Source organism: Dermacentor albipictus, chromosome 5 (genome assembly GCF_038994185.2).
Source record: "Dermacentor albipictus isolate Rhodes 1998 colony chromosome 5, USDA_Dalb.pri_finalv2, whole genome shotgun sequence".
In the NCBI taxonomy this organism is placed as follows: Eukaryota; Metazoa; Arthropoda; class Arachnida; order Ixodida; family Ixodidae; genus Dermacentor; species Dermacentor albipictus.
The window spans coordinates 14599391-14887748 of record NC_091825.1 but is presented as its reverse complement, the minus strand read 5'-3'; the positions used below and the strand labels follow the sequence as shown (position 1 = coordinate 14887748).

Here is a 288358-nt window from a genome sequence, read left to right as displayed (position 1 = left end):
CCTTGTCGTCGCTGTTCCAGCTGTTAAACGTAGCCTCCCTCTCATATGTATCCAGCCAGCTTTCCGGGCCCTCAAATGTGGAGCCGCGGAACGTCGATGGCTCCCTGGACTGAAATTAATTTATAAAAGAAAAATCAGGTATCCCCCCGTTCTTAGCAATTCCAACAAAAGAAATCCATACGGGTTCCTCGAAAGAAAAGCCTCAAAGTTAAAGAAAAATTCGTCCTGGTCCGGGAATCGAACCCGGGACCACCGCCTTTCCGGGCAGACGCTCTACCATCTGAGCTAACGAGGCGGCTAGCAGATGGCAGGGCGAAGTCGAATTTATCGACAACACGATGCAAAGGCAAGAGTTTCACGTAATAGTTCTGCGGAAAACCGCGAGGTGGAGAGGAGTAATTAATAAAGAATATGACAAGTAAATAATAATAAATAATCCACTCCACCTTGCGGGTTTCCGCAGAACTGTTACGTCAAACTCTTACCTTTGCTTCGTGTTGTCGACAAATTCTACTTCGCCCAGCCATCTGCTAGCCGTCTAGTTAGCTCAGATGGTAAAGCGGCTGCCCCGGAAAGGCGGTGGTTTGAGTCCCGGACCTGGACGAATTTTTCTTTAACTATGAGGCTTTTCTTTCTCGAGGAACCCGTATGGGTTTCCTTCGTAGCAATTGCTACGAAGGGGTGTATGTCTGATTTTCCCTTTATTATTACTGTTCTCCACCTTGCGGGTTTCCGCAGAACTATTACTTCAAATCTTCTCGGTCGTCTCTGGTAGAAGTCTGTGTTCCGGGGGCAGCTGCTGTAGCCGGCGGCTTGCTCGATGTTCAGAGACGACGTTGCTATTGTCTATGCGGTCCGGGCTTGAATGACGGCTTGTCGGGGGCGTGCGTTACATTAACGTAAAGCACGCCCACCAGATGCCACGTAGTAGTGACGGTGAAGAAGGCAGCAAAACTGTGATTAACGAAAGTTGCGTTTTATCGAGCGAACTTGTGCCCTCAATATCACTCAAAGAACAACGATATCGGCGAACACACTCGGCGATCATCGAAAATCTGATCAGCGGGCAAGCGATCTGGCTTTTATACATCTGTCGTCGAATGTTGCAGAGTAATCGCTGGGACCCACGTGTCTTACGCAAAGTTCTACACACTTCGTGCCGCACATACAAGCAATCAGGTTACACAATGTTCGGTGGCAGACAGTGGATTGAACCGTCGGTGACATTCCAGAAATTTTCGATACATCCAGGCGCACTGGGTGCGGTGCGATAACATTTATTAGGTGGTGCAACGGGTCCGCCCGATAAATATAAATAAGTGCACGTGTCAATATAGCCTTTCTATACTCGCAACATCCCCGTAACATATTGGTGGGAAGGGCGGGGTACTACGGCTGGAAACGGAGCTCCGCAGTAGACGTCACATCAGCATCCGTACCATGAACAACAGCGAGCACGAGGGATCAACGTCGTGGCCGACTCCAACGTAACCATCGCCAGCTACATCGCTGTCACCTTCGGCTGTGGTTGTGCAACCCATGGATCCTGCAACTTTCTCCGGGACCGATGACGGCCACGTCGAAGCTATGTACGAACGCGTGAGTGGTATCAACAGATGGGGCCCAACTCTAATTGTAGCTAACCTGTCATCTACCTAAGAGGCACAGCAAATGTGTGGTACGAAAGCCAAGAAGAGAAGCGAACCAGCTGGAACCAATGCAAACAGAAGTTGACAGAGTTGTTGGGCAAACCAGCCGGCCGTAAAACGGCCGCAAAGCAGGAACTAGCCTCCCGTGCCCAATGCCCACACGGAGTCCTGTGTCTCGTGCATCCATTGCGTGCTGGCACTTTGTCGTCAAGCCGTTCACGACATGACAGAAGCTTAGAAGATCGCGAACGTGCTTAAGGGCATTGCTGACCACGCCTTTAATCTGCTCATGAACAAAAGCTGATCTACAGTTCATGCTATCATTAGCGAGTGCCGACAATTCAATCAGGCAAAAAACCGAGCCCTCTTGCACCCATTCGCTCGATTTTCCTATACTGCCGCTACGACGACGTGTGAAGGTCGTCGTAGCACAGCAGCATGCATCGCCATCAGAGGACGTGATGCGAATCGTTCAGCGTTAACTGGATGCGATGGCGCCTGCAGCTTTCTTTTCGCGTAGCCCTTTTGCTACCCCTTTTTCCGTTCCTCTCGTGCAAGCCATCGTTCGCCAGGAACTTCAGAACATTGGCTTACTTTCTGTATGTGGTGTCACCACTCCCAGAGCTAACGAACGCCCATCTACTGTTTTCTCTCCACCTTAGCTAAGCTTCTCTCCGCGTTAGGGAAATCCGACTGATTGGAGAACTTCAGATCACCAGCCGATCTGTTTCACCTGTCGCCGCATTGGTCATTTCGGCCGATACAGTCACAACTCGTGGCCCTCAACACCTCGCACGTCTACCAGCCTGAGCCGTTTCGATGCAAATGCCCGCAATGTTTAGACCACCGCCGAGTCTAACAGCGCCGACAACTCCGCTAGGAACACATCGCACTGTCGCTCACTATCACCGCGCGGACACCAGCCTCGTTCACCACAAATACGTTGTCCATCTTCACGTTCGTCACAGCCACATCGCCTTTCGTCCCCTGTGGCGTTTGGCCACAGCCTTTCGGAAAACTATGAAATGCAGCCCTCGGTTACCGCAGCAAATCCTCTTTCTGTGCCCACAAGGAGAAATGTTATAGACGTTAAAATAGACGGCGTACCTGTTCAAGCACTCGTCGACGCTGGAGCCCACGTATCTGTGATGAGCGCTAGCCTGCGTAGACGGTTAAAGAAGGTCCTGCCCCCAGCAGCTGCCGGAGTGCTTCTTGTGGCCAACGGCGGCGTGCTCGTTGATCTTGGAATGTGTACTCCGCGTTTAATTATAGCCGACCGCCCGACTTCTGTACTCTTTGCTCTGATCGACAACTGCACTCACGACGTTATCCTTGGATTTGAGTTTTATGCGAACCATATTACTAGAGCTCAACCCAGCTCCTCAGGCGCGGCGGTGTCGCCTTCAATACCACGCGACACCGTGACGTCACGACAGAGGAGAAACGGGGCTCCAACTCGCGCCGTCGCTCGCGGCGTCGCGGCGGTATAAAGCAGCTGCGCTTTTTAGTCACTCATTCTGCTCTCATCAACTGCGCGACCAGTGATCTTCAGTTGGAAGTGCAGCAACTCGCGGATGCTCCAAGCACCACCCCACCGCACTTGTGCTTGTTTCACGATGAGCGTCTGTCACCCGAGGCAGTTACTTAGTCACTTTGACCGCCCAGCCACAGGTTCCTGATGGTGAATATGTGCTTCAACCGATCAACGACGTGTTTTTGAACCGGAACGTTCCTTTCCCGCATACGTTGCTCACGGTTACTAATAACGACGTCGTTCTACCACTTCTGAATTTCAGCATGTGCCCTCAAGTCATTCCGGCCGGCATGCTCTTGGCCAGCGTTTCTAGTGGTTCCGAATTTGACATTGAGAGTTTTAATGCCGAGAAGTTGCTTATTAGCGCCAATTGCAGCTCACAGTTCTGGTTCCTTAATGGATGACTTCGCGAAAATGATTGCACCTGAACTCACCTCTGCACAGGCCACGGGCATACGTCGACTGCTTGAATCGTACAGTGACATGTTTGATTTCGGTGACAGGCCTTTAGTCCAAACATCTGTTCATCACCACCGCATAAACACTGATGAGTCGAATCCTATTCGTTGGTGTCCGATCGGGTATCGCATGCTCAACGTCGAGTCATCCAATCAGAAGTGCACAAAATGCTCCGCCAAGGGGTCATCGAGCCATCAGCCAGCCCTTGGGCTTCACCTGTCGTCCTTGTGAAAAAGAAAGATGGTACCTGACGTTATTGCGTCGATCATCACCACTTAAACAAGATTAGGCGAAAAGACGTCTACCAACTACCACGCATCGACGACGCCTTGGACTGCTTGTACCTCCCATATTTGCCCACTTTGGTCCATCTGCACCGAGCGAAGTTCACACTCGCGCAAGCGGCCATGGCATCGGCGCTGTTCTCGCCCAACAACAGAATGGCAGCGAGTGCAGCATAGTTTACTCCAGCCGCCTGCTGTCACCTGCCGAGAGAAATTAATCACTCACCGAGCGGGAGTGCTTGGCGTTAGGTTGGGCTGTGGCCTAGTTTCAGCCATATGTGTACAGTCGCACGTCTTCGGTCGTCACATACTATCACACACTCTGCTGGCTGTCTTCTCTTCAGGACCCGACTGGACGGCTTGGTCGCTGGGCTTTGCGGCTCATGGAATTTTAGTTTAGTGTCCAGTACAAGACTGGACGCCTCCAGAAGGACGCTGACTGCCTCTCGTGTCACCCCGTGGATCCTCCCGATCCTTTTTCGTATGATGCGGTGACCTTCGCGATGGCTCTGACTCACATGACCAACATTGGCGCTGAACAACGTGACGCACCCCAAATTCAATCATCGCCGGAGTGCAATCTGGCCGTGTCGACGGCATGTGCCGCATGTTTGTGCTGCACAACGGCATTCTCTACCGCCGCAGTACCATCTCTGAGGGTCCTCAGTTGCTCCTTGTCATTCTTCGTCATTTGCGATCCGTCATTCTCGAACAACTTCACGATGCACCGACAGCAGGACACCTTGGAGCTTTGCGTACATACGACCGCGTACGACGCCCGTTCTTCTGTCCGGGACTCTACTGCTCCGTGCGTCGTTATGTTGCAACTCGCAAATTGTGTCAGCGCCGGAAGCAACCTCCCTTACCACCTGTCGGACGACTCCCTCGAAATGAAGTTGCCTCTGAACCATTCTTTCACGGAGGCCTTGACCTGCTTGGCCCTTTCCCGACAACGGCTAGAGGAAATAACTGGATAGCCGTAGCTACTGATTACGCGACACGCTACACGATAACAAAGGCGTTGGTGACGAGTTGCGCAACAGACGTCACCGATTTTATCCCCACGACGTCATTCTCCACCACGGTGCACCTCGACAGTTGATTAATGACCGCGGCCCCTCGTTCTTATCCCGAGTTGTCGACGACCTCCTCCGTTCTTGTGCCACTGAGCACAAGCTGTCCACCACCTACCACCCTCAAATGAACGGTCTTACAAAACGACTTAGCCGAACAATCAGAGAGATGCTGTCGATGTACGTCTCCAACAAACCCAGCGACTGCGACGCCACGCTGGCCTACGTGACGTTCGCGTATTACTCGTCCCGACATGACACCACAGGATATTCGCCCTTTTATCTTTTGTATGGTCGCGACCGCACATTGCTGTTTGACACCAACCTCTGTTCTGTGCCGCGTGTTGCAACTGAATACGCTCGTGAAGTCATCGGTCGCGCTCACATGGCACGTCAAGTCGCCCAATGTCATTTATATAAAGCATATAAAGCTTATATACAGCAGCATATAAAAAAGGTCCTTACGACCGCTGCCATCGCGACGTTAAGTTTGTTCCAGGTGCTTGGGTGCTCCTCCGTCAACATGTCTTCGGGTTGGCCTCACCCAGAAGCTTCCCTCTTGTTACACAGGGTATCATGAAGTCCTACGCCAAGTTAACGACGTAAATTATGAGATTTCGCCCCTCCACTTAGACGCATACTCAAATAAGACGCCTGTTGAGATCGTGCACGTTTCGCGGCTGAAGCCACACTTCGCTCGCAATTCCTCACCTACCATTCGCCGAGGCGGCGCTTCGCCACCCGAGGGTTCTGATACGGAAGGATGAAAGAAGAGAGAGGACGAAGAAGATCGGAGACGCTGGCTGCTGCGTGCTGTTGGTGGTCAGCCATCTTAACTACTCTGATTCAGCATATATATATATATATATATATATATATATATATATATATATATATATATATATATATAGCCTTTGTATAGTCGCAACATCCCCGTAAAAATAAATACGCAGAGGTATTTTCATTGTTTGACTATTCGTATAACTGCTGCCTAATTGACACCGCCTAATTACTCGTCTTTTCATTAAACATAATTTCCGATTCCTGTGTATTAAAAAAATTAAATTATATGGTTTTACGTGCCAAAACCACTTTCTGGTTATGAGGCACACCGTAGTGAGGGACTCCGGAAATTTCGAACACCTGGGGTTCTTTAGCCTGCACCTAAACCTAAGTACACGGGTGTTTTCGCATTTCGCCCCCATCGAAATGCGGCCGCCGAAGCCGGGATTCGATCCCGCGACCTCGTGCTCAGCAGCAGAACACCATAGCCACTGAGCAACCACGGCGGGTTCCTGTGTACTAAACTTAAGGCCTAGATTTGTTGCTGCGTTTTCACAAATATTCGCAGGTGTCTGTAAATCTCTTGTATTGTCCGCTAGAAGCATAATGTCAGTGAGCACAGAACAGCCCGGGGACCTTCTTCTGCCTCGTTCGTCTATTACGCGCGTAGGATAAATCAAACCCGAATTCACTGTTTTCCAGCCACCCGGCGCCTCTGATGAGAGTGCCAGTGCAATGGGATCGCGCATCCAGACAAGCTTGGAGAGGCTGGTTATCACACCTCCGAGTTTTCACACTTCAGTCATTTCGAGCCTGCCTGCCTGTCTGCCTGCATGCCCGCACGCCCGCCTGCCTTGCCTTGCCTTGCCTTGCCTTGCCTTGCCTTGCCTTAAGGCAAGCCGTGTAAAGTTGAAATATCAATGTAGCAGCGCACGCCCTCTTTAGAAACCTTGCTTGGCCATGAAACGATACACGATTCAGTGCTGGTGCATATTTAGTGCACCATTGTCCTCAAGACATGGCGCTGCCGCCGACGGAAGCAAGTTAATGAATGTGAACCGCTTAGCAGCTTCGCACGGGTCGTGCTGATCAGGGATGATAATCACGTCACAGGCACTTTATATTTTGGTCGATTTAGCTTTCGAAAAGAGATTATGTTTTTAATAGAATCTGATTCGTTCTTGTCTCGTGGATTTAGGTGTGGGTTTAAATCATCTCCACATTGCGTTTGTTTCTTAGAGTTGGTGTGCGTAGCAAAATGCGCGCTCATACCCACAAACGCACACACGCCCTCGCACACACACACACACACACAAGAATTAACTCTCTCCCTCTCCTCGGGCGCACGCACAGACTCTAATTCGCGCGAACACACACACACACTGTCTCTCCCTCGCAGGCACACGCACATACACGGATGCATTTTCTCTCTCCCTTGCACACATAGACGTTCTCCCTCGCACACACACACACTCTCCCTCGCACGCCCAGAGACATATACACAGACAAATGATCTCTTTCTCCATCACACGCGCGCACACATACTCTCTGTTCCTGGAACACACACACACACTCTTTCCCTCGCACGCACACATGGACACACATACACAAACACAGATATCCATGTGCACACAAGCACATATTTGTCAGCAAGTGTGCATGCTGAAACATGAACACACACGTTCGCACACGTACACATTCCCACGCGCCCATGCAGGGACCGCATGCACGCAAGCGCACGAACACAAGCCCTCACTCACGTGTGCACGCACACGCAAATACTGTCATGTAAACACGCCGCGAATGCTCACACAAGCATACGCGCACTCGTACGCATGCGAATAACAATACGGAGGTACTCGCACGCGTACACTTATTCCCTCGCACGCGCGAACACAACCCTCTCTCCCTTCGCACGCAAACACTCTGTCCTTCGCACAAACACGTACACACACTTATCCCCTCTCCATCGCACACGTACTCTCCCTTGCACGCTCACACACGCACAAACACGCTATCTCTTTCACGCACACATAGGCTTGCTCTCTCGCACGTACACACACGCACACACACATTGTGTTCCTCGCAAACAACTATACACATCCTCTGTCACCCTCACATACACTCTTCCGGTCGACTCAAGGGCGGCGACCTAGGGCTGTACAGGGATTCGCTTCACACCTCCCGTGAAATCTTGGTACATTATCAACTTGTTCGGCGCGCCTTTCTGCTACCACATTCTAAACGTACTAGAACACAATCGTCGGCCTTTCGTATGCTCCAAACAATGTCATAACCCTCCAGGGGTGGATTCAGTCACTTCGCGCCTAATGTAGAACCCCACTGTCCAGACTGTGGGGAGGCGTACTGCTCCTTATGTCATATGCTCTGGTGATGCCCTGCGTTACGCAGCTAATCCCTTACTACTCTAAGCGACTGGGTGGCAGCCCTTAGGAGCGGTGACCTCTCAGAGCAACTACGGGCTGTCCAGAGGGCCTGCGACATGGCGGAGGACCACGATCTTCCGACCCCGATGTGGGTGCGGCCCGCGACGGCTACGGGGACTCCCTCAAAAAGGAGGTACCCTAACGTGCTTCCTCAGGAACATTAGTAAAGTACTTCGTCTGTCTGTATGTCTCTCTCCGTCGCACGGCCACATGCACGCACAGTACGCACACACAGATATCTATGCGCACACAAACACGGACACGTTTGTTCGCAGGCATGCGTGCTGGAAGATGAACACACATCCGCATACGTACACATTCACACGCGCCGATGCATACACCGCAAGCACGCAAGCGCACGAACACACGCCCTAACTCGAGTGTGCACGCGCTCACAAATACTGGCATGCAAGCACGCCGGGAATGCTCACTCACGCATAAACGCACTCGCGCGCATGCAAATAAATAAATCGAGGTATTCGCACGCATACACTCTTGCTCTCGCATGCATGAACACACCCTCTCTTCCTTCGCATGCACACACTCTCTCATCGTTCCACACACACACACACACACACACACTCTCCTTGCACACACATCCGTTCCACACGGATGTGTGGAACGGATGTGTGGAACGGATCTCTCGGAATGTGTGTGTGTGTCGGAATGTGTGTGTGTGGAACGGATCTCTCCATTCCACACACACACACGCACTTGCGCACACAACACGTCGCGCACGCTGAAGCATGAACACACACATTTGCACACGCACACATGCACATGCGTCCATGCATGCACCGCAAGCATGCGAACACACGAAGATATGGTCTCACTCGCGTGTACATGCGCACGCAAATGCAGGCATGCACACATGCCGCGAATGCTCACGCACGCATACACGCGCTCGCGCGCATGCAAATGAAAATGCGGAGGCAATCGCACAGGCAGACTATCTCTCTCCCTCGCACGCACATGCACAATTTCTCTCACTTTCACATCTACCCTCTCTCTCCTACGCATGCACACACGTAAAAGCACACCTCCTCTCTTCCTCGTATACACACAGATTATGCCTCGCACGCGCACACCTACTCTGTTTCCCTCACACAAAAACATATGCACCCTCTCTCGCTCACACGCACACACACTCTTTCCCTCGCATGTACACACAGATATCCATGCGAACCCAAACACGCACGCATTTGTCCACACGCATGCATGATGATGCACGGACACACGCTTGTACACCTACACATTCACACGCATCCATGCATGCAATGGATGCATGCAATCGCACCCGATCGCACGCACACATGGAATAACACGCGTGTACACGCACACCCATACGAAAATGCAGTAACGCACACAGGCCGCGAATGATCAAACGCATACACGCGCTAGCGCGCATGTAATTGCAAATATGCAGGCACTCGCACAGGCACACACTCTCTCCCTCGCACCTACATGCACACACTATATCTCCCTCGTACACGCAATCTTTTCCTCCCACACCCCCAAACACACTGTATCCCCTCGCGCACACCCCTTCTCCCTCATACGCACTCACACACACAACGCCAGTACGAATTTGACCACATCGTGTGCCAGGCGATAGAGTTGGCGGCGACCAGGCCGCTTCTGATCCTCGGAGACTTTAACGCCACTCACACAACGTGGGGCTGTAAGTTTCAGTCCAAGAGAGGAAAAGCATTGGCCAAAGCAATGGAGGATCACGAGATGGCCCTCCTGAACGAGCAGGACGTAACCACTAGAAGAGGCAAGAGTGCCGCGAGGGACACCACGCCAGACCTCTCGTGGTTATCTGCCACGCTAGACGTCTCCTGGAGAAGCGAAGAAGTGGACCTGGGGTCTGAACACAGCGTGATCGGCCTCACCATCCCAAGCTCCCGATATCAGTCTGTGCTGGCGACGGCGCGGATCATGGATTGGGACAAGATGAGAAAGTTTATCCAAGAACAAGAAGAGACGTCCGAGGAAGAACCTGGACAAGCTGAAACACAAAGGACCTACACCGTATGGACAAGGGACCAAAAGAAGGCCCTCGATAAATTTACCCAAGAAATCGCAACGATGTTGCAGACACCGTACGTGGACGCCAGACTGACCCACATGTGGGCGGCCCGACACTCGTTAACGCGGCGGTGGAAACGTCAGATATACAATAGAAAGCTGGCCAAACTCGTAGCAGTCTTGGACAAACAGATCGATGAGCATGCGGCCAAGCTTTGTAAGGAAAATTAGCTGAAGACCTGCGATGGCCTACAGGGCAAGCTCTCGACGGGGAAGACGTGGTGTCTCTTGAGGCATCTGATCGACCCGCTGAGTAGCAAAACTGCAACCAATCGCAACCTCACCAAAGTATTGAACACGTACAAGGGAGTTTGCCGCAGGGTCCTGGAAGAACTGAAGGCCAAATACCTAAATACAGAGAACGGCCAGTACCCGGTGCCCGAGAGGTACGAAGAACCCGACAACAAAGAACTGGACCGGCCGCTTACCAAGACTGAACTGTGGACAGCGATAGATGACAGTAACAAGAGAAGTGCACCCGTCAGGGACGCCATAGCTTACAAGTTACTCGGTAACATGAGCGGTACAGCGGCCCGCGGCCTCCTAGAGCAAATGAACGAAGCCTGGGAGAGCTCGCAGTTGCCGAATGGATGGAAGGACGCCGAGGTCAGCTTCATTCCAAAGCCCGGCAAGGCCCTCACGATAGACAACATGCGGTCCATCTCCCTCACATCCTGCGTTGTGAAGGTGGTGGAGCCCATGGTCCTTCGCCGGCTGCAGAAGCACCTAGATGAAACAGATCAGATGTCGGAGAGGATGTACGGCTTCAGGCAAAATCTCAGCACCCAAGACGTGATGATCCAACTCCTCGAACTGGTCGTCAAGCCGGCAATGAGGCACGCGCCGCGCGGCATACTCGCCCTCTACCTCAAGGGAGCGTTTGAGAACGTTTCGCACGCGAGCGTATTGCAGAATCTAAACAAGACCCGGTGTTGCAGAAAGACATTCGGCTTCGTATACGACTTTCTGTCAAACCGAACGGCGACCATCAGGGTAGGGGAGGGGAAGTCGGACTCTGTCGAGCTCGGCGATAGAGGCACCCATCAGGGTTCGGTCTTGTCGCCCCTGCTCTTCAAGCTGGCCTTGCTGCCCCTGCCCTATCTACTCAAGCAAATCGAAGGCGTGCACCACGCGTTCTACGCCGACGATATTACGGTGTGGACGGCTCGAGCCGGATCCGGTGTCTGGATGGACGAAGTCTTGCAGCGGGCGGCAACGACCACGTACGAGTACGCACACTCGTGCGGACTGAGCTGCGCTCCCCAGAAATCAGAGCTGCTCATGATCCAACCGGGAATATCCAAGAAGGAGCTGCCTCCGAACGTGATTATCACAATCGCCGGAACGACCATCAAGCCAACCCAGCAGATTAAGATTCTCGGCCTACTGCTGCAAAGCGACGGGAATGCACGGACCGCCATCACAAAGATCAAGACTACAACTGAACAGATACTTGGTATGATTCGGAGGGTATCTAACAGAAACCGAGGCCTTAAAGAGTACGATGCCATGCGCCGATGCCATGCGCATTCGTCGTGTCGCGGGTTACCTACTCCGCCCCGTATCTCCAGCTGACGAAGGCGAATAGGGACACCCTGAACACGATGCTTCGTAAGCCAACGAAACAAGCACTGGGCATGCCCATATACTCTACCACGCAAATACTGCTAGACATGGGCACCCACAACACGGTGCAGAAGCTCATCGAAGCCCACCTCTCTAATCAGAGAATCCGGCTCGGTCACACGGAACACGGACGAGCCGTCCTAGGCAAGATAGGATGGCAGATTGAGTCAGTACCCATCAAGACCGAAAGACTGGAAAGACTGGAAAACGACCATTCAGACGAAACCCCTTCCCGGAACATGACGCCGGGCAAGGACAACGAGAGGCGCACCGCGCGAGCCAAAGCACTAGCCCGGAAACTGGAAGAGAACCGTCCACGCAAATACTGCTAGACAAGGGCACCCACAACACGGTGGAGGAGCTCATCGAAGCCCACCTCTCTAATCAGAGAATCCGGCTCGGTCACACGGAACACGGACGAGCCGTCCTAGACAAGATAGGATGGCAGATCGAGTAAGTACCCATCAAGACCGAAAGACTGGAAAGACTGGAAAACGACCATTCAGACGAAACCCCTTCCCCGGAACATGACGCCGGGCAAGGATGACGAGAGGCGCACCGCTCGAGCCAAAGCACTAGCCCGGAAACTGGAAGAGAACCCCAGGGTCCTCTAGGTGGTCGCCTCGCTCCGAAAACACAGTGACCGTGCAGCGGTGCTGGTTACATCAAAAGACAGGCTGATCTTCAGCGCGTCCCTGAGGACAACAGACCCCGCAGTTGCCGAAGAAGCGGCCGTGGCCCTCGCACAGCCGAGCACTGACATCATAGTCACCGACTCAAAGAGAGCCTACAGAAGCTTCCGCAGGAGGGTAATCGCCTCCACCACCCGAGCCATTCCAGCTAAGCACAAGCCTCCTGGAAGAGCCATAGAGCTCGTGTGGGTCCCAGCTCACTCGCAGGTAGCAGGCAACACCATCGCCGACTACCATGCTCGAGGAATGTCAATCCGGGCCGAGTACGAGTCGGCAGAGCTACCGCACCCGGTTACCAGCTATCGGGACATTACCCGGATGTACCGAGAGGAAAGGTGCAGACTGCCAGAACCGCACCCCAAACTCACCCGGCAACAACAGACGATCCTGCGTCTAGCGAAGGCGGAATAGCTTGCGCATACCGTACTGATGAACCGCATGTACCCTGCGGAATACAATATGCTCTGCCCTTTTTGTAGAAGAGAAAAGGGCACCCTGCCGCATATCTTGGCCGAGTGCACAGAACTCAAGACCACCCCTCCTCGCTTTCCCACCAACTCCCCCCATCCCCAAGCCCTTGAGCGATGGGAGACCTTGTTATCCCGCCCCACCCTACCGATTCAGGGCAGGGGCCAGAAGCTGCTGGGAACATATGGGTCCCGTAACTAGGGAACCACCCCGTCTGGTGCCTGCGTGCACGACCGATTTATTTCGGACCCAGTAAATGTTGCTTCATCATCATCCAGAGTCAGATGATAGCTACTGGTGTTGGCCGCAGGTTGAATATCAGCGCTGCCATCCAGTTGTTCCAAACCATGGTAGCGTTGAACCGCAATCATAGAGTTATTGGGTCCCAGGGTAGCATATCCCTTCGCTGTCAAACAGTTCTGGCGACTCGGTCTCTGATCGGCCATTACGGTTCCGTGGCTGGTGAAGTGCCAGGTGCTGGGCGAGCGAGAGGTCCGGGGCGATGCCGCAGAGATGAGAACACGGTTTATTTAGAAATTCGCCTCCATGACATCCCACCGTCCCGCCGGACTCCGCCTCCAATGTTACACTAGTGCTTCCGCATACGAGGCGACATCACAAACTGGGAACCTGGGGTGCTATGCAGGATGCACCGAGTTTGGTGAAACTCGGGATCTCCACGAGCTCTGGCGACACCCCAAGGTGAAAGCACCAATGGTACCGAGACACAGTTTATCTTTCGACAAGCCTCCAGTTTCATTGGTTTATCTAGATTCACTCTGGCTGGCTATCATTCCTTGGGCGTTGCCTTCTGGGCGGTCGACAAACTGGGGCTCACGTGATCATACCGTCGGTGCATGGTCGTGCCTTCTTTCACTTGTTTGTCGTTCCACCGAGTGCATTACATGCACAAGCGAGTTATAAAACAAACGCATTTAGTACAATATTATTAGTTAGTTTAACGTGGTTTAGAGGCATTTTAAAGCTTACAACATGTACACTGAATGTGCATTAGACTAACTTGTGATTTAGTACGCTTCGCAATATACTACGAGGGAACGCTGCGGTGGCGTCATCACATCCATTCACCGGGCGAGCATGGCGGCTAAGCATCAGAGGCGCCCCGTGTAAACAAACTCGTACAACGAGCTTGCAGTGCGCGGCGTAGTGATCAGGCGCGACGATGACCACTATTTCTTGGATTGTTCTGTTCCTACGTGAGCAATCTTTTCGTACAACCCGAAAGACTGCCAATAGCTACGGCGATTTTACAGATCGCAACGCGCACCTACTGTTCACGGCGCAGTGCTGAAGAAACAACTTGTCCGGTGCTGCTCCTGCGAGCGTCACGAACATTACATAGTGTTACATTACATCCTATATATCTACGATGCGACAAGGAGGTGGTACCGACGATGGATCTCGCTACCAAAACAGTGAAGGAGACATCGACAAACTGCAGATAAGTATATTTCTACTGTTTCATATTTAGCATAATAAGAGTGCACGGATTAAGTCACTTTCGTAGCAACGAACTGAATGTCGAGCAGTTTAAAGAAGACAGTGAGAATCAATGAGTGGTCGTGCTTTTACATGCAAGTGGGCCCGCGAAAATATGGAAAAGATGAAGGTAACCTTCACTAAATTCGCGAGGTAACAGAAATTCATGAGTGACATAAAGCCCGCAAAATTTATGGAAGAGTATCTTCATCCAGGTGAAATATCAATAGCAGGTACTGATATAAAGCAGGAAACTTATACAAAAGTTTCACGGGTTGAACAGCACATGGAAGGCATTACCGAATCATGATCGCCACGTTGCCGATATCCTTGAAAAAAGTTTAGAATCATTGCATTCTTCCGGTTATGCAATATGGGTCATAAACCTGGAGGTCAACAAAGAAGCCTGAGATGTCAATGACTGTGCAGAAATCGAAGTAACAAAAATTGTTGGAGATAGCATTAAGGCAGGAAGACAGTGGCGTAGTAAACCGTGGCAACTGATATGCTAGTTAAGATTAAGAAAAAAAAGGAATCGGCAGGTAGGCCATGCACGTAATCGATCACTTGTTGCCAATTCATAACAGGTGATTGCATAAGCGTGACAGACTGGATGTCAAGGAGAGAAACCTACAGCCGAGGGTGGTAGAAAATTGCGTAATGGGACAAAAATATGATGTTTGTAGGCATAGGATGCAATCAGCTCGTATAAGACGGGATTGTAGGGTGAGGCATTTGTTTTGCAGCGAACAAAAATAGGTTTGTGGTGCTTACAGTAGAAACTCGTGAAGGTGCGGGGCCACCTTAGCTGCTGGCACACTAATCAACATGACAATTGGCTCTGAAAAAAAAAACCCCAGTTATGAAAAATAAAGCAACGTTGTCCCAACGCATTGTTTTATTATGCATACTACACTAGAGGTTTCCACAGTTAAGGGCACTTAGTACTAATAGTGCAACGAGCATTTTTCTTTGTAAATAATGGTTTCTATGCGGCTGATTCATTGCAATACACTTTTTTGCAGCAAAACATTCTGCTGCTGGAGGCACTCAACCGCCTGGTGGCAGTGGGCGAGCGCCAGGCACTTGCTGTTGAGAGTGTGCCAGAGGTCCAGAGGGCTGCTCTGCAAGAGTAGTATCGGTGACCTCACTGCTCTCCTGTCGAGCCCACAGAAGGCACCTTATAAAGGAGCTTTCAGTTTAACATTTTGTTTATTATTCAAGAACATGAATAAAATTATTGCAGTAAACATTGTGCTGTGCATATTATGAGACTTGTAACATGCATTGGTGAGCCTTCAAAATAGGCAAAAACGTTAGACAACCTGTGCCACTCTTGGACCATGTAAATAAAACATACACTAATGCAGCATACTCGTCATTGTGCTGTTTGTTCTTTCTATGTGCAAGAATACAGTGCGTGTTGATTAGCCACAAGATGAACGGTGTGTGTAATTCACTATGAAGACAGGGGACAGCAGGAGCTTAATAATACTATCACCTATAGACTGTGCCTATGACTGCAACCCACCCCGATTCAAATGTGCCATTACATGCATGTTCGATACCACATATTCTTTAACATTGTCTCATAATTGCATGTACTATATTTCACACATCTTAAGCCCTTGCATAGCACACTTCTGATGTGTCCATTTCATAGGCCAAACAATTGTACACTTTGTCCTTTTGTGTTGTATGAAAAGCAGCATCCTTTACAGTCGGAAAAAACTTCAGAAGACAGGAGAGGCCCCGCCCAGATGACCAAAACGCAGCAGCCGATTGCCTCCACATCTAAAGAAATAGTCCCTCTCCACCGAGCAGGTATTAGTCTGTCTGGCGGCACGATGTCAGTCTAGAGTGCGTGCCCATTGGTGTAGGCTTGTGCTCACCTGCCTTTAAGTGCAGATTCCGCAGCCTCCTAAAGTTGTATCCGACTATAGAAACACGTAATGCCTTGCACCAGTTGCATAGACTTGTGCTACTTGATAGCACACAATGATCAGGAGCAGAAATCTACAAAGGCATCCAAGCAAAGCTGGTTGGCCACACTTCCATTATGAGGGGCTGCAAAAGGTCTCGCCAAATATTCCCATGACGTCCTTGAAAAAGAGATGGTGTTTGGCACTTCTTTAGAATCAAACAGATTACAGTGAATGTTGTGTAGCACGTCAAAACAAACTGAGCTTCGTTGTGTGCACAGCATGTAATGGGAGGTTGTGCTTCGCATAGGAAACAAACTGCTCTGTCCAGTACAATTTTGAGGCCGGTATGGCACCTATTATGTCAAGAGTGTCAATATACAAATTACACTTTTCACAGGCCATTGATTTCACCGTTATTTTTGTATGATGGTTCTTTCAATCAGTGTTTGTATAACAAGAGCAGGTGGATTTGAAAGCAAAGCTTTGTTTGCCAACCTTCCGAATTCCATAATTGTGTGGCAACGCACTGGCGTGTTGTCCAATAGCTCAGACTTCCTCGGTCCTGCACCAAGGAAGCCCAATGCTCTATTCGAAGTTGGATCGCACAACCATTCAACGGCACACAAAGAAGAGTAGCACACACAGCAAAGAATTCTGCTGTGTGTATTTCTCTTCTTTGTGTCCCGTCGAATTGTTGTGTAATTAAACTTCAAGCTACTATACCAATACACCCAGTCTTCAACATCACCAATGCTCTAGTTATTAGGCCACAATGGTGCACATCTTTGAAATTTCCCAACACAAATTAGCTCTCCGAAAAATCACAAATGTTAAATTTTGCAGCACAGGTGTATGTATGCACGTGCCATATTCTTTACCACTAAACTCACAGGAATCAAAGGGGCAAGCATTAACCAGCCTTGCTGCTGCCGTTACCATTATCAAGACACCAATGGAAAGACAGTGCCACGTTTCGGTAAAGGGAGTGCCGGAGGGAAAGGTGCGACAGCGAGGGCATACAATAAAAATAATGGTTACGAGACATGTTCACTGCCAATATATGCTGCATGTCGCTCAGCCTACTCTGGCATTGCGGCAATTACTCGTTTGAGCATATCACGTTTTGTGTAATCATTGCTCTAAAGCTGCACAAATGCTCTATTTGCTCTGCAATTTTAATCATGGTGGGTTAAAGACTCACTTTTCATTGGCATCTGCACCACATTTCTCCCGATGTGTAATTTTGTTTTGTGGTTCATGACATCTTCACGTACAGAGAGTTCTGCAGAGCATTCGATGTGCTTTCTACTGCTTAAGAATTAGAGCCCCATTATGAGACGAAATTATACAATTTATCCATCCAGAATAACAACGCCCCCCCCCCCCCCCCCCCGAAATAAGAAGATACACTGAACCTCTGGCACATGCATGGACGGTGAACAGAGCAAACAATCTGAAGTATTTTCTTCATGCAAGCCAACACACTAAGATTCTCAATGCATTTTCATTTCGCCACAAATGCATAGGCACAACATCCACATCTCGCGCTGCAACAAATTGTACAATGCCTCGCTGTTTCATAGCGCGGCCGATAGATTACGCTTCATCAAAATTCAGCATTGTGCATACTAATGCTATCTTCGGCTGGTCGTTTCTGAGCACTCTGGAACGCTCTCGCGAGTGGCGTTGTGTTCGGCTGGTTGAAATAGGGTGCGCACCCTGCGTTCGGCTGGTTCTTCTCGATTGCTCTCCTCTATCTTGGAGCGCTCTGAGGCGCTCCGAGCCCTGTCGTCGGAGCAGTCATCGAGACTGAAACGTCATCGCAGCGCCGGGTTGCTGCCGTTGGCGACGGCCCACCGTAACCTTGGCAACCTAGGTCACTGCATGCTGGCGTCTCGACGAACGTTCGTCCCGCCGGCACGTCCGCCGGTCTTTCCGGCAGCGCCGGGAGCTTTGGATAGGCGAAACATCGGACGTTGGCAGTAGTCACGTGGTTTCGTATCAGCAATTTCCTCCTCCGAGAGCGAGTCGCACGTTCGGCTTGCGCGCTTGTCCCCTACTTTTGAGCTCGGGAAACGACCGATCTACCCGACTCTGCTTCGGGGCATACAGGCGACCAGTCGAAGATACCATAAGTAACTTCACCAATGAAGGACCCCAAGTTCTTTATGAGATTAGGATTCATAGGTTAATTCACACAATTTGTGATATCCATTTATCTATCTTTACCTAATTAACCTCTTTCCCAAGAAAGTGAGCCATTTGGAAGGCACCCTGACAGACAAGTAGAACAATCGGCAAAAAGTCATCAACCAGCGAAAAAGTCAGTATCATAAGCAGCCGCATGTGAGATGCCGCTAACACAAAATTTAAGTCGGCTACACAGAAGTGACGAATTTGGCAATATGGCGTGTCTAAACATTGCTTTAATGTTAATACAAGTAACGCTGACATTGAAGGCGCCATAGTTCCTACGCACGTTCCATCGACACACCCGACTACGTCCTTAATGTTCCCATGAAGTAGGAAGCATTCTTTTATATATGCCCGCTCAGCCGCAGTATTCTGGAAAGCTAGCTACCGCTTACGCACTGCCGCATCGCTAAGCGCGTCAGACACATCTCTGACACAGTGGCTAACAGTAGTTTGATGGCGTCCAATGTTACGCTCGGCGCCGACGCTTCTATGAAAACTCCCAGTTTCGTAGAAACGGAGCGCACAGATGACTTGCTCTACGACGGTGAGCGAATAAAGCCCGCCACGCTGTCTCCGCAGACGAGAGTCTTCGCCTAGCTCGTCACACAGCCAGCGCACTCATGTCTTCGAAAGGCGAAAATGACGCTGAAACCCCCCGTCGGTCATGTAGGTGAACGGGTCCGGACGGTCATACTGACGCTTGCTGCCGCTGGATGCAATGAAACTGGCTGCTGCTGCCGCCGCCATGTTCCCGAGTTGAACTCGGAGGGGGTTTCGCGATGTACGAGTTTAGCACGAGTCCGCCTGTCAATCAAAACCAGAGGTCACGCCCCGCGCGAGGCATGTAGCTTTTGTGCGCGCACCCGCTACAGTTGGGCCACGCCCAACTTATCTTCCGGCAACAGCGACAGGTGACAGCGGCTACCCCCTGGAACCATGGCTCCTGACCCCAGTCACAGGCCACCCTCCCACACACACTGCAGAAGGCAGGTACAACACTGCACATGCTGCCATGCGGTCCGTAGTGGAGCGGTGCATTGGGCTTCTGAAGAGCCGCTTTCGCTGCCTTCAGCGGTACCGCGCCCTCCACTACGAGCCATACCGCGCTGCCAACATCGTTACAGCATGTGCAGTGTTGCACAACTTGTGTCTTGACGAAGGTGACGTGTTGTTAGATGATGTTAGTGATGACAGCAGCAACAGCAGCGGTGACGATGAAAGTGGCAACTCCTCCCCACAGATAGTTCCCCGAGTGAGGGCAGCACGCATGATGTACCTGAGAGGCTGTGCTGCCCGGGATAATGTTATTAGCTCATTTGGCACGACATGGCAGCAGCATCAGCACTACCTGCAAAGGGTGCGAAGGCGGCTGCGTCGACAGCAGCACCGACAGCAGCAATAAACACGTGCCCGGCACTGCAGGCAGATGTTTATTACTGCTGTCTACACACCTAATAGAGAGCAGGAACCAATGTGAAGAAATGTGTGCAATTAGTGGATAGCGTGCTGTTTTTTTATAGAATCTGCTCAATCATAACCAGCGTTTTCACATGTCATCTGCCAGTGAGCTGTCACTACCGCAGATGATTGCGTCATTCCACTGTGACACTACACGAGAGCCTTTCATTTAGTACCTGTGGATAGAACACTTTGTGTTCATCAGCAGAATGTTGTAGCCACTTCTCTGGCCAGCTGGGGTTTGCCAAATGATTTGCTGCTGCTGTTGCTTCTGTCATCACCGACACTGTCACCGCCATCTGCACTGTGCATGGGAGGATATTGGTCTTCGTCTCCTCGCTTCCTATTTGGGCTGCTGCCAAGCACAACACTTCTTGCTCCACCATGTGTACTGTTCTCACGCACCTTGTAGGCCCTGCGCTGTTTTGCCACACAGCCACCGCACAGTTCCTTGACAGAAGGCCAAGTTATGCCGAAAACTATCGCCTGGCATGTCGAGCGCGTTCTTCTCCCTTGGGAGAGTGTATATATGCAAATGGAGTTCTGAAATTGAAGGAACACAGATTGTAAATATTCATTTCAAGTGCCACTTTTGTTGTTTAAACTCGTTTATTTATATCTGCATTGTAAATAAAACCATGTGATCCATCTTTAATGCCATCTTTCATCAAAGCAAATGACAGACAAGTACACAGAGCATGGCTTCATGGAGCCAAAATAGCCGTGTGATGTTCACTACATGGGACCCAGTACACTACCAATGGGCCGTTGGCAGATGTTAAATTGCATAAATATGACACGAGCATAATAATATTTTATGCGAAGCATATTACGAGAGCTCAACCCAGCTCCTCAGGCGCGGCGGTGTCGCCTTCAATACCACGTGACACCGTGACGTCACGACAGAGGAGAAACGGGATTCCAACTCGCGCCGTCGCTCGCGGCGTCGCGGCGGAAGATAAGCAGCTGCGCTTGCCTCTGCTAGACACTCACGAGGTGAGATGCCTCCTGAAGACAGAGCTGCTCGTTGGAATGAGAAGCGAAGGTTGCGGCGTGCTACAGAGACTGATTTTCTAGGTGGCTTTGGCTCAACTCTTGCAAGATGGGCTGGGTGGGAATCGAACCAGGGTCTCCGGAGTGTGAGACGGAGACGCTACCACTGAGCCACGAGTACGATGCTTCAAAGCGGTACAAAAGCGCCTCTAGTGGATGCGGTGTTGCCTTAGAAACGAGCTGTTTCTCAGGCCTGCGTCTCTTGCTCAGGCACACATTTCGTTGCCGCGCCGAACGCTGCGTTGCTCGACGCTCACCGCGTCCAATGCGGGGCGCGTAGTCGCTGCGCCGTAGCCCATTGTCTTACAGCCCTTCGCGGGTCGACGGGAACGCTGTCGCGTTCCTCTCTTGAAGGCGAAGCAGAGTAACGCATGAGTTGTTTCTTCGTCTAGCCGAACCAAATATAGCCAAGCAACAGCAGTTCACCAGGCTAAACAGTGGTTCAACAACTAAAATAAAGGCTAGTATGCTTCGCATCCTGGGCTTAACCTTAGCTAAGCCACAGCCATTTTTTTTTGAATTCGCAGACAACCATTTTTCTTCATCCAGCAACTTAACAGCAAGAAAGATCTCTTGTCTATTGTGTAGTTGGCATGTTTGTAGCACAAAAGTTTCTTTTCAATGACTAGTTCCGTAATAAGATCACAATATAAAACAGCCATGACATGCTTTTAAGGAACGACAAGTGAGAAGATGCTTGGCACTAAAACGGTATTTCATATAATGGCTGCAAGAGCAGCCTGGCAGCGAATGTCAAAATAGCGGCCACATCGATGGCTCCGTTACGTATGTCGCAAACTGTGCTCAACTACAATGGGGACTAGGTTGTATTGCTATCATAGGTAAGGACACCTGAAATATCACAGCAACCACCCCAAGTAACAGGTGCTTGGTGTGACCAGTGGCTACGTCATCAAGAATATTTTGATAAGCATGCGCAAGCCTGGTCTGCCTGTGTATAAACACACTCCGCCACTTCGTCGCACAGCCACGGCACAGTTTCTTTCTTCAGCTCAAGCCAGGAGCACGAGGCAGCGTCAAGCCAGCCCGAAGGGTGGCGGTTGCTCTTCAAGAACACGTGAAACAAGAACTCGATAAAATGGAGCGCGACCTCGTCATTGCAAAGGTAACTGAACCTACTGTTTGGTCAAGTCACATGGTCGTAGTGGTTAGAAGCGACAAAGTACGCATTTGTTTAGATCCTTCGGATTTGAACAAGGCCTTGCTGAGAGAGCGCTATCATATTTATTTATTTATTTATTTATTTTTTTATTTCACAATACTGTCAATCCCGTTTGGGATTATTACAGGAGTGGGCATATGGTCATCAAAAAGTACAGTGTGAGCAAACACTGAGCAAACAAGGAGTTAGCATAGAAAAACATGGACGCTTTCATTTATAGAGTAACACACTGGTCTTCACACAGTTGCTCTTGCAGGAGAGAAAAAAAAATAACTAAAACACTAAGTGGTGATTGCGATTTCTTCTTCTAAATGATTGGTAAATGTTTCTAGTGTGGGCTGGGCAGTAATAGCAGGGTTTAAGCAGTTCCACTCTCGCACAGCTCGCGGAAAGAATGAAAAGAAATAAGTGTTGTTGTTACAAAGAAATTCCTCTAGCGTGAAAGCGTGTTTATGCCGAGTCGGTCTAGTGAGCTTGTACTTTAGAAAAGTGGCGGGATCCAATTTCAGTGCACTGTGTAATACCAAGTATAGGAATTTCAATCGTTGAACCTTGGCTCGAATTTCTAGGGTAGCGAGGCCTGCGCGAGAAAGAAGTTCGGTTGGTGAATCTGTGCGTTTGAAACGGTTATAGATAAATCGGGCAGCTTTTCTTTGTATGCGTTCCAGCGTATGAATTTGGTTTTTGGAATGTGGAAACCATACTATGTTAGCGTATTCGAGTGCCGGTCTGATGAGGCTGACGTAAGCAAGCTGTTTTGTCTGGCTGGTGGAATGCGATAAGGTGCGTTTGAGGTAGAACAGTTTGTTCAAGGCTTTTTTAGCTACATACTGTATGTGCGCATTCCAGGTGAGGTCGGATGAGATGATTACGCCTAAGTATTTATACTGGGTGACGCTTTGTAGAATAGTGCCGCTGAAACCGTACGGGAACTGCAGAGTTGATTTTTTGTTTGTGACCGACATGCAGACAGTTTTATCAGAATTTATCACCATTTGCCAGTCTGCACACCACTGCACTACCTTATTTAGGGATTTGTTCAGTTTTGCTTGATCTTCGCGGTTACGCACAGTATGATAAAGAATGCAGTCGTCTGCAAAGAGGCGAATGGTGACGTCGACTTGGTTGGTTATGTCATCTATGTATAATAAGAACAGTAGTGGGGCCAGAACTGAGCCCTGGGGAACGCCGGACAAAACAGGGACAGCATCAGAAAGGTGATCATTGTATTCGACATATTGGGAGCGGTTTGACAGAAAGTCATTGATCCAACCAACAACAGGGCCGTTACCAAGTAGGCGGTTAAGTTTTTGAAGCAATTTAACATGGGAAACACGATCAAACGCTTTAGAGAAATCCATAAAGATTATGTCTACCTGTAGTTGTTCATTAATGTTTTGAGTTAAGTCGTGAAGGGTTTCAACGAGTTGGGTGACTGTTGATAAACCGTTTCGAAAACCGTGCTGGTTTGAATAGATTAAATTGTTTGCTTCCACGAATTCTGTTAAGTGTTTCAAGATTATGTGCTCTAGTATTTTGCAGCACGTGCATGTTAAAGAAATTGGCCGGTGGTTAGACAAGGAAGATGTGTCATCTGATTTTGGTATGGCAATTATTTTGGCAACCTTCCACTCTGCAGGAAGGCGGCTCTCACGGAGTGACTTTAAGAAAATTAAATGAAGAAACTTGCTTACTGGTTCTGCGTACCTTTTCAAGAAACTGTTCGGAATTTGATCTGGACCATCGCTTTTCTTTTCATCTAAATTCAACAAGAGAGATAATATGCCAGCCTGTGATATTTTTGGGGTGCCCAAAGTGCTTTCATGGCAGTGCTTTCATATGCCAACATTAGAAGATGTTCCGCGCCTGCATGGGGCAAAATACTTTTCAACTGTGGATGCGTCATCAAGGTTTTGGCAAATTAGGCTTGACGAAGAATGTTCATTAGTCTGCACTATGAGCACTCCCTACGACCGCTACAAATTTCTGCGCGTGCCCTTTGGGATTGCCTCTACCCCGGAAGTTTTTCAATGGGCAATGCACCAAGTAGTAGAAGGCTTAAGTGGCGTCGCCGTTGTAATGGATGACATTCTAGTCTGGGGAATGTCTCAAGAAGAGCAGGACAATAACCTAGCAGCTTTACTTGTGCGCTGCAGGGAACACAATGTAAAGCTAAATAAGAAAAGTGTCATTTTTTGCAGCCGCAAGTTCCTTACACAGGACATATCCTCACACAAGAAGGACTTTCCCTGAATCCCGGGAGAGCGGAAGACATTTTGCAAGTACCGCCACCGAAAAATTGTAAGGAGCTGCAAGCTTTTCTTCGGATGATTAACTTCGTGGCGTGCTTCATTCCCAACATGTCTTCCCTGTCCGTGCCCCTCTGGGCACTTGAAAAAGAACACGGCATGGCTCTGGACAGAAGAGACTGAGCAAAGCTTCCAAGGCCTTCGTGCCTGTCTATCAAAGGCACCTGTTCTCGCCTATTTCGAGAAAGGAATACCGCTGACGTTGTCAGTAGATGCAAGCCAGAAAGGGGAGGGGGCACTTCTTTTGCAAAACGGACACCCAATCGCCTACTCATCACGGTCACTTACCAAAGCGCAAAAGAAACATGCGCAAATCGAGAAAGAAATGCTAGCCACTGTTCACGGGTGCGCAAGGTTTGAAGACTACTTGCTAGGGCAGCCAGAGGTCATCATCGAATCTGATCATCGCCCCCTAGAGTCAATATTTAAGCAACAGCTGTGCGAGTTCCCGTTACACTTGCAGCATATGAGGCTCACTCTTCAGAGGTTTCCCATAAGAGCGACCTACAAGCCAGGAAAAGAACTGTTCCTAGCGGATGCGCTGTCACGCTTTCCGAACAAGACGGAGCTGAAGGAAGAATCGATGGATATTCAGGTACATGCTCTTTCTTAGCTTCCAGTCTCCGATCGGCAACTGCAGGGAATCTGTGAAGATCTTCTGAAAGATGCAACAATGACTGAATTGTGTAGCTACGCAAGCAACGAATGGCCCGAGAGCAAGCAACAGGTATCCGAGGCCGTACGCGCATACTGGAATTACCGCGACGAACTACATGTCGAAGACGGTCTCCTCCTAAGAAGGAACAAACTCGTCGTTCCCCCCAGAAAACGACAAGAGGTACTTCGTCTACTCCGCGCGGCACAGAGGGGTGAAGAAAAAATGAAGGCAAGAGATGAAACTTGCCAAGGTTGACAAGTAGCGCTCTGTGGTGTGTGTCTCTTCTGTGTGTATCGTCAAACTGTTGCGCATTCCAACCTCCAAGAAGGCAAGAGCCAAAGAAGTCATGTACTGGCCTGGCATGTCGGCGTATATTGCAGCTCTCGCGAAGACGTGCCTACTTCGTCAAAGGTACAAGAACAGGAACGCCAGGTTACCCATGCTTAGTCACGACGTACCAACTCTGCCGTGGCAAGTAGTCGTAGTCGACCTTTTCTACCACGAGAGCGATGAGTACCTTGTTATGGTAGATTTCTATTCTTCTTTTTTCGAGATCAAGCAGATGTGCCGAACAGCAGAAGCAGTGACAAACGTGTGCATGCAGATTTTCGTCACTCATGGCATCCCAGCAAAAATATGCAGTGGTAATGCCCCCCCCCCCCTTCAATAGTGTGTGCTTCCGCGTTTTTTCCACACAGTTGGGCATCGTTCACGAGACTTGCAGTCCGCATTACCCTCGCGGTAACGGCATGGCTGAAAGGGCCGTCCGAGAAGCAAAGAAACTGCTCAAGACGTGCCGGTATGCAACGCTGGAGTTCTACAGTGCCTTGCTAGAATGGAGGAACATGCCAAGGGACGACCGCCTGAAGTCGCCCGCACAACGACTCATGGGACGTAAGACGAGGACTAAGCTGCCAGTACTTGACTACCACCTCGAACTGCAAACCGTGCCAACGAAAATTGTCCGAAAGCGACTCGACGAAATAAGGCGCTAACAACGTGTATTCTACAACAGAACAAGGCGAAGTCTACCGGATATTCACAGGGCCTCCACGGTGACTGTTTATGATACGACACACAGGACATGGGCACCAGCAGTTGTCATAGGCCCGGCAAGTACACCGCGCTCTTATGTTGTTGCAACAGAGAATGGGCAGCATCTACGACGCACGAGGGAGCACCTGAGGTCAACAGAAGGACAAGCTTTCCCCTCGCAGAACGAGTGTACAACAAGGACCCCTCAGTCCTCCCCTCAGCCGAGCAACACCGAGCAGCAAGCCCCTCAAGAGGCGCTCCGTAGAAGCACACGATAGCGTAGAGAGCCGCAATGGTATCCTCTCCCATAACGCCACACATAGACAGTTCAGTGGAAGCTGTGCAAATTGACCTACTAGTTAGTTGTGCAATCTTTCGTACAATCTTGTTTTTTTTTCGTTTTTTTCTCAAAGGAAGCAAGATCTGACCAGCGGCTACGTCATCAAGAATATCTTGGTACGCATGCGCAAGCGTGGCCTGCCTGTGTATAAACACACATGCTTCTCGCAATAAAGCGCTCTTTCGTTTCCTGCTGCTCGGGTGCCTACACTTGGTGTTAACAAAAATACCAATTCGGCTACCTTGCGTAGGCACGAATGGTTATACATTGCAAACATGACATACATATGGCATGAAAATTGATTTCCAGTTATCACAGTATTGTAGTTATTAAGTGCACCTGTATGTGTGCGAGACAATGTCATAGTTGCCGTAAAGTGATTGCATAGTTTATCTTCCATGGAAGAACGGCGCACATTGAAACATATCAGTAATAGCAAAACAAAAGTGAACAATACCTAACGAAAATATGGCAAAAATTGTACATATAAGTTATACCGTCTCACTTGGACAAATAAAAATACACACGAAATGAAATGAACTTGGAGGAAAAATACGGTTAGGAACAGAAATGCAAAAATCTGGAAAAAATTGTAAATAAAAGTTATACCGTCTCACTTGGCCAAATAAAAATACACACGAAAAGGAATGAACTTGGGGAAAAAATACGGCTAGGAACAGAAACGCAAAAATATGGCAACAATTGTACATATCAGTTACACCGTCTCACTTGGACAAATAAAAATACACACGAAATGAAATGAACTTGGGGAAAAATACGTTGAGGAACAGAAATGCGAAAATATGGCAAAAATTGTAAATATAAGTTATATCGTCTCACTTGGTCAATTAATAATACACAGGAAAAGGAATGAACTTGGGGAAAAAATACGGTTAGGAACAGAAACGCAAAAATATGGCAACAATTGTACATATCAGTTACACCGTCTCACTTGGACAAATAAAAATACACACGAAATGAAATGAACTTGGGGAAAAATACGTTGAGGAACAGAAATGCGAAAATATGGCAAAAATTGTAAATATAAGTTATATCGTCTCACTTGGTCAATTAATAATACACACGAAAAGGAATGAACTTGGGGAAAAAATACGGCTAGGAACAGAAACGCAAAAATATGGCAACAATTGTACATATCAGTTACACCGTCTCACTTGGACAAATAAAAATACACACGAAATGAAAAGAACTTGGGGAAAAATACGTTGAGGAACAGAAATGCGAAAATATGGCAAAAATTGTAAATATAAGTTATATCGTCTCACTTGGTCAATTAATAATACACACGAAAAGGAATGAACTTGGGGAAAAAATACGGTTAGGAACAGAAACGCAAAAATATGGCAACAATTGTACATATCAGTTACACCGTCTCACGTGGAGAAATAAAAATACACACGAAATGAAATGAACTTGGGGAAGAAATACGTTTAGGAACAGAAATGCGAAAATATGGCAAAAATTGTAAATATAAGTTATACCGTCTCACTTGGTCAAATAATAATACACACGAAAAGGAATGAACTTGGGGAAAAAATACGGTTAGGAACGGAAACGCAAAAATATGGCGAAAATTGTATATATCAGTTACACCGTCTCACTTGGACAAATAAAAATACACACGAAATGAAATGAACTTGGGGAAAGATACGTTTGGGAACAGAAATGCGAAAATATGGCAAAAATTGTAAATATAAGTTATACCGTCTCACTTGGTCAAATAATAATACACACGAAAAGGAATGAACTTGGGGAAAAAATACGGTTAGGAACAGAAACGCAAAAGTTCTACATATAAGTTATATAATGCCTCACTTGGGCAAACTTGCACTACAAATGAAAATAAACATAAGAGAAATTACCTTGCAAAAAAATATGATTAGTACGGAAAACAGCCATATCATCCTTTAGTGCTACACACACAAAAAAAAACCACGAATTCGTGTTTCAAGTGACACCACAGCACTGTCAGTCTTCGCTGCCATGGTCACGCATGACCTGCACATCAGTTCACAAGACTGGCTACAACTTGGAAGCACAACAGCTTGTGAGTATGTATGGGCACCACCACCAAATGCTGCAGCGGTGATTTGAACGGAAAGATAGGCAATACTTGTACCTACACAGCACTAAAGGATGATATGGCAAAAAAAAGCTGTCCCTTATGGCTGAGGCGGCTCGCGGAGGTGAGCGAGGGCAGCCAGCAGCTGGCGCAGCGTGGTTGCGATGAGAGTAGTGGCCTCTCGCGAACCACGCATCTCGGCTACCAGCTGCTGCAGGACCTGCCGCGTCGCCCTCTGTTCTTCCACCAGCTGCGAAACAAATTCACTTAGTTAGCTACAGATTATGCAATGTAAATGCTCGATTTGCACTGTTTGCAAGTGTTGCAGTTTCAGTAAGGTTACTCTTGAGGGCAGCGAGATCATTTACTTGGCACAGCGGAGGCAGCACGGACAATCGACATAATCGCTGCACCTGCTATCTTTGCAGCTACCTTGGAATCTTCCCTGGCGAAGCGACTGTATCGTCAAGCGGCGGCTGCTACTGTTGCTGCAGGAAAGGAACGCCGGTGACAGCGCAAGCAAGTTACCGGCATCACATCCGCCAGGGGAAGCAAGCTTAAAAGCCGGTGGTGCTCCAGGACTACGGTCACTACGGTCACTTGGCACAGCGGAGGCAGCACGGACAATCGACATAATCGCTGCACCTACTATCTTTGCAGGTTGGCATTTTTCGTACAGTATTTCTTTCAACGCAAAATATTTCTGTTACGCTGTTAAGCGTGAGAATCAGTCAAGGATCTTTGAATACTATCGCGTTACCCTCTTAAAGACGAACCTTATGCGCCCTCCTAATTTTTCAGATAGGGCTGCTGATTTTTTACGTAGCTTTCGTTATCTCGGCCCCTGTTCCGCTAATTACGGCGACCTTTATTTCATAATAAGGAACATGAAAAAATTGGGTAACACCAGGAAGGGCGATTTTCTGTTTATGAACACTTACTTAGAATTATTGAAATTTACCAAATTGTCAATAACTCCACAACGCATCGAGTTTACAACCCTGTAAATAAGAGCTAATACATTGTATGGCATAAATGTAAACTACACCTTATAGTACATATAATGCGGACCACATATATCTATTACAAACTGCGCTAAAATATACCACTAATTGTTGAGCATAATATTTGCAATACCCTCGAAACGATTTCACATTTACCTGGAAATTGATACATCAAATTTGTACTCTTGAGATTGCCTAGCAGAGCCCGTTTACAGAACTGCGATGTGTGCTTTTGTGCAATGCTAGAGATATAAATTACGTGCGGCTTGCTTTCTTAACCAATTGGTTTATGGCACTTTGCTTAAAATTGGAAATATTAGGCAACAATTAAGCTTCCAAGAGTGGTATATTTACCCTTTTCTCTTAAGCAACAATTTTCGTTCCAATCGGTCCACTGACTGCCCCATAAAAAATCCTGCTTTTTATATTTGTTTGAGTGGGAAAATTACAATCGGCCCAGATGTATGGCTTCCTCTTAAGCAGTTTTCTGGGAATTTTAATTGCGCTAAGAATTAGATACCGAGGTAGAAGAATACATGACGAACGGTCGTGTCGTGCCCCCATAAGGTCCAAGCTAGATTTTCCTCTGAGGTGAACCGCCTCCGAGATGTTGGTTTTCCACAGGCCGTACTCCAGGCCATAGCTGAGTCGCTGTTGAAGGCCATATGCCAGCATTGCACCGACAATGGGCTTGAATTAAAACAAAAGAGAGACAGGCAAAAGTTTCAGGTTGTGCCACATGTCCATGAAGGTAGCTGAAAAATTCGGTGTTGATGTGATTTTTTTTTCAGCGCCCTGCGATTCGTTTCGTTTACGTGCCCTTTCTAACATAGATAAATCCAAGAGTGATGGCTGTGGCATAAAACACAGACGCACGCATTTAGAACAGAGGTGGTGTACGAGTTTCCGCTGACTTGTGGAATGGTCTATGTGGGGCGAACCGAAACATGTGCTAACAATCGTTTAATGAAGCACTCTAACTCGTTAAAAGATGGCAGCGGAAAACACCTGCCAGTTGATTGTAGGTCATGTGCGAAGACGTGCAAGCCGTTCTTTGAGAAAACGAAAGTGTTAGGACGAGCAAAAGACCAAAGGGCAAGTGAAATCTTGGAAGCTTCTTTGATAGCAAGACATAGCTGATATAAGTGCGTCAGTGAACTGTCAGTGTACCTTTTCAAGCAAGAGTTTGATTTTTTGGTGTAGATAGGGGCTCGGCGATGGAGCGCCCTACCTATCTCGGCGATCATCTGGCAGGGGCAGGCCTATAATTCGAAGAGGCAGCATTGTGTGATATCAATAAACCAATTGTCAGTCTGCCTTCATCCTGTCTTCTTCTACCACGGTGTCTCGTGCCTAGCGTAGTTTAAGTTCACAAAAAATGTCTTACCAACAAGCCTCCCAACACACTTTCCTCAAGCTCTTGAAGCATTTCTTTTTTTTTTATTGCGTTAACCCGGAAAAAGAACCGGTACAACGGTCTTGAAAATTTAATGTCATTTTTCGTTTGTGAAGTTTATCCATGCTTTAAAGAGGGTTTGCATACGCCGGTAGAGAAACTTATCTGTGGTATATTTACCACAGATAAGCTTCAAAGGCGCCTTTTTCTCCGGCTTCAATTTGGTGTTGTCGACACACTGGTTGTCATTGCACGTCAAAGCCCCGCAGCACTCGTAGTCGCACAAGCACTGCGGCAAAAAAAGGCTAGTTAAGGTAAAAGAGAGAAGCTTCCTGAAAAAAAAAGCATAACTGTAGATGAAAAATTCTACCTCCAATGCGTAGTTATAGTTAGTGCCTGCGCTGCTTTTTAAAGCCTCTTGTTTGAAGCCTAGAGTACCAACACGTGTTTTCTCCGTGCACGCTCAGGGAGCATTGTACTTGCAGTAACTATCGATACTTTGTATTCAAGCTGGTTCGTGTCGGCTTTGCAGGTAGCACATATATTATGTAAAGTAGTGACATCATCAGATTGCGATTGACCACGAAAGTAGAAGTTGAAATTTCTCCGAAGATAAAAAAGAGGCCATAATATTGGACCAAACGAGGGGGTCCAGCATTTCACAAAAAAACCGACAGCGCCAGTACACCACAGGCAAAGGCGATCGTGTCGTCGACGTAAAGGATCTTTTAGTCTAAAGAGAGTGTGAGGCTTTAGCTGCACAGGCCCAGCAGGTTGTGGTCCATGAACATCGTTTAGTCTTCCCGAGATATTGGTCAAGTGAACAACTCAAACCAGAAGTCAAATACATGTCACAAATACCCAGTAGTAACATCTTTAGAACTATGGTCAAACAGCTCGACTGGGTCGAGGGCACGCAAAGAAACAAGTACCTCAGATCAAGCAAATAGCCAGATTTTTACAAAAAGTTAGCTATGCAGTTAACAACAAATGTAGAAATTTAGCAGAGAGTACGTTTTATGCAAGTGTTTTACCTCTGTTCCTCTGTTACCTCTGTTCCCCTGTTCCTTACCTCTGTCTCTGTTACTGCTGCCAATCTTACGATGGAATGATGGGAAAGGCGTGCTCTCGCGTCCTTCAGTCCTAGGCCTAAAGTTTTTCTGCGCTATGTGGATGACCGTTTTCGTCTCATTCGGCGCAGCACTTTGGATTCGTTCACTGCGCACCTAACAAGTCAGGAAAAGGCCATCCAATTCACAGTTGAGACAGAGGTCGACAGCAGACTCCCTTTTTTAGACGTACTTGTCCCGAGACGTGATGGACGGCTCTCGTTCAGCGTATACCGTAAGGACACACGCACTGGCCGCTATCTGAACTTTCAATCCATTTATCCTGACACTCACAAAAGGTCGGTTGCTGCTTCACTGCTCAACCGTACGAACCACATTTGCACCACAGCAGAAAGTCGTTCCACTGACTTGCACCACGTGCGAGGTGATCTCTCGGCAAGCGGCTATCCCACATCCTTTATGAGTTCTGTTGAACGCAGTCTGTCCAATCCAGCTCGTCCGGCTAATCCCCGACCAAGAAAGCCTGCTACCATACGTTACGTTCCAGGAATAAGCGAAACGTTGCCTCGCATTCTACGCAGTTATGACGTTGAAGTGCCGCACGTGTCCGTGTGTAAGCTGAGGCAAGCACACGTTATCGGTAAGGACACGCTTCCGAGAGAATCGCCAAGGCCGATTGAATCGCTTCCCGACGTTGTCTATAGGATACCCTGCGCACACTGCGACTACGCATACATCGGTGAATCGGGCAACTTCAAACAAGGACTGAGGCAGCATCAGAAAGATGTTGAAAAGAAACGTACAGTTTCGAATGCCCTTGCCGAGCACACAGGTGCAACGGGCCGCAAGATTGACTGGGATCGCTTGAGATTTATCGGCCAAGAAAGAAACCTGAAATCGCGGCTCTATCTGGAATCGCTGGAGATACAAAAAACACGTCACACGCTCAATCGAAATGAGGGAACCATCCCCCTAACATACACGCGCTGCTTACGTCACATTCTGAAGTATACATAAGCTCCCATGAACCTTCCGTCATCCCATTGTGAACAAGGCTTCCGTAGCGAAGCCGAAACGTCTTTTAGATTCATTCATTTTATAGCACTTCTGTTGGTCGGTGTCCATCGTTTTATTTATCGTTTATTAAGTGTTTTACCAACACTGACTAACACTGCGCCAGCAAAAAAGGTGCATAGATGTAGCAAGAGAACGCCCAATTTCACTGCTCATTTCACGAATTCAAATGACGCTCGCATATAGTGATTTTGCTGACTTTACTACAGGGAATTTCGGAACTCTTTGATTACATGTTTTAAACAGCCCGTTTTGTGAAACGTAAGCCCTTGCCTTGCTGCCGAGACCCTCGCAGAACGTTTGAACGGTGAGCATCTGTTCCAAGGAACAAGCAGTAGCTTCCTCCCACTGATGCAGTGACGCCATAAACAACAGTGCCACCTGTAAACATAGTGCATCTGAAATATGCACCTTTCAGCAAAATTTGCAGAGAAGGTAGAGACTTTTTAAAGAATGTTGACCATAGCCAACTGTGCGAAATCCTTATAAAATCAGTCGCAGTTTCACCCAAAAGGCGAAGCATAGATCACGATAGCAAATTAGTAGAACGCTGTACAAAGTAGGGATAGTAGTTTATCGGTACTTTAAAGTCGTAAACATTAACTTACTAACCAAATTAACAAACATGGTGTCAGCTGCGCACAGGCAAACAGTAACATATCTCACTCGATTAGTGCGAACACACTCGCTCTCAAATCGGGGGCGTGAGCAAGACCGGCAGCTGCAGCGATTGAAGTGAGCTTCATGCTGCCTTGTTTCAATGCGAACGAAGTGGCGAAAACACACCGCACACGAAGCTGTGACCCCTCGGCGCACCTAAATTTTGTGGCCATCGCAGATCGCTTTCAAAATAAAGCTCGAACGGCCGCGCTCCGCCGCGTCATACGCCGCCGAAGTAGAGGGTGCTCACATAGACAACATCAGCGACTGCAGTCGAGAATGTTCTGATACATGCGTGCGCGCCTTGCGCCGAGCAGGAACTTATTGGCTCTTGGCACGTGAAAAGTGGTCTCCTCAAAATTATTCACGAATGAAAAATATTGCAGGCGTGCCCACATAAAAGAATCACAGACGATTACGATACCCGTTAATGCAAAATTTGAGCTAAGCGCTGTGCGTGTTTCCATTTTGCGATATATTGGCTGTCGCGGACAATCTATATCGTGCAGCACGTTGCAAACTGAGCGACGTGCAGCGCAACTGCCTGGCTAATCGGGAGATTGTGAGAGCCATCACGTGGGTGATGCTTCGGCGCAATTAACAGCAGCCGCCGCGAACAGACCTCGATGACGGCGTGTGTTACTCTGGCGCCCTCTCGTAGCCATCGATGCCGGTACTACGCTTCTCAGGCTTTCGCCATGCCTTCCTCTGCGTTCCGCCTCATGGTTCCGGTATACCCTCTTTCCCCCTGGCGTCTTGCGTCCGCCGCTGCGCTCTATCTCTCGCTATGCTCAGTCGCTTGGTTACACCCTCGACCCCGACGCTCACCGCACAAATCGGAGCCTGAGAGCTCTAAAAGCGCGATGCACATAACAACAACAAGAGGCACAAAAATTGTTGCGTCTACCGGCACTAGCACCATAAAGCCGAGACCGGTTACATGACGCTGCACGATGGCCGAATGGAGTAGTTGGTTGACATTCACCTTGAGAACTTTGAAAGTGCAACAAACAAACAAGATGGAACAAAACTACAGGACAAGATGCGTATTCGCCAATGAAAAATGGTTTTGCACAGGCTTCATATATATGCAAAAAAGGTGATCAGGCATACTGAAGAAAATACGAGTACCAATAAATGATAACCACAAGTAAATTCTCGCGTTTCCATGCACAGTTGTTAACAACGTGGAAAAGCAAACTCCTTATTGTTAACAATACAGAAGGGTGGCTGATGCACATATATTTTTGTAATGCTATCATGTAAGCTCGTTATTATACTTCTGAAAGCAACGTCTCTTTCAGTAAATCAGGGACATAAGCAGCTCTCTCTGCAATATGGGCACCCATATGTGATGCGTGAGATGATTTTAATGCCTAATGGAGCTCATTTAGCCGCACATTAATCGAACAGCCAAGTTGGCCAACATCCACTTCTTTACAGCTAAATGGAATACCTCGCTCATTTCACAAACTTTTGACTGTGTTGAATGGTAGAGTCAGGGGACTTTTACAGCTAAGCTCTTTATGGCTAAAATATGGAAAAAAATGTGTCCGAGAGAGAGATAGAAAAATTCTTTGGTGAGCCTAAAGATGGCTTGATTTGCAGGAGTGGTTCCCTCGGCACGGAAATCCATGCGTCGTCTTGGGCTCGACCTCACTTTCAACCAACATAATCTGGTCCGAGAAGCGGGAGCTGGACAGCAGCGTCGCCCACTGCCCTTGGGGCAGAGGGTGCAAGACTGGATTCTGTTTGCAATCTATGGCAATGTGCAGCAGAGTTCTCCTAGCTGTTCGCAGTATTTACATTGTGCGTCATATTGAGCAGGGAACATGAGAGGAAGCCTCGTTGGGTGCGGGGAACGCGTACGAAATACTGACAGAATCAAAGCATCATGTACGCCCATTCTGGTGAAAGTGCAGAAAGGGTCGACGCTGAGTGGCACATATCCCTGCGGGCTCGGGGACCAGTAACGCAGCCTTGAACTACCCCTGCCACACGTGGGACTCACGTGTCAACACATCAATGTATATGTATGAAGTAAAAAACAATAAAAACTAACACAATATAAAGAATAAGAAAGAAAACAAGAAAATAGAAGAAAATAAAAAATACAAATAAATACAAAAACAAAAGTGCGCAAAAAAAAAGATTACACATACAGCGAAGTTGTGCTGTTTACAAAAGCAGTGCGCAGAAGTCATGAACGCTGCTGCCCAAACGTTAGTCTATGACGATACGTGTCGAAACATCATTTATATGTATAAGGCAAAAATTAGAGAAGTAAAGAAATAGAAATAAAAAATTAAAATGAATAAAACATACAAAAGTACAAGAAAAATAAAATAATTTCATAAATTAAGAAGGCGAAACAAACAACGAAGTTACGTATTTGTGTCATTATTCAACCAGAAAGTACAACCAGGATATAGAACTTAATACAGCTAGTGAGCAATTCAGCTTCACTCGTATTCCACCTTCAGATAGCGGAAGGGCTGTGAGTTTTTTTTGAATATGTAAGCAAATACGTTCGAGTTTATTTCTAGCTTGAAACAAGACGTCAACTTTATACTCAGGGTCAACATCCGTGGATGTACGTTGCGTTGTACTTCGCGAATGTTCCCGATACGTCGTCTTGGGAATAAACTTCCCACGGGAATATGGTGCTTTTATTGACCTTCGGGAGCGCACCGTGACCTTGTCGACAGAGAGAACAGCAGACAAAACCGACAACAGCCATCTCAGCACATTTCGTGTTTATGCCAATATCGCGATACCCCCGTGTTCGAGCGTACTGGTTGATGTCCTATGCGACAGGTTACGTGACAATCGCTGAAGGCAACGTGTCGCTCTTGCTCACACTAGGTATCTGCGCTACTCACAGCCTCGTTAGTCTTCGTGCCGGACGTTCTATGCGGCCTGTGACAAATTTTAGTAACGATTACCGCCACCTAATTTGTCGCACTGGTATCGTTTTCGCGTACCTCATAACGGACATTGCCGAATGTTTTACGTGTGACTCACTGAACAATGATCTCCAATCTACACCAAGAGCCGCGACTGCATCACTCAACAAGGTAGACAATAATCCGACCCCTCCGGAGCAACACCACTACATAAATTGCTCCTTCCCTTCAAAGAATGTTTTGCCTCATCCTCCAGAGTGCGTCAGACGCCCACCTCTCAACACCGAAGCGTATGCTGACGTCTCGCCCATAAAACAGCCTTACCGTGTTTCGGCGAAAGAGCGTGACGCGACACATACGCAAGTCGACGAAATGCTTCGGGAGGGGGACATGCAGCCTTCCAAAAGTCCCTGGTCATCGCTGGTGGTTCTCGAAAAGACGAGAGACGGAACGCTACGTTTCTGCGTCTCTTACAGGAAGCCAAACAGCGTGACTAACAAAATGAAGTCTATCCCCATCTCTCCATCGATGATTCACTCGACAGACTGCGAGAGGCCATGGGCCGACTTCGCAAAGCTTTTCGTTCGCACGTGCTGTTTTTCACTGGCCGATCGCCTTCGCTAATGAGCTCTACAACACTATTGGCTGGCACGAACACATTTAGCGTAAGAACGTATTGTGCATACGGGACCAAGTATTTTTCATCTACAGATTTGAAAGGCAGGTACTGGCAGCTTGAACTTAAATAACGCGATTGCGAAAAAACTGTCTTTGTTACACTGGATGACCTGTATGAATTCAAAGTGTTCCCTTTTGGTTGGCGCTATGCACCTGCAACATTCCAGAGGAGGATAGACACTGTTCTCAGTGGTCTGTAATGAGATACTTTGCCTCGTTTATCTTTATCTCTACCTTTCACGAACACCTGCATCGTCTGAAGGCTCTGCTGGAAGAGCTCCTTGCCACCCTACTTCACGATGAAGCTGGAATGATGCCACTTGGGTTATAAAGAAGTTAAGCCTCTCGGCCATGTGAGCCAGGATCGCGTTCAGCCTGACCCCGACAAGAACACCGCCGTAGCTTCATTTCCTGTTCCCCGTGCCAAGAAAGCATTCCGTCGCTTTCGGGGAGCTCTGTGCGTAATATTGCTGCTTCAACACCAATTTTTCTAGGATTGCCGAACCACCGACTCCCCTCACACGAGAAGATATATCATTCGTCTGGAGTGAATAGCGGGACGTGGCTTTCACAGAGCTACGGGAGCGTTTGCAGACACCACTAGTTCTTGCTCACTTTGACGAGCACGCTGACACTGAACTCCACACCGACGCGAGCGATGTGAGTCTTAGCGCCATCCTGTTCCAAAACCAAGAAGGCACAGAGTGCATGATAGCTTACGCCAACAGTAAGCCCAGATGTAAGCTACAGCTCGATGAACGAGTGCCTCGCAGTAGTGTGGGTCACCATGAAGTTTCGGCCTTACCTTTACGGCCGCCCCTTCAAAGTAGTGACCTACCATCATTCTTTGAGCTGGTTAACCAACCTCTGGGCGACGCGCACGATGAAGCCTTCGTCTGCAAGAATTAGATGTTACCATCGTACACGAATCACAGCGCAAGCATGAAGATGCTGATTTGTTGTCACATGCACCCTTCGAAGTTTGTGACGCCGACTCTGAGGACGACAGTGAATTGCTTGGGGCCCTCACCGTAACGGACTTAATCGCATGACTGCGCGAGGACGCCGAAATACGCGCAATCATCGAAAACCTCGAAAGGCGCAACTCTCCCCTAGCACGACGCCTTTCTCGCAGTTTCTTTTCTATCTGCTTTCGAAGTGGTGTCTTGTATGCAAAAACTCTAACAGGAACAGTAAAGCCGACCTTCTTGTCGTACCTACTGATAAGCTTGACGACATTCTTCTTGCCTGGCACGAGGAGCCTACCTCTGGTCGCATAGGTTCCTCACGCATTCTCGCCAGAGTTCAACAGGCGTACTACTTGCCCGAACTTTCTGCACCTGTCAAGCGCTACAAAAGTCATGAATATCAACGCCGCATATCCCCGCCACCGAATCCCGCGGGGCTGCTGCAACCGATCGCACGACCTAGGGTACCATTCGATCAAATAGCGATGGACTTCCTGGGGCCTTTTCCATTGTAATCAGCCGGGGACAAGTGGATCATAGTAGCCACAGGCTACTTAACAAGATACGCCGAGACAAGGGCTCTACAACGCGCCACGGCTGCCAATGTAGCCCTCTATTTTAGAGACCAGATCGTTGTTCGACGTCGCGCTCCATCGTGCATGGTCACTGACAGATGCACAGCTTTCACGGGCCAACTGATTGACGATATATTCAAGCTAAGCTACACAAGTAATCGCAAGTCCACTGCATATTATCCACAGGCCAACGGGGTGACCTAACGCTTGAATAAAACCATCGCCGACATGTTAGCCATGTAGGCAGATGCACAGCATAAGACGTGGGATGCAGTCCTATCATACGTAACATTTGTGTACAACACAGCCATCCAGGAAACAACGCGATTCACGCCGTTCCGTCTTGCCTACGGACGTCAGGTTGAGACCAAGCTAGATGCGATGCTTCCGCACGATTACGACGCGTTGCTCACCCCTGGCGCTGACGATTTTACGCGATGCACCGAAGAACCACGCCAATTGGCAGACCTACCCCTTACGCAACAGGAGAGTACAGACGCACCCCGATACAATCTTCGCAATCGGCGAGTTGAATACTGCCCGGGTGATCAAGTTTGGGTGTGGATGCCGATTCACTGCCAAGCGTTGGCAGAGAAGCTTCTCAGTCGCTACCTTGGATTCTACAAAGTGCTGCGTTGCACTAGTAACATGAACTACGAGGTTCTTCCATATACAGGGTGCGGCAGGTATTTTAGAACCCACATTTCGTGACTCCTTTCCTCTAGATTCCTAATAGCTGCAAATACGTTTTTACTGTAGGTAACCATGCCAGAACTTCAGCTAACTCAGCAAATCAAGAGACATGTAGTTATCGTAAACTTGGCTGTAGGGCACCCTGATTCCGCGATTGTAACATTCTTGAATGTTGACCGATCGTTCGCGTTCAATGTTCTCAAATAACTGAAGGCTCCCCAGGGTGATCTGGACGCTGTTTCACAAAGGAAACTACATTGTCAGCGTTCTGACACTCTTATGACACCAGAATTTGCTAGTCGCCTCCCAGCTGTCATTGATGAAAACCCTGGCAAGTTCATAAGAGCCCTCGCGAAGTATGTGCAGGTTGATGAGGCCATTGTCAGACGTGTGGTTCATGGGGACCTTTGCTACAAGTATTATGCTATGCAGAGAGGAGAGTTCCTGTCTGAGAAAACGAAGGAGAACTGCCTGACCAGAGCTAAGCGGCTCCTGGTGAAACTGAAACAACCAGAAGAGCCTGTTATGTTGTGCTTTTTCTCCGAGGAAAAAACTTCATCCTGGACTAGAAGCGGAACCGCAAGAATGATCGCTCGCTGCGAAAACGCCCCGAGGATGTTCCAACTGTCATGTGGACAAAATTTCCAGCATCAGTGTTGGTCCTGTGTGTCGTGAGCAGTGAAGGAGACGTGATGCCCCACATTTTTTTTGCCGAGATGCCAGAGTTAACGCTCTTGCGTACACTGAGGTATTGAACACGGTTGGGAAGCCCTGCATTGCTGCTGTAGCACGTGAGAGGCCGTATGTTTTCCAGCAAGACTGCAGCATCCGCACAGCCATATCACGCAAGAATGAATGGCCGAAAACTTATACAACCACGTTACTCCAAACATGTGGCCTCCTAGCTCCCTATATTTCATTACACTGGACTACTACGTATGGGGCGTAGTCGAGAGGGAGTCCAAGAAACAACCACACAACACTCTTGAGGCTCTCAGGCCAGCTATTGTGGATGTAATGGCGAATGTTCTGAAGACACATCTCATCACAGCCTGCGGTTGGTTTCGGCAGCGTGTGGAGTTTGTGATTGCTGCGCTCGGCGGTTTCATTCAATGATGACTTTGATTGCATGCATAGCCACCTGTACACAACGTTAAATAGTCATAAATTATCTGCATCCAGTATCTGTATCTGCGTGTGGGCGTAACTTTGTTCACAAATGCCTGCCGCACCCGGTAATGTCATATCGCGCCATCGTCGAAAGCACCACTCAGAGATTGTCCACGTTGCACGATGAAGCCTTACTTCACGCTATAGTGCGACAACGTCTCAACTTTCTCATTCTCGCCCCCCTCCTGCATACTGTCTGTTCGTCCACCTTTGCACTTTGTCTCCATACACTTGCACGAACATCGGGACGGTGCTCGTTTTATTTCAGAGGGGGAAAATAACACTATGTCAACAGGTGCAGCGAGAGTGAGCCAGCATTTAGGTAAAGAAAGGAGTTGTTTTGGGGTCAGCCATCTTCTCGCTCGGCTAGTGCTCGTCTCTGCCAATGTGTTACTTCTTGTCACAAAGACCTCGTGTAGCACGTGACAATGTGTGTATTGGGGAGATACCCACAACTGTGATCTTTTTCTCGTGGGGCTAGATGTATCTTTAGATTGTTAGCGTGCCCTTTGCTACTTCGTCTGTTGCTTAAGCCAGTCATGGAAGCGTTGCTCTACCTGTAGGTGACAGTCGGAGCCACTGTATCTGGCTGGCCTTGTGTTCTCGCAATAGCTCCTTTCACATGCTATAGAAGCCGAGCTTGTGGAGCTTCTGTGTTGATTTTGTCGATGGTATTTTCATGTCCGATTTGTACGTCTCCGTGATGATAATGTGTAGCTCGTCTTCGTCACTCGTCTTCAGCACTAGGCGATGTGCCGTAGGTCACCCTGCTAACGACTCATGCTTGCATGAGTCGTACCGTATGTCGTTCTTTTAACCCGTATTTTCGTTTGGCGAGTCTTCTTGCGAGGTTTGTGAGCTGGGTGACAGTTTCATTGAGTTTCTGGACAGTTGCGAGACCGACGCTATCCTCCTGGTGGGGGAGACACAGTGGCCAAAGTAAGTGTACCTTGGGTTTGAGTTTTCTCATCTGTCATGAGTACTAGGTCTGGCGTTTCTTGCCGAAGACATTAGCTAGTTCTTGAGCAGGAAGGCTTCTGACTTCTCCGGGGTATGGGGCAGGCTGGAAACTGTCAGCATATAATTATAAAATCCCCATTTCGCAATGAGGCGTGCTTTAGTGCGACACTCCGCAATAATTTTCAACACCTGATGTTCTTCAGCCAGCACCCGATGCACGGTACATGGGCCTTCTTGCATTTGGCCCCATAGAATTACGCATGCCGAGGCTGGGATTTGGTCTCACGCCCTCGAGATTCGCAGCGAAACGACAAAGCCCCGACGCTACCCCATTGGGTAAGACCACCAGGTGCTTCTCTGTCCAGCTGATGGCTTCTTGCAGCGCGCCCTGTAGCGGTCCCGGCCACGCTGCACGCTTCCAGATGGCAAGGTCATCGGCTTACAGTTGCGTTTACGTCTTTTTGATTTTTTTTCTTGTTTTTGCGCTGCGACAAGCCCATCATGGTAATACTTAAGAGGAGAGGTAACATTATTGACTTTGGAGGCGTTTCCTGGGACAGGGCCTTTATCTTGCCCGGCTTTAGGATGCCCAGGTCTACCGCCACCGTTGTACCCACGAAAAATGCGCGAACGTAGAGGAAAATTCTTTATCCGCACCTCGTATTCCTAAGGCTCCCTACTATCGCTTCATCAGCGGCAATGCCATAAGCTCCTTTTACGTGAAGTGCCATGTTATAGCTATTGCGATTGGTGCTCTATTCATCCATGACTTCCTCCCTAATTTATAAAAGTGTTTCGTGCACCGACAAGCTATGTAGAATGTCGAGTATGGTTCGGGAACGTAGCCTTCCTCTTTTATGTATAGGGCGGCTGACTGTTGATTACGATTCCTTCTTATAGTTGTGTGGCGCATGAGTTGAGGAAAATAGGGCGTGGGTTCTGGATGGAGGAGAAATAAAAAAATCAGTTTCGGCATAAGGGTGAAGCAAAGAATGCCATAACAACATGTTATAATACTACACGAAGTGTAAGGCTCGTAGCTTCAGTGGCAGTATACATTGCAGTAAACATAAGATTACTAAGGAAACACGCGTGGTGTAACTTGTGTAGACCCATGAACCGAGATAACTCGGTGACCACTAGCAGTATAGGTTAGAACTACAGGGTCTTGTGGGCGTTCTGGCCTGGTGTTGACCTCGCGTTTGCGTAGTACGGCACGATGACGACGTGTGATGACGTGTGCGTCAGCTTCGTGCTCCTAAACTGCAGGGCTTTGTCTACATTGTCACTTTGCCTCGGCCTCCTCTTCTGGGCTTTGAGGTGTGCTTCTGCGCTTTGAGTGCTTCTGGGCTTTGAGGTGCAGCGTGCCTCGTACACAAAGCAGCACATAACTTCTGCATCCAAGCTAACGGAGTGGTCCTTGCGCGCATGCGGACCCGCCTTGGATCATTGCGATTAGCGTTTCGTTGGAGTTTCTCGGCTGGCGTCCTGAAAGCAGACGGAGCCATGTTTGCGCGATGTTTGGGACGCGTTCCTTCGCGGCGGAAGCCATGAAACAGAGGCATTATTCTGATTTGCCATACCTTTGCTACTGCGTGCGATAAAGCGATGACACAAGGAAGAGAGGGTTATTATTGTCTGCATAGCCTGCGTAGGTTGTATTTCAATTCGTTCGAGGAAGCAAAGTTGTTGAAACTGAGGTCTCAGAATAACAGCTTCTTCGGCGCAGCAATCTCTCCTATTTAACCAGGAACACGCCTAAACATATTTCGCCACGTGGGGTTCAACTTATCAAGAACAAAATCATACAGTCTGTGTGAGCAGTATTCTTCATACAACGTAATAAAACTCAAGAAAAAAGCATTTTTTGCGTGATAATCGGTGACATTGAAAACTTTCCTGGAGTGTTCATAAAACTCACCAAGCGCTTCACCACGTAGGCTTACACGTAGGGAATTCTTAAAGAAGTTTTATTCTAGTTTACTCAGGCATGTCATCATCATCATCATCAGCAGCAGCAGCAGCAGCCTGGTTATGCCCACTGCAGGGCAAAGGCTTCTGCCATACTTCTCCATCTACCCCGGTCATGTACTAATTGTGGCCATGTTGCCCCTGCAAACTTCTTAATCTCGTCCGCCCACCTAACTTTCTGCCGCCCTCTGCTACGCTTCCCTTCCATTGGAATCCATTCCGTAACTCCTAATGACCATTGGTTATCTTCCCTCCTCATTACGTGTCCTGCCCATGCCCATTTCTTTTTCTTGATTTCAACTAAGATGTCATTAACTCGCGTTTGTTCCTTCACCCAATCTGCTCTTTTCTTAACCCTTAACGTTACGCCCATCATTCTTCTTTCCATAGCTCGTTGCATCGTCCACAATTTAAGTAGAACCTTTCTCGTAAGCCTCCAGGTTTCTGCCCCGTATGGTAGTACTGGTAGGACAGAGATGTTATAAACTTTTCTCTTGAGGGATAATGGCAACCTGCTGTTCATGATCTGAGAATGCCTGCCAAACGCCCCCCAGCCCATTCTTATTCTTCTGATTATTTCAGTCTCATGATCCGGATCCGCAGTCACTACCTGTCCTAAGTAGATCTATTCCCTTACCACTTGCAGTGCCTCACTACCTATTGTAAACTGCTGTTCTCTTCCGAGACTGTTAAACATTACTTTAGTTTTCTGCAGATTAATTTTTAGACCCACCCTTCGGCTTTGCCTCTCCAGGTCAGTGAGCATGCATTGCAGTTGGTCCCCTGAGTAACTAAGCAAGGCAATATCATCAGCGAATCGCAAGTTACTAAGGTATTCTCCATTAACTCTTATCCCCAATTCTTCCCAATCCAGGTCTCTGAATACCTCCTGTAAGCAGGCTGTGAATAGCATTGGAGAGATCGTATGTCCCTGCCTGACGCCTTTCTTTATTGGGTTTTTGTTGCTTACTTTATGGAAGACTATGGTAGCTGTGGAGCCGCTATAGATACATTTCAGTATTTTTACATACGGCTCGTGTACACCCCGATTCCGCAATGCCTCCGTGAGTGCTGAGGTTTCGACTGAATCAAACGCTTTCTCGTAATTAATGAAAGCTACATAAAAAGGTTGGTTATATTCCGCACATTTTTCTATCACCTGATTGATAGTGTGAATATGGTCTATTGTTGAGTAGCCTTTACGGAATCCTACCTGGTCCTTTGGTTGACGGAAGTCTAAGGTGTTCCTGATTCTATTTGCAATTACCTTAGTAAATACTTTGTAGGCAACGGACAGTAAACTGATCGGTCTATAATTTTTCAAGTCTTTGGCGTCCCCTTTCTTATGGATTGGGGTTATGTTAGCGTTTTTCCAAGATTCGGGTACGCTCGAAGTCATAAGGCATTGCGTATACAGGTTGGCCAGTTTCTCTAGAACAATCTGCCCACTATAGTTCAACAAATCTGCTGTTACCTGATCCTCCCCAGCTGCCTTGCCCCTTTGCATAGCTTCCAAGGCTTTCTTTACTTCTTGCGGCGTTACCTGTGGGATTTTGAATTCCTGTAGACTATTCTCTCTTCCATTATCGTCGTGGGTGCCACTGGTACTGTATAAATCTCTATAAAACTCCTCAGCCACTTGAAGTATCTCATCCATATTAGTAATGATATTGACGGGTTTGTCTCTTAACGCATACATCTGATTCTTGCCAATTCCTAGTTTCTTCTTCACTGCTTTTAGGCTTCCTCCGTTGTTGAGAGCATGTTCAATTCTATCCATATTATACTTCCTTATGTCAGGTGTCTTACGCTTGTTGATTAACTTCGAATGCTCCGTTCAAATTTTATTCCCGTTTATTTATTACTGCCAAAGTCTTTCTTAGCGACCTACCACCACGTTTCCGTATCGGGAATGTCTCTACCGTCATTCGCCGGTCTGTGCACGTGATTGTGCAGCCTAAGCAGGGCGAAGCCCCGACCTCGATAGCAAAGCTTAGCGTTACGATTGAGCTTCTCCGAAGCATTGGACGCCATACGTGCGGGCGCGGCGAAATTTGCGCCACCATTAACAGCTTTCACGCAGTGTAGGGGCCTGTACATGACATCCCACGGGCAGCAACACGCTGCCGGTAAGGATCCGCGCCAGTAAAATAATGCCGCTTTCAGTTTTCAGCTCTGGTGTTGCTTTGCACTTTTATATTTATTACTCCTATTAGTTTAAAATGTAACGCTCAAATAATTGAGCGTTACATTCCATGACGTAAGTTTTTGGGCGGCAATTCTGAATATTGTGGCGATTAATTTAGACATGAAGGTAAGACCTTGTTTGAGCGACTTTAGTGATAGAATATTCTAGCAGTCTAGCCCGCATATACATCATGCGATAAAGCATGGCATGGCATAAAGCAGAATACCGGCTATATCTCCATATATGAAAATCGGATACATGAAATCGTGACTCTGGATGAGCGTCTCTTTTTCTTAAATATCGCAAGAAATGGCAGTCATAATGACAGGACGATGGGGAACCAGCGCTGGAGTTTTCACGACACCTACAGCGCCGCCCTGGCGGTCAGAACGTTCACAACTGAGCCGCTCCCGCGGACGAAAATTGCTACTGGTAGTGGCGTTGCGTGCGCTGAAAGTCGAAGGAAAACAAAAGGACGCCGACGATACTGTTGCGTATACAAGTGCCGCAACTACGTCGGCATGACGGAGGATGTATCCTTCTGCGTCTTACCATCTAAACCCTACGAACATGAATGGAGGTGGCGTGGGATCTAAGCAGTCAGGTGAGCGGAGTAAGTTCCTGTCTTGTCGCCCTGTCAAGCGGTGTCGGGCTGGTTTCTGAATCGAATTTCACGTGTGTGCTTGGTTTATTCGATAGTGAAGGCGGTCAGCCGTGGTAGCCAGTACCAAACAGCAGAATGTGCAGTCGGCATTTCGTCGGAAACAAAATTAGTAATAGCATGCACCATCCGGCATATGTACCAACCATTTTTCCTTCGCAATACCACCGCCAAGCCCCTTCCAGTGCCACCGCACGAAGCGAACGATACGAAAAGTAAGTATTATCCATTCATTGCCAACAATTATGTGAGAGGGAAGCTGCCTTGTAATACGAGTTGTGTGCGCATACTGCCGGCGCACGCGCGACTAATCCGCCTATGTGTTTTTTAAGATGCGCATGCGGATGATGACTCGGCGCTGAGATGCATCCGGTAAATTTATGTAATCAGTGTTAAATGTAGCCAGCGTTGTTACGGATCCAGCAGCGGAGCACTCAAACCCTTGCTTGCGCGAGTCAGCTGATGCGATAAAGCTTTCTGTAGTGTTATCGAGCCCACGGGATGTAGCGTTATCGAGCCCGCGTGATGTATACCATGAGCAAGACAGATTACACGTGTCGCACTCTTGCTATCATGTACAGTCATGTGACCTTTTCTGTGTCGTTATAAAACTAACGACACCAAGCAATAAAGCGTTCTTTGATCTGCCACTACCCGCCGGCTACATTCCGTTACTTCAGTGGCGACGAGGGTGGGACAGGACCGGCTCCACGATGACGTCCAGGCCACCTGAGTTCAACGACACCACCAGTAGCTGGAACACTTACCGGGTCCATTTGGAAGCCTTTTTTGAGGGCCACAGCATCGCAGATCCAGGGAAACAGCGTGCGCTTCTTGTGTCAGCACTAAGTGACAACGTGGTTCGCGTACTTCAAGGCCAGTGCCAGTCAGAATTGGTGAACCACCTGAGCTATGAGGCCGTCGTACAGCACAAGGACAACCACTTCGATCCCCAAGTCCACGAGATAGCAGCAAGCTATGCTTTTTTCATGTGGAAGCAAGCGGAAAGCGAAAAGGTACGGGACTACATAACCGACCTGAGACGTCTTGCAAAAGATTGCAGTTTCGATAACTTTTTGGATCGCATGTTGAGGGATCGGATTGTCTGCGGAATCCGTGATGAACAAGCTCGACGACACATGTTGTCTCAGAAGAAGTTGACCTTGGCAGAGGCCTAAGCTTTCGCTCTAGCAGCGGAAACCGCAGAAACAAATGTCCGGGCTATGCAAGAAAGGAGGTTCAACGATAACGGTGCTGCGAACTTCATACAGAAGCACAGGATAAATCCGCAGAAGTCCGGACGTGGAGATGGATCCATGACTGGGTCTACTCAATGCCCGAGATGTGGCTCGAATCATGTTTCGGAAGTGTGCAGACACAAGAAAGCGACGTGCTACAAGTGCGGCAGGAAGGGACACCTGGCAAGGATGTGCTCTAGTGGTCGCGCTAACCCCTCAGGCACGTACGCTGTGAAAGAGCTAGACGGCAGTGACGAAAGCGGAGAAGAAATGCTCTACGCTTTGGTGGCTCACAGATACAGTAGTAACGAGTCCGCACGGCCATTCGAAAGGGATTTCATCTGGGAAGGCCGCAAACTGCGCATGTTGGTTGATACAGGATCCACTATCAGCGTAATTCCAAGGACGTTATTCGAAAACCATCGCGAATGGTGGCCGACATTGGAGAAAACTTCACTGCGGCTGACATGCTTCCTGGGGCCTCTACCGGTCCTTGGCCGAGTGGCCATGAAAGTCGAATGCGATAATACGCAAGTAGACAGCTCGCTGGTGGTAGTGGATTGCGACGGGCCTCTGTTGTGCGGCCGGAACACCATCCAAGCCTTTCGGAGTGCTGGCATACCGCTACTGGAAGAATGCGCGCCACAGAGCGTAAATGTGGTTCACTGCGACGCAGCGACAGCGAAACTTTTGGCTAAATTTCCGGAAATTTTCGAGGAGAAGTTGGGGTGTTGCAAGGGGCTGCCCGTGAAACTACACGAAAAGGAGGCCGCTGTACCACGCTTTCTCAAGGCTCGACCAGTGCCGTACGCGCTTCGGGAAAAGGTGTCTGCCGAAATTGACCGCCAAGTACAGGAGGGAGTGCTTTCACCAGTGAGAGTTTCCGAGTGGGCTGCGCCCGTCGTGCCCGTAGTCAAGCGAAACAGTGATATTAGACTGTGCGGTGACTTCAAGCTAACCGTTAATCAGGCGACACATCTGGAACAGTACCCGTTACCGAAAATTGAGGACATCTTCGCATCTTTGTACGGGGGGGAGTTGTTCACCACTTTGGATTTGCGGCATGCGTATAATCAACTTCCACTGGACGACGAGGCACGAGCAATGGCCGTGTTGAACGCACACAAAGGGTTGTTTGCATACAACCGCCTCGCGTTCGGAATTGCATCGGCTCCGGCTTTGTTCCAGCGCCGCCTCGAGTCCGTTCTGCAAGGCCTCCCGCGCGTCAAGGTGTACTTGGATGACATCATTATAGACGAAAAGCAGAACGACAACTCAACTCTCCGGCAAGTCCTCGAGCGGCTGCGCGACAATGGACTCAAGTTGAACCGTGACAAATGCAGGTACCGCGAGAAGCAAGTTTCGTTTTTGGGCCACAAGATCGACGCAACTGGCCTGCACCCTCCTGAGAATATGGAAGCCATCACCGACGCACCAAGACCGGAGACGGTGAGCCAGCTAAAATCCTTTTTGGGATTGCTCACTTATTACGCCAAGTTTTTGCCTAACCTTGCAGCCACGTTAGACCCACTCTATAGGCTGCTGGCTAAAGGAGTTCGATGGCAATGGAAAGCCGAACACGAGAAAGCCTTCCAGGCAGCCAAGCGCGCTATGGTGGCAGCGGAACTACTCGTGCACTACGACCCCGAAAAGCCGTTGCGGCTTGAATGCGATGCCTCGCCAGTTGGAGTTGGCGCGGTGCTGTCACACCGAATTGGGAACACAGACTATCCCATATCGTTCCGTTCGAGGGCACTGACACCTGCTGAGCGGAATTACTCGCAATTGGAGAAAGAAGCATTGGCCTTGGTGTTCGGCGTTACTAAGTTTACAGATTACCTGCTGGCGAAGCATTTTACTCTGGTGACGGATCACAAACCATTGACAGGACAGTTTCACCCGGAGAGGCCGATACCGCACATGGCAGCAGCGAGAATTCAACGATGGGTATTGCTACTGTCGGCTTACCATTATGACCTCGAGTACCGCCAAGGACAGCTAAATGCTAACGCAGACGCTCTCAGTCGCCTTCCACTGCCGTGCTTAGGTGACCGAAGAGGGCAAGAACCCATGGAATACGTGCTTTATACGCAGAGCCTAAGTTCCATGACCCTTTCCGCTCAGCACTTAGCGGAACTGAGCCGATCGGACGATACGCTTCATCAGATCAGGGGGTGGATCACACATGGCTGGCCGCGGCAGTTATCGGTAGCACAGCAACACCTGATGCCGTACTTTTCTCGCCGTAACGAGCTCACGGCCTGTCACGATCTGCTTTACTGGGGCCATCGAGTAGTGCTGCCAGACGCGGCGCGACGATGCATGCTAAAGGAACTGCACGAAAGTCACCCCGGTATCAGTGCCATGAAGCGCACAGCGTGAGCGCTTTTTTGGTATCCTGGACTAGATAGGGACATCGAAGTGTTGGTTAAAAGCTGACCTCAGTGTATACAATGTTGGCCCATGCTGGCTGCTGAAGTTCCGTCTCCATGGCCGGCGAGCAACAAACCATGGTGCAGGTTGCATATGGACTTCGCGGGCCCCATCAGTGGCTTCCAAGTTTTTGTGTTGGTGGATGCCGAGACGAAGTGGATTGAGGCCATACCTTTGAAGACCGCCACAGCGGAAACGACCATTCAAGTACTTCAAGGTATTTTCGCACGTTTTGGCCGGCCCTACTGCTTAGTGTCTGATAACGGACCACAGTTTTCAAGTGCCGCTCTGTCCAGTTTCTTGAAGGAAAGCCAAGTGAAACACATCAGAACAGCCCCATACCATCCTCAGTCAAATGGTTTGGCGGAACGGGCTGTACGGACAGTAAAGGAAGGGCTTCGGAAGAATCCGGCAGGTACATTGCAGGAGCGACTAATCAAGTTTTTATTTCTTTATAGAACGACACCATTGGAAGGAAGAAAATCGCCCGCCGAACTGCTGTTGGGCTTCCGTCCCCGAACCAGGCTGACAGCTTCACTGACAGACAAAAACGTGACAGAAAATGATTGTTCCGGTGAACCTGTTCTAGGAGCAGCAACAACACCTACACGGTATCAACCTGGCAGGCAAGTATGGTCACGCCAGTTTCAGTCTGCTCGGAAGTGGATGCCGGCGACAGTAGTGTCCACGACGGGAGCACGCATGGTTACATTGGAAATACCGGAGGGACCGCAGCGGAGCCACGTAGACCAACTCCGGCCACGGCTCGGCACAGAATCGTCACCTAGCAAGCCGAGCGAAGTCCAGACCGGCGACGAAGCTCAGTGTAGCGCCGAGCAGGCCACAGCTCATGAAGGTTCGGACGCACGGGTTGTCTGCTCTCAAGCCGAAGACCAACAGCCACCACGTCGTTCGGCTCGCCTACGGAAGCCCCCAGACCGTCTCACTCACTCCAGCTTAGGGGGAAGGGATGTAGTGTTATCGAGCACGCGTGATGTAGCGTTATCAAGCCCGCGTCCTCGATATATAGCATGAGCTCGGTATAGCATGAGCAAGACAGATTACACGTGTCGCACTCTTGCTATCATGTCCAGTCATGTGACCTTTTCTGTTTCGTTATAAAACTAACGACACCAAGCAATAAAGCGTTCTTTGATCTGCCACTACCCGCCGGCTACGTTCCGTTACTTCACTTTCTTCTCCATTGACTGCTGTGGCGAAGTAACATCAGAATTTTTTATGTCTAGCCAGAGAAATATGGAAAGTCTTCAGGCCAACTAATACTTCCGAAACCATAGCGCAGCACGACCGGAGCCACAGCTGCTCGATTTGCGAGGCAGGCAGCCCCGCACGCATGGCAACGGCACACAGCGCAACCATTGAAGAAACACACGTGCTCGCCGCGACACACTGTGAAAAATATATAACGCTTCAAAAGCTTTTTTCGTCATTTGTTCACTTGATGGCGCTAGCTTCTTTACGAAAACTGTCCACTTGAAGCGGCGCGAAAACGGAAACATACGAACTATAATACGGCCGCGAACGTGTGTGTCGTCTGGTCGAGCGGCTGGGATATGCCGCGTTTCGTCGCCAGGCGGCGTGCAACGCACTCTTTTCGACGCGCCGCCTATCCAGCGCTGGTTCCCCATGGCACGCAAGAAGTATTTACCGAATCGTCCTAATATTTATCTAGACTTCGTACTCGTAATTCCCTTCTGAAGGAGTGCTCCTAACAAAAATGTGTGACATTCACCTCCATGTGCCACTAATTCACTAATGCGGCGGAATGCCATCTGCTACCAGCGCTTGAGCCACGCCGGTGCCTCCGAAGCACCATCAGCTCGTGGTGAATGGCTTCTGCCCAAAGTCAAACGAAAAAGCGCAATGCAGTCATCACGCACTGCGCTTTCTAATACAGGACGAAAGTGCTGCGCTAAGTGAACTAGTGGAGAGGGCGCGGTGACAAGGAAGCTGACAAAATGCTGGCGCCGCTTGGCACACTGACTGCGTACCTTTGTTTTTGGGGCCGAAGAAGCTTCTCTTTCCCAAGTGACTATTGTCATCGACCGTTCGTTTTTCGGTAATGATATGCACTGTATCAGGATTGGCTGACATATTCTCTTACGAACAATTCTAGTTTAAGCGATTTTTTGTCAACGCGGGCCTTGAATTCATGCTTGATTGCGGTTCAGGCTTAGAGTTATTCTTGACGCAAGCAGCAGGAATAAACAGCCCTCCTGTTATTTCTGTTGTTTTATTTTCCCCACTTCAGGTCTTGAACAACACCAAGATAGAAGCAGCACAAATCCTCTGGACGCCGGGACACGAGTCTCTCACGGGGAACCAGGCGGCGCACGCCGCGGCTCGAGATCATGCACACCGAGCCATCTCCGACGCGCAGAGAACACGTACCAACGACTGTGACGAGGATGATGAACGCATATCCAAGAAGTACTCGGATATCTTGGCGCACTTCAGGAAGCAGAGGCGTTGCTACCCACCCGCGCATAAGACGATGAGTAGGGACCAAGCGGCAACCTGGAGAGGACTACAGGCTGGAACCTACCCACACGGAACACTGCTGCACGCCATGTACCCGGGCATCTACGGGCGAGACTGCAAGTTCTGCCTGCAGGACACGCCCAACACCTTGCGCCATATGGTGCTTGGATGCAGGAATAATGGAGAAGCACCACCATCATCATCGCCACCAGGCGATAACATGCAGAAAGAGGCGGATTCAGAAGAATTAGAAGACCAGTGGGAGGCTCTGCTGGTGACGCAAGATCCTGACAGCCAGCTGCGGTTGGTGCACAGGGCTCGGGGCGGCGGCAGCGAGCCATGGCTACCTGGACTGAGGAGGCCACCCACCTTTGGGCTCAGGAAGCCTGGTCTCACAATAAAGTTTGTTTCTCTCTCTCTCTTCTTGCCTCAAATGGAATCCTAACAGCCCATATCTACCGCGGGGTGTCATTAGGGTTCTAGCACTGAGCACGAAGTCGACAGTTTGAGGTACGTTGGGGGCGAAATGAAAACACGTTTGTACGCTTGTGCTTAGATGCAAGTAATGAAATCATGGATGGTCAAACTTAATACTTAGTCCTTCAGTACACATTCCCTGCACTACGGCTATCACTTGCACGAAGGGGAGCCGGTTGATGGTATTTTTCATACTTCGCGGTCTCTCACTGCTCAATGGAAATACTAAACACGCGTTGTGCACATTGTTGAACACACGTCATTTTACGCCTTTCAGAATTTTAACGCGATAGCGTTAAGGAGCTCGTGTCGCAGAAAAGCCGGTGACGTCGGTGTGGGCGTCCGCGGCGTTGGCCGTAAGCGATAAATCACGGCAGGCACTTCATAAATAAAAAGCAACTTCCAAGATGGACTGGGTGGGAATCGAACCAGGCACTCCGGAGTGTGAGACGGAGACGCTACCAATCAGCCACGAGTTCGATGCTCGAAAGCAGTACAAAAGCGCGTCTAGTGAATGCGTTGTTGCCTTAGAAACGTGCCATAGAAAGTTATACTGCGGTGTATATCGGTAATTATGAGCATGTAACTTGCAGAAGTCGCAGTTACACGAGTAGCGAAGTACGTTTCCGCTACGTTTCTCCTGCGCTCTGCGCACATCCATCTTGCGGCAAACACAGAAGAACCCCTCCTCGCAATGTGCGGCTCTGCCCCGACACGTGGCGCGCCACTCGCCCTTGACGTTTCGCCGTGCACCCTCACGGGTTGCAGAATCAAGCGTCTTTCCTTTCTTTAGATCACTATCTTCGCTCGCCCGCTTCTCCCCTTCGGGCCGTGCGGGGGCCGGTGCGAGGATGCCCCAACACCCTTGCATTTAATAAGTTTTCTCGCTCTCTCCCCTTCCAACATCCAGATTGTGTCACTCGAACACTGGTGTTTAGGCGACGCGGCTCCTCTTTCCGCTCACAGCGCGATTGCTAGCTGCAGCGTCCGATGCGGGACGCCTCTGACGTGATCGCTGCGCCGTAGCGGTTCTGCTGGGAAAGCGTCCCCTGCGATGTGTGCCGAGCTGCTTCCGAGGAGTCATGCTTCTGCATAGTGCTCCCAAGCGAGATAGAGGACGATCCCATCAAGGCGTCAGCCCCATGGTCCCGTTCGCCTTCATGGCGCGTCGCGGCCCGGCTTTCTCCCTTCGAGTCACCGAGTTCTTTGGTTCATTCCGCTTGCTCAGGCGCACGCCGTGCCGAACGCTGCGTTGCTCGGCGCTCACCGCGTGATTCGCGAGTGCGAAGTCCGACGCGGGGCGCCTCATAAGTGATTGCTGCGCCATAGCGCATTGTCTTACACCCCTTGGCAGGTCGACGGGTGTTGTATTGCAGGGCCTTGCGCGCTCGCTCTTGAGACGCATGTGATGTAAGCGGTGCCGTCTACCAGTGCCGGGCGCACTACAGTGTCTTGCTCATCAGTGTCTTCCTCCCCGGCGAGTACTGATGGACCATCTCCGTCAACTGGTGTTCGACCACGAGGAAGGCCACGCAAGACGGAGGCACAGAAGGCGGAGACCAAAGCTCGCCATGCTGAGGCCATGCGACGAAAGCGGCGTGGGAACGCTGAGCTGCGGGAACGAGAGGTTCAGGCGAAAAGGCAACGGCGGACCGTGAGCCCGGAATTCAGGGCAAGGGAGGCCGAGGCAATGCGGCTTAAATGTGCCGAAGATGCATGCCGAACGGTCAGGGAAGCCGAAGCCAAACGGCAGCAACGACAATAAAACGCCGCGCTGAGAGCCAGGGAGGCTGAGATCAAACGCCAGCGCGGTGACTTGAATACCCAAACACGAGCGCGGGAAGCTGAGGTCAGGTGAGAACAGCGGCAAGAAAATCCTGATTTTAGGGCTCGTGAAGCTGAAGTCAAGCGTCAGCAGCGACAAGAAGACCCCGAGTACAGAGCACGTGCGGCCGAGGCCCGGCGCTAACAGCGGCAAGAAGATGCTGGACTGAGGGCAAGTGAAGCTGAGGCCAAGCGTCAGCAGCGACAAGAACACCCCGAGTATAGAGCACGTGAGGCCGAGGCCCGGCGCCAACAGCGGCAAGATGATGCTGGACAGAGGGCGCGTGAAGCTGAGGCCAAGCGTCAGCAGCGGCAGGAAGACCCCGAGTTCAGAGCATGTGAGGCCGAGGCCCGGTGCCAACAACGGCAGGAAAACTCGGAGTTGCGGACGAATGAGGCCCAAGCCAGACGACAACAGCGACAAGACTGTCCAGAAATTCGAGCCAGGGAAGCCGAGGCCAAGCGACTAAGGCGACGAGCCGAGGCAGAACAACGAGCGCGGGAAAGGTTAAGCCAGCACGCGAGTGCGACAAACATGTTTCACAAACGCTTCACACAGAATCCATTTGGCTACTCTTGCTCTGTGTGCGATCGGCTTTGGCACAAGAACGACCTAAAGCCTCTTTCAGAAGCGCATGCCACAGTGGTTGCCGACGTATTTTGGACGGATGTTTCTGGGTTCGAGGTGTGTCGCACTTGCATGCAGACCATCCGGTGAAATCACATTCCTAACTACTCCACTACGAATGGCTATGCGTACCCACCTAAGCCGGCGCATTTACGAAACATTGATCTCGTGTGTGAGCGACTTGTGTCACCGCGGATCCCTTTTATGCAGATTCGGAGGTTGCTGTACAGCAACAGCGGTCAGTTCGCCATCAGAGGTCCGATTGTGAACGTGCCTATCAACGTCTACACAACGGTCCAAATGCTGCCTCGAGATGTCGAAGAAGATCAAGCGTTGTGTGTTCACATTAAGCGCCGGATGATATACAAGAGTGCGTATATTCTTGGCATGGTCAAGAAGACTGAGTTGCTTCCCTGGCTTGTGTTCCTGGAGAAGTCTACGTTGTATCGCTACTATGGCATCCGAATCAGTCGAGAGAAGGCAGACAAATTGTGCGACAACGTGGTAGAGCCAAGCGACGAAAATTCCGAATGTATAGACGATCCTGTAGACCACCATAATCCGATGGAGACAGCATTGGCCATGTCGCTCGGTCAACAGACACTCATCATCGACGACAGCAACGTTCTGGTTGTGGCGCCAGGGGAAGGAATAACACTGCGTCAGCGTAGTCTATGATCAACACGCGGAGGAGCGGTCATTTCCACAAATATACCTCGGTGAGCCTCGAAATATCAGCCCAGACAGCAAGCCTAGTGTGTACACCATGGCATCGAGCGAGTGTCGGAGAACTGACCGCAGGGGTGCGACAGCTTACCACGTGCTTTATATGGCAGCCAAAGTTAAGCGTATGCGAGTTGCATCGTCGGTAAACGTCTTCTTCAGGAACACATCTGTCATGGCCGTTGTAACCAAGGCGCAGCTGAACGACTGAGAATTTGTCGAGAACGCGGTGGATCATGACATGGCGTTCATGAACGGTGTGCCAAACACGGTCCAGTACTGGCACCGACGCAAGCAGGACGTGTTTGCCATGATCCGCCAGCTCGGTAAGCCACCTGCGTTCCTTACTCTGTCTGCCTCTGAAATACACTGGGACGGATTGATGAGGCTCCTACAACGTCGTCACATAGATCCAAACCATCCGCAAGTGCCATTCGAAAAGCTCCGCCTCTGTGAAAAGTCCATGCTCGTGAGCGATGACCCGGTGGTGTGCTCAGTGTACTTCGATCAGATAGTGCGGGTGATAATGCAGATTCTGCAACACAAGACACTTTCTCCGTTCGCCCCCTATGTGGTCAAGGAGTACTTCAAACGCATTGAATTCCAGCATTGGGGAAGTGCCCACGCTCATCTGTTGCTCTGGCTCGAGAATGCGCCCAACGAGGAGCTTGGCCCGCAAATGCCCGAAACAGCCCGTATGGCCGAACATTTAATCTTTCTGGAGGCCGAAAGCCTTCATAGACCTCGCTGTCAGACGCACCAGCACAACACACGTGTTACAAGAATGGCAGAACACAACGTCGCTTTAACGCGCCTTTCTGGCCGATGGAAGAAACTCGAGTGATCATGCCACTTCCGCCTACCTATACTGAAGAAGAAAAGAAGTCTCGCACAAAGTTGAAGGAGAGATACAACAACATTCACACCGCTATTGAAACAACAGTCTACGAATCGATGGAGGATATGCGCCGCCACAATAACGTCGCAGATGCCGAAGAGTACATTACAATTGTACGTGCCGGCATTTCCCGCCCGACTCTGAAGTTGAAAAGGAATTGTGGTCAAGTTCACTTCAATTTCTTCAACCCGTGGGTAGCGTCTGTACTGAACTCTAATATGGACCTACAGATCGTCCTAGATGTGTACCCTTGTGCGGCATACGTGGTCAAATATGTGAACAAGGCAAACCGCGGCATGTCGAACCTGCACAAAGACCTCCGTGCAGTCGCGGACGAATCTCCACACTCGAGTGTAACCTACACCCAAGCACTCCGACAACTCAGCGTGAACATGCTGAAAGCAGTCGAGATGTCCGAGCAGGAGGCGGCCTGGTATCTGCTCGGCCTCGGCATGTCGCACGCGAGTCGCGTCATGGTCACAGCCAACACCTCGTGGCCGGAGGAATGAGTTCGCATCCGCAAGAGTCGGGAGCTGATGGATCGTGATGGGTTGGATGAGAGCAGCACGGACGTGTGGTGCAAGACGACCATACAGAAGTATGAGGACCGCCCGGAAGATCAAGCTGCGCTCACGTACGCCGAACAGCTGACGTCGTTCAACAACAATGGCCGACCGAGAGCACACCCTGCGGTTCTTCGCTACCACGCCTATTCAGTGACCGACGTGCTCAACTTTAAGCACGAGCACGTACTTCTCTTCCACCCGTTTCGGCGCGAGGTGGGTATCCTAGACAATGACAAGTCCGTCGAAATTTACGACAACTGCGTGTCGGAAATCCTGGCTGTCAAAGCTCGCTTCAGCAGTCCTCCCATTGATCTTGCAGAAATGGAAGAGCTTTGTAAGAACATAATCAACGAAGAAAATGCTCAGCGAGAGGCTTTCGACACACACACAGAGGTGGGGCGGAGGATGACCGATCTACTCGTGGACGTAAATGACGACTCCGACATCCTCGGCGAGGTTGGACAGGAAACGGCCGTGCAACAGGCTCAGCGCGAGAGTGCTCAAGCGGCTGCCGCGAGATGTGCAGCCGTCCAGATGCGCACGGACATCATGCCCACCGACGTGTACTTACACCGAATGAGGATGATGAATGCGGGCCAATTTGAGATCGTGCGCGAAGTCATTCATCGCCTGACCATGCCCGAGTCGGAGCCCTTGCAAGTCTTCTTTACCGGAGCAGCCAGTTGTGGCAAGACGTTCGTGCTACGCATCATAAGGGAAGTTTACAACCGCTATTTCTGAAGTGGAAACCGGGATGTGAGCATCAACTCTTTCGTTGCCTGTGCGACCACCGGCAAAGCAGCCGTGGCAATCGGTGGGGTTGCAGTGCATGCCGCCTTCAAACTCATCGTATCTGGCAAGAATCCAGAGAGGGGTCTCAGCTCGAGTGACGCTAATTCCTTCCGTTGCATCTTCAAAGAGGTCAAGTGTATCATAATCGACGAAATCAGTATGATGTCGGCAGACACGCTTGTGCTGATTGATCGGAGACTTCGCACAATCTCCCTTAAGTACACGGAACCCTTTGGCGGATTCGATGTCATTCTATGCGGCGACTTGAGGCAGCTTCCGCCGGTCAGAGCAGCTGAGGTGTATAGGAGGTCGAAATTGCACGAGAGTGTTTTTGATACGGAAAGTATGCCGTGGCATAACCTCTCCTACTTCCAACTCAAAGATGTCGTGCGCCAGAGCGACAAGAGGTTTGCCACCATACTGACCAAAATCGGGGACGGGATAGGGCTAACTGTGGACGAGGTGTCTCTCTTGGAAAGCCGCTTTGTGACCACCGAAGAAGCCGCCAACTGCCCATCCGGAGTGCGCCTCTTCTACACAAACAAAGATACTGACGCCTTTAACATCGCGACCGCCGAGGCCTGTACCGAATACGCGATACACTGCCCGGCTACAGACCATTTGTGGGCACAGGTCCGACGAGGAGTACGCGCGCGCCAAAGTCAGTCACCACCATGTCCAAAGTTCAGATGGCCAATTTGGCCCCTAACATCCTGCTATGCCTTGAGAAGCCCTACATGGTCATACGGAACATCGACGTATCGGACAGCCTTGTCAATGGTAGTGTGGGGATCCTCAGGCTTGTGCAAAGGGACACAGACGGCAGCCCCCTGCGCTTATGGATATAGTTTCCCACTGGTGTGGGTGCAGCGGCCCTGCTGAAGGGACGACGCTACGGAGCCAACGATCCTGACATTTGCAGTAATTGGGTTCCCATCGAGCTCATCACCATCGGGTGCCACATGAAAGGACATGGTCTGGGCCACATAACCGTCAGGCGCAAGCAATTCCCCGTGGTCTAGGCGAGCGCAATAACCATTCACAAATCTCAGGGTGGCACCTACGGTGAGGTTGTGGTCGATTACTCAAAGTCGCACAATGAGAAGCCTGTGTACGTCGTTCTCAGCTGGGTTACCACCATCGACGGGTTGTACCTGACGAACAAGGACAATGACCATCGCTTCCACCATTTCAAGGAAAACCCGGATAGCGCTCTTGCCGACGAGTTCAGGAAACTCGGCAACCATCGTCTCCAGACCATCACTGCCGAGTGCAACAAGATGCTGGCAGAGTACTTTGTCACCGTGGGCTGTGTCGACGTGCGTTCCCTGGGTGCACACTCTAAGGACGTCGCCAAGGATTTTCTCACAAACACTACCGTACTCTGTTTCACCGAGACCTGGATGGACCGGAAGCCTCCCTACGACATTGATGGGTATCGCTGCATCAGCGCGGCGAAGCGCTCCGACAACCACGCTGCCGGTGTGGCCATTTATGTCAAACGAGAAGTGCAGGCGGAGGACGTTTTCCTGGTCCAAAGGGTCTACGAGTACGGTGAAGTTTGTGCTGTGCGACTTGGCAGTGTGGTAATTGCGTGTATATACATCGCGCCCGGAACCGGTGAGACGGCAGCGGCAGACCTTATCGTGAGAGAGCTGCAGCCCTGGATTGGGGAGGCGATGTTGTTGGTTGTCGGAGATTTCAATCAGAACGTTCGGATATCTAGAACATTTCCGGAAATGCTACACGTGCGGGCTGGTTTGCAGATGGCTACTCCTATGAACGCAATTTCGACCAACCGCAATACGTGTATAGATCTCGCGTTCCATAACCAGGGCACGGTTAAAGAGGTCAAGTACTGCAGTTGCCATTTCACAGACCATAAGGCGATGCTTCTTGTGGTCAGGCGGAAGAAGCCAACAGAAGAGCAACAAGTCGAAGGGGAGCAAGAACAAAGAATAGAACGCAGACCAGAGGAGGCACCAATTGACGAATTCAGAGGGGCTGTCAATGCGGATGATGTTGATACGAGTGCTGTTGACACTACCGCGATCATAGCATGATGGCAGTGCTCTTGAAGACAAGGGAGGACATTCATCCAGGTGTGCCATGCGAGAAGAGCGATTTGAAGGAGTCCACAATGACTTACACTACGATGAGTGAAAATGCCAGGGTGGTGTGTATGTATGTGTGTGCTGACTGACTGACATACTCAGCGCGTGTGAACGCTAAAGGAACAGGGGAGCATGAAACGTTGTAGTGTGCACAACACAGTGCGATAATGTAGATTGTGAGAAGCACTTGTTTGAACAAATAATTAGAAAAAAGTTGTAATGTGCACTTAGAAGTGTTGTGTGTGAAAACTATGCCATTGTGTGACTCAAGAGCATGCCGAGCGAATGAGTGGGCGGTGCGAACGAGGTACAATAACGCTATCGCGTTCCACTCTTGAAAGCGAAGCTTAAGCGTCCTCCAATTTTTGCACATCCTTTTGATTTTTCTACAATTATGAAAACAATAAAAAACCATTTATTAAGGCAAATGTCTTAGCTGACTCATGGGTCCAAAAGCCCCGTGTCCGGTGGTATGGAACCACAATTCAAGCGAACCCACCTGCGAGCGAGCCGGTCATATCCCCAAGTTGGATTCCAATTCACATCGTGAAGATTGAGAGCTCAGCTCGGAATGTTTGGTGGGAGTCGAACCTTCGACCTTTGGTGGGAATCTACGCCCGACCTTTCCATTGATTGATTCATTCATTCATTCACTCTTTATATGCAACACAGTGCTGTACTTTATTTACCTTTAGTGTTAATTGAGCGAATTGGGGCACTCAGACCACGATCCAATGTTGAAATATAGGCGAACCGGCCTCAACTAAATGCTGGACTCCAATTGAAATCGTTAAGGTGGATAATTCAACCCACTATCTTTGGTAGTAGAAGAACCCTCGACCTTTGGTGTTAGTTATAAAGAATTTAATTAAGACACTCGAACTCGTGACCCAACTTGGAGATATGGGCGGATTCCAATTTACATAGTCAAGGTCGGAAGTCGAGCCCACAACCTTTGGTGGTAGTCGAACCCACAGTCCTTCGTGGGAATTGAACACTCGAACTTTGGTGGCAGTCTACGCCCCACCTCTGGTGTTAATTAAGGCGAATTCATTCAAGGCACTTCAACCCGCCATCTAACTTGGAGATATTGACACGTATACTTATCTTTATCGGGCAACCACGTTTCGCAGCCTAACAAATGTAATCGCAAAGCGTGGGACGCGCCTGTATGTATCCGGAGTTTCTGGAACGTTATCGATGCTTCTATCCGCTGTCTGTTGTCGCCGAACGTTATGTTATCTGATTTCATCACCTGACGCGAATGGTGCAGAACTTTGTGGAAGGCACACGGGTCCGAACGATTAGTCTGGAACATTCGATGACTGCTCTATAAAAGCCGACATGCTTGACCCGCTGATCAGATTTTCGACAATCGCCGAGCGTGTTCGCCACTATCGTTGCGCTATAAGAGTAGCCTGTTTTGTGGGCACAGGTTCGCCCAATAAAAGTTAGTTTTCTTGTTCACAGTATTGCTACTGTGTTATTCAACGTCACCACCACGTGACATCTGGTGGAGGTGCTTGTGCGTTCATCTACCGAACGCCCCCGCGAAGCCGCGATCCAAGCCCGAAGCCCGAGGAAAAAACCGATGTCGTCCAAGACCAGCGTGCTAGCCTCAGACTGCAAAGACTGCCCCCAGAGCATGGACTTCTGCCTGAAACGACAAAGAAGATAGTGGTCAAGACAACCCAAATGGCTGCCCCAGTGTCCCCCGTTATCCTACAGCAACCTGGGGACCCACCAACCTTCCATGGAGCAGCAACTGAAGACCCGGAATCCTGGCTGGAGACGTACGAGCGAATCGCCACTTTCAACAACTGGGACTCCGACGACGAGTTGCGGCATGTATACTTCGCCCTAGAAGACGCCGCCAGAACGTGGTTCGAGAACAGGGAGTCAACATTGACAACATGGGACCTGTTCCGTACCGGCTTCATGCGCACCTTTACGAGCGTCGTGCGCAAGGAAAGGGCCGAAGCCATACTGGACGCCCGAGTGCAGCTACCGAACGAGAACGTTGCCATCTTCATCGAAGAAATGAACCGTCTCTTCCTCCACGCCTACCCGGATATGCCCAAGGAGAAGAAAGTCCGCCTTCTCATGCGTGGTGTGAAGGAAGAACTTTTCGGCGCAATGGTACGAAGCCCACCGAAAACCGTAGAAGAGTTCCTTCGTGAGGCCACCAGCATCGAGAAGACACTCGAACTGCGGAACCGGCAATTCAACCGCCGTACAAGCTCTACCCATTGCGCAGGAATTCAATCACTGGCCACGGACGATCTGCGCGAGACCATCAGGGCCATAGTGCGCGAGGAGCTGCGCAGGGTCTTGCCTTCGCCACGGCCTCAACTGGCCTCGGTCGCCGACATCGTGAAGGAGGAGGTGCACCGATCCGTTGGAGTTGCTGAGGTGGAACCAGAATCACCGCAGTCGGACGCAGCCGCCGCCGTCGCCCGCCGTCAAGCGCCCCCTGCGCGACCGCGCCAGGGTCCTGCAACGCCGCAATTCCGTGGTTCGCCGCCGCCGCCGCCAGCACGCCCACCCAACGCCCAGCGCTCCTACGCGAGGAAGACGGACATTTGGCAAGCCCCCGACCACCGCCCGCTCTGCTATCACTGCGGAGAAGCCGGCCATGTGTACCGCCGATACCCATACCGCGACTTGGGACTGAGAGGGTTGGCCGTCAACGCGCCGCGTCCACAGCTTGGGGAGCGCCCACGTGAAATTGCCGATTACCTAGCCGCCACTCAGTGGAACTGTCGACGACCGTCGCGTTCGCCGTCACCAGGCCGCTACCTGTCACCGCAGCGCCGACCATACACTGGTCCAGCTCGGGGCCGCTCTGCGAGCCCATATCCGGAAAACTAAAAGCAGCAACCGATGGAGGTGCGGTTGCTGTTCGTCGAACTGACGAAGATCCTCCGCCGCCGACGAAGTCGACGAAGAAACCATATCAACGCCCTAATGACGACACACCGCCGTCCCGACGAAGTCAGCAAGCCAAGACTACACCGACGAAAGACGACTTGACGACGCGACGTTCCAGCTTCAGTTCAACACGACGCAGCCGTGATCCGACGCCAAGACCTAGCTGCAACGCCAGACAAAGAACCACCGACCTCGACGTGCATCTCGACGGCCACGCAGTTACCGCCTTAGTGGACACAGGGGCTGATTACTCCGTCATGAGTGGACACATCACCGCCAAGTTGAAGAAGGTTAAGACTTCATGGGAGGTTCCCCAAATTCGGACCACTCGAGGACACCTGATTACACCGACTCGAATCTGCACGGCAAGAATAACCATTCATGACCAGACTTACCCGGCCACCTTCGTAATCCTCCAATAGTGTTCACGAGACGTCATTCTCGGTATGGACTTCCTGAACCAACACGACGCAATCATCGACCTGAAGTCGAAGTCAATAACGCTGTCGGAAGATAAAGCGATACCGCCGGAGAGCCCTCGTAGTTACCATGCCTTGAGTGTGCTCGAAGATCAAGTGAGCCTCCCACCTCGTTCCAGCATTGTTAGTTTGGTCGGCACCGAAATACCCGCTGACATAGAAGGTGTCATTGAAGGCGACCAACGCCTACTGCTAGACCGTGAAATTTGCGTCGCAAGAGGGATCGCTCGACTGCATGGAGGGAAAACTGAAGTGTTGCTGACAAACTTCAGCCAGGAGATCATGCACATCAACAAGGGCACGACGATCGCGTACATTGAGGAAATCCTGGAAACCACTGATGCGTTTGTCCTCTCGGATTCCGCCACATCTACCCCGACGACCATGGTTCCCGAACCAGACTACGACATTAATCCAAGTCTCCCCGTGATTAAGCAACAGCAGCTCAGACGTCTGCTCCGACGATACAAAGGCTGCTTTTCGACGTCATCGACGATTCGACAAACACCAGTCGCGAAGCATCGCGTAATCGCCGAGGAGTACGCTCGACCACTCCGCCAAAGCCCTTACCAAGTTTCGCCGCGAGAACGTGAAGCCATAAGATAACAAGTCGACGAAATGCTGCGCGACGACATCATCCAGCCATCGAAAAGCCCGTGGGCATCCCCGGTTGTCCTGGTGAAGAAAAAGGATGGAACCCTACGTTTCTGCGTCGATTATCGTCGTCTGAACAAGATCACGAAGAAGGATGTACACCCCCTCCCACGGATAGACGACGCATTGGATCGACTCTGCAACGCTAAATACTTCTCCTCGATGGACCTCAAGTCTTGATATTGGCAAATAGAAGCCCACGAAACAGACCGCGAAAAGACCGCCTTCATCACCCCAGACGGCCTCTACGAGTTCAAGGTTATGCCATTTGGACTGTGCTCGGCGCCTGCAACGTTCCTGCGCGTGATGGACACGGTTTTAGCAGGATTGAAGTGGCAGACCTGTCTCGTTTACTTGGATGACGTCGTTGTATTCACCGGAAATTTCGACGATCACCTAAGGCAGCTTGCGACAGTACTAGAGGCCATCAAGTCATCAGGGCTCACTCTGAAGCCGGAAAAGTGCCGCTTTGCTTACGATGAGCTTCTGTTCCTAAGCCACGTTATCAGCAGATCTGGTGTCCGCCCAGACCCGCAAAAGACAGCTGCCATCGCACAGTTCCCGCAACCCATCGACAAGAAGGCAGTGCGTGGATTCCTTGGCATGTGTGCCTACTACAGGCGCTTTGTCAAGCACTTTTCACGCATCGCTGAGCCGTTGACACGACTAACTAAATGTGATGTTGAGTTCAAGTGGGAAACGCCGTAGTCCGACGCATTTGAAGAACTCAAACGACGCACGCAGTCGCCGCCGGTACTTGCGCAATTCGACGAGTACGCCTATACAGAAATCCATGCTGACGCCAATAGTCTAGGTTTCGGTGCCGTTCTAGTCCAGAGGAAAAACGGAGTCGAACAGGTGATAGCTTATGCTAGCCGGTCACTGTCAAAAGCGGAAGGCAACTATTCTACGACCGAAAAGGAATGCCTCGCCATCGTTTGGGCTACAGCTAAATTTCGCCCTTATCTATATGGCAGACCATTCTAAGTCGTCAGCGACCATCACGCGTTGTGTTGGCTAGAGAATATAAAGGATCCTTCTGGACGACTGGCGCGGTGGAGCCTCAGACTACAAGAATATGACATCACTGTAATCTACAAGTCCGGACGAAAACACTCCGATGCCGATTGCCTATCACGCGCCCCCATTGACCCGCCGCCGCACGATGACGAGAATGATGACGCATTCCTTGGAATGATAAGCGCGGAAGACTTCGCTGAACAGCAACGGGCAGACTCGGAGCTAAAAGGCCTCGTCGAATATTTTGGAGGGCAAACCGACCTTGTGCCCAGGGCATTTAAGCGCGGATTATCTTCCTTCACGCTTGAAAACAATCTACTCGTGAAGAAGAACTTCTCACCCGGCCGCGCCAACTACCTTCTTGTCGTTCCGTCAGCGCTGCGTCCAGAAATACTGCGCGCCCTACATGACGATCCGACCGCTGGACACCTCGGATTTTCCCAGACACTATCGAGGATACAAGAAAATTATTATTGGCCGCGCCTGACCGCCGACTTCGCCCGTTATGTCAGAACATGCCGAGACTGTCAGCGACGCAAGACACTGCCGACAAGGCCAGTCGGATTACTACAGCCAATTGAGCCTCCTTGCCGACCATTCCAGCAGATCGGGATGGACTTGCTGGGACCCTTTCCGACGTCAACAACCGGAAATAAGTGGATCGTCGTAGCGAAGGACTACCTCACCCGCTTCGCCGAAACTAAAGCACTGCCGAAAGGTAGCGCAGCCGAAGTGGCGAAATTTTCCTCGAGAACATCCTGCTGTGACATGGTGCTCCAGAAGTCCTCATCACCGACAGAGGAACGGCTTTTACAGCAGAGCTTATGCAAGCCATTCTGCAATACAGCCAGACAAGTCACAGGAGGACAACTGCCTACCATCCGCAGACGAATGGTCTTACGGAGCGCTTGAATAAAACCCTCGCCGACATGCTAGCAATGTACGTCGACGTCGAGCACAAGACCTGGGATGCGGTCCTGCCGTACGTAACATTCGCTTACAAAACGGCGGTGCAAGAAACAACACAGATCACGCCATTCAAGCTAGTGTACGGCAGGAACCCGATGACGACGCTCGACACCATGCTGCCGCACGTCTCTGACGAGGAGAATCTTGACGACGCTGCCTATCTCCAGCGCGCCGAAGAAGCCCGACAACTCGCCCGCCTGCGGATCAAGAGCCAGCATCGGACCGACAGCCGACACTACAACCTCCAACGACGCTTCGTCGAGTACCAGGCCGGCGACCGTGTTTGGGTATGGACCCCTATATGCCGACGAGGACTGAGCGAGAAGCTTTTGCGTCGCTATTTCGGACCGTACAAGATCATCCGACGTATTGGCGCACTCGACTACGAGGTCGTGCCAGACGGCATTTCGCTATCGCAGCGACACCGCTCACGACCTGAAATAGTCCACGTTGTGCGACTCAAGCCGTACTACCAGCGTTAATGAACGTTGGGGCTTCGCGTAACTGACCTTTGGACTTTGTTTCTTTTCGTTGTTTTGTTGCTTATGTTTAATAAGTGTCCTTTTGTGTTTCGCTCTCTTATATTTGTAGCATCGGGACGATGCTTTTTAAGAGGGGGGTATTGACACGTATACTTATCTTTATTGGGCAACCACGTTTCGCAGCCTAACAAATATAATCGCACAGCGTGGGACGCGCCTGTATGTATCCGAAGTTTCTGGAACGTTCATCATCATCATCATCAGCCTGGTTACGCCCACTGCAGGGCAAAGGCCTCTCCCATATTTCTCCAACAACCCCGGTCATGTACTAATTGTGGCCATGCTGTCCCTGCAAACTTCTTAATCTCATCCGCCCACCTAACTTTCTACCGCCCCCTGCTACGCTTCCCTTCCCTTGGAATCCAGTCCGTAACCCTTAATGACCATCGGTTATATTCCCTCCTCATTACATGTCCTGCCCATGCCCATTTCTTTTTCTTGATTTCAACTAAGATGTCATTAACTCGCGTTTGTTCCCTCACGCAATCTCCTCTTTTCTTATCCCTTAACGTTACACCTATCATTCTTCTTTCCATAGCTCGTTGCGTCGTCCTCAATTTGAGTAGAACCCTTTTCGTAAGCCTCCAGGATTCTGCCCCGTAGGTGAGTACTGGTAAGACACAGCTATTATAGACTTTTCTCTTGAGGGATAATGGCAACCTGCTGTTCATGATCTGAGAATGCCTGCCAAACGCACCCCAGCCCATTCTTATTCTTCTGATTATTTCCGTCTCATGATCCGGATCCGCCGTCACTACCTGCCCTAAGTAGACGTATTCATCATCATCATCGTTTATTTTTCCTTAAGGACCCCTGTCGGGGTATTACATAAGGGGGGGTTACAGAAGATAAGGATAGAAACAAAGATATGGTTACAATTTCTTACAAGACTCAGCCTGTGGATTCGCATTAAAAATAAAAAAATAAAACAACAACAACAACAAGAGGCACACTGAGTAGAATGCAAAAGCAAATCAGCAGAACAGTCACAATGTGAGACGGCAATCGCAAAAGAATGAAGGCACAGTACCAGGCCCCACTTCCAGTGCCTCGCTACCTAATGTAAATTGCTGTTCTCTTCCGAGACTGTTAAACATTACTTTAGTTTTCTGCAGATTAATTTTTAGACCCACTCTTCTGCTTTGCCTCTCCAGGTCATTGAGCATGCATTGCAATTGGTCCGCCGAGTTACTAAGCAAGGCAATATCATCAGCGAATCGCAAGTTACTAAGGTATTCTCCATTAACTTTTATCCCGAATTCTTCCCAATCCAGGTCTATGAATACCTCTTGTAAACACGCTGTGAATAGCATTGGAGAGATCGTATCTCCCTGCCTGACGCCTTTCTTTATTGGGATGTTGTTGCTTTCCTTATGGAGGACTATGGTGGCTGTGGAGCTGCTGTAGATATCTTTCAGTATTTTTACATACGGCTCATCTACACCCTGGTTCCGTAATGCCTCCATGACTGCTAAGGTTTCGACAGAATCAAACGCTTTCTCGTAATCAATGAAAGCTATATATAGGGGTTGGTTCTATTCTGCACATTTCTCTATCACCTGATTGATAGTGTGAATATGATCTATTGTTGAGTAGCCTTTACGGAATCCTGCCTGGTCCTTTGCTTGACAGAAGTCTAAGGTGTTCCTGATTCTATTTGCGATTACCTTAGTAAATAGTTTGTAGGCAGCGGACAGTAAGCTGATCGGTCTATAATTTTTCAAGTCTTTGGCGTCCCCTTTCTTATGGATTAGGATTATGTTAGCATTTTTCCAAGATTCCGGTACGCTCGATGTCATGAGGCATTGCGTATACAGGGTCGCCAGTTTCTCTAGAACAATCTGCCCACCATCCTTCAACAAATCTGCTGTTACCTGATCCTCCCCAGCTGCCTTCCCCCTTTGCATATCTCCCAAGGCTTTCATTACTTCTTTCGGCGCTACCTGTGGGATTTCGAATTCCTCTAGGCTATCTTCTCTTCCATTATCGTTGTGGGTGCCACTGGTGCTGCATAAATCTCTATAGAACTCCTCAGCCACTTGAACTATCTCATCCATATTAGTAATGATATTGCCGGCTTTGTCTCTAAATGCATACATCTGATTCTTGGCAATTCCTAGTTCTTCTTCATTGTTTTTAGGCTTCCCCCGTTCCTGAGAGCATGTTCAATTCTATCCATATTATACTTCCTTATGTCAGTTGTCTTACGCTTGTTGATTAATTTCGAAAGTTCTTCCAGTTCTATTCTAGCTGTAGGGTTAGAGGCTTTCATACATTGGCGTTTCTTGATCAGATATTTCGTCTCCTGCGATAGTTTACTGGTATCCTGCCTAACGGAGTTACCACCGACTTCCATTGCACACTCCTTAATGATGCCCACAAGATTGTCGTTCATTGCTTCAACACTAAGGTCCTCTTCCTGAGTTAAAGCCGAATACCTGTTCTGTAGCTTGATCTGGAATTCCTCTATTTTCCCTCTTACCGCTAACTCATTGATCGGCTTCTTATGTACCAGTTTCTTCCGTTCCCTTCTCAGGTCTAGGCTAAGTCGAGTTCTTACCATCCTGTGGTCACTGCAGCGCACCTTGCCGAGCACGTCCACATCTTGTATGATGCCAGGGTTAGTGCAGAGTATGAGGTCTATTTCATTTCTAGTCTCGCCGTTCGGGCTCCTCCACGTCCACTTTCGGCTATCCCGCTTGCGGAAGAAAGTATTAATTATCCTCATACTATTCTGTTCTGCAAACTCTACTAATAACTCTCCCCTGATATTCCTAGTGCCTATGCCATATTCCCCCACTGCCTTGTCTCCAGCCTGCTTCTTGCCTACCTTGGCATTAAAGTCGCCCATTAGTATGGTGTATTTTGTTTTCACTCTACCCATCGCCGATTCCACGTCTTCATAGAAGCTTTCGACTTCCTGGTCATCATGACTGGATGTAGTGGCGTAGACCTGTACAATCTTCATTTTGTATCTCTTGTTAAGTTTCACAACAAGAACTGGCACCCTCTCGTTAATGCTATAGAATTCCTGTATGTTACCAGCTATAAGGAATCCGACGCCTAGTTCTCTTCTCTCCGCTAAGCCCCGGTAGCACAGGACGTGCGCGCTTTTTAGCACTGTATATGCTTCTTTTGGCCTCCTAACTTCACTGAGCCCTATTATATCCCATTTACTGCCCTTTAATTCCTCCAATAGCACTGCTAGACTCGCCTCACTATATAACGTTCTAGCCTTGAACGTTGCCAGGTTCATATTGCAATGGCGGCCTGTCCGCAGCCAGTGACTCTTAGCACCCTCTGCTGCGTCGCAGGTCTGACCGCCGCCGTGGTCAGTTGCTTCACAGCTGCTGGGGACTGAGGGCCGGGGTTTGATTGTGTTGTTCATATAGGAGGTTGTGGCGAAGTACTGCACCAGGGTGGCCAATCCTGCTCTGGTGAGGGAGTGCGTTACCGGTTCTGGTCACCTGGATCAGGCCACACTCCAGGCCTGCTTATGCAATTTTATCAACACGCGGATTTTTTTTAAAAATTCGGTGGAAAATTGCCGGCACCGGGATTCGAACCACGGACCTCTTGCACGCGAGGCGGGTGTTCTACCTCTACGCCACCACTGCACTCTGGAACGTTATCGATGCTTATATCCGCTGTCTGTTGTCGCAGAACCTTATGTTATCTGATTTCATCACCTGACGCGAATGTTGCAGAACTTTGTGGAAGGCACGCGGGTCCGAACGATTAGTCTGGAACATTCGATGACGGCTCTATTAAAGCCGACGCGCTTGACCCGCTGATCAGATTTTCGACCATCGCCGAGCGTGTTCGCCGCTATCGTTGCGCTATAAGTGTAGCCTGTTATGTGGGCACAAGTTCGCCCAATAAAAGTTAGTTTTCTTGTTCACAGTATTGCTACTGTGTTATTCAACGTCACCACCACGTGACAATATGGGCCAACCGGCCTTATCGTCTAATTGGATTCTAATTGACATCGACAAGGTGGAGAGTCACACCCACTACCGTTGGTGTCAATTTAGGCGAAGTTATTTAGTTAATCATGATGGAGCTAATTAGGGCACTGCAAGCCACGACGTTTGTTGGGAGTCAAACCCGCAAGTTTTGGTGTTAACCCGGGCGAAGTTAATTAATGCGTACTTCATTAGGGTTGAGCTAATTAAAGTACTCGAACCACGAAGTCTGGTAGGAGAGGACAATAGGCTGTAACAATGCATAGAAATGAAACCGTTAATTAAATTATTCAATGTCTAATGAGAGCTCAGGTTCCACCTTCCTGGCTGCGGGCTCTAGTGAAGTCGCTTGCCTCTAAGGCGACTTTTACCCGCAGACTCCTCCATCACTGATGGAAATAAAGAAGCTATTATTATTATTATTATTATTATTATTTTTATTATTATTATTATTATTATTATTATTATTATTATTATTATTATTATTATTATTATTATTATTATTATTATTATTATTATTATTATTATTATTATTATTATCTTTGCCGTAAACGAAAGTGAAAGTCACCTTTTTAAAAGAATGAAGTGAATGTTAGAAACTACTAATAATGGCGGTTTCTAAACACGAAAATAACCTATATGCATATGTTCTAATAGCGTGAAATATCCTGCCTTGTGTTAAACCTTGCTGCACGACAGATGGGACATTCTGTATATCCCTTGCTTTCATTGTGGCTATGCTTTTTGCGATAAAGCCAAAAGAAAAGTTTGGCGCACGCTTCATTCAAAACATGGCGCTATTTTCGCATCATAGCTTGAAGCACCTCCTCTGGTTTGTAGGAACTAGCAGTGCTTCAAGATACACCTGCAGCTTAACGATACTCTGCTTGGAACGTTTTGAATAATGGATGTCGCTGTATTTATCGGGTTTCCTTCCTCTTTTAAAAACTGTCACAAGGCACCCCACCTACCTCTCCTTCCCCATTTCTTCTTACTTCCTGATGTTTAGGAAATCTAAGCCCGCAGTAGTGACAGCAGCTGCGTACACATGAACAGTCTTTTCAGTTTTGGTCACCCCTACACCTTGAAATAACTGCGCAACTGCCCCACAACTGCCTCCACCATGTTCATTCACTATCACAGGAAAATACTCCACCCTTTTCCCATTTTCACTTCTCTCACTCTACTTTCACTCCTGCTTATTCTCCTCTCTCATTTGAAGGGGGGAGAAGAAGCCACATAAGCGTCCCCAAGAAATCCGCTGATCACCTGTTGAAGACAACGGTCAGAACATTTGCTGAAATTTTGGTTCTAGCAATATCCCCTGTTCTGCAAGTGTTGAAGTTATCAGCTTTAAACGGAAACTTCCTGTGTTGCCACAGTGTACTTTACAATGCTATTCAAGCATCGCCTAAACCAAACAAACAAGGTTGTCTAAGAAAAGTTTTAATTGTAAGAAGTCATAACCCTCAAAAACAAATGCATAACTACACCTTAGCTCAACTAAAACAACATAAGCTGAAAAACACGTCCTCAAAGCAGGTTTCCGAAATGTTTCTCTAGGATTAACGCACCCGTATGATATTTACACTTGGCATACGGAAAGAAATGACCAGCGCAGAAGGAACACAGTTGAAATCAGGTTTCCCGGACATATCGTGAACTCGCCTTCTGCAAAAGCAAGATTACATGGCAGATACAGAAATAAACCCACACTATAGTACGTATTTTTCACAAATCAAGCAGCAGAAAAGATGCCTCGTCATTCTTGCTCAATTGTTTGTCGCTTTTGTTTTAAACTGGCACTATAACACTTTTCTCGCGTGTTTTAGTGAAGGATGCCGTGAACATGCAAGCGAAATATGCCACTGCCTGCAGCAGGGATCTACACTAGTGCTAAACAGATCGCTTGTGCTACCCAGCGAATTTAATATTTTTTTTTTTTTTTGCCTACTGCTGTTTCGTGAGTGATGTTCTAGCAGGGTTGACTGCGTTTTGGGAGGTTTCGTCAGATATCATAAGAAGTTAGTGGCTGCGGCGAGATCCGGAGCCCATTTTTACGTAATACATTATTCACTTATTGAATTGAGCCTTCCTCTTGTGTTGCGATAGCAATTATATGGACAATCCCAGCGCATTTCTGCCGTCGGTGTCGAGATCAGGTTCCGCATCAACGCCAAAGGTGATAAAAGTGGTGCTGCGCGCTGTATGCTGTAGGCGCGAGGAAAAGCAAGTGAGTGTGAGCAGACCAATGCGGCTCAACTGGACCACGAGAGGGAGGAAAGCAGAGAGGAAGTGCGCCGCCTTCTGTCGGCCGCAAGGTCCCGGTTGGAGGGTCGGGAGATGGGGCCGCGTCTTACTTTCTCAATTTACTGTCGCAGTTTCTATATATATATATATATATATATATATATATATATATATATATATATATATATATATATATATATATATTGTTACGGGAAGGAAGAAGCGTTCGTCTATTAAGGGGGATAGAAAGGGGGATAGAAAGAGAGAGAAGGGGACGGAGAAGCGTCCACGAACAGCACTAGAGATTCAAAGGCACTCGCACAAGCCAGAGCGTCTCACAAAGCACAGAAGTGCCATTAAATGTTGCAAGGAACCGGGCGCGCCGCTTTAGAGCATTTAAGATTTGCGAAAGGGGTTTTGTTTTGAGTGTCCGTGTAACAGAATTATGTCTTCTCGCATATACACATTACAATCCGCCGCTAGTATGTCCGTAAGTTGTATGTAAGTCGCACTTTACGTTTTTTCTGACACATTTTACCTTTAGAAATTCAATTAGTACAATAACTTCCTTGCGCTACGTCGAGGCCCTGCGTGCTTGGGTAAGCATGGTCGGAAATAATTTTTCGCCGTGAGATTGTCGATGCTGGACGCTGACGCCGGATTTTCTGCGAAACGGGGACCTCACCGCTGTCGCATCATTAATGCGCCCAAATGGAAGTACAGCCTACGCTAGAGTGGTCGAGTGGCAAGCTACAGAGTGCGCCAACGTCCGCAGCTGCTCCCTGGATGTAGGCGCTTGGCTCCGCTATATTTATTCAGTGCGAAATACGTTAGGGGCCCTGGAGGTCGTCCGTCCAATGTCGGCACCCAGGCTGATAGCGAAACTACTCGAGAGAGGGCGCCACAGCCTCTTGGGCATGGCGCCCGAGCACAGGCATGCAACGAAAAGTGCAGTTGCCGCAGGCTGAAGTAGCCAAAAATGGGAAATATACCGGCAGAAAGAAATCGATTGTTCAAAAACTGGTGCAACCAAACAAAAAAAGTAGGGGTGTGCGAATATTGAAATTTTCGAATACGAATCGAATACGAATAAGGCGAAAAACTGTCTTCGAATATCGAATCGAATATCGAATATATGTGTAGTATTAAAAAATTGCAAAACGAGGTAACAATAGCTTTATTACTCTTTTAAAAATAATATTGCATTTTACGAGGCTGCTTCAGGTTACAGAGGCACTCGTTATAGGTAATGCACTCAGGTAATGTCAGGTAATGCTGTCAGGTAAATGCTTGTTACAGATTATCGCGAAGGAAAATTGACTGCTCAACATGTTCAAAAAGTAAGGGCCCTCTATGCACTGTGGCAACATTTGTCCAGGTAACATTTTCTAGGTGCATATTTTATTGCGCACACTTACAAAGCCCGAAAGTACATCATATATTTATATGAAAGAGCCCTGGAATAAAGCTTGGTAAAAAAAATTGAAACTGATCATGTCTCACGGGCCTGATGCAGATAAACAGGAACAGAGCGTATACATTCATAGTAAGGTTCGTTACAGATCACAGTGCTGTAACGCTGTGTCGTCGTTTTGTACCTTCTTTCGTCCCTATTTTGTGTTGCGCTGTAACGAACCTTACTATGAATCCCAACAAACTGGCCCAACTTGCCATCTTGATGCAGAGCATACAGATAATGAGCGGATCATGTGAAGCTCTCAGTGAATAAACATGTTTTACGAGAATGTGGAGCAGGCATATAATTCGTTAATTGCTAAATTATTCACAGTCTGTCCGAATATTCGCCGTTTCGGCCATTATTCGGCCGTCCTCGAATGTTCGGGAACTTGCGAATATGCACTTCTCGAATCGAATACGCTTCGAATAAGGAAAATATTCGATTCGTATTCGAAATTTCGAATATTCGCACACCCCTAAAATAAAGGTGAAAGGAAACGCTGGTTGTCAGAAATACGTGAGAAAAAGAAGGCCGCACGTAGAATATTTTGGAACCACATAAATTTATGAGGCAGGAAATTCGGAACAATACAACATACCCTAGACGAAGATGGAAACAAATTGGAAAGTGATGCGGCAATAAATTACATAGGAAAAATAAAAGCCGAATCTTTCGAAGGCAATGACGACCGACGTTTTAGTTGAAGAAAAAAAGTACATAAAAGAGATCCAGATGTAAAAGGAGCTGGTGCTGACAAATTTCAACTCGAAGAAAGCCGTAGAAATATTCCGAAGCGCGCTGCCACAGGGCAAGAAGAGGTCCCCATTAGGCTTATAATGACGTAGGACTAAAACGTAAGGGAGCTTTGTTGAAAGCAGTAGAAAAAAGTATAAAATATAGACTAATACCCGACAGTTGCAGAAAAAGTAGAATGAATTTATAATTATAAAGGTAATGGGGCGAAAGATAGAATTCAGTCGTACAGACCGTCGACCAGTACACCGGTATTATACAGGTTAGCAACGCAGGCGAATAAGTTAAAGCTGCGAGCGTGGGCAGAAAATATAGGCATTACGGGAGAACTTCAGAATGGCTTCAGAATGGTAGGCGTTTTGAAGATGACTCATTTCTCCTTACTCAGTGTATTTAAATATCAATACTAGAAACGAGACCGTTATATCTCGCCATTTTAGACATTACACAAGCGTATAGCAACATAGACCGCAACGTACTGTGGGATATCATGGAAAGGGACGGCTTGGGCGTTTATTCCGGGCAGCTTTTGAAAGAAATTTACCTAGAAAATACTGTTTGCGTTGAATGGGAATAGATTAGGATTGAGGAGAAAGTGGATATCCTCAAGGGACTGAGGCAGGGGTGCCCTTTATTCCCACTGCTGTTTATGATTTCCATGGGGAGAATGGAAAGAGCGCTAGGAGGAAGTAATACCTGGTTTAATCTCTCATACAAATAGGCAAGTACAGTATTAGAGCAGCAGCTTCCAGGTTTGTTTTATGCGGACGGCATTGTGTTACTAGCTAACAAGCAAAGTGATATGCAATGTCTAGCTGATTTCCGTGGACAGGAAGACGATAAGTTAGGTATGAAATTTAGTGTTAGCAAATCAGGTCTTCAGGTACTCAATGAAAACAGTCAACATACAGTTACAATACAGGGACAAGAAATACCTCGGGTAAGGTATTAAAAATACCTTGGTATATGGGAAACGAAGGCAATATATATCTGCAAACACAGGAAAAGAACAATGACAGTAAAGTGGATGAGAAATGCAGCCATAATGAAGCACAGAGCGCAATGGGGATACAATAGGTACGAGGTGCTCCGGCGTATGTGGAAAGGTCTAATGGTTCCAGAACTTACGCTTGAAAATGCGGTTGTTTGTGTGAAATCAAAGGTACAATCAGGACTCGATGGCAACCAAAGGTCAGTGGGACGCCTCGCATTTGGCGCTCACGGGAAGACCACAAATGAAGCTGTGCAGGGTGATATCGGCTGAGCAAGTTTTGATGTCAGGAAGCCCACAATAAAATTAAATATTAAGAACGACTGAGGAATATAGAAGAAATTAAATGGGCTGCAAGAGTGTTCGGGTATTTGTACAGGAGTAACAACCCGCAAGTACATGACCGGTATAGTAAGAAAGATGGAAGCAAAGAACGTCAAGTGCAAAATCAGGGAGGCTGAGATAATATCATGGGTGCCGGCAATGGAAAAGATACCTTTCATGAGTAACTATATAAAAGAAAAAAAACAAAATCAGAAAAGAAACAATTTCTGATAACTCAAAGGGCAGCTCATTACTTTTCGAAGAGAGATCAGGATGCATTAATAAAGCGATATATAAGAAGGAGGAAGAACCATGTGCTTGCTGCGGTAAAGCTATGGAAAGGATGCTGCATAGAATGTGAAGATATTTGCCCAGTGGTTGATTTAGGAATCAGTGGCCCCCTCAAATGCCTTGAATTCAGCGAGAGCAGGGGCGAAGTAAACATGTCCGCAAGAGAGATTAGTAAGAGGTGATTGGAAAATTGGTGGGCGAAACGTAGTGCAAAACAGTTGGCATGGATCGAGTGACAGCGGGTACTTGGATGGATGGATGGATGGATGGATGGATGGATGGATGGATGGATGGATGGATGGATGGATGGATGGATGGATGGATGGATGGATGGATGGATGGATGGATGGATAGACGGACGGACGGACGGTGTATGTATGTATGTATGTATGTATGTATGTATGTATGTACGTATGTATGTATGTATGTATGTATGTATGTATGTATGTATGTATGTATGTATGTATGTATGTATGTATGTATGTATGTATGTATGTATGTATGTATGTTATGAGCGTCCCCTTTGTAACAGGGCCGTGGGTTGCGCCACCAAGCTCTTGCTATTATACTGTTATGTCCTGCCTAGGGTAAACAATCAAAAAAGAAAAAAAACTATATGAACTTCCACAACCAAATTTTCTTATCTCCTATTGCGAACTATGCTTTTGTACGTCACCGTTTTTTTTGTCGTTTCAATACTTTTCTTCCACCAGTCCTCCAATCACCTCCTACTAATTCCCTTTGCGGACATGTTTACTTTTCGACTGCTATCGCTGAACCCAAGGGCTTCAAGGAGGCCAGTAGTGCCCAAATCGACTGCTGGGTAGACGTCTTCACATTCTAGTAAAACATGCTCCATAGGTCCGCAAGCTTTACTGCATCAAGCAGATGCTTCTTCCTTCTTATATCTCGCTTTATAGGTTCGCGTTCTAAGGCATGCCAATCTCGCTTCGAAAAGTAATGAGTTTCCTTTTGAGTAATAGTAAATTGTTGCTTTCCTGTTTTCGTTTTTTCCTCTTAAGCAGTTACTCATGGTATGTTGTTGTTTTTTTCATTGCCGCATCCCATGAGAATATTTCCGCCTCTCTAACTTTCCGTTTTGCGTTCTTTGTTTCTGCGTTGCCCAACCTACAGGCCGCAAATTTGCTGGTAAGCTTCCTAGTTATTTTCCTCCACTGTGAATCAATGTTTTTCCTGTACAGATACCTCAACACTCTACCAGCCAATTTACTTTCTTCCATATTCCTCAGTCATCCTTCATACTCAATTTTACTGCGAGCTTCCCTAACTTCGAAACTAGTCCAGCCCATATCCCCTCGCACAGCTTCATTTGTAGTCTTCCCGTGAGCGCCCAATGCGAGGCGACCCACTGACCTTTGGTTCCCGTCGAGTCCTGATTGTACCCCTGATTTAAAGCAAACAACCGCATTTCCAAAAGTAAGTCCTGGAACCATTACCCCTTTCCACATACCTCGGAGGACATCGTACCTATTGTATCCCCATAGCGCTTTGTGCTTCATTATGGCTGCATTTCTCTTCCCCTTGACTGTTATGGTTTTTTCCTGTGTTTCCATATATCCGTTGCCTTCGTTTATCCATATACCAAGGTATTTATATTCTGTTGCCCGAGGTATTTCTTGGCCCTGTATCTCCGCTGTCTGTTCACTGTTTTCATTGAATACAATAACACCTGATTTTCTAACACTAAATTTCAAACCTAAGTTGTTGCCTTCCTGTCCACAGATATTAGCCAGACGTTGCAAATCACTTTGCTTGTTTGCGAGCAATACAATGTCGTCCGCATAAAATAAACCTGGGAGTTGCTGCTCTATTACTGTACCTGCCTGTTTGTATGAGAGATTAAACCCGATATTACTTCCTTCTAGCGCCCTCTCCATCCTCACCATGTACATCATAAACAGCAGCGGGGATAAAGGGCACCCCTGCCTCAGTCCCTTGTTGATATGAACTTTCTCCGCGCTCCTCATCCCTTCCCATTCAACGCAAACAGTATTTTCTAGGTAAATCTCTCTCAAAAGCTGTATACAATCGTCACCTAAGCCTTCCCCTTCCAGAATATTATACAAAATTTTGCGGTCTACCTTGTCATAGGCTCCTGTAATGTCTAAAAAGGACAAGTATAACAGTCCGCTTTCTACTTTTGATATTTCAATTCACTGAGTATGAACAAATAGGTTATCATCTAAAAGTCTACCCATTCTAAAGCCATACTGAAGTTCTCCCAAAATGTCATTATTCTCTGCCCGTGCTTTAAGCTTTAAGTTGATTGCCTGCATGGCTAGCCTGTATATAACCGACGTAATGATCAACGGTCTGTATGAGTGCATTCTATATTTCTCCCCCTTACATTTATAAACTAAATTATTCCTACTTTGTCGCCAAGTGTCTGGTATTCGTCTATCTTTGAAAGTTTTTTGCACTGCTTCACCAAGGCTTCCTTGCTTTTTGGTCCTAGTTCAATACTCCGCCTACCGGGAACTTGGTCTAGCCCTGTGGCTGTGCGCTTCGGAATTTTCTCTTCGGTTTTCTTCCAGTTTAAATTTGTCAGCACCAGCTCCTTTACCACCTGGGTCTCTTTCATGCTCTTCTTTTCCTCAAATACAACCTCGTAATTACCTTGGAAAGATTCGGCTGTTATTTTTCGGATGTAATTTATTACCGCTTCTTCTTCCAGTCTGTTTTCATCTTCGTCTAGGATAGGTTGTTGTATTGTTGTTGACTTCCTGCCTAATAATTTTATGTGATTCCAAAATATTCTAGGTGCGGCCTTCTTTTTCTCACTTATTTCTGACAACCAACTTTCACTTTCACCTTTTAATTTTGCTTGCACCAGTATTTGAACAATAGACTTTTTCTCCCGGTATATTTCCCACTTACTGACTACTTCATCTTGCGGCAACTGCGCCTTCTTTGCCTGCCTGTGCTCTCCGGACGCTTTCTGAAGTTCGGCGATCTCTTCTCGAATCTCTCTGTTTCACCAGCTTTTCGGCTTTTTTTTCCTTTCCAAAGACCATGTTGTTTTGCTTTACCTATTTCTGCCGTTATTATAATTAGGAGCTCAATATATTTCCACTCTTGGCCATTGGCCAAGTTCTTTCTCTACTCTAAAGGCTATATTTCTTATCTGTTTCGCGTTCAAAGTTGGACTCGCCATTTTACTCTTCTCTCTTTCCCAACTACATACCCCACTCAACAAAATGATGTGTTTATGGTCACTCCCTATGCTGCTATACCCTTCCTCATCAATCACCGTTTCTGTCAACTTATGATGAATTCCTGCTGTCATCAGACAGTAATCAATGGTTTATTGCCGGTTTGCCACTTCCCACGTGACCTGCCCTTCGCATTTAGGCCCTGTATTCACGATAACGAGGTTATGTTGCTCACACAAGTCTAGCATTGACTTCCCGTTATTGTCGGTATAGCCATCTAAATCCTGTATGTCGGCATTGATGTCACCTCACAGGATAATTTCAGCACCATTCCCGAAACTCTTAATATCACCGCTCATGAAGTCCAATAACTCTTTGTTCTTCTCTATGCAATCATTTCCGGTCTACAAATACGTAACGCCCAGCCAAGTTTTTTTTCCACTTATTGTACCTGATAACCAAAGATGTTCCTGACATTTTGAATTTACTCTTTTCCATTTGGCTCCCTGATGGATGAGCATTCTGACTCGCCCTCCCTTTCTTTCCGAATTAGTTCTGTTGCACCCTTCTCAAACATATTTCTCAATAACTAGCGGCTCTACCGAGGCTCTAAGGCATGTTCCTGTAACCGCATGCACCCCTATTTGTTCCCTGTTTAACTGCTCCTCAATCTCTGCCCACTTTTCCTTTCTTGTAGCCTATTTCATGGCGAGCTCTTTCTTGCTTTCCTCTTGTTTTCTTATTGACGCCGATGCTCATCTGAGGCTCCCCTAGGGGACCTTCTTCATTACTACCTACTCTAGCCTCCTTAGCGCCCGTGGGCCCCCTAAAAAAGCTAAAGCGCGACCACCAAGTCGCCAGCCCACTTCTCGTGCCAGCCTGTAATTGAAGTGGATCCCGTCTCGTTTAAAACCTCCACACCTTCTCACTTCCCTGTTTACTTCGACAACCTCGAATCCTTTCTCTCGGCTCATTTTCCATATCTACTCATTAGCAGCCACAACTGCTCTTTGTACGTGACTGTCACGTACAGGCACCTCCGGCACCGTGCACACCACAATCTGGATCTGAGGGGATAGCTCGCGCAAGTCGTCCACCCCCTTCGCCAAGCGCTGGGCTAGTCCTGTCCCTTTCCTGTTTAGGACGTCAGTTATCCCATCTGCTGCTATGACAAGTTTGCGCACGTGGGCATTTCGCGCGAGCTTTTCTTTTCCTCGCTCCATGACAGAACCCAGTGCCCGCACTGGAAATGTCACTACCACCACTCTTTTATCGCCTTTCCCCCTCTCCACAGTTGCTTCTGGCCACCTAGCCAGGTTTGAGTCGCCGGCGATAATAACCGTTTCACTCTCTCCAACCTCTCTCTCCCTGCTTCACTTTGTCCTTTTCCCCGTGATTCGGATTCGACAAGGTACATTGTCCCCTTTGCTCCTGCTTTTTCCGCGTGGTGGCCTCAATGTAGGAGCCGCTCTTTCCAGCTAACCCTTCAAGACGTTGCACGCATTCGCGTACTTTGCTAGCACTCTCTCTCCTGTCACGTAGAGGGACTGCGTTCCATTGCCACGCACATTCTGGATCCCTATGGCGGCCCTGTCCAGCTTTTCCTCGGCTGCTTCAAGTCTTTTTTCAACTACCTTCCGTGCGTCACGCTCCCTGTATAGCTCATTTTTGAGCTCTTCCACCTGCTTGAGAAGCTCTTCCGGGAAAGCCTCCATTCTCTGCAGCCTAGTATCGAAATCACAGTGTATGCCGGTTGACTCGATTCCCTCTCCATTCTCATCCGTCCATTCATCTGCCTTGAGGCACCCCCGACGCACTGCCTGCTTTCCCGGCTTTCTTGCCATGTATTGCACGGCTTTTTGTGATGCAAATAATATAATACTATAATAATGCAGAGCACGAGCCTTTAAAGAAAAACCGATACGCACAGGATCCAAATCCTCTAGATGTCGCAATGCAACTCTCATCACTGTTTCAAAAGCACTCAATTCGGCGGAGACCCAAGGTATGACACGCTCTCGCACATGTTCAACCACGCGACCACGCTCTCACTTTCCTACAAAAATAGGCCCAGTTAAACCACTAATAGCCACTATTCTTGCCACCTCCAAGCTACCATTAAAAGGTTACAAACACTCAACGTCACAACCGGCTGCACATGTTGAAGCATCTGGTGTGAAAGGACGCTCTAACAATCCTGCAAAACCAAATGTACACGAAACACACCCGCGCAATACAAGGGAAAAAAAAGAGAAAAAGAGAAAACCCCCAAATGACCATTTAAAGGCGAAAATAATCATCAAATCAAAAACAGAAGCAAACTCAAGGCATGCACAAAGACTTGTGATTTTGTCGCCGCCAGGAAGCCCCGAAAAGCACGTCCACTCGCCACAAAACCTCATTCCAAACCCTTGCTCGCGAACGACAGCGACACCGGAGGGCGCATTCGTCTGTGCGACACCACGAAGCAGAAGGCAAGCGTCAACAAAGAGATGGAAATCCGCAGCTTCGTCAGGCAGCAGTCAAAGCTCGACAACAGCGAAGGAAAGGGAATCCTGCGTTTAAAACTCAAGAAGCTCAAGCGGCACGGCAGGCTAACCATAATTCGGTTAAAGGTCAAACGCAACCTGCACGCAAACTTAGGCAAGCGTATCCCCAAGTTCAGGTCCAGCAAGGACAAGCGAAAACACTGCAAAACAAAAGCAAAACACAAATATACAGAACATAAACACACGGTACTCACAGTATCAGAAGGGAATCACTGACGAATCACTGCTTCGCCCTTCCCACAGCATTCATGCCGAGTGGGGCTGCATCCATTTTCTCTATAGCCGATGGGCAAGGCAATCGCCATGTTTACGTGTGGTGCCATCTTAATGCCATCCTTGGCTTTTTGCTTCGCAGAAGATGGTGGTCAGCTATACTACAGGATGATACCGGCTTTACAAGTATTTAGCATCCGTGTGCATCCTATTGTGTGCATGCGTTGTTAATATGTGGTGATAATAGTACTTGCAAAGATGTAAGCGCTTCTCTAATACATTCCACCGCAGTGGTTTATTCAACTTTGTGTTGAAATGCGCAACATTTACCTATCCAGACATTTCTACAACTACATAGAAAATTTCCTCAACCACCGCACAGCGGAACTAAAAATAGGAGAGCTACAATTGGACAAGATCCCTTCTTGAAGTCGTGGCACACCACAGGAATCAGTCTTGTCCCCCTTCCTCTTTAATTTAGCAATGGTACAATTACCGGAAAGACCTAATCAGATTCCATATCTACGCCACAGTCTGTATGCCGACGACATCACCCTGTGAGTGTTTAAAGGTAGCGATGGAGATATAGAAACCACGCTACAACAAGCTGTAGACATGTTTGAAAAGTATGTGACCGACAAAGGCCTCGCCTGCTCTCCGCAAAAATCTGAACTCTTCCTACTCAGAGCCCCTACAAACCATAAATCTAAAACTGCACCACCCACAGAAATCACTGTGCGAGCAGGAGGAGGCGCGATCCCGCTGGTGACCACCATCCGTTTACTCGGCATCTTCATGCAAGCTCACAGGCGCAACGGTAACGCAATTCATAAACCGTTCAACAGACGTAGCGACTCCTCTCAAGAACTGCCAACCGACAATCTAACATGAAAGAAGCCAACCTCATAAGGTTGGTCCAAGCCTTCGTGCTCAGCCGCATCACCTATATCACCCCTTACCTCTGCCTCAAAGTGGCTGAGACAGAAAAAATTGAGGGAATTATCCTGAGGGCCTATTAACAGGCTCTTGGGCTACCTATAAGAACGGCCAATGCTAAATTGCTAGCCCTAGGTGTGCACAACACCCTCGAAGAACTTGTGGAAGCGCACCTTATATCTCAATACGAAAGGCTAGCTCAGAGTGCCGCCAGGCGAAACATCCTCCAGAATCTCGGCATCAACTACGAGTCGATGCAAAGCACTAAAGTAGACATTCCCCACGATCAGAGGCGCCATCTCAAAATTAATCCACTCCCAAAAATATGCACCCCAAATTCCACAAGGAAAGGAGGGCCGAGCGGTCCAAAGCCTTACCTCAGAAATTTCACGCCATCAAAGACATAGTCTATGTCGACGCAGCAGAATACATAGAATGCAACTGTATGTCCCTTGCAGTGGTGGACTCCTCAGGTCAAATACGCGCTGGTGGTTCAATCCACACCAGAAGCACTGAAACAGCGAAAGAGGCGGCTATCGCTCTGGCAATAGCCTCCACACAGTCATTACAATATTAGCGATTCCAGAGCAGCAGTACACACTTTTGCGAAAGGTTGGATCTCGGCTCCCGTAAAACACATAATAGACACCAACCAACACCCACGACCAATCCAGATCATTTGGGCGCCAGCACACTCCTCCCTACCCGGCGATGATGCCGCCCACACTGCCGCTTGAGGACTCACAAACCGAGCACCCGGATGGCTCACGCTAGGATCAGAGAAGGATCGCATGGTCAGTTACCAAGAAATAACTCAGCACTACAGGTTAGCCAGGGTTGTGTACCCGCCAGCACACAAATCGCTTAACAAGCGACCAGAAAGAGCTTGAAGACGCCTTCAGACAAACACCTACCCCAACCCCTTAGCCTATCTCCATTATTACTGGATGGATGGATGGATGAAAAACTTTATTAGGGTCCTTTAGGGCGCGCCCTAGCGCGCAGCGGGCCGCTCCCACGTCGGGACAGAGAGGCCGAGCCTCTCCGCTGCGTCGCGGGCCCGTTGGACAGCCCATAACTGTTCTTCGAGGTTGGGGCTGTGTAGGACAGCATCCCAGCGTGAAGAAGTGTTACTTTCATCACTGCGTAACGCGGGGCATCGCCAGAGCATGTGAGGTAAGTTCGCCAAGTCATTGCATAGTGCACATGCATTTGTCGTCTGAATTTCGGGGTACATCTTGTGAAGAAGTAGGGGGTTTGGGTATGCCCCCGTCTGTAGAAGCCTTAGTGTCAAAGCCTGAGGTCTATTGAGTTTGCAATGTGGGAGGGGGTAGATCCTCCGAGCCAAGTAAAAGTGCTTGGTAATTTCGGTGTACGAGGAAGGAGAGTCCCGATTGTCAGTACCCCCGGCGTCACGCTGCCCGGTAGCTACGCGGTTGATGATCCCTCGCGCAGCTCCGTGTGCCGACTCGTTGAGGTTGGGCGGGGCACCCTCGATCTGTCCCATGTGAGCTGGAAACCAGATCAATGTGTGTGGCTTGATTTCTTTGCTTCCTAATATCCCTAGGGCTAGCTCGGATATGGTTCCTTTGGCAAATGCCCTAACAGCTGATATGCAGTCACTGTAGATTGATGTCCTCTTGTTGTCCAATAAGGCCATCGCTATTGCAGCCTGCTCTGCGATTTCAGAGGACGTCGTCCGAATCGAGATTGCGTTCGTTATTTGGCTTTCATGATTTACGCTAACTACAGCGAAGGCCTGTCCGTCGGCGTAGCGCGCTGCGTCTACGAAACTGTTCTGCGAAGCCCGTTCACGAGCCTTTTCCAGGAGAGCCGTCGCGCGCGCCCGACGTCTTCCCACGTTGTGTTCTGGATGGACGTTTCGTGGGATAGGCGCGACAGTGATGCGGTCCCGCTGCTCTCGAGGGATGCTGCAGAACTTTGTTTTGATTACTCTGGAAGGAACGCCCAGCTCCTGTAAGATGTGCCTTCCAGCTTGTGTGGTAGATAGCCTGATGAACTGGGCCCTCTCCTGTGCTTCCGCTATTTCCTCTAGCGTGTTATGCATGCCAAGTTGAAGTAAGCGTTCCGTGGGAGTGTATACGGGGAGGCCGAGAGCTCTCTTGATTGCCTTCCTGATTAATGCATTGAGCTTATCCCTTTCCGATCTTTGCCAGTTGTGCATGGCCGCGACGTAAGTGAAATGACACATTACGAACGCATGTACCAATCTCACGAGGTTATCTTCTCCGAGGCCTTGCTGCCGGTTGGCCACTCTTCTGATTAGTCTGATGGCATTGTCCGTCTTCTTAGTGAGTCGCAGCACTGTCTGGTTGTTTGAACCACTCGACTCTACCATCATGCCGAGAATCCGGATAGCATCCACCCTCGGAATATAGCCTCCGTCTTTTGTGCGCAGTTTTATGTCGCATTCGGCGAGTGGCTTCCATCCCTTTGGTTTCGGGCCTCTGCGCTTGGGTCGATAAAGTAGCAGTTCCGATTGTGCGGTGAGCACCGAAGGCCCGTGGACTCAAGGTATCTCTCGGTAGCATCAACCGCCTCTTGGAGCAATACCCTAATAAAGGGAACTATTTATTAGGGTATTAGGAAAGTGGATCTGTTACATATTATGTGGTCGAGCCCAGCAGAAAATCACATAAATCACGAATAAGTACTACTAAGCAGTGAGAGGCCGTGTCGCTCAGCTCCGACCCTGACCTGCAGGCCATGGTCATCAAGAGAGTTGAAGAAGTGGCCCAGGGCCAGGGGCTCGTGGCTGCCTAAAAACAAGGTCATCCGTCAATACCTTATTTTCAAATAAAGTATTTACTCACTCACTCTAGTAGAGCCAGCATAACTGGCAAGAAATGCGCTGCAGACCAAAAGACTTGTTTGAATTGACATGAAGCGAAGCTTTCATGCAATGCTCAAATAAATTCTAAAAAGCTACCTTCAACTCATATAATTGTCGTTATTTTCATCTCGCACAACACGAACCCATATGTAATTTTATTTGTGCACTGTAGAGTTCAGAACTATGTTGTTATCTAATGTGTACTTAGGTCGGTGAACTCACTCGGCAGTCAGATCACGAAAACTTGGATCGACCATTGAGGCTCAGTTCCTATCAGCCCGGCTGAGTAGAATGGTATTGAATATGAGCCTCAGTGAGCTTGCCTGTGTAGAATTTCGGTTAACCTACACGCACATATTAAATAGCATCATTGAATGAATCGCTAAGCACCTCAATTGCAGTTAACTAAAAAACAAGATTGATATACACAGATGTCATGCTCTGTTTCTATATCTTGCAAGTTGCATGATATTTTAATTATAAACGAATTAATGGCAGGATATGATTATATGACTTTCTGCAGTAATACATGTAATTGGAAGCTGATTGGAAACTTTTCTTGTGTCTTGTTGGGCATGGCTTACGCCCTATGATACGTCTACACACTTGACTAGGAGTGAAAGTCCAAGAACTGTCCGCTCTTCACAGGATGCTTATTCGCAGGAAGTAATGTAGCTCGCTGACTTCACCGCACAAATGTGACAAGATTTTGTTTAATGTGTTATCTACTATTTAGGGAAACAAGGGGTTCGACTGCTTCGCACGCTGTTGCAGGTCTTTTATAGGAGACAGGGAGAGAGAAGCCAGGAAGGGCAGGGATGTTTATGGCAATGTAGTTTGTTAGAATACTTTGATATTTTAGGAGAAGCATAAACAAAAGAAATGCAGTGCAAAGAAGTAAGTGCAATATGACGTTACCCTTTAAAGGAAGAGTTAATATAGACTCATAGAGAATGCGAAATCCGCAATATGGCTGAAGGTTAACTGCGTTCTTTGCGGGAAAAAATTATACATCAAAGAAAGAACCACAAAACCGTTACATAATGAGGGTCACTCATAAAAATTTGCAAAACAGGTTGACGGTGCTGCTTATTCTTAGTCAGACAGTTATATTTGATTATGTAGAAAAATCACTATGTATTGTTTGCAAGTTTTGATTTCAATTCTTGTATTTTACTTGTCAAAACCACAATTTGATTAAGAGCCACAGCGTAGTGAGAGATGCCGGATTAATTTTTACTGCCAAGGTTTCTGCAACGCGCCTCTAATGCACGGGAAACTGGCGTTCTTGAATTTCACCCCATCGGAATGTGGCAGCCGCGGGCGCGAAAAGGTAAACGCATACCTGGTAGCGAAACTTCCATAGGAGCCCATGCGTTCAAAACATGGAGGTTCATGGACGGTTCATGGGGCGTAGCGCCATCTGTATGCGGAGGGAACAGTTCCGGCGGAAAGAAATAATGTGACGCCATATCCGTTAAAAGCAGAAGTGACGTCATTTTGTATTCGAATGCACGAGATTTGTTTTGGTGGCCTGCCGGCCTGCCTTTAGAGATATATATTCAAATGCCCCGGCATTCGACTTGATGTGTACATCGAGCTTTAAGTGCTGAAAGCGGTGCAGGAAAGGGCCTGCCGTATGTTTGTGGAACTCGAACCCCTGCACAGAACATAATTTCTTTGGAGGCTCACGGAAGGTTTAGGTGCAGTGCGCTTGTCCTATCGTCGGACGCCAAGCCCGTCGGCCAGCGCAGTCGCACGAAAACTAAGCAATTAACTGGCGGTCATTACTCACTACATTTTACTGAACAGTTAAGAAGCGATGAAGGTACCTGCGTCAAACAATCCAGACAAACGTCGACAAGCAAAACAGCACAACGTGTGAGGTGGCGTATTTCATTAGGTGAAATTTAAAAGCGCGCCTTTCTCTACATTCAACAACGAGTGATTGCGAGTTATAGCGGCGTCAACACCCACTGTAAAAATGGGCGCTCAAAAAGAAATATTTATTAATAGCAATAACATTAAATAAAGTTGCATTTTCTTTGGGGCTCACGAATATGTAAAATTTACCAGGAATTTTGTTTTCATCGAATGACTCTGTCTCTAGCTTGAATTAAGAAACGCTTTTTCTTTGCCAATGTTTGTTCCCTCCAAACGAAGTCGCGCTTCGATCGCTGCTCCGGTAACCAACCTTGCTGATGTCGGTGGCAATTTGTACTGAACCGCTTTTCACCCGAAGCTTCGCGACCTATTTGGATCGACCTTGGCCGGCATTATATCCCGTGTGTTCGTGCTGAGCAGCGCAACAACGTAGCCACCAAGCCATTCGCAGCGGAATTACCAAGCGCCTTAAAATGCGACGCTTCATTCACCGGGAAAAGTACCCGTGACAGCCGACACAAACAGACCAGCAAAATGGGCGCTTGTGTAGCACGAGGTTTAAATGATATGTTATGCTGTCATGTTACATCCCCTCGATGCAGCACTCGACCATACATTCATATTATTACGATATCATCGAGCGATGCTGAAGGGACGAGCCGCCGCGAGAACGACGACGAAGTGGGTCTGTGCCTTTGGCGCGAGCGAGTGTCGGACTGGCGATCTGGCTCCAGTGTAAATAACCTGTCCTGTATATTGTGGTATAAACTTTTTTTAAACAGGGTTGAAGTACCTCAGACAGGCTGGCCTGTCTGAGGTACTTCAACCCTGTTTAAAAAAAGTTTATACCACAGTGTGCCATTCCATCTGCCAGCCCCTTTCTTGTTTTTGTCCTGTATATAGCCTTTTTAATCTGTGTCTTTCCACACGTAACATTCTGGTGGAGGTCGGCGATCCCCGTCCTCACCACGGAACTGCGGAGTGGTCGGTACATCGAGCTTGTCACCATGCCTCCCGGTGACGAGACCGCCTCTGCAACGGCTTCGGCTTGTCCGACTGCTCCAATTATCACGGTTGCCCAACATCGCGACCCTGGTGTGTTCTCTGGCCTGGAGGGAGAGGACGTTGACGAATGCATCAAGCTCTACGAATACGCCCGTGCTAATAACAGGTGGGACCCAACCATCATGCTCGCCAATGTCATCTTTTATCTCGGCGGCACCCCACGCGTATGGCACCAAACGCATTACGAAGAAATAAACAGTTCGGACGGTTTCAAAGAAAAGCTCAGAGAACTGTTCGGCGACCCCATTGGGCGCAAGGCTGCCGTGAGAAAGGCTCTTGCGTCTCGTGTTCAGACATCTACAGAGCCGTACGTGTCATACATCCTCGACGTCTTGGCTCTCTGCCGCAAAGCTGACGATACTATGTCTGAAGCAGGTAAAGTGCCGCATGCGCTAAACGGCATCGCTGACGATGCTTTCAATTTGCTTGTTTTCGGCCACGTCTCGACTATCGATGCCATCATGAAAGAATGCCGTCTCCTTGAACAGGCTAAGAGCCGCCGTATCACACACCACATCACGCGGCTACCCAACACTGCCGCTACGTCGACATGTGAGGGTCGACCGCGTCAAACCAACCCTGTGACGATGTAACTCGTATTGTTCGCCGCGAGCTCGAGGCCGCCTGTTTGCGAGCTTTCTCCGCGACGCCTCCCGATCTACCAGCAACCACGATTGCGCTGATTCAGGCCATCGTCAGAAAGGAATTTGAGAACATGGATCTCAACTCCGTGTGTTCATCGTCTACACCCACGGTTCCCCAGTTCTCTAGCAGCCCTCCTCGTCCCCGGCAGTCCTTCTCTCCCACACCTCGCCGCAACCCGTCCGAATGGCGTACCCCCGATGACAGGCAGATCTACTTTCACTGCTGTCGCATCGGCCACGTCGCTCGTCACTGCCGCAACCGATGGCCGCCACCTCCTCGGACATACACCGCCGCTCATTCTCGCTTCTTTGGATCTTCTGTTCCCTATGCCACCCGCCATGAACCCATTGCCGCTGATGATCCTGCCCTGAGCCTTCGCTTCAGCCGATCGCCCTCACCTCGACGCCATCAGTCTCCTTCGCCCCAACCCCGTCGCTTCTCTCCGTCGCCTATCGCCTCCCGGATCCAGCCGGAAGACTAGGCACTGCAGCTTCTGGAGGGGAAGCTGCGTTGTCCACTCTGCCCTCAAATCCTCTGCTGACGTTACACACGAACCAAAACATTTTTGACGTTGACGTTGATGGCTATCCTGTCACGGCACTCATCGATACAGGTGCACATCTTTCTATTATGAGTGCTGCCTTCCGACGACGACTGAACAAGCTCCTCAACCCAGCGTCGGCACGCGTCGTCCGCGTTGCGGATGGCGGAACTGTGCCTATCATCGGCATGTGTACGGCACGTGTCAGCATCGCCGGCGGCCACACTCCTGTCCTCTTCACCGTGATTGCTCATTGCCCCCACGACCTCATTCTCAGCCTCGATTTTCTTTCCGCGCACTCTGCTCTTATTGACTGCTCTGCCAGTACCCTTCGCCTTGAGTTGCCGATTCTCACAGAACCTTCTGACGCACCCCAGTGCCGCCTACGCCCCACCGGCTTTATTCGCCTGCCGCAAAAATTAATGGCCTATATTGAACTCTTGTCTTCCCCACCAGTCCCTGATGGCGAGTGCCTCGTCACTCCTCTGCCCGACATTCCGCTGCAGTATGACGTTACCATGCCTCACAGTATCCTTACTATTACGGCGAACCGCACTTTCCTGCCTATCTTTAGCTTTGGATTGGCAAAGCAAATTCTACCGCAAGGTATTTGCCTTGCCAACGCTGATTGTCTCAGCGACCATCACGTGGCAACTTTATCGACCGATGCTTCTCGCGAGCTTAGGGGGCCCATCGTGTCAGCCTCGGCCGCCGACCCCAAGATACAGAATATGGTTGCGACGGACCTGTCTTCTGCGCAGGCTGAAGATCTTTACCAAGTGTTATCGTCCTACAGAGATATTTTCGACTTCGATGATCGCCCTTTAGGCCAAACACTCGCTGTCAAGCATCGGATTCTTACTGGCGATGCTACTCCTATTCACCGACGACCATATCGAGTTTCTGCGTCTGAACGCCGAGTAATTCAAAGTGAAGTCAACAAAATGCTAGACAATACATCATTGAGCCGTCTTCCAGTCCCTGGGCGTCAACTGTAGTGTTGGTTAAGAAGAAGGATGGCACGTGGCGCTTCTGTGCAGACTACCGCCATCTGAAGAACATTACTAAGAAGGACGTCTACCCGCTCCCACGTATAGACGATGCCCTTGACTGCCTCCACGGTTCCAGCTATTTCTCTTCCATTGATCTTCGTTCTGGATACTGGCAGATTGCTGTTGACGATATGGACAGAGAAAAAACCGAGTTCATCACACCTGATGGCCTATACCAATTTAAAGTAATGCCGTTTGGATTATGCAACGCCCCTGCCACCTTTGAGCGTATGATAGACTCTTTGCTCCGTGGTTCCAAATGGTCCACCTGTCTATGGTACCTCGACGACGGCATCGTCTTCTCGCCCACGTTCGACACTCACCTTGAGCGTCTAACAGCTATACTTGACGTATTTCGAAAGGCGAACCTGCAACTTAACTCGTCCAAATGTCATTTCGGCCACCGCCAAATTACTGTTCTGGGCCACCTCGTTGACGCTTCCGGAGTACAGCCTGATCCCGACAAAACTCGCGCTGTCCGAGACTTTCCGGTTCCGAAGACAGCCGCAGACGTTCGAAGTTTTGTCGGGGTATGCTCGTACTTTCGTCGTTTTATTCAACATTTTGTGGCAATTGCTAGACCCCTCACTAATCTATTGAAGAAAGGCGTACTATTCTCGTGGGGCCCTGAAGAAGCCGCCGCCTTCTCTCGTCTCGTCACTCTTCTCTCCTCACCACCCATTCTCGCCCACTTCGACCCTGATGCCCCTACAGAGTTGCGTACAGATGCCAGCGGTCATGGCGTAGGTGCCGTCTTAGCCCAGCGTCAGCGTGGCCAGGATCGTGTTGTTGCTTATGCGAGCTGCCTCCTCACACCACCGGAGCGCAACTATTCTATTACGGAACGAAAATGCCTTGGGCGGTTGCGAAGTTCCGTCCTTACCTTTACAGTCGCCCTTTTTCTGTCGTCACTGACCATCATGCTCTCTGCTGGCTCTCATCGCTAAAGGATCCTACAGGCCGGCTTGGTCGATGGGCTTTGAGGCTACAAGAAGTTTCATATTCCGTGGTCTACAAGTGTGGCCGCCTGCACCAAGACGCTGACAGCCTGTCGCGTTACCCTGTTGATGACCCTGAATCCTCTAATATTACCAGTGCTGCTTTTGTATTCTCTGTGTCGTAGCTGCTTTATTTCGCCGACGAGCAACGTCGTGACGCCTACATCAGAGCACTCATCGACCGTTTTGAACACACTCCGGCCGACGCCACTCTACGCCTCTTCGTCCTCCGCGACGGTACTCTGTACCGTCGTAACCTTCATCCAGACGGCTCTGAGTTCCTACTTGTCATACCTAAGCACCTCCGCTCAACCGTTCTATAAGAGCTTCACGACGCACCAACGGCAGGACACCTCGGCGTATCTCGAACCTATGACCGTGTACGTCGCCGTTTTTTCTGGCCGGGCCTTGCCCGTTCCGTACGACGTTACGTCGCTGCTTGTGAACTTTGCCAACGATGCAAGAAGTCTTCCCAGCTCTCCGCTGGTTACCTGCAGCCGCTCGACATCCCCGCCGAGCCCTTCCATCGTGTCGGCTTAGACCTTCTCGGCCCATTTCCGGAATCTACATCAGGAAACAAGTGGGTTGCAGTCGCGCTGGACTACGCGACCCGCTATGCCGTAACCCGCGCTCTTCCGACCGGTTGCGCAACTGATGTTGCGGACTTCATCCTGCATGACATCATTTTGATTCATGGTGCCCCGCGTCAATTGCTTACAGACCGTGGCCGTACGTTCTTAGCCAAAGTCATTGACGACATCATGCGTTGCCTGCTCAATACAGCAGAAATTTACCACCTCCTACCACCCTCAAACGAACGGCCTCACTGAGCGTTTGAACCGCACCCTTGCAGACATGCTATCCAAATACGTTTCCGACGACCACCGTGACTGCGACCAGGATCTACCTTGCATTACATTTGCGTATAACTCTTCCCGTCTCGAAACTGCTGGGTTTTCACCTTTTTACCTCGTGTATGGCCGTGAACCGACGCTACCACGGGACACTGTGCTTCCGTCCATCACAGCTTCAACTAGCGCTTATGCCCGAGATGCTATCGCCCATGCTGACCATACTCGCCAACTTGCGTGCACTCGTCTAGAAGTCTCTCAAGGCAAACAAAAGCAACGCTATAACCTCCGTCACCGTGATGTCCACTTTGTGCCCGGCACCCTCGTGTTGCTTTGGTCACCATCACGTAAAGTTGGGCTTTGTGAAAAACGGCTGTCCTGCTACACAGGCCCTTATCGCATGCTTCGCCAAGTAACCGATGTCACCTACTAAATTGCTCTAGCCACGCCCACTACGTCCTCCACTGTGACAACCAGTGACATTGTCCATGTCGCCCGACTGAAACCCTAAAACTCTCTACGCGCCTTGGATATTTAAAAGCACCGTGACGGCGCTTTTGCCGCCGGGGGTAGTATTACGATATCATCGAGCGATGCTGAAGGGACGAGCCACCGCGAGAACGATGACGAAGTGGGTCTGTGCCTTTGGCGCGAGCGAGTGTCGGACTGGCGATCTGGCTCCAGTGTAAATAACCTGTCCTGTATATAGCCTTTTTAATCTGTGTCTTTCCACACGTAACAATATCTTCAAATTGCTACGTACGCGTGTCACCTAGTGATAATAAATACGGTCTTAAAAGCATACGGCGCTAGAAAGGCGGCAATTTCGTATATCGATAGTAGCATGTACGCCACAAACCAGAAAGCTAGGACGACATCCTAAAGCCATGTCTTCTGTAGGGGGACACCTCCTACGTGAATAACCAAAAGGCACCGTTAGATACGTACTACAAGCACCCAAAGCCTACATGGAACAGACATCGCTGTATTCGCAACGTATGGTGTAACAAACTTATACAAAACACAGAAAGGAATCCGAACTGCGAGTATTTATCTGCCTTCTTCACTTGTTGGTTCTTGTCGCACATACCGCTAGTGCAATGAGCGACACTGTTCAGGTTGATACAGTTTTCCGTTTGCTTGAATGTCGGCCTTTCCTATAACAACCTCCATAGCCATAAGAAACTGCAAAATACATTTATACGTCATTTCACCGGATGTTCTTCCCTCATTGTGCTTTACTTTTCCTACTTTGGCGTCCGAAAATCGCAGTGATCACTGCGAACGTGCGAGGTGCAAGGTGCCACGAAGCAGTTGGCCGAAGTCTCTGGGAAGGGGGGGGGGGGGGGGGGGGTCAGCGCATGCAAATGTTATGTCCATCGCATGCGCCAGAAATTGTACTTTCGGTAGGACAAGCATCACACCATGTGAAATGGGTCTGCAGAAGAAAGTTTCACTTCTGCCTGCTCGTAGATAATGGCGGCGATGGGCCGTGAAAGGGAATCTCACCCAAGAGTCATGTGAGAGCAGGATGGCTGCACAAGAAACCCAATGATATACAACAGGGGCACTGTAATGTAAAACTGTTACAAACGTTTCTATTCAATTTCTGCAAACAGCCTTCCGCGATTGGTCAAGAATTTTCTTGGACCAACCCCACTTCACCTGTCTGTCATGCGACGTCACGAAAACCATGATAGCTCCCCATCTAATATGACGTGTACACATTGATTATGCATGATTTGACCAAACAAAAGAAAAATAGGTATTTGTGATTGGACGCCTTTGCGCAATTCAGCATCGTCATCAACCTGGCTACGCCCACTGCCGGGCAAAGGCCTCTCCCATACTTCTCCAAATACCCCGGTCATGTACTAATTGTGGCCATGTTGTCCCTGGAAACGTCCTAATCTCATCTGCCCACCTAACTTTCTGCCGCTCCCTGCTACGCTTCCCTTCCCTTGGAATCCAGTCAGTTACCCTTAATAACCATCGGTTATCTTCCCTCATCATTACATGTCCTGCCCATGGCCATTCCTTTTCTTATCCTCTGCCCTCTGCAATTGGTAAAATGTTTTCGGGCAGTACCCACTTCACCTGCCTGTCACGCGACGTCACAAAACCTCAAAACCTCACCCGTCAAAGTGACCTGCACGCGTTAAAGGTGCATTAATGTGCCAAACAAAACTGAATTTTCTTCTTAATAGCCGCAGGCTGCCTCGTTCCGAAAGGAATAAAAGATGGCCGCCGCCGATCGCTCAGGCACTGGCTACTCGCACCTGGCGGAGAGCATGGGTTTATTTGCGCGCAATAAAACTTTTTGCGTGGCCCTGTAACATTTTCGAGCACTTTCGGCACGTTTATGACCTCGATCTGCCAACTCTTGTTTGACGAGGATCCGTCTTAGTTGCAATCTAAACCTTCCGTTGCATGCCGCGGCAATTTTAGACCAGCCACCCCATGTTAGTGAGGGAAAGTGGACCAATCGCAGACGCTGGTACCACCCTTTTCATCCGGTTATCGATTTTCAGTGCACTGGCTCGGCCCCATCGAATCCCTCTCCACGTGGATGTGCTCTTCACCTCTTGTAACCCAATTAGATAAGACCAACGCCCAGTGTAGGCAATGCTATTCGTTTTTAAGCAAACAAAATAACCTCCTATAAATAAGGAGAGCATTTGATTGGTGTTTTGGTTTTTTCAGATAACCCTGCAGGTAACCGCCCGGTGCTTGCGTCGGCGGTCGCGCAAGCTTGATGGCAGGAGATTGGAATAAAAACATATTGGAATAGTTTTACTTTATATGACCCGAGGTCTCCAATCACAGCTTGAGCAGGTCAAGCTGCTAACCAAAGAACATTCTTGTCGTATCGGTGCCGCTGCTATCAGTGCGTGATCGACGAAAGACAGGAGACGACTGTGGTCCAAAACGCCAGCAAGGGGAAAGAGCCCCGTCCTTATTTCCACAGCCGTTTAAGTAGAAGCAGCGTGACGTCAGTGACACGTGGTTCCATACATGCGTCAGGCGCAATGACTCGGTGCGCCCTGCGGGAGCGTGCTTTCAGCCACAGAGAAATACATTCCAGCACAATTCTGTACTGTTCCTGTACGGAGGTCTATGTTAATAACCGAGCGTTGTCACTTTATGCATGGAGCGACAAAGTCTTGCATTCATTAGACAAAAGAAGGCCCCAATGTCCACAATTGCCAGAGCTGATACACTTAAAGTTGCAATGACGTTCGACGGAGGAAATGAGGACTAGGATGCTGTGACGGCGTCTGAGTTCTTGGCTCACGAATTGCGGCATTCAATTTTCTTCTTCTGTAGGCATAGGGCGATCTCCCATTGATGTAGAAGATGTGAACACCAGTGGCTGATGTGGAGAACATTAGTTGAAGGAGGCATGAAGATCAGGAGAGCTTAGTGGTGATCCTGGATTGTGGCGGAGCGCCTGCTGCTTGGCACAACAAGTCGCCAGCTGACAGCCGTATAACTCGCCTCATATAATTTGCGAATGACTCGCTTCGATGTGGTGCCCGCTCGCGCAAGGGCTGTTCGGCGCAACTGTGGCATGGTTGAGAGCCCAAACACTTCTGTGAAGGGAACCTGGTCTCGAACGAAGGTAGGACAATCTGCCCCGTGACTTTTAAACCAGTGATGTGTTGCATTCAAAAGGTAGGAGATGAAATTGTTGAGTTCAGTGACGTCATTTCCTCGGTTGTGGACGCTTGCCCTATAGAAAGACGATAGTCGGTCCTTTGCATCAATGTCATTTGTGCCGCGGAAGACTACCTGATGCCTCTGGTATGGCACCGAGGAGCAGATGATGAATGGTCGGGCTTAACCGAGTCCAAGCGTACGGGTGCGGAGTTCTAAACTGTATGCTTGGTAGGTAATCCCAGCACCCACATAAATTAAATGATGCTTAATGTCCGGAACAGGCCGCTAGAGCAGTACTTCCGGCAGTGCTCTGAACCGTAACTAAACGTCGTCTTACGTAAACCGATGACGATACTGTGGCTTTTGGTGGTGTTGATCGTCTTCACTTAGTGTTTTCTGTCTTATTAATCAAAATAGAGAGAGTCTTTCAATGAAAAGTTGCAAATATTTTTTAATTTGCCTGAAGTAGACATCAGATACCAGTCCATGAGCTCGTCTACGAAGAGGCGGACATAACTTGCACAGAAAATGAAATGCCTAGAAGGCTAATAATTAAATGTTCATTATTTAGGTTCCAACTATTTACCTTGTTACCCATATTGTACTTCATAAATTCTAGCACATGAGTCTGCAATGCATTCCCACTTGAAAACAATTGTGTGGGTGTCATCATTTATCAGGTATGTTTCCTCAAGCTTGAGGTGAAAATGCACGCTGGTTCAATGCACAAAACGTCGTTTTCTGCATTGAAGCACAAAAGTAAGTAGAATACCCATGCCGTTCCTTCCAAAGTTCTTTATTGATATTGTAAAACCTGGTATCATCCTGAGAACTTGCTCTAAGTCCATACGCCCTGTGAACTCCCCCGGACAGAGTTAGTTAAAATTATTTAGTGAATTCTTAGTAATTAGAAACTTGCGCATTTCAATTTTTCTGCAAGTAGTGTCGGCCTCTTCGAGTGCATCGGCTCTCGGGCTTGAATTGTGCGGCAAAAAGGATTTTTTTTTAATTTCAAGTATTCGCTGGGAAACGCGGTATATCCTTAGACAAAAAAATTATAGTTAAGTGAAAATTGTCATTCTCGGATTGAAGCATGGAGCTTCAGAGGATACCTCTGCCGGTTTCTCAAAAAGAACGCTTCGCGTTGGAAAAAAAATTGTGCCGATTGGAAGCTGCATCCACAATACTCATCTCGGAAAAAAAAAACATCAGGTAAAATTCAAAGCCTACGCCATGCTTGCCTGAACTGCAGGCAAGTGTGTCAGCGCTCCTTCAATTTTCTGGAGCGGCAATAGAAGACAAAATCACGTGTCCCATATTTTTGAACGCCGTTTATTGTTTTCGTGCGACATCGGCTTTCAAAACATGCGGGTGGATAGCTCGCGCTTGACCTGTTCACTTTCGTTTTTTGCATTCTTCCTTCCTTGTCCGATATGTTTTCTCACAGCGCAGAAAGATGCTCCGCTGGTTAGTCCGTTGGTCAATCTGATCCTGACTGAGCTCGGCATAGCAGCAATCTCTTTAATAAGGCTCCGGCTAAGAGTTCTGTAGAAGACAACCTATATCTCCAACCAGGGCGCGCCTCTCATAGATCGCGAAAGGCATTTCGTTCAGTAAAGACGCCAGCGGAAACGGAGGAAAGGCGCGCACTCAAGAGGTGAAGCAAAGCATGCGCGAATGCCTTTGAAGATATCTATATAAACTCCACAACTTTGTTATTCCTCAACTAGAAAAGCAGAAATATGATAATCAAGGAAATTGTCAAGCCTAGGAGACCCAATCTTTATAATTCTATTGACTGCACGCCTAGATGAAGTATAAAGATGAAGCGGCACAAAGGCTGTGACAGGTGTACAATGACCAAAGTTCACGGCCAAGAGTATCATAGAACAATGGCAGGCACACAACTTCCCACACACCGTGACACATATTCTGTGGCCCACGTCGCCGTTGAAGAGGTCCATTAAAGAGTAGCACACACCCAGAGGCAAATATACAATTAACCTAATTGGCGTGAAACAAAGCGGTTAGATTCGGACCCACATAAGTGCCGCAAAGTGCCTGAAGTGTGCCGAGAGTGCTAACCGCGTTATTAGCCCAGTCACAGATCGACAATTTATAATTGGCAATAAATATCTAGAATGTCTTTGAGAGCTTTCTTCCTGTCCTCATCATCATCTTTAATCATTACTTTTGTCCTATTACCATTTTCCCTTGTGCCTCCTAGCAGACCCCTGCTTACTTGCTCCCATGGACCTCTTCGCAATTCCTCTATTAAATTCTCCCCCGCTCTCTATGTTTATCTAGTCAATGAACTTACAGGGGACCATGATTATGAAAAGGAAGTTTACGGAAGAAAAAAAAAACGGGTTGTTCGCCTACAGCCGGCATTACCATGTCATGAACGGTACCTTACCGCTATTCTTGAAACTAAGAAGGTGCAATCACTGAATTCTACCGGTACTACCATAAGAAGTCGCCATTTGGTGGTTAACAAAAAAATGTAGCAAGAAAGTAGGGACCTGTGCAGGAAGCCACGGAATGAAAAAATGTTAGGCCTAACGGTAAGTGACACGACTGCGGCGATGATTAAAAAGGAAGCGCGTGTACCTGATATTGACACGTATACTTATCTTTATCGGGCGACCACGTTTGGCCGCCTAGCAAATGTTATCGCGCAGCGCAGGACGCGCCTGCATGTAAAAGAAGTTTCTGGAATGTTATCGATGGTTCCCTCCACTGTCTTTCACCACAACTTGTGTAATCTGATTGCATGTATGCGCGACGCGAATAGTGTAGAACATTGTGGAAGGCACGCGGGTCCCACCGGTTAATCTGGAACATTCCACGACTGATCTATAAAAGCCGACGCGCTTGACCTGCTGATCAGATTTTCGACGATCGCCGAGTGTGTTCGCCGCTATCGTTGTGCTATAAGTGTAGCCTGTTTTGTGGGCACAAGTTCGCCCAATAAAAGTTAGTTTTGTCGTTCACAGTATTGCTACTGTGTTATTCACCGTCACTACCACGTGACAATATTCTAAATGGCATTAGAAAGGCAAGTTGAAGCTGGGAAGGCCATTTATTGCATAGGACCGATAACTGGTACTCTCTTAGAGTAAGATACTAGGCGCCTAGTGACAGCGAGCGCAAACGAGGACGGAAGAGCATTAGGCGGTGTTATGCAACTAGGAAATCTGTAGGTACAGGTTGAGGTAAGCTCATGCAAGAAAGGAGTAATTAGAGGACGTGGGGCCTGCGTCGTTTCTGTTGACCACTCCGAATCGCCTACGTGTAAGTGCTGTGGATGCCTACCAGGCTTCCTTCCTGGCACTCCACAAGGTTCCGGAGAATAATCCGTACTTCTCCAAGGCTGTGTTAGTTGTTTAATGTGGCTGTTGCGCGCCTGCCACCTTCATGTTGAGCGTAGGCATTAGTGCGAGATGAATCGCTTTGCGCTAACACGTTTGCAGGCGTCTCTATACCTTTTGTGTCTACAAACAACGCTGGGCGTGTACTTTCATGCCAGTGACCTGTCACATGGGCTCTCAAGGCGCTCTTTGCCGCACAGAAAGAAGTGCGAAACTTGCATGCTTTCACTTTTGTGACCAAGCCGTTTTTACATGACGCTGCGCACGAGCAAAGCATCGTAAAGCTCTAGCGTTACGAGATAACGATTGCTAAGGTTTATTACTTTCGGCGCATGCACCGATCTGTAGAACAATGGTTAAGCCATTTCGTTGTTCTAATGATAGATCGTTGTTGATATTACACCAATAAATAAATAATTGTTTGATCAAAGAGGCCCCAAAGAAAAAGTAAATCTTGCATCGTAGCTTCTGTACGTCTGTAGCAGTCGCTACTGGTTGATAGTGTTACAAAACCTATGAGGTCACCACTAAAGAAGTGGCCACAGAAGAACCACCTGCGGCGCATATGCAGAAGTGAGACGGAATATATCCCGACAAGGTCACAAAAGAAGGTCCCGGAAAGAAATTTGCATTGAGTAGAGCTGGGCGAATACAAACCGAACAAGATGAAGAACATACAACAACGTAAGGTACTAACCGTAGAAGTTAGGTTAAAAGTTAGCGCTTTCGTTTGTCGTATGTGTTCCTGGTGCCTGTGTTCACCCAGCGCTATTCAATACGAAGTACACTTACCACAGAAGGATTTGGGTGCGAGCTAGTTGGCACTGATCATTCATATTTAAAACAGCGCCTATTTCCTCCCTTGTCCGTGTTTTTGGCGCTGTTTTAAATATGAATGATCATCATCATCATCAGCAGCAGCAGCAGCATAGTTACACCCACTGCAGGGCAAAGGCCTCTCCCATACTTCTCCAACTACCCCAGTCATGTACTAATTGTGGCCATGTTGTCCCTGCAAACGTCTTAGTGTCATCCGCCCACCTAACTTTCTGCCGCCCCCTGCTACGCTTCCCTTCCCTTGGAATCGAGTCCGTAACCCTTAATGACCATCGGTTATCTCCCCTCCTCATTACATGTCCGGCCCATGTCCATTTCTTTTTCTTTATTTCAACTAAGATGTCATTTACCCGCGTTTGTTGCCTCACCCAATCTGCTCTTTTCTTATCCCTTAACGTTACACCGATTATTCTTCTTTCCATAGCTCGCTGCCTCGTCATCAATTTCAGCAGAACCCTTTTCGTAAGCCTCCAGGTTTCTGCCGCCTATGTGAGTACTGGTAACACACAGCTGTTATAACACTTTCCTTTTGAGGGATAGTGGCAACCTGCTGTTCATGATTTGAGAATGCCTGCCAAACGCACCCCAGCCCATTCTTATTCTTCTGGTTATTTCAGTCTCATCATTCGAATCCGTGGTCACTACCTGCCTTTAGTAGATGTATTCCCTTACTACTTCCAGTGCCTCGCTGCCTATCGTAAACTGCTGTTCTCTTCCGAGACTGTTAAACATTACTTTAGTTTTCCGCAGATTAATTTTCCGACCCACCCTTCTGCTTTGCCTCTCCAGGTCAGTGAGCATGCATTGCAATTGGTCTCCTGAGTTACTAAGCAAGGCATTATCATCAGCGAATCGCAAGTTGCTAAGGTATTCTCCATCAACTTTTATCCCCCATTCTTCCCACTCCAGGTTTCTGAATACCTCCTGTAAACATGCGGTGAATAGCATTGGAGAGGTCGTATCTCCCTGTCTGACGCCTTTCTTTATTGGGATTTTATTGCTTTCTTTGTGGAGGACTACGGTGGCTGTCGAGCCGCTATAGATATCTTCCAGTATTTTTACATATGGCTCATCTACACCCTGATTCCGTAATGCCTCCATGACTGTTGAGGTTTCGACTGAATCAAACGCTTTCTCGTAATCAATGAAAGCTATATATAAGGGTTGGTTATATTCTGCACATTTTTCTATCACCTGATTGATAGTGTGAATATGGTCTATTGTTGAGTAGCCTTTACGGAATCCTGCCTGGTCCTTTGGTTGGCAGAAGTCTAAGGTGTTCCTTATTCTATTTGCGATTACCTTAGTAAATACTTTGTAGGCAACGGACAGTAAGCTGATCGGTCTATAATTTTTCAAGTCTTTGGCGTCCCCTTTCTTATGGATTAGGATTATGTTAGCGTTCTTCCAAGATTCCGGTACGCTAGAGGTTATGAGGCATTGCGTATACAGGGTGGCCAGATTCTCTAGAACAATCTGACCACCATCCTTCAACAAATCTGCTGTTACTTGATCCTCCCCAGCTGCCTTCCCCCTTTGCATAGCTCCTAAGGCTTTCTTTACTTCTTCTGGCGTTACCTGCGGGATTTCGAATTCCTGTAGGCTATTTTCTCTTCCACGATCGTCGCGGGTGCCACTGGTACTATATAAATCTCTGTAGAACTCCTCAGCCACTTGAACTATCTCATCCATATTAGTAACGATATTGCCGGCTTTGTCTCTCAACGCACACATCTGATTCTTGCCTATTCCTAGTTTCTTCTTCACTGTTTTTAGGCTTCCTCCGTTCCTGAGAGCCTGTTCAATTCTATCCATATTATAGTTCCTGATGTCCGCTGTCTTATGCTTGTTGATTAACTTAGAAAGTTCTGCCACTTCCATTCTAGCTGTAGGGTTAGAGGCTTTCATACATTGGCGTTTCTTGATCAGATCTTTTGTCTCCTGCGATAGCTTACTGGTTTCCTGTCTAACGGCGTTACCACCGACTTCTATTCCGCACTCCTTAATGATGCCCATGAGATTGTCGTTCATTGCTTCAACACTAAGTTCCTCTTCCTGAGTTAAAGCCGAATGCCTGTTCTGTAGCTTGATGCGGAATTCCTCTAGTTTCCCTCTTACCGCTAACTCATTGATTGGCTTCTTGTGAACCAGTTTCTTCCGTTCCCTCCTCAAGTCTAGGCTAATTCGAGTTCTTACCATCCTATGGTCACTGCAGCGTACCTTGGCGAGCACGTCTACATCTTGTATGATGCCAGGGTTCACGCAGAGTATGAAGTCGATTTCATTTCTAGTCTCACCATTTGGGCTCCTCCACGTCCACTTTCGACTAACCCGCTTGCGGAACAAAGGTGTTCATTATCCGCATATTATTCTGTTCTGCAAACTCTACTAATAACTCTCCTCTGCTATTACTAGAGCCTATGCCATATTCCCCCACTGACTTGTCTCCAGCCTGCTTCTTGCCTACCCTGGCATTGAAGTCACCCATCAGTATAGTGTATTTTGTTTTGACTTTACCCATCGCCAATTCCACGTCTTCATAAAAGCTTTCGACTTCCTGGTCATCATGACTGCATGTAGGGGCATAGACTTGTACCACCTTCAGTTTGTACCTCTTATTAAGTTTCACAACAACACCTGCCACCCTCTCCTTAATGCTATAGAATTCCTGTATGTTACCAGCTATTTCCTTACTAATCAGGAATCCGACTCCTAGTTCTCGTCTCTCAGCTAAGCCCCGGTAGCACAGTACTTTTGTCCCCCTAGTCTCACTGAGCCCTATTGTATCCCATTTACTACCCTCTAATTCCTCCAATAACACTGCTAGACTCGCCTCACTAGATAACGTTCTAACGTTAAACGTTGCCAGGTTCAGATTCCAATGGCGGCCTGTCCGGAGCCAGGTATTCTTAGCACCCTCTGCAGCGTCACAGATCTGACCGCCGCCGTGGTCAGTTGCTTCGCGGCTGCTGGGGACTGAGGGCCGGGGTTTGATTGTTGTATTCATATGGGAGGTTGTGGCCAAGTACTGCACCAGGGTGGCCAATCCTGCTCTGGTGAGAGAGTGCGTTACCGGTTCTGGTCGCCGGGATCAGGCCGCACTCCAGGCCTGTTTGTGCAATTTTCTCAACGCACGGTTTTTTTGTGTATTTTCCGGTGGAGAATTGCGCGGCACCGGAATTTGAACCACGGTCCTCTTGCACGGGAGACAGATACTCTACTGTCCCCGCAATAGTTAAATTTTAAAAAAATTATATAATGGGGTTTTACGTGACAAAACCAATTTCTGATTATACGGCGCGGCATAGTGGGGGACTCCAGAAATTTCGACCACCTGGGGTTCTTTAACGTGCACCTAATTCTAAGTACACGGGTGTTTTCGCATTTCGCCCCCATCGAAATGCGGCCGCCGTGGCCGGGATCCGATCCCGCGTCCTCGTGCTCAGCAGTCTAACACCATAGCCACTGAGCAACCACGGCGGGTCCCGCAGGAATTGTACGCCTCATTTAACCTACAGTGGTGCCCTATTTGATCAGTCAAGGTTGACCAATCTGAGATCGGTTATACCGCGCGGATGGCACTCGACTAGAGAACCTGGTATTTATGACTTGCACATGTGTCGTCATACCTAATTGAGAATGTATTTTTTTAGAACGATCCCCTACAGTCATAAAACAAAGGAAAAGACATTAAAAAGAAAAAAAAGGGGGAAAAAAGGAACATGACAGGTGATTTGAACTCATGACCCTTGGGTGTCGCCCGGAAAGATAGCTCAGTCGGTTGGTTCGTCAGGCCCCAGGTTACTTTAAAGCGCCATAGCTCCTGCTCCGAGCCTCCTACTTACGTGGAAAGGGACTGATGTTGTCCGTGGTGGGAAGGCATAATTTCTTGGGAAAAAGGGGGGGGGGGGAGATGACGGGGGAAATATGCGCTCACCGAGAAGGCATCGTCAGCACGAGACCACCACCGGGCACCTAACTGAGATGTGGGGGGGCTTCGCGGCCGGAACGAAGCCTCCCTTCTCCGCCGGCCAAGAGGGGGAAACGCGCTTTCCGATCGCTCAAGGCTGCGCGGACACAATAGTTTAGCTCTAGCGTCTAGGAAAAGCTTAAAAAGGTGCGAGGGCGGCACGCATAGCATAGGGAGCTAGCCGCCAGAATAGCTATCTGAAGCACTGCTGCTGACGAGGGCGAAATACCTTCGTGTAATTATAATAACCCTAATAGGACTACTTTTTAAAGAACAGACAAAAAAGAAAGGAAACGGCCCGGAAGGCTATACTACGAGAGCTATGACTGATAATTTTCTATATATATATATATATATATATATATATATATATATATATATATATATATATATATATATATATATATTGTTGCGCCCACAACAGGCGTTACTTTGAAGCTCGGAAGAGTTAGAAGCGATGGCCTTGATCAGCTGAGCGCCTGTCGAGATTCAGCCAGGCAGCCACACGTCGTCTTCCTCGTTCACCACTCTTCGGTGCCCCCGCATACTGTTTGTTGAGGCGTGGACCCACTATGCCCCTAAGAGCGTAACATTTCCCTCCGCGCAGACGAAGCCCGCCGGTCAAGTCAAACAGGCTGTCGAGAAATAAAAGGCTTTAAACGGGCGACATGCGAAAGTTCAGTCTTTGCTGACCGTCGGCCATTTGATGTGAGACGTGCTATGCGGTAGGTTAATTCACTGATGCGCTCCGTAATAACATAGGGTCCAACATAGTGGGCCAGCAGTTTTTCACATAGTCCACGTTTCCTTGTTGGTTTCCAGAGCAACACTAAATCACCAGGGTCATATATCACGTGTCGGCGTCGGCGGTCGCAGCGTGCCTTCGAGCGGTCTTGTGAAGCAAGAGTGCGTAAAGAGGCAAGTCGTCGGGCTTCTTCAGCAAGACAGACTGTCTCTGATATACAAAGATTATCGTGGCTGGAAAACGGGAAGATAGTGTCCAGTGTATAACGAGGCGGACGAGCGTAAAGAAGAAAGAATGGACTGTAGCCCGTAACTTCATGCTTTGAGGTGTTAAATGCGTACGTAATGAAAGGTAGCACGCTGTCCCAGTCCTTATGATCTGACTCGACATACATGGACAGCATGTTAGTAAGAGTTCTGTTCGTGCGTTCCGTAAGGCCATTTGTTCGGGGATGATACGGGGTGGAATGTCGAAACCTTGAAGCACATAGACGAAGCATCTCTTCGACCACGTCTGCAGTGAACTGCCGCCCACGATCGCTGATGATGACTCTGGGAGGTCCATGTCGGAGAAAGACAAAATGCAGCAGAAAAATACACACTTCGGTTGCAGTAGCCGATGGTATTGCAGCTGTCTCACAGTAACGTGTCAAGTGATCGGCACACACGATAATCCAGCGATTCCCATCGGATGAACGCGGCAAAGGACCGAGGAGGTCGATGCCAACTTGCTCAAAGGGAGTGCTGGGGGGTGGCACTGGATGGAGTTGACCAGGAGGAGCACTCGTCGGAAGCTTGTAACGTTGACGCTCGCTGCAGCTGGACACATACTGGGCGGTCGTCTGGCGCATTTTAGGCCAGTAGAACCTTTCTTGAAGGCGGTAGAGAGTTCGCGCAGAACCCAAATGTCCAGATGTTGGATCGTCATGCATAGCGCGCAAGACGGAAACACGGAGACTCTCCGGGACCACCAGAAGATATCGTGGGCCTGTAACAGAATAGTTCTTTTTGTAAAGAACCCCACCACGAACACAGAAACGAGGGGATGGTGCTGATTGCCTTGCAGTAATGAGCAGTGGTTCTAAAGTTCTGTCTTTTTGTTGCTCGACCTTGAAGGTATTTATATCAGGAAATCCCGGCTCCAGTGCTGCAATATAGCAGTCGAAGTTGTCCGCGTCGCAGTCCGTCGTTGGGAGCGGCATGCGCGAGAGGCAGTCAGCGTCGGCGTGTCGGCGGCCGCTTTTATAAGACACGGTAAAGTTATATTCCTGTAAACGGAGTGTCCAACGCGCAAGCCGGCCCGACGGATCACGGAGATTAACAAGCCAGCAGAGAGAATGATGGTCTGTCGCCACAGTGAAGGGGCGCCCGTACAGGTACGACCGGAAGCGCTGTACTGCGAAAATAACTGCAAGACATTCTTGCTCTGTAACAGTGTAGTTACGCTCGGACTTACTTAAAGAACGACTCGCATAGGCGACGACGTGTTCTTTGGCGTCGACGCGTTGAATAAGGACAGCGCCGATGCCAATACCGCTAGCGTCCGTATGAACTTCTGTGGGAGCCGCATGGTCGAAGTGTCGGAGAATGGGGTGAGACGTCAGACGAGACTTCAGCTCACGAAAACTAGCTTCACATTCAGGAGTCCATTCAAAGGGAACGCCCTTCTGGAGGAGGCATGTCAGCAGATACGCGATGTTGGCAAATCCACGAATAAACCGGCGGAAGTACGAGCAAAGCCCTAGGAAACTGCGTAGCTCTTTTACATGGCGAGGTTGCTTGAAGGCTTCCACCGTAGCAGTCTTCGCTGGATCAGGTCGTATACCATCCTTATCCACTAGGTGTCCCAGAACGAGTGTTTGGCGCTCGCCAAAATGGCACTCCTTCGAGTTGAGGACCAAACCCGCTTTGTCCAAGCAGTCTAGCACAAGATCGAGACGTGCGTTGTGCTCACTGAACGTGCGCCCGAAAATCACTACATCATCTAGATAGCACATGCATACTTCCCACTTCAAACCACGCAGGATGTTGTCCATGAAGCGCTCGAAAGTTGCAGGCGCATTACAGAGCCCGAACGGCATCACATTAAATTCAAAAAGTCCATCTGGTGTTACAAATGCCGTTTTCTCCTTGTCTGCCTCGTGCATAGGAATCTGCCAGTACCCCGACCTCAAGTCAACAGACGAAAAGACGCTGATGAGAGGCAGTCGATAGCATCATCAATACGCGGAAGAGGATATACGTCCTTTTTAGTGATGGTGTTGAGGCGGCGGTAGTCAACACAAAATCGCCATGAACCATCTTTCTTTCTAACCAGGAGCACTGGCGCTGCCCACGGACTACAGGATTCTTGGATTACATTCTTATTTAGCATTTCGTGGACTTGGTCATTGATAACCTTGCGTTCCGATGGTGAGACTCTGTATGGTTTCTGGCGCAGCGGTTGGGGAGATCCCGTATATATACGATGGTGTATACGAGAAGGAGGAAACAATGGTGGTCCCTCTTGCTGGAAGAAGTCAAACAGTCGAGCATGTTTTAGCAGAACATTCGCCACTTCGTGACGCTGCTTAGTGCTGAGCGACTTGTTTACCATAGTCAGAAATGAGGAGTGCACCGCAGGGCAGACATGAGCGAAATGGCGCTCATCCGCAGAATCAAGGGCCTCTGTAAGAATGGCGAGCGATAGCACGTGATCTTCATGGTAGGCGGCAAGTTTCAGACCCTGTGGTAGTATTGCAGGTTCACTGGAACAGTTTACGGCCCATAAGTTGGTGCGTCCCTGAACAATTGACAGCGTGCAATATGGTATCAGTACATTCCTCTTGATGCAACTCAGGTGAACGGGCTCCACGGTAGCGTCAAACGTTCCGTCGGTGGTGGGGAAACAGGCGACTGAAACACACGTTGCGGATAACGGAGGCACAACGGTATCCTGGGATACACAAAGCACACTTTCACGATATGGTGGGCCTTCCATAAACGCAGCAGAAAAGCTCGTACCTACACTGATTTCACCCGTTTTGCAGTCGACGGTGGCACCACACAGTTTCAAAACATCAAGGCCCAGGATTACGTCATGCGTAGAATGAGGCAGAACAGCGAACTCCGCGTTAAATATTTGACCACCCAAGGTTACGTCTACATTACACACGCCCACAGGATACAACTCCCCACTCACTCCGCGAAACGTATCGGCACGGTCCCAGCGAAACATCACCTTTCGTCCTAGGAGGCTTTTAAACGCCAGACTCATCACTGAAACGGTTGCTCCCATGTCCACTAAAGCCATGGATGAAACCCCGTCAATTGACACAAACACCTTATTCTTAAACATACAAATGGTTGGAGGTATCTCTGTCGACAGCGAAGATTGTCCAGCGACCTCACCTCCAACGGCCGCGCTGGCTAGTTTTCCGGAGGTGGCGCCGGGTACCGACGCCGCGGAGAGGGCGATCGGCTTACACGAGGCGCGGGTGGTGGTGTCAAGCTGCGATCGGATGCTGGAGAACGGTTCCGCAGCGGCTCCGGGTGCTGGTGAGGCAAGCTGCCTAAGTATGTCTGCGAGGGCGAGTATGTTTCGCCCAGAGGAGCGCGGTACCGCCTAGACATCGTCGATCGGTCGAACCTCGGTGGTTGGCGGCGATTGCAGTACCTGGCAATGTGACCCAAGTCGCCACAGCTATAACACACAGGTAAACGACGATCGATGAACTGCCCTTCGAAGCGCTCAGCCGTGGGGGGTCGTGTAGCAGAGCGAAGCGGCTGAGCCTGTTGCACAGGAGGAACGGTCGGTCTGCGTGCAAACCTGCTGGGGCGAGGGTATTCTGCAGGTCGGTGTTCGGGCGTAAATGTGTCCCCACGTGGCCATGGAGCACCTCTGCGGTTGACGTCTGTGACACATACCGCCGGTTGCCAGGAAGCGCAGGGTGCGGCAGGCGCCATGTGTTGCGGGTAATAAGCGTCAGGTTGTCGTATGACGTCGCGCGCAAGTTCCTGGTGCCGCCGCAGTTCCTCACGCACGATCTGCCGTATAGTAGACGAAAGATCGGCAGATGGGCTCTCATCGACGCTGGCAATGGTTGTCACATTCGCCAGGCGTCCAAACTTTGGCACAATGCGACGTGTTTTCAACGTCTCAAACGTACGGCAATGACGCACGACATCTGAGACGGAATCAACGTGTTCCCGACTTATGAGGAAATTGTATACATCTTCTGCAATTCCCTTGAGGAGATGTCCGACTCGGTCTTCCTCGGACATCTGCGGATTTACGATTTTGCACAGCTTGAGGATTTCCTCTATGTATATAGTGCATGTTTCTCCAGGAGCTTGAGCTCTTTGAGCAAGTGTTCTCTCGGCGCGTTTCTGTTTGGCGTGTGTGTCGCCAAAACACTTTTTAATTTCCTCGACAAAGTGCTCCCACGTTGTTAGGGAGTCTTCATGGTTTTCGTACCACATCAGCGCTGTCTCACTAAGAAAGAGCGCGACATATTCAAGCTGAGTGACAGAATCCCAACGGTTGTAGCGGCTCACCCTTGCGTAGTGCATCAGCCACTCGCCGACGTCTTCGCCCACTTTTCCCGCGAACGAGCGTGGTTCCATGTAGTGCCGCAAAGGTCCAACTGGCGCTGACCGTTGAGAAGGTGAGACTAGAGCTGGCATTTGTTCACCTCCGTCCTGAGCCATAGGGAAGGTCGTTGGCAAGAGACCGGCAAGACGACGGCTCCGGCGAAGTTCTGGATGTTGCGACTCCGTGGTACGTCCTGTCGTACCCCGCACCTCCACCACTCTGTTGCGCCCACAAAAGGCGTTATTTTGAAGCTGGGAAGAGTTAGAAGCGATGGCCTTGATCAGCTGAGCGCCTGTCGTGATTCAGCCAGGCAGCCACACGTCGTCTTCCTCGTTCACCACTCTTCGGTGCCCCCGCATACTGTTTGTTGAGGCGTGGACCCACTATGCACCTAAGAGCGTAACAATATATATATGTATTCATCTCATCTATGGGATCGCATGCGCGCGTTGTTGCTTTGTCTCTGCGTGTATTAGTGAAGAGGGCCAGTTTAAGGGCGGAGAAGAATCAAGGAAAGGAAAGCAAAATTGCAGCGCCGTGGTTTTAAAGCGCACCCGTGGTAGAGAAACGGGAGGCGAGATAAGCGTGCGTGGCCATGATACGCACACGACAAACTGCCTTAAAATATTTAGACTTAAGGGGAAAGCTTCGGTAACAAACTATAACACGGCAATCAGCACTCGAATACGACGAGAGAAATTATTGAGACATGGGAAATTCCCTTGAAATAAATATGGTTTGCGAGACAAATGCTTGTAAGTATTGAACCTCTTAAAAGATGAGGGGGAAATATGCGCTCACCGAGAAGGCATCGTCAGCACGAGACCACCACCGGGCACCTAAATGAATGATCACTTACCACCAAAGCTAAATTTCTAGCACACTGGCGGTGAAGCTAAATATCCATTGCTTGAGAGTGTGTAATGGCACAATTATCTTTTACTTTTGACGAAATTAGCATGCATGTATGAATATCGATGACGACACCTTACTTTTTTTCATTTTCACTTGTTTCAAAGCTAAATTGAACTGCGAATTTCGTGGTGGCGAAGTTGGAGATGTGGTGACCTGATAACAGGGTAGTTAATAGTGCCAAAAAGGTATGCCTATTGCTACGCACCAAAACCGAAATATTTGCTGCAGAAAGGGCAGCCAACTTAAGGTAATTTAGCTGAATGTATGTTTTCAGAACAATCAAGTGATTCGCTATGCTCTTTGTTACAACACAAAATATTCTTGAATGTTTTCTTGCACGTAGAGTCTAGAAGATGAAAGTAATCATTTGTTTATTACCGTAATTATGCACTGATATATAGCATGTACAATTTTTTATTATTATATTGCATAAGAAACTCGTTTTTCTCTGGGGAGCAGAGGGGCAAGCTAGGGCTTCCATAAAAGCAAACTTAAACTGTTCCTAAAGAATTGCGACACTAAACAAGCCCTCTAAGATTCATTCATCTCCTGGTTTCCTTGATCCCAGATGCATAGATGTTTTTCTTAGCCATCTCTTGAAGCTTTTTAATTATAAAATATCTTAAAAGAGATTCTGCATATAGACTAAATAATATAAACATATCCGCAAACACCATAGCCCTGCGACCTAATAAAATAGGTATGTTTAAGACAAGTCTACAATCTGTAATCTATACCCAAATTAAGTGCAAATTATGTCATGCAGATAATGCGTCATAAATTTTCAAGATTGTTGAAAGACCTTATCTTAAGGAACGTTGATGCAGCGGCATGTCCGAATTCCAAATCTGCACAAATTTGTTTTAAAGGGACCCTGAAACGATTTCGGCGATTTTCTACAAACGTACTGAGTCGTTAGAGTAGGTCCTTCTGATCATTATTTGATGCATCTAAGTGCTCTGCGTAAAGCGTGTAATTTATTATAAGGTTTTAAAAATACACGTCGCTGCCGATCGTAGCGCACTGCTCGGCGGAATTTTAAGCCGCCCCTACCCATATGATGAAATAACCCATATGACGTCACGTGGGCGAGCTATCTGATTGGCTGACCAGTGTGCGTGGTCGATAATTTTTCCAACTGTATGGTAAACAAATAATCTTCGTAATAGTTGGAATGTTAGTTCACTTGTTTTTATAAAAAGAAAGTAACATAAAGAGAATGCACAAGAACAATTTTTCAATACACTTCAGCACTTCCGGCACACAGCAAGTGTCGTCTGCTTGTGTTACAACGTACTCCATTTTGACAAAAACTCCGCGGTCAGAGTCGGTCTCAGTCTTTTCGCGAGCACTATGATTCGACTTTGTTGCCTTGTGGACTGCAAACCTAGCGACTGGCAATATGTCAAGCTGCGACATCGTGTCCCTCTGCAAGGCAGTATACAAGCGAACTGGCTGCTGCGCATGGGACTGCCGGTATCCGATCGGCGCAAGGACTTGAGCGTTTGTGGCCGTCACTTTACACCGGAAGATTACTAACGCAATAGCGTTTCGCGAGTCCCGTATTAGGGCAAACGTAAGCGCAAGGGGACAGGATCTGGCCGCTTGACTGTGCCGTAACGGGATGAGCCGAAATGAGCAGAAGGGCAAATGTGAATGGTCTGCACGGTGCAGCCACCTGGTGGCACAGAGCTCAGCCATACACAGTAGCAGCAACGAAGTGTATTCTTCCTTGCTGCTGGTGTGTATTTTTCGCAGGAGTGTAATCATCAACACGTTGATTTATAAATGTTTACAATGCTTTACACTTGGTTAGAGCAATATTAGCGCTTTGTTTGACTGGTTAAGCGCTGCGCCAGCAAGTGTCTGGACCGTGGAGACCGATCAGGCTGCTCACGTACGTCTACGCTAAAGTTCCTTCATCAGCTTGAGTTTATGCCTCCAGTCATTTGCCGAAATGACCAGCTTGCCTGTTTTTAGCGGAGTACCGGACACGTTCGGCGCTACGACAGAATGCTCGCAACGCACGCTGCTTCGATAGCTCTCGGTCGACGGCCAAGCGGCTAGCGGAGAGGTCTCGCGCGGGAAGGGGCGTGCTCCTAAACAACCGGAAGTGAGCGATGTGACGTCGCATCGTGACGCTGAACCAGTGAAGGCGGAGCTTAGCGCCGCTCGCTCTGCGAGCGAGTTGAGGAGGAAAAGCATAGCTAGGGAGGAGGGTAACTTCTAATCGCTTGCAGCTCCATTAATACGTAACGCTTCCCTTAAATTGTGGTGCGAATGTTCTTCTTAAGCTGTACCCTACGCGCCTACAAAATTTGTCCGAACCGTTTCAGGGGCCCTTTAAAGCATTGACTGTGATTTCGCCATTTTATGGTCTTGAAATTTGCGGTGTCTTTGTTCACTTAGTTATTATGCAACAAACTTCCGTGTTTCATTGCTTAGGCAGTTCCTATAATTCTACGCTTAGTATTTTTCGTTCCCCTTTATCGTTAAAACCACCTGATATTTCTTTCTGCAAACAGCTGCACTCATTATGTGACCACATAAATAAACAGAGTTGCATCGGGCAATTTCGTCATCTCTTTTTTTCCCGCTCACTGGCAAAAGGTGGTCAGGAAGCGAAAAAATTGTAAGAAATAAACGCATTGTTTGGATCTTTGGTTGATTATAGTGGCAAACGGCGCCAGAGAACACAGCGGATAAAAAAATAAAGATAGGGACAATCGCAAGGCCTCGTGATAGCTCCGGCGTTGCTGTCTTGTCCGCGGGGTTAAAAATTAAATTGTGCAGTTTTACGTACCAGAAGCACGATTTCGTTGTAAGGCACACTGTGGTGGCAAGATCCAGGTTATTTTGGCCACCTGGGGTTATTTAAAGTGCACCCTATGCACAAGTACGTAGGCGTTTATGCCGCCATCGAAATGTGGCAGCCGTGGCCTTCATTTGATCCCGCTACCTCGTACTTAGCCGTCGTGCTTTCTGGCGACGTTTGCCACTAGTATTATTATTCTTTTATTGATGCGGACAATGTCCATACCAATAGAAGGCCAGTGGGAGGCTAAGATGAGGAGCTCAAGACCTAAGGACCAGCTACGGCGTGTGAACAGGCCTAGGCTATCACCATAGGACCATGGCTACCTGGAATACGGTGGCATTCAACCTTCGGGTATTAACACGTTGGTCTCCGTAATCAAGTTTATTCACTCACATGCGAAAGCACTAAATTGCCCATTGAGCGAAAAAGCCAGTGGCGTCTGTTGCAGTGAAATGGCACCTCAATTCCCATTGGCTTCGACGCCAGGTCACAAACGCCCCTCAATGAAGCAGAGCGGGCGAATCGGAGTACATGCTGCCGCGAGAGTACGCCACCAGGTGTTGCGTGAGGGTAGATGGCAACTCCGCGACGCCACGACACCAACGAGCCTCGACGAAGCAGACAAAGCGATGCGATTCCGCATGCCACTGACACAGTTGGTGGCATGTGGCGTTGGCACTGTAGGATGTTGCTAGTTGATGTGTCGGGCAGCACGTACCGCAGTGGTACACATTTGCAGCACAAAAATCGAAAAACTAGTTAGCGGCGTGAAATGGACATCGATGCTTTCGCATTCACACCTCATAAAAAGTGCTTAGGTGTCCTCGGAGATTTTTATGTAGCACGATGTATTTATTCTATATAATAATGCATAACAAATTTAGTACAGTGGTGCAAATGTGAAGGATATTCATATAATTCTTAATGATATAGTTGCTATTATAATGTCATTGGTAATGTTATCAACTGCCATTTGAGTAGTCAAGCTGAGGTTACCCACTGGTGATCCAATGAGCGTAAGCCTCCGCAGGTGGGGCACTCCGCACTCCGCAGGCGGGGACTGTCAGCGAAAGAACTTGGACCACGCAGATCAAGCCCGAACTTTGTTGGTATAACGAAACATTACCGCCCCTTCCAGTCCGTTGTTACGTTTCGCTTACGACGCGCGGTATAGCCGGCGCGGATGCAACGGACGCCGAGGCTTCATTTAAAGCGGCGGACATTTTGGCCCGTTCAGCGCTGCCGTAGCGCTTCCTGCCAAGCGCGTCCAGGCATGTTTCAATGCCACCTGTCTTCGTGTGTGTGTGTGAGTGTGTGTGCATGTTGGTGCCCACGCTTGTCAAAGCGTGGCAGCCAGGGAGAGGAGCTCCCCAACTGTGAAGCGAGGAGGTCTGACCGGCGCCGGCCCGGCGGATGCGTCACTTCTTGTCTCAACGTGCCCCTGCCCCGCCGTCACGGGCGCCTCTCGCAAGCCATTCCATCTTTCCCTCGACTCCGAGAATATAAAAGCAGATGCCCCCGGACGCCGAGAGAGGCTCCGATTTCTTCCGTCGAGTAACGTGCTCTCCCGTTTCTCCACATCGGTCGACCTGACCGGCCGCTCTTTTGCGATGCTAGAATAAACAAGTTGGTCTGTTAGCAGTCGACTCATCCTTTGCCAGCACCTTCGGATGCTTCCAGTTGTGCCCCAGGCCGCCAGGCCACCTCTACCCTTGGGGCTTGCGACCCAGACGCAACAACTGGCTGCCAGCGGTGAGATCGCGACAATGGAGGCCAGCAGCGAAGATATGCGGTTGACTGTATGCTGAGCAGCACAACGACCATCCGGGAGCAGTGCAACGAGCCCTGTGTGATGACTGGTTGCCTGCAGTGGAACGACTGCACTGAATTCTTGTCTGCGATGTTTGGTGAGTGCGGGACTTTCTGCTTCTTAGTTTTGCCAGGCTTTTGTTTTGTCCGAAACAAAGCTGGTAATTGTGGTTGTCGTTGCTGCCGGGTTAGTTTGCGGCAAGACAATAGTAGGCAGTAGAGAAAGCAGCATTCAGAGCAGCCATGGATTGGAAGTCGTTGCGCAAACCGAAATTGCTGGAGCTTGCAAGAGAGTTGGGTCTGGATGTCTCAGACAAACTCAGAAAACCAGAACTGCAAAGGGCTATTCTTGAGCTAGAAGCTGAGGAAGACGAGCTGTCGGAATGCCTTGAGACCATAGAGGAGAGGGAGACGGCAAAAATACAGGAGCGCGAACGTAAAGAGCGAAAAGAGAAAGACGAGCGCGAACATAAAGAGCAAAAAGAGAAAGATGAGCGCGAACGTAAAGAGCAAAAAGAGAAAGAGAGAGAGCAACAGGAGAAAGAGGAGCGCGACCATCAACACGCTTTGGAAATGAAGCGTCTCGAGGTAGAGATGGAACGCGCTCGTAATGGAAGTCAGGCACACGGTGCAGGAGAACGAGTATCGTTCAAAATGACTGACCTGTTGCGGCCCTTTAAGCTTGGAGAGGACATTGGTTTGTTCCAGGGTAATTTTGAGCGAACGTGCTAGAAGCAGGGGTTCTCTCAAGAAACGTGGCCACAGTGCTTGCTCACTTAAGTACCTGGCGAGGCGGCCAACGTGGTCGCTCGCTTGAAGAGAGAGGAGACAGAGGATTTCAACAAAGTGAAATCGAGTCTGTCAAAAAAGTACAGGCTGTCAGCGGAGGCGTTCTGTCGGAAGTTTCGGGGAAATGAGAAAGGCAGAAGTAAGTCATATACAGAGTTTGCCTACAGGCTTATGTCAAACATTCAGGAGTGGCTCAAAGGAGAGAAAGCGTTTGGTGACCACGAGAAAGTTCTGCAGTGTTTCGGGCTGGAACAGTTTTATAGTCGGTTACCTGAGAACGTGCGGTACTGGGTTTTGGATACGCCAGACGTTAGTACGGTGGCTAAAGCCGCCGAGCTAGCCGAGGAGTTTGTGACGCGTTGGACTCGTGGAGCTAAGGACGGTCAAAAGGGTGAATTTGGCTCCAAGTTTGAGAGGCCGAAGTTCACGCCCATGAGAGCAAGGCGGGACACACGTGGTGCGGATGCGAGTGAAAGCAGTCCGACCGAACGTAAGGAGACGGCGGCTGCCGAAGCCGAACGCAGAAAGCGGTTCGGGATGAGGCAAGCGCGCGTGTGTTATACGTGCCAGACGGCGGGTCACTTTTCGGCGCAGTGTCCTGAAACAAAAACAAAAGTCGTGTTTTTGCCGTTATGCAGCACTGACGAGAACATGAAGCTTCTCGAGCCTTACATGCGAGATCTCCTCGTGAACGGGAAAGAGTGCCGAGTGCTTCGTGATTCCGCAGCTACAATGGATGTAGTGCACCCCTCTTACGTAGAATCGGATATGTTCACGGGCGAGTGCGCATGGATCAAGCAAGCCGTGGAAGCTCATAGCGTGTGTCTGCCCGTAACAAAAGTGCTTATTGAAGGACCTTTCGGAGCACTTGAGACGGAGGCGGCAGTGTCATCTATGCTGCCCCCCCAGCACCCGTACCTATTTTCGAACAAGTCCGATCACCTCCTGGGCGAGAAGGGGCTTTTGTTTGGTGAGGCTAGCGTTCAGGCCTTAACCAGATCGAGAGTTCGGGAGCTCGCTGCGAAGGTGGTAGTTGGGGGGCCGACGTTGTCGAACAATGAGAAAGGGTCGGAGGCGCAGCAAACTGATATTCAGAGCACGTCCGAACTGAATAAATTTGAGCCTGTAGCCTTGAAGGCACCAGATACTGGAGAGGAAATGCCTGACACGGGAAAGTTAGAAGAGCTATCTGCAGATTTGCTCATCGCGCCTACGTCAGATGGACTTAATAGGTTTCTAAAAGTCAGCCGGTCGGCTTTGGTAGCCGAGCAAAAAAAGGATGGCAGCCTAGAAAACATGCGCTGCAATGTCAAAGGAGGTATCGCCAAGAAAAACGCTCGTTTTGTGGAAAGAGGTGGGGTCCCATACCGGAAGTATCTAGACCGTAGGGGAGTGGAGTTCGATCAGGTGATCGTGTCTCAGTGCTACCGTCAGGATCTGTTGCACTTGTCGCATGGAGGTTCGTGGTCCGGACACCTAGGAGTTAAGAAGACGAAGGACCGTCTCTTGCAAGAGTACTATTGGCCAGGGTGTTTTCGTGACGCAGAACACTTTGTGAGGACATGTGACACCTGTCAGCCGGTGGGCAAACCAGGGGACAAATCGAGGGCGCCGTTGAAGTTGGTACCTAACATTAGAGAGCCTTTTAGACTGCTCGTTATTGATACAGTGGGACCTCTGCCGGTAACAACCACGGGGTACAGGCACATTTTGACTGGGATCTACCCAGCGACAAAGTTCCCTGAAGCAGTGCCGCTTAAAAAACTCAGCTCAGTTGAGATAGCCAATGCATTACTGTCCATATTTGCGCGAGTTGGTTTTCCTGCGGAAATCCAGTCAGATCAGGGCACAGAGTTTACTAGCGCTTTGACGATAGCCTTTCTCGAAAGGTGTGGGGTAAAGCTGTTACACAGCTCAGTGTACCACCCACAGTCGAATCCCGTTGAGAAGCTCCACTCCGTCATGAAGCGCGTGTTGAAAGCATTGTGGCTTGAACAACAAACTGACTGGGAGCTGTGTCTGCCTGGGGTGAGGTTTGCATTGAGGACCGCGCCGCATGCGGCTACGGGGTTTTCGCCAGCTGAGCTGGTGTACGGTCGCTCGCTGCGGTTTCCGCTTCGCATGCTTCGAGACGGATCGCTGCCCTCTCCAATGTCTGCAGATCATCTCTTCCACAAATGGCCGCCTCCTGTGCTGGAGCCTCGCTTTGCAACAATATTCCTTTGAGGTGCGTTACAAAGAGGGGAGTCTCAACGGTAATGCCGATGGCTTAAGTCGAGGCCCCTAACGTAGGAATCAGCCTCAAAGTTGTTTGTTACTGATGTTTTTCTTCCTGAGGCAGGAATTTGAACACATTGCTTTTGTTTAGTGTTTCAAAGTCATGATATGCTTTCAAGTGCAATTTTCAAATATGTGGACGCGTTATGGGTGCTGTTAGACTACTGTAAGGAACTAGGCAGTAGTAAAAAAGGGGAAAGAGCCTGGCATGGCTTAGTGAGGGTAGTGCCGTGCTTGCTGACTGAGCGGTTGAGTTTCGGCGTAGTTCTAACGCTTGCTGGGAACGAGAGCAAAAATGGCAACTCTCCCGAAGTCACTTTGCAGTGTCCTGTGTGAACCTGAACGTGAGAACGAGGCCATCTCTGTGTGCTGCGCTCAAGAAACGCCGAAGGATAACCGACTTCGATTATGAGCATTATCGAGCGAAATCCCTCCGGACAGCGGATGCAGTCCCCTGACCATCGGGATCTCCTTCTCCCGGTGGGGCGGTCTGTTACGTTTCGCCTACGACGTGCGGTATAGCCGGCGCGGATGCAACGGGCGCCGGGCTTCAGTCAAAGCGGCGGACATTTCGGCCCGTTCAGCGCTGCCCTAACGCTTCCTGCCAAGTGCGTCCAGGCATGTTTCAATGCCACGTGTCTTCGGGTGTGTGTGTGAGTGTGTGTGCATGTTGGTGCCCATGCTTGTCAAAGCGCGGAAGCTGGGGAGAGGCCTGACCGGCGCCGGCCCGGCGGGTGCGTCACTTCTTGTCTCAACGTGTCCGTGCCCCGCCGTCACGGGCGCCTCTCGCAAGCCGTTCCTTCTTGCCTTCGACTCCGAGAGTATAAAAGCAGGTGCCCCCGGACGCCGAGAGAGGCTCTGATTTCTCCCGTCGAGTAACGTGATCTCCCGTTTCCCCACTTCGGTCGACCTGACCGACCGCTCTTTTGCGATGCTAGAATAAACAAGTTGTTCTGTTAGCAGTCGACTCATCCTTTGCCAGCACCTTCGGATGCTTCCAGTTGTGCCCCAGGCCTCAAGGCCAGCGATAGCCTTGGGGCTTGCGACCCAGATGCAACACCGTGAAGATGGTGAATAGCGAAGCTGTGTTTGTTACACCGAGTGTTACATTATTCAAGTCCAACTTCGCCAGCAGTCTATATTGTAAATGTTTTGTTTGACCATTCTTTCACCTCATTTTAGCTATTGCGTGCTTCGCGTGGTAGGCATGCTTCCGGAGTCTCTTGGTTGTCGACCTGCTAGTCTGTTTTGTTTTTTGCGCGTGAGGTTTCTGTTGTGTATTGCAGTGCTTTTTTGCGTGCAAGTTTGCTCCACCCCTTTTTTGCGCGCCAGTAATGAGAGCAAGGTTTCGCGGTGAGCAGCTTCTTCCTCATGAGTACGCGTTTCTCGTGGTCTTCCCATACTTGTAGCTGGGATGGAATAAGCGGAACCACTAATCCAAAGCTCCCGATATTGGACGCAGGGCCTGCCACTGGAGATGCAGGCGTTGCAACAGTTTTGACGATGGGTTGGATTGGCTCGACGACTGACGTGGCTGCCGGCACTTCTCACTGGCGCAAAAAGTGTCGGCAGCCCCGCGCTCCCACTGTCGCATTTCAGTCGCTGAGCACTGCTCGTTGGCCGCAAAGCACTAGCATACCATTTGTTTCTTTTGTGGCAGGGTGGATTCAATCGTTGATATGTTCGATGCCGATCGTGCTCGATCGCCGAAAATGCACCGCGTGGCTACAGTACAAGATTGGCGTATAATACAGCATTCTTACAGGGGGAAAGAGGCCACTCCAGCTCCTTTCCCTCAGTTAAGCTCTTTTCTTCTCCCGCTAGGTCACATGGCTCCTCTTTAGCGAATTCCGACAACGACGGCACTGAGACTGCATAAACAGCTTCAAGCTGTAAAATCTGAAATTTATATTTGGCTTTCAGGCCGAAAATGGCCCTTCCGTATAAAGTGCAGTATTCAAGGGTCTACGGAGCAACCAGAGAAAGCTTACAATGTTGTACCCTTGGGACAATTTTCATTTTTTATTCGCGAAATAAATTTCCAGTCTAATGCAAAACTCTTTATTCGTCTTTATTCAAAGCCATTAGTATATTTCGAAAACTCAGCAACATTCCCTAATGCACCCTATTTTATGAGGAAATATACACCTTTGCTGGCTCAGAGCAGCAAAGGTGTATAATGAAGTGAAATGTGAAGTTTGTTAGATCCTAGGCCTACACCAGGCGGAAGCACGCATTCATTTGGCGGAAGCTTGCCGCACAAACATCCCCACAAAATACATGTACCCCAGATCAGGCTGGGGCATAATATACACAAACATAGGTGTCACTGGTACCCCACTGATGCCTATAAATGCGCGAGATGTATACACAGGTGCAGATCGTGATGTTCACAGTTCTGGAGGTTCTTGTACATGACAGCACAGAACAAACAGTCATTGTGGCTGCTAATGCTAATGAGGTGATATGCAGAATAAGCCGTTAGAAAGGTTTTGAGCTTATAGAAGTAAACACGGAAGTTAGCATCTATGGTGGTTTTTAACGAGACGGGATCCACTTCAGTCACAGGGTTGGGCGAGAAGTGGGCTGGCGACTTGCTGGTCGCGCAGTTGCCTTTTTGGGGAGCCCAAGGGCGATCAGAAGGCCCGAGTAGTAGTGATGATGAATACGGGCACCTAGGGAAACTCCAGAACAGAAAGAAGGAGAGAAGCAGGAAGAAGAGTGCTCGCCGTGCAATAGACTATATTCCCACAGGGATGAGAGTAGCCAAATAGGATAGAAAAGTATATTTACAAAATATATATGTAGAGAGAGGCGGCTGTAGGTTAGATGGCAGAACAACAAGACGAGCGCTACTCTGATCGTCGTCTTCACCTTTCTCTTGGCGCATTCTTTCATGCTCGGCAGTATGCGTGCCTCAGTGCGCGGGGAAAGCTCGTAGTCTTGAACTCCGCCGGTGAGAGCACCATCTCGGCGCTTAAGGAGCAGTAGGATTGTGTCCGGCAACATAAGCCTGAAGTAGGAAGACATGCATGATATCACTGGCGGACGTGGCAGATGATTGACTGTCCAATGGAGCGATTTCGTACGTGAGGTAAGTGATCTGGCGTAGGATCTTGTAAGCCCGGAGTAGCGGGAAAGAAGCTTAGACGACAAGCCAACGTGATGCAAGGCGTCGAGAGGAGGATGAAAGAGCCGGCAGAGTAATTAACGACTCTACGATGGCGATCGTAGCGGGCCTTCTGGGACAGCTGCGAGGCATAAAGACGATTCCTTGCAATCTGGGGAGCCGCTGCGTTCTGAGAAGCTCCATCGCGGGCGTACTCTGTAACAGGGTGCACAGGTGATGCTAAAAGAGTCTCCAATGCCAATGTGGGATGGCGGCAAAACAAAGATAAAACGGGCAAAAGCCAGCGGTGTCATGACGTGCCGAGTTGTAGGCAAATGTCACATAAGGCAAGGTGCTGTCGCAATCACGGGTCATCTGAGGAAATCTACTTAGAGACCACTGTGGTCAGTGGTCAGTTGAGGCGCTCGGTGAGCCCATTAGTTTGCGGATGGTAGGCAGCGGTTAGCTTGTGGCGTATGGAACATGAACGAAGAATATCGCCGACGACTTGGGACAGAAATGAGCGGCCATAGTCAGTCAGCAGCTGTCGAGGAGCGCCGTGGTGAAGAATGACGTCGTAAAGCATAAATTCCGCAACGTCAGTGGCACAGCTCGTCGGCAGTACCCGCGTGATAGCGTATTGTGTCGCGTAGTCCATAGCTACGGTTATCCACGTGTTCGCAGTCAAATATGTTGGGAATGGTCCGATGACATCAAGGCCGAAGCGGTAGAACGGGACACCGGGAATGTCTATGGGCTGAAGCGGACCGGCTGGTGAGAAGGATGAATGCTTATGGCGCTGGCAGGACTCGCAAGCAGCAACGTATCGGCGCACAGAGCGGTGAAGGCCTGGGCAAAAGAACCGACGTCGAATGCTATCGTACGTACGAGTTGCTCCGAGATGTCCAGGGATCGGGGCGTCATGAAGCTATTCCAGAACAGTGGAACGGAGTGTTTCAGGAACAACCAGTTGAAGCTCTGGGCCATCGGAGCTGGTGTTGCGTTTGTACGTACAAAATTCCGTCACGAAGCACGAATAACTGCAGGGATGGGGCGGGGTGAGGAGAGTGTAGACTGAGCATAAATTACCACAAATTGGCATCGCGGAGCTGTTCGCTGCGTATGTCGGTTAAATTGGATATAGGGAAGACACAGGTGTCCGAATCGTGCACTGAAAAGTCGGGATGATCCACTGGATGACGGGATAGGCAGTCTGCATCCTGGCGCGATCTGCCAAACTTGTAAGTGACGTCAAAGCTGCATTCTCGCAGTTTCGTTGCCCAGGGACCAAGTCATCCCGTCGGATATGCGAGAGAAGATAACCAGCAAAGCGCATGGTGGCCTGTGATGGCTGAAAAGGTGCGGCCGAACAAGTATGGTCGAAACTTGCCGGCAGCCCAAACTAGTGAGAGGCACTCGCGCTCAGTGATCGAAAATTTGTCTCTGAAGGGGAAAGAAGGTTATTGGCATAGGCGATGACGCGGTCTCGTCCTTGTTGCTGCTGGGCGAGGACAGCGCCGAAGCCATGTCCACTGGCGTCGGTGTCAAGTTCAGTGGGGCTCACGGGTAAAAATGGGCCAAGATGCGTGGTGACGTAAGTAAAGTCGTGAGCGTGTGAAACGCACTCACCTGTCCAGGAACCTAAGAATATGACATTTCCTTCTTCAAGTGTAGCTTGAGTGGACGGGCAATGGTGGTGACATTCTTCACAAAACGTCGAAAATTGGAGCAGAAGCCGACAAAGCTACCTACGTCTTTAGCGGAACGTGGCAATTGTCACCAATGCTTCTTTGTTCTCTGTCGCTTCCCCTTCCTCCCACAATGTCTTCGATGGTGATATTGACAAGATGACAGTGTCTGACCTCCTTCCTGCTCAGACTGCCGATATGCGGCACATATTGAAGTCCTACCACGACATCTTTGACTTTAATGAACATCCTTTGGAACAGACATCTGTGGTCACTCATAAAATCAATACTGGGGACGCCAGCCCAATCAGACGACGTCCTTATCTCGTGTCCTATGCCGAGCAATAAGTGATACAGCGTGAAGTCGACAAGACGCTATCCAAGGACGTCATCGAACCGCCATGCCATCCGTGGACATCACCGGTCGTACTAATCAAGAAGCAAGACGACAGCTGGTGCTTCTGCGTAGACTATAGCCACTCAAACAAAGTAACGCGCAACGATGTCTGCCGGTATCTGCCGATATCCTGACCTCACTTCGGTAGAAGAGAAGGAGCCAGAGCCGTGTCGACAGTCGAGAGCGTCATCCATCTGCGGCAGTGGGTAGACGTCCTCGAGCGTTACTTCGTTTAAGTGGCGGTAGTGTATGCAGAAGCTCCAGCTGCCATCCTTCTTCTTGACTAGGACGACCGGTGGTGTCCATGGACTGCATGAAGGTTGAATGACGTCCTTGGTAAGTATCTCGTTGACTTCACGCTGTATCACCTCTCACTCGGCATGGGACACGCGATAAGGACGTAGGCTGATTGGGCTGGCGTCCCCAGTATTGATCTTATGAATGATCACAGATGTCTGTCCCAAAGGACGGTCATTAAAATCAAAGATGTCGCGGTAGGACTTCAATATGCGCCGCATATCGGCTGTTTGAGCAGGAAGGACAATAGACGCTATCATCTTGCCAATATCGCCGTCGACGAGATTGTGCGAGGAAGGGGAAGGGACAGAGGACAAAGAAGCATCGGTGATGAATGCAGAAACGGCACACTCATCGCTAGAAGAGATGTGGGCTAGAGTCATGCAGCCTGGGATAAGTTACGTGCATGAGCTAAAGTTCCATATAGGTAGAGACGTTCGATTATCCGCAACTCTAATAAGGGTGTGAGGAAGAGCGACATTTTTGGTGAATAAGACGTCAATGATCAGCGTCAAGATGTAATCGCAATCGGGAATGGGAGAAAAAGACCGCAAGTTCATTTATATAACCGCTTGAGGAATTAGACGAACGTAATCCAGTGAGCACAAGCGCGGTTTGCGTGCAGTAGGAGCTTCATGGTAGCACGGTAGGTCTAGCTAAAGCAAAGCGGTTCCACAGTCAATAAGGGCAGAATGGGCAGACAAAAATTCGTACCGAAGACGAGTTCATGGGAGCATTTCTCGAGCATGGCAAGTAGTACGTTTGTGGATTGGTCAGCAACACTTATTCGATCGGAGCCCGTTTCTTGCCTGGGCAATGTTCCGTCATCGGCGACACGAATTAACAGTATTGTGCGTGGTGTTAGGACCTTCTTAAGATGGCGACGAAGCTCCGAATTCATCACTGATCTCTCAGCCCCGATATCCACTAGAGCAACAACATTTCCGTCATCCGTTTCAACGTCTATCAGGTTTCTTCTGGTCGGCAGTGTGGTCAGTTGATTTCGCAGGTGAGTTGTCGATACAGCATCACCTCTGGGAGCTGCATCGTCTAGATTTCCCGAGCAAGTCGTTCAATCGGTGACGTAGGACGGCAGAATTGGAGCGAGCGAGATGATTGGTGACGAGACAACGGCGATCGGGACTGGTGACCACGTAGGGATGGTGAACGACAATATGGCATGGAGGGAGCGTCGTCGCATGTGGTTTGGGGAGGCTCGCGATAGGGCTGAAATCGGCTATGATTCATGTCGGGGCAACGATTGTATCCATAGGGCACCTGATGCCAATACCACCGGCTGTTACGATGGCGGGCCGCATGTCCAATACGACGGCAGTTGAAGCAAATGGGACAGTCATCAGCAGTCCTCCACTGGGCTGGATTGCAAGTACGGAGCGGTGGCCTTTGACCTTGGGCGTGCGAAAGTGAGGGGCGGCGGTCGATTGGCTGGTAAGGAGCTGCGGCACACACAGAGTCCAGGCCAGCATTGGAGAGCTCCAGATGAACGACAGCTTTGACTAGCAACACCATCTGGCAGCTATGGCCAGAGGTACGGGCGCACTTAGAAGCAGGAGACACAGCGCCAAATTCACGTCGGGCGATCTTCTTCACGTGTTCTAGGTGAGTGGCACCGACAGCTCACGTACGTCTTCGCACGACCACGTTGATGCCGTGTTCGGATGTCGGGTGAAATGATGGGCGATGCTTCGACATTTAGCGTCCTCAAAGCGCTTGCACTCTGGAATGACGGCATCGACGGTGTCGCAGTCTTTGCAGATTAGCATACTGAAGGCATCATCTGCTATGCGCCTTAACGCGTCGCCCACTTTCTCAGACTCCGTCATGTCGTCGTCGACTTTGCGGTAAAGGGCAAGCACGTCCTGTATATAAGTCAGGTTTGACTATGTCGCTGTCTGCGGACGAGATGCCAGCTGCTTCATTGATGCTGCATTTCTACCTGCAGACTTGCCGAACTGGGAACGCATCTTTTGCTTGCATGCATCCCAGCTCCCAATTTCGTCTTCGTTATTCTCAAAACACACCTTCGCTGTTCCTTTGAAGTAAAATAATATGTTCGCCAACATGATTGTCTCATCCCAGTGATTAGTCTTACTTGCATGCTCGTACAGGAGTAGCCAATCCTCGATGTGATCGAGGATTATGACCCTATGCTGGGAATAGCAGTGCGCTAGCAGCAATCGAGTTCAAAATACCCTCCTTGAGGAATTTATTAGGCGAATTCATTTCGTTCTTATTTTAGGGCGACAATAAAGGTGCACGGTAATACCGGCTACGTTTTTGAGCTTGACCACAGAGTTCAACATCAGTAGAGACGTGCTCGTCCAACATGCAATTTTGATCATAATAACTCACGGAAAATTAAGCTATCGCATAGCTGTCATCTCGCGGAAGCGAAATCCCTTTGTTAATATTACATCTTTTGAAGTTGGTTGCGCAGAAGTAACAAGAGGATGAGATGGAGGCATATTTAGCAGGTTAAACATCTGAATACTGAATTGATGGCATAAGCATTATGATACGCTGGCGACTAATATATCCATCAGTTTTGCCACTGCCTTTTTAGCTGCGGCTTCAACTATCTACGCAAACGTCGCATCCGTGAAAGAAGGTTGAAGTTTGCTATCTCCAGCGTATCTGTGTGCCTTCTTGGCAATCGTCATAGTGTCTCTCCGAACACCTCTTCTCACCAATCACTTTGAACACTGGCATTTCTTGCACACGAACGGGACAATTTTCATAGTAGGCTGTGTATGCTCCTTCATAGATGCAACACTTCTCACCTTGGGCCATGCAGGCGGTATAAGAGAGGCCTCCCCACATGTGCAACAGCGCAATGTAAATTTGCACCCACCTGCACTATGACCGGATATCCAGGAATTACGGGATTGAAGGGCACCTGAAGCAAGACGTTGAACCCTGAAGAGCAGAAGCCATAGTTTGATTTGTAATGGGCACGACGTACCAGCAAAAGTCGCCATAACGGACTTAGTGAGGGCCCTTATGTTTCACACGACGTGATTACAACAATAAAGTGCTACAACTTCGGTCATGGCGCGATTCTTCACGATTTGAGATGGGGTTAGCTGAGAGTCAACTCTCCGCACGAGTCTCTTGGTGCATCAAGATGCGGTGGAATGAACAAACTCACCGAGACAGCCAAATTATGAGCACTTATAGAGATCCGCTCCTGGTCTGACGAGCAGGACACTATGCCACTGCGACCGAACTGCCGGACATCGGTGCTACTCAGGTAGTGAAGAGCCACGGCATGAAGTTGCTCTTGCATTGTTTTACGGTTATTGAACCTGATATAATATATGCCCCAGCGCACCAGTGTGACCGAAATGCTGCTCACGTTTCCACGAAGAAAGGTCTCCAAGGGTAATTCATCAGGTTTGGGAGAGGCTGTCCAGACAAACCGCCCCTGGCCTGAAGAGTTCCTGAACATCAATTAGACTTAAAATGTACCGCTGCAAGTAAAACACATGCAAGCTTAAACGGGAAAGAAATGAAAGCAGGAACAAAAATTAGGGAAAGACCAAAGACTGCCCAGTATTTAGCCAAACACGCGCAGAGCGAGTCGGACACGAAACGAGCCAGGCGCGTCGAATGCTCCAGAGCAAGCCGGGAAGGATGAAACGGCCTCGCAGCCCACCACCATTCATCGTTTTTTTATCCTTTCTAGGCTCATGATGAAGTTTGTGTCAGCAGACCTGACCGCCGGAGTGTCCACCGAAGCTTAGTAGCGAGTGATAATGACTAAAAGAAAGAAGAGAAAGAGGAAAGGCAAAGAGAAAGAGGTGAATAATAAAAGGAGGAAGAGTAGGCTTTCACCATTCACCTCTTATGAGAGATCTTACGAGACGCTGTAATTTTTCCGAAGGCCTATCGGTCAGCAGCAACAGCACACCTTTCTTCCTCATTGTGCCTTATTTGCCCGTGCTATCCTTCATTGCGACACAATGCCACTCACAATTTAACACCGTACTGGAGCAAGCTAAAGTAGCAAAGGAAAAGCTCGCACGTAGGGCTTAAAGCGGCTGACCTGAACGACATCGGTTCTTGGTTGGGACGATGATGAGCGCACGCCTACGGCAGTAATCGCGTACGTCACAACTGAAAGCTGTCGTGGAGTTTTGCAGGGACCTGAATAACGCATCAGAAGGTTTTTTTTTCTGATCAATCAATACGACGAGCTCATGATCACAAGAGTACAAGGGAGCCAGCTAAAAACTTGTCTATTGGGTTCCTATCGTAGCGACACTTCCGTAAAGCGTGGGATGCAGTGGTGTGAGCAGGGGCAATCTTACGGTCATTTGCTGCCATGGTAATTCCATCGCGAGTGTTCGCGGCAAGTGACTACGTTGCACAGGGAATTGTGTTGTCCGGGGGCCGAACAGGATCGCTGCCAAATACCTGGTAAAAAAGTTCACCGATAATATCGTGCAGCCCGTCGCAAACGGACCGAAGTGTATCACCACTGCCTCGCTAGTCTTGATATTGGGGAGCCAGCGCGTGGTTGAGGAGGGGCCGCGATTCACAGAAGCCGCCGTCGACAAACCTACCAGACGACGGGCGCTACTCTGGCGCTATCTCGTAGCCACCGTGGCCGCACTACGCTCACCTCACGCTTTCGCGATAACCTGCTCCGCTTTCTGCCTCATGGTTCCGCTGCACCCGCCTCTGGGCTTTCGTCGTCGTGCCTCTTCTCTTTCGCCATTTTTTCCCATCCCCAGGTGCGCCCGGCGTTTGCTCTCATCTTTCTCTGTACTCGTTCGCTCTGTTAAGCCGGGAATGCCGTGGCTCGCCGTAAGAACAGGCGCATAAGAGCCTGCTTTAACATTGGAGTAGCGAGCAATGTCACGGCAGGACGAAGTGTACGCGAAGCTGGCATATGGGAGAACAGCTTGCCAGGTGCGATGGTACGTCTGCAGAAACATACAATCGGCGTCACCCTTGTGTAGAGCGCGAGAACGGCAGCCTTCGAGGTACTACTGCTCAGGCAGTCAGCGACGTCTAACGCTAGCGGCTGGGCACGTTTGGGCCTATTTCCACTCACAAAAACTCCCACTGGCAGCCGCTGGATGATCTCTGCTATTGACCATATGGCACGTCACGCCCAGACTTCTTGTCTCAAATCCGGCACTGTCTTTGAAATCACCGTGTTCTTTTCGCGTTCCATCATTTTCAGGCACGGAGCTCCTCGTGTGATGTTGAGCGATCGTAGCAAGCCGTTTCCTTCCCGCATCCCCATTGAAGGGCTTCCCGCATGCAGCACTATACTGAAAACAACGTCTCCGTACCACCCTCCGACTGATGGTTTGACTTAACGCTTTCATCGAGCTTTATTTGTCATGATTTCAATTTGTTTATGCTGCGGCCACACAAAGGGGATATCCTTTTCCCCTTTTTGTCACATTTGTTTACAACTCCGCCGTTCAACGCACAACTGGATACAGCCCATTTTTTTCTTGTTCATGGCGGAATCCTACTTCAGTGTTCAACATTCCTGCTTTTGTTTTTCTGCTGCTTCTGCATCTGAAAGAGTTTCTTTCACGAGTCAACCACTACTGCCGTGTCACCTGTGCCAATACGGACGCCACCTAGGCTGCTAGAATTCTTCATTGTGAGAAAAACTACGTGCAGTACAGTTCCGCCCCGGCGACGCATTTCTCCAATGGGCCCCCATTCGAACCCGTGGACTCTGTGAGAAGTTTCTGCATCACTAGATCGGCTCGAACAACGTCATAGAATAAATGTCTGCTGTAAATTGCGTCATTGTCTCGTCCCATGTTGTGGCCCCGCACCGTCGCTGCAACAGTGAGATTGTCCACGTGTCCCGACGGTGCTATTTATTCATTGTGCGCTTTTCGTTTCACTCGCAGCCAGGTTGGGCGCTCCGAAAGAGAAAGGCAAGACCAGCGCTTCTGGCGCACTTCGTCCTTTTCATCTGCATATATTCTTCATCATCCCGGTTATTCTTGGCGGTTGGTATCTGCGGTCTCGCCTAATAGAAGCGGTCAGTAGGGTTCCAGTCGAAATATTCAATTGTGGGTGCGTTTGTAAACCTATGTGTGCAAATAGTTCTCCCTACCTGTAGAGACCCTGAAGAGACGGTCAACAGTTCTCTAAATAAATAACTACACAGTTGCATGAAAGATAGCGTTGCATATACAACAAGTCTGCACAACCTGCATTCAAGGCCGTGGGATACTCTTCAACGGATCAACTACAGATATGCGGTAGTTATATCCCAAAGAAAACAGCTTCAAAATAAACCTTCATCGATGTTCTTTAATTACTATGTTGGCTCAAAACTAGTATGCCGGTTATATAAGACATTTCGAAAACCGAATCTTGTTTTTCTGTTGCACGAAGCGCTGAAGTAATTGTTACGCTTGTGCAACAATCGTTTACATACTGAAGCAATTAAAAAAATTCTCAATTCTGTAAAGCCGCCAAGAGCCGCTAGAACCTTTGCAAGTGACGCGCCGCTAATACTGCCTAACTTGAGACCTATTCAAATAAAAAAATTGGAATATTTCCTATATTAGGTGACATTTACTGGACAGTTTCGGTCAGTTGTCAATGCCCTAGCCCAATCGTAAACAGATAGAGGTAAAGGGCGCCCCAGCTAACGTCAGCCATAATGTTAAGCGAAAAAAAAATATCGGCAGAGACACGTAAGAGGGCTTACATGTGAGAATGCAAAAGCATTGTACGATTTGCAGATCTCGGAACGTCATGAACGTGCTCGTTTTGTACACCTATGATGTGGTGCCACCCCTTCCACATTAGCTGCGTCGTCATGCGCCCGATGACGCACGCACGTGCGCCCCCGTTTACTCAGCCAGGTGGCGGCTACGTGCCCTGTGCAATGACCCACGCACTAGGCACACTGTTATTCAACGAGAACCGTGGAGCCATTATGACGTCGGGGTCGCGTGCTCGACCCGCACCGTGGAGGCCCGGGCTCGATTCCCACGTAGACCGAGATGTACCAGATTTTCCCTACAAAGCCATTACCACACTTTGCTTAGAAATTTGACATCAACGCGATCATTTTACAGCGAAGCTGCACATGGCTAGATTCTTGAAAAAAATTCGTCCCCCTATAGAGTAGTGTGGATCGAGAATTTCCCCCCATACTATGGCAGATCCCGAAGATAGTGCATTATGGGGGCTGACCCGAGGTGGAGGTGAAGCAGGCTTTAAGCACTCAGCGAACTTGCAAAAATAAGTTTCATATCATAGGTACAAATAGAACACGCGTCAGATATTAAGGTGATAAGAACAGATACTAGACTTTGACCCGCAATGGCGATGTCTACGTTCGCACGGCCCTCTCCTTGTCGGCGTTCCAAGTGCTTGCGTGTCTACTTTCCTTTCCTTACCCTCTCCCGTGGTAGCGTTCCAGTAAGCGTGCTGCCCGTCATGACCGCGAGGTGGAAATAATTGCGAACCGTCCATGTGGCGCTGATACCGCAAACTCAGAACGGTTCACCGGAACCACGGCTAGGTTTAGGGTGAGTTTGTGGGGAATCAATTTTGTGTGGCCTGTGTTCTGTGTGACCACTTGTGGGGGTCGAGTGACCTCACAATTACTACACTGTGGGACGTCGACAAATGCACAATCGCCTTGGCTACGGGGAAGCAGTGCGTGCCCTTGGAGTGCGGTAAGGCGCTTGTCTGTTCTACGTGCCTGGATTCGTTAGTAAAATGTGTCGTGCCGCGTTTTCCAACAATACATGAGTATGTATAGCCCCCAGTAAATCATCATCTACCGAGGCTCAACATCGCGGAGTAGCGACTAGTCGTGTGTCGCCTTTCATTCATGTGCATACAGCGTGTGATGCTCGCCAATGGGCAGTTCGCCATTAAGAAGCCCACGTACACAGCTTCGCTAGTCATCTACCTTCACAGAGTGAAGTGTAACTGAACTATTGGCGTGTTTCACACACTAATCGCACCGTCGGCTATTCTTTATACGATCTTCTGATCCCGCCGACGCTGACGAATTTTCGTGTAGCGGAATATATCATACTCTCTTTTAAAAAATCCAACACAAACACGGTGCAAGCTACGATATATATATATATATATATATATATATATATATATATATATATATATATATATATATATATATATATATATATATATATATATATATATATATATATATATATATATATATATATATATATATATATATATATATATATATATATATATATATATATATATATATATATATATATATATATATATATATATATATATATATATATATATATATAATGTACAAAGTGTGAGATCTACAGACAGCACCTATAGTCACACTTTTCTGGTCTGAATATACCTCGTGCACGTGTTTCTTCTTTAAATTCATCCTTGAAGCACCCAGTAGCATTAATTTAGTCGCACTTAACTACCAAGCCTCTTATGTCGCCAACTGTCCACTCCGAAGCCGTCATCAGGGGTTCTTTGAGGGGCATATTTTTTTCAACCATAGCATTGGCATGACAAGCCGTAATATAATTCAGCGTCTCTCACGTCACTGGCTATATGAAGAGAAAGGTGTAATCCTCAAGCCATCAAAGGGAACACAGGTGCAGCGTAAGAAAAATGCTCCACAATGATGCTCTGCGCTACGCCGCGCAATCAATTAACGGCAGACTTTTCCTGAGTTGTTTTATTGCTGCGCCGTGGAGCACACATCACATTGCCGACATAACTGCCTGTGCGTGCTCCCGATATGCGCAGCCGTGGTCGGTCTGCTTCTGTTTGTTCTTTGTTCCTCTTATTTCTCCGCGGCCTGAAACTACCGAGTCGCTTCGGTGCGCGAACTTCTTTAAGCGATGACAAACGCACTACTTTGTGCTTTCTGACGTGTTAAGAAACTTCAACCTTTAGAGAATGCAATGAATAATAAATGCCAAGAACGCAGGTGCTTATGAGGCGGGTATGCTGAATGTGCTATGGCGCTTCGAATATTACGCAAGAGCGTAGGGTATAAAAAAACGCTGTCGGTGCTACTCGATTACTCTTATGCCGAGGAGACGTCGAGTGGAGACGCCCAGCACAGACGCAACTTCTTTCTATCGACAAAAAGGCTTAAAGAGGACGCTTCTCGTGGCTGACGAATAGTAAGTGATAAACTTTGCCTTCACGGAGCTCTTTCCAGTTGTTGTTAGTGAACATTGAACATAATGTTTTAACATATCAAGCCCGGTCACACATAATGCATAAACACTGTTTTAGTTGTACCGTAGGCTTTCAGCGGTCCCAGTATTCAAAACCATTTATTCTATTCGTTACCTGCCAAGGTCTCGTTCCTGAGCTCCGTGACAACTCCTGATGGTAACCGATGGATCGAATTACTTCGAAAACTGCTTCTTACTTAATATTATTTTTAGTATTAAAATAGAGCGCTAATTTCTCTAAGTATATTTTGTGCACTTTCTTTTCTATGTAGAAACACTTAGCGAAGGCACCAGTTTACTACTTTCATGCTATTGAGCGTAGAGCGTCGTCGCTCTTGGTTTGACATTTTTGTCGTAGGCGCAAAATCCACACAGACAGGCAGCAGAATACCTAAGGAGTACCGTGTCTGCCTGTGTGGTGTCACGTTATTAATCTAGAGAGCGACATAATGCTCGCACTGCTGCTGAGTGACTACAACAGAAGAAGTGGTAACGTCGTAATTTTCACAACTCCGTCCAATCCTTGCAGCGAAGCTGTATGTGGCTAGCCGACTAGTCCCTCCCTCCGTCAGTCTGTGAGTCGCCTGTACGCATAAAATTCCTCCGGTGGAATCCCATGCGCATGCGCGAAAAAAAATAGAAAGAGAAGCACGCGAGTAGCCAATACCAGCTAGATAGCACAACGTCTCTTTATTCCTGTCCATGACGTCACGCTACCGGGTCCGAAATTTCCATTGACAAGGCTGGCGGGATGAAAGCGGTGACGTTAAAATTACTGTTGCGGGAGCACCCCATTTGATTTTATGGCAGATGGGCCAGGTAACATGACGCAATGGATCGGAGTGAAAAGGCTTTGTGCAATCTATGTCGTGCTGGATTAGCTGCGCCAGTAGTGACGTCGATGCGCTCCGTGGTAGCCGAGTGGGCACGCAGTAGTTTGCGGCTCCGAAATGGGTAGGTGTCCCGGGGCGCTATAACGTAAAACAATTCCAAACTTTTCTATTCCAATTCTGCTATCAGTCCTCCACGATTGGTCAAAAACTTGTTTCGACCACGCCCACTTCACCTGTCTGTCACGCGACGTCACGAAAACCGCAATACCTCCCCATCTGATATGACGTGTACACACTGATTGTGCATGATCTGACAGAAAAAAGCAAAACAGTTATTTCTGATTCGACCCCTTTTCGACATTAGCCCGCGGCTATTGGCAAAAAGTTTTCGGGCTGCACCCACTTCACCTGCCTTTCACGCGACGTCACAAAACCGCACAAGCTCGCCGCGTCAAAGTGACGTGAACGCGATAAAGATGCATTAATATGCCGAACAAAACTGTATTTTCTTCGGAATAGCCGCATGCTGCCCCGTTCCGAAAGGAATAACAGATGGCTGCCGCCGATCGCTGAGACGCTGGCTACTCGCACCTGCCGGAGAGCATGGGTTCACTTGCGTATAGTAAAGCTTCTTGCGTGGCAGTGTAACGTTTTCGAGCCTTTTCGGCACATTTACCACCTCATTCTGCCAACTCTTCTTTGCTGAGGGTCAGTTTTAGCACCATTCTTAAGCTTCCGTTGCATGCCGGCATGATTTTTGACCAGCCACCACAAGCTAAGTAAGGGAAATCCGACCAATCGCAGACGCTGGCACCACCCTCTTCATCCGGTTATCGATTCTCAGTGCACTGGCTCTGCCCCAGTGAATCCCTCTCAACTTGAGCGTTCTTCTCGCTTCTTCTCAGCCAATTGGATACGACAAGCCGCTCAGTGTAGGCAATGTTATTCGTTTTTCAAGCAAAGAAAAATGACTTCCTATGAACGAGGGGAGCGTTTGATTGGTCTGTTTAGACAACGCTGCGGGTGACCGCCCGGTGCTTGCATCGGTGGTTACGCAAATTTGACGTCAGGAGATTGGAATAGATACATATTGGAATAGTTTTACGTTATACGGCCCCTGTTCTAATGTACTGAAGTTTGTATCCCATTTTTCGCTGTCAGTTCCACTGCGTGACGTTATTAACGTACATGCTCTGATCACTCGAATGGACTCTGTTCTCGAGTTGATGTAGTCGAGGTAGGGCGTTGAGCCGAGGCCCTCTTACGAAGACGGAGATGAGCGTGCTTTTTTTTTCTTTTTTCCAACAATATACACTCCCATATAACTTAATATAGTTAGACAAGTACGTAAAGAATTCCAGTAATTCCTATAGGTATGGTTTCCAGATTCGGTGCCATGAAGAACAGCAATTGTTCAAAATGACAAATTTTTTATGAGAAACAAAGATACGTACATTTAAATGCCGAGCAAGGTCCGTGCCAGTTTACATTCCTAAGCTGACGATGTATACAGCAGTTTTTACCGTAATAGATTATCAATGATAAAAAAAGCAGCTAGAACACGTAACCAGTCGGCCACACGCACTTAAGGGCGGCGGTATCTTCTGATTATCCGTAGCCATGAGCCAACTAGCGAAGCCATAACTATATTTATTAAATATAAAAGTCGGCACTGTAGCTTAGCAACGAAAACTTGGACGACTTGTACCTGATAGTGTTGCACGCTCTCTCATTTCTTCTCATATATCAATTGCATAAACACAAATCCTTGCCCTTGTTTCCTCCTTTCGTCGTTGATTGCAAACTTGCACAAAATAAATGCAACACACCAGCACTAATTGCACATCACACTTTCATATGATATCCGTTACAGGATTACATGAACTTACGAGCTGCTATTTTGGTGTCACGTTATATGTAATGCACACAGGAAGTGACGTTTTGGTGACGAATAAGTGATAACAGCTTTCACTACCGAGCACGACCATGCTAGCGCGAGTGCTCAGCTGTCGGCACGGCACATGCGATTTGGGTAAAGCGAAAAAGTTGATGCCTATTTTATATATATGGGTCTTACATTTAAAATGTACCAGGTGTTTTTTTCGACCATCGTTCATCCTACCAAAAAATAAGGCATACCATTTTACCGCAGTGTGGGAAGCAAAGTAATTATAGGAGCGACGTTTTTCTGGAAAACAAAATTGTAATACCATGACGGCGCTTGAAAGCTTCCGCACACAACTGAAACTATTTTACGTAGAAAACTTTCTGCGGCATTATTGCTTTCACCTTCTATGGCGAATGTTTTTCTATAATCTCTTCACGCCACTCTTCCGTAACTAATGTAGTTTATTACGTTCTTTTTATTTACATAAATATTGATCATGAAGAAAAACCGAGATTCGTGACAACTTTTTTTTACAAGAAGCTAACTGTTCCATTAGGAATGTATTCACAACATCGGCTTGATATGTATGCATTCCAGAGGATAAACATACTCTGATAAAAAATAACACTTCACGTTCCGTTAAAGTCTTCATAAAAATGGTAAAATGAAGTTGTGACTCAATTTGTGGCTCCAAGTCAATGTATTGCTTAATCGGCATTGTATTGTATGCTTTACGGTCTATTTAATTACAAAGTTTTAACGCAGTAAATTTTTGTTTCAGGCCAGAGAAACCAATTTTAACTGCACAACCACAAGGTTACACGGAGCATCTCATTGTATCGCTTTTGAAACGCCGAACGACCTGCTGTCGGTCGGTGTTCCAGCCCGGCTCGTTTCACGTGTTCCTTGTTTTCCTTTTTGAAGATAAAGCTCTCTTTGGTCACTTCAGATTGATTTAGGGTTCGTAGGGTCTTGCTTTCCGACGAGTTTCGTCCTGTAAACTAGACGATTTGATGACTTCTACTGAGCGCAGGACAAAAAAATCTCATTTAGGCTTCGAGTAAAAAAAAAACATGGAGGAAGCATGCGTACAGCTATGTGTGAAGTAATTATGCGTAGTGGTTACAAAAATGGAGACATGAATTAAATCCGCATCCGCCCGTTCACACAGCGCGCACCTAAAACTGGAGCAGGTAGTGTGGCTGTACAAAAATTATGGGCCAATCCCTGAGAGATTGCCGTCTAAAATTTTAGGCAGATCGCAGAGGTAGTGCAGGATAGGGAACAAACCACATGGTGCACTAATGCGTGCAAGAACAAGCTGTCTTTCTTCGATGTCCAGTGCTAGGTGCATTGTCGTGTTTTGTCGTGTTCCTTTTTTACCGGTCGCTTCGCCTGCATATAATCACAATGCGCAAAACATAAAAAATACATTCTCCTGTCCGCTTCATTTCGCACGGAATTATCTCAAACCTGTGTTGTCTCCGTCCCGGTGTAGCCTTGCGCTGTAAGCATTCACATTACATCGATACTTGAATTAGCAGTTTCGTTGAACAGGATGTAACCCAACGAGAATAGAAGTGAGCGAGAAGGGCTTAAAGTGATAACACTTCCATGTGCCATTCATGATAGTCACTTTGCTGAACCACGGGGCCAGTTCAATATTTTTGTAACACTTTCCTTTGGAACCCAAAGTACCATTATCCCTGGAATGCTCTCCATTGTCCACGTGAACAGGTGATGTGGTGTCATGATTTGGTCATCACATGTCCTTTGAAGACTGGATTGACATGCTAGGCATTTCACGATACGTCCAGGACAGTCACAGGCACACTTATCAAGCTATAGCATAAAAAAGTCCATCCTCCACCAATTCCGAACTTTTCATAGTGATTGCAGAGACTCACAAGGTTCCGTTTATTTTTGTGCTTCGCTGGAGCTCTGTCGCAAAAGTAGAGAATTTTTCATAGATGTTACAACTGCTTCTTAAGTACTGCCACAAGCTTGGCCCGGAACGCGGACGCTAAAACAAGGACGTGCTCTGTGCAGTCAGAAATTACAGCGTAACCCTTTACTACAGTTCCTTCGTCTGGGCAGAAATAGACTACAAATGGGTTCAGTGTTTCTTGCTCATTCACCCAGTGGTAAGCCTGTGGTGCACCTTGTACAAAGAATATACAGTTCTCTGAGGAGTCTAGAAAAACAAGTGCTTCAACTTTGGTGAGCTTCGACTTTGCATTACGCAGGTAGATTGCTTAATTTTTGCTAATATATTCAATGTTCTCTTTGGCCACTATCACCAAAAAAATTCTCGCAAAAGTCATGCGGTACTAGCAGTAGAGCTTAGAGTTTACATCCTCGGTAATCTTCCCCCGTCTGTACACGTCTGTGATCAACTTCTTTGTTGTTAAGTACTGGGCTGTTCAGGAAAGCCGTTTCGGCGTGATCTGTATTGGGGCAGGTCTGGCACCTCCCCTGCATGCAATCTTCATTTTCTGTGTCCATACAGTTGTTGCCAATATTTCTTTCGGGGACTTCTTCATTCCAGAGCTGCGGATCATCAATTAAAATTTTGGTGCTCTGTGCAGACGCAAACGAATTAGGTGCCACTTGCCACTGTCACCGCGTAGTTATATAGTCGCAACCTTGCAGATATAAAAAATCCGCACTTCCTATTACGACTCCTTTTGCACTGGGCATGCAGCACCTTGAAATTCAAAAGCACCAGTTGCTTTTGTGGGCCTACTATCTTCCCCAGCTCACAATATCATCTCGTAATCATCTTCGTAAAAGTGCTTTATCAAAGCCTTCACGCGTTCACTGACTGGGTGGCCTTTCTTTTTTGGTGGGGCACTACGGATTCCATGTACAGAACTAAGTTTGATTGCTTCCCGTACTTGTGTTTGCGAGGCTCGAAAATGGTCCACAATTTTCTTTTGAGACCAATACACTGGAGCTAGGGTTAAGAGGTGTATCTTCTTTTCGCGCATTTGTTTAATTAGGCATGGAATTATTTTCGTTGATTTTTTATGAAAGTCATATTCGCTAAGCACGAAATCAATGCGCCTCCCTTTGCCCTTGCTGTCTGACTGGGTGCAGAAAAGATACGCACTTGTCTCTCTGAAGCGGTGCCGCGGCTCAGGCCTTCGTCTGTTGCACAATATTTTGGGCTTCTTTCAAATATTTCTCTACTGGCTGACGTGTCCACTGCTCAGGCACTCTACGCATTCATACTTCCCACATGTGCTACTACCGAAAAAGCCGTCACCTGTAAATACTGAAGTGTCCTTTGAAAAGAATACGTCTTTCCCACTTCACAGCAACGGCCCTTACAAGCTTGGCACACTCCAGCTCCTAGAAAGAGATCTAAAGATAGGTGCGAATCTCACAAGAATAATGATGTCACGGATAATCCTTGACTATTCTTGATGTCAACGGCAAATGAATTCGAGCACCCTTTGGATTATTAGTGTGATGTGATTTTTTTACGTAGAAGTGATGATGTTGGCCACATACTGTTTCGTCCAGTAGGCGCTGTGAGCGTAGAATCAAGTGCCGGTGGTTCTTTGACACTATTGATCAGCGCCAAAACCGTGCTGGTTTGAGAAGAAAAAGGCATTATTATCCAGGAGCTTTGGAACGTGGGTGTAACTTATACGTTCAATAAGCTTGCTTGCAATGCATGTTAACGAGATAGGACGACAATTTGACGGATTGGAGCGACTTCCTGCCTTAAACACCACTGCCACTCTGCTTACCTTCCACTCGGAGGGAATTTGGCCACTGGAAGTAGACTGCGTGAAAATGATTTGTAGTACGTGACTGTATATTACGTTTGTGCATTTAAGGATTTTAGAAGATTTGTTTCGGGCTCAGGAGCACTGGATATATTTAAATTATAAATTATTTTAGAGATTCCTTCATACCGAGATACTAATTGGTTGCGTTTGAGAGAAATTTGAGCTGAGCTGTATAATAATATTAGCAGCTGGTTCGTGGGTGAAAACAGACGTGAAGTACGCATTCAAAACGTCAGAACGAAGCTCCTTCGGAATGCCAGAATTATCCTGATATAATAAAGAGATGTTAGGTGAGCCACTACGGTTTGGAGTTAACAAAGTGGAAAAGATTTTTGGCTTATTTCAGCGGAGGTCAATTAAGTCCTTGTTGTAGAAGTGACCTTTCGTTCTCCTCAAAGACTTCGTATTATCCCATTTTAGTGCTGAATTGGAGCTCTTGGCTTCCCTGAAAAACCGCTTCTTTTTGTTACATAATTTTCTTAATGAGTTTGTAAAACACGGTTTCCCGGCTTCACCGCGAATGCAAAGGAGGGGTACATAGGCCTGCATTAGAGAGATATTTTTTTCTTTATACGCAGACCACTAATTGTTATACGAAGGAGGTAATTGTTCAGTGTTGAGAGAAATTTAACCATTTCCTCATTGATTCTGGAAAAATCAGCTTTGCTGTAGTCGCAAATGTACTTTACTGAACGTTGGCGCGAAGGAATTGAAATAGCGAGGTTGAACAACACTAGCATACGATCGCTAAGACCGTCAGTGAATGATAATGACTGAATTAGCTCAGGATTTTACACAAGGTCAAGATCAAGGATGTTCCTACTCCGAGTTGGTATTGCGAACGTTTGAGCGAGGTTGAAAGAAAGAATAAGATCCAAAAAATATGTGGAATGACGTGAAGATTGAGTTAGGTTGTCGTAATCAATGCCTTGAAAGTTAAAATCATGTGAGGTTAGCGCAGGGAAACTGGTTTTTGATACCAAGTTGAATGATACTTAGGTCGTCAATGTAGGAGTGATCAGAATCAGGTAGCCGGTAGGAGGCAATGATAATAGTGGCGCGATGACCCAATAAAATGTTCACACAAATGATTGCGCTTTTACTATTCATTTCAACGGGAGAAGAAACGAGGGTGTCCTTAACAAGAACCACCACGCCACCTTTCCTTCGACCACATGTGTAACGCCTGAAAAAAGCGAAAGACTGCTTATCGTGCAAAATTTCGTCATTCTGTATATCAGGTGTGAGCCAAGTTTCGGTAAAGATGGCGATAGCGATGCTCTTGTCATCCAATATCGCTTCGACAGTGTCTTTCTTCGGGAAGTAGCTTCGGATATTGGTTGGTAAAACAGATCTATTTATTGGGGCAGGGTTTGCTCACCTGGAAGTTCCCAAAGGGTGGTGCACCAACGACTTGCGGTGAGCATGCAGTGAGCGCTATGAACTTAGCTCTACCACAGAATCATTTCCCGCATCGTACACAAACTGTTTGTTGTCCATAATAAGCTTATCAAAAGAACTTTTGAATAAAGCAGTACTTTGCTGGCCATACGAAAAAAGTTTCTTCCTGGCCAAGCGCGCACGTGCAGAATAATCTTCACGGACTGAAAACGACGAGTTTTTAGCTTCGAACTGGCCAACAGAATTTACCCTTTGTCTTTGAATCTCAATTACCTGCAATTATCAGGTGGTTCTTTCCTGGCTGGAAGCAGCCAAGTCTGTGAGCACGTTCAATATCATGACTATTAATGTTGATACCGAGCTCCTGGGAGCAGAATGAAACGATACGTGATTCAAACGAACCACGCTTCATCTAGCTTATCGGGGATTCGAAAAAAACAATAAGTGAGCGTCGGAGACGATTCTCTGCGTCGTCGCATTTGTTCGAAAGTAATTTAATATCGGAGGAATGTTTAGCCAAATCGGGATCGGCTACAGAGCTTGCGCTACTTATTTGTTTCCGCGATTGTTTCTAGGGCGTCGACTCGCGAAGAAAGGCTAGAAATTGAATCCTCCACCTGCGACTGAGCACCGCGAATCAGCGCTAGTTCACTTAACACAGTATTCTGAGAGCATTCAATGCGGGATATGGCCATAGCGATGGATTCAAGAAACGGCTGAGGATTGCTATTACCATCGGGTCCTGGGTTTAATTCGACGTCCCCAGCCAACACTAACAGATGGCAAATGACATAGGCGTTTATTCATTGGTGAAAAGATATGAACAATGTTTTTCGAAAGCAATCAATGTAGTCAGCGGGGCAAGAAACCGCAAGCAGAAATGCATTATCACAGCGAGTGCAATTAGTATTCAGCAAGTAACCAACCTGCATGGAAAAGGAGATTCTCGTGACCAGCATAGTTGTAGTGGCGTGCGTCAAGTGACTGCAGCATGGTGGCGGTATTTGTAATCCATCCGAAGCGGCTGCGCAGAGCGTGGCACTTGTTCCTGAGATGTGGAAAAGGCCAGGAGTTGGAGGCAGCGCGGGTAAGGCCCGGTATTGTTTGCGGTTACTGTGCTGTCACTTTGTCACCTAACGTCCCAGTGGTAGTCCGGGTCGCAACGGCTGCCTTGACAGCACAACGACGTTGAGGTGGCAATCCATAATAGTGCGGCCTGAATGGAAAAGGAGATTCTCGTGACCAGCACAGCTGCAGTGGCGTGCGTCAAGTCACTGCAGCATGGTGGCGGTATTTGTAATCCATCCGAAGCGGCTGCGCAGAGCGTGGCACTTGTTCCACAGATGTGGAAAAGGCCAGGAGTTGGAGGCAGCGCAGGTAAGGCCCGGCGTTGTTTGCGGTTACTGTGCTGTCACTTTGTCACCTAACGTCCCAGTGGTAGTCCGGGTCGCAACGGCTGCCTTGACAGCACAACGACGTTGAGGTGGCAATCCATAATAGTGCGGCCTGAATGGAAAAGGAGATTCTCGTGACCAGCACAGCTGCAGTGGCGTGCGTCAAGTCACTGCAGCATGGTGGCGGTATTTGTAATCCATCCGAAGCGGCTGCGCAGAGCGTGGCACTTGTTCCACAGATGTGGAAAAGGCCAGGAGTTGGAGGCAGCGCAGGTAAGGCCCGGCGTTGTTTGCGGTTACTGTGCTGTCACTTTGTCACCTAACGTCCCAGTGGTAGTCCGGGTCGCAACGGCTGCCTTGACAGCACAACGACGTTGAGGTGGCAATCCATAATAGTGCGGCCTGAATGGAAAAGGAGATTCTCGTGACCAGCACAGCTGCAGTGGCGTGCGTCAAGTCACTGCAGCATGGTGGCGGTATTTGTAATCCATCCGAAGCGGCTGCGCAGAGCGTAGCACTTGTTCCACAGATGTGGAAAAGGCCAGGAGTTGGAGGCAGCGCGGGTAAGGCCCTGCGCAACTTGTCTATATTTCGGGAACAAATAGAAAATGCCTGTTGGGAATGTATATAGATCCCACGAAGCAAATGGGGCCTATGAAAAATTTCTTCACATTGTCAAATCAATATATGAATTTAGCTTTCCCTCAGTGCGCGTTAAGCCAAGCAAAAAATTCGGAAACCATGGATAAGCTCTGAGCTTCTCGGACGAATCGCGCATAAAGATGTTCTCTATGGCAAGTATATTTCAACTAAAGATATCGAATTATTCCGCCAATTTAAAGTGTGCCGTAATCGCCTCGATAAAGATATAAAAAAGGCTAGGCGAGAATATTTTGCAAATTTCTTTGCAGCAGCTGCTGGGTGCTCTGAGATTATGTGGAAAAGGCTCAGCTCTGTATAAGGCATCATCCGCCTATCAGTAAACTTCTTAAATTAGATATTAATGGTATAGAATTATCTGGGAAGCGGCTTGCAGATACATTTATTACATATTTCGCAAGTGCAGGTAATACGCCTATGCAACCAAATGATCTTAGTTATATTCCGGTTAATAGCAACACTATTTTTCTTAAACCTGTAGATGAAAACGAAGTAATCCACATAATTAAAAATCTAAACAGCAGCAGTGCGAAAGATATTGACGGGTTACAGATAAAACCATTAAAATACGCTGTTGATATCCTGGCCCCATGCATTGCATATATTTTGAACCTTTGTCTCGGTCAAGCTATTTTTCCCAGTAAAATGCAAGAAGCACGCATTAGTGTCCTATATAAAAAAGGCGACAGAAATGACATCAGCAACTATCGTCCAATATCAATTCTCCCTATGTTCTCGAAGGTACTTGAAAAAATAATTTTAAATCGGCTCATGGATTTTAAGCAAAAACATAAACTTCTAAATGAATGCCAATTTGGCTTTCACAAACGCCTCAGCACGGAGTGTGCCTTACTTGCTCAGAAAGAGTTAATTTCAAGCGCGATTGATGAGGGAAAACTGGTTCTGGGGTTGTTCGTAGATTTCACAAAAGCATTTAATTGTGTCAATCACTCACTTCTTATTAGGAAACTCATACGTTATGGTTCCCGCGGCAAGGTTGCATCCCTCATCACATGTTATCTAGAACACCGTAAGCAAAGGGTCGGTATTAATGATGAACTCTCTAGTCCACTGCCCGTTTCTTGTGGCGTACCAAAAGGCAGTGTTTTGGGCCCTTTCCTCTTTAATTTATATATTAATGATATCATTACTATCAGTATCAAGGCAAACTATATAATTTACGCCAATGATACCAGCATATTCCTGATAAGAAAGTCGGCGGATGAATTAGTTGAGGAAGCAAACTTAATTCTTGAAAAATTGCATGAATGGACACGTAAAAATTGTCTTAAAATAAACACAAACAAAACAAAAGGAATAATTTTTCGAAGCAAAAATAAAAGCGTAATAATTAATACGCCTATACTGCTAAGTTCAACTCTTATCGAGATAGTTCCGTACTTTAAAACTTTAGGTGTTATCTTTCAAGAAAACTTATCCTGGGATATGCACGTAAATTCCGTGGCGACAAAATTATCTCAAATAATTGGCCTTGTTTACCGTAACCGTCATATACTGCAAACAAAAATAATGATGCTGATTTTCAACACACTGTTCCTTTCTAGTCTAAACCACTGTCACTTAGTTTGGGCTACTACCACACAGGGAAATTTGGAAAAACTTTATGTACTGCAAAAAAATTCCTACCAGTCGTAGAAAATGTTCCAAAATATGTTCATACACGTGATTTTTTTATAAAATACAATGTAATGCCAATTACCAGTATGTACGATTATCTACTCTGTAGAGCGTACAAACAAGAAATAAAAAATGGAGCCAGCTTTCTAAGAACACTAGCGGATTTAAAAATCAACATTACAACATATGCGACAAGGTCCAGAGAGTTTTCGAAAGTAGAAACCTTCAGAACAACATACGGTCAACAAACAATTCGTAACAACCTGCCAAGGTTACTGAATAAATTACACAATGAAACCACTGGATGGGAAAATACCTCTCCTAAAGCTCTGTATAGTTATTTCTGCCTGCAATGGATTGTTCCCTGGCGTTCGCAAATTTTTCCTTATCGAAAACAACTAGTCGCATTGTGTAGCTTATATTCTTGGTGTTTTCATTTGTTTAGTTTGTATGAGAAATGTTATTGTTACACCTTGTGTTATGATTATGTCTTTCTCACCCTTGTGTTTCTTCTTCTTTTTTGAACAGTTGTGATACCATTGTGCCTATCATTGTTTTTTATCCTTATTGGTTAGAGATGATTTTTACTATGACCTGTTAGAGCACATCTCTCTTTTTCTTCATTTGCTTCGCATGGTTCGCGATGCTCACTGTTGTGTAAAGGACATATCTAAACAATGATGTACTACCTTTGTGCTCGCTAACGCCGCGCAAACGCCAATGCGGGGGCCTGCGGCTTCGTCAAGATGTCCATGTGGCAGCTTTTTCTGCATGCTCCTCGCGTCATGTACTGATGCAAATAAACATGATTGTCATTGTCATTGTCATTGTATGCGGTTACTGTGCTGTCACTTTGTCACCTAACGTCCCAGTGGTAGTCCGGGTCGCAACGGCTGCCTTGACAGCACAACGGCATTGACGTGGCAATCCATAATAGTGCGGCCTGCATGGAAAAGGAGATTCTCGTGACCAGCATAGTTGCAGTAGCGTGCGTCTAGTGACTGCAGCATGGTGGCGGTATTTGTAATCCATCCGAAGCGGCTGCGCAGAGCGTAGCACTTGTTCGACAGATGTGGAAAAGGCCAGGAGTTGGAGGCAGCGCAGGTAAGGCCCAGCGTTGTTTGCGGTTACTGTGCTGTCACTTTGTCACCTAACGTCCCAGTGGTAGTTCGGGTCGCAACGGCTGCCTTGACAGCACAACGGCATTGACGTGGCAATCCATAATAGTGCGGCCTTCATGGAAAAGGATATTCTCGTGACCAGCACAGTTACAGTGGCGTGCGTCAAGTGACTGCAGCATAGTGGCGGTATTTGTAATCCATCCGAAGCGGCTGCGCAGAGCGTAGCACTTGTTCGACAGATGTGGAAAAGGCCAGGAGTTGGAGGCAGCGCAGGTAAGGCCCGGCGTTGTTTGCGGTTACTGTGCTGTCACTTTCTCACCTAACGTCCCAGTGGTAGTCCGGGTCGCAACGGCTGCCTTGACAGCACAACGGCATTGACGTGGCAATCCATAATAGTGCGGCCTTCATGGAAAAGGATATTCTCATGACCAGCACAGTTGCAGTGGCGTGCGTCAAGTCACTGCAGCATGGTGGCGGTATTTGTAATCCATCCGAAGCGGCTGCGCAGAGCGTGGCACTTGTTCGACAGATGTGGAAAAGGCCAGGAGTTGGAGGCAGCGCGGGCACTCCATAATAGGCAATCCATAATAGTGCGGCCTGCATGGAAAAGGAGATTCTCGTGACCAGCATAGTTGCAGCAGCGTGCTTCTAGTGACTGCAGCATGGTGGCGGTATTTGTAATCCATCCGAAGCGGCTGCGCAGAGCGTAGCACTTGTTCGACAGATGTGGAAAAGCCCAGGAGTTGGAGGCAGCGCAGGTAAGGCCCGGCGTTGTTTGCGGTTACTGTGCTGTCACTTTGTCACCTAACGTCCCAGTGGTAGTCCGGGTCGCAACGGCTGCCTTGACAGCACAACAGCATTGACGTGGCAATCCATAATAGTGCGGCCTGCATGGAAAAGGAGATTCTCGTGACCAGCACAGTTGCAGTGGCGTGCGTCAAGTGACTGCAGCATGGTGGCGGTATTTGTAATCCATCCGAAGCGGCTGCGCAGAGCGTGGCACTGGTTCGACAGATGTGGAAAAGGCCAGGAGTTGGAGGCAGCGCGGGCACTCCATAAGAGGCAATCCATAATAGTGCGGCCTGCATGGAAAAGGAGATTCTCGTGACCAGCATAGTTGCAGTAGCGTGCTTCTAGTGACTGCAGCATGGTGGCGGTATTTGTAATCCATCCGAAGCGGCTGCGCAGAGCGTAGCACTTGTTCGACAGATGTGGAAAAGCCCAGGAGTTGGAGGCAGCGCAGGTAAGGCCCGGCGTTGTTTGCGGTTACTGTGCTGTCACTTTGTCACCTAACGTCCCAGTGGTAGTCCGGGTCGCAACGGCTGCCTTGACAGCACAACAGCATTGACGTGGCAATCCATAATAGTGCGGCCTGCATGGAAAAGGAGATTCTCGTGACCAGCACAGTTGCAGTGGCGTGCGTCAAGTGACTGCAGCATGGTGGCGGTATTTGTAATCCATCCGAAGCGGCTGCGCAGAGCGTGGCACTGGTTCGACAGATGTGGAAAAGGCCAGGAGTTGGAGGCATCGCGGGTAAGTCCCGGCGTTGTTTGCGGTTACTGTGCTGTCACTTTGTCACCTAACGTCCCAGTGGTAGTCCGGGTCGCAACGGCTGCCTTGACAGCACAACGGCATTGATGTGGCAATCCATAATAGTGCGGCCTGCACGGAAAAGGAGATTCTCGTGACCAGCATAGTCGTGGTGGTGTGCTCCGCAACCGCTTCTATGCTTGCTAAATACATATGCAGTAAAGCGAGAATGCAATGCTGATTAAGCTGTATTTTTACTTGAGTTCTACATCGTGAAAATAACGCCACGAATTGAATCAGAACGTCATCTTTTCAATTTCTGTCTTAACTTTGACAGAATGTTTAGCTTTTAATTCTTATCAGAGCATCTTTAACATTTAGCGTACATATATACCCCGCCCATGTGTGTATACGGGGAGTATTGTCTTGGCTGCACCAAATTGTTAAATTAGAAATGTACGAATCATGGTAACGACACCTATGTTCATTTTTCAGCCAGTTTGGTTTCAAGGAGCCTGCCCAGGGGAAATAATTGCTCGCGTAGCTCCCACATAAAATCCGCGATTGAAAATTTAATCGTTGGGATAGGTATTGTAGGGAAAAGGACCCTAAAGTACTCATTTGCTGTAGTGACCTATTGCGCATAATTATGAAGGCATTTACCGTAGCATGGCTAATTCAGCACGCAATTGTGGAAATTTATCTGTATATAGTGGCGGCCAATCCGTACGCTCGAATGGCAAACGACGGCACCGTGATTTAGCTTTTCCTATTTAAAAATGTGGTGCAGCTAAAAAAGACGCCCTGTATATCTTTCATAGAATAACTACCTTTTTAATAAAAAAAAATATATAAGCAGGAATTGTAAGTTCTTGCTCATGAGTAAGTTTAAATAAATTAAAAGAAAAAGTAATACATGGCGTAAGTTATGAAAAGAACCGCCTACAGCCTAATATCGAGCTTTACCGAACACTTACCAACCGGCGCCCCAAACGACTGCGGCGAGCAGCTAGTGCGCTTTCCATGGAATGAGCATGTTTGTCGCGAATAATTAAAAGTGCAGGTTGAATTTTGAAAAGGACAGGTGACAGACATGTTCTAGACAACAACCCACACGAGGCAAATGCTGTTGAAAGCACAAGTTTGTTGCCAGAGTGGTAAAAGATTCAGAACTGGAAGCCCATGGAAACGACGAAAATGTGTACTTGATTTTTCAGACATGAACTGTCGCTGTGATAAAACTAATGCAGCCACCGTAATGGCTGCTACAGCGAGTCCAAAGGCTCAGATTTCCATTGATGCCTACCTCGACTCCACACATGGCGTAACACTGATCCCGAAAGCGATTTTTGCGACAATGTTGTTCGAATTCACGTGGTATCTTTAGAAACGCAGGCATATCGCGGAGGAAGCGCTGTAAGCAGTGGCCGAGTGCTTTAATCGCTTGCACATATCGCTTCGCGGCTGCTGGCAGCGGTTAACGCAGTGACTACTTTTCCTTTAACGCCTCGTAGGACTTAGGTCTGCAGTCTCCCACCAGATAGCTGAAGCATAACACTGAAAACTCGGGTTTGGATTGTTCAGGAGTGCTCTTTAAATATTGTATTTTCTCTTTTTACTTTTTAAAACGCAGCGATGTGTTGCTAACTCTTTAAGTCGTCGATTTTATAAGTAAAACTTTTTTCCTTGGACAACATAACTACAAGCATGTGCATTCCTTTGTGTAACGTAAAAGAGAATTTTCCTGCGTTGTAGTATGGAATGACCTAAACCCCCAGACAGACCCATGAACTTATCGAGGCCTCTATGATTGTGCCAGAGAAAGGAAGGTAAAGCTAAAGCTAAATCCCTCACCTTAGAACTGTTTTTCTCGGCCAAGACCCATAAATAAAAAATTCCTTTTCGTGCTATAGTGTCAGAGAAAGGGACGTGGCAGGTCTGTGTCGCTAGTTACCTACAGAACTGCCTAGCTTCACTAATTTTTTCAGATCCCTTTTGCCTACGTCATTCTCAGGTGCTAGTTCACTATTTGAGAGAGGAAAATCCGGGTGATTGTACAGCTTTTAGTATGGATATCGAAGACCTGTATTATTTCTTGCCGCATGACGGGTTGCTAAATTCCGTAAATGAGTGCATTAAAGAACAAGTGCAAGAGTCGGCTTTTATTGACAGATGCGGTGTTTCCACGGGAGCTTTTCTAGAAATTCTTTCACTGTACTTGAAGTCGACGCTGATTGTGTGGAGAGATGGCGTTTTTCTGCAGAAATCAGGCATTTGCATTGGCTCAAAGGTTGCCCCTCTTCTTAGCAACATTTACCTGAGTAAGGTTGACATCTGCTTAGAGAAAGCCTTAGGGGATAGCGTTATCAAGATATTTCGTTACGTTGATGATTACCTGATTTTCTCCAATACGGAAGAATTAGATTCTGCTGCTACCTCAGTAAGTGAGCAAAGTAAACTTTATGGGGGAGGATTCAAGTTTACCAAGGAATTTCCTCAGCGACGCGTAATTCAGTTTCTTGACATTTCCTTGATCTTCGAACAAAATCATGTTTGTTGGCAGCACTCCCCAAGGTCTTCGAAGCCGTTGCTAAACTTTCAATCCAAGCATTCTAAATTAGTAAAAAACGGAATTGCCATGTCGTGCCTTAAGTCTTCCCTCACAAGATCTTGCATGCACAAAATGAGCGCCAGTTTTAATGCGCAGGTCCGGCGCCTATTAGAAGCAGGTTATCCTAGTGTAGCGGTGGGCACTCTGGCTGAGCGCCTAAAGAAGTCGGTTTCGAGAGGGACGGACGTAATTACAGTAAGCAGTAATCGCAAAAAAAGAGTAATTGCTATTCCGTATATTCATTCAGTGTCGCACAGGCTTAAAAAAGTTGCTAGTAGATATGATGTTAATGTTGCTTTCACTGCTCCCAATAAGCTAGGTAAGATATGCGCTGCCGTACAGAATAAAAAGGAGCGGGTAAAAGGCAAAAAAACGAACAGATATTTGTCCAGTGAAGCACAATAAGAACAACAGTTTTACTGAATGTCGTATGGGTGTGGTTTATCAAATCTCCCTTAGCTGTGGCTTGTTCTACGTAAGGCAAACGGGACGGTGTATCAATCAGAGGCTAATGGAGCATAAAAGGTCGTTAACCGGTGGATCGCCTTCTAATCTTTCGCTACATTGCCGAAATTGTAACTGCAAGCCAGAGTTAGATGAATGCGCGATATTGTAGAGGCATAAGAATGAAGATACGCGTCTTATGGTAGAGGCAGGGCATATCTATAATGGTAGAAGTGCGTGCGTGAGTCAGCCTTCGATTACTTTACATAAGGACGAGATTAAGTGTCTTAACAGTTGTCTCTCACTTAGACCAGCACGTGTACCCGATTGACATGTGGTGTGACCATTCCTGAGCATGCGCAGATGAGTTTTGTGTCTTCTTTCATTTTTCGCCTCAGTGCTCCCTTCAGTTGATAGTCGGCGTACGCGTCGTCCACTTCTCTACTCTTGTGTCCTGTCTGCACGCCTCACTTCTATTTTGCATAATGAAATGGGAAACCTGTGCTTTCAATACCAAGCATTCTTTGGCGAGTACCCCAGCAACATCTATCTATCATGCGAAATGTGTGATGCGTTTTATTTGCACAAAAATGCGTAATTTGTTAAGGTAGTACACTTATTTATTCATTACAATAGTGTAAATGCAGATGATAGCTTCATAAGCGATAAGCAACAATTGAAACAAAAAGATGAAGTTGATCAGAGATAATACCCGTAGGGATGATAGCCTATAATAAGAATGGGCCATCTGATATTTCAGGGTGGGCTAACCTATTTTTAAGGATGCACCAACCTCAAATTTAAGGGTGGGCCAACCTAAATATAGGGGTGGACCACTTGCATTTACGGTTAGGCTCACTTGAAATTTGGGGACGGGGCAACTTGAAATTTGGAGGTGCGCCTGCTTAAATTTGAGGCTGGTGCAAATTGAAAATCGAGGGTGAAACGACCTAAATTTGAGGATGGGCTAAAATGAACATTGGGGCTTGGGCGAACTTGAAACTTGGAATGGGTCAACTGTAATTCGGGGGTGTGCCAACTTGAAATTTGAGGTTGGGGCAAATTGAATATCGAGGGTGGAACAACCTAAATTTGAGGATGGGCTAAATTGAAAATTGGGGCTTAGGCCAACTTGAAATTTGCAATGGGTCAACAAAAGTTTAGACCTGGGCGAACCTCAAAAGTTTTTGGATGGTACAAATGATATTTAGGAGTGGGCTAACTTGAAGTTTGGAGGTGGGCCCACTCAAACTTGAGGCTGAGCAAATTTCGAGGTCGAGGGTGGGCTAACTTAAATTTGAGGGTTGGCCAACTTGAACTTAGGGATGGCCTAACTGTAACTTGGGGATGCGCTACTTGAAATTTGGGGGAGGGCCAACCTGAAATTTGGGGTTGGGCCAATTAAAAATTGGAGGTGTGCCACCTGAAATTGAGGTTGGGCCCATTTCAAAATCAGGAGTGGGCCAAATGAAATTTGGTGGCATGCTTACACATACTGTGACAAATCCAGTGTAGTTTCTGGATACATTATTCAGTGGGAAAAGGGCAATGGTGTGAAGGCAAGTAATGGGCAGAATTGACAAATTAGTGCTGAGCCTTTTTTTGTCTACTGGACTCATCATCATCAGCAGCAGCCTAGATACGCCCACTGCAGGGCAAAGGCCTCTCCCATACTTCCCCAAATACCCCGGTCATGTGCTAATTGTGGCCATGTTGTCCCTGCAAACGTTTTAATTTCACCCGCCCAACTAACTTTCTGCCACCCCCTGTTACACTTCCTTTCTCTTGGAATCCAGTCCGGAACCTCAATGACCATCGGTTATCTTCCTTCTTCATTACATGCCCCTACACGTGCCCATTTCTTTTTCTTGATTTTAACTTAGATGTCATTAGCTCGCATTTGTTCCAAGCCAATCCGCTCTCTTCTTATCCCTCGACGTTACACTAATCATTATTCTTTCCATACCTCATTGCGTCGTCCTCCATTTAAGTAGAACCCTTTTCGTAAGCCACCAGGTTTCTGCCCCATAGGTGAGTACTGGTAAGACACAGCTGTTATACACTTTTCTCTTGAAGGATAATGGCAACCTGATGTTCATGATCCGAGAATGCCTGCCAAACGCACCCCAGCCCATTCTTACTCTTCTGATTATTTCAATCTCATGATCCGGATTCGCGGTCACTACCTGCGGTAAGCAGATGTATTGCCTTACCTCTTCCAGTGCCTCGCTACATATTCTAAACTGTTGTTCTCTTCTGAGACTGTTAAACATTGCTTTAGTTGTCTGCAGAATAAATTTCTGAGCCACCCCACTGCTTTGCCTTTCCAGTTGAGTGAGCATGCTTTGCAATTGCTCCCCTGACTTACTAAGTAAGGCAATATCATCAGTGAATGGCCAGTTACTAAGGTGTTCTTAGTTAACTCTTATCCACAATTCTTCCCAATCAAGGACTCTGAATACCTCCTGTAAACACGCTGTGAATAGCACTGGAGAGATTGTATCTCCCTGCCTGACGCTGTTCTTTATTCTGATATTGTTGCCATCTTTATGGATGACTACGGTGGCTGTGGAGCCGTAATAGATATCTTTCAGTATTTTTACATGCGCTTTGTCAACACCCTGATTCCGTAAAGCCTGCATGACTGCTGATGTTTCGACTGAATCAAACGCTTTCTCGTAATCAATGAACGCTATATATGACGGTTGGTTATATTGCGCACATATCTCTATCATCTGATTTATAGCGTAAATATGGTCTGTTGTTGAGTAGCCTTTAAGAAATCCTGCCTAGTCCTTTGGTTGACAGAAGTTTAAGGTGTGCCTGATTCTATTTGTGATTACCTAAGAAAGTACTTCGCAGCCAACTTACAATAAGCTGATTTGTCTTTAATTTTTCAAATCTTTGGCATCCCCTTTCTTATGCATTAAGATTATGTTGGGGTGCTACTGGACTCACTGGAGTTCAAAGAGGGATTGCTGTCTTACAGACGAAAAAAAAGAACACTATATTGTCTGACCGCTTAAATTGTGTTCTTTCTATTAGAAGACCAACTGCATTAAAATTACACGCAGCAAAATTGGCCCTATTTCAGAAAACGGAGGCAACAGTAAGCTTCCTGCAAAATATTACGTCTGAAAGAGACGTTGATGCGTTAGGATAAGCTAGACAAACTGAGTGCCATTCCACTCTGCGAATGTGAATGCCCATGGAAGCTGTGTATGGGGGCCCCATAATGGCGAACGGTGCATTGCCGTGCGTCAAAAGCCGTATGCACATAAGTGGAAGGCGAGGCGCGACTGGTCGCTTCTGCACGATGTTGAGGCTCAGAAGATGATGGTGCACCGGGGGTATACATACTCACGTATTATTGGGAAACGTGGCACGACACCTCCTACTAACGATTCCCGGCACGCAGAACAGACACGCACTTCACCGCACTCGGAGGGCACACACTGCTTCACCGTAGCGAAGGTGATCGTGTGTTAGTCGACGTCCCGCGGTGAAGTGATGGTTGCGATGTCACTCAAAAACTACAAACGGTCACACACAACACAGGCCACACAAAATTGGTTCCCTACAAGCTCCCTCTGAAACCTGGTCGTTGCTGCGGTGAAACGTTCCATGTTTGTGGGATCGGCACCACATGGACAGATCGCGTTTGTTTCCAACTCGCGGTACTGGCGGGCAGCCTGCTTAGGGTTTGACGTAGTAGTTCTGCGGAAACCTGCAAGGTGGAGAGAAGTAATGAATAAAGGGAAACTCAGACATCCACCCGTTCGTAGCAATGGCTACAAAGGAAACTCATACGGGTTCCTCGAAAGAAAAGCCTCATAGTTGAGGAAAAATTCGTCCTGGTCCGGGACTCGAACCCGGGACCACTGCCTTTCCGGGACCGCCGCTCTACCATCTGAGCTAACCAGGCGGCTAGCAGATGGCAGGGCGAAGTCGAATTCGTCGACAACACGAAGCAAAATCAAGTGTTTGACGTAGAAGTTCTGCGGAAACCCGCAAGGTGGAGAGAAGTAATGAATAAAGTGGAAATCAGACATCCACCCGTTCACAGCAATTGCTACAAAGAAAAGCTTTGAGGCTTTTCTTTGGAGGAACCCGTACGGGTTTCCTTTGTAGCAATTGCTACGAGCGCGTGGATGTCTGATTTTCCCTTTATTCAGCCTGCTTAGGGGAACGCCACCACGGAAGAGCGGAAGGAAAGGAAAAGAGATAGGCAAGGGCTTGGGAACGCCGACAGGGAAATGGCGGTGGGAACGTAGACATGGCCCACGCCGGTCAAAGTGTAGTAGCTGTTGTCATCGGCTTAATCGGTGATATGGGGTGTATTTGAACATAAAACATGAAACTTATTTTTGCAAGTTGGCGGAGGGCTTAAAGCCTCATTCAGCTCCACCGCGGGTCGGCCCGGTATTGCACTGTCTTCGGGAACGGCCCACATATGGGGAGAAATTCTCAATCCACACGACTCGATAGACGCACGCATTTTTTTCCGCGAACCTAGCAATGTGCAGCTTTTATTAAAAATTCGCAGTTGCGCCCGAAAGAAAAAGCACTGATTGTGATAGCAAATTAGTAGAAAGCTATACGAAGTAAAGATAGTACTTTTATCGGCCGTATAAGCTTGCAAACATTCGCTTAGTAGCTAAATTAACAATGGTATAATCTGCAAGTGTGACTGAAGTAAGACGTAGAAAGAAACAGAGACACTGATGTCGCTGTGTGTCTATTTCTAGGTCCTCGTTCAGTCGCATTTACATATTCTGCTACGGATTCAAACCAACTAGCCCGTCAACGTGTTTTAACTAAATTAACAACACGGTGTCATGCACGCACCGGTAAAAATGAACACATCTCTCTCTATGAGCGCGGTAAGTCGCTGTTAAGATTCTGGATTGAGGAATTGCGTGATCAGCAGCGATCAAAATGATCTTCGTGTATATCTCGTTTTACCGCGAAGAAAACGTCGGAAGCACCGCGCACTCTGCAAACATCGCAGATCGCTTTGAAATGGAGGCCGGCATGGGCGCGCACTTTGGCGTCGTGGCACATTGCTTCCAAGATACGGAGCCCGCATGGCGCGCCTTAGGCAGCAGCCGCCGGAGAACCATGCTGTCCTGTGTTGAATGCCTGGCCCGGACCGTAATTATTTCTGAGGTGACGATTCCTCCACATAACGAATGCATCGACTAGGCTAAGGAGTACAGCGTCTGGAATAATTGCCACAGTGAACGGGTTGCCTGCAGTCGTGTAGTATGAGGCACGGGGATAAAAAACGCGTTTTAATAAATTTCCGTGCTTCATTTGCCCCAGTCGATCTAATAGAATAGTTTGGTTAGCCGTTGCATTGAGCATAAACGTATGGTCTCCCTCGTATAGTGTATTGGCTTACTTTTTTGGGGGGTGTAGGTGGGGGGAGGCCGCAGTACCTGACGGTGGACAGCCTCTATGCATTTAAGCTGTTGCTTGGCACCAGTGCATGACCTAGACCACTGGATCTGCTGGCTAGGCTCGTAACCACCTAAAGGTCTGCAAGGTATCATCCACCTTGTGGATACCAGGCGTGATTGCTGCAGCTGAAGACGGAGTAGCAAATTGGGGGTGCGACTAAGAGGTGAACAAGTTATTGCAATTCAAAAAAATGGTAATCAGGCACAGGAATTGGCAGGTGGAGTATCTGGGCCGCAATCTTGTAGCGTAGTCATTTCCAGTGATATCAACCCGCCTTATCAACGAAACCAGCCAGCCGTAAACGGTGAAGGAGAAGAATGACACAGAATCGAGCGGAAGGTGTTGCTATAAAGAATGTGTGGGAGTGAGTGTCCTTCTACGTGGATATGACTACAGCTACACTAACGCTCACGCTGCATCATGCTGACCACTAACACCATCATATTTTTCGTCGGTTGCCCGAACACCAATCAATGGGGGACCGGTTATAGGTTTGTGTGTTTTAGTGCTGCACATTTTTTGGGGCGTCCATAAAACACTGCAGTAGGTAGGTTCCTGTCTCGCATGGCGTGGGGCTTCTTGAAAAGACAACTTTTACAAAGGTGAAATTAGACCCATCCTATTTTAGCTCATATCCGGATGCTCTACCGATGCAGTCATACACAGAGACATTCAAGAGCCGATATTTCTAACTGTTACTCTTTGCGCAGCACCATCTGACTGGAAACTGCAGAACTTTCCTTCTCGTTTTCAGTGTAACGCCTAATATTCAATTCCTGGCAACAATGATACAGTGAAGTCTTTTCTAAATTCTGCCCCTCAGCGCTTATACAGTTCTCGAACCTATATTGTTAGTGATTACGAGTGCTATCGGCGGTGCTTGCTCGAAGCGATAGTTTGGTGGCACCCCAGGAATTGCAGCACAGCGTTCCTACAAGAGTGCCGTGAGAATTTACATATGAGTGGTGTCTTCGCTAAGAAAAGGGAACCGAAGATGATTGAAGCAAGGTTTGGGTATGGGCTAGATGGTATTCCATTGTTTCAAACATCACTTACAGCGCATACAGGGACAAAGGACCAAAAGAACGCCGAAGACAAACGCTGTCTTCGTCGTTCGTTTGGTCCCTTGCTTCTGTATGCGCTGTAAGTGATATTTGAGAAGATGATTGACCCAGAAGTGCGAGTAAAATATAATATTTGCACTCATAGCCTCATTGGTTGTGTCTTTCCCTCTGCACTTTCATTGTAGGTTTACGGTTCCGCGCGTTTATTCACAGCTTCTAGCTTACTCGACGCAGTTCCTTTTAGTTATTTTATTTAAAATACCCTCAGGGCCTTATGGCATTAAAAAGTGGAGTGGGTATAGAGTACTAATGTTAAGCAAACAAACAAGCGCAGTCAGTTCGGTTATTACAATGATTCTTCTGATTATACAAAGTTGGCTCATGTTTCGAGAAAAAGTTTGTTATCGGTGATGGCTACGATACTTGAAGGAAGGTGGTTCCATTCGTGAGATGTACGGGGGATGAAATACTGAAAGACTTTGTCTGACCATGAATCAATTCCTACCTTACTGCGATGATCGACGCAGTTTGAAATGTACTGAGGCCGCAGAATGAATCGTGAAGTGTGGTGTGATTAACAATTTCTGGAAATAGGGAAAGACGGGAAATTTTGCGGTGGCTGGCCAGTGGAATAAGTGCTATGTTAGTTTTCATTACGGTTATACTTGCAGCACGGTTATAATTAGAAAGAACGAAATGGGTAGAGTCATGTTGTACTAGCCTAAGTGAAGTAATGAGATTAAAGTGACTGGGATCCCATATTGCAGATGCATTTCAAGTGTCGGGCGTATTAGAGTCTTGTAAAGCTGTAACTTTAAAGTAGTCGGTGCTTTGAAAAAGTTGCACCATGAGTATCCGAGCACTGTTAATCGCAGACTCTATATGAATGGTCCAATTTAAGTTATTTGTAATCTGTGTACCAAGATATCGTCACGTGGTAATGACGTATAAAGAACACAGTAGCAAATGACACGACAAAATCTAAGGGAAAGTTGTTCAGATGGCAGGTGGAAGGAGTGCAATTAGATCTGTATACGTGCATTATTTGCTATTTGTTTCTATTCAATTTCATTACCCACTTCCCGCACCAGTCATCTATATTATCCAGATCAGCTTGGAGTGTTACAGTATCATCTTGCTTTTAATTTCCCGGAAGATAACACAAACATCTGCGAACAGGTGTATGTTGGAAAATATTAAACGGTCAGACCATTAACATAGATAAGCAACAATACTGGTCTCACTACAGACCCTTGTGGTACAACCGATTTAACTTTAGTGAGCGGACAGTTACGACCATTAGCAGTAACAAATTGAAGGCGGTTAGTAAGGAAAAGCTCTGTCCATTTTAGAAGGTTAGGGTCGATATTTAGCATGCTTACTCTAAAAAGTAGTAGTTTATGCTTTGTCAAATGCTTTATTGAAATCCACGAAGAGCCAGTAAGCGCACGATGAGCGATCCAGGATGCGAGCAGTTCATGAGGGAAATATGCTAGTTGTGTTTCGCAGGAATATGATCTTCGAAAACCATGCTGTGCGTAGTAAAATCTGAGTTGTACTCTAGAAAACCGGCCATATTTGTGAAAAGTACAAGCTCGGATAGTTTACAGCAATTTCTTGTAAAGGATATGGGGCGATAATTAAGAGGTGAGTTTATGGGACCAGATTTATAGATTGGAAGCACTTTCCCCATTTTAAATTCCTTTGGAAGCGCACATGATTTAGGGATTGTCGGAAACTTTTTGTTAGTATCATGAAACCAAGAGGCTGGTGCTTTTCAAGAATTTACTGTTAATACAGTCGTAGCGAGCTGATGAATGATACGATAAAATGTCTATTGGCGTGGTCATTCCGTGTGCCTCAACAATCACAGGATACATGGGCAAGTATTCGCGTTGGTATGCGATAGGTAATTCACCATTGCCAGTTTTCGCGAATTGAGTTGTAAATGATCCATTAAAAATAGTGGCACATATGTCCTCAGAAATAGCACTTCCAGATTCATCTTCTAATGAAACAGCATTGTTAGCTGTTGGGTTTACTATTTGCCAAAACTTTTCAGATTTCCTTTTAGTATTTCAGGCAGTGTGCTAGATACGTAGTTGTCTTTAGTAGTTGTTAAAGCTACTGTATAGGTATCTGAGGCGGATTTATAGGTTGCTTAGTGTGCGTCAGTAAAGGACGATTTGGCTTTGTGATAGAAGGGCTTTTTTCGGTTGGATAACCGTTTTAGATTACCGGAGTACCATTGCGCTTGCGCACTTTAAGTGATTGTGTGATTAAGGATGTATTTCTCAGTTAATCTGTGAACTGTACGTGTAAATAAATCTCAGTTAATTGAACTAAACAATCATCAAGGGTTTTGACAAAATTATCATAAGGATTAGCTAGTTCATTGTTTATATATACGAAGTTAGCATTCCGATAGTCGCGTATTTTGTGGTGCTTGGACTTTTTAGGGAAAAGAGCGTTAATCATTAAATTGAGTGAGAAGTGGTCACTATTTCCTGGTAAGTAGGTGACCTGAGATGCAAGGACAGCATGTATCGCATGTACGAAGTCGAGGGTGTTAGCTACATCATTTGGAATCCTTGTGGCCTGAGTTACTAATTGCGTGAAAGAAAAAACGGAGCGTACTTTAAGATAGTCATGAGCCTGTTGCGATAATGGGGAAGGACATACTGCCAGGATATTTCAGATTATGTCAGGAAAGTTAAAATCTCCTAGCAAAAACATAGGGTGAGAAGGAAATTGAGAATGTGCTATGTTTATAGTGTCATGCAATTCATTAATAAATTGTAGAAAGATCTTCAAGGGGAGTACGGTGGCGCGATGCATTACCAACAAGCCCACATTGCAACCCCCTGTAGAAAGATCGACATTTGGGCGAGTTGGTGCTAGTTGAACATCTTGAAAAGGCATCGCAAAATGACGAAGACTGAAGGTAGGAACGCACAAGACAGTGCTGAACTCATAACTAACTTTATTGGGAAGCATGCTATATCAGGAAGGGAAGGTCGTGTTGTGTAAGCACACCATCGTCAAATTTGTAGGACAGAGAATATGAATTTTTAAGCCACCTCATAATGTAGCATTAGATTACCGGATTTTGCGTTTTTGCCTGCGCACTAATAATGACGCCATCGATGGGAAAGCACGTGGCTATCGGTTGTGTACATATGTTTGTGCATGCCTTCGAATAAAGTTAGTTGTGGATTCAGTGCTATCCTGTGTGTTCCTGCCTTCTGTCTTCATCATTTTCCGCTGCTCCTTCAAGATGTTCATTAATAAATGTGGATGGTGAAGAAGGTGGTCGATAACAAGCACCAAGAATCAGTTTAGAGTTACGTACGGTTAATAATAAACCATGTTCTTTCTGGAGCGATGTTAACTTGGATAGGTGGTGATGGTAGGTCTTTTGGAACCGCAAGAAGCACGCCTCCTCCTCTACGCTCAGCGCGGTCGCAGAGGTAAACAGTAAACTGGTGCGCATCATGGAATATCTGCGAGTCAAGCGCACGCGTGGGCAACTAGGTATCATACAGGGCGGTTATATTCGCACCGCGTGTAACTATCGCGGATGAGAGAGCGTTATGTTTATTAAGAACACTTCTGCCTTTAGTAAAGAGTACCAATACTTCGGATGATTGTGATTGCGATGATATGCCCCTGCCCCTCTGCCTTTCCTAAGGTGTAATACGCGGCATAGCTGTGTCGGGGTGACTTGCCTCGAAGCCACGTGTATTCAACTCCTGAACTAGGTCGAGGTCAGGGTACTTGTTAAGGCACTGGCTATGCAACAATCTGTTATAGCGTCATCTGAACTGAGTGAAATCTGGTTGACTCTTAGCAAAATGGATTAGTTCTTTGCGGAAAATACGGGTGCTAGGCGAGAAGTCCTCGCTCACTGAAATGGTCTGCTGCTTCGGCTGGCTGCGAAGAGAAAGAATGATTTGCTTGGGGGCCTTGAAGCTCGCAAATTTGGCTATGTTGGGAGGACCTGCGGTCGGCGAAAATGGACCGAGACGGTGCACGCGATCAATCGAGTCGCTGCTCAAGGGTTCAAAAATTTTTTTTTTTTATCGCGGTTCACAATTTACTTTCTCTTTTGCTCCAGGTTACTTTAGCGTCAGCAAGACCATGAAATATTAAGTTGTCACGCCTATATCTATCTTACAATTCATCACGGTGTGCTTGGAAAGGATTACTGCGGTCTGCTAAACTGACAAATACGTTGTCCCTTTCTGTTAAAGTTTTGCCGAGATGATCGAAGTTGTATGATTTTTCTTTGAGTTCCAATACTCTTCTTGTGTACCGGAGGTCCTTGTTTCTATGCTCTTTTGTCCATTTCTAATAGCCTTCACGTCAGCAGCTAGCTCATTTTTGGGCTTTCGAACTTCGGTGGGTACGAACACGTACATCATCGTTTCGATTTAGTAATCGAAACAAGAGTTTCATCGCTTCAATGGGGTGTTCAGGTACAGTTTCTTTTTCAATTTAATTCTCTGAACGTGTATTAGGGTCGGGGAAAGTTTCAACACCACCGTAATATAAAGGCAATAAAGTTATAGAAGAAAGATCACATACTATTTCGCAAGACACTTGCGCGCAAGGAAAGATCATTCAGTAAGCGTCGTCAGACCTTTTAGCACCAAGAGTAGGCTTAGTACACAACTGCATGGCAAAATGTCGGTGCTTAGATTCTGTGCAACGCAGACTGTTTCCGTGCCCACTGAAAGGCAAGCAATGGACCAGTTGCTTAAATGGATAGGGACTGTTGGCAATGTCGATGCAGCTAGAAGGCCGAAGACGAGCCTCGCTGTCGCAACCACGCTGTAGAAACATTCTTGGTCACGCCCATATTCGAAGACTCGCACTTGCGACAACGTCGTGGGAATACTGGATGAGCATCCGCGTACCATCGATGACCTGGCGATGAGGAGGAACGTTAGCAAATTCTGCTTTGCAAAACGTCGGTGATTAGATTCCGTGCAACGCACGCTGTTTCCGTGCCCACAGAAAGGCACGGCGATGCGCCAATTGCTTAAAAGGGTAGAGACTGTTGGCAAGGTCGATGCGCCTGGAAGCCGAAGACGAGCCTCGCTGTCGCATCCACTCTTTAGAAACGTTATTGGTCACGCGCATAGTCGAAGATTTGCTCTTGAGGCAACATCATGGCAATATTTGATGAGCACCCGTGTACAGTCGATGACCAGGCGATCAGGAGGAGCGTTAGCGAATTCTGCGTGGCAACAAGTCGGTGATTAGATTCCGTGCAACCCACACTATTTCCGTGCCCACTGAACGTCATGGCGCTGCGCCAATCGCTTAAGTGGATAGGAAATGTTGGTAATGTTCATGTGGCTAGGAGGTCGAAGACGAGGCTCGCTGTCGCATCCCACCTGCAGAAAGGTTTTCGGTCACGCCCATGGTCGAAGATTCGCACTTGCGGCAACACCATGGGAATATTTACGAGCATCCGTGTACAGTCGATGACCAGGCGATCAGAAGGAGAGTTACCAAATTCTGCGGGGCAAAAAGTCGATGATTAGATTCCGTGCAACCAACACTACACTCTAAAAATAAAGAGAGTTCCGGGCACTCTCTTTGAGGGAGTATCTGCTTGTCCCATATTTCACTTTCTTTTCGAGAGTAGATCGACCCTCTCTGAGAGAGAGTAGGTCAACTCCTCCCGACAGAGTTTTGTTACTCCACCGTAAGGGAGTGCTAGTACTCTTCCGCAAAGTGCCAATACTCTCCTCGGCAGTGCTAGTACTCCACCAGACCGAGCGCTTCTACTCCTCTAAACCGAGTACGTCTGCTCCTCTAAGCCGAGTGTTTCTACTCCCCCAAACAGAGTGCTTGAACTCCTTCAGAACAGAGTGATAGTACTCTTCCCAATAGTGGGAAAGCACGATGCAAATCCATGGTCACGTTTGAAGGGATTCGCAATACTCACAGGTGAGGAATATTTGATTCATTCATAAGCAGCTCCTGCACTTATGCTTGGTGAATGGGATATAATCTGTAGTCGCCGAGTCACCCAAATGAACCATTTTTCTCTTTTAAAAGGCCAAAATCTTTATTGGTCAGTCACAAGACAAACTGAATAATAATTAGAGAAACATACTGACAAACACATAAAATCAGATTACAATGATGCCCATTACTCTAGAACAGATCTTCTAATAAAACATAAGCATATTCTCTAAAGTTTCATGAGTATTAAAGTGTAGAAATATCCTTTAATTTCAATTGGCTCCTTCTTTTTAAAAATAAAGCAAACAACGGAAAGTTAAACGTAGAACGAACGTGTGCGAACTCCCAAAGTATTGACACTATGATCGAAGACAAATATGCGTCACATTACTGCGCAGCAAAGGCATCTCTGCCTTGCGTACAGTTGATTGTACAAAGTTTTAGGAAGGATATGGATGAAGCATGTCGGGAAAGCCTTTCACACATTATCGAAGATGCAATCGCAGAGACATTGAAAACATCCATCTGCGCGCTCACAAAGTCAGCAAGGCGAACAGACTTGAATATGGAACTCGAGAGCCTGCGTGCGGCACGCTGACGGGCGGAGAGGAGGTATCGGCGCACGAAGTGCGTCTTGGATCTGAAGGCTTCACGACGCATACAGAAGAACGTCCAGCGTCGTATGGATAAACTGGAGGACACGCGATGGAAAACTTTCTGTCAGTCGTTTGATCCCCAAAAATCACTCTCGCCCATATGAAGAACGGTTTGGCGTCTTCGCTCATCTCCGCATCAAAGGGAGCTCTTTGCTGCTCTGGCCCTCTACCAACTCCACTGGGAAGTTCAAGTGGCTGAAAAGAGTTCTGCGCACGGGTTGCTTGGTCCGTGGCCATCATTACTGACGCAGCATTGAATGACATCCCTGAGGCACGTGTACCAGAAATGAACGTGCTCTTTTCACTTGAAGAGCTCGATGCTGCGTTGGCGACCTGCACGCGTTCTTCGTCACCAGGACCTGATGGCATCACGTATGCTGCCCTATGCCACCTTGGACATGACGCACGTGATGAGCTGCTTAGCTACTACAATCAGTCTTGGCAGAACGGCGCCGTTCATAGACAACGGAAATGAGCCGCTTGATCCCCATTCTGAAACCTGGAAAGTCTCCGCTTGAGCTCTCATCATATTGTCCGATTGCGCTTGCGAGCTGCGTCGGTAAAATAATGCAAAGAAAGATTCTTGGTCACTTGGAATGGTACCTAGAGAGATTCCACATCTAACCGGATGCCATGACGGGCTTTCGTCTAGGTCGCTCGTCCGTTGACAACGTCATTGACATCGTAACCTGGGTCCAAAATCAAAAAAGCCTCAAGCGCCTATCAGTGGCACTTTTTCTAGATATACAAGCAGCATACGATAACGCCGCCCATGAGGCCATACTGAACTCACTTGAGGCTGTTGTAGTTGGTGGCCAGATGTATCAATGGATTCGCGACTATTTGACTGAGAGGTGCTTTTTCTTACAGACTGAAGAGGGCCCAACTTTGGAACATTACATCTGCCGTGGTGTGCCGCAAGGTGAAGTGTTGAGCCCCATTCTGTTCAACCTCGCCTTGGTAGGACTAGCGGAGTACCTACGGCGGTCAGTTCACGTCTCAATATACGCCGATAACATTTGTATCTGAGCTTCTGCGGTGACTCGCCCCCAGGTACGAGCCAGGCTTCAGCGGGCGGCAACCATGACGGCGTCTTATCTAAGAGAACAAGGCCTCAGCTGTTTGCTGAAAAGTGCGCATTGGTTGGCTTTACGCGCAAACAAATGTCATCATATCCTGTTTCAATCAATGGTCAAGCTGTATCCTATGTTAAAGGGCCCCTGAAACGGTTCGGACAAATTTTGTAGACGCGTAGGGTACAGCTTAAGCAGAACATTCGCACCACAATTTAAGTGAAGCGTTACGTATTAATGGAGCTACAAGCGATTAGAAGTTACCCTCCTCCCCAGCCATGCTTTTCCTCCTCAACTCATGCGCCGAGCGAGCGGGGCTAAGCTCCGTCTTTACTGGTCCTGCGTCACGATGCGACGTCACATCGTCCACTTCCGGTTGTTTGGAGCCCGCCCCCGCCCGCGCGAAACCTCTCCGCTAGCCGCTTGGCTGTCGACCCCAAGCGAGAGCTATCGAAGCAGCGTGCGTTGCGAGCATTCTGTCGTAGCTCCGAACGTGTCTGGTATTCCGTTAACCACAGGCAAGCTGGTCATTTCGGCAAACGACTGGAGGCATAAACTCAAGCTGATGAAGGAACTTTGGCGCGTAGAGGTACGTGAGCGGCCTGATCGGTCTGCACGGTTCATACACTTGTTGGCGCAGTGCTCAACCAGCCAAGCAAAGCGCTAATATTGCTGTAACCAAATGTAAGACATTTTAAACATTTATAAAAACAACGTGTTGATGATTACACTCCTGCGAGAAACACGCACCAGCAGCAAAGAATACGCTTCGTTGCTGCTACTGCGTATGGTTGAGCTCCATGCCACCAGATGGCTGCACCGTGCAGACCATTCACCTTTGCCCTTCTGCTCATCTCGGCTCATCCCGTTAGGCACAGTCAAGCGGCCAGACCTTCTCCCCTTGTGCTTACGTTTGCCCTAATACGGGACTCGCGAAACGCTATTGCGTTAGTAATCTTCCGGTGTAAAATGACGGCCACAAACGCGGAAATCCTGGCGCCGATCGGATAGCTGCAGTCCGATGAGCAGCAGCCAGTTCGCTCGTACGCTGCCTTGCAAAGGGACATGATGTCGCAGCTTGACATATTGCCAGTCGCTACGTTTGCAGTCCACAAGGCAACAAAGTCGAATCATAGTGCTCGCGAAAAGACTGAGACCAACTCTGACCGCGGAGCTCTCGTCAAAATGGAGTACGTTGTAACACAAGCAGACGATACTTGCTGTGTGCCGGAAGTGCTTAAGTGTACTGAAAAATTGTTCTTGTGCATTCTCTTTCTGCTACTTTCTCTTTATAAAAACAAATTAACTAACATTCCAACTATTACGAAGATCATTTGTTTACCATAAAGTTGGAAAAATTATCGATCACGCGCCCTGCTCAGCCAATCGGATAGCTCGCCCCACTGACGTCATATGGGTGATTTCGGTCATATGGGTAGGGGCGGCTTAACATTCTGCCGAGCAGTGCGCTGCGATCGGCAGCGATGTGCATTTTTAAAACCCCATAATAAGTTACACGATTTACGCAGAGCACTTAGATGTGTCAATTAATGATCAGAAGGACCTACTCTAACGACTCAGTACGTTTGTAGAAAATCGTCAAAAGCGTTTCAGGGTCCCTTTAACACACATCGCTTTCTGGGTGTAATCATTGACCGCAGCCTCTGATGGAACCCTCACTGCGTCTATCTAAAGAAGAAATTCGTTGCCATTGCTCAGGTCTTTAAATTTCTCTGCGGAAAAACCGGGGTACACCACTCCGTTCTACGATGCAGCTCTACAGGGTACTGTTTCTCGGACTCCTACTTTATAGTCTACCAGTGTTGTCAAATGCATGCAAGACGAACTTTCGCGCTTTGGAGAGCATACAAGGTCAAGCCCTACGCATGTGTTTATGGTTGCCTCGGTGCACGTCAACAGCAGCAACAATTGCCATCGCTGGGGACCATATGATCCAGACAGACGTAGTTGTCGACTCTTTCAGAGCGCACATTCGCCATCTTTCAAGGATCCCCGACCATCATGTGGCCTCCCTACCAGCCGGGAGACCTCAAGCGACCTTTTCAAGAGTGGTTAACGCTCATCAAGAGTGCATACCGTCATATTTTACACCGGTGACGAAGCCTTCATCTCCGCTGTGGTGCCTACGACAGCCTCAAGTGAATTTTGCTATTCCTGGAATTGCAAAAAAAAGTCCAATCATCCATCGCTGGCTCTGAAGCAACTTACGCTACTGCACCAGACGTATCATGACCACATACATATATATACCGATGGTTCGACCTCACGTACCATCTCAACCGCCGTATTCGTCGTTCCAGCCAAGAAGGTTACAGTTAAATTCAAATTGTCGCACACGACTACATCTACATCGGCAGAACTCGCAGCTCTCCATGCCGATATGATGTCCGTCACCGAAGAGCCAACAGAGAAATGGGTCGTATTTTGCGACTCTAAGGCAGCCCTTCACAGCATCAAGTCTGCATTACGTCACAGAAATTACGAGCAGATTACATCTGACATCAGGAAAGTGCACCACCACGCTCTGGAAAGAGGGCACACCTTAATATTTCAATGGATTCCGGCTCACTGTGGCATCGTCGGCAACAACCTAGCGGACAAGGCTGCCCGGTCTGCCCACGAAGATATCCAGACGCGTTCAATACCTCTGGCGAGGTCGGACGCTGCCAGGGAACTTCACCTACATGCACGCAAAAAGTCGCAAGATCTTCGGAGTTGAGGTGCCTTCAACTGCCTATTAAGTAAACTGGACCCTACGCTACGGCTATAACTGCCATCTAGCCTTTCCCGCGGCGAAGCAACCTTGCTGCACCGCTTGTGGCTGCGAGTAGCGCTCACGAACTCATACTCCTATCGTTTGGGAATGGCCGAGAGCCCGATGTGCGATTCCTGTGGGTGCGAGGAGACCATCGAGCACCTATTGTGTACCTGCCTATTGTGTACGCCTCTCTGTGTGGGAAACCTTACACGGACTGGACATAAGACCGTTCCCCGAAGCAAATATACTTGGACCATGGCCACACCCGTCACTGGCACGAAAAGCGAATCGTGCATTGGTGCAATACTTGAAGTGCACCGATTTAAGAGACCGTTTATAGTGTCCTTGCGCATAGTGCCCCGCCCACACGCACTCAGTGCTCACTCTCTCCCTTTTTCCTCTTTCTATTCCCCTTTCCCCCCAGTGCAGGGTAGCAAACCGGATGCTCTTCTGGTTGACCTCCCTGTCTTTCCTGTCCGTGCTCTCTCTCTCTCTCTCTTTCTCTGGCAGAAAACGCATGCACTTATATGGCAGAGGTTACCAGTTGCGCTGTTAATCATGGGGCAGGTAATGTAGAGAAATTGTGCAAGAAACTTTTTTTGTGTGCCGTATTCCAAGACAGCAGCTGATTTGATAACGTGCTGTACAGCATCTGGATGTTGCTGACCGAGAGTACAGTGCATTTAGAAATGTGTTGTATATTCCCTGTGAGGCTGCAGGTCTAGCCAGCTTTGCTTATGTTTCACATAAAGTTATTCATGTATGGGTTGCACCCCATTGTTTCTATGTGTGTCTTGTCGTGGTTCTGCAGCAATATCCTGCCCTGCCTCAAACCGGAACAGAGGCGTATATATTTTTTATTCGGCTGGCCTCCTCACAAAAGTAGTTTCCGGGTGCTGTTGGGATTCATTCGTTACACTTTCTCAAAAGTAAATAAAATTAAATTTACAATATTATCTAGTGCGCAGCAAATGAGTATAAAACTGCAAGAATCATTGGTATTAAAATCTTGGGCATCAAATTTCCTGTCATGTATGGTAGCTTTTCATTCCCATTGGGGTAAGAATGCTATACTTCTGAGGTGCATCCTTCATAATTACATGATCAATGATTGTGACTCATTGAATATGCAATCTAACTTAAGTATAGCATGGCTTCAAATGTGAACCAAAAACCAGATGTGACGAATATGATGCGTGAAAGGCGACATAAGCATAAGTACAGGCAGGGAAGTGCACGAAAAAGATAAAGAAGCAAAACATAATTTGAGAATGGCACCATCCTGTTTCACATATCCCTTCCATGCACGTGGATTTTGCATGCGACAATGCATATACTTGCACAATGCACCAACTACCTGAAACCAAAGCTTTTTTTATACTGATGTGGTACAGATGCGCTAAAGTAAGAAAAATTATTGCACTTCACAGAATCTTCGTCTCAAAACAAGTACATATGTGTCAAGGAAGATTAATACATCGCCTCACTGTGCACTCTATGTAAAGTCCAGAAGAATAATGTCTACAGCACCCATGAAACTAAGGGGCTTCTGCTTACCACTATATGTTCACATCCGCCAATTGATGAACAAGTCTTCTACTCATATGCCCTCAGTTCCTTGCATTGAATGCATCTCTACTTCCACAAGCATACTTGGCTGGCAAGTAGATTGGAGAGACCACAATTTTATATTTTTAAGATTATTCTCAATTGGAAGTGACTCTCCGGCTTCTAAGACGTAAGGTTTTGCACCACAGGCCCTATTTACTCCTTGCTTTCGCTTCAGGAGGCACGAGCGGTTCTAATGAACTGGTTTCGTGCACCTTGAAGTAGTTTACTGAGTTGTCATTCGTAAGAGCAGGGTTAATTTTATACGCTTGCCTCGCAGTTCAGAATGCCTGATTTATGTAATGAGTGTCCGTTATTGTATACTTTCTACCAGAGGCGCCAGGAAACCAAGATGAGCAATAAGTTATCAAACAAGTGCCATCTTAACAAAAACTATGGTCATTTAAAGCCTTCGGTCCTTCTGTTCATAATCTCAAGGAACTTCCTGAATAATTGCTAGCAGAAAGTGTTGCAAAATCTTGCACACAATAATGTAGAAACTAATGCCAACAACCATTTATTGCTTACATATTTCGCATTATCTTTGGCATTGATAAACTTGCCCTCCGCCTACCCCCCCCCTTCCCTTTTACAGGACCATGCAGCCCACCGTCAAAGCCATTGTCATCATTGGATTGGTTGGAAACCTTGTCGTTCCGAGCTATCCTTTGGTGCACGATGCGGTAAGGCAACGACTGTTCATTAGCCGTGGTGGTAATGCGAATGTACTAGTTGGACTAATTCATAGAGTCGTTGCTACTTTCTGAGTATGCTTTTACGGCTATCTGGCCAGTCTTGGAGTGGCTTTAAGTATTCGTTTGAGTATAATAATTTTATGTGAGCCCGGAACAAATCCTTCCAACTTGAGCTTGTAGAAACTTTCTCTACGGTGTAGCAGCTTTCCGTATATGTAAGTAAACAAAATGAGTGCTTCATGCAAGCGCTATACCGTGGTTTAATTAGGAAAAAAATCTTATGAACGTTTCAGTATCTTGCCTAGAGAGTGGTGCCTGAAGCCATGGATACATAAATCAATTTTTCGACCTATAATGCCTTGCGTCGAGTTCTTCTGTGGTATCTCGGCTTAATTGGGCACCTAACGCCCCTTACGCTAAATATATACACTTAATTTCTCTGATAGTCTCAGTCAACCTACGGCTTTACAGAAACGAAGCTCAAGAATATACATCGGTATTCGCAGCTGTCTTGAAGCTACGGGAGTTAGAGGCAGCAGTGATGGAGGTAGGGACGCTGTGGCAGTCTTCCAACGTTCTTGGCATAAAAGCAATCTCGTAGGTAGTGGTGCGGCATAAATGTGCAGTAACATCTGAAGAATGGAAAATAAAGTATGAAACATACGACTGTTGACGGAGCATCTCGCATCTAAGACTTTGGTTGAAATAAAGTACTCTGTGGAAAAGACATAGTCGAGAACACTTTTTGTGCAAAGCGAGGTCTTCAGGGTTGTGCATTTATATCATTCTGGAAATTCTGCAATCACGACTGTAATTATTTCGGCGGGGGCGAATTGTGAAAATGCCCGGGCAACGCGCAGTCAGTGCCCATTAAGGAACACCAGGTCATCAAAATTATTACAGAGTCCCCCACTACGGCACCATAAACAGATCGTGGTTCTGCCACGTACAACCTCAGAGATTCGTATTGTGCTTTTAATGACTGTAGGTAGAAATAACAAACGGAGGGGTGGGATTCTCGATGAAATGTCAAATGTTTGTTAGGCCTAGATGCCTGACAAATGACCCAGAATTGCTGAGTTGCACTCAAGGCTTGGTGTGCCGAATGTTTTGTAAAGAAGGTCCACAGTGGGGGTGGCGCGTGATAAATTACGGCACAATAAGCTTGACGCGCGAATAACGTTGTACTTGACATAGTTTTTTTAACAATAATGCCGAGGTAACGATAACACAACCTTAACAATAAAACACCTCTGAACAGCCGCCGCTTGTAAGAAGTGACGGTTGTCAGGAGTGTGTGATTAAAATGTTTATGGTGCGTGCGGGGGGGGGGGTGTAGAGATTTAAAGTAGGAAAGTGCGTGGGCTTTTAGACTTGCTGATATCGTCACGTTGTAGGGACGGTGAAGCACAAAGTGGCGAAAAGTCCATCATGAAACTTACTTTTATTGACGAATCTCGGCCCTCAAAAAGAAGTGACACTCAAAGCACATTGATAGCGGCGAGCATAGTTAGCGATCGTCGAAATTTGATCTGCGCATAAGACGCGTCGGCTATTTATGCATAGCTCAATGAACCTGCCAGCGTTATGGATGGATATTCTGGCACAAGTTCGTGAATGTACCCCACTATTGCGTCGTGCTACAGAGTTTGATTACACAAGGTTCGACGAAAAGATGACAAATAAATAGAACTATCGATAACATTCGAGAAGCTGCCAATACAGAAAGGCGCGTGTAGCGCTGAGAGATAGCCTTTAACATTTGTTAGCCGAGGAAATGCAGATACCACATAAACAAGCATGCGTGTCAATGTATTGTTTCATCTACCAGCATGAACGCGAACAATAACATCAGGGCTTCTTTGCAACGCAATACAGTAACAAGAATTTCTAACAGCACAATATACGACACAAACAGCGGCAAACTATTTTATGCAATAATAACTTTGCTAAGAAAATTTGTTAATGCATGTCAGATACAAATACCTGCCATAAAACACATCCCTGGGGTGCTATGCAGGATGCGTCGAGTTTCTCGTTCACCCGAGTTTTGCCCGAGTTTGCTCGACGGCAGTCAGTGAACGGAGATAGCGCGGAACGGGCCGAAGGTGCAGGCAAAAAAATATGTAGACAAGAAGTCGCGTATGACAACATGAGCGCACCCTGCGCGGCACGCTGCTTCCACGTTTCAAGCGCAGAAGGCTGCACAACGAAACGCGCCAGCGCCGCGTATTGTTATCAACGGATTATCGCAACTTAGCGATACCGTGACTGCCCCGCTGTCTGTCAGCACACTTGCCGTGAGCCGTTTGCCACGCCTTTCCCGGGCGCGTCAAGGGCGTGCCTCATCTTTCGGGCGCTATCTATCTATCCTCCATCGAATGCGAACGGGGTACATGCGGCGCATTCTTGCACCTACACTTTCACTCAAACGAATACGTTAAAATACGACAAATAAAATAACTCACATTTTTATTTCTTTAGGTATCTGTTTTTCGTTTTCAATGCTAGAAATTTGTGATGACAAACGGAGATCGAGCAAATTATTAAATTTTGCACTTCTTGCCGTGAGTGGCGACAGGGAGGCGAAAGCTTAGCAGCGGTACATTGAAGCGGGTCGCACGCACGAGGGCGTTCATACGGTGATAAGTCGCCTAGGGGCGCTGCAGTGCTATTCTCAATAAAGTCGGTCATGATCCATGGAGGGTCATGGCCACTCTTTCTCTATTAGGAGAATAGAAACGCAGCGCCGCGGTACGGCTGTTCATCGCAGGCGCTTCACTAGGCTTTAAGGCCCCCGCTTTACCGACTAAAAACGACACAACAGCTGTCGCTGTAAAATGGCGGTATGTTATTTTAGAGTGCGTAGTGACGCAGTTCAGTGAAAATGTACCAGTTTATCTTTGTGTGCGAAGCCTCTGCGATACATTGGGAAACGTGCGTGCTTCCCCAGCGACAGAATTCATCGCTTGCCATCGCTTGCCCAGTGAAGGCGCCTCTGAGCGCATGTACGCAGTATATGAGTGTGTTGTGCAGTCGAAGGTGCTTGCGGATTACCTCTGCTGGAGCCAGCAGCGATCGCAGATAGATATCGTAACGACACCGCAGCACTCGCATTTTGGCAGGTGAGGGCTCTTGTGTGCATTTATGAAATCAGATTTCGAACGGAGAGAGGTGTTGGAACTGTTGAGTGCGCAGTGCTTGTGATGAAGAAATGCCATTGCACTGGGCCTAGAAGAGCGAGCGATTCTCGGACGCTGATCGTGTTCACGACGTTGTGGCTCCGTTTCATCACCGATGACAGAGCAGCCATCTGAAACGACTGCTGCAATAAACAGTTCTCAGCATCGTCGTCCCCCTCGACGCCTCGACGCCTTGCAAGCACCTACAGTGACGTGCCGATAATTATTTACTGTGCGCTACGCGCCGCAATGCAGGCAGTGAAACCGTGTTGTGCGGCCATCTCAGCCCGAGAGGATGTATGCCAGCGACAGTCAACGCTTTGTTTTCGATAGTGGTGCTCAGTACATCACCGATGACAGTGCGTTGTGCGTGTTTTATGTCGGCGGTCAAGATTGTTGATGCCTCTCAGCTCGACACCGCGTCGCTGTTGCCGGACGATAAGTTGGGCGTGGCCCAACTGTAGTGGGTGCGCGCGCAATAGTTACATGCCTCGCGCGGGGCGTGACCTCTGGTTTTGATTGACAGGCGAACTCGTGCTAAACTCGTACATCGCGAAACCCCCTCCGAGTTCAACTCGGGAACATGGCGGCGGCAGCAGCAGCCTGTTTCATTGCATCCAGCGGCAGCAAGCGGCAGTATGACCGTCCGGACCCGTTCACCTGCATGACCAACGGGGAGTTTCAGCGTCATTTTCGCCTGTCGAAGACATCAGTGTGCTGGCTGTGTGACGAGCTAGGCGAAGACTCTCGTCTGCGGAGACAGCGTGGCAGGCTTCATTCGCTCACCGTCGTAGAGCAAGTCATCTGTGCCCTCCGTTTCTACGGGACTGAGAGTTTTCAGGGAAGCGTCGGCGCCGAGCGTTACATCGGACGCCATCAAACTACTGTTAGCTACTGTGTCAGAGATGTGTATGACGCGCTTATCGATGCGGCAGTGCGTAAGCGGTGGCTAGCTTTCCAGAATACTGCGGCGGAGCGGACATATATAAAAGAATGCTTCCCACTTCGTGGGAACATTACGAATGTAGTCGGGTGTGTCGACGGAACGTACGTAGGAATTAAGGCGCCTTCAATGTCAGCGTTACTGTGATTAACAGACTTTTTCGCTGGTTGATCACTTTTTGTTGATTGTTCTACTTATCTGTCCAGGTGCCTTCCAAATGGCTCACTTTCTTGGGAAAGGGGTTAAGTATAAATAGATAAATGGATATCACTAATTGTGTGAAGTAACCTATGAATCCTAATCTCATAAACAACTTGGGGTTCTTCATTGGTGAAGTTACTAAGTATGCACAATGCTGAATTTTGGTCATGCGTAATCTATCGGCCGCACTATGAAACAGCGAGGCATTGCACAGTTTGTTGCAGCGCGAGATGTGGATGTTGCGCCAAGCCGGTTGTGCCTATGCATTTGTGGCGAAATGAACATGCATTGAGAATCTTAGTGTGTTGGCTTGCATGAAGAAAATACTTCAGATTGTTTGCTCTGTTCACTGTCGATGCATGTGCCAGAGGTTCAGTGCATCTTCTTTTTTTTTGGGGGGGGGGGGGGGGGCGGCGTTATTCTGGATGGATAAATTGTATATTTTCGTCTCATAATGGGGCTCTAATTCTTAAGCATTAGAACAATGCACATCCGATACTCTGCAGAACTCTCTGTACGTGAAGATGTCATGAACCACCAAGGCATTATTACATATCGGGAGAAATGTCGTGCAGATGCCAATGAAAAGTGGGTCTTTAACCTACCATGACAAAAATAAAACTTGCAGAGCAAATGGACCATTTGTACAGGTTTAGAGCAACGATTACACAAAACGTGATATGCCCAAACGAGTAAACACTTGCCGCATTGCCAAAGTAGGCTGAGCGACATGCACCATATATTGGCATTGAACATGTCTCGTAACTGTTATTTTTATTGTAAGCCCTCGCTGTCACACTTTCCCTCCAGCACTCCCTTTCTGAAACGTGGAACTGTCTTTCCATTGGTGTCATGATGATAATGGTAACGGCAGCAGCAAGGCTGGTTAATGCTTGCCTCTTTGATTCCTGTGAGTTTAGTGGTAAAGAATATGGCACGTTCATACATACAGCTGTGCTGCAAAATTTAACATTTGTGATTTTTCGGAGAACTAATTTGTGTTGGGAAATTTCAAAGATGTGCACCATTGTGGCCTAATAACTAGAGCATTGGTGAGGTTGAAGACTGTGTATTGGTATAGAAGCTTGAAGTTTAATTGCACAACAATTCGACGGGACACAAAGAGAAATACACACAGCAGAATGCTTTGCTGTGTGTGTTACACTTCTTTGTGTGCCGTTGAATTGTTGTGCGATCCAACTTAAAATAGAGCATTGGGCTTCTTTAGTGCAGGACCGAGGAAGTGTGAGCTATTCGACAACATGCCAGTGCCTTGCCACACACTTATGGAAGTCGGAAGGTTTGCAAACAAAGCTTTGCTTTCAAATCCAACTGCTCATGTAATACGAGCGCTGATTGAAAGAACCATCACACAAAAATAATGGTGAAATCAATGGCCTGTGAAAAGTGTAATTTGTATATAGACACTGTTGACATAATAGGTGCCATACCGGTGCCATAATAGGTGCCATACCGGCCTCAAAATTGTACTGGACAGAGCAGTTTGTTTGCTAAGTGAAGCTCGACCTCCCATTACATGCTGTGCAAATAACCAAGCTCAGTTTGTTTTGACGTGCTACACAACATTCAGTGTAATCTGTTTTTGATTCTAAAGAAGTGCCAAACACCACCTCTTTTTCAAGGACGTCATGGGAATATTTGGCGAGACCTTTTTCAGCCCCTTATAATGGAAGTGTGGTCAGCCAGCTTTGCTTGGATGCCTTTATAGATTTCTGCTCCTGATCATTGTGTGCTATCAAATTGCAGAAGTCTATGCAACTGGTGCAAGGCATTACGTGTTTCTATAGTCGGATACAACTTTAGGAGGCTGCGGAATCTGCACTTTAAGGCAGGTGAACACAAGCCTGCACCAATGGGCACGCACTCGAGACTGATATTGTGCCGCCAGACAGACTAATATTGCTCATTGGAGAGGGACTATTTCTTTAGACGTGTAGGTAATCGGCTGCTGCACTTTGGTCATCTGGGTGGGGCCTCTCCTGTCTTCTGAAGTTTTATCCGACTGTAAAGGATGCTGCTTTTCATACAACACAAAAGGACAAAGTGTACAATTATTTGGCCTATGAAATGGATACATCAGAAGTGTGCTATGCAAGGGCTTAAGATGTGTGAAATATGGTACATGCAATTATAAGACAATGTTAAAGAATATGTGGTATCGAACATGCATGTAATGGCACATTTGAATCTGGGAGTGTTGCAGTCATATGCACAGTCTATAGGTGATAGCATTATTAAGCTCCTGCTGTTTCCTTTCTTCATTGTGAATTACACTCACCGTTCATCTTGTGGCTAATGAACACGCACTGTATTCTTGCACATAGAAAGAACAAACAGCATGATGACGTGTATGCTGCATTAGTGTATTTTTTATTTACATGGTCCAAGAGTGGCACAGGTTGTCTTACGTTTTTGCCTATTTTGAAGGGACACAAAGTGCATGTTATAAGTCTCCTAATATGCACAGCACAATGTTTACTGCAATAATTTTATTCATGTTCTTGAATAATAAACAAAATATTAAACTAAAAGCTCCTTTATAAGGTGCCTTCTGTGGGCTCGACAGGACAGCAGTGAGGGCACCGATACTACTGTTGCGGAGCAGCCCTCTGGACCTTTGCCACACTCTCAAGAGCACGTGTCTGGCGCTTGCCTACTGCCACCAGGCGGTTGAGTGGCTCCAGCAGCAGAATGTTTTGCTGCAAAAAAGTGTATTGGAATGAATCAGCCACATACAAACCATTATTTACAAAGAAAAATGCTCGTTGCACTATTAGTACTAAGTGCCCTTAAATGTGGAAGCCTCTAGTGTAGTATGCTTAGTAAAACAATGCGTTGGGACAACATTGCTTTATTTTTCAAAACTGGGGTTTTCTTTTTCAGAGCCAATTGTCATGTTGATTAGTGTGCCAGCAGCTGAGGTGGCCCTGCACCTTCACGAGTCTCTACTGTCAGCACCACAAACCTATTTTTGTTCGCTGCAAAACAAATGCCTCACCCTACAATCCCGTCTTATACGAGCTGATTGCATCCTATGCCTACAAACATCATATTCTTGTCCCATTACGCAATTTTCTACCATCCTTGGCTGTAGTTCTCTCTCCTTGACATTCATTCTGTAATGCTTATGTAATCACCCGATATGAATTGGCAACAAGTGATCGAATATGTGCATGGCCTGCCTGCCGATTCCTTTCTTTTTTAATCTCAACTAGCATATCAGTTGCCACGGTTTACTACGCCACTGTCTTCCTGCCTTAATGCTATCTGCAACAATTTTTGTTACTTCGCTTTCTACACAGTCCTTGACATCTCAAGTTTCTTTGTTAACCTCCAGGTTTATGTCCCATATTGCATAACCGGTGGAATGCAATGATTCTAGACTTTTTTCAAGGATATCGGTAACGTGGCGATCACGATTCGGTAATGCCTTCCATGTGCTGTTCAACCCATGAAATTTTTGTATAAGTTTCCTGCTTTATATCAGTACTTGCTATTGATATTTCACTTGGATAAAGATACTCTTCCATAAATTTTCTAGCTTAATGTCACTCATGAATTTCTGTTGCCTCACCAAGTTAGTGAAGGTTACCTTCATCTATTCCATATTTTCGCGGGCCCACTTGCACGTAAAAGCACGAACACTCATTGGTTCTCACTGCCTTCTTTAAACTGCTGGACATTCAGTTCGTTACTACGAAAGTGACTTAATCCGTGCACTCTTATTATGCTAAATATGAAACAGTAGAAATATACTTATCTGCAGTTTGTCGAAGTCTCCTTCACTGTGTTGGTAGCGAGATCCATCGTCGGTACCACCTCGTCGCATCGTAGCTATATAGGATGTCTACCTTTTGCCCACACTATGTAATGTTCGTGACGCTCGCAGTCACGCAGAGTGGAGGAACTCAGCGCACTCGCAGAAGCAGCACCGGACAAGTTGTTTCTTCAGCACTTCGCCGTGAACAGTAGGTGCGCGTTGCGATCTGTAAAATCGCCGAAGCTATTGGCAGTCTTACCGGGTGCACGGGAAGATTGCCCACGGAGGAACAGAACTATCCAAGAAATAGTGGCCTTCGTCGAGCCTGATCACTACGTCGCGCACAGCAAGCTCGTTGTACGGGTTTGTTTACACTGGGCCTCTCTGATGCTTAGCCGCCATGCTTGCCCGGTGAATGGATGTGATGACGCCACTACAGCGCTCCCTCGTGGTATAATGCGAAGCGTACTAAATTACAAATTAGTCTAAGACGCATTCAGTGCACATCTCGTAAGCTTCAGAATGCTTCTAAACCACGTTAAAGTAACTAATAATATTGTACTAAATGCATTTGTTTTACAACTTGCTTCTGCATGTAATGCACTCGGTGGAACGACAAACAAGTGAAAGAAGGCACGACCATGCACCGACGGTATGATCACGTGAGCCCCAGTTTGTCGACCGCCCAGAAGGCAACGCCCAAGGAATGATAGCCAGCCAGAGTGAATCTAGATAAACCAATGAAACTGGAGGCTTGTCGAAAGATAAACTGTTTCTCGGTACCATTCGTGCTTTCATCTTGGGGTGTCGCCAGAGCTCGTGAAGATCCCGAGTTTCGCCAAACTCGACGCATCCTGCATAGCACCCCTGGTGTCGTCTGGTGGTTACCCAAAGCCGCTATAGAAATAAGCATCCAGTCTAATTAAGAACATTAATATCGAGGTTCCATAAGCTTCAAGAAAATTACCTGACACGAGACTGATAAGTGACTATTAGCAAAATCTAGAAAAGTGCAGTTTAGAACAAAATCATCAACAAGAAGTGGAGAGCAAGATGAGAACTTCGGGAGTCCCGAAAAGCTGCCTTAAGCTTTCATTTGCCGCCAATAAATAAAAAATTATAAGACCTCTAGGTATAATAAAACTAAGTAAAAGCTAAAGAATGGCCAAATTGACGAGAATTCGTTAACTACAATAGACAATTTTGAACCACCACTAGCACTGAGTTATGGCGCCAACCAACACAGAAAAAACTACTGGGGCCACAACATTCATATAGGGACGGATTAACAGCCAAGCTGTTTACGCTGCATAAATCTATGAAATCATCCATTCTTTTTTTCATGCGCCACCGCACTACGCTTACACAAACACCGCCACCGCTCCCATGCATCTGCCGCAACCGCGGCTGCAGCCGCGCGTGACGCTCTAACCGCAGAAGCGCACGTCACGTGCACAGGTGCCGTTGCCGCGCTCTTTCCTCATGTCCCCCAAATGGTCGGCTGCGTGCGCATTCCTCTGCATGCATTGCGCCTCCCATGAGGACCCAAGCCGCCAAGGCATGTGGGATAAGCATACAGGGGCTAGAGGTAAGCATCTTCGCTGTCAAAAATTTACCGTCAGTGCCAGTCTTGAATAATACCATGTGGTTAACGATAAAAGTCAGTTGCATTCACCACCTACATCACACAATACCTATAGTAAGCAGTGCTGGTAAAGCTGTGTTCTTACTGGAAGACCTTACTCGAAGATAATACTCGTGGAGCTTTGCAACAAGGTGGGATGATTCAATCCTCTCCAACGCCAAAGAAATTAAAGAGACGTTCTCACAGTAAAAGCCCAGTTCGGCTAGTGTACAAACGTTGCGGCTCGTCTACTAACCCACCGCTCTTTTAATTCACATAACTTCCAACTAGTACGTACGCTTAAAAGGGCTGCCTTTATGTGAAATACGGAATGTGTTCACGAACCACCAGCAAATACACCGACAAACAATAACGTGACTTCCAATGTGTACGCTATATTGTGAACTCGGTGACCGGATATTCAGAAACGAATGTTGCTTTCCCTCCTCTTGCCACCGCTCTTGAATAATCCGGCGTGTCGATTAGCCTGCGATCGATGATGAATGGCGGACTGCCTGTTTATCAGCGAGTGTGGCTCTTATTTCTTGACCCTACGCTTTCCCGCAACCCTGCGTCGTGACTTGCTTGCGGCAGGCCACGTTTTGTTGCGTCCAGTAAATTTATTCGTGCTAAGTAGACTTTCCTCTTGCTGAAAGCCGTATGAGCCACAAGGTCTTCCCAGTCTAAAGATACAGAATCAATAACTTCTGGCGTTTTAGTTGCCAAAACTATAATTTTCTTATCAGGCATGCCGTAGTGGAGGACTACTGATTAGTTTCTACCAGGAGGGGCTATTTAATATGCACCCAAATCTACGTATCGGATCATTTTGCCGCCATCAATATTGTCCAGTGCGATAGAATATGGCACCTCGAGCTCAGAAGTGCAATGCTATGGCATGTAGATACCTACATTTTTGCCACTTGGGTGGTTGCACATGTGCTGTACCTAGACATGGGTGTGTTAGCCGGCCTCAATAAATTCTAGGGCACCCCATTGTAGTGGCGAGATGTTCTCGACAATGAATTTCACTTTTGGGGTTGCGCTGATTTTCGTGGTAAGTTGTTCTTGACAACAAACTTCGGTTGCCCTTCTGGTGTTTTCGGAGAAGCGGGCGAAGTAGTGCGTGACGACAACAATACGATGAAACCGGGAAATGCCTCAATCCAGTCAGCTCGATGGGCTGTGAAGGACACGTGGTAAGCTATAGGAGGCCAGTGGCTTGTGTCTTGTATCACTGACAGCCTCCACGTGCATTGCGCAAAGTTCCCCATCGTAGTTGAGGCGTTGTCAGTAATTCTTGTCTCGTGTCTCCACCAGTGTTCTAGAGAATTCGAGGTGTCGTTCGATCAGATAGGGCGTGCAAACCTTATGATCGCAGGGCTGAGGGCACAACGGAAAGGTTCTTGGTACGTGATGGTAAGAAGCGTGCCTTCAAAGCGCTTTCCAGTGAGCAAAAATAAGATAAACGACGATTATCGGTGCTTAGGAACCCTAGGAACAAAGCTAGTCTGGCCTTCAAAGCACTCGACCAGGGTTTTTACTTCTGGGCCTGTTCATTGTAGTTCAGCGAACTTGTCTCCACTTATTGTTCCCATGAAGCGGCTCTCGTCTTGTTCTTCTTGCGGTGGCGGGTGAGTATAGGCAGGGCACAGCATGTTGGCATAGGTCTTGTATGTGAATGATTCACTTATTCTGATGACAGTAGAAATATTGTAAACTGTGATGCCGGTCTTTCCGCAAGCAATAGATTATACAATTTATGAAGGATGATAACATGAGGGGACATAAAAAGCGGTCTAACAATGAAACACATTTGCTAATCTATCTTAAACAGCCACAATCAATTAGAAAAGGAAGGAATGCGCATACTGAACTTTCTACAATTATACAATTGGTCGTGTAGGCGACTGTGATTTCGAATCGCTGCACTTTCAGGCTACACCCCGATGGCAGCCTTCAGATTTCAGTCTTTAGTCTTTCAGATTTTCCAACCGACTGAAGGCGCTGTGCGTGGTCCTGATTTTCAATGGTCTAGTGCACATTTCAGGCCAGAATTCAGCCATAGGCCAAATGATTGCAAGGTACCGCTTTTCAAATGTACAAGATTCGGGTTCAAATCTTGATAGTGACCAACTAGTGTAAGCTTAACTCCGCATTACTTAGTGCCCGCACGTCACCCAAACTTACTCCACTTCTGCAGGTGAGACACGTGTGTTAGTGCCCCTTCAATCGACCTGTTAGATCAGGAGACGGCTTTTTTGGATGGATAAGATTTGGATGAATTAGGAAGACGAAGTGATTCTCGTAGAGACCACTATTCCTTCGCGCTGCAGTATTTTCGGCTTTTTCCCGTGTTTTACTGGGAGACGCCGCTCTCATTGCCACGGCAATGGAAGTGGAGTCGGCAGAATGCCGACGCGACGTGACTGCTTCGTCAGGTACCGGCCCGAGGAAGAGAAATTGCCCACCGAGTCAAGCTGACAGCGAGGACACTGCGCTGTACTCCTACTCAAGCGATGACGCCTCAGATGACGAAGGCTTCGAAAGAGTGGTACACCGGAAGGCCAAGAGAAGAAACATCAGCGGACGGTCTTCGTCAAGTAAGTCTACCGTCATTCCACAGCGCAGGCCATCGGCGCACACAATTCTTTTTGTGCCGGACGCACCTGCCAACAACCTCAACCGCCTTAATCGACAAGCGATTTCCGTTTCTCTGGAGGCTCTTGTCCCAGGAGAAATCAAAGATATCAGAATTAATACTCGAAAGAACATCCTGGTTATTGACGTCCACAACCGAAGCGCAATCAATGCTTTGATGGTAGTCAAGCTCCTGGGCAACATTAATGTCCACTACCTCATTCCGCAAGACGACGAAACAACGGCCGGTGTTGTTTATGACATTGACACATCCATTAACGACAGCGACCTGCCAATTTTAATCAAACCTGCGACAGATGGTGTTGCCTTACTACAAGCTCGGCGCCTTGGCAAGTCGACCTGTGTAAGGCTGGTGTAAGGCTGGCAAGTGGACCTGTGTAAGGCTCGTGTTTAAAGGTGACTGCCTACCATCACATGTAAAGGTCGGCCACTTTCGTCATATGGTACGACCTTTCGTTCCAAAACCAATTCAGTGCAGAAGGTGTCAAAGAATTGGACATGTGAGTGCTGTCTGCCGAAATACAACGATATGCCCACGATGTTCCGAACACCACGACACCGACACTTGCCGTGCAACAGAGCTCAAGTGCCCAAATTGTCAAGGATCGCACGCTGCGTCCTCAAAAGACTGTCCACGCCTAAAGAAAGAACAGAAAATCTTGAGAAAAATGGCCAGAGACGGATCGTCACACAGAGATGCTTCTGAAGCGATAAGGCGACATCGCTCCCGGAAACGAAAGTCCATGAAACCCTCTTCCGGTTTAAGGGAAATGTCTCGTCCGGCAACGCCACCTTCTGTTCCATCTGTCTCGAGTAAGAGCACGAATGTCAACGAAAGAAGTGGCCATGCTTCATCAAGTGATGCGTGGCCGGCACTGCCGAGAACATGCCACGCGCCAGAGCCACAGCAAATGACTCGCCACCTAAAGTCAAATGTCACTACAGTTGACCAAATGCAAGACAAGGACTCACAAGTGATTGCCATGCTCAAATCGCTCACGAATGTCATGCGTCTGCTACTGACGAACATGGACACTCCAGCTGCTCGTAGCGCACTGCAAGTATTGGACGCGCTGACTCCAGTACTTGAAAGCATCGCATAGCACCATGGCCCGCCCCTCGCTGCCCTTCCACAAGGAAGTCCAGAAAGCATCTTTACTGCAGTGGAATGCCCGTGGTCTCAAATCAAGAATTTCAGATTTTAGACATTTTGTCTTCGAAAACCGTTTTCCCATCCTTGTAATTTGCGAACCGAACGTGCAGAATGTTATACGTATTTCTGGCTATGAGTCATTCATGTCCTCTACCTATGGTCATGTAAGCAAGGTAATTGTATATATTAGAAGTGATCTGACTTACGTGTTGCACCCTGTTCCGCCTCACGACGACAACCAGTACGTTTGTTTAATCGTGAAATCGAATAAGCTTACGTTCACACTCGTTGCTGTGTACATTGCTCCTTCAAGTGGCTTCGACTCTAAACGACTACACGACGTGCTATCAGCGACACCCGGCCCTACGATTCTCACAGGAGATTTTAATGCTCACCATCCGCTTTGGGGGAGCCTGAAGATGGACTCCAGGGGAAGGCGAATAGCATCCTTTGCCACACAGCACGACCTTTACTGCCTCAACGATGGTAGTCCGACATATTTACGCGGGCCTACCTACAGCAGCTGCCTAGACTTGACCCTGGTTTCTCGGCTTCTTGAAAGAAACGTGCAATGGTTTACAGACATTGAAACACATGGAAGCGACCATATTCCGACGTACCTGAAGATCAAGGGACTATCGAAATACTCCTCCATGACGCTCCGGCGAATTGACTGGTCGGCGTTTCGGTCGCACATGGAGGGGGTATGTCAGCAAGGGAACCCTTCAAGTCCGGAACACGAAATTCAAAAAGCCATGCAAGAGGCTACGCGTAGTTTCCAGCCTTTCCCGAATTATGCAGAATTTGAAGCAGAACTGCAGCGACTACGAGCAATTCGCCGGCGGGCTGAACGAAGATACAGGAGAACTAAATCCATCCATGATCTCCGAGAGGCAAGGCGGATGCAAAAGAAGATTCAACGTCGCATCGATGCACTACAATCTCAAAGATGGAAACGTTTCTGTGAGTCCTTGGATCCACGTCAGCGATTATCTCAAATATGGAGAACCGTGCGTGGGCTTCGCGTATCACCACAACAGCGTGTCCCTTTTAAAGCCCTCGCTTTGCACCAAGGTCGCAGCGAAATTGACATTGCTGAAGAATTTTGCTCAAGACTTTCCAGCTTGCAGTTCCAACGCGCAATTACACCATGTGCTACTCCTGTGCCACGGGATTCCCGCATGGATGTAATTTTTTCGCTGGAGGAGCTTGAAGCGGCATTGGCGACTTGCAGGCGCTCTTCGTCACCTGGCCCGGACGGGGTTACCTATGCGGCGCTCGCCAATCTTGGGCAGACAGCACGACTCATGCTACTAAACCATTACAACGAGTCTTGGCGCAACGGTTTGGTTCCACGTGACTGGAAATGCAGCCGCTTGGTTCCACTTCTCAAACCTGGCAAATCACCGTTAAACTTGTCATCGTACCGCCCCATCGCTCTGGCCAGCTGCATAGGGAAAATAATGGAACGAATGATTTTGACTCGCCTGGAATGGTACCTGGAAAGTTACAACGTGTACCCAGATGCTATGGCTGGCTTCCGGCGTGGGCGCTCATCCATAGATAATGTCATCGATTTGGTTACATTCGTTCAGCATCAAAAAAGCCGGAAACGACTCACTGCTGCATTATTCCTAGACATAAAAGGCGCCTATGATAATATAGCACATTATGCCATTATAAATGCTCTTACTGAAGCCGGAATCGGTGGCCGCACTTTTCAGTGGCTGTGCAGTTATTTGACCGACAGGCATTTCTTCGTGATGACCGAGGATGGCGCCACGACTCAACACCAAACGTGCCGTGGAGTACCACAAGGCGGAGTGTTAAGCCCGACGCTTTTCAACCTAGTGCTCGTTGGCCTAGTCCGATCCTTGCCCACCACAGTTCAGGTATCAATATATGCCGACGATATCTGCATTTGGGCGTCTGCCGTAACACGGCTGCAGGTACGAGCACGGCTGCAAAAGGCAGCTACGATAACATATCTGTACTTGCGAAAACAGAACTTAGAGCTGTCTTCAGAGAAATGCTGCCTTGTTACATTCACTCGGAAGGAAATGAAGCGTTACAGTGTAAAGGTCAATGGGCAAGCAGTAGCAAATGCACGAAAACACCGCTTTTTAGGGGTAATTATTGACCGAGACCTATCATGGAGCCCGCATGTTTCATACCTGAAGAAGAGATTATTGACAATAATACATCTCCTCAAATTTATCGGCGGAAAGTCATGGGGCACTTCGGTGCGGTCAGTGCTGCAGCTGTATAACGCCTTGTTCCTCGGCTTCGCAAGATACAGCCTCCCTGTGATTGGCAACACCTGCAAAACAAACCTGCGTGTACTCCAGGGACTACAAGCTCAGGCCCTAAGGACGTGTCTCGGTCTTCCGAGGTGTGCGTCTACAGCGGCAACGATCGTCATAGCTCGAGATCACCCAATATCAACGTACTTGGCAACCGACGCTCTCAGGGCGCATATTCGGCACGTTGCCCGATTACCTTCTCACCATCTTGCCGCTCTACCCACAGAAAGGCCACACACAACTTTCAGTCGTTTAATTGATGCCAATCGCCCCTCATTGCCATCGAACTACATGCCTGCAGCAAGACCATCCTTACCTTTATGGTGCCTGCATAGACCTGACATACGCCTCACCATCCCAGGAATCATGAAGAAAGCCAACATGTCCTCGTTTGCCCTTAAGCAGGCCACGTTAGAACATTTACATGAGGTGCACAGTGGCCGCGTACACGTTTACATCGACGGTTCAGTTATATCTGCAAGCGCAGCGGCCGCTGTGCTGATACCAAGAAGATCCGTCAAGATACAGCTAAAGACGTCACATGTATCATCAACGACAGCTGCTGAACTCGTAGCCCTGCGTGCGGCTCTTCATTTTATTAAGGAGGAACCATCCCAGGCATGGTCAATCTTCTGTGATTCCAAGGCAGCCCTACAGAGTGTACTCTCAGCACTGCGCCATGGATCACATGAGCAGCTCGCCGCAGAGATCAGAGAAGTCCACCATCGACTAGTTGACGAAGGACACGATCTAATATATCAGTGGTTGCCTAGTCACTGTGGCATACATGGCAATGATCGAGCTGACGCAGCTGCCCGATCTGCCCATGACGGCGTCAACTGCGTTGCCATTCCTCTTTCAAGAGCCGACGCAGCGAAAAAACTTGCCAAACTTGCGCATGACCTGACATTAGCCCAGTGGAATTCATCCGATTTCACAAGTGCACGCCTCCATACTCTGGACCCTAATTTACAGCTCCATATTCCGTCCGAGCTTCCACGACGTGACTGCACCCTTCTTATCCGTCTATGGCTTGGAGTAGCATTTTCAAATGCCTACTCTTTCCTTATCGGAATGGCCAACAGCCCACTGTGTGACTTCTGCGGGTGCAACGAAACGATCGAGCATCTTCTTTGTCAGTGCTCTCGTTTTAACCTACAAAGAACTGTCCTCTCAGCCACCTTAAACAAACTGGACAAGCGCCCAATGACAGAAGACAAGATCCTTGGAACCTGGCCTACGCGAACATCAGCGCGATCCGCTATGAAGGCGCTGCTGCGATACTTGAAAGACACGGGACTTTCTGACAAATTGTGACAGTACACTGTGTGGCGCAGGACTGTACGGTGACACTGCGTAAGACTAGGAATGCCTTTGCGGGTTGCGTGACAGTGCCCACAGAAATAGTTCGTGTGTACGTGCGTGTGTGCGCTTAGGTTTTTTTTTCTTTTTTTATCCTTCTTTCTTTCTCACCTATTGCATCCCCTTTCCCTTCCTCCAGAACAGGGTAGCCAACCGGAGATAATCTCTGGTTAACCTCCCTGTCTTTCCTTTGCCTTTCTCTCTCTCTCTAAGATTTGGATAAGGTGGCGCCACTGTGCATGGTTTATATAGGTGTACTTCCTGAAAATCAAGTTGTTGAAGTTAGCGCATTGTGTTGTCGACTCCCTTCCGTCCTTCTTTGCTGGCGCTAAATATGCTTTCAACTAAAGCTGTCACGTCGTGCCCATCGATCGTTAAGAGGAGGTCGGCACTCACAAATTCGTCGGCGTTCCATTTCTCCTTGTTGCTTCACTAGTTTCTCAGTAATAATGAGGGATTTTAGGCAGTTCGACGACTTGCAACCTTCCCCCCGAAGGTCGCTGATTTCAGTTTCCCCGCCGTGGGCTTGGAGAGCGGCCTCTTATTACGTAGGCGAAACTGCGACGGTTTGGTGAAGAATAACGTAACGGAGACGGCCAGCGCGACCGAAGATTAGCTGAGCTGCCTTGTTCCCGAGTGACACTGTCGTCGAAACGTGGATGTCTCTCTTGAAGCTGTCGCAGAGTAGCAGGTGAAATTTCCTGGGTGCCACCCTGGCGATTAGGGCAAAAACGATAAATGTGCCCAGGTTCACCACAGTGAAAACACAATCATCGGCGATCAGCAGTGCACCTTACGTCAGTCCTGAGAAGCTGGGGTTGCCTGAAATGCTCCTTCTGTATCCAGGGACCAATAGGTGGCCGCTGGTGGTACTGCTGTACTGGCTCGGTAGGAAACAGGCGACAGACAGCGCCGGCGTAGCTGCATGCGCGCGGCTCGAAGCGTGGCTCGGGACACGGTTCAGGGAGTTGCTCAGGTTATGCAAATGCTTGCCGGATTTCTTGGCGGACAACTTTAGCGACCGAAGCAACAATAAACTCCTTCGGTGTTACAGTTTGCTTCGAAATCTCCTCGCGCACAATGTCTCTTATCAGTTGACGCAGCGAGGTCTCGTATGTCACAGTCAGTACTGTGGCTCCTGAAGGTGCATCGTTAGTCATGCGTTCGTATTGCCGGCAACGCTGCTGGAGCTACCGCTCAATTGCTGTGGCTTCCTTAAGGAATTCTTCCACTGTTGTAGGTGGGTTACGCACGAGACCAGCCAATAGTTTTTCTTTGACGCCGCGTATGAGATGGCTCAGCTTCTTCAAATCAGGCATGATGGGATCCGCGCAGCGAAACAAACGAGACATGTCCTCGGCAAACATGGAGACACTTTCGTTGGGCTTCTGAATGCGCAACTCGAGAAGGTGTTGTGCATTATCTCGGCGATAAGTGCTTCCGAAGGTATCAAGTAGCCGACGGCAAAATTCGCCCCACGTTGTCGAATGGGCCTCGCGGTTTTGGGACCACGTCCTTGCGCTACCTTCAAGAACGAAGCACACATTAGAAAGCTTCTGGTCCGGACGCCACTGAGTGACCTTAGCTACGCGTTCGTACTGGTCCAGCCAGTCTGCGGCGTCTTCATACGTGTCACCGTGGGAGCTAGTGGGGACTAGATTGCTTTGAACAGTCACCTGTGTTCGACTTGCAAGCGCTATTTCCTGAGTCGGTGAGGTCGCTGACAAAGTTCCTTGCGAGAGACCGAATTCCGGGCACAGACCTTGCAGGCAGCGGCTTGCGCGGTTCACATGTCTTGAAAGGCTGGATGCAGGGCTACTCGCAGGAGTCGTCCCTATCATTAGGCGATGATGCGGTACCCAGCACGTCCACCAGTGTCAGGGCTCACTTGAGAAAAGAGTGAAGACCGGTACTTAATCGAGGCAGTTAGAACAAGCGTTCAGTGCAGGCTCCATCTTCTCTAGCGCCTCGCTTGCACACACGAGGTCATCGTCTCCGTCGTCAGCGCGACTGCGCACTGATGGCGTCGCGGCAATATGGTAGTCAAGGATGGCCTTCCGGATTGTTTTGTTCCCGATTGACAGGGACAAAATGAATGCCTTATTGTAAATGGCACTTCGGCCTAATTGCGAGGTATGCTATGCCGAGAGATGCACCTTCTAGCACATATATGGGAAAGGAAGGCAAAATTTAAGTTTTTTATAGAGGGTTCATTATGAAAGTAATGCGCATTTTAAGGAAAAAATATATTGATTGACAGGACCAGTACAAATGGTTAAAATTCTTCAAAATACTCGCCCCCTGCATCGATACCCTTGCGGAGACGTGTCTGCCACGCCTGGAAGGCATCCTGAAATTCCTCGACGGCAATGTCTCTCAGGAACGCTGCAACATGCTTTTGGATGTTTTACACGGTCTCCCAATGCTATCGTTTCAGCGCACTTTTCAGTCGGGGGAAACAAAAAAGTCCCATTAAGCCAAGTCGGGACTGTAAGGGGAATAGGGGACCACCGTGGTTTTGCTCCGGTCCAGGACATTGGTAACGATGAAGGACGCGTGGCTGAGGCCATTGTCAGCTTGACCGTGTCTGTGATGTCAGCCCTCACGCGCGCGACCTGGTGTTTCAGTCTCTTGAGCATCTTCAGATAAAAGGCTGAGTTAACAGTTTCTCCTTGCGGCACAAACTCAAGACGGACGATTCCACGCGCGTCAAAGAAGGTAATGAGCATCGTTTTGCTGCGAGACTTGCTTATTGACGCTTTCTTGCGGCGGGGGCATGATTTTCTGTGCCACTCGCTGCTCTGCATTTTCGATTCTGGGTCCTACTCAAACATCCAATATTCGCCTTCGGTTACGACAGAGTTAAAAATGTCCGACTCATTTTGAATCAAATCTAAGCATTTTGACAGCGCAAAACTCGAAGTTCAGTCTAATCTTCGGTCAATACATTCGGCACAAGCATCGTGCAGGCCTTGCGCATTTGCAGATCATCGCTCACTATTTCATATACCACAAATGTGAACATGTGTAGGGTGTCAGCAATTAGCTGGATGTTCAATCGACGGTCGGAACACAAAACTTTGCGCTCCTCGTTCTCGTCGGTTCCGGCCATTTGGCGTCCAGAACAGGCGTCGTCAGTGACCTCCCGGTCCTCGTTGAACGCCTTATGCCAACTCCCAGACGGTCACCTTGAACTGCAGTCATCCTTGGATGCCTCTTGAAGCAGGCGAAATGTTTCGGTTGAATTCTTTCTAAGCTTCGCCCAAAACTTGGTAGTGTGTCGCTGTTCAAGCGAACAGTTCCATCGCACCATGTTGTCCGCTCACACCGCTCCGAGTAAACTGGCGACCGGCTGCGTAGGCCGGGCAGAACCTTCGCCACATTTCCCGACCGGTTTTACCGCGCTGCCATTGATAGTCGCGTCATAATAAAATGATGCGCATTACTTTCATAAGGGACCCTGTAGAGTTTAAAACATCTGCTTCGAAAGGTGACCCAAGAATATAAGCAAGAATCAATGGGTAGCTGGGGTGTTTAGGTACTTCTGCTGCTCCGGTGAGGTAAAGGCCTTAGGACGCTTACACCCTACTTTTACCATACCTTGCGGGCAGACCTCGTATCTGTTTTGCCCAAATAAAATAAAGAAAATGTTACCTCATGGTGAAGAAATAGAAGTAGAAGCTAACCACCAATTACGGTCATGTTGTAGCGCCACGTTTTAAACATTATGCCCTGGTTACAAAACGTTGCAAAATGTTTTGAGTTAGAAATCAAACTAATATTTGGGCGCACTTGAACCTATAAAGATGTGATACCCGGATTCATAATCCCCATGAGCCCGTTTTTATGTCCACTTCCAGGACTAAGGCCGCTCCCAGCGATCTCCAATTTCCTCTGTCTTGCACTACCTGTTCCTACGTTGTGCCTGAGAACATTCTAATTTCATCACCACACCTAACTTTCAGCCGTCCTTGAAAGCGCTTCCCTTTACTTGACACCCATTCTTTTATTCTAACAGTTCCTCAACTGTCCGCCCTGCGCATTGCATATGCGCTGCCCAGCTCCATTTTTTCTAATAATGTCAATTCTAACATCGGCTATCCGCGTTTTCTCTCGGATCCACACCACTATCTTCCCGTGTCTTAACGTTACGCCTAACATCTTTAGTTTCCTCGCTCCATGTATTGTTCTCGAGCTTCCTTCTTTAGCTCGAAGGTTCTGCTCCACATATGTTATGTAGAGCATATATGTTTCTGCCCCATATGTGAACACCGGTATAATGATTGCACATTATTCTTTTCGATGAAAATAGTAAGCTACTAGTCAGGATTTGGTAATGCGCACCGTATGCATTCCAGCCCATTTTATTCTGCAAATTTCCTTCTTACGATCAGGATCCCCTCTGAGTGATTGACCTAGGTAAATATACTGCTGCAGAGACTCAAGAGGCTGAATGACGAGCATGAATTCTTGTTCCCTTGCTAGGCTATCGAACATTACCGTTGTCTTCTGCATAGCCATCTTTAGTTTAACTCTTAAACCATCTCTGATAAGCGCCTGAATTAATTGTTGCAATTCATCCGCCGCATTACTTAACGGAGCAACGTCATCGCAAACCGAAGGTTGTTGACGTTATTCACCGTTGATCCTCATTTGTAACCGTTCCCACTCGATAATTATTCTAAACATGTATTGGATATTATGGAACAGATTGTGTCTCCTTGTCTGATTACTTTCATGATAGGTATTTCTGCACTTTTCTTGTGGAGAATAAAGGTAGCTTTGTAGTCCTTGTAGATATTTTCTAAGATATTGTTGTATGCTTCCTGTACTCCTTCATTACACAACGGCTCCATTATTTCGGACATCTCTAGTGAATCAAATGCATCTTCTTACTAGGATTATCGGACCTGAAAAGACGCTCATAGGTATCAAGTTGTTATAACGGCTTTGCGACTGAACTACATTTGTCCTCCGATTGTGTTTTTGTAATCTTTTATTACCTCGGCCTCGCGCAGTGTAGCGAATCAGACGTCCACCTAGTTAACTTACCCGCCTTCATATCAAGCTTTTCTGGAAACGTACCAACAAGCGCCCCAAGCGGCCCAGGCTCGAAGTTAGCCAGTTTTCAATGTAACAAGCCGGGTTTTCACCAATAACAAGAGCTGCAGGTCGATTATTGAAAAAGGCAGGTACCAGACATGTTCTGGTAGACAATCCAGATGAGTCAAATGCTGGCATCATGCTGCGGCAAGCAAGAATTTGGTTCTCAGAGCGGAAGACGACGAAGTGTTTACTGTGTGGAACACTGCTTTTTTGTCTCTCCCAATTTGAAGCAATTTTGCGGAAGACACCGCTCCCTTAACAACGGCGATGGACGTGGAGTCACCTGGAGGGGATCCTGGTCCTTCTACGTCAACAGCGGCTGCTCCGAGAAAGCGGCCTAGTCGCCTGTGTGACACCGACAGTGAGGACACTGTGATCTACTCAGCGACCAGTGATGAAACCTCGGATGACAGTGACATCGTGCCCGTAGCGAAGCACAAAGCAAAGAGAAGGCTCGTCAGGACATATCCTTCCACAAGTAAGGCAACTGTTATCCCTACGCGAAAGCCATCAGACCTCACAATTTTATTTCTGCTTGTGGCTGCTAGCGACAAACTAAACCGGATCAACCGCCAATCCACATCGGTGTCGCTCGAGGCACCGGTTCCAGGTCAGACCAAAGATGTAAGGATCAACGCACGTAAGCATATCCTCGCTATAGATGTCACAAACCGCAACGCGCTAGACATTCTGAGTAACGTTAAGGTGCTGGATAGCATCAACATACGTTGCTATAAACAAGACGATAATGACTCTACGGCCGGCGTTGTGTATGACATGGATAGTTCCATAAGCGATGCTGACGTGCGTATACTGATCAAGCCGGCGACAGAGGGAATTTCCGTATTGCAAGCTCGTCTCCTGGGAAACTCGCAGTGTGGGAAGCTAACTTTCAAGTGAGACAGCCTACCGTCACACATCAAGGTCGGTCACTTCCGACACATAGTACGGCCTTTTGTGCCAAAGCCGCTTCAATGCAGGAAGTGTCAAAGGATAGGGCACGTTAGTGCGGTTTGCACAAATGCTGTCATGTGCTTACGATGCTCTGGGTCACACAGCTCCGATGCCTGTCGTGCAGAAAACCAAAAGTGCGCCTATTGTCAAGGCTCTTACGAAGCAACTTCAAATAATTGCCCACATGTGAAAAATGAGGCGAATGTCTTGAGGTAAATGGTCAGGGACGGTTCCTCGCACAGCGAGGCAGCCGCTAAGGTGCGACGTCGACGTTCACGTCGTCGGCGATCTAGGAAACCCGCTGTTATTGCTAAGGACGCACCACGTCCACTGACAGTCCACAAACTTCCACATACAATTAGCAATAGTAGCAGTGAGGATCCTCAGCAGAAAGACTTCAATATCATTGCCTCATGTGAGGAGTGGCCGCCGTTGCCACGGCTAGATCCACCAGCGGAGCGACAAGATGTAGCACGCTTGCCGAATCGTGCTTCACCTTCTGGCAGCAACCAGGACAGCGACAAACAAGTTGTCACCATGATAAGGACCCTTATGAACACGCTACGTGTACTACTGACCGCCATACACACTCCGGCGGCTCGAGGCGCACTTCAAATACTGGATGCTCTGAATTGGGTACTGCCCGGTCTTGAGAAGCACCATGGATGCTTCTCTACATTCGTTCCTTAAAGAGGTCAAAGAAGCGTCTATCTTCCAATGAAATGTCAGAGACATTAAATCCCGCATTTCGGACTTTCGTACGTTTACGAAAAAGTTTCCAATAATCGTCATTTGTGAACCAAACATTGAGAGCACATTCCGCCTTTCAGGATATGAAGCTTTCATGTCTGCCACCTGTAGCAACCGCAGTAAAGTCATCGTTTATATCAGATGCGATTTCACGTATGTTTTACACCCAGTGGCACCTGATGACGACAATCAGTATGTATGTTTGGCTATAAAATGTAAGAACTTCGCACTCACGCTCGTAGGTGCTTACATTTCACATTCGAGTGGATTTGACAACGCAAGCCTAAGTGCAAGTTTAACTGCGACAACTGGACCATAGATTATTACGGGCGACTTCAACGCGCATGATCCGCTATGGGGAAGCTTAAAGAGGGAATGTTGAGGAAGATGTGTGCTATCCTTCGCGTCGGATTATGAGCTCTGCTGCCAAAAGGATAGCAGTCCCACTTTTCCGCGGGGTTTGGCATACAGCAGCCGCCAGGACTTTTGTTTCAAGATGCCTCAGTGCCAGTGTGAAATGGTCTACAGACAATGAAACGCATGGTAGTGACCACGTTCCAACAACTTTTAATATCGACGGCATACGCAAGTCACACTCTACCACAGTTATTCATCACATCGACTGGCCTAAATACACGTTGCTCGTGGAGAAGAATTGCCAAGAGATCCAGCACTGTCTACCTGGCAACATCGATAAGTTAATTAACGCCGCTGCTCAACAAGCCACAAGAACTTTTCGGCCTATTCCTAAGTTTTCTGAATTTGAAGCAGAATTGGAGCCGCTTCGAGCAATCCGCCGTCGTGCGGAACGAAGGTACAGGCGCACCAACTTCATTTATGACCTAAGGGAAGCGAGACGCACACAGAAGATCCAGTGTCGGATCAGCTCCCTGCACTCTCTAAGATGGAAAACCTTCTGTGATACCCTTGATCCGCATAAACCCCTGTCACATATATGGTCACATGTGGTCACACATATGGTCACATGTGACATATGTGTGATATGTGGTCACATATGGTCACATGTGACATATATGTCACATGTGGTCTTCGAACATCACCGCAACAATGCCACCCCTTCGAATGCCTGGCTCTCTACCAAGGTCGCAGAGAGATCGACGTAGCGGAGAACTTCTCTTTCAAGGTTGCTGGTCTACCGCCATTGTTCGCTACACGTCATCCCTGAGATGTTCCCATCTCGCGGGATTCTCGTATGGACAATCTGTTTCCCATTGACGAGAGACAGGCGGCGTTGGCAGCGTGCAGACGTTCCTCATCCCCAGGGCCTGACGGGGTGACATACGCAGCTCTTGGAAATCTCCGTCAAACAGCCCGGCATGCTCTTTAAGACATGTACAATAATTCATGGTGTGAAGGAGTGGTTTCTGCTGCATGGAAGTCCAGCCGCCTTGTGCCTCTGCTTAAACCAGGTAAATTACCCCTAGACTTGACATCGCATGGTCCCATTGCTCTGGCCAGTTGTCTAGGAAAGGTGATGGAGAGGACGGTACTGACACGTCTAGAGTGGTATCTAGAACGCAAGTTATACCCTGACGCTATGGCTGGCTTTCGACGCGGACGCTCCTCTGTAGACAATGTCATGGATTTGCCCCGTCTGTTCAGCACGAAAAAAGCCTAAGGAGGCTGTCAGCGGCGATGCTCCTGGATGTTAAAGGCGCTTATGACAATGTAACCCATCGAGCCATCCTGGAGCATTTGGGCATCCCATCTAGCCATCCTGGACCACTTGGGCATCCCATCCAGCCATCCTGGGCCCCCTAGGCAGACATCGCCTTGGGCGATGTCTGCCTAGGGGGCCCATCCATCGAAATCCATGAATATCCATCGAAAAAAACGACGATTTTTTCGATGGATATTCAGCTTCTTGAAGCACGTGTCATTCTTTGTACAAACAGAGGATGGTGCGTCATCACAACCCAACACCTACCGTGAAGTACCACAAGGCTGAGTCTTGAGCCCCACTCTACTTAACCTCATGCTCATCGACCTGGTTTATACCCTTCCGCAATCCGTCCATGTGTCGATCTATGCAGACGATATATGCATTTGGTCATCAGGAGCGACGCCTCCTTAGGTGCGCGCCTAACTTCAAAATTTGGCCACACTAACATCAGGTTATTTCCGAGCGCGAGGTCTGGAGGTGTCCTCCGAGAAGTGCTCTGTGGTCGCTTTTACGCGCAAAGCAATGAAACCGTACGTTGTCAGAATTAATGAACAACCGATTGCCTACAAGAATACGCACCGCATTCTAAGAGTGATAATAGATCGACACCTCTCCTGTAGTCCTCATGTCTCGTACCTAAAAAGAAAATTACTCATGATAACCCACGTGCTCAGATTTCTTGCAGGAAAGTCATGGGGTGCGTCTGTGAGTGCGATGCTCCAACTCTATACTGCATTGTTCCTCGGTCTTCTGCGCTATAGCTTACCTGTACTGGGCGGGACCGGTAAGACCAACTTCCGTGCCCTCCAGTCTGTACAAGCTCAAGCTCTGTGAATTTGCCTTGGTCTTCCCAGATGTGCATCCGTGGCAGCAACAATAGGTATCGCGCATGACCACCCCATCAATACGTGTCTTCAAGTCGACGCGTTAAGGATGCATATCAGGCACTTCGCCAGGCTTCCATTGCATCATCTCGCGTCCCTTCCTGCCGCTCGACTTCCTTCAGCGTTTAGCAGAATTATTGCCGCCAACCATGGCACTTTACCGTCAAACTTCACGTCTGCAGCCCGACTATCTCTACCGCTGTGTGTCTCCATCCACTCCAGGCTCTTCTTGTCATTCATCCTCATCATCATCAGCCTGGTTACGCCCACTGCAGGGCAAAGGCCTCTCCCATATTTCTCCAACAACCCCGGTCTTGTACTTATTGTGGCCACGCCGTGCGTGCAAACTTCTTAATCTCATCCGCCCACCTAACTTTCTGCGGCCCCCTGCTACGCTTGCCGGTACCAAAAGAAAACGGAGATGTCATCTTTTGCCCTAAAACAAACCGTGCTTTCATTTCTACATGACAAGCACAAAGAACGCATCCACGTTTACACGGACGGTTCTGTCTTCTCTAAAAGTTCCGCTGGAGGAGTGGTAATTCTTGCAGAATCGGTCACCCTCAAGTTCAAGACTTCCCACATTACATCATCGACGGCTGCAGAACTCGCTGCTATCCATGCTGCTCTGGAGCTTATTGGTCACAAATCATCACATTCATGGTCCATCTTATGTGACTCGAAGGCAGCTCTCCAGTGTCTGATGACCCCTTTCAACCACGGACCAAATGTGCAACTAGTCGCAGACATCCGACTACATCATCTACAACATCATCTACCAGTGGATACCGGGTCACTGCGTAATTTCGGGAAATCACAATGCGGATGTCGCCGCCCGATCGACCCACGATGGGGCCCATGTTATACCAACACCACTGTCACGAACAGATGCAGCCACAACTCTTTGCTCCCTCGCCCGCAAGCTTACGCTGAATCTGTGGAACACCAGTGAATTCACGAACGCACGTCTCCATAGATTAAATCCACGTCTGCAACTCCGTCTACCACCAGGGTTACCACGAGCGGAAGCAACACTTCTGTGCCGCCTGTGGCTCGGCGTGGCATTTGCGAACTCCTATTCATTCCGCATTGGAATGGCCCACAGCCCTACTTTCGACACCTGCGGCAGCGAGGAGACGATTGAGCACCTCCTTTATGACTGTCCCAGTTACAAAGTGCCAAGAAAAGTGCTCGCGACCACCCTCGAAAAACTGGACAATCGCTCCTTTACAGGGGAACAAGCTCTAGGAAATTGGTCCAGACGAGACTCGGCACTCAAGGCCTTAAGGGCTTCTGAAGTTTTGAAGGACATACGAATTGTGCGACCATCTTTGAGTGTTGTAGCACGTAGTATCGCGTTACTGTGTGAATGTTCCGGTTTCCTTTATTTTTTTCCTCTTCTTTCTGCTTTTATTCCATTTACCCCTGTCCCCAGCACAGGGTAGCCAGCCGGTTTCTTACACTAGCTAACCTCCCTGTCTTTCCTCCCCTTTGACTCCCCCCCCCCCTTTGTTCCCAGAGTAGGTATAGATTGAGAAATGGAAGCCTATGGAAACGACGAATTTTTTTCATTGTTGAGACAAAAAAGGTAGTTATGATAAAAGTACGATGTCTATCGTAATAGCAGCTGCAGCGTATGTAGTCCGCAGGCTCAGCTTTCTATTGATGCCTACCTCGATTCTCTACACATGGTGTAACACTGTCCCCAAAAGGGATTTCTGAAACACAGTAGTGCAAGTTCACGTGGTATCTAAAAACCCGAGCATATCACTTGCGGAAACGTTGGAAGCCGCGGCGGAGTCATTTAATCGCTCGCACTTTCTTTTCCACGTCATGCTGCGTGACGCCCTTTTTCTTTAACACCACCTAGGGACTGAGTTCGACAGTCTCCCACCAGATGGCCGAAACACAACACGAAATATTTTGTTGCAGTTTTGGTTTTTCAGGAGGGTTGTTCAAATATTATATTTTCTATTTTTACTCCCTTAAACGCAGCAATGGGTTGCTTATTTGTTAAGTCATCGCTTTTATTATCAAATGTTATTCCTTGGACAACATAACAAGCATTAGCATGTCTTTGTGTTACGTAAAAAGTACTATCGTGCCTGGGGGCATGGACATACTAGAGAATTCTGGACATTGCACACTCACTACCTTGTGGAACTTCACGGCAATGCACCTTCGTAACTGAATGGGCAACATTTTAAACAATTTTATTTTTATATAGTAGCCGAGTATCAAAAAAGTTTCAACTGTCTGTGCGCCCGCCATGGGGGCTCAGTGGCTGTGGTGTCGGGCTCCTGAGCACGAGGTCGCGAGATCGAATCCCGGCCATGGCAGGCGCATTTAGATGGGGGTGAAATGCAAAAACACCCCTTATTTAGGTGCACGTTGAAGAACCCCAGGTGGTCTAAATTTCCAGAGTTCTCCACTACGGCGTGCCTCATAATCAAAAAGTGGTTTTGGCACGTAAAACCCCATATTTGACTGTCTGCGCCAATAGGGTAGTCCCTTGTAACAACATTTGCATTTATGACAACTAATCGGAAAATTGGTGGTGTGTTAAGAGGAAGCTTTAGCTCGGGCCCAACTCCGACGCGGCCTATTCAAATACATGTAAAAACGCAAAAACGTTTTTCTTACATAACCCCTGGACCGATTTTAATGAAATTTGTTGCATTTGAGAGAACAAGTTAAATTCTAGTGACTGTTGGAAGTGGAATTTTGATTTAGGGCTTGAATTTTGGTAAAAGGATTTTCAAATCTTCACGATGTTTGAAAAAGATAGAAGCACGAAGTTTACAAATAGCTCTGCATCAAGAACAGATATCGTGATTCTGTAAACGGCATCCATTAGACCATTCAAAGCGGACGAATTTGTTATGCCAGTTTACATCTTACGTGAATTTGTTACGTTGTTTACGAGGGTTCTGCAAAAGTTGTAATTACACATTTTCCCATTTTTTAGGTTCATGTGTAACATATCAATTTTGTCCGCTTTAGATGTGCTATCAGGTACAATTCACAGAATTGCGATATCATTTTTTCTTGCTGAGTTACGGAGTTGTAAACTTGATAGTTTCGTTTTCTGAAAATTTGCGATTTTTGCCAAATTTTTATAAAACGTTGACGACCTAAATCGAAAATTGTAAACCAACAGTCACTAGATTTTAAGTTTTTCTTTTAAATGTAGCAAACCCCGTCAAATTTGGTGCACTGGTTGCCTAGAAAAACGAATTCTCCTTTTACATGTATTTAGATAGGAGCACCCGAGCTAAAGCTTCCTCTTAAAGCAGCGCATAGGTCAGGGATGGGCGGTTATGTGAAACGACAATAGCAAATGGTTTGCATCCTCTCAGTAGAGGGCACATTGACTGGAAGAAGCGCTAAATTTAAACATAAAACGATTGATTATAGCTGGAGTTTTGAACGGTAATCGCAGAGTGAGTGTCATTCAGTCTGTTTGCACGCGCACGTTTTTGTGAAGCAACAGCGAAGGAGAGGGAATGTATATGGGAGTGCACACCTGGACCCCGCGTGCATGCCCGCATAGTTGCGAGACCGTGCGTTTGTGTCTCAGTATTTGAATATGCGTGGGCACGAGTGCGTGCGCGTTCACTTTTGTGCGTGTGTGCATGCGTAGGCGCGTGTAAATGTGAAGGCGGGCGATCATGTGTCGTATCTTTGTGTGTGTGCGAAGCTGTTTACGTGGGTCCCTTAAAGGGACACCAAAGGGAAATACTAAGACAAGCTAAAGTGATAGATTAGTGCTCTAGAATCCCTAAGGCGTCAATATTATAGCGAACACAGCCGTTATAATTGAGAAATCGATGTAAATGCTGGACACGATTGGAGACTCCCCCAGGACATTCAAACACTACTTGCCCGATGACGAAAGCGCTCCTCAGTTAAATTCTGTCACTAATATTCAACTTCTCGTTGCAAAAAGCATGCTCGTATTGTATTGGAGGTGAAATTAAATGCTACTTGTCCAGTTGCATTTCGTGTTTAGAAAAAAGAACTCATAGAAATTAGCGTTGACCACGACGCCGGCGCTTGAATGGTTTCGTTTTCACTTAACTCTGCGCCGCCCACGCTTTTGCGTTTCAGTACTTTACTGAAATTGTAGCGCTACGCTGGTATTGCTGGCTCGTGAAACTTGCATAACCTGCAAGTAGTTCAGCTTCCATGTGACGTCGCGGGATGCCCGAACGGTCTACGCCACTTGACCAAAAAGCAGCAGCAGCGGCGAATTCGCCGCTCAGTCTTGGCTCGGTGCCGCCGTCTGTTGGCTGCCGTTTTACTTCCCGGTGGAAGCAAATGGCAGTGATGACGTGTGCAACGTCATCACGCCTCCGGATGAGTGGCGAGAGACTTTAATTTCGAAAAAAAAACTTATTCGTACCCTTCAGATACAAATTTCTGGTAGACGAAGTCTTCTCTTGGCACGAAACAAGCGCTGCGAGGTTTGAAGAATATTTAAACAGTTCACGTCGACTTAGTATTTCCCTTCACTGTCCCTTTACTGGCGAACTGCACCTATGTCGCGGATCGGCATTCCACTATCTTCGCGATGGGCCCACGCAGTGCGGTGCTTGACACCTGCGTCACCTCCGCGGCGGGTTGGCCCGGCATTGCGCTATCTTCGAGATTTTCTTCTACCCGCGAACACGCTAATGGGCGAAAGCTTTAGCTCGGGTGCTCCTATCTAAATACATATAAAAAAGAGAATTCGTTCTCCAGGCAACCTCTGCGCCGAGTTTGACGGCCTTTATTGCATTTAAAAGAAAAACTTAGAACCTAGCAGCTGTTCGTTTCGAATTTTTTATTTAGGCCGTCAATTCTTTATTACAAGTTGGCAAAAATCGAAAATTTTCGGAAAATGAAACTATCAAGTTTACAAATCTGTCTTTCGGTAATAAAAAACGATATCATAATTTTGTGCATTGCATTTAACAGTATATCTAAAGCGGACAAAATTGATATATTACACATGAATCTCAACTAATTTAGTAATATGGAAATACAGCTTTCTCATAACCCTTGTACACAACGTAACAAGTTCAAGGAAGATAAAAATTGACATCTTAAATTTGTCCGCTTTCAGTGCTCTAATGGATGCCGTTTACAGAAGCGCAGTATCTGGTCTTGGTGCAGAGCTAATAATTTGTAAGCTTCGTGCTTCAACTTTTTTCACACTTTCGAATTTGTGAAACTTTTTAACAGTATTAAGGCCCTAAATGGATATTCGCATTCAAAAAGTAACTATAATTTACCTTTCTCTCTCGAACGCAATAAATTTCATTGAAATCCGTTCAGGGGTTTTATCACAAAAGCGCTGCTGTGTTTCACATCAATTTAATATGCCGCCTCGGAGTTGGGCCCGAGCTAAAGCTTCCTCTTGACGTCTTCGCTGTGAAAAAAACAGAATAAAAGAAGAAGAAAGAAACCTCCTCAGCCGTCAATATCACCGCCCTAGATTTCATCCCGATGGCACCGTAACCATCGGCACGGCTCGTTGAGCAGCTACCAAGCTGTTCACTTTCGTTACCTTCCTTCCCTCGGCGGCAGCTCATTGTCTTGATACCAGCGACGCCTTAAATCAGCACTATCCCTGCGTCATGCATCGCTTCTGCGACCGTGCAAGCTTCCGGCAGCACACATTCACTTTTATATCGACAATAGAAGTTTAAACTGATTGCCTTCGAAAAAACAGCATGAACAAAAATAAAAACCGGAAGCGGACTGGCCACAAGGAAGGTGCTCAGGGAGCCATACGATTGATGACAGCACCACGAAAGGCTAGGGGCGGTCAGTTTCACTTAACAGACTTGCAAGAGTTGACTGAGGAGTTAGTTCGTTCATTGTCACAGAAAGAACAGCGCTTCAAGTTGTTAGCGCAGTGTGGTTCCTCCTTTGTGTCCCGTTATGAAGCGCTGTTCTGTGACTTTGCACAGTTCTTTTTCTGCGTCTGTTACGCTTTTCAACTTCGTTTAACTGGAAAATTTTTGTTCCCATGGTTCTTACAGAAGCATGTTTCAACGAAATTTCTTTGCTCGGCTGGATAATCTTGAGTACGGGCTCTCAAATGCTCATTTTATTTAGCCACCTAAGATAAAAAACTGTATATTTAATTAACGTAGCTTTGTTAATTACGCATGCAACTTCTCAACTTACTCCGCATGCAGAGGTTACCAATCTCAACACTCGAATGATAAAATAATGTCACCGATACTTGTATTGGTTTAATAGTTTTGTTTGGTGCACATAAAAGGAGCCGGAATATTGATGGTGCTGTAGGCTTCTTAGAAATGAAGTCTGAAAGTTTGGACTGGATATTTCTTGGCGTAAATCAAATCAACTTCATCAGCTCAAGCACATGCGGCCAACTGTGCACTTCTGCCTTCATAACCGATTCTCCCGCATTATACAAGAAACACGTACCTGAGCGCTACGGCACGTCGCACAAGGTGTAAGAGAACGTGCGTGCTCCTGATAAGATTTCAGAGCGTGGCTGGCATACCGCTCTGTTTCCTGGCATAATGAGAGAAAAAAACAACGGCCTGCGGGAAAGCATTCAATACATCAGTTAATTTCCTTTCCCTTTGTCCTCTGGTAGCTTCAACACTACTTAAGGAGGGAAGGTGTTTATGGTCCGAAGTCGGCGCCCCTCGATGATTCGACTGCACGGTGGCAGCGTGAAGGAAGAGCCGTTGTCCGATAAAGTGACGCTTTATTGAAATGCGTAGGCGTCTGTTCGAATCCAAGCCCGAAACTTCGCCCTCTCCACACAACCAAACATGACTTTTTTAGCCGTCAGTTGAGCAAATGAGTCGCAAACCAGCCAATCACACATGCGAGTTCACGTCATTGTAACCAATAGCACAACCACCTTCGTGCTGCACATGGCATTGGTGGAAACAGTGGCACCCTTTACAACACGCCAGGGGATAGGATTTTTCAAAGACACGTGCCATCTCCCTCCCCCCTACGTTAGGCTGTGATTATCGGCCCTTGTTGTCCTCCCCTTTTCACCTGCAAGCGGCTGCCGCGCAAGCTGCGAGAATGTTTCCATGAAACCACGGCTGATTGACTGCATGTCTGCTGTACAGTAGGCTCATCTGCCAGTACTGAGAAAACTGTGTCCCCCATGCAGCTGTGGGCTGGTTCGCTTGAAATCAAAGCACCTTAATTGGGACCCGATGGTGATCGCACACAAAAGCATCCATCAGTCGTAGCCGGCTAAGTGGTGGCTACCGTCACTTTCACATGCGTTCTCAGAAGGCGCAAGCGGATGCCAAACATCGACACTCGATTGAACTGGCTGGGCAGTGTCGTGTCGCTCAATTTACGTCACCGAGACGGTAAACGGGACATGTCGGAAACGCATGTGTATTGGCGGTGGCGGTGACCTCAAGCACCTCCACCTTTTATCTTCACGCCCGTCTCCCCGAACGCTCCCCTTCAGCTCGGTGCAGCCACTAATCCGATTTCTTTCCACGATTGGTTGTTTCCAGCGCCCCGTCTTAGCAGAACCCAGCTGCGTCCTCCGTTTCCTGTTATTGGCCGACACACCAGCATGTGAACTCGTCCTGCGCTTTGCTGTAGTCGCGTAAACTGGGCCACACAACAATACCAAGGCCAACTCCCTAACGTCAGACTGACTACATCTTCAGCACTTCATAACATATGGATCAGCGCCGGATATGTACGTTAGAACAAAAAGTACTGAAATATTAGAATGAGGGTTTTTTCTGCATATATTTTGCTTGTCCAATGGGTAGATCTAAAAAAAACATACTTTGATGTTGTGACAACTAATGGTGACATAAAATAGGAACTCCAACACAGCACCAGTGGTGGAACTCACCCCTGGACAACAAGGCTACATTGAACCACGAGATGCTCGTTTTATAAATCCCAGTAATTGGAAAGTGTGTAACTCTTGAATTTTTGGTATGTCGGCGCTGCTGCGCAGTCTTGGGGGCCCTTTTAAGACGAGCACTATGTTTCAGGTAATATTGAAAGCAGCTGTACACTATTTTCATTTTTGAGGGCGTTAGGGTGAGAACTTTTTTTAGCATCTCGCCATACTCCTAAAGTTATCAGTTAGCTCAAGACACGCCTGCGTGTGCTTTTATTGTCCAGCATGTTGTCCCGGATTCAATAGCGAAAGAGCGTTATATTACCAGATTGCGTGCGTGAAGCGAATATTGACGTACATTCTCCATCACATTTGAGGACCCGAGATTGCGCTGCGATGTAGGTGCATTCCAATCTGATGAACCGATGCCTTGATCCCTACATCAGATTCAGAGGAGGCACTACTTTGCACGCAACCATCGTTGTTCTTTGAGTGTTATTTTCTATTCGAACACAAGCTCGCCTTTATAATGAGTTGTATTCGCGACTCACTCTTTTGGAAATGCCTGAAGTTGAGATGGTGAAGCAAATTGTCCCCGCCGAAGCAAATTGTCCGGGCTGGATAACAGCAGTGGGCAGAAACAAGAAGGCTCGACCGGAGACGCCGAAGTCGATGGCCAGCACGGAGACGCACAATGGCGGGAAAGGTGGCCGCCGCACGGCCACCCGACAGAGCGCGATGAAGCAGCTCGTGAATGCCTCAAGACTCCCGAAAATGCCTCGGGACCATATACGCATCATCGTCAGACCAAGATATGACCTCGACGTTAAGAAAGTCAGTACGATTCGACTAGCCCAAGCTTTGGCCATGGCGGCGGCCTTAGCTTCGGACGAAGTGGGTGAAGACATCATCTGCCCCAACGCTGCTCAGAACATTCGGGTGCTTTCTACGCCGGTGAGGAATAACGTGTGTGCCTACGCGTCCGTTCAGCAGATACACCTCAGGGAAGGCAAGTAGGACGTGGCAGCTTATTTAGCCGCCTCGGATACATGCCTTAAACCCATGCAAGGGAGTCGTTCGCGGGGTCGATGCCGACTTCAGCGATGCTCAGCTGCGGACAATGATTGTCAACTAACGGAACCTGAAAGCGCTCGAGGTGAGACGCATCGAGACTACTACGATGGTAGTGGTGCTCTTCGAAAGTATGAGAGTGCCGAATTACGTCATGTGTGGCGCGGGCATGCTGCCCTTCACGCTATACAGAAGACAAGTGGGCGATTACAACTGCGGCGATTTGGGACATCGAGCTGATGTGTGCCCGAACCCAAGCAGGAAGAAATGCAGGGGATGCGGTGTAGCCTCCCCAGCCGAAGATCATCAGTGCACGCCAAAGTGTTCCATCTGCGGGGGTCCTCACCTCACTGCGGACCGCAAGTGGAAGCAGCGATTCCAGCTGCCCTACATAGTACGACAAAGATTACGATGGCGCAGGCGCGGCAAGATGTCACAGGCGGCCCAGGAAGTTCGTTCACGTGACTCCAGTCTCACAAGCGCGCCTGGACGTGTGCGTTTGCTGACGCCAGCGGATCGTCAACGCAGCCTCTCCAGAGGGCTGCCCCCGGTCTCGCTTCAGGGACCGCTCCCACTCCAGAGGACCTTCCCGCTCCAAGGGGCGTTCCCAATCCCGGGCGCGCATCCAGGAAGGGCCTGAACCCTCATGGGCGGACCGAGTCAAGCCCACGACTGACAAGGCGCCAAAAAAGGTAACGCAGGTAACATTGCGAGAGCATAGGGAAGACCCCCGAGTAACACAGCTCTTTCAAGAAAACGCTTACCTCAAGGCAGAAATCCAAAAGATGAAGGCCGATTTCGAGGCCTTTCGGCAAGCAAATTTACAACAAAGGCAAGAATCCTCTTCGGCAAACAGAGAAGCGCAGGCGCGTTCTGCTAAACGTATGGCCACGTCCTCGCAGGAGGAAGCCGAAAAAACTGCCACGACGGAGGCAGCGATGCAACGCTCGCTGGACCGTTTACAAAAATCCGTGAATGAATTGATCAAGGCCAATCAAATGCTGCTTTTTAGAGTCCATGTTCTAGAAAACGTGCAAATTAAGTGCGCTGAACCAGTGAGTATGGAAGTCGCTCCAGCGGCAGCTAGAGAAGCTACAGCTAGCGTCCTAAAGGCCCTCTCAAGCCTTAACAATGGCAGACCACACTAAAGAATTTATCATATGGCAGTGGAACTGCGCCAGTTTTCAGACGCGAAAGGCCCCACTGCAGCAATTCATCGCGACACAGTCGAACAAACCACATTTGATTTTACTACAGGAAACTAGAACTGAAATTTCGTCATTTCCAGGTTACCGAGCTATCTCGGCAACCGGAGAGGGCAAATTCGGCATGGCGGTCCTAGTTGCAAAGAAGCGTTCCTTCCAAGAGCACAAATTGCAGCTGCACAACACGACGGTGGAGCTAATGCTTATCGAAATCATTCGCAGCAGCTGGCTTAAAAACAGCGTTTTAATTTAAACATTTACAGTTCCCCATGAGGCCATCACCAGGCATTCTTGTCGATTGTAGACAAGGCGTCGGCGAAAGCAAGGGATGCTCCACTTATGGTAGCTGGAGACTTTAACGCGGCGCATCAGGTGTGGGGTTACGTGAGACACTCCCCTAAAGCAATTAATCTACTTCAAGCGGATACAAACTGCTCATTAGAGCTAGTTACGGACCCACAGTTTCACACGCGCATCGGTAATTCAGTCTCGCGGAACACCACGCCGGATCTGGCCTTCGTTAAGAATGCCACCTCTGTTAGTTGGCACAATAAGCAAGAAAACGTGGGAAGTGACCATTTTATTGTAGAGATTTCTCTGGAAGTGGCTGCAGCCCCCCTTAGAGCGTTCACCATAGCAGACTGGGAAGCCTTCCGTAAACGCCGGGGAGAGGACTTGGAGGAGTAGGAGTCCTTCCAAGACCTCTTAAGGAGAATCAAAGAGGACGTCAAGGCTGTTACTAAAACAGTCGAAACTGACCTAAAAGTAAACAGGATAGATGCGCACTTGCGCACCTGATAGAGGCCAAAAACTCGTTATGCTATGTTCAGACTACGTTCGTAAGGCGCCGATTTTTCGTAACATACGTAAGCGGAAGCGCAACAAGCGTATGCGTCTAGTTCAGACTGCGAACGTAAAGGTACCAACGTGCGCAATTCTCGCAAAAATCGTGGGTGAGAGTGTTAAAGGGTCGGCAACATTTACGACTGTTATGTTACGACCATTGCGACACAGCCAATGACCGATAAGCTTTCGGCTTTCAACAACCGGTGACACTTCCGTCCTCCCGTCTGCAGACAGCTCCGGGCGCGGGAAGTGCCATTCCGCCATTCCGTGCGCACGATTGGCTGTGTTCGTGAAAATTTTTGCAGTGCGCCTTGCGAGACTGTTTTCAGTTCATCTGGTTTATCCGCCGAGGAAATCGTTGGCCGCAGATGCGTGCTCCGAACTTCGATGAGTGGTCTCATTAGGTTTTCAAGGAAGCGGAACTGCTGGGGCGACATGCGCATGATGTTATGAAACATCGCAGCGTCACCAACTCGGAGCTTGGCGAAAAGGTTGTGAAAATCGCCGTCCGCGGCCCTGTCGAGAAATACTTGCCGCACCCAAACCCTTCTGCGTCGCCTTCGTCGTCTTCGTCGTCTTTGGGCGATTGAATACATGACTATAAGTTTGTTTTGAGCGTGAATTTCTTCGATCTCGGCCAGCGCTCGCATGTTGGCAGGAGCCATATTGGACCGCTGGTGACGTCGATTCTGCAGCTCCAAATTTGATTGGCCTGTTGTAAAAGCCGTAATTTAAGCAGCAGTAAATGTGAACAAAGGTGCCGGCTTAACTGCCGTAACGTTTTTTACAGCCGTTACGTTCGATACGCCAAAAGAGCTGTTACGCGCGGTACGACCGTAGTGTGAACATAGCATTACTCGCCAGATGGCAAAGGCAGAGGCTTAATCGGAGGCTGCGTAAGAAAGTAGCGATGTTAAATCGGGAAATCGAAGCGTATTGCCAAGCGTTGAGCAAGCAGCAATGGAACGAGGTTTGCTCGGCAGTTGATGGACAGATGCGTACGGGAGGCAAATGGAACCTCCTGAAGCAACTGTTAGATGACCCACAACCGAAAAGCAATCAGGGCCTAGCTATTGATAGAATAATTCATGATTTAAAGGAAAGGGGCTAACACATGTAGACATACTTCAGAGCCTAGCAGACAGGTATCTCCCCATAGGCCCCACGAGGAACGAGGACTACCCAGAGTATAAAGGCGAACCCATGGAGGAGCTTGATGCCCCGGTGACTGAAGCGGAAATCAGAAAGGTGCTACACGAGCTAAACGGCCGCTCTGCGCCAGGGCCGGATGGCGTTTCCAACAAACTCCGGCGTAACTTCGATGAGAAATCAGTTGAGAAGCTTACGGAACAAATCAACCGCACGTGGGAAACTGGCTGGGTCCCAGAGGACCGGAAAACGGCCTCTGTTGTTCTTATCCCGAAATCAGGTAAAACACTGACACCCGAGAATCTTAGACCAATCTCGCTCACATCCTGTGCGCGCAAGGTGGCTGAGCATGTCTTCCATGAGAGAGTAACGAGATACATCGAGGAACGAGAACTGCTCCCGTGTAACTTGGTAGGCTTCAGGCCCACTCTATCCGCGCAAGATGTCATGTTTGTCATCAGAAGGCAGATAATCGACGTGAACACCAGTGATGCCAGAGACGTTTTAGCGTTAGATTTAGCCAAAGCCTTTGACACCATCACACACAGATTCATTCTGGAATCCATCTCGCACATAAACTTAGAAAAACACTTTCACGCTTACGTCAGCTCTTTCTTAAGGGACCGTAAAGCCACTATTAAAATCGGTCAACTAAGATCCGACGAGTTCAAGTTAGGGGCTAAGGGCACTCCGCAGGGTGCAGTAATATCACCCCCTCTGTTCAATACAGCGATGGAAGGCCTCTCGGGAAAACTGGCTGGGGTCGAGGGCGCGAATGATGCGCTCTATGCGGACGACATCACGGTTTGGAGCGGCGGGGGGGGGGGGGGAGGGTCCGAGGGGGCCGTGGAGCGTGCCTTTCAGGAGGCCTTGGATATTACGGAAGAGTGTTTAAAAGGGACGGGACTCTGTCTATCACCCTCAAAGTCAGAACTACTGCTTTATAGACCGGATCGCAGGGGCAAGAGGCACTTTACCCCTCTCGAACAGATTCCTATTAACCTATACGCAGAATCTGGTCAGATGATCCCTAGAGTCGAATCGGTCAGGATTCTAGGTCTCATCCTCAATGCAAAGGGAAGCAACAATCAAACTGTTGTCCGCGTCAAGGCAAAAGCGGAAAACATGCTCTGATTAGTCACAAGAGTCTCGAACCGCAGAAGCGGCCTCGGAGAGAGCAATCTCCTTAGGCTGTCTCATGCTTTCCTCATGAGTCACATAACCTACGTAGCATCGGCGCTCAACTGGTCCCACTCAGAGGAGGTAAAAATTGATGCGCTGATGAGAAAAGCATTAAGCACCTATTGGGATATCCCACTAGCACCAGCACGAAGAAGCTCCTACAATTAAGGGTTCACAATACCCTGACGGAGGTAATCGAAGCACAAAGAACGGCACAAACCGTCCATCTCTCGTCTTCGAAGGCGGGCAGAAGCATATTAACGTCTGCAGGTATAGCCCACTTTGCGGTCGACGAAAATTCTATCATGCTCTCTCACACCATTAGGGCAACCTTTCAAGTTATCGCTTTCCCTCGGAATGTACACCCCCAATGTAATGCAGCTAGACGCAAGGCATGAGCCCGCTTTCTCATTGACTTTACGCACAAAAGCCCGCAATTAACTACCTATGTAGATGCTGCCCAGTATGGGCGCACAGATTCATTTGTAGCTTTTGTAGCTGATCCTCACGGGAAAATTCTTAATGCAGCTTGGGTAAGACACACCACGGTAGCGGCGGCTGAACAGGCTGCCATCATGCCAGCTATGAATGACCCCTCATGGCCTTACATCTACACTGACTTGAGATCAGCCATACGAGCCTTTCTATCTGGCCTAATCTCGAAAGAGTTGGCGGCTATAATGAAGCAAAGACCGCCTGATGCTGTTCACACTATCGCATGGTCCCGACGCACATGGGTACATCCCAGCAAACCCAACCCGAAAGAGCTATTTCATGACCAGACGCGAGGTCTAACATTCCGCGATGGTCTTGATGCGCTAAGCAGTCGGGATGGTGAGCATAACTCTGATCCTCTACTCTCCTTTAATGAAATAGTTAAATACTGTCAGCTTGGGCGCAGGCGATTCGCGCTGCCACACCCACAGCTAACTAGACCTCAATATTCCACATTGAGAATGTTACAAACCGGATCTTTCCCTTTGAGAGGAAAGTTTAGCCGCTTTGCTCCGGACATCGACCCACACTGTCCCGAGTGCAATGAAGAGTATTGGTCGTTAGCACGCATGCTCTGGCAATGCTCTGCGTTACAAAACGCATCTTTTAATAAACAAGAGGACTAGGAAGAGGCCCTTAAAAGCGGTGATCCCCAGGACCAACTAAGGACTGTCCAAAGTGCCCGCGAACAGGCGGTGGACCATGGTCTTCCGGCCCCAACGTGGGAGCGCCCGCAACTACGACTTAGTAGTTCCTTAGGACCTTAATAAAGTTTGTTGACTGACTGACCCAACTAAGCTTGCGAATAGGGGCACCGTATACGATAGAGTACTACGGCGCTTGTTGGTATTGTTCACAACGATATCAGCTTTTCACTAAACTTTATTTCGGAGAAAATTAGTTCAAGTTACATTTGTTTGCATTACAATGGCGGGCGTAATCAGGCAACGATTGAAAGCATTTCATTAGAGGGTGTCTGAGTATTCTGTGTAGTTTACGCACGAAAATGATAGCAAGAATGCAACTTTATTAGAGAATATAATTCGAAACAAAGTTCACTTATAAAAGTAATGTAGTAAAAAGGAAGTACTTCCACAGTATAGGTGTGGAGGGCGCAAACAATGAACAGGCTGAAAAATTCAGTCTTGTAGGTTTGCACTAAACAGGGTAGACCGTTCGCGCCTTGGCAACAGCATAATGCTGCACCTGAAGGCAGGAAGTCTAGTGGGCAATTCATCGACCAGTTGGCTCTCGCCGCTTAGAAATCCCGCAAAGGACGCGTTGACGCCACGACGACAGGCCACTGGACGCCAACAAATAAATAACCTTTTTGAAGTGACGCTTTCTTTGCTTCTTCCGTCGACTTTTCCACTGGTGATGTTACTGCCTTGCACGCTGTGTCGGAGGGGGGTTCAGAGCGTGCATATTGGGAGCGAGCTCCACCACTGGAACAGCTGGCGCTACCATCGGCGTGACGTGGTATGAGTGATCCCAGGGCCACAGCGGCCGCGCCTGCTGCTTCGGAAGTGCCGAAGTGAACTGAAAACAAAAGTTTCCACCTGCACTGCGGTTCTGATTAAGTGGCAACGTTTTCCCGACTTGGGGTGTCTGCGTGACAGCATTTGAAAGCACTATAATTGCTAGTGGCTGCTTTTGGAGGCGTGTAGCGTGGTAGGCTACTACTCGGTGCAGTGGTGCCGGACGCACGGAACGGAGCCTGGTGTCAGCTTTATTCACACGTAGCCGTAGGAGAAGTAGCTGCGTGAAGCTTGTCTCGCGAATCCTAGAACCGGCAAACAGCAATCGGTTACAACTCGGGTATGCATCAAACACAGACGTGATAAAGGTTTCTGCTACGGTGTCGTGACTGCGATGTTTGGTGAGCAGCCTAAAAGGGGCATTGAGACGCTCGCCCCCGCCAGCTGCCCGACTAGTGTCATGAGGCTTTATTTTGTCTATAAACTTGTTGACGCTGCATTCTCGCGAGTTCACTGGAATGGAAAGGGAGCGGTAAGAAGCACATTAAAAAAAGCCATGGCACATGGTCATTTTTGTGTTAGCAATTAATGTACAGGATTACGAAAAAGAAGCAGCGGGAAATCGCACGCTCAGAAGATCGATAAACATACAGTGGGACGCAAATTGAGAAACACATATTGAAACGTCCAAGAATGTAGAAAAAGAAAGATTGAATCGTCGCGACGGCACATCACAGTCGCCGTGGGCGTCGAAGTGTACACAACGAATTTACTTTTGAACAGCTCTGATACCGTCCACGCAACAATGGTTGCTTGTGTACTGTCAAATGCTCACATTGTGCCAAGGTTCACGGCACGGCGCTACGAGTGAAAAGTGCGCGGACGTGCATGCAGACGTGCAGTCGGTCACTGCGAACCCGTGGGATCGCTACATTGAGGCTTCCTACTGTTATGCTTTATTCGGCAATACAGACAGCCCACTATAAGAAAATATTTCACATCGTTTGCTGTCAGCATTTGCCTACCTTTCACGCAAGGAGCCAACCGCGCGCAGTGGCGTTCACTGTACATATTAGGTAAAAACATAGCATATGTAAAAGATTTTGTGCTTTCAGTTTGCACAAGGTTATTATTATGAGAGTAAAACACTTCCGTCGTTTTGAGAGTACTTACACAAATCTCCAGGAGGGCTGCCGCGTGCTGTTTTTATATAGCGCCCTAAGCCAAACTCATGAGGAGTGGTGGTGGTACAAGCGTTATTTAGTGAACGCCAAAAATGAGAAGAGAAACATTATGGTGCCGCCGTTCCGGGGGTGGCCTTCATGCTGCCGGTCGTGGCCTTGTTATGATTCGGCGTTCAATCCCATCGCTGGCGACCCGTTGTCAAGATTGCAGTCGGGCATGAATTAGACGGTAGCTGCCCCATGCCGTCGTCCAACTTATCCACGCTGAGGACGTTGATGAAGGGAAGGACTGCTTCTCATCGAGAACGAGGAATATTGGTTTATTTACAGTATTTATATCAGTCTAAAATCACTGCTTGAGAAAGTACGCCAGTCTAACATGACTGCTTGAGAGAGAGTGACCTGAGCAGCCGCACAACAGCGATTTATAAACACTCGGTCCTCCCTCGATACCCAGGTGACGAAAACGGCCGTCCAAGCACCGTAGGCGAGTTGACCAGGCACCGTAGGGGAGATGACCCGGCACCGTAGGGGCATTTATTCCCCGAGTAGCAGCGCGCCTGCCGGCTGTCCATTGTATGGTGTCTTGGTCGGCGCATGGGAAGGGGTCTCAGTAGACGTTCCCGCGGGCTCAGCAACAATAGTTGGTCCGCCGAGCCCGTTTATACACAATGGCGACTTCATCAAACTTGGCTCCAGCGACGGAGAGTCGAGGACGCACGTATTGTTGTTCACACACAGTCGACTTAGTCACGCCGTGGCTAGAAGTTTGCGACGACGCTCCAGGAAAGTTGCCGCCACTGTCGCAACTGGCCGGCAAAGCTTGCACTGCAGCTGGCCGTTCTTAACAGCTTCCAGATCATGCCTGGCAGCGACATCCGCTGTCCAGATCGTGAAACGTATCTGGGCTTCGTTCTCCGAGCTGGCCGAAGCAGCCTCCCAAGCTGCACAGATGCATGCCAAGAGGCAGGGGAAGAATATTTCGGGCATGAATAGAGAATGTGAGCACAGTCTACTCGTGGGTGTCTGCAGAGCGCGCATTCGGGTGAGAAGGCTTCGGGGTGAATGAGGGCAAGTCGGGCAGGAGAGGCGAAAGTGTGGGCCTGTAAATGGCGCCACGTGCTCTGTTAGAGCTTAGACAGGAATTGGTGAGGGAGAGGAAGAGATAGTGGAGAGTTGCGGCAATAAAGGGTGATGCCATGGAAGGTGAGAAAAGAAACACGCGTATCCATCCCGGTGTGGAGGGGGCCGGCTCGATCTGTCATCTCGCGAGCGATAGATTTTGCCGCCTCCTTGCCAGGGTGCCCCACGTGAGCCGGAAGCCAAAGAAGTTGTATACGACGAGAAGGGGGAAGGGAGAACGTATGAGGAGCACGCCGCGTTATTCCTCATACTGCCATAGGCGGGCGCTTCGGACAGATGGCGACCCCGTAAGTCCTCGTCCCCAATACACGGAAAAAGCGTGGAAAAGAGAAAAAGTTCGCACAAGAAGCTCGTTTGGACCTTTCCATCGTGTTAGATGTGCATAGTGCCTTCTGGAGCTCCTTGGGCGTAGTCACATTAGCCTCTTGGCAGCTGTAATTGTACACGACCCCCCGCAAAAAGCATTGCAGGATCTGCAGCGCTTACCTGTCTCCTAACGTGCAAGTCCTGAAGAGAGGTGCATAGAATGGTAGAGAGGGGGCAGGTAGGAGAGGCAGAGAATGGGTATAACCGGGGTATTCACAAAACGTGTGAGTAACACGCTAGCCATTCTTCGCTCGCAGTTATTATACAGGGGGGAAGGAGGGGGCAAGGAAACGGCGACGTGAGAACACAACGAAACTCTACTACTATAGACAAGACAGCGGTTGCGGGCAAACTGAAGGCATGGTACTGTACGTTGCTGCTATTTCTACAAACAATAAACACCTTGCACATCTGTCAAGTGGACAACTGACGTGGGGCGTGCATTAATTGCAAAGCCGCAATTAATTACCGTAGGTTACAGGGGACGCTACTGAAGTGGTCGCACGTCAAGGAGGAGGAGTAGATATTAAAGAAGCGAAAAGGAGGACAGGTCGGCCTGGAGAGCATGTCTCTAGCCTGCTAATCCTCAATGGGGAAAGGGTGTGTGGAAAATACGGGGAAAGATAGGTGGCGGGTGATTATGCTATGGTAGAATGAGCTAACATATATAAGTTGTCCATTATGCGCATGCGCACTGTAGACGCACTACACTCAAGAGTCATCTTCTGCACAAAAAAAGTAATCTTGTCAGAAAAAGTTATTGCGCAAACACATTTCCCACTGACTGCACGTCGCACAGGTTCTAGCGGCGATCGTCTAAACCAGCCTCACTTATAAAGTTCGAAAGTGGTTTCATGGCACATTGGGCACAGTCAACTCTCCTCCACGCTCCCAAAAGCTTTTCTTTCGAAAAGGGGTGGGAGTCCAAGCAGTCCACAGTACACTTGAGTGTTCTTCGTTCGGCCGCATATTAAGAGCACACGCAAATTACCTCAGGCTATTATCTCGGGGGGGTGACAGGTGCTGTAGTCAGGGTCCCGTAGTTGTCCAGTCTCGTGAAGGTATCTGTGGGTGTATGCCACACCCAGCCGTAATCGATGAATGAGTGTTTCCTGGCCTCTCCACAACCAAAGTGGAAGCCGGAATGGTAAACCAGCGTCAATTCCATGGAGGCGCTCTTGCCGATGTTCGGGGGTGTCCCAATGTCGCGCCATAGAAGTTTTGATGGCGCTGTGGAGCAAGGTGGTAATGTAATACTGGGAAAAATGAATTTTTATAATGTTTCCGTCAGTGTGTGCCTGCTTTGCTTCCGCATCAGCCTGCTCATTACCAGCTATTCCACAATGGCTAGAAATCCACTGCAGCACGGTGGCTTGCCCGGAATGAGACGCCTTACCAAACAGAGGCATGATATAAACTAGAGGACTATATCCGGTTCTGTCATTCATATAATTGCTGATGAGTTGCAGTGCTGGGGCGCGATCAAAGATATTTTGTTCGATACGCGTTCTGTTCAGTTGCTGCAACGTCACAAAGTTGCAGTATGCAAAATTTGTGACAGCGGGGCGGAGAGAGCAGCCAATCAGGAAGCGGTGACCTCCCCGGAAGTTTACCTCCGTCGTTTGTCGTCTGCTAGCAAACAGTATACTACAAAGCCAAATGTTTCTCGTCGTCCAATTGAATGAAATCTTTATCTAAAAAAATGTATTTTTTCTTCTCAAGCCAAAGCACATTTTCAAATAGTAGTACGTGAGACTACTGCAATTTATAACTATTAGATTCCTTGCGTCGTCCCTAGGTGGTGTCGCGCACAGCGAGAAGGAAAAAGAAAAAAAATGATGGGAAGAGTGGCGCACTTTTCAAGAGGCAGCGACAACATCCCAGAGGCTCGCTGACACCGATGATGTTGTCGATTTCTCTGTACAACCAACGAATTATTTGTTTCGAGAAACAAAAACGACGCCGGAATTCACTTTCTGCCATTTCTTCAAACGCGTTTCGCACCGCCACCCGCTCTCCTCCTTCCTCTAGAAACGCTAGCGCAACAACCTGTTTCCAAAGGAAGCGCCATTTTCTAGAATTAAACTATGCATTGGATTCAAACGTGCCATTCCGCAGCCGAAAAGGCCGCCTGTTGAATCCAATCCAATCCACCAGACGCGCCATGCGAAGCCGTATAATCGCTCCAAACTTCTCAACTCCCGTCGCGTTTGGACGAAATGCTCGGTGGGCGGATGATTGACAGGAGCGTGTCGTCATTCTGACGTCACCAAAAACGGGGCGGCGCCCCGCGGCTGGCGACGTCGGCGCGGAGTAGGCCAATCGCGCGCGCCGGTAACCGAACGAACGCGCCGAACAACCATCTCCGATCGCGCCCCTGGTTTTGAGTCACAGAACACTGTCCGCTTCTCGAGGCTTTGTTGCAGTATGCAACGAATTGCTTCTGAAACTCCGGTCAATTCAGCGGCTGTAGATGATGTCCTGTGTCATATCTTGAACCGTAGTGCGATCCCCATTCCTGGTACCGCGTTGGACGCCGCGGAAGAGGTCTGTGTAACAGAACCATCTGTAAAAACTTGTTCGGAATAGCCATACATGTAAGCAATGTATGTTAACGCGAAATGCTGAAGCCCAGCAAGCGCCATTTTGGAATTCTTTGTTATTCCAGGGATTGAGAGTCTCACCATTGGCTTTGTCAACTTCCAGAGTGGAACTTCCGGTATGTCATATGGTTCGAAGTCCGACGGCAATAAGTCTTGCTGCGACAGCACGGCTTCTGAGTAGGCGGCGACAGGCCGTATGCTGTGACGTTCGTGAGTGGATGATTCCTGTGTCTAGCAAGTAGCCTTAGATGCACTCGCAATGGCTCATGTTGCAGATAAACTCGAGCTGGGCACGCACATTCCTCTGCAATAATGCCCCACGTAAACGCACATCGTGGTAGTCCTAGGCAAACTCTCAGTGCGCAAGCCTGAGCACTTTCAAGTGTCCGTACAGCAGTTGTACTAACTCGGGAAAGTACAGGCGCACTGTAGCAGAGGTAGCCAGCAAAAAGTTCCTGCTAGAGCTGTAGAAAAGATGATTTGGATGGCCGCCATGATTTTCCAGAGATGTGTCGAATGATCTGTGTAAAGCTGTCCAGCTTTTTTCTTGAGCCAGAGATGTGCTTCGACGAAAATAACTCACGGTCGACGATGACTCCGAGAAGCCTGTAGTAAGTTACTGAAGGTATCACCTTCCCATCAATCATAATGGGGTAGCAGGCCATTGACTTCCATGTGAATGCCATGGTTACACTTTTTGTCGGTGAGAACTGCAGTGCGCGACTGTTAAGGTATGTCGACGTTATTGACACCGCGCGCTGCAGCTTCATTTGCACTTGCACGCGCCTTAACCTCCTGGTCCATATACAGGTGTCATATGAGTAATAAGGCAACGAGACTGTATCTGCGCGTTCTTTAACCAGTCCCAAGGAGAACGACATTAAATAGAGTTGGGCTCATTACACCTTCTTGAGGCAATCCACGATAGACGGGGTGGTTCCTTGCTTCACCGTCTGGAGTTGTCATGCATATCGTTCTCTGTTGAGGATAGCTGGCCATCCACTGATACATGCGTCCACCGATGCCACATTCTTCTAGAGCATTTAAAATTTCAACATGTAGAACGTTGCCAAAAGCACCCTTGATGTCAAGAAAGGCAGCAGTCGTTAATCGGCGGTAATGTTTCTGATGTTCAACAGTTGTTACTAGGTCAATGACGCTGTCGATTGGCAACCTACCCTTTCAGAAACCTGTCATTGCGTCTGGATATATATTATGCTTCTCCAAAAGCCATTCCAGGAGCGTCAAAACCAAACATTCCATTGTTTTACCTATGTAACTGGCAAACGCCACAGATCTGTAGGAAAGCATAGCATGGGGTGTCTTGGCTGGTTTCAATAATGCCACGATTTTGCTTGTCTTCCAGTGTGCAGGCACAGTTTCCGAGGACCAAGAGAGATTCTATAAAGCCAGAAATTCTTCCTTCGCTCGATGGCCTAGATGGCGCAAGGTAGAATAGGTAATGCCATCAGGCCCAGGCGCACTTGGGCGTCTTGAAGAGGAAATCGCTGCACGTAGCTCTTGCAGCGTGAATGGGAGGTCGAGACGATCGTCCATTGTTGGAGGGGCACACCTGAGCACTGAAGCTACCGATGTTGTAGATCCAGAGAGGTGCATGCAGAAATCTTCCGCGATTTTCTTCTCACTGCGCGTCTGGATGATAGCCAAAGCTCGGAAGGGACGTAGTTGTGGAGAAGATCGTAGTGCCCGTGCAACATGCCATATTTTGGACAGCAATTTTCTTAGGTCCAGGCTGGTGCAAAAGGAGCTCCAACGTTGTCTGTCGAGCTTGTCTAAGTATCTTTGCATTTTCTTTAGCACGTGGCATGACGTACTCAAGTATGATATCAATTTAGTTCGCCTGCATTTCCTCTCGGCGCGACGTCGGACTGCCCGCAGCTCTTCATATATAACGTCAACGGATGCTCTTGCATTTGATGTTTGGATGATGCGAGTTGTTGCGTGCATTGCTGCTGTAATGTGCTCTTCAAACACTTTCGGTGAAATTATACAGTAGCAGGATTCTTCCAGCTTGTTCTGAAAAGCATCCAAGTCAGTGCGTCGCGTATAAGAACTTGGGAGTATTGTAAAAATTAAATTATGGGGTTTTACTTGCCAAAACCACTTTCTGATTATGAGGCACGCCGTAGTGGAGGAGTCCGGAAATTCGGAACACCCGGGGTTCTTTACCGTGCAGATAAATCTAAGTACACGGGTGTTTTCGCATTTCGCCTCCATCGAAATGCGGCCGTCGTGGGGAGTATTGTAAACCATCTCAGTTGTACAAAAGTAGGTAGGTGATCACTTCCATACGTTTAGCATCTGTGCATCAGGAAGTAGAAGACTAAATGCATCGTGAAGCGATAGCTAAATCGAGACAGCTCCTGTCCGTTGTGCCACGAAAAAATGTTGGTGAGCCGCCATTCAGGATGTCAAGACCATTGCTGCTTGTGAAGTTAATAAGTTGTCTTCCTCGAATATTTACCCGCCGTGGCTGTTCAGTGGCTATGGTGTTGGGCTGCTGAGCACGAGGTCGTGGGATCGAATCCCGGCCACGGTGGCTGCATTTCGATGGGGGTGAAAACACCCGTGTACTTAGATTTACGTGCACGTTAAAGAACCACAGGTGGTCAAAATTTCCGAAGTCCTCCACTACGGCGTGCCTCATAATCATAAAGGCGTTTTGGCACGTGAAACCCCATAATTAATTTTTTTTTCCTCAAATATTTGTGATCCTACTACCCCAAAAATGGTCGTATGTGTTGAAGCCATCTACAGTAATATGAGGTCCTTGGCAGGAATCAAGAACAAGTTTCAGGTGTCCCCAGTCAAATCTTCCCCTGGGGGAAATATAGGCACCAACGACCGAGATTATTCGGCGCTTTAGCTTCAGTCTTACAGAGACGTACTAGTTGTAGTTGTGCACCGGAACATGGTTTAGCAAATACATGAGGTAACATCGCAGACATAGTAAAGTTTTGCTAGGATTTCCACTTGTCTCAGACGTGAATTGTTCGTATCCAGAGAGTCTAAATGGCGATGTCATATCGATGCTTCGGCACTCTATGTTTAAATATTCCCAGGCGACTCCGTAGACCTCGTGCGTTCCACTTAAATATTACGAAACCGCTTAACCTTTCCTTTAGCGACAACCTTGAAGTTGATGACGACATGGTGTATGCTAGCTTTTATACAGCAGCAAGCACTGGTTCTACTGCGTCGAGAGTTTGTACTGCAGTCTTGGCAACGGACGTCTTAATTCCTATGAGCAGCATTCGCAAGGAACGAATCAACTGGGCAAGCGTTGCCTTGATTTGCACATCCTACGATGAAGATTCATGTTCACGCTTGCGTTCCGGCTGCAATTCTGTAGTCTGAGATGGTAGGGAAGGCCATATGGTAGTGTCCTTGGTGTCCAGAAGAGTAGGCGTGGTTAAAGGTGGCTCTGGCGTTTGAGGAATAGCGGAGTGCGCGAAGAATTTTTAGGGAGTGCAGGTTGTCCTGTTGTTGATGCTGATGTCCTTCTGCGATTACGTGAGTGCTTCTGGCTGCGGTGTACCTTGGTAGCCGCTTCTCGGTGCGGAGATCAATCTCGTAAATTTTCCTTTGCACGGACATTTCAGTCTTTAATTTTGGACTGTCCTTCGGAGTTGCCTCGTGCGGCAGTTACGGCTCTTCAAGTAAGAGCCAGCACATGTCAACTCATCGTGATCACCACCACAGCGGGAACATGTCATCTTGTTCACGCACACAACACTTACATGCCAAATTTTCTGGCATTTATGGCACAGCAAGGACCTAGGGATGTCAGGACGCACAGGATGTAGCACATGACCCACTTTTACATGTTGTGGTACGGTCTCTCCCTCAAAGATAAGCTTTATGCACCTCGATCGTCCAAAACGGTGTGATATGGACAGTTGAGGAGATCAGCGTTGGTAGCTCGCCTTTATCAATATCTGTATCCGCATCGTAGGTAACACCGGTGGTGGTGCTGCCTCCATTTACGATGAATGAGCGGAGAAGTATATTTCCTAGCTGAGTTACAGCTTTCAAAGTCTCGCGGATGGTTCCTGTAGTCACATCAACAGTAAGTGTGTTTCTTCTGGAATTAAGTCGGACTCCTCTGATTTACCCTGGAGCCAGCCTCTCAAGATAGGCATCGATAGTTTGCCTATTGAGGGAATTTAGGTTCCTGTAGCAGCGATGGGGATGTAGGTGATTGTTACGCTTGTTGTGAGGGCAGCTTATTGTAGTTAAGCTCACTCGATGCTTGATGTCCTACGAAGTTTCCTCTTCAACCGACGATTTGTGGCATTATATCCACCGTCAGAATCTATGTCGTCGACGTCTGAGCAGCATGATGGCCTTGGCAGAGTCGCGTTAATATGGTCGGGCGCAGCAGACCGACTTGCAGCTCGGAGGAGAGCCCCAACTTTGACAGCAGAGGGGGTGGCACGTCCGTCATCGCTTTTGATATTGTACCTGCCACGGGGGCGTCGGTACGCACAAATGTAACTGAAAAACCTTAGCGAAGCAGGACTGGCAGCTGATCAAGAACTCGTCTTCTTCGTCCTTTTCGTCGCACGTCAACATTTATGAGCCCGCCGATGTAGCTTGACGGCTGTGGCATTGCTCGAGGTGCATTGGCGTGGCATTGCCCCCGCCGCGGAAGCCGGATTTCGACGGGAGCGAAATGCAAAAACGGTCGAGCGCTTTGATTTCGGAGCACGTTAAAGAACACCCGAGTATTGAAGTTGATTGGGAGTACGCCACTAAGGCATGCCTCCTAATCCCATAGTGTTTTGGCACGTAGAGCATCATAATCTGCCAACACCTCTGCCTCGAGGCCTTGTGCCATGGCCCTGCCAATGCCCAACCCGCTCACAGGTTACAAACAATGGCGCACAACAACGCCTCAAGCAAGCACGGCTCGCTGTATGTTGTGTACTACGCAAAGAAAGAGCAGTAGTGCACGCAAGGTAAGATTTAACGTCAACTCACTACTCTCGTATTGCGCTACATGCTAAAGAAATCGTACATTCGCAGTCAGCATTACCGCTAATTCACGTTGGAAAACTTCGCTTACATCGATTCGCACAGTTCGTGGGATTCGCTTAATTTTTTAGACTATGAATTTATAGGCTTAGCAATGGCGCTCATTAATGCAATATTTGCATTCGCAGTGAGTGAAAGCGGCTGTCGTGTGCCCGGTAGAACTGATTTAAACGGTTTCAATCCAATGGCCTTTATATCATTGCCAACTTCCGTGGGATCGTAGTCGTTAAAATGTAATACAAGTGACAGAGAAATTAGGAGGCTCATGAACGACAGGAAGGCAGAAGCTTGCACAAAGCCTCAGGAAAATGAAATTGCTTTTTCAGCGCCGTGGTGAGGGGGCCCTGCTATGGTTTCAACGTCTATTAAACATCCTCTAAAATATGAACAGAGGCCGACAAAAATGCGGACATTTTGCGAAAAGTCAAAACGCTGGATATCTCAGGACAGCATTAGCTTAAATATAAAATATCACCTAAAAATAAGAAGCCATAACGTTGACAGTGTAGTCAAAATTTGGCACAAATAAATTGGCCGTTGAAGCTGTTCAGTTGAAGTCCAGTGATGCGGAATAAGGCGAGAATCTCGGCAAGTGTTGAAGTTGAAGAGAGGTTAACTACGTAGGTCCTCTGGCCGACGCCAGCGCCCGGCAGCTGTCGGGCGACTGCACGTACAAGCGAGATGCCTGGTCGTCAGTCGTTACAGGGTGATCAGGATCTGAAATATTGGACGCGGGTTCCATAACATTAAATACAATGCACTCTGCGGTGTCACTCTTTCGACGGATGGTACCGTTTCTCCGGCAATGAGGATGGAAATAAATTTTCTCACTTGTCGACTATCACCTTCCTCGAACTGCCAACATTTCTCACCCACCATAGTTTCTCAGTTTTGATCCGGTTTGGCTGCTAATCACAAGGTCGCCGGATCGAATCCTAGCCACGGCAGCCGTATTTCGATGGATGTGAAATGCGAAAACACCCGTGTGCTTGAAGTTAGGCGCATGGTAAAGAGCCCCATGTGACCCAAATTATTCCGCAATCCTACGCTACGGCGTGCCTCATGATGACATCGTGGTTCTGGCACGTAAAACACCGTAATTTATTATGTAACATTCGTTAAGGATGTCCTTGGCAGCCACCGAACTCTTGAATACAAGTAAGTCTCAGGAGTTGTGCGTGAGGTCTTTGAGTATGTGGGTAGCCTTTGTGGCGTTCGATTCCTGCTAGTCTACATTGTGGCTATATCATAAAGGCGCAACCGCAACATGATAGACGGTATGGAGAACAGACAAATCCCACATATTCTACTGCACAATAATTTTAAATAGCGGTCTTCCTTCACGCATGTCTTTAACGGTGACAGGAGACTGCTTTGGTAACTAACTGCAAGTACTGTATATGTCATACCCGAGGGTGTTCCTGGCCCGGTGGCCAGTAAATGTGGCATAATATTGCGAGCAGCATCGGCCATAGCATGCTAACGGACGACGACACAAAGACAGTTTGCTCAATTCCTGTGTCGCGACCCTTGTGTCTAGGTGCAAAATCAACATATCCATGGATGTGTCTTAATTATTAAGCACACCTCACTTTGGAGCTGCTGCGGTAGCCTATGAGTGCGGATAGCGAAACCGCTGCGGAAATAATTGGCGGCACTTTAACGAAATCAATAGGTCAAAATCAAAAACCGTCTACGACATCGTCTCTCCTAGACGCTGTGCGATGTTCGGACATTTAGAATGCGTGCCAACTGAAGACAGGCTTCCAACGAGTGCTTCTGACGGTTACTCTACACGCTAGGAAAAGTTTTCACCCTTTGAGTCGTATCTTGCCACAGAACAACAAGCCTCATCTGTCTTGTGTGCGTTTCCTTTCTTCAACGCTGCGAGCCCGGTACTTCCCAGTAACGAACGGCATGCGCGTTATCAGCATGACGTAGCATTGGTCACAGGAAAGTAGCGGGTACGGCGTTTTCAAGAAAGGAAACGCAAGCAAGGCAGATGACGATTATCCTTGTGTGGCAGATATACAGCCCAAAGGGTGTAAACATTTTTAGAATGTATACTCTTAGACAATTGTCAAGAAAAGTTCGTGTCAAGAAAAGCTGGACACGCTTCTTGTTTCTCGCTCTTTGTGCCTCGGATGGCAACAGTAGCGCCAAGCATCCGACATGAACTCACGGGTCAATCCCGTCCGCTGTTTGTGCATGAATTGTCACCATACACTCTACAATAATCGCTGGCGATCGCTTTGATTTTTAGGACACATGTGCGCGCCAAACGAGCGGAATCCGAGTGGACGGCACTGTTTCGCCCGGCGGCATTGCTAAGCGGGAGGTCGCGGCTTCGATTCCCGGCCGCAGCGGCCGCATTCTGTGGTGTCTGATTGCTCGTGTACCGTGCAATAGGAGCACGGGCGGTAGGATATATTTCGCAATCCGCCACTACGCCGTTTCACAATAATTTCTTGCTGGCGGCACGTCAAACTCAATATAAAAATATTATAATAATAATTAGCTATGAAAGACTCGTCAACGATCAAGAAATAAAGCAGGTGCGCTACCGGCTAATAATATAGAAACAGTGATAATCTGGGAAATGGTCACGAAGTAAGAAAGAAGAAACTATCCAGTAATTGTTTGAAATAAAGTTACTGTGGTGCTAACGTTTTCAAAAGCGCTGGTTAAAAAAGTATAAAACGTAAATGCAAAGATGGAGGAGGAGTTCACTGAATAGGCACGCAGTTAAAAAAGCCAGCTATCTACACATCGAACAAAAAAGCCAATTGCAAGGAAAAAATTAGTATGTTTAAATCGGCAGTGCCCTGTGGTTGGAAGCCTTTTCGTGGTTTAAAAAAAATAGGAGTTTTACGTACCAAAGCTGCGATCTAATTATATGGCACGCTGTAGTCTCTGGGCTGCGGCGACTGTGGACTCATTTTTTACCTTCCAGCCAATTGGCATTCTTCTATTTTGCCCTGATCGACCCGTGGCCGCTGTGACCGGGCCTGCGAGCCCGTGCCTAGCAACGCCACTAAGGAACCACGGCTGATTGCCTTTCCGTTGGGTCTGAAAAGATGCGGTGACACACGAAGAAAGTTTTAGATAAACAGCATTTCTAAATAACTCATGCAAATGAAGCTGGAAATATTGCGCTTGTTCATTTGAATGCGATAGCGTCAATACTGTGATAAGTGTGCCGGTAACTAAGAAAAATTAATTATGTGGTTTTACTTACCAAACCCAGGTAGTTACGGCGGAGTGGGGTACACGAAAATAATTTGGTTACACTGGGGTCCCTTAATATGCATGTAAATACACGCGAGCTCTACGACAAATTGCTCTAATCTAAATGAGGCCGGCTTCGAACGCGCGTCTTCTAAGCTTAGCCGCGCAGCCTCGCAATTATGCTCGTGGACAAACTTTCTTGGCTGTGAAGCGAAGGCTACGGAACGAAAGCGCACCATGAAGTAACCACGCAGTCTTGTTAGCTTTTTCTTACGTGGAAAACAGAAGACTATATACAGCACCCTATTTGAAACGATACGTAACATTCACCGGTCCACTGCTGGTATGTTACTGTATTCCAAGGCGAAAGCCTTAAATGGCTCGTTACAATGGCTCATATACAAAATAAGCAACTACTAGTCCAGTGAGACAAAAAAAAAATTGCAGTCACTTTAGCATACGCCAAAGAGGGTGAAAGCGAAAGCCTGGGCGACATTCACATTTGAATGGGTTGATATTTCTTATTACTTGTTTTCTCCCAGCAAAGCTCCTCGGTTCGAGTCCCTGATTGACGTTATCCTAATTAAGGCTGCGTTAAATAACATCGCCCTAATTAACACAGAAGGTCAAGGGTTCGACTCCCACCGAAGGCTGCGGATTCCAGCGCCTGAATAAGCTTCACCTCAATTAACTTTGCCTTTCCTGGCATGATGCGCGACATCGGAGCCCGCTGGGGAAGATGAGGAACGCGTGAGCAGCGGCACGAGCGCGCGTCTGTGCGAGGCGAGTTCACATGACCGTCTGCTGCACGCCGCGTTTTCAAGGCGAGTCTGTTGACTGGAAAACTTCATTGTGGTCCGCCAAGACTCGCTTAGTGGGTAGCGGTCGTCTGCCACGTAGTGTGCGACAGGGAGTACCTGGCGGCCGCTTCGCGGACCTGCTGGACGGCCCATTGCTGGTGGGCGAGCAGCGAGCTTCTGAGGGACTTCTCCCACTTGTCCGAGGTAGAGTCGGGAAGAGCGTTTCCACACTCTCAGAGCAAGTGTGCGATTGTCGCCGTGTCTCCGCATGAGGAGCACGTGTCGCCGGGGTACGCGTCGGGATGGAAAACGTGCAATTTGTGGGGTTTTGGTACAAGTGGGTCTGTAGTCAGCGTAGTTTTAGAGCCTCCGGCCTGTTAAGTTTGGGGTGTTGTGGCGTAAAGGTGCAGCGCCCCAGGTAGAAGTGTTTTGTGATTTCGCTGTGCGTAATGAGCGCCTCAACGTTGTCATCTAGCTGGACGAGATAGAGTTACCAGTGGACGACGCATTCAATGAGTGCGCATGCTACGTCGTGGGCGATCTGGGTGATAGGCGGGGAACCAGATGGCAGTGCGGTGCTTGAGGCTGCTCGGATCCGCGCTAGGCAGGAGGCGTAACGCCTGGTCGGAGACGACGCCACGTCCGAAGGCTTTAATGGCCGGTCTGGAGTCGCTGTAGACCACTTCCTGTTTGCCGTCGAGCACGGCCAGGGCTATGGCTACTCGCTCCGCCGCCTCGGGGTCTCGGGTAAGGATCGTGGCGGAGTTGAGAGTCCGCTGCGTGGATGAGACAGCGACCGCGGAGAAGGGTCGGCTCTTGCGCTAGGCGGCGGCTTCCACGATCGTGACGTCGTCCGCTGTTATGTCTAGGTGCTGAAGAAGGGCAGTCGCTCGGCCAACGCGCCTGCCTTTGTTGTGGTCAGGATCTACGTTTCACAGAGTAGGAGCAATCGTGATGAATTCTCGGATCTAAGGCAAGCCTCTGATGATGTATTTAGGGCATTAGCCTTAAAATATTTTCGTCAGGGATGGTTGGTATCCCGTAAGCAAGCAAAGATGCAATGGCAGAATGTGAATAAAGAAATGAAATAAAGATAGAACGAAGGAAAGAAAGAAAGAAAGAAAGAAAGAAAGAAAGAAAGAAAGAAAGAAAGAAAGAAAGAAAGAAAGAAAGAAAGAAAGAAAGAAAGAAAGAAAGAAAGAAAGAAAGAAAGAAAGAAAGAAAGAAAGAACAAGCATTAGGTTTGATGCCTCTGTCATAGGGGCCGGTAGAACACGAAAGTGAAATGTGTCTTCGCAGAAGCTGTTGCATGTTTGTTTCGTGAACGCACGGTCCGCTGCAGCAAAAGGCGCACGATTTGCGGATTGTGTTGCAGGTTTGCTTTACGTGCGGTATCCTCTTGGTGAACGTCGTCCAGTTGCCGAGTCGCATGGGCGACGATACGAGCATATTGACCCGACTCCGTAGTGTCTGGGAGCAGCACGCGCTCAGCTCCCAACCATTCCAGAGCTTGCGCAGATCAGTTTTTGTCTTTAATTTTTTTGCGTTAGTGCTCCCCTCAGTTGATTGTCGGCGTTCCTGTTGTCCACTTCTATTCTCTTGTGTCCTGTCTGCACGCCTCACCCCCCTTTTTTTCGCTTAATCAATACTTACCAACTAGCTCCGCTTTCTGTCGTTCTAAGCTTCATTTCTAGTACACTGAGCCCTTTTCCATGTTCCGCTACTTATCTGCACAATCCTGCTTCGTTAGCTTCCTTAATTGCGATGTGTATCTTCCGCGCTAGACCCATGTCGTGGTTTACTCGTAATCGTGTCATCCCATTGGAACTTCAAATGATGTGTGGCTTCTTTCAACCATGAACTGGATATGCCAGGAGGATTGGAGCTATTCGTTCCGCTGAATCATGGCGTCAAGTTAGGTTCTATCAGGAGTGTTTAAAGGTCCGTTGCGTGGTCCTGGGAGACTGTCGCCTTTGGAATCGCCTTTACGCCGATTGGAACAGGTTAGCCGTGCTACACGCGGACTTCCTGTGGAGGATGAAACGTCCTGAACTTCAACGAAGTAGGAGGAAACACTTTTCTAATAATTCACCATCAAATAACGTACTAGACCTCGGAGACGCCACCGTAAGTGTTACCCATAGAACAGCCCTTGCTTCAGGTCCTAAGCACTGTTCTAAGCCTAACATAAAACCCCTTGCCGTTTTAAGCATACCGCGCTGCATAACCAGGTTCGTCCCGGAAGAAGAACGCTCGCGCTGTATTTCAGACAGCATTGCAAGCATTAAACAATCAAATTCTCAGTTTAAGACGTCCGAGTCTCTCCGAGCGTTAGTTAATTACTTTGCGGAGCATAAACTTAGACCAGTAATATCTGATAAGGAAGGTTATGTCGTAAGTATTCCATAAGACATGTTTTCAGAAAAAGCGATTTCAGCCATAGAAAATAATTTACAGCCAGTAAAACTCAATCCTTCGGCGGTTAAGCAACGTGTGGTTGACCTCCTGTCAAGACATACTTTGGATAGGGTTGTCTCTAATGTCAAGAAAGCAAAATCCTTCACTTTAGAACTGTTTTTCTCGGCGAAGACCCATAAGCAAGAAATTCCATTTCGTGCTATAGTGTCAGAGAAAGGGACGTGGCAGGTCTGTGTCGCTATTTGCCTACAGAACTGCTCAGCGTCAATGGCTTTTTCAGACCCCTTTTGCTTACGTAATTCTCAGGCACTAGTTCAGTATTTCAGACAGGAAAATCCTGGTGATTGTGCAGCTTTTAGTATGGATATCGAAGACCTGTATTACTCCTTGCCGCATGACGGGTTGCTGAATTCCGTAAATTAGCGCATTAAAGAACAAGTTCAAGAGTCGGCTTATATTCACTGATGCGGTGTTTCCACGGGAGCTTTTCTAGAAATTCTTTCGATTTACTTAACATGGACGCTGATTGGGTGGAGAGATGCCGTGTCTCTGCAGAAATCAGGCATTTGTATTGGCTCAAAGGTTGCCCCTATTAGCGATATTTACCTGAGTAAGGTTCACAGCTGCTTAGAGAAAGCCTTAGGTGATTGCGTTATCAAGGTATTTCGTTACATTGATGAGTGCCTGATTTTCTCCAATAGGGAAGAATTCGATTCCTCTGCTACCTCAGTACGTGAGCAATTTAGAATTTATGGAGGAGAATTAACGTTTACCAAAGAATGTCCTCAGCGATGCGTAATTCAGTTTCTAGATATTTCCTTGGTCTTCAAACAAAATCACGTTTGTTGGCAGTACTCCCCAAGATATTCGAAGCCGTTGTTATATTTTCAATCCAAGCATTCCAAAGTAGAAAAAAACGGAATTGACAATGTCGTGCCTTAAGTCTTCTCTCACCAGATCCTGCATGCACAAAATGAGTGCCGATTTTAATGCACTGGTCCGGCGCCTATTAGAAGCAGGTTATCCTAGCGTAGCAGTGGCCGCGGTGGCTGAACGCCTAAAGAAGTCGGTTTCGAGGGGGAGGGACATGATTACAGAAAGCAGTAATAGAAAAAAAGAGTAGTGGCTATTCCGTACACTCATTCAGTATCGCACACGCTTAAAAAAGTTGTAAGTAGATATGATGGTAATGTTGCGTTCACTGCTCGCAATAAGCTAGATAAGATATGCGCTGCCGTGCATAGGAAAAAGGAGCCGGTAAAAGGTGAAAAAAGAAGAGACATTTGTCCAGTGAAGCACAAAAAGAACAACAGTTTTACTGACTGTCGTATGGCTGTGATTTATAATGTTCCCTTTAGCTGTGGCCAGTTCTACGTAGGGCAAACGGGATGGTGTATCAATCAGAGGCTAATGGAGCATAAAAGGTCGTTAACCGGTGGATCGCCTTCTAATCTTTCCCTTCATTGCCAAGATTGTAACTGCACGCCAGGGTTAGATGAATGCGCGATATTGTACAGGCATGAGAATGAAGGTACGCGTCTTATGGTAGAGGCAATGTAAATCTATAATGGTGGAAGTGCGTGCGTGAGTCAGCCTTCGATTACTTTACATAAGGAAGAGATTAAGTGCCTTCACAGCTGTGTCTCACGTATACCGGCACATGTACCCGACTGACATGTGGTGATACCATTCCAGAGCTTGCGCAGATGAGTTTTATGTCTTCTTTCTTTTTTGCGGCTGAGTGCTCCCTTCAGTTGATAGTCGGCCTTCGTGTTGTCCACTTCTCTACTCTTGTGCCCTGTCTGCACGCCTCAACCTCTTTTTTGCATAACAAACCATGTGCGCAAAGTGCCAACAAGCTACACCGCGTTGGAGCCTCCGCAGTGCTTTGACTACAGAGGCGCTACAGACTACGGAGACTAAACCACTGCATCGTGTCACGATTCGGTGCTTCGGTTCACCGCTCTTATCTCCATCTCACTTGCAGCACTGCGGAAGGTGCAAGGTCTGCACAGGTAATATTTTTGCGCAGCTGTATATAAGTCCTGGCATAACTGGCCGGTTATTGGTATACACAAGAGAATTTTATTTTTGATCACTACGTGATACAGTACAGCGATGCACGATGTACCGATGTGCGACTCCTGTGGGTGCGAGGAGACCATCGAGCACCTTTTGTGTACCTGCCTATTGTGCACGCCTCCCTCTGCGGGAAGCCTTACACCGACTGGACATAAGACCGTTCACCGAATCAAATATACTTGGACCGTGGCCACAGCCGTCACTGGCACGAAAAGCGAATCGTGGATTAGTGCAATAATAATACTAAGTGCACCGGTTTAAGAGACCGTTTATAGTGTCCTTGGGCATAGTGTCCCGCCCACAGGCACTCAGTGCTCATTCTCTCCCTTTTTCCTCTTTCTATTCCCTTTTCCCCCCAGTGCAGGGTAGCAAACCGGATGCTCTTCTGGTTGACCTCCCTGCATTTCGTGTCCTTGCTTTCTCTCTCTCTCTCTGGCACAAAACGTGTGCACTTACGTGGCAGAGGTTACCAGATGAGCTACTAAGCATAGGGCTGGTAATGTATTTAAATTGTGCAAGAAACTTTTTTGTGTGCCATATTCTAAGACAGCAGCTCTTTTGATAATGTCCTGTACAGTGTATAGATGTTCCTGACTGAGAGCACAGTGCACTTAAATATGTGTTGTATCTTATCATGTGAAGCCACAGGTCTAGCTCGCTTTGCTTATATTTCACATCAAGTTATTTATGTATGGGCTGCACCCCGTTGTTTTTAAGTGTGTCTTGTCGTGCTTCTGCAGCAATCTCGTGGGGTCGCGCTCTTAAACCGGTAAAGAGGCTTATTTTATTTCCTATTCGGTTGGCCTCCTCACAGAAAGTAGTTTCCGGGTGCTGTTGGAATTCATCCGTTACACTTACTCACAAATAAATAAAATTTACAATATTATCTAGTGTAAATGAGTATAGAAGTGCAAGGAGCATTGGCATTAAAACCTTGCGCATCAAATGTCTTGCCATATATGGTAGCTTCTCATTCCCATTACGGTAAGAATGCTATACTTCTGAGGAGCATCTTGCATTATTACATGATCAGTTATTGTGATCGTTGAATATGCGATCTAACTAAAGTATGGCATAGCTTCAGATGTGAACCAAAAATCAGATGTGACGAATATGATGCATGAAAGGCGACATAAGCAAAGTACAGGCATGCTAATGCACGAAAAAGACAAAGAAGTAAAACAGATCTAGAACGGCACCATCCTGTTTCACATATCCCTTCTATGCACGTGGGTTTTGCATGCACAATGCACGCACAATGGACGAACTACCTGAAACCAAAGCTTTTTTCCTAGTGATGTGGTTCAGATGGCCTAAGGTAAGAAAAATTATTGCACTTCACAGAATCTTCGTCTCAAAACAAATACATATGTGTCTAGGAAGATTAATACATCGCCTCACTGTGCACTCTATCTTACGTCCAGAATTATGTCTACAGAAGCCATGAAACTAAGGGGCTTTTGCTTAACATTACATGTTCACATCCGCCAATTGATGAACAATTCGCAACGCATCTCTACCTCCACTAGAATACTTGGTTGGCAAGTAGATTAGAGGAAGCACAATTTTACATTTTTAAAATAATTTTCAATTCCAAGTGACTCTCCTGGTTCTAAGACGTAAGGTGTGCACCACGGTGTACGCAGTTAAATGCCCTAATTGCTCCTTGCTTTCGCTTCAGGAGGCACGAGCGGTTCTAATGAACTGATTTCGTGAGCGTGCACGTAAACGATAATGACTTCTTAAACATGGGATTCTCTTCCCCCAACCTAAAAGGAAGCCATAATTTTAAATCTAGGTGTAAAAATATATAAAAAAGAAGACATGAAAATTTGCCTGCTTCATGTTAGCGTTTAAAATACAAAATCACTGTGGTTTGTATTTGCACACTTGCATTCACATGCTGTTAAATGTAAGCTCACAAAACTGTTAAATGTATGCAAGCACCTAACCAAGCATGAGCTGTTGCTTATTATAGTGAACACAGGCACCATGCTCATTGCAAGTACGTATCATATTACTAAGCAAATATGCAATTTCATTGTAGCACCATTTTTTCATCCCATGGATATATCTGTAGAGAAGCAAGAAAAAAATAAATCACTTCTCACAACTAATCAGCTTTTTTTAAACAAATTTCTAAGGTTTCAGTGACACTTGCTCCTATGTGTTTGTCTCCGAAAGCATAGTTGATTTTCACTTTCCCATCAGAGACGTTACATAAATATAACATGTTAAGATGACTGCCCAGAGCTCGTCAGAATTTTCATCTTGGTGTGACATAGTGTATTTTGATTTTGTTGACATTCAGGAAAATGGTACATCCATATACCCACATTCTAGTATTATGGTCCAAATTGCATGGCAATGTATTTTGATTCTTTGGCGTTCGCTCCTCTGCACTACGTGAAGTCACGCTGGGCTGGCCCTTTGACATCCTTGTGTCCTTGCAGCTGACTTCTTGCGTTATATGCAGTGCGTGCCTGAAAAGATGTTGTGTGCAAAAGTCAACACAAAGACATGGTGTAAAACAACATCAAGAGAGTCAAGGCCATGGCACTAAAAGAAAGTCTTCGCTTTTAGTCTTCCTACTGAAATGGATGCGAAACATCTAAATGACTACAACAGTCAACTGCTAAACTAACTTCAATTCTTATATTTAAACAAAAAATAAATAGGAGACAGTTCATCCTCGTTCGGCAGTAATGTTAAAATAATCCTGCTAATAAATAGAATATTGATCTTTGTCAGATGTCATAGATCTGTCATTAGTCAGGTGATTCGCATTTGATTGATCGATTGATCGAAAAGTTTATTATTCCACCGAGCTGGAGTGCCCACCTCTTAACCTACACGTAGGTAAGGGGGGAGGACGAATCAGTCCCCGCGCGTTGAGGACGGTGAGTCTTCACGGCCTCAATGGCAAGGCGGATTGCTCCACGCTGGTCGTCTTTTCAGAGGGCGTCATTTTAGTCCGTCGTCTGTGTTAAGCAGATCCAATGTGGTTATGTATAAGTGTTTCCCTGGATGCGTCGCCAAATGCGAGCGTCCTCCAGAGAGACAGATGCGTAGGTAGAAGGATTCTTCTTTCGGCTTTGTAATGATCTACAATTTCTCTGTACGTGATGATGCTATATTTGATTCCTGGAACTGGCTGCTCTAGAGGTGCTCACGAGCTCGCCCGAGGTGTATGACAAGGGCCACTTGTCACGCATCCTAAGCAGGTGCCCAGTGTGCCCCCAGCACCATCTCTGGTTGTGCCACGGTTCAAGCAATAATTTGAGGATCATATCTGCGAACATGATGCTCAGTATGGATGAAAATATGGTCCTCCAGTTCAAGGGATATGGCTGGATGTGCCTACAGGAAAGGGCAACAAGGCTTGTTCTGGCAAGCTTACCCATATTTCAATAATAACAGGAAAGTTCACGGTGGCCTGCATCTAAGCTAATCAAAAGGCATGAACTTACCTTCATTTATGAGGTGCGCAACGGAATTCATTTTTGACAGAATCGACTTCTGCTGCAGTTTCAAATCTAGCATTTTACATTCTTGAAGGCATGTAAAAGTTGCACTTAGACCTCAGTTATTAGTTTATTAGACCGACTCTTTGTTTTGTGTACGACAGACGACTGGTAACACGGAATTAACGCAACGTTTTATTCTGATATCTTATTTCTCTACTAAACATATTAAAGCGATAAGCACATTTTTATTTGCCATGCAGTAGCAAGATGAACACATTACGCTTGTAACGCCCAGAGGAAGGGTGATTTAGCTGTTCATACGACATAACTCTGAAACGCCAACTCATATTAGCAAATGCAAAGGCATGCACAAAACAATAGGCGTATGCAAAGCGCCCCTGCAATTGTAATTCCACACAGCAGCCGTTATATTCCATGCCTTTGCATAACTCCCTGCTTGACAACTCACCGAGTTCGTAGACATAAGCACCCTTTCAGATTTGTACCGTGCTCGAAAATCGCAACAGGAGACATATATCAGACCTATAATCATACCATTTCAATACATGAGCAAAAAGAGTTCAGTCTTAGGGCTAAGCACCATGAGGGCGATTTAGTGCGCGGCGGCGACGAGCGACGGCTTCGAGTGACAAAGAAGCAACTGATCGCTCGGTTCTGGAAATCAAGAAATCGTTGCTCGTCTCCCGGAAGCGCTATGAGCGACTAGCCAAAAGAGCGAAACCGGAACTGCATGCACAACGCTCAAATGCTACCGATTGTCGCGCGCAACGAGCAAACGACTAAATTTTTATACGTGCAAGCATAACAACCTACTGCAAGACCATCGGAAATATTTTGTGCTACTTTTTACAGTACATGAACTTAAATTACTAAATCACGCGTCACGCAAGTTTCGACGCGTGTTTGCAGCCCTCATACCGGCAACTACGGGCAGGCGTCGCTCAATATCCTCGCTCGCACGGAGTACGACTTTTAGGCGACGAGCGAACGCTGTAGCGCGCAAGATCGCTTATATGGTGTTTATACTTTATTCAGCATAAAACTTGGATTCCTCATGTGTTTTCAGTAAGTTCAAGATAACGCGCCCAATTGACCTCTTGCGGCATGCAGCTGAATGCGTGCAGCAAAGTTTCAAACTAACACTGGTGCTGCAGTAACTTAAGTGGTCGCAGGTTACCAATGGGCGAGACACCCTCCAGCGCACGGCTTACTTGTAACTAAAGCATGCCGCCAGCAAAGTGACCCCTTCTGTTGTTCGACTCCTTATTTCAACAGCGTTCCGTACACAGTAGACTGCCAAACTGAATAAACTCAAACAACAAAACGCACGCTGATCACGCTCGAAATCATGGGCTGGTGAACAAACCATTTCAGGCGTCCTCTCGCCTCACGCCTTATTGAACATACCATGGCCCTGGCAGCGTTTGCGGTTTTGAAAGCTCTTACGGCTAGCGGCAAGTGATAAAATCACATGCTCTTATGGCGACGACTGGCGTTTTCGATTAACAACGAGAGACACAGCGCGCTTGCCTAGTCCGTTGTCAATCGCGTTGGCTAAGCTCCGCGACGACTTCCTGGCGATAGCAGGTCGTGTACGCAGAATGGGCACCTAAGTTAGAATTCACTTACCGTGGAGTATTTGTTGTTATATCCAGTGAATGACGAACTGCTATCGTGTTTTCACGGTGACGCGAGATGGCTGACACACGATCTCCCTTGGATAGCCCATAGAATAAAGACCAACTTTAGAGAAGAGAAACTGTACCTTTGGCAGTGGTATGAAAATACCAGGAAGCTGAAGTTTCTTTTTCTTTTTTTAGAGCAAAATCCAATATGGCCGTTTTCCGCCGGTCACGTGCGCTGGTACGAGTGGTGCTCGCGCATGCCTCATTGCCTAGGCTGCCGCGTAGCTAGTGCGTTCTAATTGCCAGGACACTAAAGAGCCTCTACTGACGCCCATACAGGCAACCCACAAGTGAGTGAACAGGACGTGCGACTTTAGTGGCAAAAGAAAAGCAGTGCACCTTCTCGTACAAGAGCAGAAATGGAATGTGCATCTCGAGATACTCTGAGAAGCTCACTTAAGTCGTCGCACATGGGGGTCTGGTAACGAGCGACAATCAGCAGCGCAAGCAAATTGGACAGTGCCCCACCTGTTTGCATCGACAGTCGCCGTAACTTGCATTGCGCAGCAATCGGGTGACGCAGGCTTCTGCTGTCGCATCCAACACAGCGTCATGGAGTGCCCGGCATTTTAGCGTTATCTGCTTTCTGACCTGCACGTTTCTTTCTGTTCTTTCACGTGCCGCTAATGTGTAACTCGCACTTGATGCCCCACATTCTCAATATGGACATGGTCGGCTTTGTGGGCATCGCCATTTTGCAGCCACATTTGCAAAGGCCTTCCCACTCATGTGGCTATCAACTTCATACACTTCGGATCATATAATGACGTGTGCTGGTTTCCGTTCATGCCACATCACGTCTGATGAAGGCCCACAAGCACAATTTGCCCACTGCTGCAGCATGAAAGATTGAACAGGGAGCACCAATTACGATGTGTGTAAATTGGGAGTCATTGTCGCTGTGTGGACTGCAGCGGCCGATGGTTATCTCGCTGTGATGACCCAAATATGGGGGCAAAGGTTCGTGTACTCAAATGTTTTAACGGTTCTCGCCTCCGAGAAACCAATTGAGGACAAAGCCGTTGGATTGAACACACACACAAACTTTTTATGGAACAAGAAAGGCTTAAAATAAATAGAACAAAATAGAAAACATAAAATAAACACTCAAATAGAAATAATCCCAGAAAGGAGCACACTTGGGGCTACCATGTAGCTAACTAGAGCGCGAGTCCGGGCTTGCCACAATGGCAGGGACACACAACAGACTCGACGCGGCGACGCGGCGACAAGCTGACGAAAGGAGTGGCGCGGGTCTCACCAAAGGTCGTGGTGTAAGTTGGTTGACCGGGCGACCGCAGCTGGCCAGCTCTGGCTTGGAGAGGTAAAGGAGGCGGATGGTGGCACGACCAAATGGCGGCGGTGTCCGACTGCTCTTGTCCTGCCCACGGGCACAGAAGCTCGAACGCCGGCCTCGGGCAGCAGGCGGCACGACAGACGGGGGCGGCATTCACTCGGGCCCGTAGCCCGACTGTTCTCGTCCTGCACACGGGCGCAGAAGCTCACCGGCCTTGAGGAGCTGATGGCACGCTCGGGTAGACGGGTGACGCACAGGAACGGGCTGGCAGGCGGGCCCGGTCGGGTGAAGTCCTGGTGGCTCGGGTCCAGAACCCGATGGCCCGTCTTCAAATCCCGGTCCGGTGGTTGACCTCCTCCTGGCGTCACTTCCTGGAACTCTCCCGGCGTCTCTCCGGCGTCTCCTCTGCGTCTCCTCCTGACCGTCCCGATCACCGCACCATGTCGCGCACCACACATCACATAAGCCCCTTTTAATTGAAGCATATTACTAGAGCTCAACCCAGCTCCTCAGGCGCGGCGGTGTCGTCTTCAATACCACGTGACACCGTGACGTCACGACAGAGGAGAAACGGGGCTCCAACTCGCGCCGTCGCTCGCGGCGTCGCGGCGGTATATAAGCAGCTGCGCTTGCCTCTGCTAGACACTCACGAGGTGAGATGCCTCTTGGAGACCGAGCTGCTCGTCGGAATGAGAAGCGAAGGTTGCGTCGTGCTACAGAGACTGTTTCTAGGTGGCTTTGCTACGGCGCAGCGACTACGCGCCCCGCATCGGACGCGGTGAGCGTCCAGCAACGGAGCGTTCGGCGCGACAACGAAATGTGCGCCTGAGCAGGCGCCGCACGCCTGAGCCGACGCCGACGACACCGGCTTTTCTGCGACACGAGCTCCTTAACGCTGTCGCGTTAAAATAAAGGCTGGTATGCTTCGCATCCTGGGCTTAACCTTAGCTAAGCCACAGCCATTTTTTTAACAAGTTTTTCAGAAGAAAAACTGCCGCTCAGTGCGCGACATAGTTCACAACACTACAGTCATGGTCCGTTCACAAGAACGCACTGTGTGGTTTCATGGCGCAGTTCACTGAGCACACAAAGGAAAAACACAAAAGAAACCACAACAACTGAAAAGAAAGAAACTGTAGCATCACAGGCTATCAGAACACACTATAAAACATCAAGTTAAAGGTTAGCAAGTCCAAGGTCAAAATCCTTGAAAAGCCATAAGCGAAGCATCGGCTCCTTTAGGTGACCCTTTCCCAGATCAAGCGAACTAAACCTTTATCTTCTCGGTCAGTGTATAGTGGCCAGTTCGTGACCATATCGCTCCAGGCATTAATGTCTTTGCACGGCGCCCACCAAGTCACGGCCTGCGTTCCAAGGTAGTGAACATTGTAATGCGTGGTTGCTGCATCAGTGCCAATGGTCGAACCACAAACGAGTGCATGAAAACACAAAGGATGTTCTGGATACTTAAAGCCATAAGTTGGTGGGGTACACATGCCTGAGCCCTCCCAAGTGCACATAGAGTTATAAGCAGTTGCCTTTGTTGAATTCAAGGAACGCAGTAAGGACAACTCAATACTTTTTATTGAAACCAAACCTGGTTCCTCAGGAGCCCTGATATTTTATGTCCATATTGACCCTGGCGCAAACACTCCGACGTACTATATGTAGCCTGTAGGAGGTTCTCAGCTCTAACTTTCTCAACCAGGCCCATGCACGGCGACTCGGAACCATGCACGAGCCAGTCATCGCCTGCGCTGGGCTCGCGCAGCACCGGTTCAGATATGGAAGCGATATGCTCCCTGCTTCGTGAGCAAACATCAGTATCTATGCCTACAATGGCAACATTACAAGGTGTCTCTCCTTGAGACACTTTTCTCTTGCCAAGGCCTGACGTCATGTCGGAAGGAACCCTCGGGTCGCCCCTGCACTGCTGTGCTGCATCCTCAACAATGGACCTCGTCCCTTCGGAGCAAGCATCCACGAGTGCCTTGAAGTGAACGCGCACCCTGCGAAGCTCTTCCTCCAGGCGTTCCCTCTCAGCTGCCTGTTCTGCCACTCGCCTGTCGCACTCCCTCCGAGCTTTCCCGCATATTAACAACCATCTGTCCTGCACCCACCTGTGCAAGTTTGCCCCATGCAAACCCAATCGCTGGGCCACGGTGGCTAAGTCAAACAAACTAATTTCTGGCTGTTTCTTGCCCACATATGCGCCCTCCGCCTCTGCGACTTTTAGCCACAATTGTAAATCCTTCTCCTCCAATGCAAGTTCCTCCCTCCTAGCATTGCGCTCCGCTACCCGCTCTTCTCGCGCACATCCTTCCTGCTCGTTCAACCATGCCCTCAACTCTGCACCTTCTAGCCCCTTGCATTCGGCTAAGGCTAAGAGGTCTCGTGTGCTAGCAGCCATAGTTCCTAGCCTTTAGGCAAAAAATCCGAACGAACGGCTTTGTCCTGTCGCGGACGCCAATTTGTGATGCCCAAATGTGGGGGCAAAGGCTCGCGTACTCAAATTTTTAACGGTTCTCTTGGGCGGAGTCTCCGAGAACCCAGTTGAGGACAAAGCCGTTGGTTTGAACACACACACAAACTTTTAATAGAACCAAAAAAGGCTTAAAATAAATAGAAGAAAATAGAAAACATAAAGGAAACACTCAAATAGACATAAGCACAGAAAGAAACACACTTGCGGCTAATATGGGGCTAAATAGTAGCGAGTCCGTGCTTGCCACGACGGCAGGGACACACAACAGTCTCGACGCGGCGACGCGGCGACAAGCTGACGAAAGGAGTAGCGCCGGTCTCACCAAAGGTTGTGGTGTAAGTAGGTGGACCGGGCGACCGGAGCTGGCCAGCTCTGGCTTGGAGAGGTAAAGGAGGCGGCGTCCGAGTGCTCTTGTCCTGCCCACGGGCACAGAAGCTCGAACGCCGGCCTCGGGCAGCAGGCGGCACGACAGACGGGGGCGGCGTTCTTGCCGGACAGCTGGCGTAGAACTCGGGCCCGTAGCCCGACTGTTCTCGTCTTGCCCACGGGCGCAGAAGCTCACCGGCCTTGAGGAGCTGATGGCACGCTCGGGTAGACGGGTGACGCACAGGAACGGGCTGGCAGGAGGCCCCGGTCGGGTGAAGTCCTGGTGGCTCGGGTCCAGAACCCGATGGCCCGTCTTCAAATCCCGGTCCGGTGGTTGACCTCCTCCTGGCGTCACTTCCTGGAACTCTCCTGACGTCTCCTCTGCGTCTCCCCTGCGTCTCTCCGGCGTCTCCTCTGCGCCTCCTCCTGACCGTCCCGATCACCGCACCATGTCGCGCACCACACATCACACTCGCGAGACTGTTGCCCAATGCAGCTGACCAGGTCATCACATCCAAGAAACCTAACATGGCAACCATGATCAAATGAGACTTGTCATTCAATCATTGCATAAGGTTCAGACAATACTCGGTACATTGGCTACGATCCGCATGACAACAGTGAGCATTCACGCATTGTAGGTCGCTTACAGAACATTCAGCTATCCACTTCAGGCACAGTGCTTGCCTTCGTCGCACATTGCAGTCTAGTAACGAGTGACAACCAGCGGCGCAAGCAGATTGGACAGTGTCCCACCTATTTGCATCAACAGTCGCTGTAAGTTGCAATGCAAATCAATTGGGTGATACACGCATCTGCTGCCATAGCCAACAGAGCGACATGAGCTACCTGGCATTTTTGCATCACATCCTTTTCAACCTGCCCGTTTAATTTTGTTCTTTCGGGGGCCTTTATTGGGTTGCTCACACTTGGTGCACCACCTGCTCTAAATATAGACATGGTCTGTTTTGTGGGAATCGCCATTTTGCAGGCCTTTCCAGCCATGTGGATAGCAACCTCATACCCTTCGGACCATGTATTTACGTATGATAGCCCCCGTTGACACCAAATCATGGCCGAGGAAGGCCACAAGCAAAATTTGCACACGGCTGCAGCAGGAAAGGACGGAACGGGGAACATCAATCACGGTGCGTGTAAACAGGGAGTCTGTGTCACTGTGCGGACTGCAGGAGCAGATGCTTACCCTGAGAGGCTGTTGCCCAATGCAACTGACCACGCTGCCACATCAGAGAAATGTAAAACGACAACCATGATCAAGTGGAACAGTATTGAAATAAGGCTATGTAATTAAATCACTGCAGCATACCTCTAACATAACGCATTGGCACTATACACTATACATTGGCTATTATCCACATGACAACAGTGGGCATACACCCGCACGGGTCGCTTGCGGCACATTCAACCGTCCGACTGCAGGCATAGTGCTTGCCTTAATCACACATGGTGGTGTGGTTACAAGCAACAACCAGCAGCGCAAGCATATTGAACAGTGTGTCCTACCTGTTTCCACTGACAGTCGCCACTGAAGATGAGCAACTAGCATTGCAAAGCAATCGGGTGACGCAAGCATCTGCTTCCGCAGCCAACATAGCGACATGAAGTACTTGCCATTTCAGCGTTACCTCCTTTCTAAGGTGCACATTTCTTTTTGTTCTTTCACGTGCCGCTGTTGTGTAACTCAAACTTGGTGCGCCAAATTCATTAAATATGGGCATGGTCGGTTTTGTGGGCATCCCCGTTTTGCAGCCACTTTTGCGGGCCTTTCCACTCATGTGGCTATCAACTTCATACACTTCAAACCGTGTAATCACGTATGAGTATCCGTCGACGCGAAATTGTGGCTGAGGAAGGCCACAAGCAGAATTTGCACACGGCAGCAGCAGGAAAGGACGGAATGGGGAGCACCGATCATGGTGTGTGTATATTCAGAGTCTATGTCGCTGCACTGACTGCAGGAGCAGGTGCTCACCTTTAGAGACTGTTTCCCAATGCAACTGACCAGGCTCCCACATACGAGAAACGTAACACGGTGACGAGTACGAAGTCGGACAGCAGCGAAACAAGATTCCGTAATCGATCACTTCAATGTAGCGTGCGCCATAAGATAGGCTGTGGAGCAAGAATATCAATTCTGAATGAGATTAGGAATTATCGGAATGAGAAAGCTTGCATTCAAGAAAGAAGCCTCTACCTTGCAAGCAGTGAAAGCCAAAAACATTAAGAAAAGTTTAATGCTACATAGCACACAGCGCAAATGTTAGTGCAAGACATATGCCAATGCCGCATCAGCTATTTCAGGAGAGGAATCGCACATGGCAACGTACACTAGTAAATAATGCTACACATATGTTATACTACTAGACAGTGAGTGGTATTAGGTATGAGCGAAGAATTGGTTTCGATGAAATAAAAAAGTTTCGATGATGAAGAGAAATGATCCTTAACAAGAATGCGGAATGAAAAAGCTTGCATTCATTGGAAAAAAAATTATACTTGGCACAAATGGTATTTTACAAGGCCAAGAAGCTCATTAAGGAAGGGCAAGCTGACGGAACTTTTTTGGCCATTGTCGTCTGTGCTTGTTCAGAGGTTGCAGGTACATCTGAAGACACATAATTTTTGTTGTTGAGGTACGTGGATTACTCGGCCAATATCTGTGCTGGTGGAATGATGGCAGAGGCTCTTTTCACTCTTGACACAGTCGTCTGTGGACTTGATCTCTCATCCAAATACTTCTAGAAGAACTTATTTGTTCGTGGTGTAGAGCCTTGCGAATTCGGCTTCAGCTCCTTCCTGTTGGTGTAGATGGGGGCTCCCGTGATGACCAAGATGTGCTTGGCACAGACTCTGCTGGGGCAGAACAGTGTTTTCTCTTATGTTCGAACCAATTATACTGAACCCAAATACGAACAAATGTTCCTATCATCTGCTAAAAACAAATTACATGTATCTAAAGACTAGCAAGCCAATACAGCATATATCAAGCATATTTATTTCTGAACCAAGTGTTCTTTACCGTGTGGTAGCAGCCAAAGTCCACACAATGACCTCGTTGTAGCCGGCAGCAACTTCTCTTTAGTACGTGGAGTTTGTTGCTTTATACTGGTGCCATCCTTATCACTGCATGTCTGGAACAAAAATATTGGTTGCATCAGAAATTGAATAAGCATAATTTTGCAATATTACATGCGAAAAGGTGGGACATATACGTCGTAATTGTTTGTGACTACAGAGCACATGCAAATGTACACTGTTTGTTCTAGGGTGCTTAGCAGCATGGTAAATAAATATTGTTACTCTCCGTAAAATTGGTGTCTGCCTAACTACAATGCATGTCAACAGCTTAAGTATTATTAAGATCACAAATGAGAACATTTGTGCGCTCATTTATGCACTAGAAGGGATCACACCCAAGTAACCACGGATATCCGGGCAACGTCCGACGGACGTCCTTTCTGGATATTCTGGATGTCCGTGCAATATCCATGAATGTCCGATGTACGTCCGAGGGACGTCCCTGGTAAATCCAAAGGTAATCGCCTTGGCATCCGTAGTATGTCCAACGCGGACATCCAGCATGGACATTCAGGGGACTTTCAGGATATATATATATATATATATATATATATATATATATATATATATATATATATATATATATATATATGTGTGTGTGTGTGTGTGTGTGTGTGTGTGTGTGTGTGTGTGTGTGTGAGTGTGTGTGTGTGAGTGTGTGAGTGTGTGAGTGTGTGTGTGTGTGAGTGTGTGAGTGTGTGAGTGTGTGTGTGTGTGAGTGTGTGAGTGTGTGAGTGTGTGAGTGTGTGAGTGTGTGTGTGTGTGAGTGTGTGAGTGTGTGAGTGTGTGAGTGTGTGAGTGTGTGAGTGTGTGAGTGTGTGAGTGTGTGAGTGTGTGAGTGTGTGAGTGTGTGAGTGTGTGAGTGTGTGAGTGTGTGAGTGTGTGAGTGTGTGAGTGTGTGAGTGTGTGAGTGTGTGAGTGTGTGAGTGTGAGTGTGTGAGTGTGTGAGTGTGAGTGTGAGTGTGTCTCTTCCCGGGGATATTCCAAATATGCACATACCTTGAAGCGACAATAGTGGCCGGGACACATTCAAGCACCCAACCATTATATATATTACATTGGTCCAATGCTTGAATGCATTTTTTGCTAAATAAACAAGAAATGAACCTACACCAACTTCCAAATACAATTAAACTTTTATTGTCACCTTATACATGTACATAAAAAGACCAATAAGCAGGTATATGCATACTGTTCAAAGAACAAATAAATACACTGATAAAAAAGAAAACTTGCAATTCCAATAGCACAACAGAATGTAGAGAACAGCAGAACAAAAATTCTTATTGCCCACCCTGCTTTGACATTTGAGTTTGCAGCATGGAATAAAAAAAGAGCAACAAGACATCAATTAGCATTATTAAGCTGCGAAAGCAACAGAAATGACATGAAGGAATTATTCTAGACTAGATCACTTCACTAGCACTCTGCCACACGGGCACATAAAATGACATTAACTGGCTAATGCCTTAAACTTAAACGTCATTCGCAGGGAGCCACACGGACATGCTTAATGGTATTACAGCTTAAATGTTATTCGCGACGTAGTGCGTTCTCGTAAGTCAACTTGCCGTCAAATGCGTACTCTCGTTCCCAATGTCTCCACATTCTGACGTGACTAAACGAACTATTAGGGAAGAACAAATAATATATTCTTCACTTCCTTTAAAAAATAGCTCTTTCTCGTGGCGTAGTGCGCTCTTACAATTATTAAAACTCACTTGGCCATCGAATGCGTACTCTCGTTTACAATGTCCCGGGCGTGGCCGTAGTGACCATAGTGTCACGATATTAAAGAAACTTGTAGATAAAAACAACTAATATAATGTCACGTGGTCGTGACGTCAAAGAACACAGTAGCAATACTGTGGAACACAAAACTAACCTTTATTGGGCGAACCTGTGCCCACAAAAGAGGCTACACTTATAGCACAACGATAGCGGCGAACACGGTGGGCGATCGTCGAAAATGTGACCAGCGGGTCAAGCGCGTGGGCTTTTATAGAGCAGTCGCCGAATGTTCCAGACTAATCGTTCGGACCCACGTGCCTTCCACAAAGTTCTACACCATTCGCGTTACGCGATGAAATCAGATAACACAAGGTTCGGCGACAACAGACAGCCGGGTAGAAGCGTCGATAACTTTCCAGAAACGTCGGATACATGCAGGCGCGTCCCTCGCTGTGCGATTACAGTTGTTAAGCGGCGAAACGTGCTCGCCCGAAAAAGATAAGTACACGTGTCAATACCCCCCTCTTAAAAAGCATCGACCCGATGCTGCAAACAAACGAAGGTAATAAACAAAAGCACTCGTAGCAAAGAAAAGAACAAAAATGGCGAAGTGCGTCAGCGTCCGTAAAAGGGTTTAAGGCGCACCACGTGGACCACTTCAGATCGTGCGCGGCGCCGCTGTGAATGCGAAATGCCGTCTGGCACGGCCTCATAGTCCAGAGCGCCAATACGTCGGATGACATTGTAGAGTCCGAAATAGCGTCGGAGTAGTTTCTCACTGAGTCCTCGTCGGCGTATCGGGGTCCAGACCCAAACACGGTCGCCAGGTTGGTACTCGACGAAGCGTCGTCGGAGGCTGTATTGTCGGCTGTCGATCCTCTGCTGGCTCTTGATTCGCAGGCGGGCGAGCTGTCGGGCTTCTTCGGCGCGCTGGAGATAGCTAGCGACGTCAACATTCTCTTCGTCAGTTACGTGCGGCAGCATGGCGTCAAGCGTCGTCGTCGGGTTCCTGCAGTAAACCAGCTTAAACGGCGTGATCTGTGTTGTTTCTTGCACCACCGTGTTGTACGCAAAGGTTACGTACGGCAGGACCGCGTCCCACGTCTTGTGTTAGACGTCGACGTACATTGCTAGCATGTCGGCGAGGGTCTTCTTCAGGCGCTCCGCGAGACCATTCGTCTGCGGATGGTAGGCAGTTGTCCTCCTGTGGCTTGTCTGGCTGTACTGCAGAATGGCTTGGGTGAGCCTTGCTGTAAAAGCCGTTCCTCTGTCGGTGATGAGGACTTCTGGGGCACCATGTCGCAACAGGATGTTCTCGACGAAAAATTTCGCCACTTCGGCTGCGCTGCCTTTTGGTAGAGCTTTAGTTTCAGCAAAACGGGGAGATAGTCCGTCGCCACGACGATCCACTTATTCCCGGATGTTGATATCGGAAACGGCCCCAACGAAACCGTCCCAATCTGCTGGAATGGTCGGCGAGGAGGTTCGATCGGCTGTAGTAATCCTGCTGGCCTTGTCGGTGGTGTCTTGCGTCGTTGACAGTCTCGGCATGTCTTGACGTAACGGGCGACGTCGGTGGTCAGACGCGGCCAGTAATACCTTTCCTGTATTCTCGACAACGTCCGGGAGAATCCGAGGTGCCCAGCGGTTGGATCGTCGTGTAGGGCGTGCAGTATTTCTGGACGCAGCGCTGACGGTACAACAAGAAGGTAGCTGGCGCGGACTGCTGAGAAGTTCTTCTTCACGAGCAGGTTGTTTTGTAGTGTGAACGAAGACAACGCGCGCTTAAATGCCCTAGGGACAACGTCGGTGTTCCCTTCCAAATACTCGACGAGGCCTTTTAGCTCCGGGTCGGCTCGTTGCTGTTTAGTGAAGTCTTCAGCGCTTATTATTCCAAGGAAGGCGTCGTCGTCCTCGTCGTCTTGCGGCGGCGGGTCAACGGGGGCGCGTGATAAGCAGTCGGCGTCGGAGTGTTTTCTTCCGGACTTGTATATTACCGTGACGTCATATTCTTGTAGTCTGAGGGTCCACCGCGCCAGCCGTCCTGAAGGGTCCTTTAAGTTAGCTAGCCAACACAATGCATGATGGTCACTGACGACTTTGAATGGCCTGCCATAGAGGTAAGGGCGAAATTTAGCTGTAGCCCAAATGATGGTGAGGCATTCCTTTTCAGTCGTAGAATAGTTGCTTTCCGCTTTTGACAGCGACCGGCTAGCATACGATATCACCCTTTCAAGTCCTTCTTTCCTCTGGACTAGGACGGCACCGAGGCCTAGGCTACTTGAGTCAGTGTGGATGTCGGTATCGGCGTCCTCGTCGAAGTGTGCAAGTACCGGCGGCGACTGCATGCGTCGTTTGCGCTCTTGAAATGCCTCGGCCTGCGGCGTTTCCCACTTGAACGCGACATCACATTTGGTTAGATGTGTTAGCGGCTCAGCGATGCGTGAAAAGTCCTTGACAAAGCGCCTATAGTAGGCACACATGCCAAGGAATCTGCGCACTGCCTTCTTGTCGGTTGGCTGCGGGAACTTTGCGATGGCAGCTGTCTTCTGTGGGTCGGGGCGTACTCCTGATTGGCTGATCACGTGGCCCAGGAACAAAAACTCATCGTAAGCGAAACGGCACTTTTCCGGCTTCAGAGTGAGCCCTGAGGACTTGATGGCTTCTAGCACTGTCGCAAGCCGCCTAAGATGATCGTCGAAATTTCCGGCGAAGACAACGACGCCATCCAAGTAAACAAGGCACGTCTGCCACTTCAGTCCGGCTAACACCATGTCTACGACGCGCTGAAACGTTGCAGGTGCCGAGCACAGTCTGAATGGCATGACCTTGAACTCGTAGGGGCCGTCTGGCGTGATGAAGGGAGTCTTTTCGCAATCTCTCTCATCGACTTCTATTTGCCAGTAACCAGACTTGTGGTCCATCGACGAGAAGTATTTAGCATTGCAGAGCTGATCCAATGCGTCGTCTATCCATGGAAGGGGGTACACATCCTTCTTCGTGATCTTGCTCAATCGACGATAATCGACGCAGAAACGTAGGCTTCCGTCCTTTTTCTTCACCAGGACAACAGGGGATGCCCACGGGCTTTTCGACGGCTGGATGATGTCGTCGCGCAGCATTTCGTCGACTTGTTGCCTAATAGCTTCACGTTCTCGCGTCGAAACTCGGTAAGGGCTCTGGCGGAGTGGTCGAGCGCTCTCTTCGGGTATTATGCGATGCTTTGCAACTGGTGTTTGTCGAATCCTCGATGACGTCGAAAAGCAGTCTTTTTATCGTCGGAGAAGACTTCTGATCTGTTGCTGCTTACTCATACGAAGACTTGGATTCACGTCGATGTCTGGTTCGGGGACAATGCTCATCGGCGTAGATGCGGCTGAATCCGAGCGGACAAAGGCATTGCTGGTTTCCACAATTTCCTCGATGTATGCGATTATCGTGCCCTTGTTGATGTGCTTGAACTCTTGGCTGAAGTTGGTTAGCATAACTTCTACTTGCTCTGCGTGGAGTCGAGCAATCCCTCTTGCGACGCAAATTTCACGGTCAAGCAGTAGATGTTGGTCGCCCTCGATGACGCCTTGTACGTCAGCGGGTGTTTCAGTGCCGACGGAAATAATAATGCTGGAGCGCGGCGGGATGCTCAATTGATCTTCGAGCACACTCAAGGCGTGGTGACTACGACAGCTCTCCGGCGGTATCGCTTGATCTTGTGACAGAGTTATCGATTTCGACTTCAGGTCGATGACTGCGCCATGTTGATTCAGGAAGTCCATGCCGAGAATGACGTCTCGTGAACACTGTTGGAGGTCAACGAAGGTGGCAGGGTAAGTCCGGTCATGAACGGTAATTCTTGCCGTGCAGACTCCAGTCGGCGTAATGAGGTGTCCTCCAGCGGTCCGAATTTGGGGGCCCTTCCATGCAGTCTTAACGTTCTTCAACTGGGCGGCGATGTGTCCACTCATTACGGAGTAATCGGCCCCTGTGTCGACTAAGGCAGTGACTGCGTGGCCGTCGAGAAGTACGTCGAGGTCGGTGGTTCTTTGTCTGGCGTTGCAGTTGGGTCTTGGCGGCGGATCACGGCTGCGTTGCGTTCAACTGAAGCTGGAACGTCGTGTCGTGAAGCCGTCTTTCGTCGGTGTAGTCTTGGCTTCCTGACTTCGTCGGGACGGTGGCGTGTCGTTATCTCGTCGAGGTAGTTTCTTCGGTGTCTTCGACGGCGGCGGAGGATCTTCGTCAGTTCGACGAACAGCAACCGCACCTCCATCGGTTGCTGTTTTTAGTTTTCCGTATATGGGCTCGCAGAGCGGCCCCGAGCTGGACCAGTGTATCGTCGGCGCTGCGGTGACAGGTAGCGGCCTGGTGACGGCGAACGGGACGGTCGTCGAGAGTTCCACTGAGTGGCGGCTAGGTAATCGGCGATATCGCGGGGGCATTCACCTTGCTGCGGGCGCGGAGCGTTCACGGCGAAACCTCGCAGTCCCATCTCCCGGTATGGACATCGTCGGTAGACGTGACCCGCTTCTCCGCAGTGGTAGCAGAGCGGGCGGTGGTCAGGAGCGCGCCAAATCTCCGTCTTCCTCGCGTAGGTGCGCTGGGCTACGGGTGGTCGTGCTGGCGGAGGCGGCGGCGCACGACGGAACTGCGGCGTGACAGGGCCCTGGCGCGGTCGCGGAGTGGGACCTTGACGGCGTGCGACGGCGGCGTAGGTCATCGCTTGCGGCTCAGGCTGGGGCGATTCAGGGGCTATTCCAAGTTGTTGTTGGGGCTCCTCACGCACGGCGTTGGCAATCGAAGCCACTTGAGGCTGTGATGATGGGAACAGCTTTTGTAGCTCCTCCCGCACGACAGCGCGGATAGTCTCGCGTAGGTCGTCGGCGGCCAGTGACTGAACTCCGGCGTAGTTTGTCGAGTTCGCGCGGCGGTCGAATTGCCGGTTTCGCATCTCGAGTGTCTTCTCGAGATGCTGGTGGCCTCGCGAAGAAACTCGTCGACGGTCTTCGGTGGGCTTCGTACCATTCCGGCAAAAAGTTCCTCCTTCACACCACGCATCAGCAGGCGGACTTTCTTCTCCTCGGGCATTTCAGGGTCGGCGTGGCGGAAGAGACGGCTCATTTCTTCCATGTAGATCGCGGTCGTCTCATTAGGTAGCTGCACCCGGGTTTCTAATAGCACGTGGGCTCGTTCTCGGCGTACGACGCTTGCGAATGTCTGCAGGAAGCCGCTTCGGAAAAGTTCCCAGGTCGTTAAGGTGGCTTCTCGGTTCTCGAACCACGTCCTGGCCGCGTCTTCCAAAGCGAAGAAGACATATCGCAGTTTGTCGTCGCTGTTCCAGTTGTTAAAGGTAGCGACTCTCTCGTACGTCTCAAGCCAGCTTTCCGGGTCCTCGAAAGTTGAACCGCGGAACGTCGGGGGCTCCCTGGGCTGCTGCAGTACGACGGGCGACGCTGGGGCTGCCATTGGGGTGGACTTGGTGGCAATCTTCCTGCTCGTCTAAGGTAGAAGTCCGTGCTCTGGGGGCAGTCCTTGCAGTCGGCGGCTAGCACGCTGGTCTTGGGCGATATGGGTTTTATCCTCGGGCTTCGGGCTTGGATCGCGGCTTTGCGGGGGCGTTCGGTACATGAATGCACAAGCAGCTCCACCAGATGTCACGTGGTCGTGACGTCAAAGAACGCAGTAGCAATACTGTGCAACACAAAACTAACTTTTATTGGGCGAACCTGTGCCCACAAAAGAGGCTACACTTATAGCACAACGATAGCGGCGAACACGGTGGGCGATCGTCGAAAATGTGACCAGCGGGTCAAGCGCGTCGGCTTTTATAGAGCAGTCGTCGAATGTTCCAGACTAATCATTCGGACCCACGTGCCTTCCACAAAGTTCTACACCATTCGCGTTACGCGATGAAATCAGATAACACAAGGTTCGGCGATAACAAACAGCCGGGTAGAAGCATCGATAACTTTCCAGAAACGTCGGATACATGCAGGCGCGTCCCTCGCTGTGCGATTACAGTTGTTAAGCGGCGAAACGTGGTCGCCCGATAAAGATAAGTACATGTGTCAATATTCTTAACTTTTTTTAAAAGGAGCTTTTTATTTTCGTAGAGATCAGCAGGCAATCTTGCCACTACTCACGGCTACAGCTCTAATCATGAGCGCATTAGCCAGGAGAAGCTGTTTGATTGCATGGCGGCGGCTCCTTGCCTTGTTGGCCTCATACTGAAGCCTTCGTATTTCTCGACGATGCTTTACTCGAAGAAGCACATATGCCAGAACAAACTGTAGCACATGGTCAAATTCTTCGGGATCGCTGCTTGGGAGCTTTGAAGCTGTGAGCGCTATTTTTCCAATTTCAATGCTTTGGCTACGCTAGGGATTGGCCGTCGAGCTAGCTTTGGCTTCAAACAGTTTACGGCTGGGTGCAACAATGACATTTCTGAAATAAACTACATACAATACGCCGATAAATGTTTCTCATGCCATTTCTCAAACATCTGCTCCCTAGATGACTGTTTCTTTATTGTATTACGATTGGCAAAAACTTGACCGTTTCACTGCATCTATCGTTATCGCAACATTTAATGTCATTAGGTACGCACGTGTAGGAGCTATCGAAATATAATGTCATTAAGAAACTTGAAGGTCTTAAACTGTTAATACCATTAACCTCGCCCGTGTGGAACACCTGCGATTGAGACATATGCAGCAATTGAACTGTAACAAATTTCCCATGCCCGGGTAACCTGACAAGCTTGCGCACATTCCTTAATGGTCAACATTCAGCATCAGAAAGGTGTGAAACCACATAAACATCAATGGTGCAAGAAGAAAATGGCTTATCATAGAAGTTTTCCTTCACCATGAATTCGCGACCAATGATGCAGGGTGCTTGTGTAGCTCTAAAGTGTGCAAAACTATCTATAATCATGACAGAGCCATCTATAATGCAGCAGTTATCAGGAATATCTACACTGAGGATGAAGCTAGCAAGCGTGGCCTCTTTGTACTGGGGTGGTGCACAGGTACCTAAGAGAGGCCCATCTGAATGTTCTTTTGTTAATTTAATCGTGTTCAGTGATGGAAAGGTTGCCACCACCTTTCCCTCTCACTCCTTTAAGCGATTGTAAAGCTGGGCAAATGGAGTCCTGTGACTTTTTAGAAGCCGCTTGAGGAACTGAATATTATTTTCGAAAGGTAATGCACTGAACAGGTCCAGTGGTCCATGCTTGCGTACATAATTTGCAAGATGTAATACGCAGTGAACATTGTAGGAAACCTGGTTATTTCCATACAATTTTGCAAAAGCTTTAACAAAGTATGAAGAAGAGGCTTGGCATAATCAGTATGTTGCCGGCACAGACTAGGACTTGCCAGAATGTAGACTGCACAGTGCAGCAAAAGAAAGTTCATGTGAAGATCTGGAGGCACAACGGGCATGAGTACTACAGGTCCAGTGTAGAGAAGTAATCTGAATTATGTTGCCAACGCTGAGCCTCTGCTACACTTCTAGGTTTGTGGGAAAATTCTTTAGGAACACACGAAGTTAAAGAAAGAAAATCAGGCAACCGTCCGTGCTCTGTAGGTCCGAGACCGACCTATAAACGACCACCTAACCAAGCACTAAGCGACTTTTTTATAATGCCCAGACATAAAAGGTGCATGTAGTCGAGGAGTGCAGAGGCAATGTAGTCTATGGGAAGCAGCGTCAAGACTGAGGTGCCTAGGTGATGGTCAGAGTCAATCTGACGCCTGAATAAATCATCAGTGTGCAAAGTGGAGGATCTTGTTGGAAAGCAGAGTTGGCTGCTGCTGTATGTGCCCTCTGCTGTGCATTTGGACACGCAGAATACCCAGTGTGCCCTTTAATTCGAAAAACAAACGGCTGTGCTGGTGCATGTAAAACAAAACATGCTGACGAAACCTCAATTACTCACTGCTCAAAAACCATTCCATGCGAAAGAAGCTGTTGTAGCTCACTGACAAGAGGGCTCAGAAAATCATTTGCTGAAACGGGCTTTGATGGGCCAGCGAAAATGCTGACTACAAAGGGGGAACTCTGCCATGCGCACCATAACTGCATGGTAGAACACATTGAAAGTGGCAGTTCGTTAATGTTAAATAACGAAGAAACATGGCTGCCCTTAAAACGTGCTTTCGACACGGCTTTTCGAGAAGTGTTTTTTGCTCATGAGCCATTGCAGTTAAAGCAGGTGGACATTGTGGACCCCTGGGCATGGAGAGCAAAGTGCGAGCGTCACATGGGAGAGACAAGGGGTCAAAGCTACTTGTCTTGAGCATCTATAGCAGATATGTGACCGCTGTATGCCCAACATTTTCCTTAATGGCCCAAATGCACAGTTTTTCAGCAAAATCAAAGGGCGCCGATGAAGAGTCCGTGGTAGCTAAAGCAAATGTAGACTCCGGGGTCCTGCTTACCAGAGAACCCGAATTGACTTGTGCGTACACTTCTCCTAAGGGATCCTGTTCCATTCTCACAGCGAAGTGAACCATCCGAAGAGTCACGTAGAGTCTATCCATCAGGGAAGCAAGGCACATTGTCCTTAGTGCGCGTAGTGTCACAACCACCGTCCTGAACTTCCGATGTCGCCTCGGTGCAGCGACCAGCATCACAAGGCGTACAAATGTTTGCAGGTACAGCCCGACCACACATGTTAATGCATGTGTACGGCCTATACGCGCCACTGCACAGTTCTAGACGTGCGAATTCTCGAGCTGTTGATTGCTGGCCGCCGGTGCGAGATCCGAAGTCCGCGAATATCGTCTTTGTTTCCAGCGACGCTCTCTTTCGCGCGTGCGGCTTCCCTGCAGTCTAGGCATCCTGGCATCTTTGACGAAAACACATTTCAGTACCCAAACGAATTAAAAAAGAAATCGATGTAGCTGTCCTACCTTGGTAGCTGAGTAGGAGACTTCGGCAGGCGCGGAAGGTGACAAACGCTGCTCCACTGCCCTTGAAACGATCGCAGAATGAAAAACGGCGTGGCGACGATGGCTAGAGCTTGGATTGGATTGAATCACTGCAGCGTTCTGCTTTGCCAAGGTTCTAACACTTCCACGTGCATCTACGCAAACATAAATAGGTTTTTAAAATATTGTATTATTACACAGTGAAATATTTACTTATTCTGGGAATATTCGGTATCTGATTTCCGAGTTTATAGTTTCTGCTAACGCTGTCGGCGCCAGAAAAGCATAGCCTTTGAGATTACTGTCAATGCATGGCGGCTCTGACGGATTATAGCTTTCCTAATCGCTTTCAACGCACGCAGCCACCAAAAGCGTAGCCTTCGAGATTTGTTTTTGTTAGCTATAATGATATAATTGTATGCACAATTGAACACTGTAAACTACTTCCTGTTTTAAGAAACCAGCCAAAAACAGGCGCACACAGGAAACATACGAGAAGACAAGAAAGAGGCTGGAAGAGGCCTGTCTTATGTATGTTTCCTGTGTCCGTCTTTTTTTTTTTTGCTCGTCTTTTCCTAATACAATGCACCAACTAGCCCAACAACGTATTTTACTTCCTGTTTCAATGATAAACCTGAACCTACATAGCCTAAGTCCAAGTTACATGTTCGGAGGTCAGGACCAAAACTCTATAATCAGGAACTTTTCATAATGAGGGATAACTTGAGTGCTTGGCTCTAGGTCGAATGTGGCTTCAAATGGGCGCTTATATGTTCTGCTAGTCATCCACAAGCATTTTTTTAAAGCAAACTACAAATTGTTTGTATGACCCAACGATAGAAACAAAATCGTATTTTAATACTACGATGTTAGAGTGCGCAGGATTTATATAAAGTTGGAAATATATTTATTTTGCTTTGAAAAAAGAATGGACTGTGTCCGATAGAGAACAAAAATAAACAAATATAATATGAACAGACAAACATTTCCGGCAATACATTTATGCTAGTTTATATATAACTCACTAGTGCATATCCTGGACTTGCCTATTTATGGACAGCCAGCAGACGTTGAAAACGGGATGTCCCATGGACATCCCGGTTGGATGTCCTTTGGACATCCAAACAGGATAGCGATTTCTCCTGTACGTCCCACGGACGTCCGTGCTGGATATCCGGATGGATGGACGTTGGGATTTATGGTGGACGTCCCACGGATATCCGTGGTTACTTGGGCACTGCTGGTTTCACAGGCAAATGCATGAAAGACATGAAGCTATTAGAAATGATGCATTCTTTTTCTGCGCGAACGTGATGCACCACTTCACTACTACAAAAATAAATGTGCTCAGGTAAACCTAACTGCACAGCAAGAACATTTGGAACCAACAGGTACAAAATATGGGTGGATTATCATGCGTGAAACTGTTTGATACATTAAATTCAGCACTGTAGCTTCAGTTTATCAAAGGGTTATTCGGCTCGGTGGACGAAAGTACTAGCAGGCGGCCTCGAAAAAAAATACATTGATAAGGCTATTAATGGCCCCAATTTAGCACTAGGGGCTAAATTGTCAGGATGTCGAACAATAAAAAAGTTCCTCCCCAGTTCTATTCAAGCATTAAACTGGTATGCCTGATGCCATCCAGTATGGTTGCCACAAAGCTCCAGATTACACCAGCTTTTGTGACAAACAGGTGACCCTATATGGTGCCACTGCGTCCAGTATAAGCCAGTTTAGTTGCAAACAGGGCCCCTGTTAAGACCCACTTCTGCGTGAACTGGTCCTGCCTATACCTGCTTGCATGCCAAACGGGACCCCGCTCAGACCTGTTCGTGTGTGAACTGGTCCTGTTTATACCTCTTTGCATGCCAAACGGGACCCCGTTCACACCTGTTCGTGTGTAAACTGGTCCAGTTTATACCTGTTTGCATGCCAAACGGGACCCCGTTCAAACCTGTTCATGTGTAAACTGGTCCTGTTTATACCTGTTTGTTGCTGAACAGGTCCCTGTTAGAACCAGCTTAAACCTGTATAACCCAGTTTGAATTTAAATAGGATTTTCCAATGGGGTACTCTGTCACCCATAGCTACAGCTACAACGAGATAAAAAATGTGACGCGAGTTCCGACATCGCTTTCTCTTTCGTGAATTCGCAACTAAAAGTTTATTTCGCAAACTGCAACGGACGGTCCTGACTGCCGATATGTAATGCAGCAACTAGTTCGTTAACTTGTCTCCACCTGTACGTTAAGGAGAGCAATAGTAGATAGGGATTCAGGCAGCGATATTAAATGACTACTGGCTCGGTGGGCTCGGTGGCTGTGCCATCACACGGTTGCGTAGCCCACTTGTATTCGCCATGCAGGTGTACTCGCCCTCGATCATCTGCGTCATGCTCTCTGCTGTCTTTTGCGCTACCTGGGCGACCGCGATTGAGCGTGCGCCGTTGCGCGGCGCGGCTGACGGAAGGACATTGTGCGCAGCAACTCCCAACTTGCCGACTCAACTCAACTTGACACTCAGCGCAGACTGGGAGGCCCCATCGTCAGCAACAACACTCACCGTGCCCACTATAAAGGAGCAGCGACCGTCCACCATAAATGAGCAGCGACCGTCCACCGCTCCCGGTGGGCTCGGTGGCTGTGCCACAACACGGTTGCATAGCCCACTTGTATTCGCCATGCAGGTGTACTCGCCCTCGATCACCTGCGTCATGCTCTCTGCTGTCTTTTGCGCTACCTGGGCGACCGCGATTGAGCGTGCGCCGTTGCGCGGCGCGGCTGACGGAAGGACATTGTGCGCAGCAACTCCCAACTTGCCGACTCAACTCAACTTGACACTCAGCGCAGACTGGGAGGCCCCATCGTCAGCAACAACACTCACCGTGCCCACTATAAAGGAGCAGCGACCGTCCACCGCACCCGGTGGGCTCGGTGGCTGTGCCACAACACGGTTGCATAGCCCACTTGTATTCGCCATGCAGGTGTACTCGCCCTCGATCACCTGCGTCATGCTCTCTGCTGTATTTTGCGCTACCTGGGCGACCGCGATTGAGCGTGCGCCGTTGCGCGGCGCGGCTGACGGAAGGACATTGTGCGCAGCAACTCCCAACTAGCCGACTCAACTCAACTTGACACTCAGCGCAGACTGGGAGGCCCCATCGTCAGCAACAACACTCACCGTGCCCACTATAAAGGAGCAGCGACCGTCCACCGCACCCGGTGGGCTCGGTGGCTGTGCCACAACACGGTTGCATAGCCCACTTGTATTCGCCATGCAGGTGTACTCGCCCTCGATCACCTGCGTCATGCTCTCTGCTGTCTTTTGCGCTACCTGGGCGACCGCCATTGAGCGTGCGCCGTTGCGCGGCGCGGCTGACGGAAGGACATTGTGCGCAGCAACTCCCAACTTGCCGACTCAACTCAACTTGACACTCAGCGCAGACTGGGAGGCCCCATCGTCAGCAACAACACTCACCGTGCCCACTATAAAGGAGCAGCGACCGTCCACCATAAATGAGCAGCGACCGTCCACCGCTCCCGGTGGGCTCGGTGGCTGTGCCACAACACGGTTGCATAGCCCACTTGTATTCGCCATGCAGGTGTACTCGCCCTCGATCACCTGCGTCATGCTCTCTGCTGTCTTTTGCGCTACCTGGGCGACCGCGATTGAGCGTGCGCCGTTGCGCGGCGCGGCTGACGGAAGGACATTGTGCGCAGCAACTCCCAACTTGCCGACTCAACTCAACTTGACACTCAGCGCAGACTGGGAGGCCCCATCGTCAGCAACAACACTCACCGTGCCCACTATAAAGGAGCAGCGACCGTCAACCGCACCCTGCGGGCTCGGTGGCTGTGCCACAACATGGTTGCATAATCCACTTGTCTTCGCCATGCAGGTTGGTAACCATCGAACTCTATTCACAAAAAAACCAGCAACTACTTTTGGTACAGCTTCCGAGCCCCCAGTGTTGCCTTGCTACTTGTATCGAGTGCTTTGATGTTGTTCGGTTCCTATTACTGATGTGCGGTGCCATTGAGAGCAACCCCCGCCCCGACAAGCTAGACGTAATCCTTGGCGAACTAAAAAAGATGTCTACTGGCCAGACAGAATTGGTTAAGGAAGTGCAAGAGCTTAAGGGCCAACTGCTGTCAATGGACCAGAAAATTACTAGTCTAACTACGCGCCTCAGTGCCTTAGAAACTCACTGCGAAAGTCTATCTAAACACCGCAATGATCTGGAGGGAATTCAGGCTACTTCGGCTGCAACGTCTTGTTCAGTTGGTGTGCTTGAAGCTCGTCTAGATAACGCAGAAAATCGCTCTCAGCGCAATAACCTATTTTTCTATGGTTTACCCGATACCAACCCCACTGAAACGTATTCGCTTACAGAAGACTTGATCATTCGCCACTGCTCTGACCACCTGGACACCCTAGTTGAGCCCTAACGACATTTTTTTATTTTTTTTATTTAGAACATACTGCAGGCCTACAGTAGGCCCAAGCAGGAGGGGCGAATACATAATATATGCAAAAAGAACAGGATTAGCAAAATTCAAAAATGTTAAATACTAGTTGTGACACAAAATATAGCAATAAATACAAGGCTCAGATGCAAAATACAAAAAGTAAACGTAGAAATAAATGGCTCTCAAATTAAATGCTGTGAAGAAAACATTGAGTCAAAAGAATCAGCTCTGGTTGAAAGATCTGGCGTACACCTGTTCCACTCCTCATTGGTGCGTGGAAAAAAATGAGTATTTAAAGGCAATAATCCTAACACTGTAAGGGGTTAATGATTGTGCATGATGATTTCGTGTTTGGCGCGTAGTGTTAGGTTTAAGGAAGGGGTCTGCATTCATAGACAGTTCATGGTTTTTTAGTAAGAAAAGTAGTTTCAGTCTTTGAATTTTCCGGCGCAGCTGTAATGTTTCAATACCGTGAGTTCGCATGAGGGTCGCTGGGGAGTCAGTTACACGATACTTTGAAAAAATAAAACGGACGGCTTTGCGTTGAATCATTTCAAGGGCCTCGATGTTACGTTTAGTGTAGGGATCCCAGACGGTGCACGCATATTCTAGTGATGGCCTTATTATTGAAAAGTAGGTTAATTTTTTAAGTTCGGGTGGGGCAAGTTTTAGTTTGTGTCTAAGAAAGCAGAGTTTATGAAAGGCTGAGGAGCATACGTTTGATACATGTTTATTCCAGCTAAGGTTTTTCGTTATTGTAACTCCTAGATACTTGTACTCGCTGACTTCGGTCAGAAGGTGAGATGAAATATTGTAAGGAAATGAGAAGGAAGCCTTTTTGTTAGTTATCGTCATGTATACTCTTTTCTCTAAATTTATCTTCATGTCCCATTTATTACACCATGTATGTATGTTCTGAAGATTGGAGTTTAGTAAAACTTGATCATCTTGGCAAGTAATTTGGTGAAATAAAACGCAGTCATCTGCAAATAATCTAATTTGAACAGGGGTAGTTATAACGTTAGTAATGTCATTGATATATATCAAATAGAGGAGAGGTGCGAGGACGCTTCCCTGTGGGACGCCTGAATTGACCGGCAGGTGGTTTGAATAGCAATCATCAATACAAACAAATTGTGTGCGTGAGAAAGGTATGAGGAAATCCAACAAATTATGAAATTAGGAAGACCAATAAGTTCAAGTTTGTAAATTAGTTTGGCGTGAGAAATAACATCAAAGGCTTTGCTGAAATCTAAAAAAATAACATCCATTTGACCTGCGCTATTTAGTACACTTGCAAAAGTATGAATGACAGAAGTTAGCTGAGTGACAGTGGAAAAGCCTTTTCGAAACCCGTGCTGATGGGGGGTAAGTTCCTTGTTATTGTTTAGAAATGTAGTTATGTAGTTAGCTATGATATGCTCAGCAAGTTTGCAACATGTGGAAGTTATTGATATGGGACGATAATTAGCAATCAAGGCAGGATCACCCTTTTTCAGCACGGGCACAATCCGCGCTTTCCTCCAGTCGGTAGGAATATTTCCTGTTTCAAATTATTTGCGGAAAATAGCAACCAGGAACTCTGTGATGGCTTCTGCATAACGGCGCAAAAAAAATATTTGGTATCCCGTCAGGTCCAGCGGACGCTTTAGTTTTGAGGTTGAGTAGCATTGAGAATACGCCAGATGAAGAAACAATGCCAGGGGTCGAGTTGGGAGACATGGTACTGGGTTGAACAAATAAACCATGATGGGAAAACACACTCTGAAAATACTTATTGAATGCCTCAGAGATTTGCGATTTATCAGCAAGCCGCACACCTTGACATGAAATGCGCGTAATTGTTTTTTTTTTCTTTTTCGATAAAAATTCCCAGAACTTATGTGGTGAGTCACGAAGAAAATTTGGCAGGCTATACTGAAAGTAATTTTCTTTAGCCTGGCGCAAAGTGCTTGTGAGGTTAGCCTGATGTATTTTAACTGTATTTCGACAGGCACCCCCACGCTTCAGTCGCTTGATTTTTCTTTTCAAGTGTATTATTTCTCGCGTGATCCAAGGAGTTTTTTTACACGTTTTCTTTGTTCTATTAGGAATGTAGTTATCAATGCAGTACGTACAGATTTCTTTAACTTTATTCCAGAGTTCATCAACATTAGTTCCTCGAAACATGTCAAGGTGTAAGCTGAAGTAGTCTAACACACTTTCATCATTAGCTCTGGAGAAGTTTTTCACGGAAATAATTTTTGCTGGTTCACTGTCGACATTTTGTTGAATGGGACAAGTAAAAACCACCATGCCGTGATCAGATAACCCAGTTTCAACTGAAGCAGTAAAACGTTCTGTTTCTTGGCTGAGAAAGACGAGGTCGAGAATAGATGCAGCTTCACCGTGTGAGCGCGTTGGGTGCTTAACTCCTTGTTGCAAATTATGAGTCAGCATAATATCACACATGTATGAAGCATTTATGTCATTGTTTGTACTAGGGAAGGGACTATTCCAGTCAATATTTGGGAGATTAAAATCACCGACAAGGTATATTTTATCACGGCAAAATTTAGACATATGATCGGCCAGATCGCATAAATATTGAGGTGGTGAATCAGGTGGTCTGTATACATCAAAAAGCACAAACGATCTACCCCCGTACTACAGTTTTAAAGTCACACTTTCATGGTTAGCTATTTGCTGCAACATGTGTGCCTCTGTGTTTTGATTCACCAGGACCGCAACTCCCCCTCCACGTGTTGCTATATCACGGCGAAAAACTTGATAAGAGCGGGGGAAAACAGTTTTATCATCAATATCATCTCTCAGCCAAGTCTCGGTTATAACTACGGCGTGTGGATTGTGAATCAACATGATAGCCTCCAAAGCCTCCGATTTATTTACAACACTACGTGCATTTATATTAAGTAAGCGAAATTCCTTAACACGAGGTTGTCAAAGTCAGTCTTTGCTTCGATAACTGTTTTTATCACCGAGTTGAACTCTGCTGTTATCGCTGTCATCCCAGGTGTAAAGCATTTTTTCGATTCGCGGCTTGTCATTTATCAAGGTAACTTATTGCCCTTCATCCCTTTCTGTTTTTGCGCTGTCCCACAGTAATTTACGCTTCCTAAGTGTGTTTCGTGAATAATCTTTCTGTATTGAAATATTACTGCCTTTTAGTTTCTTGCAGTTTGTAAAGAGTTCTTGCTTTTCGTTATAGTCCTGGAAGAACACAATTACAGGGTGGTTTGTTGCCTTTTTGCCCAGCCTGTGTATTCTGCCCACAGAACTGCAAGATACATTAAGCTTTCCTGCAAAAACTTCAGTTAGAACCTTCTTTTTCAAGTCAGCCTCAGATTCCCCGGGTTCCTCTTTTACTCCAAAAACAATAACGTTTGAGCGGCGGCTCCTGTCTTCTAAATCAGTTTATTTTCGCCTGGAGTTCATATATTGTTTATTCTAGAGTGTCAATCCTGTTTGTCTGCTTCTCCAAGGCTGTGAACCTTAGTCTCATATCATTCATGAGTTTTTCCATATTGCTCTGTTGCTCTCTCAAAGCAGTCACTTCAGTGGCTAGGCCTTTTTGCCCTTTAAGTAATTCTTTCAGAACTTCACTAGTATCCGGACCGGGATTAGTTTCAACGTCTCCACATAGGAGCAGTTTGCACATACAAAAAGCATTGTAGGCAATTTCAACGAACTGCTGTGGGCACGGCAGGACCAGAAGACAGCGGCAATCACATTTAACAGAACAGTAATCGGTACTAACCTGCACAAGGCAGAAGAGAAGCTTGTGAGACCACATGCCTACGCTGGTCCCGCCGCGCCCACTGAAGACAAATTCCTGTTGACGTTCTTTTAAAGGCGATTCGGACAAGGTCAAGTGGTGGCTAGGTGGCGTTCCAGGCTTGATGTCACGCGGGAATGGACAATCAAAAAGAAGAGGCTCCAAAGGTGACGGTGCAGCCAGAGAACACGTGTCGATTTCTGATCCATTTACTGCAGTCGTTGATGCGGCAGAACTGGGTAAGAAAACCTGCACAAGGCAGAAGAGAAGCTTGTGAGAATACATGCCTACGCTGGTCCCGCCGCGCCCACTGAAGACAAATTCCTGTTGACGTTCTTTTAAAGGCGATTCGGACAAGGTCACGTGGCGGCTAGGTGGCGTTCCAGGCTTGATGTCACGCGGGAATGGACAATCAAAAAGAAGAGGCTCCAAAGGTGACGGTGCAGCCAGCGAACACGTGTCGATTGCTGATCCGTATACTGCAGTCGTTGATGCGGCAGAACTGGGTAAGAAAACCTGCACAAGGCAGAAGAGAAGCTTGTGAGACCACATGCCTACGCTGGTCCCGCCGCGCCCACTGAAGAAAAATTCCTGTTGACGTTCTTTTAAAGGCGATTCGGACAAGGTCACATGGCGGCTAGGTGGCGTTCCAGGCTTGATGTCACGCGGGAATGGACAATCAAAAAGAAGAGGCTCCAAAGGTGACGGTGCAGCCAGCGAACACGTGTCGATTGCTGATCCATATACTGCAGTCGTTGATGCGGCAGAACTGGGCAAGAAAACCTGTACAAGGCAGAAGGGAAGCTTGTGAGACCAAATGCCTACGCTGGTCCCGCCGCGCCCACTGAAGAAAAATTCCTGTTGACGTTCTTTTAAAGGCGATTCGGACAAGGTCACGTGGCGGCTAGGTGGCGTTCCAGGATTGATGTCACGCGGGAATGGACAATCAAAAAGAAGAGGCTCCAAAGGTGACGGTGCAGCCAGAGAACACGTGTCGATTGCTGATCCATTTACTGCAGTCGTTGATGCGGCAGAACTGGGTAAGAAAACCTGCACAAGGCAGAAGGGAAGCTTGTGAGACCAAATGCCTACGCTGGTCCCGCCGCGCCCACTGAAGACAAATTCCTGTTGACGTTCTTTTAAAGGCGATTCGGACAAGGTCACGTGGCGGCTAGGTGGCGTTCCAGGCTTGATGTCACGCGGGAATGGACAATCAAAAAGAAGAGGCTCCAAAGGTGATGGTGCAGCCAGCGAACACGTGTCGATTGCTGATCCATATACTGCAGTCGTTGATGCGGCAGAACTGGGCAAGAAAACCTGTACAAGGCAGAAGGGAAGCTTGTGAGACCAAATGCCTACGCTGGTCCCGCCGCGCCCACTGAAGACAAATTCCTGTTGACGTTCTTTTAAAGGCGATTCGGACAAGGTCACGTGGCGGCTAGGTGGCGTTCCAGGCTTGATGTCACGCGGGAATGGACAATCAAAAAGAAGAGGCTCCAAAGGTGACGGTGCAGCCAGAGAACACGTGTCGATTGCTGATCCATTTACTGCAGTCGTTGATGCGGCAGAACTGGGCAAGAAAACCTGTACAAGGCAGAAGGGAAGCTTGTGAGACCAAATCCTACGCTGGTCCCGCCGCGCCCACTCACTCACATTGAACGCGCCCATCGCCTTGGACGACACTCTAAGGACAGGAAACGCCCAATTATCGTTAAGTTCACGTCCTTTAAAACTAAAGAATCAATTCTTTCTAAAGGTTCAAAATTCAAAGGTACAGACTACAGCGTAGGTGAAGACTTCGCGCCGCGTTCAACACTGCCGGAAACATCTTGTCGCTTTTACCAGGGCGAAGTCCGCGCCTTTTCCCCTGAGATTTAAAACTTTGCATATTGGCTCCAAACGTTACGTTTTTGATGAACTTTAAGAATCTGTAAAAGAAATATCTTAACAATCAGCTCATCCTTGCCGGTCGTCGCGCTATCCCCCACCTACGCCATGTGCCAGCGTTTCACTATCAGTAATCTTTACTAACATTCGCAGCTTACCGCCGAAACGCGATATCGTATCGAACCTTGTAACTTCGTCAGGCAGCAATCTGCTTATAACAACCGAAACGTGGCTGAACAACGATATCACTGACTCAGAAATTCTGTTTGACCTGCCCAACTTTAATCTTTTTCGCGCCGATCGCAAGTATTCTCATGGGGGAGGAGTCCTAATTGCAGTCAGCGAACAACTGTCTTCTTCTGCCATTAATGTCGCGTCAGACTTAGAAATGTTGTGGATTAGGTGCCGCGCCTCACCTCTGACGTCATTAATTGGTGTGTGTTATAGGCCACCTCGCAAAAGTCCCGACTTTCCCTGCAAGCTTCACAATGTTCTAAACAAACTAGTATCAAAGCACCCTAAAGCACACATCCTACTATTTGGGGACTTCAATTACCCCAATATCGTCTGGAGTAACCAACCTCAGCCCATAGTTAGTCAAGAAGAGCCGAATAACTTCATTGACATATGCCTTATTTAACTTGATTCAAGTTGTATCCAAACTGACACCCGTCGCAGGGGAAGCAGCGAACACTCTGGATCTCATACTGACCACCCATCCAGACAGTCTTAATTTCATTACAGGCCTCCGAGAAATCAGCCACCACAAAGTAATCTATGCCACCTTTAACTTCTCACCCGAATTAAAACAAACTTCCCAGAAAACTATTAGGCTCTACGATAAGGGAAACTACGAAGCAATCAACTCTGAAATAACGAACTTTCTATCGGTCTTTGAAACGTCCTGTCTTTCCAAAAGTGTAAATGAGAACTGGACCTTTTTCAAACATAAAATTATCGAACTAACATTTACGTACATTCCGTCATGCAGTTTACGAAAGAGTAATCAGAAACCCTGGTTCACAAAGACACTGAAAAGGCTCGAAAACAAGAAAAATGATAGTTGATAACCCCAAGAAATTCTGCAAGGTGATAAACCCTAAGGGAGCGCGCGCTATCACCCTCACTAACAATGCCGGTTAAATCATGGCTGATGCCGACTGTGCACACATCTTTAACACTGCATTTTCATCTGTTTTTACCGACGAATCTGAAGCACCATGTTTTACATTACCACTTATTATTACTATAGCCATGGACGCCATAACTTTCAGCAGTAGTGGAATTTCGTGCATAATAGATAAAATAAAAAATTCATCTGCCGCCGGCATAGATGACATCAATCCAAAAATTTTGAAAAACGCTAACCCAGCCTGTTCCAGTATTTTCTGTTTATAGTTTTCACAATCACTCTCCGACGGAACCATTCCAGACGACTGGAAAGTGGGGAAGGTCGTTCCCGTGCACAAAACAGGTAATACTGATTCACCTCTTAATTATCGGCCCATTTCATTAACTCGTATTCCCTGCAAAATCATGGAACACGTCATTTACTCCCAAATCATGCAATTCTTAGATTCCAATAACTTCTTTCCTCCGTCACAGCATGGTTTTCGTAAGGATTTTTCGTGAAAAACTCAACTAGCCATTTTTCTTCATGACATTCACGCCAACCTTGATATTAATCTACAAACTGACGCCATCTTCTTAGAGTTCGCTAAGGCTTTCGATAAAGTACCTCACCAACGCTTGCTTCTTAAACTTTCCCAGTTAAACCTACATCCAAACATCATCGCGTGGATTAACGAATTCCCCACGCATCGCTCTCAGTCTGTCTTCATTAATAACCAATCCTGCAACTCGCTCCCAGTCACCTCTGGCGTCCCGCAGGGCTCCGTCCTCGGTCCCTTGTTATTCCTCATTTAAATTAACGACTTAACCCAGCGCGTATCTTGTCATATCCGCTTGTTCGCTGATGATTATTGCGTCATTTATCGTTCGGTAACTAACCCTTCTGACCAAGAATCCCTTCAGGCAAACCTAAACCTCGTGCTAAACTGGTGTTCGCAGTGTATGATGACACTCAACCCTAACAAATGTAAGCACATGTCGCAACCCCTTTGTTTTTTAATATACCGTTTCTAACTCCCCTGTTCACCTCATGCAGTCTTACAAATACTTAGGTATCACCATTTCTGATAACTTATCTTGGCGACTGCACGAAAGTAACCTAATATCAGCTAATAAAACATTAGGTTTCTTAAAATGTCACCTGAGGGAAGCCCCTCAACACGTCAGACTACAAGCATACATCTCACTTACCAGAGCTAAACTGGAATGCGCATCGCCCATCTGGAACCCTCATCAAGCGTATTCAACAAATGCCATCGAAGCTGTACAAAACTGAGCTACCAGATTTATTCACTCTTCATAGACATATGAGGTTAGCATATCATCTCTAAAATTACAATCAGGTTTGTGGGATCTTTCTGGTCGCCATCGCATTGCCAGTCTTGTTTTGTATCACAAGTTTTTTTATTCGCCCCTAAGACAAGAACCATACATCTGCGCACCCCCACCACGCAGGTCCCATCGCATCGGTCACCTTCTTTAAGTTTTGCGTCCACGACCCCTTCACGAACTCATTTTTTTCACGAACAGCAACTGACTGGAACGGCCTTCCCCATCATGTCGCTGCCATAACCTGTCCATCCACATTTTCGACTTCTGTGAACGCCTGCATCTTGTAAACCCCAACCCTTATGTAACACCCCAAAAGGGGTCTTTAAGGAAACTAAAGTGATGTGATGTGATGTGACTCACCGGTACTGCTGTTCTCAGACGCAGAATACGGTTCCCGTTTCGATGCAGATGCATGGCTCACGACCGAAACGTAGCTTTCGGGCTTACATGTCCGCTTGCAAACACGTCCCTTCATCACAAGTTAAATAACGGGAGACATCGAAGCGCAATAAACTAGATTTAGCAACAAAGCAGCAACCAGTCTCAGCATTGGTCTAAGTGTACGAAAGAATGAATCCGTGCTGCCATGCACTTGAAAATACCGGTACAAATCCTAAATCCAGGCCAGAGGTCACGTGGAAGATCGATGATGCTGAACGCTATTTGCGTTTTTAGTGACAAAAAACAATAAACTTACTCATGAAAGGTATAGTATCTAATTAGTAATGATAATTCTGTGGCTTATTTTATGTAATAAACATGCTTCGGTATTGTAGGAGAAAGTTTGCAAGAAAAAATTGCACTTATTACGGCACCCCTAGCGGGAGATATTGAAACTAACTCGAGCATCCCTTGAGTGTTTCTACTACGCTTGTTTCATTAGCAGTGGCGCGCGGTCGATTTTTTCGCCCTCTGTGGCCATTTCTTGAACCTCAGAGTGTGCGGGGCCTGGGATAGCCTTCGTTGCAGCTCGCTGGACGGATCACCTTTCTCCGGTGCTGTGCTGTTCCGCGACGTTGAGCGCGCGCGCGGTGGAGCAACTCCGAGTGAAAAAGTAGAGCGCTGGATGCGCATTCCTTTGAACTGTGGCTGCCTGTTCTCTTAGAAGCAAAACGGTGTGTTCTTTGCTCGACGTGCGTGAGTGATACACCGCCATGTTAGGGGCCAGCTTCCTACAGTGGAAGATTGCGTTACGTTTTGTTCTTTATTGCCGCAAGAGTAGAACGGGTATTCTACTCTCCCTCTGGAGGGCAGAGTGAAAAGCACATTTCACTCTCCACTTGGTGATGGAGTGAACAATGCATTTCACTTAACTCGACATTTTGCGAGAGTAAAACACTGCTTTGAAGAGTAAATCGGCCGCTTCACTCCTGAGATACCCTCTCTAGTTTTTAGAGTGTATAGTCTGCCTGAAGCTTTGTGATTTCAGGACATTAGGGTACACAGAAATGCGTCCCCTGTGCAGGCCAAGTAGGGACGGCTGAAAGTATGGCTGGTAGCTTGACAGAGGGCGCGAAAGCATTCAGGAAATCTTTATTATCGCAATAAATGTAGGGTAATGTACAATCTTCTTTAATAAAGTGTGAGGCTAGTGCTTTGAAATGCTGATTTCCAGAAATTGTTATTCGCCATTTTTATCCGTTTCTATATCCTCCCGAAAAATTAAAAGCACGCGTCCAACCGTTGCTTCCACCCCTACATGACGCGAGTAAAGCCGCTTTTTGCCAGCGGCTTAGAAATATCCTCCAATGCATTTCTACACTTGCTTCCATATCCTCTTCTGCGCCAAAGCGATGCAATATTTTAGCTTTGCGCGAAGCATTTCAATAATCCACTTCTCCATTTTACAACCAGATGCGACACTGTTGTACTTCTTTGTGTACTTCACGGTAGAAATGGAAGGTTGCTTTGACATAAAACAAAGTATAGATAATATATTGGAGAAGATCTTGAAACAACTGTCAAAAGATGGCTTGACTCAGATTGTGTAGGTCTGCGAGAAATGGCAGGACACGTGGATTTCGCTTACTCAGGGTCATATAGAAGGTGTTAAATGTACACTTAAATAGTTTTCAGAAACAAATATTTCAGAGCAAGTTTCATTATCTATTGAACAGCGTCGCATAGAAGTATTCATAATCAAGATACGTTATATAAAAAACAAGTTAGGTTTTAAATTTATAAACAATGTAACAAAACGTTCTTTCTGGAATGTGCCACCTGGCTGTTGATAAGGGAAAGGTATGGTACGGTATTCCTTATGCGATGGCGCACATCCACTGTGGGGGATTTGCCATATGACAAAAGCTTTTGTCCTCCTCCTCTTTCTCATCATCATCAGCTATGCTGAGCCAATGCTCATTGCATTATTCTACTTATAGGTTCCTGCCCTGCGTGGAACTATGGCACTGGCCTTTTTGACTTCCTGTTTTGTCGGAAGCAATGCCTTTCTTTGTGAAAAGCTTGGTGGACCGGTATGTATACAATGTTTTCTGTTTAGATTCGCTGAGCTCCAGAGAGAAAAGTTCACGCAATAATATTTATCTCATCATATAGTAACCGTGCATATGACCACGTTTAGCCCTGAGTTCGGCCGTCCGCGTCCGAGCGCACAATTTAGTAAACTTGCGAGCGCACTTATACTTACGCGGGTGGTGCTACTTCGATGCGGATGCTCGGCGCATGGTGCAGCCAATGCTCCCGCAGCTCTCGCCCTACGCTATTGCGCCTCGGCTGCGCAGCTCTCGGCACCGGGCGTCTGAGCGTACACACGTGGCGCCCGAACGTGGGCACACGTTTTGCAGCTGTCGTATGTTCTACACTTTAAAGCCGTTACCCAAGATAACAATACCGTTTGAACCAACGCGGTACAATAGATATTCAACTTTAGTATTCATGAGTGGACATCTAAGCGAAACATCTACAAAGCATAAAGTATAAAGGTCTTGCCCTCAACGGTTTATTGACGGGGAAATAAGCAACTGCAAAATGAATTTACAGAAGTTTTGTAGATACCCTCCAATGTTCACATTTTAAAAGTAACGTTAATGTCACTGTGCCCTAAGTCACTGTTATCTTCATTCAAATGACTTTAAGTTATGAAATAGCGAAATGGACATATGCAGCTAGCACAGGATATTCTATTGTTTGGCTGTTAACTTAGCCACCAGAAGTCAGTTATTCCTTAATCCAGCTGTGTACTTGTTTACTCACACATTTAGCTGCTTGCAAAAAGTATAAACAATTAATAAAATATTATAGCCTTCCTGCCGAAGCCAACGAGATCTTGAAAACATACAATATTTAAAAATGTAGCATATTTTATGTTATCAAAAACCAGAAAGTATGTCATTTGCTTTATGTAAGCGTTCTTATGGACAAGATCAGGTGCTTTCAGTCGTTTTTTTTTTCTTATCATCGCCCTCTTGATGGTGTTTTCAACAAAATTGCGCTTGCTTACGCCACTGATGGATAAGCAAGTTCTTACAAATCACGTGCTTCGCATTAGAAGAAACTTCGGTTCCGAAATACAACCTATAGTTACCACAAGCACCGAATATAATATTATTACACGACATGGCACAAACCTTGCCATGAATTCCGTGGGGTGCTAGAAAAAATTTGGAGGACGCTTAAGCTTCGCCTTTAAGAGTGGAACGCGACAACATTCAAAGACCTCTAACTGCTTCTCGCGTTTCCCGGCGAGTGGAGCGTCTGTAATCGTAAAGTTCTCCAGGAAACGCTCGCCGCGTACGCTACACACGAAGGCGTGCCCTGCGGTAGAAACGCGGCCTCTTGCGTCGGCTGCGATGGAGGCGAGCGCCAGCTGAAGGTGTTGCAGGGAACCGGCCGCGCCGCTCCGTGGCCCCCAAGGCACCCGCGTGCCGGTGCGCGCAAATGGCGGACGCTGCGGCTTGTATGGGAATGGTAGAAACGCTGGAAAATACGTTTCTCAGATTTTTCGCGCATTATAATTATGTTTTCTCGTATAGTGCAATTACAATCCAAGACCTAACACGTTTTTAGGCTGTGTGTAAGGCATAGTTCACTATTTTTCCACGTATTTTAGCATGAGAAATTCAATTACTGCGGTTAATTTTTTGCGTCACATGGAGGGCCTGGGTATGGGGGCATCGAAAATACTTTTGCCGAAACGACGCCCGACACCGAACACATACGCGGGACGCCGACGCCGGATTTTCTGCGACACGGACTCCTTAACGTTGTCGCAATAATACGGACTATGTGGCTTGTCAGTCGCAGTGAGCTTCTTCGAGTTTCCATTTTCTGGCAAGCGCGGGCTCTGTCCACTGCACGGTGCAGTCCCGCCGGGCGTTCGTTTTTATAGAGCTGGGTGGCTCCGCCTACCCGCGGGCTGTCAGAGCCAGCCAGGACGATTTTGGTCCGACTACTCTTTCAAAGTTTTCTGGCTAGCAAACGCCAAAAAACAGCGCTGAGCGTTCACCGCCATTTTGTGGGGACTCGACTGATTACAGCCCGCGCACCTGAGGACTTTTACCTCTCTCATCCATCTGCCTACGGTCATCTTCGTATTTTTTTTCTTTTTTACAGCGAAGCTGCTTGGCTTCGCTGTTTTTCTTGTGCGTGTGCGAAAAACGAGAAGTATGGGAGAAGCCTTTGCCTTGCAGTGGGCGTAGCCAGGCTGATGATGATGACGATGGCGTGTCACCTCTGTGTCATGAGCTAAACAGCTTCGCTGGTCATGCACCTTCACAGAGTGCAATGCCTCATGATTTCTATTGCCGCAGCAATTATATGGATACTCCAGGCGCATTGCTACCATCGCGGTCGCCGTTAGGATCCGCTCAAGTCCAAGGGCGATAAAATTATCCCCGCGCGCCGTGTGCTTTAGGCGTGAGTGTAAGCGTGCCAGTGTGAGCCGCCGAACGGGGCTTAATCTCGCGTGTGCGACTGATGAAGGCGAGCCGGAAGCGCTGCCTCTCCTGTCGTGTGCGAGGAAGGGGGGTGAGGCGAGGATTCTTTGGGGGTTCCTGCTTACAGCGCGGCCGCGAGGGCGCCCTATCTTGAAAGCGTTCTGCGACGCGATTAAAGTGCGCGCCTGCACGGGCCTTATCTTCAAATCGATTTGCGATGTTTGGAAAGTGCGCGTAGTACCGGTAGCTTCGTATGCACTGTGCTTTCGACGTTTTGTTCACGTCGAAGCGAGAGATGCATGAAGGCGAATTCAATCGCTGCTTCTGCCGCAGTTCCTCGCTCCAGCATATTGAAAGCGAGTTTCCGCGCTCATCGAGTGAGAAGTGCTCATGTTTACTTGTGTGTGCGTGACACAGTGCTTTGAATTTAGCTAAAACACGTTGGAGGGTTAGTTGGTTTGAATCGATGATACAATATGTAAGCACGACTTAACGAGGACGTAGGAAAAAACAGAGAGGCAGAGGCAGGGTTGTCTCCGTGTCTCTTTCTTTCTACTTCCTCGTTCTGTCACGCTTACACGTAATGTCATAGTTAATTTTGCTATTAAGTGAATATTTACAGGCCTATACGACAGATGTGAATACCATCCTTAGTTCGTATAGCTATATACTAATTGGCTATCCCCATCGTTACATCGCATCTTGGGCGAAACTGCGGCTTTTGTTTTTTACTTCTAGTGTTATCTTCTAACATTCTAACTACCGTTCCTGCTTGCGAGGCGGGGCGATAGGAGCGGCCAGGAGTATTTGAAGTTCATTTTCTTCCCGTGAAGCTTCTTTCCAGCTGTGAACAGCGCGCTCCTCTCTCATACCTGTGCGCTATCTGCGTTATGTTCCGCACAGGCTGTAGGCGCTTATTCCTACACGTTAGGTTGATTTGTCGGCTCCTCTTTCTCTGGTGGTTCCCCTATTCATATGTGGCGTATGTACGAGGACATCTGCTTTTTATTGCGATATGAATTATACGGACGTTCCAGAAGCAGTTGCCCCGCTGTTATCATCAGCGTCTGCATCGCTGCGATGTTCCGTATGAAGTCCAAGTGCGAAACATCGTCATCGCGCGCCGTATGGCATAAGTTCGAGTTAAAGCGTGCGAAGGTGAGCAGATCACACTGACTATCTCGAGCGGGCAAATCGTCGTCCTCTCCCATCGCGTGCAAAGCTCCGGGAAAGGGGGGGGGGGGGGGGGGTAGGTCACTCTGGCACGGCGACACGGGCCCAATATTAAGGTGGTCTGCGATGGGGACAAAGTACGCCGAGTGCTGAAAGCTAGGTGTGCGCTTTCTTCTCTCCGCTTAGTTGGCGTTGAAGCGAGAGGCAGCACGTAGTTCAATTCGCTCGCCGCTGCTGCCGTGCTTCTCACTCAGGCGTTTTAACAGCGAGTGTGTTGGTATTGCGGCGGAGGACAGATCAGATTTAATCAGTAAGGGAACACCACCACCCCTGCGACCAACCCTGTCAATTCTGAAGGCGTTGAACACGTCATTGGACAAACGTTCTTGCGTGTCTATATCAGTAGTAAGCCATGACTCTGTAAATATTGCAATGTCGGCAGAACTGTCATCAATAACGGCTTCTATTCGGTCTTTTTTAGGAAGATAGCTTCGTACGTTTCCCAGAAGGAATGAAATACTGTCGTATGCTGGGTCTTTAGCCTGGTGTGAATGTGACCATGTAGTGTGGCAGGATAACAGCGAGCGAGTTTGCGGTGAACGCTACGACTTTAGTTCTCTAACGGCATCAGTCAGATAGTCGTAAATGAATAATTTTTTGTTCATTGCTAGCTTGTCAAAACGAATTTTAAAGGAAGTGGACCAAGCCTCTTGCACATGTGCAAAAAGTTTATGGCGGGCTATTGTGACACGTGCCGAGTAATCTTCGCGAACTGCAAAGGGTGTATCCTTCAGCTTTGATGTTGCAGAAAGAATTGAACTTTTATCCTTAAATCTTGCAAACATTGCAAATTATCGGACGGTCCTTTCCAACCTGGTAACGTCCTAGTCTATGCGCCTTTTCAATATCGCTGCTGTTAATCGTAATGGCTAGCCTATCACCACGAAATGAGACAACATGCGACTCTGATCGCGTCCAGCTCTCCCCATTCTCATCCGGAATTCAAAAATATAGCAGATTTGACCGGCGCTGATGGTTTTCTGAGTCGTCGCACTTTCCGGCTAAGGCATGTACTTCAGCAGTAAGTTTGGCAATTTCAGCATTTGGGGAGGAGACTGACTCTGGAGAGGCGTAACGGTTATTTTCAGCAAGTTTTTCAAAGGCATCAGCACGACTTGAAAGACTGTTCACGAAGTGCTCGATATTGCATTGGGCAGCCCCGATCATGGAGGCGGGATTGATAGACTGGCGGCGTTGACCGGGAACAAGGTGGCTCCAGGTTGTCAGATGAAAGCATCAGTAATGGCGGGAATCAGCGGCCACGTAGCAGCCTCTGTCCTTGTTCCGTTGAAAAATTGGCCAGAAACTGTGAAGCGGCGATATGCTGTGCCCTCGATGTTGCAAGGTAGGCGGGAAGGCTTCGAAAGACCAACACAAGGTAGGCCTGTGTCAAGAAAGGGACAGTCATGACAGGTGTCTGCGCGGTAGCGTGCCCCGACTGGCAGCGGAACGGAGGCGGGTTTAATAGACCAGCGGCGTTGACCGCGCACAAGGTGGCTTCAGGTTGCCAGATGAGAGCATCAGTAATGGCGGGAATCAGCGGCCACGTAGCAGCCTCTGTCCTTGTTCCGTTGAAAAATTGGCCAGAGACTGTGAAGCGGCGATATGCTGTGCCCTCGATGCTTGCAAGGTAGGCGGGAAGGCTTCGAAAGACCAACACAAGGTAGGCCTGCGTCAAGAAAGGGACAGTCATGACAGGTGTCTGCGCGGTAGCGTGCCCCGACTGGCAGCGGAACAGAGGCGGGTTTAATAGACCAGCGGCGTTGACCGCGCACAAGGTGGCTTCAGGTTGCCAGATGAGAGCATCAGTAATGCCGGGAATCAGCGGCCACGTAGCAGCCTCTGTCCTTGTTCCGTTGAAAAATGGGCCAGAAACTGTGAAGCGGCGGTATGCTGTGCCCTCGATGCTTGCAAGGAAGGCGGGAAGGCTTCGAAAGACCAACACAAGGTAGGCCTGTGTCAAGAAAGGGACAGTAATGACAGGTCTCTGCGCGGTAGCGTGCGGATTATGTAAGTACATTATGAGTACTTAGCCTTTCTAATTCATACTTATTTCCTACATCTCCTTAGCGAGGCTTGTTTGATTATAATGTAATCTTGAATTCATTGTATCTCTGGTACAGTGCTTTCTATGAAGGTTTAGTAATGATAAGTGTGTTTCGTCTTCATTGCTGAAGGTTGACTGGAGCCAAGTCAAGCTGCAGTGTAGCAGCTCTTTCCCCGGCCACCTTTTTCGCCTTGTAAAGTTGCGAAATAAAGTTGCTTTGATTGATCGATTGATTTTTGTTAAACTTATAAGAGGTACAAACTGAAGGTCGTACTGACCTACGCCCCTACATCATGTCCTGGTGACCAAGAAGTCGAAAGCTTCTATCAAGACTTGGAATCGTTGATGAGTTAAGTCAGAACAAAATACACTATACTGATTGGCGACTTCAATGCCAGGGTAGACAAGAAGCACACTGGAAACAAGTCAGTGGCATGGGTTTTAGGAATAAACCTATGGCATAGGTTTTAGAAATAGCAGGGGAGAGTTATTAGTAGAGATTGCAGAACGGAATAATATGCGGATAATGAATACCTTCTTCCGCAAGCGGGATAGCCGAAAGTGGACGTGGAGCAGCCCGAATGACGAGACGAAATGAAATAGACTTTATACTCTGCGCTAACCCTGGCATCATACAAGATGTGGACGTGCTCGGCAAGGTGTGCTGCAGTGACCACAGGGTGGTAAGAACTAGAATTAGCCTAGACTTGAGGAGGGAACGGAAGAAACTGGTACATAAAAAGCCCATCAATGAGTTAGCGGTAAGAGGGAAAATAGAGGAATTGCGCACCAAACTAAAGAACAGGCATTCAGCTTTAACTCAGGAAGAGGACCTTGGTGTTGAAGCAATGAACGACAATCTTATGGGCACCATTAAAGAGTGTGGAATAGAAGTCAGTAATAATTTCATTAGATAGGATACCAGTAAGCTCAGGAGCCGAAATATCCGATTAAGAAACGCCAATGTATCAACGTCTTTAGCCCTACAGCAAGAATAGAACTGGCGGAACAGTCGAACTTATCAACAAGCGTAAGGCAGCTGACATAAGGAAGTATAACATGGATAGAATTGAGCATGCTCTCAGGACCGCAACAAGCCTAAAAGCAGTGAAAAAGAAACTAGGATAGGCAAGAATCAGATGCATGCGTTAGGATACAAAGCTGGCAATACCGTTACTAATATGCATGAGATGATGAGATGAGGAATATGAAGTGGCTGAGGAGTTCTATAGATATTTACACAGTACCAGTTGCACCCACGGCAATAATGGAAAAGATAATACTCTAGAGAAATGCTTAATCCCACTAGTAATGCCAGAAGAAGTAAGGAAAGCCTTCCGAGCTATGCAAAGGGGGAAGGCAGCTGGGGAGGACCACGTAACAGCAGATTTGCTGAGGGATGGTGGGCAGATTGTTCTAGAAAAACTGTCCACCCTGTATACGCAGTGCCTCATAACCTCGAGCGTACCGGAATCTTGGAAGAACTCTAATGTAATCATAACCCTTAAGAAAGGGGACACCAAAGATTTGAAAAATTATAGACGAATCAGCTTAGTGTCCGTTGCCTACAAAGTATTTACTAAGGTAATCGTAAATAGAATCAGGAACACCTTAGACTTAAACCTTAAACCAAAGGACCAGGCAGGATTCCGTAAAGGCTGCTCAACAATAGGCCATGTTCACACTATCAATCAGGTGATAGAGAAATGTGCGGAAGATAACCAACCCTAATACATAGCTTTCATTGATTACGAGAAAGCGTTTGATTCTGTCGAAACCTCAGCAGTCATGGAAGCATTACGGCATCAGGGTGTAGACGAGCTGTATGTTAAAGTACTGAAAGATATCCATAGCGGCTCCACAGCCACTGTAGTCCTGCATAAAGGAAGCAACAATATCCCAGTAAAGAAAGGCGTCAGGCAGGGAGATACGATATCTCCAATGCTATTCACAGCGTGTTTACAGGAGGTATTCAGAGACCTGGATTGGGAAGAATTAGGGATAAAAGTTAATGGAGAATACCTGAGTAACTTGCGATTCGCTGATGATATTGCCTTGCTTAGTAGCTCAGAGGACCAATTGCAATGCATGCTCACTGACCTGGAGAGGCAAAGCAGAAGAGTGGGTGTAAAAATTGATCTGCGGAAAACTAAAGTAATGCTTAACAGTCTCGGAAGAGGACAGCAATTTACAATAGGCAGCGAGGCACTGGAAGTCGTAAGGGAATACATCTACTTAGGGCAGGTAGTGACGGCGAATCCGGATCATGAGACGGAAATAATCAGAAGAATAAGAATGGACTGGGGTGCATTTGGCAGGCATTCTCAGATCATGAACAGCAGGTTGCCATTATCCCTCAAGAGGAAAGTATATAATAGCTGTGTCTTACCAGTACTCACCTACGGGGCAGAAACCTGAAGGCTTACGATAAGGGTTCTACTCAAATTGAGGACGACGCAACGAGCTATGGAAAGAAGAATGATAGGTGTAACGTTAAGGGATAAGAAAAGAGCAGATTGGGTGAGGGAACAAACGCAAGTTAATGACATCTTAGTTGAAATCAAGAAAAAGAAATGGGCATGGGCAGGACATGTAATGAGGAGGGAAGATAACCGATGGTCATTAAGGGTTACGGAATAGATTCCAAGGGAAGGCAAGCGTAGCAGAGGGGGGCAGGAAGTTAGATGGGCGGATGAGATTAAGAAGTTTGCAGGCACGGCATGGCCACAATTAGTACATGACCGGGGTTGTTGGAGAAGTATGGGAGAGGCCTTTGCCCTGCAGCGGGCGTAACCAGGCTGATGATGATGATGATGATGATGATGATGATGATGATGATGATGATGATGATGATGATCGGTCTCTTTCTCTGGAGGACGCTCGCATTTGGCGACGCTTTCAAGGAAACAATTGTACATCACCACATTGGATCTACTTAACACAGACGAGGGACTATAACGACGCCCTCTGCAAAATTTGTAAGCAAAAAGGTACGCTAGACCATATAATATGGGAGTGTGCTGGCTCCCCAGGGGCCAAGGAAAACATTTACAGTAGAGAAACCTGGGAGGCCTTGCTCCAGAACGAGGCTGAAGACGACCAGCGTCGAGCAATCCGCCTGGCCGTTGAGGCCGGGAAGGCTCACCGTCCTCAACGCGCGGGGACTGCTTCGTCCCCCCCCCCTACCTACGTGTAGGTTAAGAGGCGGGCACCCCAGCTCGGTGGAACAATAAAGTTTTCAATCAATCAATCAATATCAAGGACAGCAACAACCTGACGCACTAGCATGTTGCGGCACAAATGCATTGGGTATGCGCAGCCGTTGAATGATCGCCTTTCACGTTAAAGCTTCAGAATGCTGCGTCATGAATGTGCTGGCTATGAGCCGCTTTTCAATGTCCCTCTCGCCAACCTATGTCACTGAGCATGTGCCACTGAATGTGCCCAAGCGAGGGAGTACTGCTTTGCGTTCGCGGGTACCGGCACGCCGACCTCGTGTCAGAGGCCATGCGTGGACTTCTCGGCAGGGCGACTAGATTCCGCAGCGTGCCCAGAAAGCACGTGGGTTTAAATTAGAAGTCGATCTTCAGCAACAGGTGGTTATTTTATTGGTTGAACGGAAACCAGGAAAAAGATCGATATGACCAGAACAGAGACAGGTGTTGGTAGCGGCACCAGGTAAACATTGCCACATGGTATGGCACAGCAAGGGGACTGAAGAAGAGGAGAACGAGGTTCATCTCAGCTTCGCACGTCGACGCTTACGTTTCGTGAAGTGCAAATGCCTGGATACTCATTCAGCGTGTATACTACAGCTGGGTATACGCGACAATTTGGTGGAGCTTGCTGGGTACACTCAACTTATGCAGGAGACCCCACTGAGCAGCACGAACCTCGCCCCCCAATTGGAGTTGACTCCAGTTCACCGCACAAGCCGGCGCATCCGAGGCCTCGCGCCAGAATATGGACACCTCCAAGAAAAGTGATGACTGCGACCACTATGACTTTTGCGGAAAGGGTGACACCAACTTACCTAACGCCGCTGAAGCCCCAAGTACCGACGGCTTTTCATGGCGACACATTTGAAAACGTGGAAGACTGGCTGGCGGAGTTTGAGCGCGTGGCTGCGTTTAACGAGTGGGACAACAACGCCAAACTTAGGAACGTCTACTTCAGCCTCCAGCATGGTGCTCGCACGTGGTTTATGAACTGCGAAAGTGCCCTGTCATCCTGGCCTGAGTTCCAGTGCAAGCTATTGGAGACTTACTCCAGCCCCGATCGCCGAGAAAAAGCGGAGCAAGCCCTTCAGTCACGCGTTCAAAAGCTCAACGAGAACATCACGATGTACGCGGAGGACATAACGTGTCTCGTTCAGGGTGCCGATCCGAGCATGTCGGAAGTGAAGAAGGTGCGTCATCTGATGAGAGGCGTAAAGGAACAGCTCCTTGGCGGCCTTGTTCGGAATACGCCCAAGACTGTCGCGGAGTTCCTCACCGAAGCCACCGCGATGAAGAAGACCCTTCAGCAACGGTCTAACATGTACAACCGACAAGTAAATGCCGCCTGCACTCCAGATACGCCGGTAGGCTTCGGGTGCGACGTCGCCTTGCTTTGCGAGCTGATTGGCTCAGTGGTTCGCGACGAGCTGCAGAAGCACCACGGTACGTCGCCGCCTACACTCAGCTCCCTCGCCAGCATCGTACACAACGAAGTACAGCAGGCACTGCAGGCATCTCTTTCCAGCAGTGAAGCACCACCTCTGCCGAGCGAGTTCCGGCGCAAGACTTACGCAGAAACATTACTGAGCCCCGCCCAAGCTTTCGCACCTACTTATGTTGCGCCGCCAGTCGCGTTGCAATCGGCGCAAGCCGCTCTGACAACTCCGCTACCGTACTTCGACGACCGCCGAACACCCGCGAGGAAATCAGAGGTTTGGCGAATACCCGATCGACGACTGCTGTGCTACCACTGCGGCGAAGTTGTTCATGTGTATTGGGAGTGCCCCTACCAACGGCTAGGACTGAGGGGTTTTTCTATCGATTCGCCTCGACTAAGGTTTGACCAAAGGCCTCCCGACATCGCAGAATTCCTCGAACAGCAGCGCAGGCCGGACACATCGCAGCGGCAGTCACGCTCCCTGTCCCCGCGGCGATATTTCCCTGCTCGTCATACCACCTCGACGACGCAAGGGAGATCACCAAGTCCACGCCGAAAAAACTGACGTCAGCGACCTTCCGAGGCGAGGCCGCTGATACTCGACGCGCTGAAGACCTCGTACCATGCCGACCACAGAACAACGAAAACACGATGATGCCAGAACCAGTTCCCGCGAACAAGATTTCACTGGATATACCTGGGTTGATCGACGGCAAAACAGTGAGTGCACTTATAAATACCGGCGCCGATTACTCTATTCTTAGTGGAAAACTGGCGAGCATTCTCAAAAAAGTTCCGTTGCCCTGGAATGGGGCACCGGTTCGTACGACAGGTGGCCACGTCGTACGAACCACACCACTTGGCTTATGCGCGGCCAGAGTAGAAATTCGCGGTGCTGCTTTTCTCGCCACTTGTCTGGTTCTACGTGAGTGTTCCTGCGATTTAATTCTTGTTATGGGCTTTCTCCGAGAATATGGCTCCATTATTGACCTCCGTGAGCACTGCACCACTTTCTCGACACAAAGGGCAACACAGACCGACGCCATTGGACACGGATCCGCACTTCGCGTTCCGGACGACAGCATCACAATACCGCCGCGGGCGAGTGTTGTGGTTCCGGTCAAGTCCGACGAGCTACAAGACGGTGAAGCCATTGTAGAAGGCAACATTTCTGTGTTGCTGACCCAAGGTGTTTGTGTAGCGTGAAGCCTTGTGGAATTTCGTGATAGCCAGACAGGGGTCCTCATTACCAACTTTACCTTTGAGCACCGGCACATTTTTCGTGGCACTCCCCTCGCCTACGCCGAACCACCAACAGACATCGTTGAGTGCTTTGCTTGTGAAATGGACACAGACGACGGTTCGGTCAGAGACATCGATGTAAACTCCGAGCTTATGGACGACCAAAAGAACGCACTGCAGGAACTCTTGAACGAATTCCACGCGTGCTTTGCTCGGTCTGATAAGGTGGGCCATACGTCAATAACGAAGCACCGAATAACGACATCCGCCGACGCACGCCCCATCAAACAACAGCCCTAACGTGTCTCGTCGAGAGAACGTGAGGCAATTCAAGCGCAAGTCAAGGAGATGCTGGATGATGGCGTCATTCAGCCTTCGCACAGTCCGTGGTCCTCCTTGGTCGTTCTGGTCAGGAAAAAAGACGGAACGCTTCGTTTCTGTGTTCATTATCGACGCCTCAACGATGTTACCAAGAAGGGAATCTACCCACTACCACGTATCGATGACTCTTTAGACAGGTTGCCGCGAGCTAAGTATTTTTTGCCTCTCGATCTAAAGAGCGGTTACTGGCAAATTGAGGTAGATGAACGAGACCGTGAAAAAACTGCTTTCGTCACTCCAGGTGGCGATTACGAATTCAGAGTAGTTCCTTTCGGTCTCTGTTTGGCACCAGCAACTTTCCAGCGAATGATGGACACCGTTCTTGCTGGTTTGAAGTGGCAAAGCTGCCTCATTTACATCGATCACATGGTTGTTTTTTCGGCGGCATTTGACGACCGCCTGAAACAACTGCGGCAAGTTCTTGAAGCCATCCGATCGGCTATCCTCACCCTTAAGCCTCAGAAGTGTCATTTCGGCTACAAGGAGCTGATGTTTCTGGGACACGTGGTCAATGCGGAAGGCATTAGCCCCGATCCCGCGAAAACTGCCGCTGTAGCAACGTTTCCAACACCGACCGACAAGAAAGGTGTCCTACGTTTCCTGGGCCTTTGCGCATACTACCGTCGATTTATCGAAAAGTTTTCGAAGGTTGCGGAGCCGCTGACTCGCCGCACGGGGAACGATGTATCGTCCGTCTGGGCCTCTGAGCAAGAGACTGCTTTCACCGAGCTTCGACAGCGTCTGGTGTCAGCAACAGTGTTGGCCCACTTTGACGAGGAGGCGGACACGGAAGTTCACACAGACGCCAGCAACGTTGGTCTCATTGCGGCGCTTGTACGTACGCAAGAAGGTATTGAAAGAGTGATCGCCTACGCAAGCCGCACACTATCGCTTGCAGAGACCAACTACACCACCACGGATAAAGAGTGTCTGGCCGTCGTATAGGTGCTGGCCAACTTTCGTCCTTACCTCTACAGCCGCCCATTCAAAGTTGTAACCGATCATCATTCGTTATGCTGGATTGCAAATCTGCGGGACCCTTCTGGACGACTGGCACGGTGGAGTCTACGTTTGCAGGAGTACGACGTGACCATAGTGTACAAGTCGGGCCGCGTACAGGAAGACGCTGACGCACTCGCGCGCGCCCCTATTGACATCACCGACCACGACATTGAGGATGACGGCTATTTTCTTGGGGCCGTAAGCGTTACTGATTTGTCCACATGGCAGCGCGCAGACGACGCATTACGGCCTATATTCGAACACCTGGAAGGACGAAACCCATCAATACCCTGGCATATCACCCAAGGATTGTCTTTTTGTTTACGACATGGCGTCTTGTATAAGAAAAACTTCGCAGCCACCAACAAGACCTATCTTTTGGTCGTTCCAGCAGACCTCCGTGCCGAAGTTTTGTTCGCCTGTGATGACGGGCCTCCGTCTGGCCATTTGGGTTTTGCGCGAACGCTTGACAGAGTGCACAAATCATACTACTGGCTGAAACTTGCCGAGTGTGTCAAGTGGTACGTCCAAGCCTGCCGTGAATGCCAGTGATGAAATCGGCCAGCTGTGAAGCCTGCGGGATTGCTGAATCCAATTGACCAACCTAGCAAACCTTTTGACCAGGTTGGCATGGATTTTCTGGGCCCGTTTCCACTGTCATCTTCTGGCAACAGGTGGATAATCGTCGCCACAGAATATTTAACGTGGCATGCTGAGACAATGATGTTACATTCTTCTTAAGGCTCGTGAATGTTTCGGATATCCTGTCCTACGCATTCTGTACTTCTCCTTCATTCAGAGCCACATATCGTATTGTATTGACTCATGGGGAAACACCTTTCAAACTTACCTTGAGCCAGTATTCAATCTGCAAAAACGCGCATTAAGAATTATTACCTCATCTAAGTGTACACAATCCAGTATGTACTTGTACAGCTCATTGCATGTGTTGCCAGTGCAGGCATTGTATGAATTGAAAATTGCTGAGGTAATTCATAGTATTATCGAAAACAATAATCCACTTCCAATTACCTTGTTTAAAATCCCTTTACGAAATACAAGAGCTGCAAGTAATCAGTGTTTTAATTTGCCCCCATGTCAAAATCAGTACGGGAAAAGGCTCGTGGAATTTAACGGCGTACTTATTTGGAATTCTTTGCCAATACATATAAAAGAAGCCCGTAACTTTAGGTCTGCTGTGAGAAAATACTTTTTTGAAAATTACTGTCGATAAAAGGAACCTACTTTAAATTTAGATTCCTGTCTAAGTTGTACATATCAATTGCTCGAGTTGTGAATGTCATTGTCATTGTTAAGTATTATGTCTGTTTTGTTGCTCGCGCGCGTTGAGGATAAAAGAACGCTGAGTTATATTTATATTCGTGTCTGAGTTATCTATGTTTATATTATTATTATGTAATTTGTCTGCTGCTTTTGTGTGCTCGCGTGTTGCGTTTTATAGCCTAAGTTCACTATGGACCCGAGACTAGCCAATGGCTATGGGTCCAGTAAGGCTTTCGTATTTTGTAAAATATGATGTAAATAAAGAATGAATGAATGAATGAATGGCGCTGCCTCGAGGCACAGCTTCCGAGGTTGCCCCGTTTTTCATACAGAGCATCGTCCTACGCCATGGCGTGCCATCACACGTCATTACAGTCCGAGGTAAAGCCTTTACAGCACAGCTGATTGAAGACGTTCTTGAACTCAGCTGCATGATCCATCGAAGGGCAACTGCCTATCATCCGCAGACAAACGGCTTGAGCGAATGACTGAACAAAACGATCGCTGTCGGTGTACGTAGACGTACAGCACAAGACGTCGGACGAGATACTCCCTTACGTAACGTTCGCCTACAATGCTGCTACGCAAGAAACAACACGCTTCACGCCGTTTTACCTCGTTTACGGCCGTGAAGTGCAGACTATGTTAGAAGCAATGCTGCCGTGCGACAACATCGATCATCTCAGCCTCGCCCCAAGACGCCGTACTTTTCGTGCAACGCGCAAGACGAAGCCCGTCAGCTTGCCCGAGTGCACATAAAGACACAACAGAACATCGATGCACGCCGTTATAATCTCCGCCATCGACAAGTCGAGTTCCAACCAAGTTTTGGTCCTGACTTCCGGGCGCCAAAAAGACTATCTGAGAAGCTTGTCAGTCGCTACTTCGAACCTCACCGAGGTTTGCAGCGAATTATTGACGTGAATTACGAAGTCCTTCCTGAAGGAAGCCAGCCTCACCGACGTCGACAACCGCAATCTCAGATTGTGCACGTTGCGCGGCTGAAGCCTTACTATATCCCCTAATATTCGACGTTTTCAGCCACATAGATTAGTTTTTATTGTTACTCGTCCCTCATTGCCTTGTGACTATATCGCACACCACAGAGATTGTGACTACAGCCTATGTGTTCGCCCTAGCCATCTCGGCGCTCTCACGTCAAGCCCAGTACGTTTTTTTTTCGTTTTTTTTTTATGTCACATGGTATGGCACAGCAAGGGGACTGAAGAAGAGGAGAACAAGGTTCGTCTCGGCATCGCGCGTCGACGCTTACGTTTCCTGAAGTTCAAACGCCTGGATACTCATTCGGCGTGTATACTACAGCTGGGTATATATAGAAGTTTGGAGGAGAAGAAAGAATACTTGGAAGGCGTGTAAAAAAAGTATGCAGTGAAAACACGCGTAAATTAAATTACGGGATTTTACCAGCCAAAACCACTTTCTGATTATGAGGCGCCCCGTAGTGGGGGACTCCGGAAATTTGAACCACCTGGGGTTCCTTAACGTGCACCTAAATCTAAGTACAGGGGTGTTTTTGCGTTTCGCCCCCATCAAAATGTGACCGCCATGGCCGGGATTCGATCCCGTGGTCTCGTGCTTAGCAGCCCAACACGATAGCCATTAAGCAACCACAGCCGGTAAAAACACGCATAGCACAACTGGATAACTGAAGCAGCCTCGGTGATTTTAGGTCGTAGCCCGCTTTAAAAATTATGCCAATAAATCGTCAGCAGCAGCAGCACGAGAGAGGAGCACACTTGCCGCAGGGACGCGTTTTTCGGCGTTCGCGAGCACCGGAGTTCTATGCATTTCGGTAGCCACGTGGTAGTGGCTGTGCTGGATGGAACGTAGTTTCCTAGGGGAAGCGCGAAAGAGAAGTGCTGCTGCCGTACGCGCATCATATATAGCTCGTTTTGATGGTGGCAATATGTTGCGTCAATATGTATTTTGTCGTATGGCATTACCGTCAACCGTCGTCATGAGATGGGTTCTACTGCATTTTCTTTAGGAGCTTATTGGCTACCCGCGAAAAACTCATTGCAGCAATAAAAATTAGACGTATGCAATTGGCATATACAGGATGCTGTAAGTGAGGTAATTGTGTTTTCGAAGCAAGCTTCCTGTCCTTTCCATTTTGTAATGTATCTCATTGCCTGTAGTGTAAATAGTGTCGAAATTGCAGTCAGATGTTAAAACAAACGCATGCTGTTTTTCACGTTTCGACGCTGATAGATTTGTGTGCGTCAATGAAAAAATTGAGTGGTTCTCTGTCTGCGTGTATTTTTTGGTTCGTGGGATGTGCACCTTGTTTGTTGCGGCTATTTTCTCGTGTTTCGACTTCGCAGTGCAAGTACAACACCGACTGCTGCCACCGGCTCGTCTGCCTCCAGGCGACCATGACCTGCGAGCCGCGCGGGCCACACGCGCGCCGCGCGCGGCTCTCCCGAACGAGGCCCGCGACGAAGCCGGGAGGAGCCAGGGCGGCGCCCATGCGAACCACGGCCATGTAGCCGGGCCGCCGAGATTGCCAGCAGTCATGTCTCCACTGCGATACTCGAAAAGACTATTTAAAATGCACCTACAAATGGTACGCAAACCAGACAATGCTATTCATTAAACGCCATGTCGCCAACAACAAGTCGGAAAATTGCCAGCCACAAAACAGAATGCTCTTGATTATGCATACCGTGATACTTCTGAACAAAAATAAAGCAATGTTTCCTCCGTGATTTCTATTCCTTCTGTAACGAGTTCGACAGCCCTATACATAAAATTAGTCAGGTATGACAAGCGAAGGCTGCTAGAAGTGAATTCGTTTTGAATAAAAGATTTAGTCAAAAAAGTCGCGATTTTTCTCCGAAGGAGAAGCATACACTGCGATACCAAATTAGTACACAGTTATACAAAATAAAGATAGTAGCTTTGTCGGCCGTATGAACATTTTAAACATGCGCTTGCTAACTGAATTACTCCCCACTCCATGGCCGCGGATACTCGCTGGCAAAACGCTGGCGTGAGTAAGCGCGGTGGCGAGCGAAATGCGGCTGTCCATCGCTGCAACGTAAACAGCGGCGAGAAAGCAGCACGCTCCAAGCTGTGAGTCGTCTTCGTGAAGCATAAAAATAGCAAGAACTACAAATATTTTTGAATTCCGCTTGCTGCATTCTTACTTCCTCTCAGAAAAATTTAGGTAGTTTGTACTTGCCTGTTTGGACTTACGTGGCAACACAATGAGCTGCGCACTCGTGCTAAAGGTGGCTAGGCTGCACCTCGCAGCCTCTAGAATCTGTGATGGAGTACGTTTACCTAGTTCAATTGACCACAGGGAACCCTGATCATGGCAAGAAAATTCATAGAAAAATAAAAATCAGTTGGATCGCATACGGCAGACATTGTGAGCTTTTGACTGGAAGCTTACCATTATCACTGAAAAGGAAAGTGCACAATCAGTGCAATTTAGCAGTGCTGACTTATGGGGCAGGAACTTGGAGACTGACAAAGAAGCTTGAGAACAAGTCACAGAAAGAGAGCGGTTTGGATAGGAGATCAAACGGGTATAGACGATATTCTAAATGGCATCAAGAGAAAAAAAATGGAGCTGCGAACCTCGTGTAATGCACCGGTTAGATAACCGGTGTAACAATACCGTTACATAATGGGT

At 47.9% G+C, this 288358-nt stretch overlaps 1 protein-coding gene, 1 long non-coding RNA gene and 3 pseudogenes across 3 annotated transcripts; 3 read left to right on the top strand and 2 right to left on the bottom strand.

The window, feature by feature from the left end:
* Positions 1-31433: 31433 nt before the first annotated feature.
* LOC135906592 (uncharacterized) lies at positions 31434-113343 on the bottom strand. 2 transcript variants are annotated; one of them, XR_010565789.1, is made up of 4 exons: positions 113277-113343; positions 106210-106247; positions 33664-33771; positions 31434-31535 (listed from the first exon to the last, which is right to left on the bottom strand). It is a non-coding gene; the product is annotated as an uncharacterized lncRNA (long non-coding RNA). The 2 variants fall into 2 exon arrangements; XR_010565790.1 differs by lacking the exon at positions 33664-33771 and having other exon boundaries at positions 113277-113332.
* Positions 53007-56600, top strand: LOC135906599 (uncharacterized; annotated as a pseudogene).
* A 19481-nt stretch (positions 113344-132824) lies between the features above and the next one.
* On the bottom strand, positions 132825-133006 carry LOC135906602 (U2 spliceosomal RNA; annotated as a pseudogene).
* A 23475-nt stretch (positions 133007-156481) lies between these two features.
* On the top strand, positions 156482-156661 carry LOC135906603 (U2 spliceosomal RNA; annotated as a pseudogene).
* A 9582-nt stretch (positions 156662-166243) lies between these two features.
* Positions 166244-287426, top strand: LOC135906577 (uncharacterized). Its single transcript, XM_065438033.1, has 4 exons — positions 166244-166289; positions 171423-171510; positions 270339-270431; positions 287043-287426. Exons 2-4 carry the CDS (start codon positions 171427-171429, stop codon positions 287205-287207), a joined length of 342 nt encoding a protein of 113 aa, XP_065294105.1. The 5' UTR covers positions 166244-166289; positions 171423-171426; the 3' UTR covers positions 287208-287426.
* The last annotated feature ends 932 nt before the right edge of the window (positions 287427-288358 follow it).

Excerpts from the sequence above, each read along its gene's own strand:
- LOC135906577 (XM_065438033.1), top strand. The coding sequence starts at position 171,427 with ATGCAGCCCACCGTCAAAGCCATTGTCATCATTGGATTGGTTGGAAAC. Across the intron at positions 171,511-270,338 it reads ATCCTTTGGTGCACGATGCG|GTTCCTGCCCTGCGTGGAAC; the intron begins GTAAGGCAACGA and ends TTCTACTTATAG. Across the intron at positions 270,432-287,042 it reads GTGAAAAGCTTGGTGGACCG|TGCAAGTACAACACCGACTG; the intron begins GTATGTATACAA and ends TCGACTTCGCAG.